The sequence below is a fragment of the Canis lupus genome, chromosome 3, assembly GCF_011100685.1.
Source record: "Canis lupus familiaris isolate Mischka breed German Shepherd chromosome 3, alternate assembly UU_Cfam_GSD_1.0, whole genome shotgun sequence".
NCBI classification, from domain to species: Eukaryota; Metazoa; Chordata; class Mammalia; order Carnivora; family Canidae; genus Canis; species Canis lupus.
Window position 1 is genome coordinate 27,208,670 of NC_049224.1, and position 243,793 is coordinate 27,452,462.

General features: G+C 40.0%; 2 protein-coding genes and 1 long non-coding RNA gene across 4 annotated transcripts; 1 reads left to right on the top strand and 2 right to left on the bottom strand.

Annotated features, from left to right (window-relative positions):
- Window positions 1-89,019: 89,019 nt before the first annotated feature.
- On the bottom strand, window positions 89,020-178,410 carry CMYA5 (cardiomyopathy associated 5). The gene is made up of 13 exons (XM_038532132.1): window positions 178,271-178,410; window positions 133,062-143,070; window positions 129,864-129,959; window positions 128,257-128,490; window positions 126,642-126,664; window positions 122,397-122,515; window positions 116,656-116,805; window positions 113,584-113,730; window positions 111,902-112,049; window positions 98,319-98,452; window positions 96,952-97,051; window positions 94,315-94,488; window positions 89,020-89,878 (listed from the first exon to the last, which is right to left on the bottom strand). The coding sequence occupies exons 1-13, from the start codon at window positions 178,408-178,410 to the stop codon at window positions 89,632-89,634; spliced, it is 11,721 nt and encodes a 3,906-aa protein (XP_038388060.1). The 3' UTR covers window positions 89,020-89,631.
- Window positions 147,245-163,696, top strand: LOC111095163. The gene is made up of 3 exons (XR_005356826.1): window positions 147,245-147,386; window positions 158,557-158,611; window positions 163,530-163,696. It is a non-coding gene; the product is annotated as an uncharacterized LOC111095163 (long non-coding RNA).
- Window positions 178,411-180,796: 2,386 nt separating the features above from the next.
- On the bottom strand, window positions 180,797-243,452 carry TENT2 (terminal nucleotidyltransferase 2). 2 transcript variants are annotated; one of them, XM_038532468.1, is made up of 15 exons: window positions 243,298-243,452; window positions 236,469-236,642; window positions 236,175-236,264; window positions 233,425-233,662; window positions 221,233-221,347; window positions 221,052-221,143; window positions 219,479-219,545; window positions 217,495-217,564; window positions 210,976-211,052; window positions 210,478-210,606; window positions 205,925-205,968; window positions 198,084-198,220; window positions 188,798-188,889; window positions 183,749-183,828; window positions 180,797-182,243 (listed from the first exon to the last, which is right to left on the bottom strand). In XM_038532468.1, exons 2-15 carry the CDS (start codon window positions 236,603-236,605, stop codon window positions 182,169-182,171), a joined length of 1,443 nt encoding a protein of 480 aa, XP_038388396.1. In that variant the 5' UTR covers window positions 236,606-236,642; window positions 243,298-243,452; the 3' UTR covers window positions 180,797-182,168. The 2 variants fall into 2 exon arrangements, with proteins under 2 accessions (XP_038388396.1, XP_038388395.1); XM_038532467.1 differs by having other exon boundaries at window positions 219,479-219,557.
- Window positions 243,453-243,793: the final 341 nt, after the last annotated feature.

Sequence of the window (243,793 nt, forward strand, 5' to 3'; positions counted from 1 at the left end):
TGGAACCAGTCTTACATACCTGGGATGAAGCCCACTTGGTTATGAGGTATAATTCTTTTTATACATTGTTGAATTTGATTTGCTAATATTTTGCTGAGGGCTTTTGTGTCTATGTTCATGAGAGATACTGGTCTGTAGTTCTCTTTTATTATAATGTGTTTGTCTGGTTTTGATATTAGGGCAGTGCTGACTTTGCTGACTGAGTGAGGAAATATTCCCTTTGCTTCTATCCTCTAAATGAGGTTGTAGAGAATGAGTATATTTTCTTCCTTAACTGTTTAGTTGAATTCTCTAGTGAACCTTCTGGTCTGGTACTTTCTGGTTCAGTAGGTGATTAATTATTATTCAACATCCTTAATCTCAATAGTTAAGAGTCTCTTATGGTTTGTTTTCCTCTCGCTCTTTTTTCCCTTCCTTTATGTTCATCTGTTTTGTCTCTTAAATTCCACTTATGAGTGAAATCATATGGTATTTCTTTCTCTGGCAGATTTATTTCACATAGCGTAATACACTCTAGCTCCATCCATGTCGTTATAAATGTCAAGATTTCATTCTTTTTGATGGCTGAGTAATGTTCCATAGTATGTATGTATGTATGTATGTATGTATATGTGTATATGTATGTATGTGTGATATACATCTTTATCCATTCACCTATTGATGGATATCTCAGCTCTTTCCATAATTTGGCTATTGTGGACATTGCTGCTATAAACATTGGGGGTGTAGGTGCCCCTCTGAATCACTATGTTTGTAACCTTTGGATAAATACCTAGTATTTATCCAATTACTCATTGCTGGGTCATTGGGTGGCTCTATTTTTAACTTTTTGAGGAACCTCCACACTGTTTTCCAGGGTGGCTGCACCAGTTTGCATTCCCATCAACAGTGTAAGAGAGGATTCCCCTCTCTCCACATTCTCCCCAACATTTGTTGTTTCTTGTGCTGTGAATTTTAACCATTCTGACAGGTGTGAGGTGGTATCTCACTGTGGTTTTGATTTCTATTTCCGTAATGATAAGTGATGTTTAGCAACTTTTCATGTGCCTATTAGCCATCTGGCTGTCTTCTTTGGAAAAATATCTGTTCATGTCTTCTTCCCATTTATTAACTGGATTATTTGTTTTTTGGGTGTTCAGTTTGAGAAGTTCTTCTTTATAGATTTTGGATACTAAACCTTTATCAGATACGCCCTCGCAAATATCTTCACCCATTCCGTAGGCTGCTTTCAGCTTTGTTGATTATTTCCTTTGCTGTACAGAAGTTTTTATCTTGATGTAGTCCCAATAGTTCACTTTTGCTTTTGTTTCCCTTACCTCTGGCAACGTGTCTAGTAAGAAGTTGCTTGACTAAGGTCAAAGAGGTTTCTGCCTGTGTTCTCTAGGATTTCGATGGTTTCCTGCTTCACATTTAGGTATTTCACCTGTTATGAATTTATTTTTGTGTACAGTGTGAGAAAGTGGTCCACTTTCATTCTTTTGCTTCTTGTGGTCCAGTTCCCCAACACCATTTGTTGAAGAGACATTCTTTTCCCCCTTGGATATTCTTTCCCGCTTTGTTGAAGATTAATTGACCATGTCGTTGTGGGATTATTACTGGATTTTCTATTCTGTGCTAGTGACCTGTATGTCTATCTTTGTGCCCATAACATACTACTTTGATTACTACAGCTCTGTAATATAACTTGAAGTTTGGAATTGTGATGCCTCCAGGTTTTTCTATTTCTAGGTTGTTTTGGCTATTCTATTTTGATTCCATACAAATTTTAGAATTGTTTGTTCTAGCTCTGTGAAAAATGCTGGTGTTATTTTGGTAAAGATTACATTAAATGTGTAGATTTTTTTTCTGGGTAGTATGGACTTTTTAACAATGTTGGTCTTTCCAAACCATGAGCATGGAATGTGTTTACATTTCTTTGTGTCACCTTCAATTTTTCCCATCAGTATAGGTCTTTCACATCTTTGGTTAGCTTTATTCCTAAGTATCTTATTATTATCGGCACAATTGAAAACGGGATTCTTAATTTCTCTTTCTGCTGCTTCATTATTGGTGTATAGAAATGCAACAGGTTTCTGTACATTATTTTGTATGCTGTGGATTTATGAATTCACTTATCAGTTCTAATAGTTTCTCAGTGGAGCCCTTAGGGCTTCTGTATATAGTATCATGTCATCTGCAAATAGGGAATGTTTGCTTATTTTTTTGCCAATTTGGATGCCTTTTCTTTCTTTTTGTTGTCTTATGGCTGTGGGCTAGGACTTCCAGTACCATGTGGAATAAAAGGGGTGAGAGCGGATGTTCCTATCTTTTTCCTGACCATAAAAGAAAAGCTTTGTTTATTCCCATTGCAGATGATATTGATTTGGGGGGGGTGTCTTTTTTTAATTTAAATTCAATTAGCCAATATACAGTACATACTTAGTTTCAGATGTAGAGCTCAGTAATTCATTAGTTACATGTAACACCCAGTACTCATCACAGTACATGCCCTCCTCAATGCCCATCACCCAGTTACCCCATCCTCCCACTCAACTGTGGGTTTTCCTATAGACGGCCTTTATTATGGTGAAGTTTGTTCCCTCTAACCCTACATTGTTGAGTGTTTTTATCGTGAATGGATATTGTGCTTTGTCAAATGCTTTTCCTGCATTTATTGAAAGAATATGGTTCTTATTCTTTCTTATATTAATGTGACATATTGATTGATTTGTGAATACTGAACCACCCTTGTAACCCAGGAATAAATCCCACTTGATTGTGGTGAATGATTCTTTTATTGTACTGTTGGATTCAGCTTGCTAGTATTTTGAGAAATTTGCATCTATGTTTATCAGGGATTCTGACCAGTAGTTCTCTCTTTCAGTAATGTTTTTAATCTGGTTTTGGTATCAGTGTAATACTGGCCTCATTAACTTGGAAGCTTTTCTTCCTTTTCTATTTTTTGGAATAGTTTGAGAAGAATGGGCATTAACTCTTCTTTAAATGTTTGGTAGAATTTGCCAAACTTTGGTTTGTTGGAATTTTCTTGATTACTGATTCAATTTCATTGCTGGTTATTGGTCTGTTCAAGTTTTCTATTTCTTCCTGTTTCTATTTTGGTTAATTTATATATTTCTAGGAATTTATCCATTTCTTTTAGGTTGTCCAATTTGCTGGCATATAATTTTTCATAATATTCCCTTATAGTTGTTTGTATTTCTGTGGTATTGGTTGTTATTTCTTCTCTCTCGTTTGTCATTTTATTAATTTAGGCCCATTCTTTTTGGTAAGTCTGCCTATAGGTTTATCAATTTTATTAATTTTTTTCAAAGAACCAGCTTCTTCTGGTTTCATTTATCTATTCTATTGTTTTTTAAGTTTCTGTGCCATTTATTCCTGCTCTTATCCTTAGTATTTCCTTCCTTCTGCTGGCTTTGGGCTTTGTTTGTTCTTTTTTTAGTTCCTTTAGGGGTAAGTTAGGTTGTTTTGTGAGATGCTTCTTGCTTCTTGTAGTAGGCCTGTATTGGTATATATTTCCCTCTTAGGATCACTTTTGCTGCATCCCAAATGTTTTGACTGTTGTGTTTAAACACACATTTTTATTTGTTTCCATGCATTTTTTAAAATGTAGGCTCCATACCCTGCATGGAGCCCAACATGGAGCTCAAGTTTATGACCCTGAGATCAAGACCTAAGCTGAGATCAAGAGTCAGATGCTTAATCAACTGAGCCACGCAGGTACCCCTCTGTGTATTTTTAAAATTCCTTCTTTGATTTCCTGGTTGGCCCATTTGTTGTTTAGTAGCATGTTGTTTAACCTCTATGTATTTGTGTCTTTCCAGATTTTTTCTTGGGTTGACTTCTAGTTCATTATATTGTGGTCACTAAATTGCATGGTATGACTTCAATCACTTTGTATTTGTTGAGGTCTGTTTTGTGGCCTAATATGTGATCTATTCCAGAGAATGTTCCATGTGCACTTGAAAGAATGTGTATTCTGCTGTTTTTGAATGGAATGTTCTGAATATATCTGTTAAGTCCATCTGGTGCAGTGTGTCATTCAAAGCCATTGTTTCCTTTTTTATTTTCTGTTTAGATGATCTGTCCATTGATGTAAGTGGGGGGGGGGGGTTAAAGTCACCTACTAATATCATATTATCAGTTAGTTCCTTTATGTTACTATTTTATATATTTTGGGTCATATTTACAATTGTTATATCTTCTTGTTGGATTGTCCATTTTATTATCATATAGGGCCGTCTTTGTCTCCTGTTACAGTCTTTGTTTTAAAGTCTAGTTTGTCTGGGTGCCTGGGTGGCTCAGTCAGTTGGGAGGGTGATCTTGATTTCAGCTCAGGTCATGATCTCATGAGGCCCTGTGTTGGGCTCCATGCTCAGTGGGGAGTCTGCTCAAGGATTCTTTCCTTCCTCTCTATGGCCCCCCATCAAATAAATAAATCTTAAAAAAATAAAGTCTAGTTTGTCTAAGTATTGCTACTCTGGCTTTCTTTTGCCATCCATTTGAATGACCAATGTTTCTCCAACCCCTCACTTTCAATCTGCAGGTGTCTTTAGGCCTAAAATGAGTCTCTTGTAGGCAGCATATAGAGGAGTCTTTTTCTTTTTTTATCTACCCTGTTATCCTATGTATTTTGATTGGAGCACTGAGCCCATTTACATTCAAAGTAATTATTGATAAATATATATTTATTGATATTTTATTACTCATTTTGTGGCTGTTTCTGGACATTTTCTCTTATGCTTTCTTGTCTATCTTTTTAAAAAGATTTTATTTATTTATTCATGAGAGACACACAGAGAGAGGCAGAGACACAGGCAGAGGGAGCAACAGGCTTCCCACAGGGAGCCCAATGTGGCACTCGATCCCAGGACCCCAGGATCACACCCTGAGCCGAAGACAGACGCTCAATAGCTGAGCCATCAGGTGTCCCGTGTCTTTCTCTTTCATGTTTTGCTGATTTTCTTTAATTCATATTTGGATTTCTCTGTATTCTTTGCATGTTTATTAGTGAGTTTTGATATATTAGATTTGTATATAGTCTCTTCTGCAAATAACAGTCTATATTAAGTTGATGGTCATTCAAGTTTGAACTCATTCTTTTCTCCTCTCCTCCCCATGTTTTAGGTAGTTACTATATTTTTATATACTTTTTATGTGTGAATTCCTTTACTGATTTTTACAGGAATATTCATTTTTACTGCCTTTGTGTTTTTTGCCTTTATACTCCTTTCCACACAAAGAGTGCCCTTTAATATTTCTTGCAGGGCTGGTTTAGTGATCATGAACTCCTTTAGTTTTTCTTTGTCTGGGAAACTCTACCTCTCCTTCTATTCTGAATGTCAGCTTTACTGGATAGAATATTCTTGCCTGCAGATTTTTCCCATTCAGCACTTTGAATATATCATGCCACTCCCTTCTGGCTTACCAAGATTTTGTTGAAAAATCTCCAGCTAGCCTCATGGGTTTTCTCTTGTAAGTTAATGACTTCTTTTGTCTTGCTGCTTTTAAGACTTTTTTTTTAATCAGTATATTTTGCAAATTTAATTACAATATGTCTTGGTGTGGCTTGCTTTTATTGATTTTTATGGGAGTTCTCTGTGCCTCCTGGATCTGGATGTCTGTTTCCTTTCCCATATTAGGGAAGTTTTCAGCTACTATTTCTTCAAGTAAATTTTCTTCCCTTTTTTCTCTGGGTCTCCTATGATATGGATGATATTATGTTTGATGGAGTCACAGAGTTCCCTGAGTCTATCTTCCTGTTGCATAATTCTTCTTTCTGTCTTTTGTTCAGCTTCATTGCTTTCCATTACTTTGTCTTCTAAGTCATTAATTCATTCCTCTGCTTCTAGCTTGCTGTTCATTGCATCCGGTATGTCTCTAATCTCATTTATTGCACTCTATCTCTGATTCTTTTTCAATTCTTATCTCTGTGGTAAGGGTTTCACTATGTCTTCTATTATTTTCTCAAGCACAGTGAGTATCCTTACAATTGTTTATTTAAATTCTCCATCAGACATATTACTTATATCTGTTTTGCTGAGATCTGTGGCTGTGGCCTTACCTTATTCTTTCATTTGGGATAAATTCCAATACCTTTGTATTTTGTCTAAGTCTCTGCTTTCTTTTCTGTGTTAGAAAAGCCAGTTATGTTTCTTGGTCCTGAAAGAAATGGCCTTCTGAAGAAAAGGTCATAGAAGAGGTCATATAGTGTCCAGGGCCTGGTACTTCAGTTGAGTGTCTCCAGTATGTGCTGTGTGTGCTCTGCTGTTGTGTTCTGGATGTTCCATCCTTAGGGCCAGTTATCTGCAGAGGCTCTCTTTGCCTGCTGTGGGAAGTGCTTGTTCCCTGGTATGAATGTAGCAAATTTTAGCTAGGTGTGCTTCTGTCTGCTTGCAAAATGACACCTATCACTACCTCCACCAACTGAGGCCCTGTAAGACTCTCTGGTCAGGAGATGTGGTATGGGCAGGGGTCTACTGCACTGGGACTGAAGTAAGCATGATTAAGAAGGGAAGTTCCACTGGGGCAGAGAGGCTTCGAGTAAGCAAGTTAGGAAGCCAATGTCAGTCACTTCCATGCTGCTTCCTGCAGGTGGCTTTGTGTTTATGCTGAGGGATGGGAGAGGGAAACAATGCAGGCCAGCTTCTTTGTTCCTGAAGAGGTGTCTCCATGAGTGCTGCTTTCAGGGACATGTCCAAGAAGAGGGAATATCTCCCCACTGTGTGCCCCAAGCACTATTCAGATTACTGTTGTCAGGCTGTCTTCCCCCAGGTTGTTTGCCAGGCTTCTTTTCAGGAGCAAGGCAGTAGACTCAGAGGTCTATCCCAGCCAAGCCTGCTGACCTTTACAACTCCATGCTTTAAGCCCCACTGGTTACAAGAACTCACAAAATTTAGTGCCTCTCTTTTCCCAAGCCAATGGCTTTGGAGAAACACTCTCCTTTCTGTGTTCCCATGTGCTCCCCTCCTCTCTCTCTCTCTCTCTCTCCTCTCTTTCTCTCTCTTCACAACCATGGTTCCCTCTGCAGCAGCCATGATCTGTTTCTCTCCTAAACTATGTCTCTGGACTTTATACCTTCTTCCATGTAGCCTCTTTTCTCCCTTTAGTTGTAAAATTTGTTCTGTCAGTCTTCAAGTAGATTTCTAGTATTTAGGATGATTTTATAGTTATCTAGTGTTTGTGGGACAAAGTGAGCTTAGGGTACTCCTACTCTCCTGCCATTTTCCTGCTTTCTCTATGTTACCAATTTTTAAATTTGTCTATATTCCCCGCTTTGCCATTTTTTTCTAAGGAATCTTAACCTTTTCTTTTTGATTAGAATTTTTTGTATATTAGGAATATTGATTCTTTGTCTTACATAATGGAAAATGATCTCATTTAAATATAGTTTTCATCAAGTTGGCCTATAACTTTAATTTTTCTCTTCCTAGATTTGTGCATTCTGGCACATTCAATGCAAGCCTGTAAAATGCCTGTTGCTTTTCACCCTATACATATTTTCTTTAGGTGTATAGTGTTGTGTTCTACATCCATAAGTTTGTTTACATCCTGAGGTGCTCCTCAATGATAAGAAGGAATTTATGGATTTTGACTTTTTGGTGAAAAGAGAACAACTTCCATTTTTTTGAACCAGCTTGAAAAAATTTTCTATTCCCCACCTGCGCTCAAAGCCCTTATCTCTAATCAAATGATTAGACTTTGTGACATAGCCAGCCTCCACCCTGAGTCCTCTTGTTAGTGCAAATTCAGTTATGGTCTGAGGGGTCCACCATGAATAATAAAGACACTTCTATCCTTGGAGAAATTCCAAGGATTTAGAGGTTACCTCTCACTAACTAGGGAGGTAACCTTTAAATATATATGTATATATTTGTATATACATATATACATACATATACATGTACATGTATATACATATATTTGTATATATACATATATATTTAAAGGTATATATTTATATATAATTAGGTATAGGTATAATAGGTATAGGTATAATTATATACCTATAATATATATTATATATATATATACCTTTAAATATATATGTATATACATACACACACACACACACACACAACAATGGTGATGATGATGATGACAGTAACATAGTTTTTAGTGTACTCTTCTCCCACTTTAAAACCAAACTGCCTTAACTCAGTCAAACACTTATCTTTTAATAGAATGCTTAAGAAGTAAATCTCATGGGGAAATCTGAGTGAGGGTCTGTACTTTAAATTGAGTTTTGGTATAGATTCCTGGTTTCAGCTTCATGTATGAAACTTCCTGCTGGTTGATCCTCCCCAGCACACACTCTGAAATCTCATCAACCCATTAATTTCCTTCCTGTGAACCCCTCTCTCGTTAACCAGCCCTTGGGCATTTTCCAATGGAAAATGGAGTTGTTGGCTTTCCTGGCTCTTGTTTATAGTCCAGTGAATTGGAAGATGAATCAAGTAATTACCATATTCCATACTGATAGAACACAGGTGGAGGACTAAAAGCAGGAGAATGTCAAGTAGTCCATTCCGGTCCACTGAGACCAGTGGAGGGAAAGAAACCTGCAAAGGAGAAGGTTGCAGAGACCAAAACAACAGAAGACATAACATTAAATAGAAGCTGTCTTAATGAGAATGTGTCACCTCAGAGCCAACAAGATGTCAGCAGATGGGATGCACCTGTCCCTAGAGAGGCTCACAAAGCAAAATCAAGCACCGGGGCCCAAAATGAAAACAGAAAAACCAAATCAGACTTCTTAGCTATTCTTCAGCAAATAAAGTCTTGGCTCCTCAAACAATGGGTGTTGCTCAGATGGGGGTGTACCTAACATTCCCTCACACCTCTACATTCTGAGGGAAGAGCCTCAGAAGAATTTAGAGCCTCAGAGAATTTGAGAGTCTGGCCATTCTTGAAGTGATCAACTTTCACCATCAACCCTCACTCAATTGTTTAAATTAAGTCAGATAACTTTGGCCATAAAGAACAGCTGGAGGGGCAGTCCAGGTGGCTCAGTGGTTTAGCGTCGCCTTCAGCCCAGGTTGTGATCCTGGAGACCCAGGATCCAGTCCAGTCGGGCTCCCTGCATGGAGCCTGCTTCTCCCTCTGCCTGTGTCTCTGCCTCTCTCTCTCTCTCTGTCTCTCTCTCTCTCTCTCTCTCTGTGTGTGTCTCATGAATAAATAAATAAATAAATAAAATTAAAAAAATAAAAGAACAGCTGGAGTTAGGATGGCCCAAGTATCTGGGGTCCACTTTGCAAGAGGATAATTTGAACTCAGGAGATGAATTCACTAGGATTTTGGAGGATGAGGAGAGGAAACATGGAAGAGTCTTTTTCCTAGGTGTTCTTAAAGTCAGAGCTCTTACTAGAGCCCTTAGAACAAACCAGTTATGAGATGGATTGGCTGATTTTTCATGTTAGCCATGTTAATCCAACTGAACCCTCAGTACATTGTGCAAATGTTTAGCGAGCTTTTGCTATCTGGGGAAGGAAGCTAGAGGAAAGAAGCTGGTGAAGAGGTTTCAACTTGAGCCTATTACACTGACCATTCAGAACTCCCCCTACCTACCAAATATGTTTGTATTAATAATCTACTTGCACCAAGGAAGAATGTTTTGGAGGATTTCATGATATGGGTAGTGGCCTCACTCTCAATTCCCCTCTTGTAGACCTGCTGCTCCCGGGACTGTACAAGACACATGGGGAAAAGTTATACTAGAAATATTCCATTTCTGCTTCTAAAGAAAGACATTCCAGGCGCAGGTTTATGCTCTCTGAGCTGCTGCTCCTCAAGACAAAAGCCAACAATGACTTAAGGAGAGAAGCAGTTGAAGTATAATAAATAAGCAATGGCCAAAATCAGAGCAGAAGGTGGGGCAGTCTTCCCACCCTGGTTTTTAATTCCTTTCACTCCAACTGGGCTGAGAGGCTTTGGTAATATCTCTTAGCGGCAACAAAAGCTTTTCTTTCACTACCATTCCCCCATGTCCACACTCCCCACCCTGCAAATATGTGGCATCTCTTATAACCTCTGGGATCTTGATAGTCCCCTGAGAGGTTTCAGAATACTATTGGAACGGGCATGCTGTTCCTTGGCTTTTCAAGTTGCTAAGTTATGAAGATCAATGCTGTGAAGAAATGAAAAAAAAAATACGTGGAGGTGGTAGGCTGGACTTTAGACTATGTTGGTATTCCCAGGGGTTCCCAGAAGTACATTTGAAAGCAAGTAATGGAAAGGCTGAGAGGGACTTTTGGTATACTTATGAGCACCCTCGGTGGAGGGATTCAGGCTTCTAAGCCAAATCAACCCCAGGAAAAGATGAGAAGGAAGCAGCCTGACCTTTGTGGCTCCCACTTTCCTCCATACTTGTTCCTCCTTTTCCCCAAATATTATTCCATCGGGGAATTGTGTGACTGATGGTGGTTGCTATACTACCTCTCCAGCAGAACTTGGAGGCTTGGAGGCAATCCTTTAATTTAAAAAAAAAAGGTACTTTAGCCTTTGCATTTTCAGTTTTATTAGGTGTTGGGAATATATTTGAAACAGGTTATGGGGAACAGGGATAGTCATACATTTGTTCATTCAACAAATACTTACTGAGTACCTGTTATACTCTGGACTTTGATGGGGACAGGATGAAGGGTCCTTCATGCCATTTTGATCTTTTAACATCAATGCTATGGCTGATTTCCTCCTAGATAACTTAAAGGCAATATTTACTGCTCCAAATGTAACTTTCTAGATCTCTTTCCTGAGTTCCATACACATTCTTCCGCTTGCTTGTTAATCAGTTCTATTCAGATGTTCTACAAGCATCTCAAATATTCAGAGTCAAACTCACTGTCTTCCTTGAAAACTTGCTCCTCCTCCTGTGTCCCATGCTGCACCGAACAGCTTTTCCACCTACTTATGCAAGCCAGCAGCCTGAGCATCATTCCAGAAGATTCTTCCTTGCTTAATCTTTCAAATTAAACACCAAGTCCTGACTATTTTACCACCTACAGAAAAACAAGCTTTGTCATGTATGTGTGTGGGTCAAAATTGGCAAGGTATGTTTTGATTGCAAGCACTCTGCAGGGAGAAAACTAGACTAAGCAATGAGGTACCTTCCATCTAATATAGTACATCAAATGGTGGATTAATTAATATAATTACTGAGTTCACTTACAACTTAAGCAGGTAAATTCACTTCCATAACAAACACATTTATGACTTAAGTAAACCATCTTTTAAAAGAATGTCTTTTCTATCCTGAGATTATCAAAAGCCTTTGAATGTCATATTTCTGAAAGAATAAAAGCTTTACAAAAAATTTTATTATCTTTTTAAAAAGACTTATTTGATAGAGATACAGTGTGCACTCTCATGCAAGTGGCGGGGGGTGGGGGAGGAGTAGAGGGAGAGAGAATCTCAAGCATACTCCTTGCTGAGCATGGAGTCTGAAGTGGGGCCTCATCTCATGACCCTGAGATCAGGGACCTGAGCTGAAATCAAGAGTCCGATGCTTAACTGACTGAGCCACCCAGGCACCCCAATAATTGTATTATCTTCATAAAATCTTTTCCTTTTCACTGAAAATCTCAACCATGGAGAGGAAATGGCATCATGAGTCAAGATGCAGAGTATGTATACTTGAATCTTATTTGAGACCTTTATCCTACCTGGATTACTTTTTTATCCTTACTCCTGTTGTTGTTAGACTATAATTATGGAATATTCAATAAGCTTTTCTTTCTTATTTTGATGAGGGCAATAAATAGCACCACACTGAATTTCTTAAAGTACTTATTAGTATGAATTTTTCTTGTCTTAGTCCATTTTGGGTGCCATAACAAACTACCATAGAGTTGGTGGCTCAAACAACAACCATTTCTTTCTCATGGTTTTGGGAAATCCAATATCAAGACACTGGCAGATCCAGTGTCTGGTGAGCCCCCACTCCCTGGTTCATAGACAGTCATATTTTTGTTGTGTTCTCACATGGTGAAAGGGATAAGGGAGTTCTCTAGGGTCTCTTTTGTAAAGGTACTAATCCCATTAATGAGGGCTCCACCCTCATGACATAATCACTTCCCAAAGTCACCATTTCCAAATGCATCTCCTTGGAGATCAGGTTTCAACACGTGAATTTTGGGGATACACAAATGTTCAGTCTATAGCACTTCTCTTTATAGGACTTCTCATAAAATACCATTGATGACCTCAATTCTTTAATTTTAACTGAAGTCAATCAGTTAAATTTTTTCTTAAAATTCTCTTGTATCTATCCTTTCCTTTCATCTCTACTGTCACCGCCCAAGTTTAGATCTCCTCATAATTTGCCCAGAGGACTGACCAACAAACTGTAATGGGTAAACCCTGTCCAGCCTGCTATATTCCCAACCATTCCCTGGATTGAATGATGTTTTTCAGATGTGCAAGTATGCTTTTGTAATTCTTTTTTTTAAATTTATTTATTTATGATAGACAGAGAGAGAGAGAGAGAGAGAGGGGGCAGAAACACAGGAGGAGGGAGAAGCAGGCTCCATGCTGGGAGCCTGACACGGGACTCGATCCCAGGACTCCAGGATCACGCCCTGGGCCAAAGGCAGGCGCCAAACCGCTGAGCCACCCAGGGATCCCCATGTAATTCTTCTTTTTAAAACTAGTTATTGGTTTCCTTTTGCTCACAGATGAAACAAACTCTAGAGTGGCACAAGAAGCCTGTAAAGAAATGAAGTGCAGTGAAGACCTGTGATATTGTGACTTATAATAAGAAATACATATTTGCTTTGCCCCCATTTCTGGCACAAAGCTACTAAAACTCTTGGAATTTTGTAAGTGATAAAAGAGTTGTCTTTTTTTTTTTTTTAAGATTTTCTGTATATATTTGAGAGAAAGTGAGAGAGAGCACAAGCAGGATGAAGGGCAGAGGAAAAGGGAGAAGCAGACTCCCCACTGAGCAGGGAGCCTGATGCTAGATTCGATCCCAAGACCCCAAGATCATTACCCAAGCTGAAGGCAGACACTCAATGGACTGAGCTACCCAGGCGCCCCCCAAAGAGTTGTTTTGATACCAGAAAGAAAACCTTTCAATCATCCCTGAGTTTATGTTAATGAAGTGACTTTTGGAAAGCATAGAGGATGTGGGTTTGCTACCATAAGAACTAATCAAGTGACTGGATGGTCGGAACTTTGAGAGGCCCCCCAACCTCCCAGGAAGGGAGAGAGGCTAAAGGTTAAATCAATCACCAATTGCCAGTGATCTAACCAATTGTGCCTTTGTAATAAAGACTCTATAAAAACCCAAAAGGATGAAATTGGGAGAGCCTCCAGGTTCACAAACATGTGAAAGTGTTAAGTCCAATGGATGGTGCACCTGGAGAAGGTATGGAAACTCCTGCTATTTTCCCATACCTTGCCCTATGCATCTCTTCCATTTGGCAATTCCTAAATATCCACCCCACACTCTTTTTTTTTTTTTTCTTGAGAGAGGGAGAGAGAGATAGAGACAGAGAGGGGCAGAGGGGAAGGGAGAAAGAGAATCTGAAGCAGGCTCCAAGCCCAGCATTGAGCCAACACGGGGCTCAATCTCACAACACTGAAATCATAATGTGAGCCAAAGTCAAGGGTTGGACACAACTGACTGAACCACCCAGGTGCCCCCCAATATCTTTTTATAATAAATGGGTAAACTTAAGTAAATATTTCTCAGAGTTCAGTGAGCTACCCTAATGAGTTACTCAAACCTGAGGAGGGAGTTGTAGAAGTCTCCAACCTATAGCTTATCAGTCAGAGGCCCAGGTGGCAACCTGGATTTGCCATTGCCATCCAAAGTTGGGGGACAGTCTTATAGGACTGAGCCCCTTACCTATAGAATTTAACACTATGTCTGGTCAGATAGTGTCAGAATTGAGTTATTTGCTTGATGGTGTGGGAAAAGACACACATGCTGGATCCTTCTGCGAAGTATTTTTTTCATATCAGTCAGAATTCAAAAAGAAATTGTAGATATTTTAAGCAGAAGGGGATTTAATATAGAAATCAGGTGTTTATTAAAGTTGGAAGGGCTGGAGATGTAGCTATATCTCTAAGAATGACATCACAACTGGCCTGCCAGGAAAGATTGTGCCTTTGGCAAAGTTAGGAAGTTGGGGAATTAGAACACACTATTATGGCTACAAATTAAGTGTTAGGAAGCTGCTACTACCACCATAACAACTGAAGAGGCATGAAGCTAGCACCTAGATGAGGAATGTTATTGCAAAAAGGCTCCACAACTTCGATGGGAATTAGCCAAAAGTATCAGCCTTTGCCTCAGTTTCACCTTCTAAATCTTGAGTGATATATGTAATTGGTAGCCTAATTTGTGTCCAGACCAGCTGAAGACTACTTTTCTAGGATGCAAGTGAATCTCAGAAAAGTAGTCTTCAGCCCTATAGGAAGATAAATAGAACAGAAGGGAGGAATGGATGCTAACTGCTCATCTACTATACTCAACACATCTTTCTCTTGCCTTCTATTATTGTACAATATTTTGCTTTTCTCTCTAACCTTGTGGTACCTCACTCTCTACCTGTTCCTTACATTTTTTTTGTTTCATTTTGTTTTTTTACTCAAGATTCACACCTATCTTTTTCTCACTCATTATTCTCTTTCAGGGCAATTTCATGCACTCAATGTATAAAAATTCCCAAATCATCATCTCCCGCCAGGCTTCTTTCACACCCAATACCCACATATCCAATTGCCTACTGGATCTCTGTGTAAATGTGTAACAGGCACCTCAAGCTTAACATATCCCAAACCAAACTGGTCACATCCTCTCCTCAAAGCTGCTCTGTCTTCTGATTTCCCTGTCTTAGTAAATGGTGATATAATCTCTTATTTTCCAAGCAAGGAAACTAGAAGTCATTCTGGAAACCTCCTTCTTCTTATCTCCCATGTCTAGTTTATCACCAAGTCTTGAGAACTGTACATATTAAATATCTCTCATATCCATCCATTCCTACTCTTATCTTGAACCTGAACCCTTGCAAGAGCATCTCAACTGGTTTCTGTGTCTCCTATCTTTTTCCTTCAATATGTGCTAACTGTACTCAGCAAGCTTTGGTCAAAAACATACATCAGATCTCTTAAAACTTTTGTAGCTCTCCATATCCTTAGGATGGATTCCAGAGCCATTAATATGGTTTCCAAGGTCCCAAGGTCAATATTCAACTTATGTTTACCTATACACCTAGTTATATTGGTTGTTTAAATATTGAAATTCTCCCATAGTTTGGAAATATCTTCCCTACCTCTATGAACTAAAGAGTTAATGCTGAATCTGGTCTTACCAGTTGATGCTTATGCCAGTCTTCTCAAAAGTGTGTACTAGTGGACACTGCCATTGGCTTCTACTATGGTTGGCTCAGGCTTGTATATTGGTGCTCCCTTACCCCCAAGCCCAGGTGGGTGTTGCTTGGAAGTCATTCTGGTATTCTTTAGCACCCCAGCCTAGTATGCTTCCCAAGTTCCAGTCCTTGTGCTGGTCAAGTCCCCTAACCAGAGCATTCTCCAACTCTGTGGTAGGGGGTGATATTGGCCCTGGTACACATTTTGGGACTGTGGGGTCCTCTTAGGCTGTGGCCAACTATCACCACCCAGTGCTTTCTTGGGGTCCCCCATCACCTAGCCACATGTAGAACTCCAATTTCCACTGGACTTGGGTTCCCAGATAATGGGGTGAAAAGTAGGAGAGCAAATGGGTGGATGGTAAAAGGTGCACAGGTTGTGGCCAGGTTCCAGGTAGTATTTCCCCAGGAATGCTGGTCACTTCAAAGATAGATGGGCCCCCATAAGAATGGTTTGTGTGAAATTCATCCCTGTTGAATTGCTCCTTCATTTATTGAAGGCCTTGGTTAAAATCCACCTGATGCCCACCTGTCTTGAGCATTTTTTTTAAAGATTTTATTTATTTATTCATGAGATACACAGAGAGAGAGAGAGAGAGAGAGAAAGAGAGGCAGAGACATAGGCAGAGGGAGAAGCAGGCTCCATGCAGGGAGCCCGATGCGGGACTCGATCCCGGATCTCCAGGATCACACCCTGGGCTGAAGGCGGCGCTAAACCACTGAGCCACCCGAGCTGCCCTGTCTTGAGCATTTTTGAGCTCAAGACTTGAACAGTATCAATTTTATTACTAAAAGTGAGTGCTAATACTAAATGTATGTTAGCTCAGTTGAGGACTATAGATATCATAATTTCCATTTTATGAACAAGAAAATGTAAGTTAGGAGAGGTTATCTAACACCCAAGTGGCTGAGCCAGGATTCTAAATTCATTGCTCAGCATGTAACTGCCAATTAGGGCCTCTCATCTAGCCTAGAGGATTAGGTTAGATTGAAGTATGTTATTCCAGTATACAATTTTCATTAGTTAGTCAATACAGGAATATTGAATAGATAAAATTCTAAGACAGTATTATACAGGCTAAGAAATTTTGTTAACCTAATTGCTGTGCAGCAAATGCTGAGACAAAATTCAGCATCTTGAAAAATGTCATTGAAGTGAATTAATCCTCTTACGGAGTCTCCATGTTACTTAATGTCCTACAATTTAATGGGCCAAACCTTTGGAAAAGTTTTATCCTGACTCTGGTGCATCATTTATCCAGTGGTAGGTACGGCAAACAAACAAACAAACAAAAAATCACACACACACAAAAAATTCGTACTATTATTTAAATCTCTTAGCAAGCATAAGGTTGAATAATATCTACAATTGAGCCTATTGAGAGAATGAAATGAAATGAAATGAAATGCTCCTTTGGATGTGATTACTAACTTGCATTCCCATCTTGTTAAATATGTTCAAGTCACTCCTGCACAAGCCTGCACAGCCCTGCCCCCCACCCCCTTCTCTCAGGCTTCCAGCAATCCCAGAAACTTCAGCTCCTCAGAGTTCTCTGTTCTTGAAACATTCTTCTTACAGCCCCAATTCTGAACAACAGCTTAAGAATCACTTCCTCTGGGAGATCTTCCCAGCCCTCAGGGATAGAGCAAATCCTCTAATTAATTACACATTAACAGAACTCCCTCAACTTCCCCCCAGGAAACCTCAGCAGCCATTACTGCTATTACTTATCCTGGCCTGTCCTTGCCAGGCGATAAGCCCAAAGAGGTCGAACAACCTCAGCCCTGCTTGCTGCTACATCTCTAGAGTCCAGCAAACAGCCCTGAACTTAATAGTTGCTCAGCAGCTATCTGTTGAGTGCACGTCTGTATGTGGTCCCTCAAAGCACTCTGCATTTACCTTTATGTTAGACTGTGTAGATGTTTATTTTGAAATTGACTACTGAAATTTTGGAGAAGTTAAATTCAAATGGGTTTTGGAAGGGGTCAAAATTGGGATTGGAACCCCAGGTTCTTGCTAGGAGTCTTGCCAAGAGCCTTTCTCTAGGCCCGACTGTTAAATTGACAGAGGAGGACCCCTCATTATTCTTAGATTTTCTTTCATTGTCCAAGGCTGCTGCTCTCTTCCCTCTGTCTGCAACTCACCATTTTCAGAGTCTCCATCTTTGAGGCTGGCCAGGTCCTCTTGTGTTGCTTTGACCTTGGCAGCATTTTGATCACCAGACCTTTGGCTTACTGTTTTGTCTTTTTTAAACATCCCAGAGTTGTATCTGGTTGATCTTTGGCTAAACACTTCTTGAGAGTTAAAGACCTCAACTTCTTAGTGATCTCATAAAGTTTCCACAGACTGTGTGTCATTCACAACCTAAGGATATGGAAGGAAACCCAACTTTAAAATGCAGTTCCCAGTGATTTCAGCCTGAAAGGTGATATGTCTGTTTTTCTAACATCTCAAAGTCACTGGAATGTGCATTGGCAATATTTCTAGACCAGATTTCTGGGGAACTGGCTCACTTGTCTAAGAGACACAGTTAGGGTAAAGACACTAAAATCTCAACAAGCCTCTTGGCTACTCCACTGCAGTTACACAGATGGCTTCTTTGGGGACTAGCATATACATTAGCTGAGATAAACAGGCATATGTCCTGGGAGAAGAGTATTGTCCAACCAATATTAGAAGCAAAACTTCTAAGAATGTCATTAAGAATATCACAAATGCTGTTAAGTGCTCAAACCATTGGTTTAAATAACTCAACATTCAGTCATTCATTCATTCAACACATTTCCTGCCTAGGGCCTGTGAGCCAGGTTCTGTGCTAAGCCCACAAGAATCAGACACAATCTCTGACCAGTTGGGCTGACAAACCATTACAGTGCTTTGGGGGAAGGGTTCCACTAGGGAAAGGAGTGATTAGCCTTTTGCCCTGGAGGAATCGGAGAGGGTGTATATCCTAGAAGAGGCTCCATTTAAACTGGGTCCTGAAGAATCCATGGTAGTTTACCAGCCTTAGGCAAAGGCATAGCTTTGAGAAAGAGCACTCCTCATTCCATCAGAACCTAAGTGCCTCCAGAGGGGACCTTTCTGTGGGCACATGACTTGGTTGTCACAGGTTGACCTTGACAACCATTACATTTAATATCCATGGATGTATCTGGCCTTTTCTTGGACTCATTCTTTTTTTTTTTTTTTTTTTTCATCTTGAACACCTTAGGGGGTAATGAGTTCCACTTACATGCTACAGGCTGTGTAAAGATGTACTTCCTTTTATTTGTCCTAAAATACTTCCTTAAATGATCACCAGCAGGGTCATTTTTTCCTCTTGATAATTATAGCATTTTGGTACTCCTACCTAATCCCCAGGCATCACACAGATAAAGAATTAATTTGAAAGGCACCATTGAAATCCTGGCTGGGATAACTATGCCCACCTAAAAGCCAAAATCCACCCTCCCTTACCTCCACCTTACACCCACAGGCTGCATGTTGCTTTTTTGTAACTCTTTCCCTCTCTCATGACCTCCCTTGATGTTAATGTTATTCTTTTGTTTTAAAAATAAAATCAGAAAATCAATTTATTAATATTCAAGGAGAACTAGATCTGCTAAGTGACTCATGGTAGCCAGAACAAGACATTCTCCCCCAGGTAGCCAAGAAGCATCTGAGCCTGAGCTGCTGGTTAGAAGGATCTAGATGTTGAATGGTCCCAGGTGCTGAGACCCTGGAGTGTCCATCTCCATAATAACGACACACCTGGCACCTGAACTAGACTGGCCATGTCCGAGGCCTACCTGGGACTCCCCCCAATAAGGCCTGGGATGGACCTTACCAAGGTGAGACTCTGGTGAGTCACCTGCTTCTGATTCCATAAAGATAAAGATGTTACAGGAAGAGAAAGTCCTTACAGGTGGAATAAAAGATGGCTTTCAGAACAATTCCAATCCTGCCCCAGAACCCTTCGGGACTCTGTTCTGAAACAGGGTGCTTTTAGCCAGAGCCATTCTGGAATTTTCAAAGGAAGGGACAGAAATCTAATCTTGAACATGCCTGGAGTAAATGGTCAGCACCTCATGTTTGACTTTTCCTCCTCCTGCTGAGAGAACAAAACCTGTGTGGTCTGCCCTGGGCCCTTTCCTGTTTCTCCTTTCTTCTTGGCTCACCTCAGCCTCAGCCAGCCTACCCTCCCTGGGCAATGTCACCCACTCCGCCTGGCAGGCTGCAGAATTGGGAGGCTAGACAGTGATCAGAGAGGCAAGACCGACCCCAAGTGAAGGAGAGAGAGAGACGGAAGGTGGGTGGACACAACTAAGATCACCCACCAATCTAAGGTACTTGATAGGCTGTAGGGCTATTCTTGAGCCAAGCTGTCATCAGAGGAGTCCTGGCCTCCAATGAACAGGCTGCTATACTCAGTCGCTGGCTGGGAGTGCCTATGGGAAGCATGGCCTCAACACCTGGGGATGGATTTCAGAGAGCAAAAACTGGGCCTGGGGCAATTAAATTCCCTGAACTTAGAGGCCTCTAAGGCCCATGCTTGTGGCTGCCACACCTGGAGTCCTCCTCACCTCATCCCTACCTGGCCATCTTCTACTCATTCTTCAAGTTTGAAGGTCACATCCTCAAAGTAGCTGTCCCAAACCTTGGGATTGACCCAGCTTCCCCGTTGTCATAACACAAGTTCTAGATCATCATCTGACTCCCTGAATGTACTCTGAACTCCAGGAGGGCTACGACTGTGCCTATATTATCACCCACCAAATTCATACTACTTGGCAGTCCTAGTGCCTAGAAGACACTCAGTAAGCATTAGCTGAGTGAATTGAAGACTAGTCATAGGTGCAGGTGAGACAGCTCAAAGTGTGTGACAGTCTTGGTTTCAGAAAGTATGCTTCTTCTGAGATGGATTGTTCTAGATATAGGCTTTATCTTTATGAGGTATTTTTAATTTTCAGGCTGAGTTTTCAGAACAACTGAAGAAATGCTTTGAGGGAAACATTTTGAGTCAGAGCAGTGTTCCTGAGTCAAAGCGGCCATCTCCCTGACTGCGCCTTGGAATATAGTCTGGAGCGAGAGAGATGGAGACAAAAGGATCCAGTGGAAATGTAGGCCCGGGTTTTGCTTTGATCACTCATGGTCTTACACTTCTTCCCTGAAAACCTGTATTTGTACTACTTTTCCTTGTTGGGTTGAAAAGAGCCCTAATACATAATAGAAAAGCACGTGATGTGATGAGCACTGGATGTTATACACAAGCCATAAACCATTGAATACTACATCGGAAACTCAGTATGTACTTTATGTTAGCTAATTGAATTTAAAAAAAAAAAGGAAAAAGAAACCTAAAATATGTAATAGACATGGGAATGTGTTGGCTAGTTCTAGGACAGCCCCAAACCTGGACTGCACTGTGTTGCTATTGTTTGTGGACTACATGTTTCAGGGCTAGGAGCATATGGGAACAAGTGAAGGGAAGAGGTTCACTGGGACATTAAGACACCCCAAGACGTTTTGAGGGGAGGTTGTGCCTTAGAAAATAGCACAGGAGTTCCTAAAAGGAGACTAGAACTGTCCGACTAGTAAGGAGGGGTGTATAAGCCATAGAGGCGCACTCACATGATTCTGCATGAGGTGTAAAAAAGGACCCCAAGGTTGCCAGACTCTAAAATGATCACTTATTTCCAACTAATACTCTTCACTGGGAAAAATGGGGGCAGTTCTTTGGTCTGAAGCAGCACTTCCTGACACAAGTCTGTCTATCCATTTAAGATGCTCAGAACTGTGTCCCTCAAGACATCTACAATGGCTCAGCCAAGTTGGCCACGGTCCCAGGAAACATTGCATGCTGCTGAGAGCCATGTGTGTTGGCGGCAGCTGCCCCCCTGCTCTGTGCACAGACCCATTCAACCTCCGCCCACCGGGGCTGACCCTCTGGGACCCTTCTCTGCTTCTAGAGCACACCCTGGGAGCCCCTCGGGATGCGAGCACCTTCCTGGGTCCTTGAAGTTGCATGGCGTGCTAGGAATGAACTGGAGAACACAGACAGAGCTGGCCTCGAGCCTTGACTTCCCAAGTCAGCCCTGTGACCTCGGGCTATTTCCTTAATGACCCCTTGTTCATCTGCAAGGGGAGCTGCAGCCTCCTCACAGGTCTGCTATGAGGATTCCAGATCATGTGTGTCATGTCTCTGGCGCACAGCAAAGGTCTAATGGATGAGAACCATTATTATTATTTACCTCCGTGGGGAGAGGAAAGCAGACCTGGAATGGGACCCTAGTGCCGCCACTCACTAGCTGTCTGAGGCTCATTTTCCTTCTTTGTAAGCTGGGGGAAATCCTACTCAACCTTCAGTGGTGTTGTAAGAATTACTTCAGGAAAGGTGCCTCCTCGGGCTCCTGGCACACAGTGGCATGCAATAAAAGCTATGTTTGCTATAAAAGCTATCTGTTAGGATTCATTGTTGATCAAAAACAGAATGAAAATTCTTGATGTTGGTTTGTACAGATCAAGTGTGTGTAAGCACAACAAGCCAACTTGAATTGTTCTGTGAGAAATAAGTCGTCTTCTAAAACAGGTGGCCTTACTTCCCCAGGTTAGGCCAGCTGGGGCCCTGCTCGGGCCCTGGAAGGGTCGGCCCCTCCCCCGCACTCTTCCCCTCTACGGGGTCCTCCTCATCTGTCCATTAGCCAGGAGACATTTGCTCCTCCAGCCTCAGGTCCCCTGAGGAGAGCTGGAGCAATAGGTCACCATTATTTTAACTGCCACAGAATTTTCAGACCATGAGACTCCCGTCTCTCTCCAGTCTGGGCTGGCCCATCCCCAAGAGGGAAGGAAGCCAGGAGGTGGAGGAGGTTATAAAACTGTTTTATATCCATCCTGTTTTTAATTGATTTCCCAGCAGGGGAAGAAAACTCGGAATCCTTTCTACATAACCTTTCAGTGTGGGAGTTCTCCTGCGGTCAGGACCCCGTGCGGACAGAGGTGCAGTAGGGCTGCATGTCCTGTTTTCTTCCCCAGTCTTAGAGGCCTGGCAGGACGTGCCCTCAGGGCTGCTTCTGTGTACCCCAATTGCATGTTCACTCAAAAGAGGGGTAGCCCCGTCTCTGCCCTGCTCCTCAATTGGGACCGATTCATCCCCGTCAGGTGTAAGCCTGTATGTCAGTGAGGGCCTCTAGTCCTTCAGACTGGGCCCATACCCTGTGGGAGCCAAGTCCTCCTGGGAGGTTTGTGGATTCCTGGGTGCGGTTAGGGGTGGCTAACGTTATATGGTTATATTTGGTCTCTCCAGTTTTCTGCATCTTGTTTCAAAAGCATGGCCCCCAAGATGGTGTGTGAAGTACTCTTTGTCAGGATTTGGTGGTTGTGAAGAGTGGCCACATAACACTACGGAGGAAAGCAAGTCAACGTGCATGTTTGAGACTTCCATTCTTAGAAGATGGTTCCACCATCCAGCCATGGGTGTGTGTGTGTGTGTGTGCGGGGGCAGGGGGTGTCCTCTGTGTTTATTAAATATTTTAAAATCTAAGCTCTGCCTCTAGAACTAAGAGGCAGAAAGACTTTGTGTAGGTTTTTATCCTTTTGAATTTTATACCATTTACACGTATAACATATGTGCCCATCAGGCACCCATGGACATACACACATACCGTACTCCACATACGTGTGTGTGTGTGTGTGTGTGTGTGTGTCTCCATATCCTACCCCTCGTGCAATCTCTCTACTCCATTGTCCATTTGACAATCCCTCAAAGGCTGATTTCAACAAGTCTTCTTTTCCCAAAGAATCAAGCCCTCGGCAGGCCCGTCCACCTGCACTAACACCCACAGGATTTCACGTCAGTCTTAACTACGGTTGGGACCTGCTCACAGACCACCAACGTGTAAACTCCTGGCATAACTGCCCGTCTCCCGAGAGTAGGCCTTGTCTCTCACCAGGTCCTTAAGGGTAGAGATTGGCAATCAATTTGTTTCTTTGGATGGCTCCCAGCACCTACCTGAATGAGAGAGCCAGAGACAAAGGCACAGCTAGGCCAGACTGAAGAACAAAGGCATGGCTAAGACAAAATGCTCTCTGGAACCTCGGGCAAGTACCCGGTTCAAGTTCTTGCCGATCCCAGAACCCGGGGTAGCAGCGAGAAGCTGCTTGTCGATGGACCATTACTTGCCTCTCTTCTGTTGAAACATCAGTTGGGTCTTTCCAGGGGATGCATTTTAGACAAACATCCTGATATAGGCACACATAACCCTATGGACAATGTGGACTAGGTGTCTGAGGGTAAAACTTTGACAACTTTTTTTTCCCCTTAAATTTAAAAATGACTAAACAGAAAATATCTTGCGAAGTAAGTGGTTTTAACCAAACCTTTCTTCTAAATAAGGACAAAGACAGCAAGTAAGAGGAGATGACCAAGGCGGTGAGGAGGCAGGTGAGAAGAGCCCAAGTGCAAAAGCCCTTCATTAAAAAGGCGTCTTTCCTGACCTCGTACAGGGAAACTACTCTTCTCTGTTGAAGATGGAACCAAACTGGGAAAAACCCTCCACCTATGGCTAACCTTTCCAGCAGGCACTAGGAGAGGTGGGGAGGCCCCACCCCCCAAAGACCCAGAGGCTCCCAGGATGCTCCCTCCGCTCACCCGTTTGGCTCCCTCAGCTTGTAATGCTGCCACAGGGAACTCCAGCCCCAAGCCTAGGCCTGTGGGCCCTGCCCTAGTTCCAGGCCCACAAGGCCAATAAATGGCTGCAACCTCTTTGCCTCAGGCCTCCTCAAAATGCATCTTCCAGGGACAGAGATTCCACTTGGCTCCACAACTAAACATGTGAGAATCAGTGGGACCCCTGCTCCTCCATCAGCTCCTCCAGTCCTTCCATCTCTGAATCCCGAAACCCAGAGGTCTGCTTCAGGAACCCCAAATCAAACCTCGGCCTCTTTTCACATTCCAACCCACATCTGCCTGGGATTAGCGGAACAGCTGGTCTGACCCTCCGGGGTCTCCCTCCTCCACTCCTGGGAACCCCCGAAGATGCAGTCAGGGTGAGTACGTGTCACTGCTGCAGTCTGAGCTCCTGCTTCACTTCGTGCCCGTCCCATGCCTCGGCTAAGCAGGGGTGCTGTTCTCAGGGACTCGCTGCAAGTGGGAACGTGGCACCTCCTCCACCCACAGCCATCACTAACTCCTCACAAATTAACTCCCAGTCCAGGATGGATGGCAGTGCTTCCTCAGTGTTTGGGGGATAAGAGACTGTGTTCCTTGGGCCCACAGGCTCTCAAACCCCAGCCTCAAGGCCATGGCTAGCTCTCCCATTTCAACAAGATTGTTTGGAATAAATCAGGCCAACACTGGGTGGAGGCCCTCCCTCAACCCCCCTACCCAGAGAACAGGGAGCACTGTCCCCTTCCTTCCCCTGCTCTGAGGCCATCTCATGTTGCCCCAGCACAGCGGCCCTGGGAAACTCCATTTCCTTCCAGAGAAGCCCCCTCTCAGGTTCCCCGGGACTCAGATAAGGCAAATGTACTACTCAGCTTCGTACCTCCTGCACGGTACTAATTTTATCATTGTGCGGGTGCGGTAGGCGGAATAACGCAACCCCCACCTCCACCCCAACAAGAGACACGCATCTCAATCTCAGAACCTGTGAATGCATTAGGTTCCATGGCAAAGAAGAATTCAGGTTTCAGATGGAATGGAGTTTGCTCATCAGCTGACCTTGAGACAGGGAGATTACCTGGATTATCCACAGGGCTGGCTTTGAAGATGAGGGAAGGGGCCCTGCGCCAAGGAATGCAGGGTGCCTCTGGTAGAATAAAGAGCCTTACAGCCTCGAGGAAGGAATGCAGCCCTGCCAACTCCCTGATTTCAGCCCTGTGAGAACCATGTCAGACTCCAGACCTACCGATGGGATACTAAATTTGTGCTGTTTTAAGCCACTAAGTGGTGACTTGTAATAGCAGCAAATGGGAAACCAATACATGGGGGATACAAATAACTTAGTCTAAGCCCTTACTTCAGGAAAGTTTTTCTCTGATTTCTTACCACTTAGTATCTCACTCTACAACTGCCACACTCAGATTTATGATGCCTTTATCATTTGTTCCAAGAACAACCTGCTTTGCTTTGGTGTGAATAAAGATTGCATCCTGGTGGTTTCCTGGAAAACAAGAGAATCTGTTCCAAAATTAATTAAAGTGCCCATCTCCAGAAACCCTGACTACAATAACACACACTTTAAGTCCCTCTTCTCCTGGCACCTGGATACAGAAATCACAGGCCACTCTCTAGCCATCTTCCTGCTATCCCACTGCCACTAGTAGGGTTCAGGCCAGCTCTGTCTCCTGCCCAGGAAACTGAGACAGCCTTGCTCGGCCTCCACTCCTCTTCCCAACATTACAGCTGCGAGAGCCTTTCTAGAGTTTGATCATCCTTCTATTGATAAGCATCCAGGGGCCCCCAGGCTCACAGGATAAAACACTGGGCTCTCCATGGTCTCTCAGGGCTCTGCATGTCCAGCCCTGCCCCCGTGTCTGGCCTCATTTCCAGCACACACAGACCTAGCGCCAGAGTAGTTCTAGCAGATGTGAGGTTGCGAAGCTGTGCAAAGCGGGGCCCTCCACTTCTGTGGAATCAAGTCTGTAGGATACAGCTGTGGCTATGACAAGTTGAGTTCTGTCCCCCAAAGTCGTATGTGGAAACAGTCGCCTCTGGTACCCCAGAATGCGACTTTCTGGAAATAGGGTTGTCGCAGATGTAATTAGCTAAGATGAGGCCATTTGAAGGAGGGTGGACCTCTAGTCCAACGTGACTGGTATTCTTATAACAAGGGGAAATTTGGACATTGATACGCACACAGGGAGCACACTGCACGAAGACTGGTCCTGCTGCCACAAACCAGGGAACCCCAGAAGCTAGGGGAGAGGCCTGGGACGCATCCTTCCCCAGTGCCTTCAGAGGAAGTGTCCCCCTGCTGACACCTCGCTTGTGGTTTTCTAACCTCTAGAACTCTGAGGTGATACACCTCTATTGTTCTAGCCCCCCCATCCCCACCCTTAGTGGCATTTTACCATGGCAGCCCTGGGAAACTCCTCAAGGGCCCTCCCAGTTATCAGGCCCTCGCCCCTGGAACGCATGGCTCCACACGTGGCAAGGTGTACCCTGAGGAGGGACAGGTGAGTGGAGAGAAGCTTGCATTTTCCGAGGCCCACAAAATTTGTTGAAAGCGAAAATGCCCTTTACGCTCCCTCATGCTGTTTCTCCACTGCATGGAAACCAGTTGCTAAGAAGAATTCATTAAAGGAGACGGATTAGTCGGTTTGCCCTCAGAGAGTTGGTTTTGTCCCCCCCTCCTTAGAGATAATGAGGAAGGCTCAGTAACAGCTCCATCTTCTCAAACCATCACATGTCCCAGGGAGAACAAAGCACGGCTTTCATCTCTTCCTTTGCTCGGGTGGCTTGCTTCTGCATGGTTTGCCCCAATCCTTGTGTTCTCTTAATTAAAACCAAAATTGACTTGACTCTTCAGCCCCAGTTAATAAGAGGTGAAGCCAGCTTGGCATGTCTGTGTTCTGAAAACTGCCCTGAGCAAAAAAGTGTGTGCGAGGGAAGACTCTGTGCGGGAGGAATGGTAAACATGAGCCGCCCTCCCCAGGCTGGGTGGCTCTCCCGCGGGGCCCTCCGGACCACTGGGAGGGCTCACCCCAGGCCATTGCCACCCTCCCCTAGGAGGCAAAGAGGAGCTGGGCCCAGACCCTGTTGCTCTGGGGGGTGAGGCTGGGGTCCAGAAGTGGGCCAGGGACCCATCAGACTTGACCTGGGGCCGCACCCTGGGGATGGTCTAGGTGGAGAAACACCATGTGGTGAGGCTGATGAAGTGGAGGCCCTGCTTGCTGTGGAGGAGGAGAAAGGGCTAAATAAATGGAGGGAGGGAGAGGCTGATGGGAAGCAGAGTTAGGGCTGATAGAGGGAAAGAGCCCTCCGCTGCCTGGCCCAGTGTCCCGTGGGCTGGCCTCGGACACCATGGTGGGACCCTCAGTCTAGCCCTTGTCCATTTGCCCAGCCAGAGACAGGCTTGCGCTCCAGACAAGGCTGGAGGACCAGGCAAAACCGTGCAAGGGCTTTGGTAGAGGCCGACTTGTCCCCCAGACGTCTTCCCCACAAGCCTGATGTGTGACTCAACTTTGCCATCTTTCCCTAGAGATTCCATCTTTGTCTTGGAGAAAATAATGAAAGCTAAGATTTCTTGAACGTTTACATATTCCAGGTGCAGTTCTAAATGTTGTTCATGGGTTGATTTAATCTGTACAATGGCTTTGTGAGGAAGGTGCCATTATCATCGTCATCCTCTCCATAGTCCCAATGAGGAAACTGAGGCATAGTGATGAAGGAACCCATCCGGTGCCATCAGAGTCTGCACCCAGCCTGGCAGGCTCCAGAGTCCACATTTTTCCTTTTGAGCGATCCTAATTCCCAAAATGAAAACCAGTACATCAGGAAATTTACCACCATGGCTTCCAAAGCCATGTGTTACTCCCTAATTGGGGCTTTTTTTAGGATGAGAGGTTGTTTTGAAGATAATTAATGAGAAACATTTGGAACCTTGGCCTCTGAGCACCTCCTTGGAGTCCTCCAATTGGGTTCACTAACAGCGCTCGCACTCTCATGCCTGCCCACACACCCCGCCCTGAGATGTGGCTGAAGGGCAAGAAGGCAGATTCCCAAATCCTGAGACTCAGTCTTGTTCCTTTGTAACACAGTATGTAAAGGCAGGTCCTATGACTGGCAAAGCTGTTACAGCAAGCACCAGCACTTAATTTTTTGGAAAGCAAATTAAAACACAGGCTGATAGAAAAACTAGTCTGCTCGTCATTTGAGGTTATTGGCACTTTTCTCAGGAAAAATACTATCTAAGCTACTAAAATCAGTGAGATTACATAATAGTATCATTACCAAAAACAAGGATGACCATCACAGTCTTCTTGGGCAACTATTATGTGTTAACTGGAAATTACTTGCTTCATTTCGTAGTTGGGGACACAGAGAAAACAAGGGTTAAAATGACTCACCCGAGGTTACATAATTAGGCCAATGCTCAGTCTTAATCATACATTAAATCACATAAGCTTCTAAATAAGCAGATATTTCAGACCCATTCCACCCTGCCGGTGAGGACCTCAGGTGGGTGGCTTCTGAAGGGCAGCTGGGCTTGAGATCCCCTGGCTGGTTCGTTAATGACAAGTACCCGTAGCTAAGTGTCCCGATCCTTACGAGTACCCCCCTTCTCTCCTCCACCTCCTATTGCCTACTTTCCCACTGTTATATCTTTCCCAGATGGAAAAGAAAAAACCAGATAAATGAGCCATCTCTGTTTTTAACTCATCCATAAAACCTTTAAGCAACATTTCCTGGCCAATGCACTGTCCTTACCTCTATTTTAGTACTTACCATAGTGCATTAAAAGTACCCCCGACCCGTGCCATTGAGTGATGCCTTATAAGGAGGTGACCTCACTTTATTAAGTTTTACATGCCAGATAACCAGCTCAGTTCCTGGCACAAAATAGATGTTCAACAAATGTTTGTATATAAAATAGAGGGTGTGGGAGTAATTGCTGACTGCACAAATGAATAGGAACAATTGGAATCTTTTACTTCCAGGGGCCCAAGATATTCTGAGGATAAGTATTCCTCTCTGTAGCAGAAAGGGACATGTGTCAGGATTACTTAAAGGACCATGAGGAAATCCTGGTCAACAGCACAGATCTAACTAATGTAGGAAGTTTCTCATTATGCTCCAAGCCCATATAAATTCTAGATACAATATAATGACAACACCAGCAACAACATTTGTTGTTGTTACTGTCATCACTATCATCATCATCATCATCCTTTCATAGCCAAAATCAAAACTAAGCAAAGAAAATTCCCAGGTCCCAGAAAAGAAGTAGGAATTCAAACCCAAAAAGTTGAGCAGGTGCTAAGAGCAAATGGTCTACAGGGATACCAGAAATAGGTGTTGGCATAGAAGATGAGTTTTAAGACCCAAAGAAGAGACAATTAGGCCTCAGGCTGGTTGGTGGTTAGAAGCAGAAACTGACCTCTTTGAATAAAGCTAAAAGCCAGATAAGGCTGTTTAATGTTCCATGAAATAAGGACTAGAAAGCTCAGCCCACTGGTCTAAGGATGCAGCAGGAAGCTGACCATCTGCCTAACGTTGTGGGTGGTAAAAAAGTAGACCTCTAGAAATCAAACTTCCAAAATTGTACCATGTGCGGGTGTTAGTCAAAATTTCTCCAAATCATAACTAAAGGAAGTTACAGTCAAAAAATAAAGATAAAAAGTATCCAAGAATGAACCCTGCAAAGGGACAATGAACCAAGTAACACAGATGCCTCTATAATATGGGTTCATCAGGCTCTACAGGAAATGCTCCTTACTGAAGATGAGCTCATGGTAGACATGTCTAATTACAAGAAGAAAGGAACTATCTTGAAATACAGTCAACAGATGAATAGGGAAAAATTTATATCCCATAAACTACAGAAAACAGAACAATATGAAAAGGGGTTTAAATCAATATATTCAAAATATTCAAAAAGTGAGGAAAGCTAAAAGACACAAAGCACTATAAGAACATTATAAAAAAGGAATATACAAATGCAACAAAGCAGCACGTTCTGATACTAAATACACCTGGAAAATGTAGGCATATGAGTAGAATGCAATAACGGAACACGTAAGGTGGCTGGGACAGGATTAATATACGGAAATCAGTGGTCTTCCTATATAAAAGCAATAACCACCTAGAACCTATAATAACAGAGACCTCATTTGTAATAGACACTACAACAAAAAGATGAATGCCTAGAAAAAATATAATAAGAAATATTTAAGATCTCTATGAAGACAACCCTAACACACTACTTAGAGATACCAAAGAAGACCTGAAAAAATGCAAAGACAAACCCTACTCATGCACAGGAAGATGTGACATCAAAAAAAGGGGGGGGGGAGTTAATTATCTCTAAGCTAACCTATTCTTGCTTATTTTTCAGAAATAGAATTTGTAAAAATGGCCAAAATTTTTCCAAACTTGATGAAAACTACATACCCACAGATCCAAGAAGTTCATCAAAACCTGAGCAACATAAAGACAAACCTCACAAAAATACATCAGAATAAAATTGCTGGAAATGAGTAACAAAGATAAAAAATCTTAAAGGCAGCCAGAACAAAACAAACACATTACACATAGAACAAAGATAAAAAAATTCTACTGACCTCTCAATAGTAGTAACAGAAGACAAAAGAAAGTAAAATAACATTTTCAAAGTGCTGAAAGGGGAAAAAAAAGCTATTAATCTAGAATCTATGTCCAGTAAAAATATTCTTCAAAAGTAAAGACAAAAATAAAAAACATGTTTTATTTCCGGGACACAAAAACTAGTTGAATTCATTGCCAGCAGACCCACACTAAAAGAAATGAAAGAAGTTATTTTTCAATCTGAAATAAATAACACCAGATAGAAATCTAGATCTATACAAAAAAAGAAAACTAAAGGTGATAAATATTTAATTTATGGCTAAATCAATTACATGACTAAGTGGCTAAATGTAATATAGTTATTTCTCATTTTTAAACTTTCTTTAATAACACATTTGATTATTTTTTAATATTTATTTATTTATTTATTCATGAGAGACACGGAGAGAGAGAGGCAGAGACACAGGCAGAGGGAGAAGCAGGCTCCATGCAGGGAGCCCGACGTGGGACTCGATTCCTGGTCTCCAGGATCACACCCCAGGCTGAAGGCGGCGCTAAACCGCTGGACCACCGGGGCTGCCCCATTTGATTGTTTAAAGCAAAATTAATAGCAGTGTATTGTGAGATTTATAGCAGATACAGAGGTAAAGTGTAGGACAAGGATAATACAGAGGCTAGAAGGGAGAAGTAGAAATCTACAGGTGCAAAGTTGTATAACGTTTGAAGATAGGTTGTGCTGAGTTTAAGATGGATAGTGTTAACTTTTGAACAGGAAGTCAGTAAAAGAGCTATAGTCGATAAGCCAATAGAAGAGATACAATGGAATATAAAAAATCTTCAATAAAGGGCAGTCCCAGTGGCTCAGTGGTTTAGCACAGCCTTCAGCCCAGGGCATGATCCTGGAGACCCGGGATTGAGTCCCACGTTGGGCTCCCTGCATGGAGCCTGCTTCTCCCTCTGCCTCTCTCTGTGTGTGTCTCTCATGAATAAATAAATAAAATCTTTAAAAAAATCTTCAATAAGTCCAAAAGAGAGTAAGAAAAGAGAAGAATGTTCATTCTTCCCAGAGATCAGTTGGGACAAATAGAAAACAAAGAGTAAAATAGTATATTTAAACCCAACTACATCAACAATTACATTAAATAAACTTGTCAAATACTCAAAATCAAAGATTGTCAACTAGACAAACCCAACAAGTGTTATCTACAAGAAAACCCACTTTAAAAACAAAAACTCAGAAGTTAAAGGCGGAGATGGGAAAAGATGTACTAGGAAGATAATCATGAGAACTGGAATGGCTATATTTACAGCAGAGGAAATGGATTTCAAGGCAATGATTATCGTCAAAGACAAGAGACGTTTTGCAATAAAGTGGTCAATTCATCAAGAAGACATAATCCTACGTGTACCTACATCCAGAAACACAGCTTCAAAAATGTTTAAAGCAAAAACGAGCAAAACTGAAAGAATTACAAAATTTCAACATTTTGTCAGTAATTGATAGAACAGAAAATCAGGAGAGAGATAAGAGAGCTAAACCACACTTGACCTAACATTTAGAAATCATCACACCCCAAAATAGAATAGTGCCTTTAAAAAAATATATTTTATTTATTTATTCATGAAATAAATGAGAAAGAGGCAGAGACACAGGCAGAGGGAGAAGCAGGTTCCCTGCGAGGAGCCCGATGCAGGACTTGATCCCAAGACCTGGGGATCATGACCTGAGCCAAAGGCAGATGGTCAACCACTGAGCCACCCAGGTGCCCAGTCTTCTTTCCAAATACACATAAATATTCAATTTATGGACAATGACACGAGGTCACAAGACAAATCTCAATGCATTTAATTGAAATTATACTTACTATGTTCTGTGACCACATCAGAATTAAATTAGAAATAACAAAAAAAGATACATGGAGAGCCTCTAAATATTTAGAAATTATACAGTGCACTTCTATTTAGCCAAGGGGCAAAGAAGAAATCACAATGAAAAAGAGAAAATATTTTGAACTAACAGACCATCAAGATCAAACATACTAAAATTTGTGGGATACAGCCAATGCAATGTTTAGAGGGAAACTTATATCTTTAAATACCTTTTTTACATTAGAAAAAAAGTCTCCATGATCTAAGCTTTCATCTTAAGAAGGTAGAAAAAGGTAAGAATGCAACTAAACACAGGAGAACACAGACTTGAGCCAAGACAGATTAAGCCCCTCCAAATGATTATGTGGATTATAACTAAAATACCGGACAGATTTAAAAGCAGCTACCTGGGGACTTTGAAAAAGAAAGAAAAACTGGCAGATTGAGAAGGGATGTCCAAATTTGAAGAAGCAACATTCATGGGTTTGAGTTTCCAGGATTTGCCCCCCTCTTTTTTCTCTAGTGCTTTCTACCAAGGGTAGGCACTAGTCATGGCCCATGGGGTCTGGAGTCTTGAAGGAAAACCTCAAGTCCATTGCCAGCAGACCCGCTCTGAAACAAATGCCAGAGGAAGTTCTTCACGCTGAAGGGAGATGATATCAGAATAGAACCTGAAACTCAGGGAATGAAGAAGAGCAGCAGGAGAGGATAAATATCTGGGTTAACAAAAACTATTTTTCTCGGGCACCTGGGTGGCTCAGTCTGTTAAGCAGCTGACTCCTGATTTCGGCTCAGGTTATGATCTCAGGGTCCTGGGATGGAGCCCAGAGTCGGGCTCCTGCTCACTGAGGGAGTCTGCTCGAGGATTCTCTTTCTCTTCCTCTCCCCACCCCCCACGGGCTCTTTCTTTCGCTCAAATAAATCTTAAACAACTATTTCTCTCTCCTTCAGTTACTTATAGGTCTGAGAATTGAAAGCAAAGATCCTAAGAACGTATGGCTCACATTTCTATTACGTAGATGTACTGCATTTGGCAACTAGGACATGAAGATGGGAAAGTGAAACCGACATGGCTGTAAGGGTTCTACGTTTTTCTTCAAGTGGTAAAATATTAACGTTGAGTAGACTGTGAAAGTTCAGGTATGTATTTCAAGCATTAGAGATGCTAAAAGTGTGTGTATGTATGTGTTTGTGTGGCCAAAAAGCCAGTAGATAAAATGAAGTGGAACACAAACAATTCAAATATAAATTAGTCAAATACACACTACAGTGGCTATATTTTCGGCAAAGTGGATTTTGAGTAAAGAATATTTCAGAAATAAAGAGGGACACTTCATAACAACAAAGGGCTCAGTTCACCAAGAAGATAGCCGAATCTTAAATGTGTGTGCACCTACAAGCAGAAGTTCAAACTACATGAAGCAAGGAGAATTAGACAAATCCACAATTACAGTTGGAGATTTCCACGTTCTTCTCTCACAGATCAATAGAACACTCGGAAAGCAAATCGGCCAGGATGCAGAAGATGTGAACGACACTACCAATAAACTTGACCTGAACAGTGTTTATACAGAACAGAATACGTATTCTTTTTGTGTGCACAACAAACATTCACAAGACAGACCACATTCTGTGCCACAAACAAGGCTTAGCGAATGTAAAATAGCTGAAAGCAAACTCTAGTCTCCAAACAGAATGGAATTAATCTAGAAGTCACTAAAGAAAGATATTTGAAACATGCTAAGATTTTTAATTCAGTTGTTGAGACTTTATGTTTATATAATATTTTTCAATTGTGTATATTAAAATAATTTCATGATAAAAATTAAAAGCTTTAACTAGCACAGAATGAAAGCTTGGTGAGAATTCACATAGTGATAGCCCCTCCTTATTACCAGGTTGTTATTGGGGACTCTGATAAAACCCCATAAAATGGTGTGGGGTAGATGGGGGGATGTGAAGAATCCTCATAAACTCTCAGAAGGGAAATCTGTAACAATTAAGAACATGATAGAATCGCCAAAGGTAAATAGAATCTGCAAAATAAATTGGTCAATTGTGCAATGTGCCCAAGGTTGACATGTTCTCCAGCATTTGGTAAAGACAGAAGACAAGGACAAATTTTGAGAACCTTGCTGTCTCTCCACCAGCCTCCCTGCCACTCCTCCCTTTGTTGCCTGCCTTCTGTTTCACTGGCCCTCCTTCTCCAATTCTAGAATTCCTGGCAGAGATTGGACAGAGTCACCAGGCCATGGGTAGCGTCACCTGCTTCTGCTCTGGCGACCCCTCTCCCCTCACCAGAAAATATCTTGGTCAAGCTCCACCTACGCTGAGCAGCTGCCACTATTTCAAGGATCTGGCAATGAGAATACACTGAGCCCCAGCTTTGAAAATTTGGGCAAACCACCTGACAGCTTAGCCTTGGTGCTCTTATCTGGGAAATGAAGTTAGCCCACCTCGCAGGAGCTGGGAGGATTAAATGAGAAAACAAGTGTAAAAATGCTTTGTTGGTGCCTCTCAAACGACTTCCTGCTAAAGACTCCAGTATCAGGTCTCTCTGGTATTCACTGGGGTCCTGGTCACTCTCCTCCACCCTCCTCGAAAAGGTGCAGGTGACCTGAGCCAGTGAGCCATGCCATCGTCCTTGCAGGAGGTCCAGGTGGCCAGCTGACCATGCAAATCCCTGCTCCCCTCCCCACTGGGGTAGTGCTGGTGCTGTCAAGTGGCCGATTAACCAGAGACCCCATTTCTTGGCCCCCTTGGCATCTGATGGCCAACAGCCTAGCTCTTGCCATCAGAATGTGAGCCACAGCTCTCAAGAAACGATGCTTTCTCTGCTCTTTTCTCGTGCCTGCCTAGCCGCGTATGAAAATGAGCAGACCCAGTTCATGGGCAGCTGACTCCCTGATCAGGGCCTGGGGAAAGGATGCCCCCACTCACAGCAAACCCCTGAATGTGACCAGCGCATGAGCACAAGACTAATATTGCTGATGTTCGAGCAAACTGTACATCTAAAAATATAAATGTGATGAAGCGGTTGACCGCATAATGGTTCAACGTGTAATTCCTAGCTCAGTCCGGGTTTTGCGACCTTGGCTAGGGTACCTATGGTCTATACCCCGGTTACCTCACCAGTAGAGTGTCCACGATAGCAGTTCCTGCCTCACTGGGCTCTTGTGAAAGCTAATTGCTGTAATGCGCACAAGCTGCCAATGACGCTCAATGAATGTTGGCCATTATTATTAACAGCACCGAATGACCAAACCTTTTTCAACGTTCATCAATTCAGCCCTGGAAAAATTTCTACCTGGGTAGCTTATTTCTAGGCGACTGTGGCCATTAAGTGCCCAACAAAATATTTTCCAAAGAAATTTTTTCAGGCCCACGGTAGTTTTTCCTGGACAGTTTGTGTGGTTTGGGTTTTCTTTTTTATAGCTCAAGCTAACTGGAAGGTTTCCAAGTCTCAAGTGCCAGGCCCAGCTTTTACCTGAGAGTCATACGTGTGGACTGAGTGATGTTCTTTTTAAATTTTTTTTGTATATATTTTTGTATTGGAGTTCGATTTGCCAACACATAGCATAACACCCAGTGCTCATCTCGTCCAGTGGCCCCCTCAGTGCCCTCACCCAGTCACCCCAACCCCCCTCCCACCTCCCCTTGTTCCTTTCCCAGAGTGAGGTGTCTCTCATGTGCTGTCTCCCTCTCTGATATTTCCCACTCATTTTCTCTCCTTTCCCCTTTATTCCCTTCCACTATTTCTTATACCCCCCCCCCCCATGAATGAGACCATACAATGTGTGTCCCTCTCCGACTGACTCGCTTCACTCAGGGTAACACCCTCCAGGTCCCTCCACGTGGAGGCAGATGGTGGGTGCTCGTCCTTTCTGAGGGCTGAGGCACGTCCGCCTGTGTACGGAGGCCACAGCTTCCCGACCCCCTCACGGGTGATGTTCTTGACTGGACTGGGCTGCTCACCTGAGCCCCCCGAGGGGAGCCCCCCTCCCGTCCCCACCCTCTCCGGTCACTTGACACCCAGCCGGGTTTGGCCCCCCATCCCATGCCATCCTCTCCCGCATCACAGCAAATTCCAGGGCTCGGGCCTCCGTATCCCCGGGGTTCCCAGCCGTGGGGGGGGGGTGCATTTCGGGGTGTCCCGCACGAGGTGTCCAGAAGCAGCTCGGAGAGGCCCCGGCGGAACGGGGCCTGGGGGGCACCCGCACCCCGGGGTGGAGGGAGGTCCAGGGGAGCCACGCGCGCCGGGACAGGTGGCCTCGCTCTCTCTGGAGCGCGCAAGGTTAGAGCCCTGCAGCTGCTCCCCCGCCCCTCGGGGACGCCAAGGCTTCGGACCCACGTGCTCCTGTGGAGCCCGCCTGCCCCGGCCTCTGCACCCCCCACCCCCGCGCCCTCCATCCCTGCCGCCCCCTGGCCTCTCCCTCTGCAGGGCCCATCCTCCTCCCCCCCCCGCTCCCTCACCATCACAGTCTTCAAAGCTTGCGCTTTCTCCTCCGCACCCAAGAAGCACCCAGTTTTAGGAGCTCTCCCGGCCCTGGGTGATCCTTTCACCCCGTCCCCTCTTCTGCGCCCCCTGTCTTTGTACTGGACTTTGCCCCTCCTTCCTCCCACTGCCACCAGCCCCTCCTCCGAGCAGGCCGGCTGCATGCGGCCCCCTCTCCAGAGGGAGATTCCGAAGGGATTCCTGTAGCGAGTTGACCCGGCTGGGCGGCCCAGCACCCCCGGGGAAGCCTGCACCCCTCCACACCCACACCGGCTCTCCTCCTGCCCTGCTCTGTACCTCTCACTCCCACATTATGCAGCCCCTTGAGCCTCTTGGGGCACACTTGCCTTTGTCCAGCACCCCTTTCCCCATTTTGCTTCTTTTTTATTTTTAATTTATTTATTCATGATAGAGAGAGAGAGAGAGAGAGGCAGAGACACAGGCAGAGGGAGAAGCAGGCTCCCTGCAGGGAGCCCGACGTGGGACTTGAACCCGGGTCTCCAGGATCAAGCCCTGAGCTGAAGGCGGTGCTCAACTGCTGAGCCACCCAGGGATCCCCCCCATTTTGTTTCTTATTTATTTATTTATTTATTTATTTATTTATTTATTTATTTATTTATTTATGATAGTCACATAGAGAGAGAGAGAGGCAGAGACATAGGCAGAGGGAGAAGCAGGCTCCATGCACCGGGAGCCCGACGTGGGATTCGATCCCGGGTCTCCAGGATCGCGCCCTGGGCCAAAGGCAGGCGCCAAATCGCTGCGCCACCCAGGGATCCCGGTGTTTTCATTCTTATGCCCTCAATTACCATCACATATGCTGACAAGTCCCAAATATTGATCTCTGGCTCACATTTTTATTTTATTTTATTTATTTATGACAGATACAGAGAGAGAGAGAGAGAGGCAGAGACACAGGCAGAGGGAGAAGCAGGCTCCATGCACCGGGAGCCCGACGTGGGATTCGATCCCAGGTCTCCAGGATCGCGCCCTGGGCCAAAGGCAGGCGCCAAACCGCTGCGCCACCCAGGGATCCCCATTTTGTTTCTTAAAGCAAACTCCCATTCATCCCACAAAACCCGGTTCGGGCACCACCTCCCGGAGAGCCCCCCCCTCCAGTCTTGGCTAGGCTCCGTCCTCCTCCCCATGGGGTAGCTCCCAGGTACCTTCAGCTCCCCCCCTCCCCCGGGCTGCCTGCCACTCTGCAGCCCTGGGGACGTTGCATCTTCCTTCCGGCACCTTGACCGGCCTTCTCTCTTGCTTTCCAAGCGCTGAGCACCTTGAGGACATAGGCGAGGAGCTACTCATCTCAGCCCTCCCAGCGCCCCGCACAGGGCCTCACCCCGCGATCGTGGGAATTGGGTTAGAGCTAGTGCCTCTGCTGCCTTCGGAGCCTTCTTTAAAATATCAAATCCCTGCCTTTACAGTGTTTCCACTCCCACTCCCTCCCTCACCCACGGAAGTCTGTTTTCCTCCCATGCTTCTGATCTTTCAAAGAAATGAAATGACTCAGCCACATGGCCGCAGTGCACTGGGGCCTCACTGCCCGCGTGCTCCCGCCTCTGGGTCATCTGACACCGCTGGCGCTCACCCTCCTTGACTTTCTTCTCTTGGTTTCTGTAGTGGACAGTCGAGCTTCGTGGTATCCATTCCGCCTTCTTCTGGGAGCAGCTGCTCACTTGTCCTCTTCCCTAGAGGAAGGGAAGCTTCCCTTCCTTATTCTCAGCCCTTGTGCTTTGGATGCCTCCATCACGTCTCCAGAGATGGGGGTTGATTTAATTCTAAACATCAGAGCATAAGAAGCCTTTGGCCCCACATATGAGCTTAGCAATGGGCACAGAGTGGCAGCGATGCCAACCAATCAGTGAGATGATTTTGAAACCTTTATTGGGACTGTCTGGGGGAGAACTGCTCTGGAAACGATAGAACTCCTGGCTTTTTTTTTTTTTTTTTCTTTGTCACCATAAGACAAAGGTTCCTGAGCCAACATAAGGAAGCAGAATAAGGTGAAAGGATTAAGAGTAAGTCCTAAAGTCTTAGAGCCCTTGAATGCATTTTAGTCTAGACTACCTTGCACTTACCTGTTATGTGAGCCAAAATTCTCCTTTTTGTATTAAGCCAATTTGAGTCGAGTTTCTTATGACTTGCAAAAAATAATAATAATAAAGAATCCTGATTAATTATGGTTATTATGATCCACAGCATCTCAGGCCCCCTTCTAGAATCTCTTTCTTTTTCTCTGGCTTCTTGTTTTCCTCCTTTTTCATATATGTAATACTGATGCTACTATTAAAAATTTCCACTTGAAGAATGCTTTATGGCTCACAAGCCACCTGTCCAGAGCCTCCACCCACTCGCTTTTAAACGCTTTTCCGTGTTGAATACAACCAGTTTTGTAGCTCTAATTCTCATTTCTATAGAATAACCCGAATTTTCTCCCCTAATTTAAACTTCTCCAGAAACTCCCACCCTAACTTTTCTTTCTTCAGTTTTTTTTTTTTTAAGATTTTATTTATTCATGAGAGACACACAGAGAGAGAGAGGCAGAGACACAGGCAGAGGGAGAAGCAGGCTCCATGCTGGGAGCCCGACGTGGGACTCGATCCCTGGTCTCCAGGATCACGCCCTGGGCTGGACACGGCGCTAAACCGCTGAGCCACCTGGGCTGCCCTCAATTTTTATTTTTTGATTCAAGTATAATCAACATACTGTTATATTAGTTTCAAGTATACGATATAATGACTCAACAATTCTGTACATTACTCAGGGCTCATCACGATAAATGCACTCTTAATCCCCATCACCTATTTCACCCATTCTCCCACGTACCTCCCCTCTGAAATCACCAGTTGGTTCTATGTATTTAAGAGTCTGGTGTTTTGTCTCTTCTTTTCTTTGTTTTGTTTCTTAAGTTCCACATAGGAGTGAAATCATATGGTATTTGTCTTTCTCTGTCTGGCTTAGTTCACTTAGTATAATGCCCTCTAGCTCCATCCATGGTGTTGCAAATGGCAAGATTTCATTCTTTGTTATGGCTGAGTAATATTATACACATATATATATGTATATAAATGTTCCATGACTGGATCTCATGGTAATTCTATTTTCAACTTTTTGAGGAACCTCCACACTGTTTTCCAGAGTGGCTGCACCAAGTTTGCATTCCCACCAACAGTGCAAGAGGGTTCCTTTTTTCCTCCACATCCTCACCAACACCTATTGTTTCTTGCATTTTTTATTTTAGCCATTCTGACAGGTGTGAGGTGACACCTCATTGTGGTTTTGATTTGCATCTCCCTGATGGTGAGTGATGTTGAGCATCTTTTCATGTGTCTGTTGGCCATCTAGGTGTTTTCTTTGGAAAAATGTCTCTTTGGGTCTTCTGCCCATTTTAATTATATTATATTATTATAATAATATAATTATATTATTTGTGGATTTTTTGGTATTGAGTTGCATAAGTTCTTTAGATCTTTTGGATATTAACCCCTTATTGGATATGTCATTTGCAAACGTCTTCTCCCACTCAGCCCCACTGCCGCTTTTCTGACCACTTGCCATTCTTCATTAGAATCCCACCAATACTTTTGGTTTATCCAAAACCAAATTCTTCCTTTCCAATTTCTCTCCAAATTCACTGCTCTTTTTAACTGCCTTAATTTTGGCCAAGGGGGATCCCTGGGTGGCGCAGCGGTTTGGCGCCTGCCTTTGGCCCAGGGCGCAATCCTGGAGACCCGGGATCGAATCCCACATCAGGCTCCCAGTGCATGGAGCCTGCTTCTCCCTCTGCCTGTGTCTCTGCGCCTCTCTCTCTCTCTCTGTGTGACTATCATAAATAAATAAAAAATTAAAAAAAAAAATTTTGGCCAAGGTATTAACATTCCAGTTTTCCCTAGCTGGAAACCCTGGAGTTTTCCTTAATTATTCCTTCTCAGTTCAGGGATTGGCCCTTACTCAACCTGGGCCATCAAGAGTTTCCCAAGACTGGTAGTAAAGAGATGCTTTCTTCTTCCGGGGTTGCTAAGCTGATAGGAGCTTTGAGGTGCTGGTAACCATCTTGCCTGCTTGACAATGAAGCCAAGTCAGACAGAAGCAGAGCTGAGGAGAGAGCAGAAGACACCCCATGGAGCCCTACATCCAGCCTTGCCTGAAGTCAGACCTCTACCCTGAATATTAGTTACATGACTTACTAACTTTCCTTTTTTGCTGCCACCAGGTTGTCAATTTTCTATTATAATCAAGGGAGTTGTGATTGATAATGGCTGACTTGTTACTTGTCTTAAGGATGCCAGAGGTGTCTGCCAATGGAAGACCTCAAATATTTAAGGCCCTACGACCACTGATTGGTTAGGAATCCCATGAGGGACCCTGGATGGGATGGCCTTAGCTGTTCTTTCAGACTCTGAGAACAAGAGTTCATCTGGGGGTTCGTTACTGAATGGGAACAGTTTTGTGGGGAACACGGACCCTCCTTTCCCAAACTCCTTCCTTTGGACATGTCTTCCATTCCACTCTTCATCAGAGCTGTTGTTGCATTCCCTATCTTCCCTATTAAATCCTGATCTCTTTGAGTGAATGTGAAGATTGTGAGCTTTTATTCTTAGCTCAATTAGTATTTATGGGAAAGAAAGAAGGGAGAGAGAAAGAAACAAATGGAAGAGAAAGGAAGGCAAGAAATCTACTCTTCATGGTATATAAACCATTTAATTGTGAAGCTCCATCTAGTCTCTTAATCAATCCAAAATCCCTTCTTGTTGTGTTTGCTACTCTTGAAAATCCAAAATGGTCTTCTATGTTTCTAGATTGATTTTTAAAATAGAACCTGTAGACAGTAGTGTTATGTAGCAAAGGTGGCTGGTGTGGGGATGCCCATTCTAAAGTCCAGTCCCGCCCTCTCTTGACTTGTCTTCTTGTTTACCTCTCTGTTTTCTCATTTTCTCAGTTTCCTTCTTTATCAGAATGAAGTGCTCAGGTGTACAGGACTTGAATCACAATAGTATATCAGGGGATGACTGCAGAGGCTCCTTCCAATATATTTAGACAAGGGACACTACTGTCTTGTCTAACTTTTCTAAGGATAACTTGATAATGAAATAACTGTTTCCAGCAAGTTACAGAAACAATCTGGTTAAGATAAGGGAAACAGAGACAACTTACAAGATACTTGACCCCCAGACACCAGAGGAAAAAAAAAGAGAGAGAGAGAGAGAACACTCTAAACACCTTTTACTTTTCATCGTCTGGGAGGTTTTTCTGTCTAGACATTTCCGAAGCAGTTGTAATGGTGCTGAGTGTAATTGTGGCAGGTCCCGCTGGGCCAGACTTCCCTAAAAGGGCTTCTACGTTAGACCAGGTTTAAAATAGTAGCCACTGCCTCAAGAGGATGAGCTTTCTCAGAGGAATGATGTTCGTCCATGTATCTAAGAATTCCTGTTTGAATACCTATTGAGAACCCAGTACGTACCACACGCTATTAAACTGTGAGGGAGAAGATGCCAAAACAGTGGTGTCTTCACTCTCCAGAGGCTTATAATCTAATCAGAGAGACAGGATACAGACACCCACCTACAAATTTCCTTTCAGCTGACAACCTGAAATTGGTTTCTCAATGCTGGCCACACATTAATATCACCTGAGGACCTTTAGGAACACTATCGATGCCTGAGTCTCATCTCACACAACTGAGTGAGAAATAGCTGGGCTGAGCCTAGGCATTAATGATTTCTAACCTTGCCATCCCTCTCGTCCCCTCCCATGCAGGTCTAAGGTGCAATCAGACTCCAGAAACTCTGGCCTAAATGTTACCTCTTCCTGAACACAGAGATCGGTGTGCCCTCCCTGATTCCCCCAACCAGAAGCAATGTATATTGATTAATTCTCAAAGGTTCCAAGTGTTTCCATCAAAGAAACACCCAGGAAACCTCAGATAATGTCTTGTTTTCCAGAAGACACAAGGACGAGGAGACGATGGCAGGAGAGTCAACACACTGCAGCCCTGGCCCTCACCTGGAAGGTTTCTTTACTCCGGTTCTACAAAAGGCAAGGTCCAATCAGCCGGGCCTAGGGGTTGATTGAGAAGTTAGAGGCCACGGTTAATGCAAATGCAGTCCAAGTCTTGGACTGAACATATATATTTCTTGGCAGCCACTTAACTGGCCTGAAAGTGCCTACCTTCATAAACTTGGGGTCCAGTAGTTATCTGGACCAACGGGAAGTACATTTCAAGTCACAAAACTAGGAATCTTTGGGAAGCAACAGAAGTTGACCTAGATTTTTTCCTCCTAGGCTTCCATCTTTTGACTGTATTCCCGACTGGTGCAGGTGCAGAGTCCCATCTAGCAGACGCCAGCCAGGCCTTAGTGTCCCAGAACATTCTTAGGCACTGACGATGGCTGACTGGCTGGGAGATTCGGGTTAGTCTTGATTACAGTAGTCTTTTATTTCCCTTTGTCCAAGGAAGCCCATTCAGCCAACCCTAATCCATTTGTCCAACGGGCTCCAACCTAATCACCAGGACTCACGGCCCTGACCTATCTCTGTAATTTCCCTGACCAATATATCTGCATCTTCTCACTGAAAGTTCAGGCCGGGCTGGGCTCCAGGCTCTACCTCAAAATGTGATTAATCCACATCAGAGCACGGGAGATGCACACTGGAAACTTTTTATATGCTGCAGGCAAAACAGGGAGACTGACCATAAACTTCCACGTAGTTATTTCCTAAGACTATATACAAGATGCTTTTGTTCAGAAGGTGGCAAGTTTTCCAAGACTTCAGAGGAGTTCCAAGACCTTACTCAGGACCTACTGATTTGGAGGAAACAGGAGCTTTTTCACCAATAGAAAAATCTAGCTCTCAAGCCCACTTGGACATCCAGTTTCAGAGTGACTCTGGCCTTCCAGAAAGGACCACAGCATCATAAACACTCACTTGATCACAAGCTGTGTTTTCTGGGAAGCACTGACACCTGGTGCTGTGGTCCCTCAACTGCTCGAGGCTCTGCCCTGAGGGGTGAGAACAGACCATTTCACTACCTCCTGCCCTCGACATTCCTGCTTCCTGGCAGTCTCAAGTGTCACAATCCAAAATGTCACTTCCAGGACATCTCTAATCCATTCTCCTCTTCCCTGCCCGCATTCTGAATGAAGTTGGAAGTCCCTTGGACCTGTGTCCCCCAGGGAGCACCCCCATTGCCTCTTAGCACCAGGACAGGGCACCTGCATTTCTGGGGGATGCATTTCCGTTAGGCCATGGTGTTTCTCCTCCAACACTAGCCATATTCTGGTTGGTTTCTCCATCAACATTCGCTCCGTTTCTATTACAGGCTGGGCGCTGTACGCTTCCAAGGCTGCAGAGTCACATAAGAAGTAGCTCCTCGGGGAGTTTCTACTCCAACCAAGAGTGGGGAGGGTAATGACGCTAAGGGCTGCTGGGATGGGGTCGCCAGAGCAGTCTCTTCACTCCATTCAGACCATTTACAGAAGAAGAAAGTCCTCATCTGACTCCATCTCAGAAGGACTTTGAAAGCTGACTTTTGTTTTCTTTCTCCTTCTCATCACGTGTTCGCAGAGCCCCTCGCCAACACACCACTGCCAACTTCCTGCTGCCTTCCCCTGCCACCCCCTCCACCCCCTCCACCGGTGAGGTGAGGTGGCTCTTCTTGTATGGCTGCTCTGTCCACGCCCGAACGTCCGCCTCTTTGGAGGAGGGCAGCCTTGGGAGTTGAACAGAGGAGCGAGTGTTCCCTCCGGTGAGAATTCCTCCCACACTGCTGCTGTGCGAGGCCCAGAACCAAACGAACCGGAGGATTTAGCACCCTTCTCCCAGCCCTCAAAGTGTTGCATTGGAATAAAGGTTAATTAAGGCAAAAGGAGAAAGATGTTCTTACACTAAACTTTCCAGCGAAGTCCCTGGGTGTCTCCCCTTGGGGGTTCAATCAGAGAGTGCCTCTTCAGCTGCCACCGCCACGGCCACCACCCTGCGTACTGACCTCCTGAGTCACCTCTATCTTTCTTCTCCCTCTCTCTTCCAGGAGAAGGTTTTGCGAGGCCCTCTCCCAATCTCATTTCAGTTATTCTGATATATTTTCCTCTGCTAAGTCAGCCTCTTGGGGGCAGATCCCTTGAACCAGGGTCCTCAACCGTGGCCACACCTACCTGCCACCCAGGACCCAGACCCAGCGATCGGGATTGGTTTGGGCCAGGGGCCGGGCAGCACAGGGTTACAGCTTTCCAAGTGGTTCTAAAGTGCTATATGTTGGCAAATTGAACTCCAATAAAAAATAAATTAATTAAAAAAAAAAAAAGCCACCACTCAGGTTCTCCCCTGCCTTGCTCTCTTGTCCTTTGTGCTCGTGGGTCATCATTGCTCATTATCATGAAGAAGGAGCCAAAGCAGGGCAATACCTTGGTTCTGGAAGGTAAACACTACCCCACGGAAGGAAATTGTCTCCCTCATTCTCAGCCACAGCTAAGAGCACTCTCATTCCTGGCCCAGATTTTATCCTCAACGTCACCAGTTCCCAGGAGAAGTATTGCCCATGTTTCTGCTTATCATTGTGAAAACATAACCACCCTTTTGTGTTCTAAAAAGTGACACTATGGAGCTGTTACTCCGTGTGAGTTGTGGGCATGTGTAGCACTCTGAGTGTGCCTTTTTCTATTTCGTTTGGTCTCTACTTCCCTCTGCCCATCAGTTTTTCTACCTTAAGAAAATCTTTGAATATGTTATAAGCTATAACTCAAATATATTTTTCATGTTCATTTGAGACTATTTTTGGTCCTCATTCTTATTTTTTTAAAGATACATTTTTGTCCAAAAGAAAACAGATTGGTACTTAGGTGGCCTACGTCCAGTTCATAAACGCAGAGTGACACAGAAGAACACTGTCTAGGAGCAAGCAGAGAACTTGTATCCTACAGCAATCAATTGCTACTCATGCGCCCTGAGATGCAAACCACTGACATTTTCTCTCTCCTCTCCTAACTGCAAAATGGAGAATAATGTTTTCATGGCCCGTATCCACAGCCCACGTTCATGGTTATAATGAGAATCAAATAAGCCAGTATTTGTGAACATATTTTGATTTAAAAAAAAAGAAAAGAAAAAAACTCCTTTTCATGGGCATACAGTGAGTTTGAATCTTTCTGTAAAGAAATTTTCCATGCTCATTCTCTAAACTCTCCTTTCAATTTCTTTGGAAACCTTGCTTGCATTTGTGTGATCAGAGCTCTTCTGGTCTAGAGGAGGCTTTTCTTTTTCTGGGAAGGCTGTTCTGCAGTCTGTCTGCCGCTCTCTGGAAGTTCCATTTCAGAAGGCAGCCCTGGGTAAGTTCCATCCCGACATCTGCAAATCACATCCACGGGGAAAATGTGACTCACTCAAGTTACTGTGTTAACTTTTCATGGATATTGTTCAGGGAGTAGGTGTTGTCTTTGGGCCAAATCACTTGAAATCATCATGACATCAGGCCTGTCACTGAAAAACTTACTCTGCCCCCACAGGAAGCAAGAAGGGTGGGTGCTGGGACACAGGGTTACTACGAGAAAGGCCACTTTAGTAGCCCTCCTGAAATATTAGAGATAAGGCGGTCAAAGGACAGAGGAGAGTGCCTGGGACATAGTGGGAGGACAGTAAAGGGTGACCAACAAATTATGGCATGCTCGTAAATAACCCAGTACAAAATAAAACACGTAAGGTGTCTCAACTCCTGTGGAATGAGTAGAGATGCAAATAAACCATAGGTAACGCTGCATGGATGGTGAGTATATGAAATTCTTGCTCCCCATTCCCTCTTTCAGTTATATCTGACATCACTAATTGGTCATCACGTTATCTGCTGATGATCCTGAATATAAACCCCAAATCCGATCCCACTCAGTTAAACCAGTGGCTATTGATTGGTAAATCAATCTAAGGTGCCAGTTGCTACGAAACTATTAGACATTCCCAGTATGAAGGTTTCAGTAACCAATTCATTCATGGCACTCGACCCATTACCCAGATCGCATCATTACATTAGCATCTTCCTCCTCCTCCTCATCTTCATAATTAATGTCATCATTGTACTTGTCATCATAACGCTGCTTTGAGCTATTTTCATTGAAAGGCACTCTAGTCTTGATGTGGCACCTTACCAGGATTGGGGGGGGGGTGCTTTCTTTCTATCCTTTTATACTTTAGTCATGATGGCCATACTCTCCTCCTTCCTGTCCACCACTTCCAGTCATAGCTGAATATATTTCAAAAAGAGAAAGAAGCTATGTGCACTGTCCCTTTGGGCATAGGGTTTTCTCTCCCTTATAGTAGTAAGATGATACCATGAATCTAGATCTGAATATTAATGACTTGTTGAATCCGTGAGAACAGACTATTGACATTGAAGTAGACTCTAGGAGAAACATGTGGTAGGAAGAAGTTCTACAGTAAATTGCAGAGGAATTCAGCCAAAGAGCAGAGAAAAATTGAAGGGAGGCTCCTGTAGGGAAAGCAACATCCTCTACCAAAAGAGGAACATATTCGATGTAGGAGTTCATTATCTCTTGATTTCTCTTTGGCCATTTGCACAGTTGCTTAGAAAGAAGCACTTACCAAGGTTTGAAGCCTGCCCCCCTCCCACCCCCACCCACCCCCAGTTTAGTGGCTTCAGTCCTGGGAAGCTGGGCTGCTCCAGAAGTCATCATCTAGGTGTATAGAGGAGAAGAGGAGGCTCCTAAGTGGCTTTCAGGATTTCTGGGCCTACAAAAACAGTGGACATAGTTCCCACCTTCTCTAGTGCAGGCTCTCCTAAGGCAGCTTAGAAGGTCCTAGATAACACAGCTGTCGAAGTTGGTGGGACCAAGACATGGCCACTTGCCCTCCTGAAGAAGATTCTTGGGAATCTATTTACCTCCATGGCAGCCAGATGAGGACTTCCTACCCAAGGTTCATAGCAAAGCTTCTCCAGTACATAAGTCAGAAGAGAATATGTTGTTAAGGTGCAAGTGGGGAGTAGATGTAGGACAAGGTGAAATTTTTTTAAATTACTTTGTAAGTGAATGGAATAAGATCCTAAATCGATTCCAATTATCCCCTGAACTCAGTGCTAGAGAGAAATAACGGACCCAGTTAAATTAGAGAAGTCCAAGAGGCCTTGATCCATTAGTAGATACAGAATCCTATATGAAAATGAGTAAAATCACTACTGAGCACTCCAGCCACTCGACTGGACAGTGAAGTGAACATGGGCTGAACTACCAGGAATGTAGGATGTGCCATCGGTGTGTGTCCCACGGTGAGCAGCCCAGGGCAACGCAAACCTGGAGAAACAGTACAAGGCTCCGGTTCAGAGGCATCTGTCATCTCCTGGTCTCAGCCATCACTGTGGCCAGCAGAGAGTCCCAGGGCATGAGAAGACCAACCCAAAGCAGGCTGTGAGTAGCCTCCCATCAAATACCTAAAGTCCTTTCCCCTTTCCCCAGTTTTGGAAAGATAGATGGTAAGGAGGCATTGGAAACCCTAAGCTTGCTCAAGAGCTGTCCAAAAGGAGTGTGGAAATGCAGTCTCTGAAATCCTAGGCCAAAAGGCACTATGACCTCCAACTCCAGCTTCATCAGGCTCCGTGTTCCAGATGTAGCAGAAATTAAAGCTTGGGGTTCCAAAGAAAGGAATGGAAACAATCACCTGTCTTGCAACTGGGACAAGATCCTCACTTATATTTATGTTTTGGGTAAGGAGGAGAGGAAGGTCAGCTACAGAAGGGAGGGAGGAAGCTGATGGTAAGGGGGTGGGGATGCGATAACAGTCTCACTCGGGAGCAAAGGGAATTTGGCTCTATAATTAGCTCTACTGCCTTGAGTAAAACCAGTCGACACATTCCGACACAGCGTGGGCCTGTGCTTCCCCAGCGTAATGGTGCTGCACCACGTCTGACACTGCCACCCTCTGTTCATCTCCTCCAATTCTGCAGGAACACTGTCGCACCAGGGTGGCTGGACACTCCCAACTTGTAAGGACACTCAGTCTCCCTGACCAGGACTAGGTGCCTCTAAGCAATCATATTTTCTGATGCTTTTTGATGTCACATCCTGAAGGAAGCTTTCCCTAAGTTCACCTTACTCTTCCTCTCACCCTCCAGCCACACTGCCTCTGCTTAGTACTTTATAACTTCTTGCCCATGTGTCTCCATCCCATTAGACGCTGAGATTGCTGAGGGCAGAAGCTTTGTCTTGTTCTTGAAGTCCACGGGGTCTAGTTCAGGGCCATGCCCAAACTATGATTCATCGTATGTTTCTGGAAGGGAAAAGGAGAATGGAATGACCACCTGCCCAGATTTGCTGGGACTTGCCTGGTGTTAGCTTGAGAGAGGCCTCAGACTTGGGCAAGCTGAGATAGTTGGTCACCCTGCCAGAAAGGAAAGAGGAAGATAAGGAGAAAGAAAGGCAAGAAAGAGACGGAGTCCTGTGTGCTCTACTTGTCTGCCTAAGGGGCGGCCTGCCTTGCTGCTGAGGTAGTGGCAGCTGAGTAACAGGTTAGCTACTAGGGACTGTGGGGACATTCAGTGAACTCATCCCAATACAGAAGCAAAGAGATGAGGGGTCAGACTTGATCCGGTCATAACTGAATCCTGAAAATAGAATTATTATATTCACTCAGGGAGCATCTGTTGAGCACCTACACTTTGTAAGATTCTGTGCCAAATACTGAGAGTACAGAAGTGAAAATAGGCCCTACCTACCAGGAGTCCAGGGAAAGCAGGGGATAAACTGAGGAAACGTCCCTCAGTCTTCCTGTTTCTCACGCAGGTACAGCTCTGAACACACAGTTGATGCACATAAACAGAAGGAGCAGTTTGTCTGCCAGGTTGGTCTACACGCTGTTGGGTACCTCGGGGATCCTAGAGGACACAACCTCTATCATAGGACGTCACCACATCCTCTTTTGCCTGTAAAACCGATAGTGCAGGAGGGCTGTTGGTTGGTTGGTTTGTAAGCAACATGCGGGCCTTCTCAGAGGCGTGCTGAAGGGAGCACCAGGCCCACGGCTTAAATTAGACTTGAATCATGACCAGGCAGGCATGAGGCTGGCAGGGCTTGCTGGGGGCTAGGCACGCACCGAGGGGATGTCCTGGGCAGACGGGGGGCCGGGTTTCCGCTGAGCTCAGGGCAGGCTTGAGCTCTCCCCCAGCTACCAGCCCCGCCGGCTCCTTCCGTGGCCCTCCAGTGCCAGCAGCCCAGGGACCAGGGGCCGGGCTGCTGCTTCCTAGGCCAGAGCGGTGGCACGTCCAGAGCTGTGCAACTGGATGCCAGGACGGTGCCCTGCCTTTTTTTTGCCTTACTCCCTATTTTCCATTCCCAACAACTGGTTGTGGCCCAACAAATACTGTTTTGGTGAGTTTTATCATGGCCCACAGAAGAGAGACACAACAAATGTTGAGTGGCGTTGACTGTCTAGTCTTGGTTGGTCTCCAACCTGCCCTCAGATTCAGCTTCCATGGATCTGCCACTGTGTTTATTTGGCTCTTGCTAACTGCTGACTGATTCTCTTCCCTAAACTCCTACCCCACTCCTACCCCCTATGGCACATTTAGAGAATGGTTTCGTTAATAGAAAGAGAACTATCATTCTCCTGAGTTGTTTCAGAACTCAGAAACCTTATAGGAGGCACTCTGTTTTACAGATCAGAGGGAAACAGACAAGGAATAGGCCTCAGAATTAAGATTAAGTCACCACGACTGTCAATGGTTTCTCTCGCCCCTCTCTTATCTGTTTATAGAATTTCTTCTCCCTTTTTCACCTCTCTTTCCCTCCCTTGTTTCTGGCCATGAGCTGGGGGGTATAACAGGGAACAAGCAGGACTTGTTTTTGCTTTTGTTTTACCTTCTGAGACTGCACAGGTAGTTGGAGTTTATTACTATCATAAGGCAAAGATTGAGAGTTCAGCTCCTTTACAAGCAAGGTCATAGATGAAGGCCTCCCCTCATCACCTGCCCACTGGGTCCTCTGTTTACAAAGTACTTAGACACGGTATGCTTAGCAAAGAGGGAAATGATGGGGGGGGGGGCAGACAGGAAAGCAGGAATGATCAGAAAGGCTTCACAGAGGAGGTGATACTCAAGTTGAGATTTGAAGAATAAATAGAAGTGTCCTATGTAGTTTTTTTTCAATTCATTTAATTTCAACAATCTGTCAAAAAATGCTAATAAACAAATATTGAATTACATTTTGTTGGGTTTTTCAAACCCTCCAACTGCAGACTATAAAAACATCTTGTGCGTCTCTCACTCTGACCACCCTGTTACTTTTCCATATATCACAGGCCACGCATAGATACAAAGCCAGGGGCCAAAGCCGGTCTGGTCTACTTGGAGCCAGTAGACAGGAGGGCGATGAGGCCTTATGAAGCACTTATGGACAAAATATAGTTCACTGTTGGGTTGAAGTTCTTCAATATAAAGAAGGAGGCAACAATGACCAAGACCAGGAATAGGGTGTTGTTCTAGAAGATGGAAAATGTTGCAGCGTCATAATCAGCAACTTCATTCTTCTTCCACAAAATTCTTTCATCTTTTTCCTTTCGAGACATCTTTCTGTTATCAGCTTCAGAGAGTTTTTGAGTCACTTCTTTGGAAACAGCATCCTCCCTCTTCTGTGCTACTTTGGGGCAAGATCCTATGTAGTTAAGATTTTAGAAAAATTCTCAAGAATTCATGATTAAGATAAACTAAAAACATGAAAAAGCAAGTTTATACCAGAGATTTAGTGTTCAGGTTAAGCAGAGGGGTTCTGCATACATTCTGTCCAGGATGGGACCCTTCCCTCCACAGATGCTCCCCCTCGCATGGGGTATGCCCATCGTGACTGCTGCCCTGGAGCTGCCCTAAGATCCCAGGGGCCCCATTAGTGGCCTTAAGGAAGCGAACTAACATCATGTAAAAAGATTTTCTGGGGATCCGTGGGTGGTTCAGTGGTTTGGCGCCACCTTCGGTCCAGGGCGTGATCCTGGAGTCCGGAGATCGAGTCCCACGTCGGGCTCCCTGCATAGAGCCTGCTTCTCCCTCTGCCTGTGTCTCTGTCTCTCTCTCTCTCTCTCATGAAAAAATAAATAAAAATAAAAATAAATTTTCTGAGCTAAAGGTTAAGACAAAGGATTTGAGGTCCATTCACAGTTAACTAGAAACTTCCACTAACTGAGATGCCCATTCCCCAAGCCGGCTGGCTCATTGGGGTTTTGCTGCATCTGGCTCTTTGTTTTGCTCTTTTCCTTCTGTTTGCTGAGCCCCTTCCTTTTACTCCGGATTCTGCGATCCTGTCTCTGCAGCTGCATTTTCTTCTCGTGCTCCCCTCTCTCCGCCCTCTCAGTTGTCAGTGCTTGACTCAGCCCGAGCTGTGTGGGAACGGGTGGGGAATGAATCCGTGAGGCCCGGCTCTGAAGGACTCGTGTCTAGCTCCTCTTCCCTTGCCTGGATACACCTAGGTCCTCCCCGGCTGACCACTCTCACTGAAGCTGTGTTTGAGGGTGAGGCCATAACCCCATTACTCCAGACTGAGTGTCAAAAGCAATGCACATGGGGTGACGGTCAGAGAGATTTAAGGCCCTGAAGGAGGAGACTGGAACTTGGACAAGACACAGCTGGCTGGTGGTGTGAGCTGAAAGATTCAGCCTGGGGTGAGGAAGAAGGGGAGGGGGGGCCTTTAAATAGCAGGTGGCTTCACTGTTTCTATAAATGAAAATGGTATATTTTCACTGAACACTGATTATGCAAATGGTCTTTTCTTAGACAGCGGCGTCCACCCATGGGGCCGCCCTCGAGGCTCTAGCTGGGCCTCGGCCTGCGGGTCATAGACCTGGTTGACTGCGCCTCGCCACACAGCGCCAGGAGCGCTTGCTATTTCTTTCTGCTCAGGGACTGTGCACAGGCCAGGAAGGAGGGACCCGTGGAGATGGAAGGACAGTCACAGGCCAGGAAGGAGGGACCCGTGGAGATGGAAGGACAGTCACAGGCCAGGAAGGAGGGACCCGTGGAGATGGAAGGACAGTCACAGGCCAGGAAGGAGGGACCCGTGGAGATGGAAGGACAGTCACAGGCCAGGAAGGAGGGACCCGTGGAGATGGAAGGACAGTCACAGGCCAGGAAGGAGGGACCCGTGGAGAGGGAAGGACAGTCACAGGCCAGGAAGGAGGGACCCGTGGAGAGGGAAGGACAGTCACAGGCCAAGAAGGAGGGACCTGTGGAGATGAAAGGACAGTCACAGGCCAGGGCTTTATTTCGTGCACCACCAGATTTAATCATCCTTGCCATTTGTGTATTTATCTGAGAGTCATTCATTTTTCTCTTGAGGAGCTTGAAAAAGAGACACATGCGTTCTGCCTCAGGGGATGAGGGAGGGTAGGGAGGAGTGTGCTGGGATGAGGCAAGCCTTTGAAAGATATCAGCAAGTCTTCTCTTTATAAGACAGAGCTGAATGGAATTGGTCTTTCTTCTCTTTAATTAACTCAAAAATCCCTTCTGGAATGGCAGAGTCAAGTGGTGGGAGACGGAGGAGCATTTAACTTCTAAGTAAATCACCTGCCTTCCAGCCTCCTCGCTCTTAAGAAGCCTAACCAAGCGTTTCACGGCAGGTTAGATGGTCCACTCCACTTGCCAACATCCCCAGGGAACCATGGCAGCCAGAGTGCCTGAGACACCACCGTCAAGGGTGAATCAAAACCTCACTGGCAATAGCCAAACTGTGGAAGGAGCCTCGGTGTCCATCAAAAGATGAATGGATAAAGAAGATGTGGTCTATGTATACAGTGGAATTTGACTCAGCCATCAGAAATGACAAATACCCACCATTTGCTTCGATGTGGATGGACCTGGAGGGTATGATGCTGAGTGAAATCAGCCAATCAGAAAAGGACAAATGTTATATGGTCCCATTCGTTTGGGGAATATAAAAATTAGTGAAAGGGAATAAAGGGAAAGGAGAGAAAATGAGTGAAAATTTCAGTGAGGGTGACAAAACATGAGAGACACCTACTCTGGGAAATGAACAAGGAGTAGTGGAAGGGGAGGTGAGCAGGGGGTTGGGGTCACTGGGTGATGGGCACTGAGGGGGGCACTGGACGGGATGAGCACTGGGTGTTATGCTATATGTTGGCAAATTGAACTCCAAAAAGAAAAATAATTTAAAATTAAAAAAATAATAATAATTTAAAATTTAAATAAAAATTTAAAATAAAAAATTTTTAAATAAAATAATAAAATTTAAATTTAAAAAAATAAAAAAAATAAAGAATTAAAAAAAAAAAAAACACTTCACTGGCTCCATCTCCACGCTAAGCCAGGGGATCCACTATCACTTCCCAAGAAAGGATGAATAATAATAGCTAATATTTATTGAGCACATACTCCTTGCCAGGCAGGGTGCTAAATGTTCTGTATCCATTAACTCATTCGATTCCAGCAACTCCACGAAATAAGTGCTGTTCTCAGAGCCACCAAGAAGACAACCCGGACTTTGCTCACAGAGGCATGGCGGGGAAGGGGCACAGCCGGGATTCAAACCCAGGCTGCTCAGAAGCCTACTGCTCCGACCACCACCCTGTGCCATCTCCCGGCACACTGCGTGTGAAAGGTTCGGAACACACCACCCGAGGATCCCGCTCTACCATATTGACTCTTGAAGTAAAGGCATTTGAACAATAACAAATACAAGAAACAAGTCTAACTTTCTTTCTTTTCTGTAGAAGCAGATGAGATTCTTTTTTTTTTTAAGATTTTATTTATTTATTCATCAGAGATACACACACACACACAGAGGCAGAGACACAGGCAGAGGGAGAAGTAGGCTCCAGGCAGGGAGCCCAATGCAGGACTCGATCCCGGATCCCAGGATCACGCCCTGGGCCAAAGGTGGGTGCTAAACCGCTGAGCCACCCAGGGATCCCAGCAGATGAGATTCTCATAGGAAAGCTGTCTCCCCTGTGCTGGAAGCAAAGGAACATTCTTCTCATCACAGATAAGCTGGGATGGAGAGACTCCTACACAGACAGACCTTGTTAAAATAATTCTTATCTTCCTCTAGTCTCCCTATGCAGTTTCCACAACTGCCTCTCTTGGTTCAAACCGAATATAAAAGCCAGTAGGTTTTGCCATTTCTTTGGCTCTCTATTCCTTGTGAAGGCTCTCGGGTCGCATAAAACTTGCATTAAATAAATGTGCATATTTTTTTCCTGTTGGTCTGTGTCAGTTTCTCAGGCCCCGCCAAAAAGAACCCTTAAGAAGGTAAAGGTAAAAGTCTGTCTCTCCACAACTGCTCTCTTCCAAATTTACCCACCCAAATTTTATCTCCCCATCTGTCTTTTCAGACTTTCCTACAGACATGTGGCACTGCAGTGCTGCCTCTCGCTGCAAATGTCAGATTTGCTTGGTCAGATTTGCTCAGCACAGGACTTTCTGCTAAGATACATCAGGGATATTATTACTTTGAGAAAAATGCAAGTGGAAGTTGTCTGTGATCCATCTGCTAGGCAATGAGATACTCAAAGGCTACCTGGTACAATGGCCTTCTTTAGAAACCGGGGTGGTGGGATGGTGGACAAAGAGGCCATAAAAGGAGTCAAGACCCATCTAATCCAAGCCCCTCCAAGACAGAGCATGTGTCAAGAAAGCATGTCATTCAAGAAGTAGGCTATAGAATATAGCCTTCTCTCAAACGTAAGTTTTATAAAACCATTTCAGCCAAGTGAGGAAAATTGATTTCTCAACATGAAAAGGTAGTTTTGACAGCAACCCTGGAAAAAACACTGGGCCTTGGATGCTCAGTCAAATAAATCAACCTGGAGGCTCAGCTGGATTTCCCAAGCAAAGAGTTTGCAGCTTCAAAACCTTCCTTCCCACCCCTCCCTCCCAGGGACAGTAGGCGGACAGACACCCAAGGGTTCTGGGAGCAGGGCTTGCAGGCACCTCGCCATGTGTCCATTCCCCACTGGGAGCAGAGGCAGCCATGCACTTCCCAGATGGTGGGTTTTGGAAGACAGGGCCTGGCTGCCCCCCAAGCCCTTTCCTGATCACCTGGCTTTGGCTGGGGGACTGGGGTGGAGGCCACTGCTCTGAGAAATGCATTTGCCCTTTGGTTGCAAAACATCTCCAAGTGATTGATGAACCAGTCCCAGCGAAGAAGAAATGTCACCGGCACCTGAAATACAGCCTCCTCTAGAAAATATTTCACCCTTTCAGGAAGCCCCATGCCACATGGACATTAATTACAACAGGAATAAGAGAGGATCAGATTCAGTTGTAGTCATAGACACTCGAGGCTGGCTAACAAAGGAGTCATGGTTCCATGTAACAAGATGAGAAATTTACTCACCATAAACCATGACCTTTGTTTTCCCCTTTGGCTAAATGTCCTTAGTACCCAATCCAGCCCTCAGCAGGGGCCATAACTCTTTCTCAGCAGATGGTGTCCGCCAGCCTTAGGAAGTCTGGAAAGGTCACAGACCGGGTTGGCCCAGTGCACACTGCTGGCTGGGTGCAGAGCCAAGTTCAGAGCCAGCCTCTTGGGGAAGCTACTAGCCTCGTTCAAGCCAGATCCAACTCTGTGCCCTTATCTTGTGACCTTGTCACCTCTCTAGGCCTTTGCTTCTTCTTGTATAAAAGGGAGGGATCAGTCCAGCTATGTGTTTTCACACCTTTGTTAGCAGTGGAATCCATTTTATAATCTACATACTAGAAGGTGCCCAATAAGACCTAAGTCAAATGCAAGTGGAGCTTCTTCAAGGTTAGTATAGCGTGATGGGCAGGAGTTTCACTATTCAAATTCCAGCTCAGCCACTTACTAGTTGTGTGACCTTGGACAAGCAACTTATTTGCCCAGCCATAGCGGTTTCCTCTTTACAGTAGGTCACCAATGCCTACTTCCTAGAGTGACAGTAAGGTTAGTGAGAGAACACACACACAGGTCTTAGGGCAGGAGGGTTTTGCTCCTATTATTCACTATTATCAGACTGTAGAGGGGTGGGAGGCCTCAAGTTTTACAAATTCAGTCCTTCCCCGTCATTCTCACGGCATCCTTCTTGTAGCACTAAAGAAGCCTTGAGAGATGCCCAGGCTCTGTGGGGTCTGGCCTGAGAACCAGGCCAGATAGGTGAGGGCTCCCCCAACTTCCTGATATCGGTCACCTGAGGTGCTTACCAGATACCTAGGCAACCAAGACTCAGGACGCAGGGTTCAGGTCTGGGGCTCTGTGCTCAGCAAGTACCCAAAGCACTACTCACCTGCAGGCTCTCTGGGGGCGACTCTGTAAGAGACTCCCGAAAGTCCTGTCAGCCCGATTGAGCCAGAATCCCAACTCTTTCATGCCTCAAGCAGAGCTTTGTGGGCCTGAGGCTGCTGGGGACACTCCGGGCGCCTGCAGGAGGAGCCAGTAGGGGCTCACCCCTCCCCGGGCCCCTGCACCCTGCAGCCCGGCCTCGTCCTCCACCCGGGGGCTCTTGCCTGCCCTCTCAGCCTCAGCTGACTTTCTCAGCCCTCACGTGGGCCCTGCAGAGCTCAGGTCTCAGGTCCCTGGCCGGCCCTGCTCTGCTGCTGCCAGCGTCCTGGTGGGACAAGGTCACGAGTGGGGTCAGTATGCGTTCAAGTGACAAATCTACGGAGATGCTCTTTTCTGCCCAATCTGTCCTCTCCCCATGGGTCAATTTGGCTGCACTTTTATTTTGAAATAAAAGGACCTAGAAACAAATGAGCAAACACCTTATCATTGAGAACCATCTGCAGAAATTCCCACGGAGCAGCTCCAAGGTCAAAGCTCATCTGTTCTTCACACAGAGCAGCCGGCAGGCAAGCGGGACGGGAGATCATGGGATCAGAAGAAATTGAGGTAGAAGTGAGCACTTCTTTTCCATCAAATGCAAAAGTCAAAGATTCTCTCTGCAAGCCCAAGTCTTAAAACTAAGCACATTTGTGTATTTTGCAGAGACAACAATGACGGTGCTGAGTTGGCTGCGGCGGTCAGAAAAAATCAACAGCAGCCCTGGGACTCATGCTTGGCTCTTTCCTTCTCTTCGATCCCAGATTTTCATTTTTCAAAAAGCGCCATCTGTTCTTTTGGTGACTTTCATGGGGAAAAAGAATAATTTTAATTCTTGCAATGGTGTATTTTCTCTCCTTCCTTCCCCCAGCCTGAACCCCCCTCTCTGTGGAGGTAGAGGGGAGGGAGGGGGTCAGAGCTGAGTTTCTGCCAATACTGCGTGGGCCTAACTCCCACCACGAGATGATGAGCCCTGTGATGCCAGGCTACTGAGCAGTGTGACGAGTAGGATACCCGCTGGGGTTGGCTTTAGGGCGCCTGCTGCCCTGCCTGTCATGGTGGAGATGTCCTATATCTGCACTGCCCAGTGGAGGAGCCACTGGCCACATGCTTAGTGAGTCATCGAAATGTGGCCGGTGCAGCTAAGGAACTGAATTTTTAAGTATATCTATTTAAATTAATTTAAACCTAAGTCTAAAGCTAAATAATTCAATATATGACCCAGTTTAGGGGATTAATTGTGTGTGGGTTGGGGGACGGTGCCAGGGAGGTGGGCAGTGCTAGCATCCTACGGCAGCAAGCTTTGACCCCCTCCTTCCTCTCTTGGTCTCCTCTTGGTCCGTGGTCCTCCCACATTCCACCAACAACTGCCCAAATGGCTCATGAAGCAGTTTCCTTCAACATATGGCCCTTTAGCTTTTTTTTTTTTAATTATTGTAGCTTCAAGCTACTGTTGTCATTATGTGGGCTATCCTGGTCTAACTATACTCTTTAAGATTTCTAGCATTAAAAAATTAAAATTAAAATAAAAAATTTTCAAAGCACTCCATCAAAAAAAATGTGAGGCCAACTTCCAGCCCAGATAGAGAAGGTGACACCGTCCTTTGGAAACGTCTGCTGTGGCTACAGGCACAGGAGAAGTGGTGGTTCTGCTTCTTGGGTTTGCCAGTCTCACAATTAGTCCCTGTTGTGGCCTTGCTTCACAAACCAGTGAGCCGATTAACTTGCACATATCCAGTATATTCCATATGGGCAGTATAGGGGCTATATGGTTTGATTTATTTTATGAGGGAAGCCTCTTATTTTCTTCTCTTTTCCCCTAGTGCTTGCCTACCTACCTGTTCAACCCACCATCATACACCCAACCTCAAGATCTGCGACATTTTAAGGTCTCTTGGCAAAACACTAGTAAAATATATAAATAATTCATATAAAGTTAATCTGTTATTTTAAAAGACTAAACTAGGCCAGCCAGATTGAATTAGGGAAAGAAAACCGACCTTTCCTACAAGTCTGCCATTCTGGTCTTAAAGAAAACAAAGCAATGGACTCCTGGTGGTCTCCGACTCAGTGTCATTATAGGGCTTTTAAAAAGAGCTCAGCGTTCAATGATGGCCTCGGACACTCAGGCCGACAGGAAAGGGGCAGGTCACATTTTACAGATGAAGAAATGAAGGTCCAGGGCACATGCCTTGCCGATGGTCCTGGGTTACTTCGGTGCTTAGAGCATGTGGAGAATTCAGGAGCCCGTCTGGTTGAGGGGTGGGAGGGCCTTCTCGGAGTTGACCTGCACCAGGGGCCTTTTTACGGAGAAGACAGAGGAGAGCCCACATCCGTCTCAGAGAACATGCTGTGTCTGTCACATTTTAGCCCCGGAGTCCACTTTCTCTCTACATCCGTTGGGGCCCTCTGGAGAGGGCATATAGACCACCGATGTGGGACCCAGTGGTAATGGCGCCGAGGCACAGTCCCCAGGGGATCCACAGGCAGGCAGCAAAGAAGGGCCCGGGGGAGAACTAAGGCCTCTAGTGGGCCTCTAGTGGGAGCCACCACAGTTGCTCCCCCAAATACGGAGGACCAGGAGGTGCATTTATTCAGTTAGAATTGGGCTACGATGTTTCATGGGACTTGTCTCTTGCTGATGGGCCAGTGAGGCTGAGGGGAACCAGACCACACGGTAACAAGCAGACGCATGAAGCTCACCTGTAGATGTGGTGCGGGTCCCCACGCCTGGTGCAGGGCAGGCTCAGCTGGGGAAGCGTGGGAAGGCCGCACTCCGCCGCAGCCCACTGACGGGAATGACGTGTTTTTCAAGAGAAGACCACATCTAGGGTGTCTTACTAATGGACCCAGAAAGACCCTGGAAGAGCAAGCGTGCCCCCAATACATTCTTTTTGGCTACCAGACTGATGAGAAGACGGTCATGGCAATGAAACCACCCGGCCTGGGCCCCGTGCCCTTCCGGTGGGCAGTGAGGCCTGGAAGGCTGTCCCCGTCCTGCCAGGGAGGCTGACAGGCCTCCCAGCTCAGGATACTCGACAAATACTTGTTAGCTGATTACCTAATTTTAAACTCTCACGCAGTTACATTTTTCAAGGAAATTTGGCAAAGGAAACCAAGTAACTATTTTTGGCTTCTCTTTAGGTTACACTTTATTCCACACAATTTTGAGCCAATACAGTACGAATATATAATTACATATGGGGTAGTTTTAGCAACTCCGCAGAAGATAAACTTCCTGCCACTGGTATTTATGTTCTGATGCAAAAGACATCGAAAGGAGGTATTAGTGAACGATTTACAGTTCTAGACGTTTTACCCTCAATCTATATTTGATTTTCTCTTTACCTCTTTTCATGTGTTCTCCTTTTCCTGTGAAAAGCACGGCGGGGGGAGGTGTGAGTGGCACAGCAGGATCTAGGGGTGTTTCTTCTGCCCCAGGGCTGCAGTGGCTCTGGAAAATCCTTTCCTCGGGGCCCCTCATACAGCTACAGTGAATTAAGGAGCATGGAAGAAATGCCATAAGGGTCAGAGCGAGCCAGGAGTCTGTAGGGGCGATGCCTAGGACAAGGGGTAAGGGGAGCTCTGGACCTTCAGACACCTGGCTCTTCACCCCCCAAGAATAAATGGCAGCCCTTGAGGTGGGAGCCAGTGCCCAGGAGAAGCAGGTGCAGCCCCCGGAACCTGTGTCCATAGAAATTTATTGTCTGCTCTGTTTCCTCTCCATCTCCTTTGTCTTACACCTGACTCCAAACATAAAAACTTTGCATTTTCATGTTATCCTACACATTCTTCCCTTTAATTTGATAGTTTACAAATACTATGTCATTGTTAGCTTCATTTACTAACAGGTTTTTAGCTCTTGGGTTTTATTTCGATCATGTATAACTTCGTCTTTTATGGTTTTAATCTCTCACTGGAGTTCAGCCATTTCTCTGATTTTAAATCTCATCTAGCTGTAGCTTCTCTTAAAAAAAAAAAACAAAAAAAAAACCTCTTAATATTCTTTTACTGGAATTGTAATTTTTCTCCCTACTTCTCAGACACAAAATTTCTTGAATTTTATTTTAAATTGTATTTTTAAACCTAGTTTACTTTAGTTATTTTTTTCCTCTTTTATTTTTATTGAAATTTCGAACAAAGTTGCTCATTTTAAACTTACTTTGAAATGCCTTTCATGTTTAAGATGGCTGGTTTTTAAGCCCATCTTAATCTTCTCAACCTTTTTTACTATTGAAATGAAATCTTCTTTATTACCTTTCTGTTCTTCTTCTGTATTTTTTATTTTCCATGATTTGTTTTTCAAATGGTCAGCAGAAGGTGTAGCCCCAGGAGTATTCATAGTGGAGAGCACCTCCCACCCCCCACCCCCGCCTCAACACGCTCCCCATGGACAGGTTGGATGGAGGTCCCCTTCCCTCCTGCTGACCCTATGGGCTCCTCCCTATTCTCTTGATGAGACACAACCCAGTTGAAAGGTCATTTGGAAAGACCCTCTCCTCTATGGACTGGACAGATGCAAGAGTTAATCCCCATCCTGCCTCCAGGCAGTAAATCTCTTTGCACAGGTGGAACCTCAGGCAAAATGACTGTGTGGGGCTGCATCTCTGCCCTCTCATGCTCCAAGGATCTTTGAGACCTAGCTGAGAGCTGTGCATTGAAGCTTCTCCAAGCTTCCCCTTTCTTTTCTGCTCTGCCAGGGGAACAGGATGCCACTCTGAGATCAGACTGCCCAAGACTCCTGGATCAAACCTCAGAGCCCTACTGGCCTGATGAGAAGCCAACAGTACCCACTTTGCCTTCAAATCTCCTTCAAGTCCCTTTGGAACACCAGAGGGCACTGTCTTCCCCAAGATGGGTGTGTCCCACTATTACATAATCCAGCACTCCGCACTCCCACCTGTTTTGGGAAAGGGTATCTTTGTTACCAGTGAGCTCTACCCTAGTGCAGCTGACCTGGCTCAGAAATCCTAAGAGCCCGGTTAATTCTAGAAACTATTTAAACATAAACCGTTGTAGCTTAGAGGCACTTGGCACACCAGATCCTGGTGAGTCATCTTATCAGGAAAAGCCCAACCAAGTTCTGCCCTACAAGCTTCACCCAAAGCCCCCAGTTAGTTTTGAGTATGAAATAAGAGAATCTGCACCTCAGTGGAGTAACAGGCAAAGAATACAGTGTGATTGGGGCATATTTAGGCCCTAGAATTCTCTCCTTAACCTGGGTAGACATCATCTCGCTGAGGAATGTCCATAGAATCCACTTTGTTTTGGTACATTATTCTCCAGGGAACCAAGAACTTTTTCTTCCCAGTAAACATGCCATGTTTGCACTTGCCACAGTCCAATCTGCTTCTGTCTGTGGTTCTGAGGAGTGAGCACATGCTGTTCCTTTCCAGAAAACTCTCCTGCCTATACCCAAGGAGCAAGCAGATGGATTAGAGTGGGGTGGGGATCCATGGAACTGGTGCCATAAAAAGCTCTCGACAGAAATAAAACCTTGTCTTTCCTACAGCACTTAATACTGCCTTTCACACGGCAGATGCTGATTAAAATGTGTTGCATGGCATTGAACCCAGGCCAAAGCCTTCCCTTGCTGCCTCTGGGATGGCTACATGGAGATCAAGGTGAAGCGTGGCATCCCCACCAGTGACGCTTCCTGGCCTCCAGAGGAAGCTCAACGTTCTTTCAATCCTGAGCACTGGGGTAGAGAGAGACGAGAAGGAGGTACCGGGAGGAACCTCAACCAGCAGTCTCTAGGCATCAAGACAAATGCTCAGCCGGCCAGCTTCCTGGGCACCGCTTTGCCATCGTGCCACCTCGCCACTGGGAGTTGAGAGTGGGCAAAGGGGAAAGGAGCCATGGATGGTCCCAGCCTACTGGGGCTCTAGGCCATTTAGGGGCGCCTCTCTCCTCCATCAGTGAGCCTTACCAGTCAGGGCACTACATTGGGTTTGGCAGCAAAGGTCTGTAACAACGTTGAGCCTCGCCCTCTATACTTGTTCTCCCAGGAGAATGGACTGGACAAAGAGTGGCAGGAGAGGCGTAAAGGACAGATAATCCTCAAATTCAGAAGGTACCTTACCTTGTAATTCAGTTTGGGGCCTGTGTCGGGATGGGCACCCTCAGGTGCTCTTCGTGGTTCACTCCATTGAATTACTTTTTTTAGGAACAATATGGTCACATGACACTGACACTTTCAAAAAGTTAAAATCCTGGATTCAAAGGCCAGTTCTTAAAGGGGTGGAAATCATATGTGGAGCAAAGACTTAGGTACTAAGGAAGTACCTTGGTACTTAAGTACTTAAGTATCACCACATTATCTATGATACTAAAAATCAAAACAAACGGAGAAAGAGAACTTAAATGCCAAGAGCTAGAGATGAGTTAAATGCATTCTCCTTCACTTGGATGATGGACTATTTTGCAGTCCTTGTACATCAGGTTTTCACTACCTATTGATTTGAAAACATGTTCTAGAAGAATCCTTACTTTGTGAAACAATTGAAATTTACCACATTTCCTCATTTCTAAGATGCTGGCAACTGAGAGAGGCACCAGGGGCCTAACAAAAATCTTTTAGGAAAAAATAATATCACATTAAACACATATAAATTGTAAAATACATCCCAATTTGAATGAGAAACATTAAAGGGTGAGAACTATGTGCCTTAGAATAAAAACTATATATAGAGTATCTCTGGGATCGCTGATGATTTGCATGTTATTCTTTATGCATTTTTCTGTATTTTTTCAGTCTTTAATAGCAATCATAATTGAGTTGGGGGACCTGGACATGTGTCTGCTCTCTCCTGCCATGTGAAGGTGAGTGCCACTGTGGTTTCGCTCTGTCCCTGACTCCCTCTGCCCAGGGAGTCACCAGACTGGTGGGTTTAGAAGAGACACTAGACTTGCTAGCCCCTGACATTCCCCTTGCTACAGAGAGCCCACCATCTGGTCCAGAGCACAATTTCTTTTTTTTTTTTTAAAGATTTTTTATTTATTTATTCATAGAGACAGAGAGGGAGAGAGAGAGAGGCAGAGACACAGGCAGAGGGAGAAGCAGGCATCATACAGAGAGCCTGACGTTGGACTCGATCCAGGGGCTCCAGGATCACGCCCTGGGCTACAGGCGGTGCTAAACCGCTGAGCCACCGGGGCTGCCCCAGGAGCACAATTTCTAGATTGCCTCAACTCGTGGGCAGAAGATGGGAGGGCTGTCACTTGGGGGGTTCGGTTCGGTTCTAGGATTCAGCATTAGGAAATGCTGTAGTCTGCAGATGCAAGTCCCATCCTCCAATATCAACAGTATCCATGATATTTACCAAATGCCTACTTTTTGGGCTTCACTTCTCAGTTCAAAACCCAGGCATGGAAGAGAGGTGCCATATTGGATCCTCCCAAAACAAACCTCCAACAAATAGGCTGAATTTTATAGTAAAAATAGTTGCACAAAGAAGAAATCTAGCCCAGCAGGACCCCACCCCCTGGGAATGACGCTCCCCTTGCAGGGAGCTCTGTGTGGGCTCTGGGGAGGGGAGAGGGGCTAGGGCACTCAGGACAGGATTTTCTGAGGACGATAGAACAGGTGAGAAGCCTAGGTCAGGTCTGCCCTCTGCTCTCCTCTTCTGTAGCAGCATCTCAGTTACAAGATGCCCCTGAGAGAAGAATCTGCTTTTCCTCCCCTGGCAGCATCTCTTGGTTGCTAAGCAGATCCCTTGGGTAACTATGTGGGCATAAAACCTTTGCAGAACTGCCAGGAATCTGCTTCACCCAATTGTCAAAGTGAAAAATGAAATCATTCCTCTCACCTGTCACTACTTTGCACAAAGCTTCCATTATTGAATGGTGATGGCCCAGAATGTGATTCTCACCTACTTGCCGGAATATAAATGAGTTTTGCATATTTTACCCCCAGGAGAGTGGGAGGGGAGAGAGTGTGGGGATCTCTCCAGCTGATACTCTTGTGAGTCAGTGATCAGGGAGTAGCAGGTAGGACACACCAGCCATGTCTTCTGCCCTTGGAAAAATGGTGCTATAAGCAGGTGAAGACCTACCTGATTTAGAGGAGGCTCTCCTTGGGCCCAGAGATGTCCAGGAACCCCTCTGATGCGAGACCTACTGAATCAGAATCAGAAACAGGATTTCAAGGGGTGAGGCCAAGACATTTCTGCCTTTTAAAGAAAGTCCTTGGATGATTCTTATGTGCACTCTGTGCTTTGAAGTCTGAAAACCGCTGATTTCTCTTGCTTATACAAATGAGTGCAATAAAATGTTATAGGCGTTAGGATAAATGTACTCCCAGGACGGAATGAGCCACTATTAGATGGATGGTCACTTGTAACTGAGAGTGCAAGGAAAGTGTTGCTTTGACTCTTGAGGGATGAGTAGACAGATAGTAGGTAGAGGAGGAAGGGGAGAAGGACATCCTGGGCAGACGAGAACTGCAAAGATACAGCATCTGAAGCTGGTCTGATGAGTAACACAGGATCACTAAAGCTTGAGTGTACAGCGTTAGGAGGGGAACCATAAATGAGGGGGAGAAGCCAGGGAGGACCTAGAGGTTAAGGAGTTTAGAATCTAACCTGTGGTCATTGAGTTGCTACCAAGAGTATTTATCAAGAAAGTGGTATGATTGGATTTGCATTTTAGGAAAGTCACTCTGAGGGCTGGTGCAGAAGATGGTTTGGAAAAGGGCAAGAGAGGAGACTAGAAGCCCCCTGAAAGGCTTTCTGGTAGCCAAACCTAGGCCCTGGGAAAGTATGAGGTAGTGGGAATGAAGACCATTGTCTTCCTTGGCCTCAACCCGCTTGGTCACCAGGTATACAGTGCTGAACTCCATACAGCAACCCTGTTCAAATGGCATACCTACTTATTAAAAGAATCAAAATGTACAAAACTATTGATTAAGCACCAAACATGTTGATGGTTTTTCTTTCCATATACTTAAAAACAAAATTGAAAATAATCCCATGAACTCTATGGCTCTTAGGCAAATCAATTAATATGGTGTTTCTCAAAAGGGCTATGATGATGCTAAGCATGATGAAAAGCCACAAGAGAAAAAGAGTGTATCTTCTAAGAGTACATGATTTCTTTGATACTGAAGGACATTATTTTTTATCATTTCAAATGCAAACATATTATATTGTGGTGGACCAATTTGGACTCTGATGGCTCATTCTTCTCAACTGTTGGTCTATCTGTAAAATGCAAGGATTGGTTTCCATGACCTCTAAGGTCTTTTCATACTCCGATATGTGATGATTTTCTTTTTCCTAACTAGTTAACATCCTCATCTTTTCCTTCTAGATTTCAGAGAGAGGTCATTTTTTCTATTTCTGTAAGGTCACCTTCCTTAATTCATATTCTGGCTGCTGGCAGCTTTTCACCCCCTTCTCAGATCCTTTTAAGCACAAAATGGGGCCCCTCCCCCTCCGCCCCTGCAGTTCCTGCTCAGCCAGCAGTTTCCTCTGCTCTCCCTCCACCTATGTTCTCTAGAGTTTGTCACCTTCCTCATCCCAAATTTAAAAAAGGAAAAGTGGAGGAGGCAACAAAGACAGAGTAGCCCTTTCTTCTGAGAAAGGAGACTCCCATCCTCCATTTGACTTTTCTCTCAATTACTGCTGGTTTGACATTTTTTTCCCTTCGTTGTGAGAAGTCCCTCCTGAACTCTCTTCTCATTTGGAGTTTGAGTTATTTTGCATTCAATGACTTTTCAGCTTTTGATTTTAACATTTAACAACTTTGCCTGTCATCCTCCCTCCCTTTTCCTCCAAAATGCTGTAGGAGAGCCAAAAGGAGTTTCCTCTACTTAAAGTCATATCATCACTTAAAGTGGAATTTGCTGAAACTTGAACAGCAATCTGACTGGTTTTATCAAGCAAGAGAAGCAGGGATGTAAGCCTGATATTGCTGAGTTTATCATCAGAATTTTCTCGAACTTTTGAGCACTCTTAAAAATTGTATTTTTAGGAATTGGGTTGGGGTTGGAAAATTTATCAGGAATAGAACACTGGTATAAGATAGAAAACAAAAGATAGGCATAAGACAATTCACCTCCCTGGGTGGGAGGATGGAATACCTGGGTGATGGGCATTAAGGAGGGCACATGATGTGTTGAGCACTGGGTGTTATACTATATGTTGGCAAAATTGAATTTAAATTTAAAAAAATTTAAATAAAAGAAAAAAGAAAAAAAAAAGAACATTCATCTCTCAATGGAAAAGAAACCACAATGGGCTTTCTAGGGATCACTGGAAGACAATTCTTATTTAAATTTTAAAAATTAAATGTAGACAAAAATACTCATGAAAACTCCAGTTTTCAGAAGGCTTTTCAGGTTATTAAGTGGTAATCTGATTAGGGCACAGCACAGAATAGTCTCTCAAAGACAAGTGAATGTGCAAGATCCTGAGAAAAAGATCAGTGTAAAAAAGTACTCAGTTATGTATTTAGGGAGAGAGAATTTAAGTTATATTTATAAGTTAATAATATCTGCATTTTCTATTATGTTTCAGGAAGTGTACAGTCATAGGAAAAGGCAAATTAAAATCACAATGAGATACCTCAATACATTCACTAAAATAGCCAATATTGAACCAGAGTGTCATGTAGGTTTATTAAAGAAATTAACCTGATTCAGTTCTTGGGCCCAAAACTAGAGTGACTTGTTTTATATATGTAGGAAGAATGTTGGAAACCAAAGTGTGTGTGCAATAATGATGACAAAAATAGCAGCAATACTGGTAATAACAGTAGGGAAAAGCAGCTACTCCTTATGGTACCTACTCATGTGCCAAGCATGTGTGTCTGTGTGTGTCTGTGTGTGTTTGTGTGTGTGTGTGTACCCAAAGTAAGCACATTAGGAATGGAAGCAATGGGATAAAGAAAACTCACTAAAATAATTGTTATTGAGTTTCTGGATAGAGAAGAAAAAGAAAAAAAATCAAGACTTCTCAGTTTAGAGAGACAAAGGCTATATGGGGATTTGATTAGTCTGTACAACTCTAAAAGATTTTGGTTGGCTTTAAATAAAATAATAATAATTAAAAGAACTAACTATAAAACATTACAAAGTAACTAAAAGAGAAATACATATAAAGTAAAAGTAATTATGATGGTGTGATATTGGCATAAAGGCAGACATGGATCAATAGAACAGAATAGAGAATTCACACATATATGATTCATTGATTTTTAACAGATACCCAGGCATCTCAATGTGGAAAGGATAACTGTTTTTTAACAAATGGTGCCAAAACAACTGGTTAGCTTTATGTAAAAAAAATAAATCTTGACCCTTACCTCACACCATATACATAAATTAACTCAGAATGAATCATAAACTTAAATACAAAGGATAAAACTCCAAAATTTATAGAAGAAAGCATAAAAAATCTTAGTAACTTGGGTAGTTAAATGAAACACAAATAGGAACTATTAAAGAAAAAAATAATAAACTGGACTTCATCAAAATAAAATGTTTGCTTTTCAAAAGATACTGTTATGAAATGAAAAGGCCAAGCTACAGATTGGAAAATATATGTTGGATAAAATACTTGTTTGGAATATATTTTATTTTATTTTTTTCGGAATATATTTTAAAAACCTGTTACAACTCAACAATGAAAAGTCAAACAATTCAAATTAAAAATGGACACTTCATTAAAAAATTTGTATATATATATCTACATATTATAAAAATTTGTATATATACATATATACCAATAGCAAATTGCACATGAAAAAATAATATCATTATCAACAAGGAAATGCAAATCAAAACCACAGTGAGATTCCTCTATATATCCCCTAGAATGGCTAAAATGAGAAAGACGGACCAGGCTAAATATGGACTAGAAAGTGGAAGAATTAGAACTCTCATATGCCACTGGTAGGATTAAATAGTTCAACAACTTTAGAAACTTTGACAGTTCCTTTAAAACTTTCAACTTACATCTATCACATGACCTAAACATTTTACTCCTAGGTATATGCCCAAGAGAAACGAAAGCATCTGCGTGTGCATAAATTTGCACGTGAATGTTGATAGTAGCTGTATTTGTAATAGTCCCAAACTAGAAACAACCTAAATTTCCATCAACAGATAAATATATAGAACATATCCATACAATGAATGAAAGAAACAGGACCATTGATACATACAACAACATGGATGAATCTCAATACTGAGGCTGAGTAAATGAGTCAGACTGAAAAAAAAAAAAGTGTATTTTATGTGATTCCACTTATATGAAATTCTAGAAAATGCAAACCAACCTGTAGTGATAGAAGGCAGATCAGTGGTTGCTTGGGGATAGGGTCATGTAGGGAGTGGGATTGGATTACCGAGGGGTATAAGAAACTTCTAGGGTAATGGATATGGTCGCTATATTAAGTGAGGTGATGGTTTTATGCCTGTGAATATATGTCAAAACTCATCACCCTATACACTTTGAATATGTGCAGTTTATTGTATGTCAATTATACTGCAAAAAAATAATAATGGGAACTTTAGAAGCTTCTACTGGATGGTCCTTTGGAAAAATGAAAGGATTACTCTATTTTACATAGTTGTTAGTAAACTAAGAAAATGCCTTACATCCCAGCAAAAACTGTAAAATCCTTCAGGGATGTGAATTAATGCATTCTTAATTATTAATGGGAGCTTAGGTATGTCACTTCTCCCACCCCAAGCCCTCATCCGGACTAATGCCTGAAGGAAGAGATCCTCTGTGACAGTGCCTGCCACCAAAGACAGAGAATATTGAATGAAACAAAGATCTGCACACAAGAGGCATTTATTGTAGTTCTGTGGATTTTTTAGTTCATCAGGGCAGATGATATCTCTTGCATAAGGTTCATAGGCTAAAGACTTATTCTATGAATTATAACCCAAAGATGTTACAAATCAAAAAATATGCCACACTTGTCATATTGAATTGCTCCTGATCTCCCAGCAATTTGCTGTGTACTCTCAAAAGGCCATTTCCCTAAATCTTGTTCTAGACACGAGGATCAATGGTGTTAACGCAATCACTCCTGTTTGTGGGGTCAGCGTTTTCCAGGTCTACTCAGTTAAGGCAGCGGCAGCACAAGAGCAGGACACTCAGAGGAAGTGAGGAAATCCAGTTTCCAGCCCCAGCTGAACCCCCTTGACTTACTGAATCAGAAATTCTGGGCTTGGGATGCCTGGTTGGCTCAGTGGTTGGGCATCTGCCTTCGGCTTGGGGCGTGATCCGGGATTCTGGGATAGAGCCCTGCCTCGGGCTCCCCACAGGGAGCCTGCTTCTCCCTCTGCCTGTGTCTCTGCCTCTCTCTCTGTGTCTCTCATGAATAAATAAACAAAATCTTGAAAGAAAGAAAGAGAAAGAAAGGAAGAAAGAAAGGAAGAAAGCAAGCAAGCAGGCTCTGGGCTTTAAGAAGCCCTTCATGTAATTCTGAGTTAATTCTGATACATTCAAGTGTGAGGATCACTGATCTCCAGGGTCTTCAGTTTAGCGAATAGTCTCTTTTCTCAGCTCTTAGGGATACACAGCTTGCTCAAATGCATACGACTAAGTATCTTCTGCAGCAGAGACCCCAGGAACCATCTGTCTACACAATCAGCAAATGGCTCATTGTGCAAGTTCTATCTCCTGAGCCTAGCTCAGATTTCGAAGCACCTCGTGGGACCCTTATCCATGGATGTCTCCCTGAGATCTCAGACTCAGTGTTTCTCCTCCCCCAGCTATCAGCAACTCCTGAATACATGAGTGGTATTACTATTCCCCAGGCGAGGAACCTTGGGACTCTCTTTAGATCCTCCCATATCTTCATTTTTCACATCTAATCACCAAATCCTATTGATTCTAAATCTCTAATGTCCCTGCTTTTCTGCACGTAAGGGCTTTCTAGGAGTACTGGGTTTTGCTAAACCCTCTATATAGGTTACTTCATTTAGTTTCCACAGCAAACAATGGAATCTCCTTCTTACATGGAGAAAACTGAGATTTGGAGGGCAGAGGAACGTCCTCAGTAGCATGTGGCTGTGGTATTCCAAAGGCAGATCTGGAACTTAAATTCTGGATTTTAAGCACCCGTCATCTTCTTTTTCCCAAAGGAGCTCTAAAATCAGGCCTTCATCATTACTCTCCTTCTTACATGGAGGAAACTGAGATTTGGAGGGCAAATCTCCTTCTTACATGGAGGAAACTGAGATTTGGAGGGCAGAGGAACGTCCTCAGTAGCATGTGGCTGTGGTATTCCAAAGGCAGATCTGGAACTTAAATTCTGGATTTTAACCACCCTCATCTTCTTTTTCCCAAAGGAGCTCTAAAACCAGGCCTTCATCATTACTCTCCTAGTGACCGTTTCTAACTGGTGCTCAGCCTTTAATTCATCGTTTTATAATGCCCTCAGGGATCTTGGCAGGAAGAGTGTACATCCCAACACTCTGAAGTCTTCCATGAAACTTAACCGTCTAAAGAATAATTCTAAACCCTTATTGCCTAAGGCCCCCCCACACTGAAGCTCCCCTCTCTCCTCCAATCTTGACTTCCACTCCATTGCTCCAACCTAAGTTGGATTCAGACTACACTTTGAATCTGTTATTGCTCAGCAGCTCAGGCAACCTGAAGAATCCAATCACCCGAACATCGATGTTATCACTCAGATTCTCTCACTGTTTATAAGTTGGCAAATAAAAAGCCAATCAGCATGTGTCAGTTAAGGCAATTTTACAATGAAATTGAGGAATATCTCCCTTAGTAACCAAGTGTGGAAGAGTGTATTATTTTTTCACAAATATTCCATGCTGCTCTCAGAGGGAGGATTATCCCTTCCCTTACTCACTGACAGCACACTTGGTCATAAGACTGACTTTGGCCAATGGAATTAGAGAAGAGCCTTATGTCACTTCCAAGTAGAAGTTTTAAGGGCTGAAGGGTGGGTTACCAAGCAGCTCTCTGCCAAGAGATAAAGAGCAATGTTCCAGTTGGGGCCCACTGCTTCATCAGCCTGGCACCCAGAGTAGAGATAAGATGGGACAGAGCCACAGCCAACCCACAATGGACATACGATGAAAGCAAGAAGTAAACTTTGGATCTATGGACCATTCCAGGGTTTTGGTGTTAAAACACTATCCAGATTAATAGGGATTTTTTTCTACTTTACTTTAAATGGAACCAGCCAACCCTAGGCTGCATCCTTGACATCAACAGCAATAGAGCTGTGCCAATAGGGTGGGTGTATTCTCTGTAATGAGAAGAAGCTTTCCATGATTAGTCTTGGCCCCTCCGTGGGGCAAGTTACTCGATAGGACCTCAGTCTGGCCATGTCACAACCTAGTTGGGTAATCTCTATCCCCCTCACCAGAGCCACGGCCAGGAGATGAACACCATCTAGAAAATGTCCTATTAGTGGGGGAAGATAGAAGAGAGGAGTGCTCTGTCCGTGGTCCTTACTTCCCACAGATTCCTGTTTGAGGAGCCTCCGGGTCAAGAACTCAGTGCAATTGGCTCAGCTGGCTCAAGCACTTGGGAAGAAGTTGGTATGTGCTGCTTCTTTGACCTGAGTGGGTACCCCCCCAGAAAAGTCAGATTCAGAATGCTGACCAAGACTATAGCCAGGGGACTGAGAGGAACCTCCCCTCAACCGCCACTCCCCCACCCCCACACACCTGTCCTGGTTTATGAGGCTCTATACACAGACTGGGATTAACCTCAGAAAAGGCTGGAAGACTCCTGGCTTTGGGGCAGCTTACCTGTTGGCCTCCTCAGGGATGCCCGCACATGCTTTCGCCTCTGATCCTGATTTCCTCTGCACTTTCTGTAAGAACTTACCCAACAGGGTCCCGCAGTAACCCTGGATCCTGAAGGTCAGCTCTGATGACACTTCCTCCACAAAGCCTTTCTTCATCCAACTGTCAACTCTCTCCTCACTCTGGAGAGCCGAGGGCGCCGTGCCAGATTGATTGAAATATTCATCACAGCAATAGCCTTGAGTAGCCACAACGTTTATCATCATGGAGCGAGAACATCCCACACTTTCTCTCTTCTTTTTTAAACCTAGCATTGATTGACCAAAGCCAATTTAACATACAATATCAAATGAAGCATGACATTAGCTTTCAGCTTAGTTGCTAAAAGATGACCTCATTATAATTTCAAAATCCAGAACCTCATATTAACCAGCTTGACTCATTGTAAACTTTGTTCCCTTAAGAGAGAGAATCATCACTGAGACTCAGGCTTGTATTCAGTGTTTAAGAAGGTGTTTAAGAAGTGAAGAGTAAGAATAATTGTATGACAAACACTTTTCAAAATATAGTATCTTCCAATTCTAAAAAAATGTTCAGGTCCCACGATGATGTGAATATGCTTAACATTACTAAACCATACACTTAAAAATGGTTAAGGTGGTAAAATTTATGTTATGTGGGTTTTTTTTTTTTTACCACATTAAAAAAAAAAAAATTAGGTCCAGCTAGTTCTATGTAATATGACTTGCAAGGCCTTCGTGTCTCTGAATCCTCATAGGTGGCCTGAGTGAGTGAAGCTGTGAGGGAGCCACTCTGCGGCTAAGTGCAGCTCTGTCTTTGCTCCATCCGCATATCTGCTCAGATCTCCAGCTAGGACACTCACACCAGGGGGTCCTGAGTCCCACAACCTGTCAGGAATGCCCTGAGCTGCTGGAGCAGAGTCCCTGGGTGACAAAAAACAACAGAGATTTATTCTCTTACAGTTCTGGAGGCAGAGATCCAAAATCAAGGTGTCAGCAGGGCTGTGCACTCCCTCCTAGGGGTGTATCCCTCCCTGCCTCTCCTAAGGCTGCCAGCAATCCTTGGCCTTCCTTGACTTACAGATGCCTCACTCCAAGCTCTGCCTGCACCTTCACGTTAGCTTCGTTCCCATGAGCGTATCCGTGTCTCCAAATCTCTCTCCCTCTAGGAGGATTCATTGATCCCCTCATTGGATTTAGGACCCATCCTAATCCAGTTGGTAACATCTGTGAAGACCCTATTCCCAAATAAGGTCATGTTCATACGTACCAGGCTTGACGACTTCACTGTGTCTTCTCATGAGACATAATTCAACCTGCAATAGTCTGAAGCATTTTTTCCCCCGAATTCTTTCAGCTGAGACAATTATCAGAGATATTCAATAGGAATCCTGGGAAGAAAGCAGACAGACAACAAGAGCAAGTACAAAACCATGAAAGCGGCGATGTTTATTTAAAGATGGCTGAAGTCTGGCCACAGTTTGACTGGACACCCAGAATTCATAAAGTTCCCCTGGGGAGCTCGTCCCCAAAGCATCCTTCTCTTCTGGTCCTCCCAGGGTTCCAGGTGCCTTCCTAGACACTCAACAGCGGTGGAGGAGCCACCCAGGAAAGGGACACCAACCTCCATGGTCCAGGAGCTCCCTGTCTACCCTGTCTCCTTCCTCTCTCGCCTAAGAGAACAATTTCCTCCCCTGTGCTTATAATTACTGCCCAAGTACTGGAGTTTTAGTACAAACCACACGTGGGCCCTTGCTTTGGGCAGGGGCAGATTTCCCTGGGCCTGCCCGGGAGGCGGTGGCCAACCTGCGTGTGTTTGCCGCCAGACTGTCACTGTGGCTGAGGTGCCAGCCAGCCCTTCCAGGCACTTCAGATCTACTCACAAAGGCCCTTCTTCTACATTTTATGGGGTATAGTTTTGACTTTGCTCTGAAGAGTAAATCCCACCTTCGTGAAGGTAAACCAGAGTCCTCCATGAAGCCCTGCATGGCCATAGCAACTGAGGGCCCCCCATCTCTATCGCAGAAGGGTCTCTCTCCCCAAACTCTGCGGAGGAGCCCAGGTGGCAGCTCTGGCTCAGGCTACTCTGGCTTGGGAGAGGCAGCTCCGGTTGCTCTGCAGTCTTTCAGAGTAAAGTCTTTAAGCTCTTTAGAGTGAAAATCCTACCTCCCCAATCCTGCTTCTAATTTTTCTCAATCTGTTTCTTCCTTCATTGGCTCTGCAAAAAAACATGAAGAATTGGAGGGTAGGTATTTAGGAGCAAGTTCCCTACTTGCATCACCTCCTTCCACTCCCTCATCAATCAAGCCCTACCTTCCTCCAAAACATATTATTTTCATTTCATTCTTGGGTCCTCTATAGCTCACAAAAGAACAAATGGCAACAGCAAAATAAAGGAAAAAAAAGAATCCATGAACTAAAAGAGAAAGCAGAAATCATGTGTTGAATATAAGAAGTACCTGTCCCCACTGCTTGCATTCTTGGTTTCAAGTACAAGAAATAAATAGGCAGGCTTTTATGTTGAAATTTTTAAATGTCTCCCCAGATAGCCAATCTCACATTCATGTCAAATACGTTCCAATCTGCTGAATTCTATTGTCCTTAAGAAAGTAAATGTTTTTTTCAAAAATCAATGAAATTTATTAGAAAAAAAAGTTAAGTAAGTATATTTTATTTTAAAAGTCCTATTATTGGCTTCTCAACTGCAGAATTACAGTACTCTAAAAGACCCCCCCCCCAGTGTTTTTACAGGCTATGTTCAAAGCCTTTAAAAAATGTATACATTTTTACTCATAATTCTATTTCTAGGAGCTCACTTAGAAAATAATGAGGGCAGCCCCCGTGGTGCAGCGGTTTAGCGCCGCCTGCAGCCCAGGGCGTGATCCTGGAGACCCTGGATCGAGTCCCACGTCAGGCTCTCTGTATGATGCCTGCTTCTCCTTCTGCCTGTGTCTCTGCCTCTCTCTGTCTCTATGAATAATTAAAAAAAAAAAAATCTTAAAAGAAAATAATGAAATATCTGTGCAAATATTTATGGACAAAGATATTCATTTTAGAATCATTCATAATAACCAAAAGTTGGAAACAAATGTCCAGCCTCAGAGTATTGTACATCATGGTACAATCATGAACACGGGGGCACCTGGGTGGCCCAGAGTCCTGGGATCAAGTCCTAAATCGGGCTCCCCACAGGGAACCTGCTTCTCTCTCTGCCTATGTCTCTGTCTCTCTCTCTCTGTGTTTTTCATGAATAAATAAAATATTTGAAAAAAAAAATCATGAACATGAACTATTTAGCACATATTAAAAACTATATTTTTAATAAACATTTAAGGATATGAAGGAAAATTCATACACATACACAGTCATACACGTACACACACAGCAGATGTGATTCTGTGGCTGCTAGTAACAAAAAAAATTTTTAAGATGGCTTAAGCATTGTGACAAAGGTGACATTGCAGTGCATTGGGGAAGGGGTGATCTTTTTTGTTTGAGAGAGAGAGAGAGCACATGATTGGGAGAGGCAGAGGGAGAGTGAGAGAGAATGTGAAGCAGACCCCATGCTGAGCATAGAGCCCCATCTTAGGGCTCCATCTCATGATCCTGAGATCATGACCTGAGCCAAACCAAGACTCAGAGGCTCGACCGACTGCACCATCCAGGTGCCCTGGTGTGATTTTTAATAATTGGGGTTGAATTCATTTTTTTTCCCATGAGGAAAAAAACTGCATTTTGAACCCTATACAAAAAAAATCAATTAAATATATTTTATATATACCAATTATATGTCTGTGTATCTACACACACATACATATAAAGCCTAACTATGAAAAGCCAAAATAAAACATTAAAACTTTTTTTTTAATATTTTTTATTTATTTATGGTAGTCACAGAGAGAGAGAGAGAGAGGGGCAGAGACACAGGCAGAGGGAGAAGCAGGCTCCATGCACCAGGAGCCTGACATGGGATTCGATCCCGGGTCTCCAGGATCGCACCCTGGGCCAAAGGCAGGCGCTAAACCGCTGCGCCACCCAGGGATCCCACATTAAAACTTTTTAAAAGAACCATGAAGGGCAGCCCCGGTGGCGCAGCGGTTTAGCACCGCCTGCAGCCGGGGGTGTGATCCTGGAGACCCAGGATCAAGTCCCACATCGGGCTCCTTGCATGGAACCTGCTTCTCCCTCTGCCTGTGTCTCTGCCTCTCTCTCTCTCTCTCTCTCTCTCTCTCTCTGTCTCTCATGATAAAATCTTAAAATAAATAAATAAATAAAAGAACCATGAAAATATCTTCTTTAAATTAAACATAAAAACTAACCATAAAGAAAAAATGAGGAGCACCTGGATGGCTCAGTAGTTGAGTGTCTGCCTTTGGCTCAGGTCATGATCCCGGGTTCCCCACAGGGAGCCTGCTTCTCCCTCTGCCTATGTCTCTGCTTCTCTCTGTGTGTGTCTCTCATGAATGAATAAATAAATAAATAAATAACATGAATTCTACTAAAACAAAATAAATAAATAAATAATATGAATTCTACCAAAACAAAGAACTTATCAAAAAATATCATTGAGTGAAAATTAAGCTATAGAATGGGGAGAAGATGCTTGCAAAATATTATCCAACAAAGACCTCATATTCAGAATATATCTAGAAATCCTACAGAAAGAAAAAAGAAAAAAAAAAAACAGAACACAGTAGAAGCATGCGCAAAAGATGAGATCAGAAACTTAAAAAAAAAAAAAAAGATATCCAAGTGGCCAAAAAATATTCATGAAAGTGTTCAACTTTTAAAATTATCAGGGAAATACAAATGTAAGCCACAGTGTGGTACAGTGGTACCATTATGCACCCATTGGAATGGTTAAAATGAAATAGTACCAAGTGGCAGGAAGGATATGAAGCAACTGAAACTCTCATAGAGTGCTTGTGGGAGTATAAATTGGAACTTTTTACTTTGGAATTGACTTTATACCTTGGGAACACTTTGGCAATATCCACTGAAGCTGAACATACACACATCCAGGCTAGCAGTTCTCTTCCTAGGTGTTTTCCCAACAGAAACTGTGTACATATTCACTAAAAGATATGGACAAGGACACTCAGAGCAGCACCAAATTAGAAGCAACTCAAATGTCCATCAGTAGCGGAATGAATAAACAAATTTCGATATATTCATAAATTATACCACTAGATAGCGAAGAGAATGAACCTACGACAGCATGGATAAATCTCACAAATATAATGTTGAGCAGAAGAAGCCAGAAAGAAAAAGAAGAAAGAAAAAAATACTGTGTGAATCCATGTATATAAATTTCAAAACCAGGAAAAATTAATCTATAGTTACTTTCAGATACAGTTTACTTACAGAAGTGGGAGTAACTGAGAGTCGCTTATTATAATGTCCTTCTTGATACACATGTATTACATGTCTAGCCATATATCCACTCTGAAAAAAAATTCATCTTGCTATAAACTTGTGATGTACTTTCCTGAATGTGTGTTATACTTCAAAAGAAAGCTATTTTAATGATTTAAAAGGATAGAGGCTTATTTAACTCAAGCAACAAAAGGTTCAGAGGTAAGCAGTTAGAGACCCAGGATGGTGTCTCATCAATGGCGTTGAGAAGGAATCCAGGCTTCTGTCTTCATACTCCTTCATGCTCAGCATGTGAATTTTATCCTGAAGGTTGCAAGTTGCCTGTGACACTTCTATGCATTATACCTCTGCATTAGGGGAAAGTATCTGCATTAGGGGAAAGCAGAAGGCAAGAGGCCCAAAGCCAAAGAACATACCAATGGGAGTCTAAGTCTGCAGAAATGCAGATACTTTTTTTTTCTGTCATCATAATTTTCTATAGTTTCCAAAAGTTCCATAATCATATGTATTAATGTTATTTTTAAAAGAAAGCTTGGCAAATTGGATGGGAAGAAAAGTAAAACCATGTTCTGATTTTGACTTCAAGCCCTCTAAAGGTAATTCACAGGGTTTCCCTGTTGGGCTGAATAATTCCAGAATCCCTTCTATGCCCATGGGGCAGAAAAGTAGCCCTGCACTTATTCTTGGGAGGGGGCGGAACAATGTATTTGCTCCTTGATTGTCATATTATACAGAGCATACAAAGACCTTGTGTGGGGGCCCCTAAAAGCTATTCTTTGGGAGCAGAGGTGTTTCTGACCTGAAATGACTTGAAGAAAATGGCAGCGTCCCACACAGCCAGGGTTTGGTGTGTAGGTGTCTGCCGCTGCTGTTCAACACTCTGATGCATATTTTATCCATTTTCTGGAGCTCTGCAGGGTAGAACTTAGCTCAGAATAATTAAGGAGAAATGCAAATTGAGAAAGAAGCTTGGTTATAGTTTAATTCACTGAAAGAAGACAAAAGTAAAAAGCAGCATAAATTATCATTTCAAGAGTTGATTTCCTGAAAGATACTATTGATCACCAGTTTTTCTTAAGAAAACCACCTTCGAAATGGCTTGGTTTGGAGGGTGTCAAGTTTATTCATCCTCTCTGAATGATAATCCTTGTCCTGGAGGCTCCAGTACTTCCCTCACCTTCAGTCATTGCTACCTGAGAAAGCTTGCTTACCAACAACCGCCACTGGAGCTTCTGCTCGAAGGATGCAAATGTTTTCCTCCCTCTGCCTTACAATCCAAGAACCATTTGGAGACAGCCCTCAAATTTTCCAGTGAAGTGAAGTGGGAAGTTGATGCGTGGTGGGGAAGGGGAATTCTGGTAAGGAACCAAAAACGTATATGACTTTCAGACTTTATTTTCAACAATATTTACTTGCTGCCCACTTTGTATGAGGCCTTAAACTAAAATCTGGGGTATTCAGAGAAGATCCCTCCCACTACAAGAACCTTCCACAGCTCCCCTCTTGCCTCCCACACAACTATATTGATCTTTGAATCCCTTTAAAGCATCGGGCTATTTCTTATCTCCTCACCTTTAAGCTAAACCAGGAATACACTTCTCTTCCCTCCTTCTGCCCCAGAACCCACTCCCCTCAATCTGGCCAACTTCTACTCAATCATCGGGTCTTAGTTTGCACATTTCTGCTAAGAAAGCCCACCTAAGTCCTCCAAAGGTCCTCTGCCTAAAATCACATTTAGAACCTCCTTCTACTGAGTGAACTCAAAAGGGCACAAGAAGACAAAAATAACACGTCGGTTATGACCCTGTCTCAGGAGTCTTGCTTGTTCAACACACGAGTGACATAAAGCTGACATTTATTATTACTTGGTCACAGCAAACAGATATGTTCTCTCCCTATTCTGTGATTCCATGACTCTTCCAACCTATGTGCTGTTTACCGATTCCTGAGTTCCTTTGCTGGCCTCCTTGAGAGTAGGGACTGCATCCTACTAATCTTGGTTCCCAGCAGGAATCAGCATGGTGTCCTGGCACGGCAGATGTTTAAAAATACATCTAAATTGAATATAGTTAAATGTAATTACTTGCATTGACTCTAAATTAAACTGGGCACCAAGATTGCCCCATGAAGGAGTTTCTATTCAGTCTTCCCAGCTGGGTTTATGAACGGTGATTAGAGTTCATGGTGAATATGGAAATAACGCAGTTTCCCAAGACACATCCATGGGAAACTCTAGGCCAAATAGTGAAATCGGTGCCTTTAAAACCAAACCATTTTTACAGAAAGGAAAATCTGGAAGTCAACTGAGTAACTATAACAAACTAGCTTAAGACTCATCTTTCCATTGGACTATAGTTGGGCATTAAAATAATGATGTGAATCTGTTGATGTCAGAAGACATTCATGACACAGCTTTAAGGGTTATGAAACAGTGATTTTATTTGCATTTAAAAAATGTGTGTGTGTGTCCAAAGAAAAAGAGACGAGCCTTGGAGGATACATACCAAATGTTAAATTGCTTGTGAGGATAATTTATCTTTTGTTCCAAGTACTTTTTTTCTGAGTGTTTGTAATGAGTAAAAACCAGAAAATATTAAACTTTCACTGCAGATACAATGGTCACAGATACCATAAGTACATGCCACATTGTGTGTGAGGACATGGTGCTATTCTGAGGGGTACAGTTACTTCTTTCCCGTGACGAGTCCCTGCATTACAGCAGAATTAGTAACAGCTCAAGTTTTTGCTATGGTTATATGCCAGGCATTTTAAGAGCTTTATATAGATCCTGTCATTTACTTGTTACAACAACCCTTCCCTGCCTTCATTTTTCTTTACAGCCCTTATCACTTTCTGATACTAAACAGTTAATTTATTTATCTCCTTTATTGTGTGTCGTTCCTCTCACTAGAATGCAAGCTTCCAGAAGGCAGTGATGTTCGTTTTAATCACTGCTGGGCCCCTGGCACCTACAGCAGTGCCTGGCACCTTAGTACTTGAACGACTGTCTGAGCAACCTCATGACATAATAACAGTACTATTCCTGTCTTACAACGAGGACTCTGAATGAGGCTCAACAATTTGCCCAATTTGCTATGAGGGAGCAGAGCCACGTCTCAAGCCAGATCTCCATGATTCCACTGAGTTCCACAGTGTTCTGAACCACTCTCTCTTATCAATGGCAACAAATCCTTGAATGAATGTCCTCCTCCTCCCACATGTAGTCAATCCACGGGAGAGATAGTGAGATGTCACCTAAGAATTTGCAAGTGTTGTTTCCTTCTGATTATTAAATTAGTAAGATCTTTATGTAGTAATGTTCTATCATCTGCATAGTCATCCCAACAGGCGTGATATTTTTCGGATCAAAAACAGGAGGAGGGATCCCTGGGTGGCGCAGCGGTTTGGCGCCTGCCTTTGGCCCAGGGCGCGATCCTGGAGACCCGGGATCGAATCCCACGTCGGGCTCCCGGTGCATGGAGCCTGCTTCTCCCTCTGCCTGTGTCTCTGCCTCTCTCTCTCTCTCTCTCTCTCTCTCTCTCTCTGTGACTATCATGAATAAAAAAAAAAAACAAAAAACAAAACAAAAAAAACAGGAGGAACAGGGCCTAAAAATCAAATCGAGTATTTACTAAATTAAGAGAAAAAACTATAGACTGGGAAGTGATCTTACGGCAACTTTTTCTCCCTTAATGCTAATGTAAGCAGTTGGACTGAATAACCCCCGAAGGACAAGGATTTCTCAGGGAAGCCCAGAGCTGATGCAGAAGGAAGGAACTTAGAGCAACAATCTCAAATGTTTGTTGGGGCCCATGGCAGTTTAACAATGCTAGTCATTAAGATCATCTACATAATTTTCCTTGAATACCAAACAATCTTTTGACTGTCACAGGGATTCCCAGGTGAAAATATGTTAATTCTCCTCAGGGACCTAGGGAGAGAATCCGCTGACCAACGGAATTGTGTTCTTTAGCCCCTTTGATAATTTGATTTCTCACTATAAATTAAGCAATTGGTGTTCTAAATTATTAATAAGTCTTTGTGGACGAGATTAACGTGAGTCCCTGTAGACCTAACAACCCTTGGGAGCTCTGACAAATGCAGCGTCTAGATCTTTCATGGGAAAGCAAGCCCTGAATTGTAACGACACTTCTAGCCACACACCCACCCACCCACGCCAGCATACACACATGCACACAGATGCGTATACACATATATACACAATCGCACGTATGAAATATGTACAACATACAGATGCACGCACAAACACACTCACACACACACATACATACACGCCTACGAGGCCCTGTTTAGCCAGGCAGTCTCCCTACATCACATCACTATCTCATCTTCCCTGCAACTGAAAAATCATGCCGTTGAAAAGATATGAAACATTTCCTTCAAATGTGCTTGTATTTCTCCATCTTTGGTGGTTGCCAACTTTTCATCAATGGCAAGCAGACTCTGCTCAGGCGTAAAGTCAGCCTGGGCACAACAGCAATTTCCCCCCACGTCTCCGTACTAGGTGGTCCTAATGCAACCAGTCCGCAGGGGCTGCTTCCCTGAGGCAGGGAGTGAGCGGGGCCACAGGTTTCCCGGACCCGGAAGGAGACAAAAAACACCCTTTCTTCTCTCCCACCTACACCAAGGCCTCCTCCGCATGAGCTGAGACTGGCAAACATCAGCTCAGGGGGTCTTCATGAAACATTGTTTAATGATGAAAAATATAATACCCAAGCACGCGAAGAGCCAGTTCTTTGAGATTGCCATTGTGTCTACTCTCCGTACCTGTTCCTTCTTGTAAACTCACCCAGAATAAAACCTGAAGTCCTTACTTTGCTGTTAAGGCCATTAGGGACCGCTCCCCGGCACCTCTCTGTCTGCACTCACAGCACCCTCTCCTCTTGCTTATTCCACTCCATCTTCCTGGCCTCATGGTCCTCTAATGCCCTCATGCTGTTGCCTCAGGACCTTTACACTTGCTGTGCCTCTCCATGGAATACTCTCCCCTGAGGATATCCACATGGCTCACCGCCTCACTTCCTTTAGGTCTTTACTCAGATATTACCTTATCAGAGATAGTCTCATCATCCCTAAAATGTATAGTCCCTACCCCCTATTACTCTTTATTCTCTCTGATTTTTTTCCTCCTAGTTCTTATTCTCCACTGACATACTATGTATCTGTTTTTTGTGTCTTCTTCCACTAGAACATAAGCTTCTTGAAGCAGGGATTTAGTCTGATTTGATGGCTGTCATTTCCCTAGGGCCTAGAATAGTGCCCAGCCCACAGTAAGTGCTCAATAAGTATGTGTTGAATGAATTAATGAGTTGTGCTTCTCCTTCCCCATTTTCCTTTGTCCTAATTATTTTGCCCACTGCCTCTGAAGTTATAAAATCCTCAAAAGATATGTTGACTCTAGAAGGATGTCATTCTTCCTGAAGTGCCCAGCATGCAGTAACGTCCTCCACCGTGTCAGGGCAGTCCAACACAAGTCTGGGAGCTCCAGTTAGGGTGAGAAGGAACTTTCAGTCATTACCTAGTTCTACAGAAATCCAATAAAGGGAAGATACTTAGGGGATTCTAAAACCTTTCTATGGAGTAATGGCCAAATTCATCCTTGGAAGAGGAGTGTTCTTTGGTTTAGAGAATTGCTTTAATGGACCTTTAGTCTGCCATGAAAGGCCTAGAATCTGGGCAGGATGGAAGAGGCTGAGACAGGAAGGTAGAATTTTGCTCTCATTCTATTATAAAAGACATCTGTATCAGTAAGAGAGGTTTTTGTATTTTGAAATTTTCTAGTTCTGCTAGCTGATCTGAAAAAAGAAAAGTTTGAGCAGAAGCTAGAAACTTGAAGAATATAGTAGAACAGAGAGGTTAATCTCTTCAATATGGCTGGAGTCTGAACTGAGAAGAGATCAGAAAAGGCTCCTAGCACTGTTGGATGCCTCACATTCAGCTTTATTTTGTTCCATGATCTCGAAAGAAATTTCCCAACTCCTGAGCAAAAACTGTATTAGCTACTGCCAGTGTCAGACTGCTGTTAGCACTGCCTTCAGGAGTCGATGGAGGACTGTCCCAATGATTTGCAATGGTGATGACCAAATTGGACTAAGGAAGCATGAAAAAGTAACAGTGAGGTGACTAGAGGTCATGGAGGAGAATTCAGAAGCACGTCAGAGATGTCAACCAGGAGAGTGCAATCATCTACAAATATTCTTGGAAATTTGGGGCAGGAAGCAGAATTTCTTACAGTCCACAGTACTGGATAGTGAAGGAAAAGGCACTCAAAGACTGGAAGTTTCGAGGGGATGGGGTGACTGGGTGATGGGCACTGAGGGGAGGTACTTGACAGGATGAGCACTGGGTGTTATACTGTATGTTGGCAAATCGAACTCCAATAAAAAAAATATATATACAAAAAAAATACTGGCAAAAAAAAAAAAAAAGACTGGAAGATTTAGGGACTTTTTGGTCACCCTGCATCATAGAATTCAGACCTGAGTCTCAATGGTTATCTGCTTTTCAAACCTTACTTAATCATAAGAATCTTGTTATCAAATTAATTATTATATGGAACACCATGTGTAAAACAGATCAAAATTGAGCTGCTGGGATCAAATAGGATAGGGGTCAGAAGTTACACCCACTTGGCTTTCCCGTTGGATCCCACAGTGGCCATCAGACATCTCTGTGGAATCCCAGCATGTCAGGAACACAGTTTTAAAACTGTGCATCTAGAACTCAAAGCAAGAATGTTCTCTTTAGTATCCCTGGCAGTCGACTCTGAGTGCTCATTACTGAGCCTCTGTATTCAGCTTGACTCTGAGTGCTCATTACTGCTAAGCAGGCATGTTCCTGGGCCAGCCATCACTGGTGGGTGTTCTTGCTTCTCTTGAAATGATATCTCAACCTTGGCACTGCCCACCAGTCCTGGGTATAAAAACCAAAGTAAGCCTAATTCCTCCCACAGAATGACTCTTTCGTATCTTTGAAGACCTCTTACCTCCTTCCCTAATTATCTTTGCTCCGAGTTAAACATTCTTAACCCCCTCCCCCATCTATTCTCACACCATTCTTATAGCTCACATACTGTTGGGGGACCTGAGATTATCAATATTGATTGCAAAAAGCAGACTTAACACAGAAAGGGAGTTACCAAAAAAGAGGCACAAAGAGGGGCACCACCACCTACACTTTGAGGATAGTAAAGTTAAATGAGAGATGTTGAGCTCCTCGGGGGGAAAAAAAGCCCAGAAAATGTGCCTCTTCCTGCATTGGGAAGGGAGCTGGAGATCAGTGTCGGCTTCATTCAACTCAGAGATATGTGTGGGATCAGTCTCTAGCAGTCATCCTATCAGGGACATGAGGGGATGGCAGAGGCACTCAGCTCTTAATATTATTACTCCTGAAATACTCCCCGGCAGTTGAGCTCAGAAACACAGGGCAGTAAGTGCCTAGCACGGGCTCATTTCTGCCGGTCTTAATTGATCACATGCATATCCACAGAGCTACTGACTCTTGGACAATGTCACGGAATCTATTAACTAAACATAAGTGACATTCTGTAACCATGGGTCCACCAGTCTGTCGGGATCATTTAGTAATAATCATTGGATTTATGACTTGCATTGGTTTCGGTGGAACCTGCAGGAGTCAAAGAAGCAAGTTCCAAAGGTTAGGGCTAGTTGTACAGCTAGAAAGTGCACATGGCACCAGTTTACTATCCCAACACCCCCAGAAACAGAACCCGGGCTTCTGGTATCACCATGTCTCACACGCATACTGCTGGGGGTTTGAGGCCTGGAGATGACCTACATACTTTGCAACCCAACAGTGGGAGCACAAACAAAGCTGCACTTGAGATACCAGGACCCTCTCAATGCCTAACCTTCCCCTGTGCGGCTCTACTATAGCCTTTGCCTGTGATGAAGCCCTTCTGTGAATATAAAGTGTTGGAGTCCTGTGAGTTCTTTCAGCAACTGAACACTTGAGATCATTGGTGGGTACTTAACACAAGAAAGATGAGGAGTGGCTTCCAATATAGGCCACCCTGGAGCCGAAGAAGGATGCTTCTGATGGGAGAGTGTTAGTGTTTGGTACTTAACACACACAATGTTGTAAGTGGATGTGATGTGGTACGATACTTCAGCTCTGCTGCATTTTATGGAAGCACCTCCAGAAAACCAGCAGGAATGCATTCTGGTTTGCTTCAGTAGAAAAATGCTTATACCTTTGAAAAAGACTGTATCTGTCCAGGGTTGCCAGGTGTGTATGCAAACAGAGGACCATTGTATTAATCCTCATTTCTTCTTCTTTTTCCCACAAATTCCTTTATTTTGACCCTATATCGCGTAGAGGAAGCACTGTGGTTTAATGTAGTAAAGTCTTTTCTTCACAAACAAAATGTTATTGACTTTCTCGAATCCTAATTAAGGTCACCAGTACTGAAGAAAGAATCAAAGGTAGACACAAGACGGCATCGGCAACAAAACATGTTTGGGAAGGAAGTCAGTTCAGAAGGGAAGAAAAGAAGTATGTGTGAATGTATGTGTGCATATGTACGCGTGGGGGAGAGAGTGTGTACGTATACACACACACATGTAATTTTCACACATCACGAGCATAGGAAAAAAAAACAATCTGTGATACAAAATGAAGCATCATTTTATTCTCCTGGCTGAGGATTTGAACTGTATCTAAATCCACACTCTGCCACCTGCCGGCGTGAGTGTGAACTAGTTATCTCACTGCTCTGAGTCTAGTCGGTTTCCTCATCTACAAAATGGCAACAATTTTTACCGTGCAAGGGTCTGATGCAGATTAAAGGAGGTCGCACATGTGCTACAGATGTTATTAAACTAATAAGCACCACTGACAGATTTCCAGAGGAGCAATTTTGACAAAATTTGCTGACTTCCTTTCCTCCCTCTGAGAGTTTGTGTTACGTGAGGCGGAAGAGCAAGAAGGAGGAAAAATAGACTCAGGAGAAGAGCCAAGGAGGAAGGAATTGCTTGAGGATGTAAGGAAAAAGCATGAACTTCACTTCGCTTGTCTCCACTGGAATAATTCTCTAGAGACCAACCAGGAACTCCATCAGTCAATGGATAAAGGCCACTGAAACATGATCTCCTGACCCCAGAGTCCTATCTTTCACCATCTACTTGCCACGTACTCAGGGATAGGAGGACCACTCACTGGCTTGGCCTCCGAGGGTCTCTGGAGCCCCTTGCCTGGTGTTTTATAAATTACAAAATGCTGTGACATTTCACATGCTTATAAGTAACCTGATCTTTACAACTGTCCTGAGAGAAAGGCACAACTAAAAAATCTGAGTTGCCCAAAGTTATCACCTACAAAGAGCTGAATCCAGCTTCAAACTTAGCTCTTCCCATTATTGTGCCTTTCCCCGTAACACCAGAGCTGCTTCCATTTGATGGCAGATGCTGCTGGTGCCCTGTCCCATTCACCCCCGACTTGGCCCTGGCTCACCTGAGTGCACCAGCTGTCCACTGACAACTCCATGTCAGGTGCTTTTCTTTCTCATTTCCTTTGTCTCGGGGCTTTCTGAGGACCACAGGTGTTTGCAAGGGACACAGCCTGGAAAAGTAGGGGATGGGAACTTAATGCCCCCTCGGGCAACCCTCAACCAACAAGGGTTGGACAGCCACTGGCATGTTCTGAGTGGTTTCCAGGGTACCCCCTGTACAAGTGAATCCCAGTTGCTCGCAGTAGCAATAACCCACTCATAAAACATGTCATTTATTGGCTCTTCCCCCTTCCTGTCTTATTTCTCCCACTTCCCCCAGTATGCCTCCCAGAATCACTTCCTGTGTAAATAGCCAGCACCAAACCTTTATCTCCAGGTCTACTTTTAGAGAAACCCAAACTGGCACAAATTCTAAAATTCATGAGGTTGCCTCTACTGTTCCTGCTTTTAATTGCATGACATTCTCACCGAAAAAGTAATAGTGACCATGGGTTGCTGATGACTCAGAACCTGATGGTAACACTTTTAAGGCTTGACAAAAGTGAAGATAACATTCTCAACAGAGCAGTAAATTGCTCCTCCTATTTCACTAAGTAGCTACCTTGCCAGTAGCTGCTCTCATTTTAAAGCAGAGTTATGATAGCTTTGAGGGCGCTCTACTAGGGTGATAGGCCCAATTTGTATTTTCCACCTGTTAGTCAATAGAAGTTAGAATAGATCTTAAAAGTAGGATACTGTTTCTTGATTCGGGAAGAGAAATAAATGAATCCGTAGTGTTAAAAAAGTCTATAAATAAGATCAAAATATTTACATTATAGAAAATAAGAGCAATCATCTCAAAATGCCTTCTAGATGTATCAACTTTGCACACATATTTTAGGAAGATTCCGAGAGATTTCAATATAGTATCTAAAAATGACCAACCATTTCATTTTGGCAAAAAGAGATTCCCAGCTTCCTGTAGTTGACTGTAACTATGGGATTAAAGTGTTTGGATTTTTAAAAGATATATGTAAAATTCTTAGGTGAAAATTAGCCATAGCAGAAGCCCCTCAAGTAGGATGGTCATTTACTCTGCAATGTGCCCCAATCCACAGATGCCCGGCTCGTAAGTTACAGAGAAGAAGTTCATACAACATGGTTTGTTTTATGGGATCTAAGCATTTATTTAACAAAATGGAAATTTCTAATGCCTAGCACTTGTCTACATCTAAAATTTCAGGGAAAAGAGACTCATGTCCTACGGTACATATTATTACAAAAGAGTTTGTTATCAACTTAGAGCAATTAAAACACCTTCTCTAATGATTCGAAAACATGATACTTTAGTGGAGTGAGGTGACATCTCTCTTCTGCTAAAAGCACATGTTTCTCATCAGAGACGGATGATGAACACAACCTCCCCTTTGCTCAGACCTGTCCCTCCGAGGATTTCTTTTGCCAATAAAACAGGTGGACGAGCCCTTCTCTGTTGTGGTTCCCAACTCGGGAATAAATCCTTTTAATTTAGGGAAGAACTCAAACTTATAGGAAGCAAAGGGTGAAGGTTGTTTTTCCATCCTCTTGACTCACAAGCTACCTAGAAAGTCAAGGCTTCCTTGGTGGTTTTGTTCACGTGCTGATCGCTGTGTGTGTAGCTATCATTAGCGCGAATGTGTGGGAGACGTTTTGAATAATACATAGCACCCAAGGGAAAGAACAATAGACCCCCAAAATGTGAATTATTGCCCTTGCGAACTCTGAAAGCCAGTGATCACTTGTGCCTTGCAGAATCTGGGGGCTCCATCCCCAGGTGCAAAGTACATTTGCCAGGTTTCTCCAGGGCAAAGGCAGGGTGAACACCCTCATTAAACTTGTGCCTGATGATGAAGAGCAGCTGCCCACTCTCAGCATTAATGAAGAGAAGCCTCTGGTTGTTGTAGTCCAGCAGAATGCCCACCCTGGTGGGACGCTCAGTCACGTGAACATCGCTCACGATGCCGCTGTAGAAGAACGTGTATCTGGAATGAAACAGAACAGGGAATTAAACTCTGGAAATCTTGACGAAAATCACTTGGAGATAACCAATGTTTCAGTCATTAATTTCACTTCACAATAGTGAGTTGCAATAATGTTGTCCCAGATCCTTTAACCAGATCCCTCCTAGATGCTAAAATGCAGAGCTCATCCCAACAGACAAGCATTTTTAATAATTTTGCTCCTTCTACATTAGGAGGCGGTCCCAGAATAACCAGCATATGCCTCCCTTGTGATTTTTCTCAACATTCTAATTCTTTCCCAGCTGCCCACATGTTTTAACTACCGCATTCATGGTGTGTCATTCTTTTGAATAAAACTCCTCTGAGGCTGCCATGTATTTTAAAAAGTACTGCAGGCTTGCCTTCCATAAAATGTATTAATTTTACAGCTTAAAAATTTATAAGTAACTTACATAAAGGCCTTTAAGAAGTTTAAGAAAAAATTTCATTATTTTTGCCCAACTTCTTCCTTTGTATAGGCTCCCTCTACCCCAAACCTACTTTCCTTTTCATCTCCTGAATGTTTTCTGTAGCCTTGAAGCCCAGGGGTGGGGGGTGGGGGTGGGGGGCTGCCTGTCACTTCTCTCTTCAATTCAAATAAATTTAACACAACAAGTATTCATTGGGCATATCTGTGAGTCCAGAACTTTCCTTGGCCTCTGGGGGGATCTGAAGGACCACAGAACACTCTCCTTGCCCTTTGGGGACCCAGGACCTCCCAACCAGCGAGGAAAACACTGTTGATCACTTAAACGTGAGCTCCGGCTGGGGCTCCATCGCAGGGCACTGACTGGGAAAGTATTTATAAACATACTCAGAGGACCCATGTGGCTGTGAAAGGAAAGGTTCCAGACCAGGCTGGGAAGGGGGTATTGCCAAACAAAAGAAGCTAAATTGCTCGGTGCAAAAAGTAGCATTAAGTTTGGTGTTTCCTCTTGGCAGTCTCAGAAGCAGAGCTGGGGTCCTGAAAGCGGGGAGGGGAAGAAATGAAAGACAGAAGAGACGAGGGAAAGGTCTGTGAGGATGGTAAGTGTGAGGGGTGGAAGCACTGGGGCTGGCTGGGCCTCCAGCCTCGGGGCAATGAGTGACTCTGGTGTGCCAGAGAGCCAAGGACCTCTAAGGCCTATGGTGTCAGTCTCCAAGGCCCAAAAGCTTCAGCACAGGTGTGTTTAGGGAATGGCAAGTCGGCAACTTTGCTGCAGACTAAAAGCTCATGTGACAGGGCAGCGGTTCTGGGAGACGGGAAAGCAAGCAGGGCTCACACGACGCTAAAGGACCTTTGATGCCTTGCGCGGGGGGGCTGATGCACATCTGGAAGCTCTGGGGGCTACAGAGAACACAAGGTTGCAGGTGGCAGCGCCAGGGGGCAGCGGTGCAGGCGGGGGTGCTTTCGGAGGGCTGTGGGAGCACATGGGTCTGAACTGGCTGGTGGGAAAGAGGGAGGGCGAGATGCGCCAGCAGGGGCAGCAGGAGCAATGGCCAGGCGGCAAAATGAGCAAGACCCTAGGTCAGGGGCGATGTCACCAACTGCCTGACCGGCTTGGAGAGGACATGGGAGTGACTCTGAGGACGTGACCTGAATAGGTAAGTCAGCGGCCAGGATCTACACCTGCCTATCCATCACAATTGCCACTGGCCACATGTGGCCACTTAAATTAAAATTAATCACAATTAAATAAAATTCACTGTCCAGTTCTTCAGTCCTACTGGTCACATTTCAAGTGTTCAACAGCCATCTGTGACCTCGTTTATCTACCTTCACAGAATGTTTGATTGCATAGCACTGTTCTAGAGGATTCTGAATGCCCAAAAGAGCCATTTCCTCAGCCTGTTTAGAAGGCTCCCAGTGCTCACAGGCCCAGCCCCAGTCAGTCCCTGAGTCAATCCCCTCCACAGAGGCCAAGGAAGGAGAGACATCTCTTGAAGACCTGGCTCCATTGCGAATGTGCCCTGCCCTTCTTCTGCCTCCATTTCCTATCCAGCATATCAGTTCTTCTCCAAACCCACAGTCGGGCCTGAAACCAAGGCTGGCTGCCTGAGGCCAGTTTCCCTGCCCTGCTTTTACTGCCCCCTCTTGGACTGCCAGTGTCTGCTCAAAGATCATCTAGAAGCCTGACTCTAGACACCTGTGTGACTCTGAACTGCTGTACTGGGGTCCCCATGCTCAGGTGGTCCAGTCCCGTGAATCCCACTATTGGCCCAGACTGAGTCCAGATCCCTTTGAGCCCTGGTGGCTACTCCTCTGAGGGCTCCGCAGCCCCCTTTCTGGTCACCTTACTCCTGGATTCCTCTCTTTACTGTGGTCCCAGCTGAGTGCTGGCATCACTCTAGAGGTTTGTAGATTTTGGGGCAAAAAAAGCAAGGGATATGATGAAAATGATGTTCTAGAAAAATCTGCCAGTTGTGACACGTAGGAGAGCGTGAGGTGGGTGCAGGCCGCCCCCTGAAGGTACAGGCATGGTGGCTGGGGTGGAATAACAGAGGAGGTAAGGAGGCTGTGAACGAGGGGGGAATGGACAGAAAGAAGTCCAACTGATTCTGTGTCTTCAGACTCTTTCCATTTCTCCTTTCCCGTTGTGACATCTTAAAGCTTGGATTCTATGCAAACAGGATCAAGAGTCATACAATTTAGTTTAAAATCATGAAACCAGAAATGTGGAACACAGAGGCAGTGATCTGCCACAGTGGCTCCCACGGTGCCTAAACCAGCGGTACTCTATATGAAACATGCAGTGAAAGTACTTGAGGCCTGACGTCTCTGCGCCGTGACCACACCGGTGGGAACACTCTTCCTCCCTGAATCCACAGAGCCTACCCTGGGCCCGAAGGTGCCGAAGACCAAGCTTGTCGAACCTGTTGACAGGATATAATTCTGTTCTCCAGTGTATAGGAATTTGTTTCTGGAGGCTAGTCTTTGGTTTGGGGGTTTTAAAGGTTCAAGTGTCTAAGGAAATTTTCATGAAATCTATATCTGGTTCCAGCTCTAAATCTGCTCATTATAAATTCTGGAGTTGAGAGATTTTACACTCTGGGCAGGGGTTAGGTCCTTAAGCATTGTGCAGCAATGAACATCAATTATAATAATTGCTCTGACTTGATGAAATGTGACTTTGAATAGCTTCTGGATATAGTGTCCTTATGAACCATGTCAGAAAATCAAACTGTGTCAAGTAGGATGCAGGGAGAAATGTGCAGCCAGAGATATGCAAAATCCCAATCTGTGGGCCTTTTTCTGGGAACTGGTGAGCACCGGAGGCTTCCTTTTTAAAGCATTACATTTGAATAATGCCTCATATTTTTATGATACTTTACAATTTCAAGGCTCTTCCTTGTACCTGACTTCATGTGATCCTTACCACCCAAAAATGTAGCAGACCAGGTGTCATTCTCCTCTGGCAAGATCGATGAGGCCTATGGGATATGTTCAAAGGCTTCATGACTTGTGGTGAGTAGCCACAAGGAGGCTAGTTGAGCACAAGGCCAGGATTAAAGTCACATTTCTAATGAAGACCACCCTGTGAGCATATTCAGATCATCCAGTCCTTGCCTTATCTCTCTGAGACTAACACAGGTTGGGGCTTCATCACATTAACCAACTACACAAAGCTACTAGTATGGTTCAGCAAACTTTTTCTGTAAAGGGGCAGACAGTAAATATTTTTAGCCTTTGGGGGTCACTTGGTCTCCAATACAACTGGTCAGTTCTGCCATTGTACTGCAAAAGCAGCCATAGACAATACGTAAACAAATGAGTATAACTGTATTTCAATCAAACTATTAATAAAATTTTATAAAACCAGGAAGCAGTCGTGTATGGCCTGTGGGCTCCTGTTGGCCAATTCCTGATATAGACCAGTAAGGGGAAGGTACTGGGGACTCACTTCTTTCCTCATTTTTGTTGACTCCTCTGTGGAGGGGGCTTTTTAGTATGACCCTTGTCCCTTCCCCCCACCCTGGGGTGAGTCCAGAAGGAAAACTTGGCCATGCATGGCCTGGAGGTCCCTGTCTCTGGACTATGAGCTTCTCAATGAGACACACATCCTTCTTTGTTTCTTCAGGGACCAACTCTGTCCTGCAGGGCGCAGAAGCTGGCTTGGGTGCATACAAGTCTGTTAACAGAGTGCTCTGGGTGCGTACAAGTCTGTTACCAGCTCTGGGTGCGTACAAGTCTGTTAACAGGGCTCAGTATAAGAAATGTCCTTGCCCCTGCATATGAACCACATTCACTAAAATGGGCTTCCTCAGTAATCAGAGCAATAGTTTGGTCTTCATATATTTGAGTCTTCTGTTTTCTTTCTTTGTTGGCTCAGACTTGGGCAGGGAACTAGGATGCTATTGTTAGTTGCCCCAGAGATCCCTTGCCTACACATCGACTTGTGACACTTTGACCAACAAGGGAGGACAGGGCTCCAGCGTACCTCTGTGGCTCAGAGCAGTGCATGTACCACGAAGTCTCCCCTTGTCCCAGGGTAGCAGCCTGCACAGCCGAGTGGGAGCAGATGCCAAGTCGGTAAGCCGGGCAGTCTGTGACTGTGGTTTCCCAGTAATGCTGGCCACAGGCAGGCAGCTCCTCGCCCAACACTGATGGGATTCTGCAGACCAAGTGGATCCAGTTAAGCCAGCACAGGATCACCAGCTTTCGTCTCATAAACATCACCATTCACAAAGCCATGCACAGTTTAGGCAGGACTCTATCCTTGGAAACTGCTGGAATTTGACTAAAGACACCCTTTGTTCATTACGCCCCCAAATTTGACCCGATCGCCACAGAACTCCACAGACTCACAATGTGCATTTGACATACTCCCATTGCCACAGACAACATGTATGTAGAGTACACACTGCATCTCCTGAGGGAGCTAAGTACCAGGAAATAACCAGAATAGTGGTGGGACAAGAAGAAACGGCACATCTCTGCTTTCAAGGATTGTGTGGAAAGACGAGGGAGGCACTGGGGAGTTCCAAGAGAACATAACTTGCAACGTTTTTCTTTAAAACTTGAAGATAGGGCAGCCCCGGTGGCGCAGAGGTTTGGCTCCGCCTGCAGCCTGGGGTGTGATCCTGGAGACCCGGGATCGAGTCCCACATCGGGCTCCCTGCGTGGAGCCTGCTTCTCCCTCTCCTTCTGCCTGTGTCTCTGCCTCTCTCTGTGTCTATGAATAAATAAGTAAAATCTTTAAAAAAAAAAAAAACTTGAAGATAAAGGGCAGTCCGGGTGGCTCAGCAATTTAGCGCCGCCTTCAGCCCAGGGTGTGATCCTGGAGACCCGGAATCGAGTCCCACGTCGGGCTCCCTGCATGGAGCCTGCTTCTCCCTCTGCCTGGGTCCCTGCCTCTCTCTCTCTCTCTCTCTGTGTGTGTATGTGTGTGTGTGTGTCTCATGAATGCATAAATAAAACCTTAAAAAAAACCCTTGAAGGTAGGGAGGGGGTAGGGTGGAGAAGGAGTCTTCAAAATCTTCTTTACCGGTGAGCTCCCATGTTTGCTGACCTTGCTGGGCACAGAGAGCAGCTCTTAGGAGGCAAGGCAGCCGGTGAGGTATAGAGCTGACCAGGTGTGATGAGTATGCTTTGTACAAGTGGTGGTCAACAGTCTTTGGGACCTGGCCTCCTTGGATTGTAGCACCCGAGAGGTCATTGAAAGGTCTCCTTTTGTCTCACCTTAGCTATTTTTAAAACAGGCACCGTGAACCCAAGCACTTTCAACTGCTGATGGGCGACCTTGTCTGCATGAGTTGCTCAATTCTGCTTTGAAACGGCTGAGACAGCAAGGAAGCATTTTTAATTTAAACAGTGTTAATACTCAGTCAGCACCCTCTTCTTTTTAACAGATGAGAAAATGATTAATGCAAAGGAATGTATTTCACTTTCTCACGTCTTTATCCAACAACCTCCTTCCAATGAGGTTGATAGCCACAGGCCCTTGCTCCCTGAGCACTGCCTGGCTGCCTGATATTTATAAGTGAATTTTGGGGTTACTAATAAATAAAATACTATGAAACACATTATAGTTATTATCAGTTATAATCTATGAATTCTTACCAACTTCCAGTCTATTTTTCTTTTTGATTTTTTGAAAAATCAAAAAAAGACAGAAAAGCTCAATCTACTTCTTAAATCTTTTTTCCCCCCTGAATTCACTTATTTGTATATTTTTTTGGCACCTACAATGTTCCAGGCCCCATGAGATTCAAAGAGGCAGAAGGCAGGGCTGCTGCTTGAGGATTATTCAAGAGGGGAATGGCTGACAAATGACTCCACTTGTGCTCAGACTTTTTCACAGAAAAGATCAAAGGGGGCCAGGGCCCGGAGAAGACTTCCAGGAGCAGCTGGCACCTGAGCTGGGCCACACACAGGTGAATGGCAACCCGAGACCAGAACCATGTAACTCAGCGTGGTGTGGAGTGCTTGCTTGCTGGCAGCCACACCGGGGCACCATCAGCACCCACACCAGCCTGTACTCCCCCACATGTGTTACACTCTTCCAAAGCATTTCATGTGCTTTCTCCCCTGTGACCATTTTGATCCTTAAAATGGCCATGAGAGATTGCTTGACAAATCATGAAACAGTCTTCCCATGATACCTTCAGCTTTTAGCTCATTAATGCTCCTTTTCATGGCAGCTACTGGCTGGGGAGGGACAAAAAAGTCTGAAAATATGAAAGTCCTGCATGGTGGCCAGAACCAGAAACTCAACAGAATGTCATTCTCTTCTATTCCTTTTAAAGTGGCCAGATACAAAACCTGGTTTGCTATTGAAGATAAAAGCAGAATTAGCCTGGACTTTTTTTTTTTTTTCATTAAACCAGAGATGGTACCTGAAAGCAGCCTGTTTTAAACAAAACCATCTGTGCTTGTGTTTGCGAATATGAATATTAACACTTGCTCCAACTTATGAACTACTGTCGCTTTTTTCCTAGTGGTGAACTGTAATTAACCGTATGGGAGTGCTCACATGGATATTCCATACCGTACCTCCAGGCATGTCCCTGAAACCAAGAAATAGTAGTAGAGAAGACTCTACTGCTGAGGCCATCAGGGGCCTCCTCCTACTTACTCTGTCAGCCGTCTCCTCTCAGTGAAGCTGATCACTGTCCCATTTGAGGAAATCTGCAGGGCAGGATGAGCCGTTTCTCTCAACAGAAGAAATCGGGTTCCTGTTGCAGTTAAGAAAAGAGGATTAGAGTGTTACCACGACGGTAAGTGCTGTCCCTGGGTCAAGCACCATATTTCAGACCTTACTCTCCCCTGGCATCAGTGTTTTCAGATCCACAAGCTGAAGATCTCATCCACTGTAAGGCATGTATGAATGCCAGTGGCTACTTACCTCTTCCTGGCGCTGCTGGTGTGCCTTCTGGACAAGAGCTCCCTCTGCTATGCAAAGTGAGCTCCTTGGACCAGCAGCGTCTACATCATCTGGAAACTAGGTAGAAATGCAGAATCTCCAGCCCCATCCCAGACCTACTGAACCAGAATCTGCACTTTCACAAGCTCCTTCAGAGATTCATATGTACCTTCTAGTCTGAAGATGCACTGGGGTAAGCTAAAGGAGTGGTTCTAACAGGGGAAGATGCAGGTGCCATATTGGGACTGGGGACACATGTCTGGGCAGGCAGCCCTCATGTCTTCTTCTCTTATAAACATCAGGTGGGCCCTCACCACATCACAAACAAGGTAGGACACAAGTTTTTACTGGCTAAGCAAGTCACTTAATGTACCACCCTCAATCTTCTCCCATCTTTGGGTTTAGGATAAGATAATGATCACCTTTCCATTTCTCACTTCTTGTCACAATAATTGAGAACAGCCAGGCATTTTTCCTTGGCATCATTTGGCTATTTTCTCCAAAATGTCATTGAACAGCTTTATCACTTCCTTAAGTTATCCATTCATTTATTCAACAAACATTAATTGGCACAACCTATGTGCTAAGCACCAAAAATAAACAGTAGAATAATACTGGAAGCTTGTTCATGGAGTTTACAGTGTAATAAAAGAATATTCCCATCTCACTGTCCCCAAAATACACTCAAAACATACCCACTAATTATAGCAAATTGGCATTAGCCAAACAAGAATCAGCTGGGGGCATAAAAACCACCTCCAGATCAATTAGATCAGGGTCTCCAGGAGTGGGGCCTGGGTATCAGTATTTTTTAAGTCTCCTGGCTGATTGCTAATGCATAGCCAAGGTTGAGAACCCCTTGCATCAGAAAAAAAAAAAAAAAAAAAAGAAAAAAAAGAAAAGAAAAGAAAGAAACATCTTGGTCTTTGACTCATCTTGGATCCTCATGCCAAAAACCCAGCACTGCCAAGAGGTTGGGGCTTTAAGAAGAGGCTTCTAGTGTGTCTTCTCTAAGTGGTAAAAGAGAAGGAATGGAAAGGCTTGGAAATAGGTGTGTGTGTGTGTAAAGGAGAAAGTACCTCTGGTGGAAATGAGGGCCGCTTCACTCTGCTCGCTCGCCCCAAATGCATTGATGGCTTTCACGTAGAAAAAGTAATTGTCATTGGGTTGGAGGTTAACTTTCAGCTGAAGTCCTTTAATTCCAGAGAAGGATCTAAATACAAAAAAATAATTTTAAATATAAGATTGTGGGGCCCCTGGGTGGCTCAGTGGTTGAGTGTCTGCCTTTGACTCAGGTCATGATCCTGGGGTCCTGGGATCGAGTCCCACATCAGGCTCCCTGCAGGGAGCCTGCTTCTCCCTCTGCCTCTCTCTCTGCATCTCTCATGAATAAATAAATAAAATCTAAAAAAATAAATATAAGACCACATGCGAAACAACTCATCATATTTCATCCTGTAGCAAATGATCTTTTATTATCGACAAATTACTTATTTTTTCCTTTTGGTGACCACTGAGTTAGCAAGGTAGGTTTACAAAATGGTCATGGTCCACTAAGATTACTTTATCAAATTACTTCTATCTTTGTCAACTTTTCTCCAATATATGCCTTCCAGATTGCTCTTTGAAATAGATTAATTTTGTGGTTAGTGAGTCTCTAAGAATATATTATTTTCTTTATAAACTTTTGCCTAACAGGGCACATAAGGATTAAGATGATGTTAAACCAATCTATAATACAAAGGATGCTAATTATCTAATTGGCAGATCAAGAAGAGCAGAAAACTTAAGGTGAGTGATGATTTTGGACATGGCCATCCTACAAAAGCCACTAAAGTTATAGAAACAGAAGACCCCTAAAAAAGACAGCATCTTTTGAGGCAAGCTTAATCCCAGCAAGTAAAGAGAATTCTAATTGCCAAATAAAATTTCCAAAGTTGCTATTTCTAAATCTCCTGTGTATATTAAAATAAAAGTGCTTGTAGTAGTGTCTAAGTGCCAGTGGGTAACAGCCCAACCGTTTAACCACATCTAGACTTGCTGGATTTGAAGATGGAGCTCTCTCAACTTGCTGGGGAACTGAAGTAGTTTTGTGCCTCTTTTCTATTCTCTTTAATCTGCTTGATATCATGGCCTAGAGCATTTACACAGGTAAATTACACAACCGCTTATTTTTCCAGCCTCCATTTGGAGAGGCTTTGGGGATAGTTACAAATTAGCCTCCTTATTAATGAAAGAATTTCTAATCTGAGTGCTAGTGCCAGGGCCCTGTTCCCAGGAGATGTGCACTGGATTATGGTCTGTGAGAACAATAGTACAGTACACTTCCTGTTCATTCTCAGAAGGATAGGGGTTTTTTAATCCATTTGTTTGCTTGTTTGTCTTCATTTTTCTTTGTGTTTGTTATTAACAAACGTACTGCAAAAGGGTTAGAATCAAAGATTTTCTTTAGGTCACCTCTACTTCTGGTGACTATTTCACTTCTCAATACCTGCCTTAGACAACATTATGGAGAATCAGAAAAAGGAAAAAGCATCATTGATTCAGAAAACCAAGCAATTGAACAGTTGTTAAAAGCAGAAAATACATACAAAGTCACAGTGCCCTCCCCCATTATGTCTAAAAGTGAAAAAACACCCAATGTGTTCCTCAGAAAGAAGAGGGCAGGGGCAGGGAGCAGATGGGGTCTATTTGCGCACATGCTATTTAATAGTGTCCTGGTGGAAGAGGCCTCTGGAAACTTGTCAAGCCTTACTGGTTGTTATTTTAGGACCTGCCACCTGACCAGGGCCCTCTGCAAGTACTATCTTTAGCCCCACCAGAATCATTAAACCACATATTCACTGACAACTAATTATGCTTCAGTTAGTTAATGAAAAACCATGTCCCATGATTGAGAAAGTAATTCCCAACTGGTATCTAGAATATTATTCTGGGGTGGGTGTATATGCTTATCTTATTTGACTTGATGGCTGAATTGATGGTTTAGATGTACATTCATTATAACAAGCAGTAAAGTTATTGTCTCTGTAAGCATACTTGCGCCTGAACTGAATTTACTTCATTCATCCATTAAACAAATGTCTATCAATCACTTATCATGCGCCCAGGCCCTGTTACCCTGAAGCCTGAGTGGGGAGTGGTAAGTCTAGGTGAGAAAATTTCAGTTCCAAGAAGGAATAAAACATACTGGCTTCATTTTGTAATGATGAGGTTGTTTTTTTTTTTTGTTTTTTTTTTTTTTTGATGAGGTTGTTAAATACCAAAAATACTGGTTTGAGGGTGTTTGCTTTTCAGTTTTATGAAGTTGGTCAAGGAAAGAATTCCACATATATAGTCAACTGCATCCTATGTCTTATCACTCATTTAAAGATTAAAGGTTTCCATGGCATTGAAGTCAGAATATAGGATCAGATTCTGCTTTTAATATGTCAGCAGATCGTGTAGACTTGAGAGATCTGCACAATGCCCTCACTGAATCTGTGAAATAAAAGCACCAGGAATGAGAATCAAAGTAATATGAAATGTAGAGTTTTATTGTTGACAAGTCGCCATCGTTGCTCCAGCATCAAGAACAAAGCAAAAAAGCTCACCTACATATGTTTTTTTCTATGTCTTTTCATTGTCTGACCTCACTTTAATGTCATAGAAGTCTTCATATTAGCCACATGAAAACCTTAAAAATTTTGGAATTTGAAATCTGAAGACTGGCACCCTTCCACAGATTATAATTTTAATCTCAAAAACAAAAATGTCAGAACTGTAACTGAATCCATATACATTATTCAAAGCATAGTTGGTAGTAGGACTAAGATTCAAAGAATATCCAAACTGAGGTAAGTGATTACGCCACAGATAGGACCACAACCAGTTGTTGGTGCTTAGGTAAGAAGGGATGTTAGCCTCCTCAGTAATTTAACTGATCTGACCATGTTAGAAGGCTTAAGCTAATAGCAAAATTCAAAAGACAGTAAGAAATGTGACTCAAATGGTTTCACTTTGGGTCATTGGTATGGGAATTCTCCCTACAAGTGCTACAGTGCAGTGGAAAAGGATAGCTCTGTTTTCAGGAACATGAGGGCAAGGAAGCATCTAGAAACCTTAACACATCAGCAATTAGCTGATTGCCAGTGGAGGATAAGCATACCAGGGAGTACAATCCCAGTGCTCTGTGCCCAACAGGTTTTTGAAAGACTCTCAACCTGCTCGTCTCTCTGTTGGTAAAACAAACATTTGTTAAACTCTAATGCTGTAAAGCAGAGAAAAACTATTTCAGGGAGACCCACTGTCTCCTCAGAAATCTGAAAGGCTATCATAAATGAGACATTCCCCCTTTTCTGTTGTTTCAAAAGGCTAATGAGTAGAAGTCACCAGGAGGCAATGTGTGCCCAATGTTACGAAGGCCTTTGTAGCTTGAGACCATTCATTCTTTAGTTTTTTCAAGGCACAACTGAAAAGTTTGACACAACTAACCATGAACAGTGGGACAAGAATCATTTCACTTGGGACTTGAAAAGGGTCTTTATAAAGTAAAAAGCCATTAGGACCTAATGTTTAGTGGGAAAACACTAAAAGCATTTCCATAAGTTGAAGTCACAGACACAAGGTTAAAAATAAAAAGTCATAGGGGCACCTGGGTGGCCCAGTTGTTGAGCATCTGACCTTGGTTTCAGCTCAGGTCATGATCTTGTGATTGTGGGATGGAGCTCCATCTCGGGCTCCGTGCGTAGTGCAAAGTCTGCTTCACATCCTTTCTCCCTCTCCCTCTGCCCCTCCCCACTTGTGCTCTCTCTCTCTCAAATATATACATATATATAAAGTCATGAAGTGGCAACTTCACCTACCAAGAATTATAAATTATAAAGCTATGATAATGAAAGACTGCATGGCAGTGGGGCATAAATAGATGGATCTATAGAACAGATTATACATTCTAAAGGTCAGGAATAGAGCAAAACACAGGCTCTTGAGTGTATAATAATGGAATTATTTCAAATCAGAAGGGAAAATGATGGGTTTTCTTACTGGGACAGCTGGATAGCCATACCAAAAAAATAAAATTGGATTACTAATTTCACACTTCCTACTGAAACAAAGTTCAGATGATAAAAGATCGAGTTTTTAAAAATGGAATCACTGGATACTACAAAAAAACGTGAGAGAGGATTTTTAAATATGAGACAAGAAATAAAGCTATTTTTAAGAGATTGATAAATTCAACTAAATTAGCATTTAAAAATATCCATAACATATGCAGCGTCACTTACCAGCAGCAAGATGTCAATCAAAACCATAGTGATCTATCACCTCCTACCTCTTAGAATCAGTAGAATCGAAAGATAAGTAATAACAAGTGTTGGTGAGGATGTGTAGAAAGGGGAGCCCTCTGACACTGTTGATGGGAAGGCAAAATGGTGCAGTCACTATGGAAAACAGTATGGAGTTTCCTCAAAAAATTAAAAATAGAGCAACTGTACAATCCAGCAATTTCACTTCTGGGTATTTATCCAAAGAAAAATGAAAATGCTAACTTGAAAAGATATCTGCACCCCCATGTTCAGTTCACTGCAACATTATTTACAATAGCTAGGATATAGAAACAACCTAAGTGTCCATCAAAGGATTAAAGATGTGAGATATATCTCTACACAGACCTAGACCTAGATATAGATGTACCTCACACTGGAATAGTACCCAGCCATAAAAAGGAATGAGATCGTGCCATTTGTGACAACCTGGGTAGAACTAGAGGGTATAATGATAAGTGAAATAAGTCAGAGAAAGACAAATACCACTATTTCACTGATATATGGAATCTGAAAAAGAAAAAAGAGCAAACAAAGAAAAACAGAAACATACTCATAAATACAGAGAACAATCTGGTGGTTGCCAGAGAAGGGGAGGTGGGGGAGAGGATGGGTGAGGTATGGGAAGGGGATGAAAAGGCATAAACTTCTACTTATAAAATAAGTAAGACATGAGGATACAATGTACAATATAGGGAATGTAGCTAATAGTATGTAATAACTTTGTATGCTAACAGATGATAGATTTACTGTGATCAATTCATGAGGCATGTAAATGTTGAATCACTATTTTATATACCTGAACCTAATATAATATTGTATGGCAACTACATATGAATAAAAAAGATGCATGGCTAAAAATCTTCAAAACAAATTTGCAACTCATGTTGTAGATGAGGGCTAATGTTCTTTCAAAAAAAAAAAAAAAAAGAGAGAGCTTCTACAAAGCAATACGAAAAATACTTACAGCCCAACAAGAAAAAAATGGGTAAAGGAAATGAACAGTTCACAGAAAAGGAAGTACATGGTTCTGAAACATATGAAATGATGTTCAACCCAATAATAATAATGCACACTGGAACTATAATAAGATTCCATCTTCTAGCTATAAGTTGTCAAAGATCAAAAGTTTTATCATATCCTGTATAGCCAAGGGTATGAAGAACCAGACAGTCTTGTATGCTGCTAGCCTGTGTAAAACAACTACAGCCTCAATGGAAACAGTTTGGTAATATCTATCAAAATCCAAAATGTACATGCTGTTATACATTCTATTTCTAGGACTTTATCCTGCATACATCCTGGTACATGTATGAAATGATATACAAGGTTTTTTCTGAAGCATGGTTTGTGTTAACAAGAAAATGGAAACAAGTACCTTTCAATTGGTCAAATAAATCAAATTATATCTTAAAACACACTATAACAGAATTGTTTTTAAAATTGAGGCAGTTCTATATGCATTGGTATAGGATACTCACCAAGAAATATTTTTAAACAAGAAAAGCAAGGTGGTGAAAATACCTATAGCCTGGCACCATTTGTTGAAAAAACATAGATGTTTGTATATGCAGAGACTACCTGAAAGGATAAATGTGAATCAGGTAAGAGTAATTGTCTCTAGAGAGAAGAACCGAGTGGGTGACAGATAAATGGAAAGGAGTCTTAATTTTCACTGTATCCCTTTGGTATCTTTGAATCAGTGCCATATGTACATATTACCCAAAATCAATTAAATAATTTACTTTTAAGCTCAGGAGTTGGTTGAATGTGTTTGCAGGACACACATTAATTTGAATTTTGTAAAGTAGCTTCTCTAGGAATTCGACACATCAACAATTTGTGTAGGATGGGAGAAAGGATGTACATGTGCTTAAGGTCACCTGAGGGGCTGGTAACCCTGAGGAGTGACCGCCTCTGCACTGGCATGTCTAGCGCCTAGACTGAAGCATGTTTTCTCTGCAGAGGAGGGGGGGCGGTGTGTGTACAAACAATATGGAGGAATCCAGTGCCATCACTCCTGGAAGCAGCCTACGGATGGTGCTGTCGCTGCAGTGCATGACAGATGGCTAAATACGAATTGTTTGTTAAAAACACAGTGGGTTCTTGCGAGCATTCCTGTTGGCCGCACCCACATTCAGCCAGTCAGTCAACGCTGTTTAACGTGAGCCGTGAACAGAGTAGAGTGCGGGCCCCTGGGCCCAGCCAGTGAAGTAGCATTTCCCCAGCCTGCGTGGACACCCTAGACCTTCTGCATCGGAAGCTCCTAAGGGCACCCGTGAATCTAAGCTTTTACAAGCAGCCCAGTTGACTTTTATGATCAGTTTTAGGCTTGGGAAACATACTCATAAATAGAGTGGGGTGAGAAGAGGTAGGAGGGAGAAAGTGGGGAAAGAAGAAAAATCCATGAGAACGTAAGCAACATCAAATGCAAGAACTAATTGTTGCTCATCATTACAAAATGAAGCCAGTATGTTGGGAGCCATTTAAAAAAACTTTAACTACCTGTAAACATGGAACCTTTTGGTTTAAGGTGAAACATTTTGGTTAAATCAGGATTAAGAAGACAATTCTTTATATTTTGATTTTTGGTTTTGAAACTTGGTAAATAAAAATTTTTGAATAAGACTTTTTCTTCTGATAAGTGAGGATATTATGGGATTCAGCGTTAACTAAACATCACTATTAGTTCGTGATAGCGTAGAAACACGAGGGCTGAATGCTGCCAACCATGGGACCTGGGCTTTCCTGTAATTAGATCTCTCACAAAATCCAAGTGAGCCAAAGGATTCCAGTAGAAGGATCCTGGATTTTTGTTTTCTCTGTAGTTCCCCCTCCAAAGCCTGAATGATACCATTTCTATTTCAGGCAGAGGATTCCAGGAGCCTAGTAACCATTCCTCTGGATTCTAAGCTTTCCTATACCACTCAGAGGCCACCTGTGTGGACAATTACTTGAGGTCCCCATACAACTGCCTGCCCAGAATGGTGATTTAACACGACGCTTTCAGATCCAGTTGAAAAATGATTACATCAGGAATGTTTTTGCATCTTTTATAAAACTCCTCTTAAAGACAATCACTATTATCTTGTTCAATAGCCCTTATATAAAGATCTACATGAAAAATTCATCTTAGAGCTGAATGTCAAGAAATATAATTGTCTCTTAGTGAAATGTTATGCTTCCTTTTTATAAAAAGATGAGTTATGTAATCTCTTTCTTTCTCCCTCTTGCTGTCTCCCCCTCTCTCCCGTTTTCACCTTAGCTACCAGGAAGTTCAGATTTAAATTTTATGTTCCATTGAGCTACTGTTCTTAACCTGTACTTTCTGATACAATCTCTTCACCCCAGCATGATCTGGCTCTTGTTTTCACAGGATTGTTTCCAGTGGTTCTATTATGTCTGGGTCTTTTAATGTGAACAACTTGAATACTTTTGGAAATTGACAGAACATAAGTTAGAAGTGAAGGAACAGCCTAGGTTTCCATTGACTGAAGTTTTACTATACAACCAGAAGGTGTTTAAGATTGTAAATGATCACGGTCAAATCAGATTCATTTGGGAAGAAAGATTTCATTTAGGAAAAGTCGAATGTCAAGAATACCAGGGTGGGGTGGAGGGGTGGAAATCATCCCACAGTTCACTCTCCCAAGGGCTCCCTCCTGAGGAGGATTACCTGGGTCAGGAAAACAATACCATAAAAAGACTGCCTATTAGCTCTTAAATAATCCTGAATTTTTGCCCATTCACGTCAGTGATCCTCTTGTCACCCTGTGAAGCAAGCATGGGGCAGGAATAACTGCCTCCTTTGTCCCCAGGTTGTGAAGGTCAAATCATTTGCCCTTGACCATTGGTCATCACCTATCCAGCTGAAAACCTGGTATAAAGCTTTTTTAAAAAAGAAAGAAATACTGGGATTCTTCATATCCTGTTTAGGTACAGAGTTCATTAGAAAACTTGCCCTTATCTGTCCTTATTATCCAGATACAGCAGCGGGTGTCCCCAGCTAGAAAACCCAACTGTGACAGACATTTCTGTTCCTGCCCCACCACATGTGGCCCGGAATGCTGGAAGCAGGAAGAACATGAGCTGACAGGCCCAGCACCCAGAGCCCAGCCCACCCTGAGGATGTTTCGGGGAGGGCGGCCTAGAGAAGGTCTCTGTACCCCTACGGCCTCAGCCAGGGAGGGGAGCGGGAAGTTCACTACCAACTACTTTTGTGGTGTATTGAGTCTCACAGATTTGTCATTCAGTACACAGCTTCTCTCTGCACAGCCCACACAGCTAATCCCTGTACTATATTTCTCTCAGTTTTCCCTCCTCCACCCACAGTTCTGCTGACTTCTCTCCACACAGGAGAGACAGAACAGCTGAGGAAACAGCCGAGCGGTGGAAAATTTTTGAAAGTGTTTTGAGCCCACCCAACCTGAGGAGAGCATTCAAAGAAAAACAGGAAAGGGTGAGTAGGAGCTCCCTCAGCCCCCACACACAAGCCGTGGATTGTCACTCCCGCCTACCCCCAATCCCAACAGGGGCTGACTGCTGGGACCCAGCCATGGTGCCCACACACAAAAATATGCAAATGTGTTTTCTGTGAGGATTATGGAATGGAGGCAATTGCTTCGCTATTTCAGATACCACGTCATGGGACTTGGGGCTCAGGAGGCTCATTCCATTCAAACACTCACCACAAGAGTCCAACCAGTACCTTTGATCTTAAATCAGAATATTTAGAGGCCATCATACTGGGAGAATGAATGCAGGTCTGAAGATGAATGTATTTCTGTTCTGGCAACCAAAATCAGATTCCCCAGTCTAAAGGCTAATCAATGCCCTTCGTGTGTGTGTGTGTGTGTGTGTGTGTGTGTGTGTTCCTATTACTCATCCTTTTCTCCATTCTTTTCATTTCCTTTAAATTTCTCTCCCTACTCCAGACTAGAGTCTTTAAGGCTGTCTGTCTTTTCAGGGATTGGGGGTGAAAAAGAGTTGTGAACTCATCTGAGGATTACCTCAGCTCTCTTTTACCAGAGATTTCAGCCAGTTAGATAACTTGAGGGTGATAGGACAAAGAGGAATTTGGCGACTCCTCTCATTTGTCCACTTATTCATTCATTAAACAGAACTTTATTGAATATCTACACAGGCACAGTCCCCATCCTCACCCAATTAACCTAGCCATATTTAAAAGAATTAATCTTTGATCACCCCTTACTCCCCAGTAGTGACCTCTGGATCAATTTTTAGATCTGGTTTAGCAAAGGATTTTTTTAAAAGAACCCAGAACCAAAAAAAGGGTTATGCAATCAATGGCTAAGAAGATTGTGAGTGCTGTTTTCTATTAGTGATCCATTAACCAGTTTCCAGCCCACAGACTAGGCTGGTCCTATCTCCTACCTAAGCATCCAAGCTCTAAAATTAACTCATTCACCATTCTTTCCTACTTTGTCAGCACAGGTTATTTTGTTTCCATTTTAAATAAGAGACCATCCTTAAATCCAGCCTACCTTTTCTTGTTGGTATCAGTGTTATGTGCTCAGTGCTAATTGAACACATATTTATTGAGTAGCTACAATATGCCAGGTACTGTCCAAGACACCAGGACTACAAATTTTCATCATGATCCCTTCATGAAGTCAACAAGTGAGTGGGATCAGACAACTCTTGGCTTACAGTTTTTTTTTTAAAAGATTTTATTTACTTATTCATGAAAGACACAGAGAGAGAAAGGCAGAGACGTAAGCAGAAAGAGAAGCAGGCTCCATGTAGGGTGCCTGATGTGGGTCTCGATCCTGAGACCGCAGATTACACCCTGAGTCAGGGGCAGGTGCTCAACCACTGGGCCACCCAGGCGTCCCAACTTACTATTCTTTACAAGATACAAAACAACTCTAATTATGGACTGCTGTGCCAAAAAACCAAGGTGAAGAATGTGGTTCTAATACAATGGAATAGTAGGGATTATTTGCACTTGTTGACTACAGGTGATAAACTTTTAAGTTTCTTTGTTTATCAATTCTATCTGACTAGCTGTGTACAATTGTTATGTTAGTGATAGAGCAATATAGATGATGGTTAAATAGTTAATAATGTTTTATAGAGTTTTGAACCATCCAATCCTGTAAGAAATGTTTTCAAGTTGGTTTTAAGAACCAGATAGTTGAAAGACTAAATAAAGCACGTGGCCACTCCCATAGAGCAGACTTTTCCTTCCTTCTGGAACTCTTAAATTAGAGAACCAAAAGAGATACAAATGAGTTTTGCAGCTCTGGGCCTCTGAGATAAAAGATGAATTATTCCAGTCTCTTGACGTTAACCTGCAGTATGAGACACTGAGGCTACTTGTATTGATGAGGGATGGCTCCAGTGTGATACATCAGCAATAGACTTAGTATATGAACAGAGTAGTGATTTGTGGCCAACATATTTGTGCTTGCTTCAAGAAATTATTTTTTTGTCAGACTTGGCAGGGATCCAGAGGCTGGAGAGTCATCCCTGGCTTGTGGATTGGACATACCATTCCACCTCCTGGAACTGAGGAGTCTTTTAGCACCTAATTGGAAAACAGCTCCATCTCCAACACAACTCCAAACTATCAACAAGGATCTGCATGTGAATCTCCCTTCACTTTAAACTTGCTGGACTATATTCATTCAATAACAAAGGATCCTTGCATTGTTCTCTAACTACTAGGAACTTCGGCTTATCCAGCCTCTCAGATGCTCTCCTTTAACAAGAAAAATTAAAATGAACTGGCTTAAAGTCTCATATAAAATAATGACAAGCCTTATGTTTTAATTAGCTCACCTTTTGTCTTAATAAAATTAGTGGGTGGCCATTTTTTTTCTTACAAATGGAACTGTCATTGGTTTCTTTGGCTTTGATAGAAGGATTTGTTTGGAATATATTATTCATTGGTGATACTAAAAGAACATTTTGTTTGTTTTGTTTTGAGGGCCCCAGGGTGATCAGGAAAAGGAAAAACATTGATTAAAGAGGTTTTGAATAATAGTACTGCACTCTCTCTTTATAATTTTCATGTGACAAAAGAACTATAACACATAATAACTCCGTGTTGTCAGGCTGTTGAGGTATGCTAACTCAGTCTATGTAATAAAACAAGATTTAGAACTGATGGAGAGGGATGGCTGGGTGGCTCAGTGGTTGAGCGTCTGCCTTTGGCTCAGGTCATGGGATCGAGTCCTGCTTCGGGCTCCCCACAGGAAGCCTGCTTCACCCTCTGCCTGTGTCTCCACCTCTCTCTGTCTGTCTCTCATGAATAAATAAATAAAATCTAAAAAAATAAAAATAAAAAAAACTGGATGGAGAAAATAAGACCGATCTGAGTTTAAATCCTGACTCCAATTTCTCACTCCATCATTTAATACCTTGACCAAATTATTTAACTTCCTTGAATCTCATTTAATGGAGATCATCACCTCACCTCCCTCCTAGGATTGCTGAGAGGGTTGAATGTGAGACTCAGCCCAGTTCCTGGCATGGTGAAGACCCTCAATGGATGACATTTCCTCATTCATCCCTCCTTTCCCTTCTCCCTGTAGCCACATTTATGAGAAGACATCACAGTTCCCCTAGTGAGAGTGCTACTAGGTCTCAGGGTTTCCAGATCTCTGCTGATTTAAGAATCCAATTGTGCTGATATTATTTATGCAAATGTCAGCCAGGGACCGATGCCATACCAAGAATGAGTCATTTCAGAGCTCTCCTTTAACAGTCTAATTTTGCCTCAGAAAGAACTGGGTTTTCCTCACTGATGGTGGAGAACAGTGGGAGAGATTCCCAAGGACGCAGGCACTGCTGATACAGAGTTCTCATGACACCGAGGGCTTTTGTGGAGAAGGTCCAGAACTCCTCTAAGTGACAAGAAACAGGAATTAGCAGCTTGGGCTTTGAAATCTGACAAGATAGGGTTTGGATCCTGATTGTTACTCACTAGCTGAGTCCCCCTCTTTAAAGTGTCTGTTTTCTCTCAAGAGTTCTTATAAAAATTAAGGAAGGCAACGTGCATGAAGCATTTAGGACAGTGACCGGCACATAGTAAATGCTCAATAAAAGTCAGTTATACTCTCTTCTATCTCTATCTCCTTCTCTCTCTCCTATCTCTATCTCCTTCTCTCTCTCCTTTCCACCTTCTCTCTCTTCTTCTCCCACCCCGTCCTGGTCAGACTTTACCTCTGCTCTGTTTGCTAATTATTGAAGCCTGCCTGCCATCCAGCAGTTGGCACATTAACGGAGATGTTGTTTTTTACACATTTACTATGTTCTCACTTCTGCTGAAATGCTTACCTCCCACCCATACACACCCCAGTCAACATTAATTCATTCTTTGATCATTATTTTATGAAGCCTGTCTTCACATACTTAAAAGAAACTATAATTATTGCTCAGTCATATGAAACTGCACATAACTAAGTAAATAGTTGTTGATTGATCCTGTAGATAATCAGGAGCTTAAATAATACACTTTATTAAAAAGCTGTCTAATTTCACACCATTATTTCTAAGTTTCATATTCTACCAAAATAGTTTATCTCAGTAAACTGCTTTTTTAAAAAGCTACATATGTCTCTATTAAAATATGAGCATTAATAATAATGATCTGAATATGCTTCATGGAAAGTGAAGTTGCTCTATTATCATGGATTGGAGGCTAAGAAATCACCACCTCGGTAAATAAGTTAATATTTACCAAATGCCCTCAGGATGCACAGCCCTTTATTGATAACTTTAAAGATTTATAAGTTTAGTGAGAGAGATTCCCATTTCTTTTTTTCCTGGAAAAATTCTTTATGCTTTCAGAGACACAGGTAGATTATAGATTATAGATTATATATGTATGTATAGATTAGAGATTATGTCTCTATACATATACATATATATACATATATATATATAATTAGCTTCTTTATATTGGCTTTATATCACCAATACAACAAGGAGACATAGATTTACATTATATACAAGCTTACTATTATTTTCCCAAGTTAGGTGTATCTATTCTGATATAACCACTAAAAAGTGCATGAAATATGCATAAATCCTGTCTAACGACTCAAGTTAAATATACCTCAAAGAATGTTCTATCTTATTAAAATTTGCATACATTTTTCTTACAAGGGAGTCATTATTCTACATTGTAGCATGTGTTTTATTACAAACTTGGAGTTCATTGATGAATAGTGATGGAACTGCAAATCAAGTCAACAGCTTAATTAGCTCAGCAGGATTTTAGAAAGCTCTTCCTCTGTGAGCAGTTAGGTTAGGACCTTCACCTGAGTTCCAGGCACCCTGGTCTCTCCCCATGGAGAGGTGAGGTCTCCTGAGGAGCAGATCCTTACCTGAGGCCCTCGCCCTCTGGAGAGTGCTGTCTGCAGTACTCCAGAGTGTAGGTTTCAGTGGCCTCTGGGTTGGCAGGGCGCCATCGGATGGTGGCCGTGTTCCAACACACTGTACAGTCCTCTGCGTGGATTACAGGGGTGGAAGGTGCTGCCAGAGAGAACCAAATCAATTATGGAATGGTCAACATCAGCTCTGCTTCCCTGGTACCGTGCGAAGAGCGCTTGGGCATTGTTTTAAATTTTTTATTAAAAAAAACATTCTTGGGGGATCCCTGGGTGGCTCAGCAGTTTCGCGCCTACCTTTGGCCCAGGGCACTATCCTGGAGTCCGGGATCGAGTCCCGCGTCAAGCTCCCGGCATGGAGCCTGCTTCTCCCTCTGCCTGTGTCTCTGCCTCTCTCTCTCTCTGTCTATCATAAATAAATAAAAACAAATCTTTAAAAAAAATAAAAAATACATTCTTGGGGTGCCTGGATGGCTCAGATAGTTAAGCATCTGCCTTTGGCTCAAGTCATGATCCCAGAGTCCTGGGATCAAGCCCTGCCTCCTTGCTTAGTGGGGAGTCTGCTTCTCCCTCTCCCTCTGTTCTTCCCTCAACTCATGCTCTCTCCTTCTATAATGAATAAATAAAATATTTTAAAAATAAAATTAAATAAAAAAATGCATTACTGGTTGAAAGCCCAAAAGATATGAAAATTTATATAATGAAAAGTCACCCTCCCACCTCTACCTTCCAAACTGCAGTTCCCACTCATCCCCAGAGAGCCTCTAATATTAGCTTCCTATAAATCCTACCAGTTTCTTTATACCTAAACAAGCAAATAAAAATAAAGAATCTTGTCTACCTCCCTTCACAGAAAAGTTAGCCATGATCTTGTCTTCAGTAGGTACGCAACACTTGTTGCGTACAAGTACGCAATACTTGTTTTGGAAGGCAAGAAGAAAGGATAAAATGGTAGGAATGAGTCATTTCTTCCTCTGAGATAGTTAAAATGATCTTCAAGGCAACCTTGAAGGCAAAATGATCTTATGCCACACCTACTTCAGCCCCTGTGGAAAGGTTCCATGTGGAAATGTATTCCCGGTTGACTATCATTGCTGAAAAATCTTCTGGGGCTCCTGGCACCCATGTAATGAAGCCTGGGCTTCTTTGGCAAACATACCCCCCACCCCATCCACTAGCCTTTCTTACCTCATCTCATTCTTCTCCTTGATTTTAAGTCAAAAGAAGTAATACCAAGTTTCTTATAGTGCCCTGCACACTCCATACTGTTTCTTACCTTGATGCCTCTGCTCATATGTTTTCTTCAAATGGAATACACTCCTTTAATGGATCCTTTAATGGCTTCCATTCAAGAATCAATTCTAAGAAGCCATTCCAGGTCCTCTCCCTCCCCAGGCTTTCTTAGAGAGAGGACACTCTTGTGAAGTGTTCTCGTAATAACTTGTAAATCATTAGATCATGGCTCTTGTCACAATTTTTTTATGATCTTCTGCTTTTGATCTCTCCCACTTGACTACAAGCTTCTTGAGAACAGGAACTCAGTTTTATTCATCACCATACACTCAGCATTCTACAACACCCAGCATACAACAGGTATTTAATACATGCACCTTAGTTGACCTTAGTAGTCTGCAAAGAAGTGAATACTGCCTCCCAACACCATTTTAACATCTCTTTACCTGTTCTAAAAATTGCCCTTTCACTGGGAAGGCTACATCCGGTGAAGTTCACAGCCATTACCCACACTTGATAGCATCGGTCAGGTTCCAGATCTTCAAAAATGCAGTAGCTTTCTTTCACTGTCAATCTGTATTCTTCCACCAAGTCTAGCATAAAATACAATTATAAACTCTAGAGTGTCTTCCGAAGTTAATTGAAAACTATAGCTATTGGAGGAATTGCTCTATTATTTTCAGTGGAAAATTCAAAGCGATAAATTTGCAGATAACATTCATTCTGTGATAGCTAGCACTTTAGAATATATAAGAAAGCAATGGCATGGGAAAAAGAGATACTGAGAGTGATGCATTCTTACTTGTAAACACTTATCAGAAAATAATAGCATATTAGTAAGATTCTGAGCTTCAGCGACCACAATTAAAATAACTTATTTTAACAGCAAATACTAAAATCGCATAGAGTTTATGTTAGCTTAAATCTCAGTAATATAGTCTCAGAAAATTCTTAAGAAGCAATGCCAGTATTTCAGGAGAGAGTATGTAACAAAATATGGACAACCCCATTTTTTCTAAATATATGATGCTATAAAGCACTTTCCCAAATTAGTAAACAATATTAGTATTCAGTACGATTTTCCAAGTTTCAGATCCTGGTTCCTTTTCATGAATTCCAGAATCTTTTCAACTACAGTGTTCCACAATTTATAGAAATACTTATATAATTTTGATAAGTCATAAACTATTCTATAAAGTAACTTGTTCAATCAAGACATTTCCTAAAATGTCTTAAGTTATTTTACTTTCAATATTGCAGTGGCATTATTACTCGATACCATGATGAACAAATCTGATCTCTCTTACTGAGATTTTTTCTCCTTTACAAAGAATTATTTTCATTTTTAAATTAGCCCATGGTCATTTTAGTTATCCTCCCTTATGTCTCTCAAAAGTCACATCTTCAAAACTCCTCCAGGGATCCCTGGGTGGCGCAGCGGTTTGGCGCCTGCCTTTGGCCCAGGGCGCGATCCTGGAGACCCGGGATCGAATCCCACATCGGGCTCCCGGTGCATGGAGCCTGCTTCTCCCTCTGCCTATGTCTCTGCGCCTCTCTCTCTCTCTGTGACTATCATAAAGAAAAAAAAAAAGAAAAAAAAAAAAGAAAACTCCTCCAGTTAAGAAGCCCAGATCATTTTCTTTTAAAGGAAATTTAGGAGCTCTTCAATATAGTTTCTTTAATTGCATCTTTCCAGCCCAATGAAGCTCTATACTTTCTGGATGGAAAGTTTGGTTTAAAGAGTCTCATAAGAACTTATACACCGAAAAACATTTCTCCTACATCCTCGAAACTATGGCTATAGTGGAATCATCTTCAGTGGAATCATCTTCTTCACCTGAGTCCTGTCACCCCAGCGCTTGTTACAACAGTGCACATAGAATGTGCTGGGGGGACCGTATACACAGCGTGGTATCACAGTATAGATCACCGGATTAGCTAACTGGCATCAGCAAATTTCAAGTTGTTGAATGAATGAGACACAGTACACATAAGTGTTTTGGGGGGCTGGGGTTGGAAGGAGGTGAAGCATTAAAAAAAAAAAAAAGCACTCCAGGCAATAAATTGGTGCTAAGAGGAGTTTTGGAGAGCCACAAAATTCCATATATATACAGCTAGATAGAGAGGAAGAAGAAGCGTGGTATAAGAAAACGAACCCTGAAACAAGCAAACAAAAACATAAGCTTTGGAGTCTCAAAGGACTGTGGTTGAATCCTACCCCTGTCACGTAAAAGTTGTGTGGCCTTGGGCAAATTATTTAACGTCACATCAGTTTTCTTATTTGCAAATGGAGATAATAACACTTACCTTGTTGTGCTGTGACAGGTATATGGTCATAGATAGCCAGTAAAATAAGCAGTCCTTAATAGATAAACTTGGCCAACGTTACACTATGCCTATGGTTGCCTTTTTGTTTTCTTTTTCCTAATTTAAATAAGTATGATATTTCAAAAAACTTAAATCTTGGTAACAGTGAAATATATAATAATTTGTTCCTTGTCACAAATTGGGCTCCTGAGTTTTGTAATAGCATGTCCATCCTGTCACATGCTCATCTGGTTTCCAAAATATGTGGATCTGTCTTCGACAAGCAATATACAATTGCCAGCACGCCAGCTCTGATTTATCAGGAAGTACAAACTCAAAGTATCTGGCTTCTAGGTCTTATTAGAAGTCCTACTGAGCAGAGAGACATTTACAGAGACTCAACTAAATATGTGTCATACATTTACTTTCACCTCTACATGCATATTAATTGGAGACACAAAGAGACTACACATATTGAGGCCTATGCCTTGAGAATTGTGAATCTTAAATTAACCTTAATGGTTTGTTTGCAGCTTTTATCAAGGTGTATCTGAGAAACCACTAACCATGACATCTAATACTGCATTTGCATTAAAATTATTATTATGTCCTGTATACAGCTCACTTCTCCTCTGCACATTGGTATGTGGTATTTCTTCTTCTTTTTCGTTGCTTTGCAGGTGGAGGGGAGTGGGATCGGAGGGAGGGCGGGAGTAGGGGAGGGAGTGGGGCGGAAGGAAGTCACTTCCTTCCATTCGTCCTTCAGCTTCCTTCCTTCCGTTTCTCCTTCTTTCTTATTTCTTTGTCTGTTCTTTCTTCTTTCTTTCTTTCTTTCTTTCTTTTTTTTGTATACTGTCTTTTAAACTCAAGTACTAATTGAAATTTGTTCTCCCAGAAGTGCTGGTCAGTCTGTTGCCTCCTTTCTGAAAATGAGAATCTCTTACTTGCTCCTGTTATCCTGAGAACTCAAAGCCAAATTTGAATCTCAATTACAATATTCACCATTATGATATTTATCAATTTTCTTTTCCTTAATTCTGATTTCCAATTTTTGCCTATATGTTTTGTTTGCTTTATATGGTTGTTGGTTTGTTGTTGCTTTTGTATGTGGCTATAAATGCTTTGTGGAATGAGTCCTAATACGGTTATCTTCAAATTAAGCTGCAGAAATGTACATACACATGCATCTGTATTTGTGTTAGGAATCCTACCGTTTACTTCTTGGTCGTCTTGTGGCTCCTCCATGCAGTAAACCTGGAAGGAGTCAATGACATCTTCCTTGTTCATGCTCCAATAAACTGCAATTGTTGTACCAGTGGCAGAATTTGGTTCCTGAGGTTCTAATCTAGGAGGCTGTGGAACTGGAATATAATAAGTAAGATTTATTATCACTAATGCTGTTTTCACTCCTTGATTGTTTTTCTGTTTGCAAAAGTCACTTATACTTGTTGAAAAAAATTCAAAGAATACAGAACAGAGAGCAAAAGTGGAAGGGCTCCCTTGTTCTCAGCAATACCCACCCAAGGATATTCATTGGAGGCAACAACTGTGACATTTGAATGTGTATCCTTCCAAAAGGTTTTTATGCATTTGTGTGTGTATCTGTATATACACAGAGAAATAAAAACAGACCCCAAAATATGATCACTTGATAATACTCTTTTGTAGTTTTATATTCTGAGTAATAAACTTATACAGGGTAGAGGATGCATCAAATGATTTGGTTTTCCTTTAAAATGAAAACTTGAGTTGCTTTGCCACATAACCACTGTTGTATTCCTTCTACATAGAGTTTGTATTCACAACAGAGACAAATAAACCCCTTTCAGATCCAGTTGCCACAACACCAAAGCTGAAAAAAGACACATATGAATAAAATATAAAAATACTTTCTGAAATTACTATCCCATTTTCTCTAACATGGCTATATCTACAAATTCTTTAAAAAATTAAACAAAATATAAAAACTACATAGGAGAAAAAGTGCCGATTAATTGATTCAAAGATAAGGTTTAGATATCTAATATATCTCTATTATTCTGAATTGTAAATTCAGATAATATTCTCAAGTGTTTTCATAGAAATGTTTAAAGTTTACATTATGCATATTGAATATGAATGGTATGCGCAACACCATAAATCAAGCTCCTAGGCAACTCTCTTCAAAAATTTTGAGATACAAAGGCATTGAACATATTTTACAAATTAAGGGGAAATGTTATGCCTATAGTTGAAAAGATGTCATGCTTTTAAATTTGTTTGTGGTTATTTTTTTTTTCAGTCAATACTTCCTGAGAGATAAGCTTACCGAAATACTATGGGCCAGACTTTATGAGATTACTTTGTGAAAAGTCAACACCAAAGGAAAAGAAAACAAAGGTTAGTTCAACAAGATGGTAAAAAATAATAATAATAATAAATAGGTCTAAAGAATGGAACAAAAAGAGGCAAATTGGAAAGATTCAATAAAGAGATAAAGAGCTGAGGAAATCCAAAGTTATGAAAAATGAGAAGCAGGAAAAGAGCGTGGTCAAATTCATGGGCTTCTGAGCAGAGACACCAGCCTGAGGTTAAACACCAGATTCCCCCACTCACTAGCTGTGTTAGCTTAGCCTCAGCTTCCTCATCTTTGAAATGGGAAAACAATAATAATATAATAATAATATAGTAATACCACTTCCTCCCAGGTTTGCTGTAAGCAGCATATGTACATTAAGTGCTTAGCAGATTGTCTGACACCACCAGTGCTAAAGTTTCACAAGCCAAAATGGCTTTGGCAGGAGCACAGTAAATGGAAGGAAGAAGGTATAGGAAGCGGGTGAAGATGGGAGTTGTTCTAGGGATCTGGCAAATCACAGAGGGAGTACAGAGGTAAGACATGCTGAGCCCGCTGCGAGATAAACTCAGAAGCCTGCCTGTTGAGCACCACCCCAACGAATGATAATGGTTCAGAGCCCCTCGCACAGTGTTTGACTTTCCTGTTTGTCTTCCCAGCAGGAAATCAGTGTCACACTCCAAAGGCGTCCATCTAGATAAGTGTAGTTCCATAAATTTTCATGCTGCCCAGGTTTACAGCAGAGCTAAGCAGATGCTTCAACTCTTGTCAATCGTCTTTGAAACAGCATAAAACTCCTTGAGGCATGAATCATGAAAATCTCCCTTTCTTTTTTCTTATGAATTTTACATTGAGCCATATCTGCTTTTAAAAATGGCAACATGTTTCAAAAATCTCTCTCTCTCTTCTCTCTCAGGTAGCTTAACAAACTTAAAAGTGTTATTTACTCACCCCTCAATCAACAAATTTTAAGAAAGAAGTAGTTGTAGCAAAGCATGTGGGCTAGGAATGATTTTGTATCTCATGTGCTCCTTCCCCCAAAATTATTACAGTGAAAAAATCTTTTTTTTTCAAAAATAAATGCTTTTACTTTTCAAAGTATTCTAAAATTAAAAAGAGATAAGAATATTCTATAGATGCCATCCAACGATAATGGCTAGATTAACAATTCCTGTGCAGCAGAATATCAGAGACTCAGATTTATGTGTTAGCAGCTCTGTTTACACTTCTATAGGAATAAACTTGCATGGGAGTAATGCCAAAAAAATACAAAATAGGATCTGAAGGCTTCTTTATAGGAGACTAAGGAACTGGGCTGAGAAATCACACCACAGAGTCCCTCTACCTGGTGGAGTATGCCCATAAAGAGCTGTCACACTCCTTTAAGCATCAGATCAACTTGGACGTCAGAACTTGAGTGTCCAGATAGACTCCCACTCCAGCTATCTGTTCCTATGAGAGCAGCATTATTCACAATAGCCCAAATGTGGAAGCAACCCAAGTAGACATCAATGCATGAACAGATAAGCAAAATGCAGTACAGACATGCAATAAGATATTAATTTAGTCTTGAAAAGGAAGGGGAAAAAAAAGAAAAGAAAAGGTAGGACATTCTGACACATGCCACAACACGGATGAACCTAGGACACGACGCTAAGTGAAATGAGTCAGTCACAAAGAGACAAATACTGCATGACCCCACTTACACAAGGGACCAACAGTAGTTAAATTCATAGAGACAGGAAGTGGAGTGGTGGACGCCAGAGGCTGGGGAATTGGAGGAATGGGGAGATGTTGTTCAACAGGTAGAGTCTTAGGTTGGCGAAATGAAAAGAATTTGGGAGACGGATACTGATAATGATGTGAATATATTTAATACCACTGAACTGTACACCTCCAAGTGGTTAAGACGGTAAATTTTATGTTATGTGTATTTTACCACAATTTAAAACAAAACCAAAACCAAAAACCAAGTCCATAGGAGCCAAAGTCAAGGAAGCACTGGATATTATTAATCTCTGGTTACCCCTCCTCTCACAGCAATGCACTCCACCTTGTGTTGTGGAGCAGACTCCCTGGAGCCCAACTGCTCCCTACCACACAGGTAGCTGTGTACCTAGGACAATACTGGGGACATTTTTCTGTTGCCTGTATCCTCACCTGTCAAGTGGGATTAGTAACAAAACCTATCTCCTAGGGTTGTTGGGAATTTGTCTAAAAGGATTTACTGCAGTCTCCCCAGTGCTCGGCGCCATGTAAGTGTGGAATAGATGCGAGAGGCTGGTCCATTTTTCAGTAGAAGAGTCACATCCTATCCTTGGAATTTCTGATTAGTTTTGGCAATGATCAGATTAACGTTTCAGATACCAGGTGAGGATTTTATATCTGAGAGGCGTCACTGGCCAAAAATGAACCAAAACTATTTATCAGCAAGTCAACGCCCTGGACTCCAATTCCATGAAGCAGACACAACCCTGTGTGGCATCTGCCTCACCGAATCAGTCTCCCTGTAAACAGCTTGGAACTCCTGGGAGTCCCAGGTACCCTGTTTCTGAATGGATCGTTAAGACTTTGTGACAATTTAACCCCGTGGCCTCTTAAATAAATAAAATGTCCTCTCATTGCCTGTCAGATATTCAAAAGAATCCCATTCTAAATGAATCCTTTAAAAGCAAACAGCTTAGTCTGTTAATCAGAATTTCTTAGTTTCTAATTGCCTCTCTATTTAAATGCCTCTTAAAGACAGTACAAAAAAATACCCTTTGATTTTGACACATTGATAGAGAAAATCTCTAAGGATAAATGGCTGAATATTTTTACTTTGTAGAAGGCTGGTGGGTTTGAGGGGCCTAAAAAGACCCACAAAAAGCCTTTTACTAAACTAAAATTCTTCCTACAGGATTGAAAATTAATTGTCAATATAAAAATAGCAGCTGTCTTGAAGGTGGTTTGGAAAGAATATAGCATCTTTTAAGGAAGATATCTGAGTACATTTTACAGTAAGTGAAACTTGATAACTTCACTGAAACACAGCAGCTTTGAGAAATCTAAATAAGTATCATTGTCTTGTTTGTTAAAATAGCACATTAAAAAATATTTTGAAGAGACGGCAGGATGCTTCTGACAGCTGAGTAGGAGGCTCCCGGCCACAGAGCATGATGCTGAGCTGTTAGTTCTCTAAGCTAATCTGTTTAGTATGAAAAAAGGAGGGGGGGCGGGGGGAACTTAGTTGAAGAGGGAAAAACCACTCATAAGGAAAAATCTGTTCAACACATATGAAAATATTTGATTTATTTTTCCTTCTATATCTGACTGCTGGTGTGAAGCAAATAATCTCTAGAAGACAGAGAAAGAAATCCTAGTTTACAAAGAGAAAAAAAAAAAAGACGAGACCCTTTGGTTTCACTGCTACTTCCTCCTATCTCCTTGATATCCCAGGACAGTTATAGAGCTTCAAATGAAAATACAGATTATAACTGAAATGGTATGCTAGCCTTATGCTGTGATTCAGAATCTAGCTTTAAATTTTTACAACTATGAGGTGTTTTTCCCAGTTATATCTCCTTATATACAAAAACTTTACAAGGGAAACAAAAGCAAAAATAAACTACTGGGATCATACCAAAATAAAAAGCCTTTGCCCGTTAAGGGAAACAAGCAACAAAACAAAACAACCATCTACAGAATGGGAGAAGATATTTGCAAATGATGTATCTAAGGGGTTATATAAAGAACTTATACAATTCAACACCAAAAAACACAGATCATTCCATTAAAAAATGAGCAGAGGACATGAATAGTTATTCCAAAGAAAACATCCAGATGGCCAACAGGCACATGAAAAGATGCTCAACATCACTCATCATCAGGGAAATGCAAATCAAAACCAGAATGAGAGATCACTTCACACCTGTCAGAATGGCTAAAATCAAAAACTCAAGAAACAACAAGTGTTGGCGAGGATGTAGAGAAAAAGGAACACTTCCCACTGCTGGTGGGAATGCAAACTGATGTAGCCACTGTGGAAGACAGTAGGGAGGTTCCTCAAAAAATTAAGAACAGAAATACCATACAATCCAGGAATGCTACCACTGGGTACTCAGCCATAAAAAAAGAATGAAATCTTTCTACTCACAAGCAACATGGATGGACCTAGGAGGTATTATGCTAAGTGAAATAAGTCAGAGAAAGACCAATACCAAATGATTTCACTTATGTGTGGAATCAAAAAAACAGAACAAACAAACAAGCAAACAAAAACAGAAACAGAATCGTTAATACAGAGAACAAACTGGTGGTTGCAAGAGGGGGCTCGGGGATGGAGTATGTATAGGGGATTAAGAGGTACAGACTTCCAGTTATAAAATAAATAAGTCACAGAAGTAAGAAATACACCATAAGGAATTTAGTAAATAATACTGTAATAACACTGTATGGTGACGGATGGTGACTACACTTCTCCTGGTGAGCAAAGTTTCATGTACAGAATTTTTGATTCATCATGTTATACACTTGAAACCTACATATTGTCAACTATACTTTAATTTAAAAACTTTCAAGACAAACAAGGAAAGCTGCCAAATTTCATTGAGGTAATTAATATATTAAAATTCCTACCAGCCACTTGCTTTAACATCTGGTCACTTCTTGCTGAGCTGTCATCATAATGTTCAAAAAGTGAAAACGCAGCAGGCATTTTCTCTAAAGAAGCAGTGCTCTCCATTGCAGAAAGCAACCTATCAGAGGGAAGACATTTCCAAGTAAGTCAAGAAATTATCAACATACAGAATGAAAACTAAAATGAGTTTGTTGGTGGTGGTGGTGGTGGGTTTTGTGAGGCACTGTATCCAAATAGGAGATAAACTGTTTTGATGTGTAGAAAGATATGTCTAAAATTTATTTATTCTTAGTATCCTTTGGGGTAACTGGTTAATATTAGAAATTCCATGCCTATATTCTCAAATCTGAATAGATTCCATCAAATTACACAGTCTCAATATTACATCTGTAATCCTAAAAATTATTGTATTCTAATGATTATCTTTTCCTTATTTCCTGAAGTATATAAAGGTTGCAAGCCCATCTAGAAATTCACACACTGTATGATGTCCTTGCTGGTCTTCACCCTCCCAATTATGCTTCTAGTTATTTAGTCTTTCAAAAACTGTGTTCACCTCCTGTGTGCCAGGCACTGTTCTGGGTACTGGGGATACAGCAGTGACGGAGCATAAAGTCTAAATTCTTAAAAGACTAAACAAACCGCAGTTTATAAGCCAACAGCATTTATATATTCAAGACCCTCCTGGGAGGGATGTTAAGTCTTAGCATTTGTATCCAGGTGTAAACTGGGCTTTAAAACAAACGAACAAAACAAACAAACAAACAAACAAACAAAAACAGGTTGATTCTGAAGAGGGAAAAAGGTAAGGAGAGATTGTAAAAGCATTTCACTTTAGCATGAGGGGCCTAAAATTTGGTTAGGAGCTCTCCTTTCTGCATCTCGCTCACAGGAGATGAGAATTATATTCCAGCAGTTAAGCCAGTTTTGGGGGAACTCCATCAGCTTCATTAACTGCACCTTTTATGGACTTCTTGGTTTGCACCTCTAAGCCTTTGCTTTTGCTGTTGGAACTTTCTTCTCCTACATACTGTATGGCTCTTTCTTCACTTAACCTAGATCTCTGTTCAAATGTCAGCTCCTCAGAGAGGCCAGCCCTGAGTATGCCACTAACACAGCACTAAGTGTCCCTGATATTCTTTATTCTATTAAATTTTACTTCCTCAACCCATTTCTTTCTGTCTTTCTACTTCACCAGAATATCATCTACGTGCAGAAAAAGACTCTTTTGTTCACTGCCATATTGCACTGTGTTACTTGGCACACAGTAGGTGTTTAACAAATTTTGAATGAGTAGAGGACACTTTCACTTAGGTGAGAATATCAGGATCTCAGGTCTGGTAAAACGTTTTCATCAGTGTGAGGGGAGAAGATTATAAAATATAACTGAAATATTTAAAGAGTGTCCACTATGCTCATTAGGAGTTAGGGGCCACGGGCCACCTTGAGAGCTGGGGAATGGAGACAGAGAACAAACAGGAGGTTTGTGGCTTGACTGTGAAGAGCCTTTTGTGTCCACCAAGAGTTTCCATTTTATCTTGTAAGGCAAGGAGAATCACAGAAATATTTTCACAAGGGAAGAATTTCCTGGCATGAGTCTGAGAAAGGATCAGAGCAAACAGAGCAGAGGCGCAGTGAGGTCTGTTGGGAGAAGCCCACAATGCTCTGGGTGAGGGAAGACATCATGAGCCTAAAAGGAGGGCTTTGGGGGCGCAGAGGCCACATGGAGATGACAGATTGCAAATTAACAAACAAGGCTGACGAGTACATATACTAAGCCTAGTCAACACACATCACTGACTAGATGGGAGACTTCCTGAAACACAAAAGTTTGTAGATACCACAAGTAAAATGTCTGCGTTTTCCCTTATGCCCTGACCTGTTCAATTTTAACATCCATATGTGAAAGGGTAAGTGAACATCTTTTTAAGAGTAGGTCCTACAGCGGTTGAGACTCTCCTTTTTCATTATTATAACATAAAAAAGCAAACTGGAGAGGGGGAAAAATGCATCTTCTTAACAGGCCAGCATTTTCTAAGCAAATGTGTTTTTCAAAATATGCAAATATTGAGTCTAAATATGTTTGACAGCATTCCTTAATTTAAGCAGTTTTAGTGTTGAGAAAAATAATTTAATAGACAAGCACTGCCTTTAGAGATATAATATGAAGGGAGGGAAAAGAAACAAAGTAAAAAAAAACAAGTAGAAAATAAGCACTTCTCATGGAAAGGAACACTAATAACATTGAGACTGTGAGGCAGAAATTGTCTTGAGCACATTAAAGCCTTCTTTTTAGTGAAACGATCAAGCTTTACCACTTTTACGCATGTGTGTCTATGTGTGTGTACATATGTGCATGTCTAAAGAGGCTGTCATTAATTGCTCACATTTCATCACCAAATCCCAAATTTGCCTGTCTTTTTTCTTCACAGAAAAATAATGATTATCCCAAATCTACTCTCCTTTAGGGGGCATGGCATGCAGCTTTAGCAGAGATCATTCATTGTCAACTGGACAATGAAATAAAAATTAATTAAAAAAACACACATGAATAACGTCAAGCACAAAACCAAAGAAATGGTATTTAGAATTAAATGAATGACAATTCATATTAGCAAGTTAATATTCTAATGTTTAGAAAAATAAAAATGTACTATAGCATTTTTAAAGGTAAAAGCATTTGCAATTTTTTATTCACCAAGTTTTCCTGTCAATCAATATGTTCCATGGGTAGATGAAATGTTAAGTAAGCACATAATGCATCCAATATATATGAAATGACACTATGAATCTGTGTATTTTTAGATAAAAATAAAAATCAGTAATACTTAGAGAAATGTATCATTTTTTAACCATAAAGAAAACTGGGAGCAAAGCCTGGGTCTGAGTTCCTAGACCTGCCTGGTGTGCCTCAGACTCCTGTGTGATAACTGGTAAACATGCAGAGCTCTCGTCCCACCCTGGATTCTCCTCTAGTGGATCTGGGATGGGGCTCCAGGGGCTCTAGCTTAAGAAACTGCATTGGTAATTCAGGCACAGCCAGTTTGAGGAACCACTGGGCCATCACAGACCCATATAGACTGTTATAAACCAGAGGTTCTCAACCCTGTCTGCCCATTAAAATCACCTCAGAAGCTTTAAGAATGTCCAGCCCATACCCCCAGACCAATTAAACTGGAATCTCAAGAGGTAAGACTCAAGTGTCAGCACTTTTGAAAGCTCCCTGGGTAATTTAATTTAAGAGAGCCATTATAATAAAACCCTATTGATTAATGCCAATATTAATATGCAAGTTATTTTCTTAAAAGTTATTAGCAATATTCTACAGAATAGATTGTTTTTAAAGGTAAACAGGATTTATCTGTGCAGTTTTCATTATCTAAAAAAATCAGTTTTCTATATTTGAACATATCACAAATACAAATTTTTTTGTTTTGCTGTAATGCTCTCTCATGGTTTATCACTGAGTAAACTCACAATTTTACAATTTTTAAAATTTACATTAAAGGAGTAAAAATGATAAGAACATTAGGCTCAGCTAGTAGAAAGGGCCTTAGGTCTTGCTCTGGGGCAAAAGGGAAAATGTGTCAGATCAGTACAAGCAGTTCAATATCAGATCCTCCAAAACATAAATATAGATCTGATGGTATCTGTTTTTATAGACCTTTCCTAGTTTCTTGTTGAGTGTTTTGCCTCTTAAAAGTAATGACAAATTTCCCTTAGATTAAGTGTTAACAACAGCAACAAAGACAAAACATAATCAAAAGAGGAAGATTCATTTAGATTAGCTGAGCAGAAAGATAAGTGCATGTCTATCTTTTGAAGAGAAAATGAGAACATTCCATTAAGATTACATAAGTCATAAAACTACTCAAAGCAAAAATGAATGATTCTTTCAAATGCTCATATTTAACCAATAAGTCTAAGTATCTACACAATGTTCTATATGCAATGACAAGAAAGATGGTCCAGATTAGGCTGAAAACATAGAACACATCTCAAGGAAGCAGTTAAAAATCTACATTATGATAATTGTTATTTAACTAAAGCACATGCAATTTTCTTTCAAAGCTGTCGTTTAGCTTTTAAAAGCATAGTGTCTAAAAGTGAAACTTCAGTAGCTCAGTAAATGTATGTATTTTTTAATTGGCAGCTCATTTTCTAGAAAGCATCAAAATATTAAAAATAAAGCATACAGTCATGCTATTCTCAGTTGCCACTACATTGTGCCATGTTTTATATACCTTTCATTGATTTCCTCAAACGACTTATGAGGGAATGAGAACGGGAGAGAGAGAAAGAGAGAGAAAGAGAGAGAAACTAATTAACGACAAAAGGAAAAGCCAACCAAGAGCGTTAAGATTATGCATGTTCTATAACTTTTTAGCTTTGCTGAGGTTATTTCTTTTGGGTGGCTACAGCTCCGACAGGAAGGAAATCAGTGCCCAGAAGGGGTGGCGGGATCTGGGCAGGGACAGAGGGTGCTTTAGTTTCCAGTTCTGCTCTACTCTCTGTGCTAAGGAAGGCCAGCAGTGAATTCAGCAGCAAGGCTGCTCCTCTCTACTCATTAACAAATGGCTTAGCTTCCAGAATAGAATTCTCCAAAGAAAAAGGACTTCCATTTGTTCAATGTGGGGTATATACCTAAAATGTAACCAGTAGTTATCTCTGAGTGACACCTTCTTCGTGCTTTTCTGTATTTCCCAAATTTTCTAAAATGGATACATATCACTTTCATAAGCAGGAAAAAAATGCTTTCTCTTTTACAATTTGTTCTAGAGAAAAAATATTCTTATCAAACAAAGGTAAAGTTTCTTAGGGACAGAAAGAACTTCATTAATGTTATACTTCACAAGAGGTGCCTAATTTTAAAAGATTAAAGCTTAGCTTGAAACATAAAGAAAACTGAATGATTTTCAGTCTCTCTTGAAGATGCCATGTCCACCTCACTCAAATTTGTCCTGGCTGGAAGTATCCCCAAGTCAAAAGCCTATCTCCAGACTTTACTAGAGAGCTGGGATGACTGGGGAACTTTGAAAGGGAGGTGCCTACCATCAGAAGATGGTGCTTTCTCCCAGTTTGACAGTTAGGTGCAGGACTGGCCTATACTACTCCTGGTTAATCCCAGTTCTGTGGAGAACCAGTACGTTACTGAATATTCTAGGGAATTCGGAAAGCAAAGAGCTGCCTCTGCAGTGCAATTTCAGGATCCCCCAGGGGAATTGCAGTCCACAGGATACTTGTTTGAATTAAGGAATCTGGTCCCCAGGAAGCCCCTTGTAAAAACATCTACATGTTACATGAGAGAGGTATCACATTATGTCATCCTTTCTCTTGCTGCAAGTATACTGAAACGCTGCAAGTATACTCAGCCACTTGGTGAAGCCTGGAGGGAATGGTCCCTATGAGACATCTCTTCAGATTAGGGAGTAGGGGTGGAGAGGATGGGCCCAGAGGCCAGTATGAGGATGCCAGGCACTGGGAGGTCAGACTGGCACCCAAAGGGAAAGCACAGCATGAGGAAGGTTGTCAGGCTGTTTTCCTTCCCTCTTAGAAAGTGACCAATCCATGTAACAGAATGAATGGATGATGCTGGGACCTGACTTCCATGTGTCCTTCAGCTGGATCTGGATGTCAAGACTGTAAGGATTTTCTGGGCCTTTTCAATAGGTATCAGGCATGCCCTAATAATTTTTAAGCGTCAGAATTATATAAACCCCACACTTGGGGTTTATATAAAAATATAACTTGGGGATATATAAATAATCTTGGGGAACACTGAAAGATGAATTCTAAAAACTAGTCTTGCGTGAGTAGAGCAGATACAGGGTGTCTGGGCCTGTTTTAACTGGTGCTTACCGTCAGGAAAACAGTCTCATCAAGCTCCTCTGCTTCTCTCACAATGCTCTCCAACGTGTCTTTGGCCGTGTCCATGCTCTGTAGAAAGTGGACCATCTGGTCATGTAAGAACTCCATCTTCTTTTTCTTCACTTCCTCAAAGCTCTGGGCCTTCTCATCATACTGTGCTAAAACCTTCTTCATCATCTCCTCATTCTGTTCTTCTAGCCTTTTCTCATTTTTACTACAGTTCTCCTAAAATATAAACAAACAAAACCACTTCGGAATGAAATCAGAAGTCTTATTTTCATGTCTTAATCTTTTCTTTTGAGAGAAACACTGGCCTTTCAAATAATTGACCTCTTATGTCTTGTTAAGAGAATCACAGATTATGAGCACAGTCTAAGTTTCCAACCCACCAACCCCCTTTGCCATAGTTAGCTTTGCAATAAAGCTAATTGTAAGAGTATTATCAAGAAGGATTTAGTTAACCAAACACACAAAAAAGATACTTGTGTGACTTGCCCACTTGCATCTCCACAGGATAAAACATGAAAATGGCATCACAGTGAATGAAGATCCCTGGCCTTCAGGTAATAGAAAGGCTTTAGTGCCATTTTCACCACTCCATTGAAATCACAGAGTGAGGAAGTGAGCAGCAGGATATTGGACAGGGAGCTACATCCACAAATGCTCTCCGGGGGCCGTGGTGGGGGGCACAGTTTCCACCACAGTAAGAGAAACTTCATTGCCTATCTGGACAAATCCAGATGCCTAACTGTTCTCACTACAGGGCTAGTGATAAGATGATCATATAATTTATAGTCTAAAACAGACATTTGGTATGGGGCACTACAAATAATTAGCAGGTGTTAACTGATCTACAACAGGAATTAAGCAGACCCCTCTCAAGCAAACTAGGATGCATAGTTGGCCTAATGATAAGGAAACTATGCACCAGCCTTCTGCAGGGACCCTCCGCCTCTTCTGATTGACCAGGGAGGATGCCTGGACCATCTCTGCATATGGATGGAGCATTGCCCCTTCTTCACTGTGGAGGGAGCAGGGGCCAACAGCTAGGAGGGCATGAACTCATCAAAGGCAATGGTACCATGAGCAACACTCATTTGTCCTGGGTATGGACATTGGGCAGTGGCTTTGAGCATTTCTGCAGAGCTAGTTGGTAAAGGAAAAGATGGTGGAACACATAAGAACTCAGACCAATTCAAATTTTGGCTCTCGAGTTACTATCAATTTACTGTGACCTTGGATAACATACTTAACTCTTAATTTCTAATCTATAAAATGGGAACAATATTAATAACCCTTGTATAGTTATTATAAGGATTAAATTGGATAAAGCATGCAATGATTTGTCCTATCATAGTAAGCACCCAATAAATGTATACACGTTTTTAAGGGCAAGACATTTATTAGAAAGGAAATGGTTTCACTGATTACACACAGATGGAAGACTTTCAAAAACTTCATTTTTAATGGAACAAAACCAACAACAGCAAACCATATATGCACACACAATCCCTAATTCAGATTGTTCTGGTTCAGAAGCATTTCCTTATGATGACATGAACAAACCAGGTCAAAGTAAAAGGGATATGGTAACTTACCTCGATGGTGTTAAAAAAAGATTCTATCTGACTAACAAAGGCTTCAATCCTCAATGACTTTTCTTGTAAATTATCAAGAAATTCTGCTAATTGGACCTGAAGAAAAAAATTAAGATCTGCTTAGTATATGACATTTGAGAAAAGAACTGCAAGCAGTGAGTTCTAATTTCCTTATAAGTTTAGTATGTTTGGTAAAGATTTACCATATCATGTTCACTAACAAATCAATCTTTAAATTTTCTTTGCTGCTTCATCTAAATTGAGTGTAGATAATTCTGTATGATAAACAATTAGGAAGTCTGTGAGTACAAGCAATAGAAAGTTTATTTTCTTACACAAGAGGAAGGACTTCTTGTTGAGTAGGTAAGTTCAAAGCATACTTGTTTTAGTAAACCAAGGATTTGAATTCTTTCTCCTTAGTAAAGCCTCAATTTTTATATATTCTCTTCTTCTAAGATTGCAGACTTTTTGCTGAACTGGCCCAACATACCCAAGTAGTCTTCTCACATTTGTGCCAATGGCCTCAGATGTGCCTGGATCACCTGACTCTGAGAAGGTGATCAGAATGTCACCAGGCCAGAAGTTTAGCATAGCAAATGATGAAAATTGTCTACTACAGAGACCTAAAGGTTTTAGTAATCCTCAAAGAGTTAAAATACTCAAGGAATGACAGCCAAGTAGAAAAGGTATAGGTGATGGAGAAAGATGGTAGCTATCTTAGCCGTAGTTATAAACCCAGCTATACTACATCCTGCCTAACTTAACAAGGAACAACACAGAGGCACCTGGGTGGCTCAGTGGTTGAGTGTCTGTCTTTGGCTCAGGTCGTGATCCCGGGGTCCTGGGATCAAGTCCTGCATCAGGCTCCCTGGGAGGAGCCTACTTCTCCTTCTGCCTGTGTCTCTGCCTCTCTCTCTCTGTTGTCTCTCAACAGAGAGAATAAATAAAATCTTTAAAAAAAAAAAAAAGAAACAACATAAGTAACAGAACTTCAGCTGCCTCATCCACTGTCCACAGAAAGATGGAGAAATTACACAGATGGAAGCCTCCTCAGGATCTGGTATCTGCTCCCCTCTGTAGCCCTTGCCTATTCTCCACAAGCCTCATCTTTCCTTGAACTCTTCTCACCTATGTGCTTTTTCATGTGGTATTCCCTATCTCTAGAATGTCCTCCATGCCCTTGATTGCTGGAAAAACTCTATCCTACTGATGGCTCACCCAGGCTTCACCTTCCCTAACTCTTCCAGTCCCACTGCACCATTCCACTCCCTCTCAAAAGGTTCCTTTCTCAGAACATTGTACTCCCACAATGCTGTACTGATTTTGAGGGGCCATAAGTCCATCTTCTTTTATTTTTTGTTTTCATTCTCAATGATTAGCACAGCTCCTGCCATGGAATGGGGGGTCAATAAATACTGAGAAAGAGAGAGAGAGTGAAGGAAGAAAATAAAAAATAAGTGGCAAAAAATAAGCCACCACAGTGGGGATGGCAGAGGAGGTGAAGTAAGGACCTGGATGATCTGTAAATGCAGCCACCAGTTCCTGAATAATCACAAATGGCCTACTAGATGCTAGAGAATTCTCAAGTTTTAACCTTTTAAATTGACTTCTAATTTTTAAAAGTTGCCAAACTGCTCTTAATCTTCACAGTTGATTTAATGAAACAAAGCAGGTCTCTTTGGCTTTAGATAACTAGTTTTCTACCTTTTTTTAGTCATACTGTTTAGAGAAGTTTAGGGGTAAAAACTTCAAAATGGTTTCAAAGCAGGAGATATATCTCCTTGCTTTTGAAATTTGTTTTAAATTGACAATATTTAGACAGAATTATTTTTTAATTTCTTAAACTCAGAGATGAATAAACCATAATTAAGAACACTGAAAAACATCTAGCCTTCTTTCTGCTGACAGTGCCTGGTAGTTGTCAGTTAACAAAACCAAGTGTCATCACAGAATTGGGCACATTTCATTGCTAAAGCATCCAGAAGCCTGAGACTTCATTAAAAAAATTGCCACATCCTCTACCCCCAAACTTTATCTAGGTAAAGTTTCAACAAAATTTCACCTTGAAGAAACAGAACCAATGTTAGAGAATTGAGAAGTTTAAATGGGGGGGGGGGGGGGATGCCAAGATTCTAACATGTCCTTTTTGAAATCAAAATGAGCCTAACAATTATTTAACAGTGACCTAATTGAATAATCATATTGAAAATTGCTATCATTAGCGAGGCACTGGGCCAAGCAATATGGATATACAGTCAAGAATATGAGGTCTGGCATCAGACAGACCTGGGTATCAATCCTAGTCTGTCTTCCGTGATCTTGGGCAAATCATTGAAACTATCTGCACCCATTTCATTACCTGCAAATTGGTGATGATAACAGGGTTTTTATGAGGAGTAAAAGATACCTTGTGTATAAAAAACTTAACACAGTGCCTGGCACATAGTGAGTGCTCAATTCTTTTGATTACTTGCATTTTAAGATCATTCCGGCTAATGTAGGAGAGGATGGCTTGAAGAGAGAATTCCAGGTAGAAGGCTACTGAAAGTATGTAAGAATCTCAAAGACTAACTGCTTGATTTCCACTAATATCTTGGGAGAAACAGAGTATTTATAATCACATGCATAAGGATATGTATTGTGACAAACTTTTTAACATTGGGAGTCTATAGACACAGAAAGAATGCAAAAGCTCTCCATTCTTTATATCAACCTTATACCCAAAAAGGAAATACAGGGAAAACCAAAATTTAAAACTGTATTGAATATTTTATAAAACTTGCAATAAATTTGCTCAATGTAATATAAATCTGTGTGTTTAAAGAATGATAGTGTAGATAACAGAAAATGAATTATATTTTATGCTTGAAAGTATATTTTTCAATTTAAAATTGTTTGGCTTTTTCAGATAATGTTAAGGGCTACCACCATAAGACCCCTCAAAGACTGTGACCCTGTGTTATTTACACTGGTATTGCGAGAACCTAGAAAAATGACTGACACATAGTGTATGTCCAACAAACATAAGTCAAACTAATCTTAACTAGATGCCTAGGAAAAACTTTTTAGCTTTCTTTCAGACTATTTTGCCTAAATATGAATATATCAAATATTGGTCATTCTTTAAGTTGAGAAAATATGAAAAAAATTAAATGTAAATGTATTATTATGTACTTATATACTTTAAAATCTTTTTACCTTTACAGCACTTATAGCTGTATCAAGTGTTGCAACCTCATGGTCTTTGTGCATGCCAAACATCTGGTCAACTGCAGAAATTGGGCTTTTGCAAGTGTAACAGTATGTGTCAATCTGGGACTTTTTCAGTTCCTTTTGTTCCTTCTCAGTTGCTAACTCTGAGGATAATTGTTCTTGTTCTGTCTTCTCTCTAACCAACTCCTTCTGTTCAGCAGACATACTTTGTTCCACCTCACTCACAAATTCATTTTCGCTGACGTGTTCAAAGGACTCCTTTCCTTGAGATAACACATCTTCAGGCGTGGGTTCTGAATACAGTTCCTCTGATAAAGTGTCTTGTGCAACCATTTCATAATTCGGGGATTCTGCAAATTCATACTCATCCTGAACAGGGCTGCTGTGAAGTCTGTCTTCACTTGGCTCCGGTGGGACCATTATTTTAGGTTCTTCTTGCAGTGTTTCTTGAACACAAGTTATGCCTGATGCAAATTCTTCCTCTGGGAAGGACACTTGCACTGGGACATTCAGATTGACTTCTGGACTTGCACTTGCTGCTTCATTATTCTGACTACTTGTTTCACCTGCTCTCTCCAGGACATGATGGGTGTCTTCAAATGGAACTGCATAGCTTACCATCTGGGTAACCACTGTGACTTCCTCACTGATGGGAGTTTTCCCTTGCAGAGCTTCATTGTCAAGGGTCTCCAAAAGGCCTACTGATTCTCCTTCCCCATAAGTAGCTTTCTGTTTCTCTTCCAGACTCTTCTCCCCCAAAATAGTTCCAGACCTCCCCCAAATGTCCCCTTCTACAGCTATTGATTGGTATGAATCATCCTTACCAAATGTTTTTTCTTCCAGACCTTGGCCTTGGTCCTTTTGAGTTACAGATGTGTCATGGAGAATGTCATCTTTGAGTATGTACTTCTCAAAATATATTCCTGTTCCATCATCAGTGTCAGAATTCCTGCTTGGAAATGATGCCTCAGATTTCACACTGTCACCTTCAGAAGCTGTCTCCTCTTCCTTGTTTTTCTCTCCAACTGCTTGTTCATATAGGTCCTCGTAAAAAAATGCAAGTGCAGGTGGCTCCTCCAGAAGTTCTGGATTAATGGCTTTAGTGGTGGTAGGAAATATCTGGGTTCGTGACAAAACTCCTTCTTCTGCACCAAATAAAGGCATTCCAGGTGACTTTAAGTCCACATCTCTATTTATGCTCTTTGCAGCATCTTTGTCAGCTGATTGCCGGGTATCCAAAGGCTTCTGGGTCTCTGGGTGAGATAACTTGCTGTAGTCCTTTTCCATCCCATAGAAGCTTTCATCTAATTTCACCAAGTCATATTCATGTTCCAGGGCACTTTCCTCTGAACTTTCTGGGAAAGAGACAGTCTCTTCCGTAACTGCCTTTGGGAGTTCCACTTCAACATTTGATTTCCATGGAGCTTTTTGTTTTTCTGGGTCTGGGGAGATGTTATAATCAATCAATGTGTATTTTTCAAAATAATCTTCTTCACTGGGAACTGTGGGCTGATTAAGGGTGAAATCATCAGTTTCTGAATCTGTGGGTATCTCCCCTTTCAGGGTAAGAGATTCCTTTTGTTTATCTTCTTGCAGTGATGTAACTTGATCAGAATCTTCTAACGTAGTCTTTAATGATTTATGGCAAGAAACTGCCTCACTACGGTCATGAAGGGATACAGTTTTAAAGGAAGCCTTCTCTTCCAAATATTCTAACTTATCTTGCATTTGTTCACTTTCTTCCTGATCAACTGAAGAAATAAATGCAGAGGCATGAATATTCAATATTTCGCAGCCTTCAGAAATAATACTGAAAGCACTCTTTTGATCTTCTGAAAGTCCTGCTGGCTTACTAGTCACTGCAAAGTCTTCATCTTTTGCATACGTGTCTCCAGGCTTCTCGGATATTTCTCTAGGAGGAGCCATTCTACCAGCATTGATTGCTGATGCATTCTTTATAAATTGAGCATAGTTGCTGCTTGCTGAAGAGCCTGGTTCACTTACATGGGCGTTTTCCTCAGCCTCCATGTGGTGCTTTGAAACAAGAACCGATTGTTTAAACATTTCAGATGTTAGATCTTTAGATGTTTGAAGAGTATGGACTGTATGCCCCTCTGGAGTCAATTCTGACAGTGACATTTCTTGTTTCTTCACTGTACTAATTTCTGGGGAAGTTCCTGAAACAAGTGTTTGTGATTTCACAGATGACAACAAATATGGTGGGGTTTCTAAGCTCTTTGTTTCATCAAAAGGATGATCTAAAATCCTTTCAGACTCTTTAGATGGAGATCCTTGTTTCATACTTTCTTTTGTAATATCTATTGAACTACCTTCTGATGGCTCTGCCACTGTGTCCTGGCCCTTTTCTTCATTGTGACTTGCCGTATCCCTGCTTGACTTTTCCAGTGTCAGATTTCCTTCCTGAGGTAAAGAGTGGCTATCTCTTTCATCAGGATAAGGAAGATCCACTGGAAGGAAAGTCTTAGTTTTCTCCACCAAAACTTTACTTTCTTCTCTTGAATGTGGTTGAGTTCCTACTGCCCTTGTTTCCCTGATCTCCGGGTGAGCCTCTAAGAGCACTGTTCCTGATTTTTCAGTAACTGATACAGTTTTAACTAATGAAAATGGCTGAGTTTCATCCAAAGAAGGACATAAGGAGATATTGGATTCTTCAGGCACAGACCTAACTACATTCACAGAATAAGGCTGAATTTCCTGCTGCTGCTTTCCTTCTGAAAATACTTGTGACAGCTTTTGTTTTTCTTCTTTCTCCTGCTTCATTATTGTGTATCTTTCTTTGTGGTCTTCATTCTGAGAGACTTGCTGCAGCACGGCTGCAGCTTTTGATTCTTCCAATTTAATAGGGCTGGACCCATGTGCAATCTGTGCCTTCCCTATTTTATTGTCTCTAAATTCTAATGGGACCACAGTTTCTTGCTTTTCTGCCAGTACCTTCCTTTCTGCCAAGGAATATGATCTGGTTTCCAAGTCACCTTTCTCCTCAGTTGGGCTAACAGACCTGAGTTTTGTTTCCTCTTCAGAAATTTTCAAGGAAGTAGGTTTTAGCATTTCTTTCTTCAGCCTGTCTTCACCCAGATCAATTAAACTGCATTTAGATTCTTCTACTGGCAAAATTATTGTCTCTGGCTTCTCTGATTCCTTCGTGATATTTTTACTTGTGAAGCTAGATGAGGCTGATTTTGGCTGTTGTGGCACCTTATCTACTGCATCAAATGAAAAGAGTAATTTTTCTTTTTGATCACTTCTTGGCTCTTCCCTAAGAATAGAAATATTCCATTTAGATGGAGCAGAAATTTCTGGCTTCTGAGCTTTTTTACTATCAGTAATGTGAAGAGGAACAGCATTTTGCACTTCGTCCGCATTGGATTTCTCACCCATGGGAGAGTAAGATTGAATTTCATGATGTTCCTCACCATCACCAGAAGCAGCTACCAAGTTTAGGTCCATTTCCTCTGAATAGTCTCGGATTTCTTTTTTCCCATAATCTTCACTAGACACCTCAAAGATGGATTTTGGCTGTTGTAAAACTTCCACATTTGATAAAAATGTGGGTTTTTCTTCAGAGTCTCGGCCTTCACCAGATTTAACTAAAGTACCTCTGGATTTTTCAGCAGGTTTAAGTTTTGCCTCTGGTAACAGATGATCAGCTGGTTTCTTGGTTGCATTAAAGTCAGCTGGAGCTGCTCCTTCAGACTCTGCCATAGGCACTGCTTTGTCTACAGATGGACTTGGCTGAGTTTCTAAATCTTTTTCAGCAACTTTCTTATCTGAAGTGCTTGATCCAAAGAACAAACTGGACATCCATGATGTGAAAGATAAAATTCCTTTCTTTCCCTTCTCCTCGGAAAGGACTGGCTCAACTGCCTTTGGCTGCTCAGGCAACTTTTGTGTCACCTCAGGTGGCTCTGTGGGCTGAGGTTCTTCACTGTCTTGGATTGAGGAGAGGGGTTTTATTGGTGTGGGTATTTTCACTTCGGATGCTGGCTTCCCACTTTCATTAACATCATCTACAGCCTTTGACTGAATCATTTTTGCTTCTTCTAATGGCTTCTCTCCAGGTAAAGGAGATATACTTCTGTGTGCTTCTTTTTCATTGCCTGAGGCAAGTTCTGCATCTTCTGCTAGGAAATGGGCTGCTTTGGCGGAAGAAGGAATAGTTTCTGATTTGATTTCTTCCATTGATGGGCCGGATGCTGGCTTCTGGAAGATTCTTTCAGAAGGTAGTTTGATTTCTTCCTGGCTGACTTCTTTGCAAGGCCTGGAAGATTCTGTGTTTACTTTCTCCAGTATCATACTTTCACTTCTGATAAAAGAGAAAATCTGCTTCCCCTCTGCTTCATTTATCTCTACATTTCCAATTGGAACTAAAGATTTTGGTTTGGGGGCCAACTTTATTTCTTCAGAAGAGTACATTTTAGTTGATAAGGCCTCCATGTCACCACTAGTGACACTGAGTGTAGATACTGGCTCTTGTAATGATAAAGGAATTTCTTCAGAATGTGGCAGAGGCTGCTTTCCAGTCTCACATGTATGGTCTTTATCCAGCAGAGCAGCCTCGAGCTGTTTAACACCTAGATCTTGTTTATCTGCAAAAGACATGCTTACATCAGGTAATTTAACAGCTTGATCTGAATGAAGTGCTTTTCCGGGCTTCTGTTGTTCCTCAAGGAGGTCAGAAGAAACTACCTCTGATGGTTCTATTATACTCTGGGGCACACGGAATAAATTCGGTTGGTCTCTTTCTTCACTTGGTTTCATTTCAGCGTCTCCTATCACTTGTGTCTTCGGAATTCCTGTTGACAGTAATGGGCTTATTTCTTGCTTTTCTCCACTTTTAATGTCAGCCAAATGGTTCAACTTCTCTGATAATCCTTTTAAAGAAAAAGTGTGTGGCTGAAGTTCTTTGAAGCTGTCTCCTTCAACTAGAGGGGTCAATGCTTCTTTTGACCCCAAGCTGACTACCTTGGGGGAGAAATATTTAACTTCTTGAATCTGAGGCTCCTCCTCTAGGCATGATAAAACCTCTGAAATTTTGGGGTCGACTGTAGCTGGCACATGATGTTCCCTGTTTTCTTCTTTTCCTTCTCCTCTGCCCCCAAACTCAGCGAAGCCCTTTTCTAAGACAGAATCCTCTGTTTCAGTTATGGGAGATTTTATTTGTTTTGTATCTATGGATCCATCTTGCCCACCTAAACTACAAGTGAATTCTGACTCAGCGCTTGGTAATTCTGATACTTGGTGTGGCCTGTCTTTCTTTTCAAGTTCCAAAGAAAGCTCTGCCAGAGAAAGATCTTGTTTTTCTGACAGGAAATCTCCCTGAGCTGTGGAAGATGGCTCCACTGTCTGTCTGTTCTTATCATCTCTGGGGGTTGAAGTTAAGTCTGCTGACACTAAATTTTCCAGCTCAGGAGAAGAACTTTCCATTTCCTCATTTTTGTCTTTTAGAACTGTATGTTTGGGTACAGGTGACATGTTTTGTGAGGAAGGAAGTTCAATTTCTTTTTTCTTCACCTCACCACCTTTGTTGAGCAAAAGCACATGTTCAGGACCTGACACCTCTGAAGCAGACACAGAATTCTTTTTCTGTGATAAAACCAGTTGCTCAGAGTTGAGGACTGTTGCAAATGAAAGACCTTGTTCATTTTCTACCCTCTCATCCTTTGATACATCTGAACGCTGAGAAGACAATGCTTTGGTTATTGGCAACCCAGGTTTAACTTCCTCAGTTTCTACGTTGGACAAAGAATGCTCTGGTAGAGAGGATATTCTTGTAAGTGAATCAAATTTAATTTCTTTCTCTGCTTCTGACCAAGCTGGACGTTCGGATGCAGCAGTTTCAGTGGGAGAAGTAGTTTTCCTTGCTACCTTCTTTTCTTCTTTAAAAAGTGAATCCTCATCTATAGATGTCACCAGTGGTGGCAAACCACTTCCTAATTCACTCTTTTCTACTTCTGTTACGACTGGATGTTCTATAGGCATGGTAAAAGATAAATCTGTTGGGGTTTCTTCTCTTGCTAACTTGGTTAAGCTTGAATCATGCTGAGTTACAGAGGTTGTAGTTATTGAACAACTGGGTTCAATTTCTTCCTTTCTTTCTTCTGAAAATTCTGGTGCAGGCGGTCCAGGTTCCGTTTCCTCTTGCACTCTTGGTGGAGTTGAATGCAATGCTCTAGATGTATCAGCTATTTTAGGGTCGTGTTTCGCTTGCATTTTTACAGCTGATAAAATCTCAGGTCCAGACAAAGATGTGTCCTTTAGAGGTGAATATGGTTTTATTACTTCAGGCTCATTCTCTGACAACATCCTCGGTTCTAGTTCAGATGTCACATTTGGAGCTAAATTGGGTTTTACATCCTTCTTTGGCTCATCTACCGAGTCAGGCAGAACTGAATATTTCATTCCAGACCCTAGAACATTTGGAGGCTGAGGCTCCATTTCTTGATCCCGTGATATATGTGCTGTAGCTTCTTGAGAATCAGGCACAATTTCTTCCTTACTTTTAACTTTTAACAAAGCCATCTGTTCATTTGCAGCTTTCGGAGTGAGCGATGCTTTGGCTTCTTGTTCCTTAGGAAGTGCATGAACTGAATCAGGTGAAACTGAATATTGAGCAGAATGCAAAACAGGCTTGGTGTCTTCCTTTACTGGTAATGATTGTGCAGGTAAAGAAACAGGTGTTGCAACTACTGACGAGCTGGTCTGAATTTCTCCCTTCTCCGTTTCACTGGTTAAATATGGTGAAATCGAGTCTTCAGACTCAGATTCTGAGAATGCTCGCGTCACCTGCTGCTGTGTCCAAATGAGATATTCAGATACAGATGTTGAGGTTGTTTGAGCATCTGGCTGAACTCCCGTGATCTCCCTTTTATTTGTGGAAGGTCTCAAGTCTTCAGGTGCAGACATTGAAGGGGAAGGTTTGTCTTGTTGCTTCTGTGATGAACTCAGGTGCTCAGGCACGGGTGTGGCAGCCGTCAGCACAATGTCTTCCTCATCTGCTTCTGAAGAACAAAAATATCCGGAAGCAGATATTTCAGTTACCAGAGAATCATGCTCAGATTCATTTTTCTTTGTTTCTGGGATCCTATATGGTGGGATTGAAACTTGTGATGCTGAGTCTGGTGAAAAAAGTTCAATTTCCTCAGTGTCTTCATCTGATAAAATAGTGTGCTCAGATGGTGATGTTAAACATATTGGAGAATCACACTCAAATTCTCTTTTCTCTGCTTCCTGAGTTGCATAGGGTGAAAATGAGAATTCTGACACAAATGCCGAGTCTGGAGAAAAAGGTCCAATGTCTTCTTGCTCTTCTTCTGAGAAATTCGTGGGTGAAGAGGCACCTTTTAGATTTAAAGGGGATCTGTGGACAATTTCTTCTTCCTGTGATTCCGGTGTTGCATATGGTGGTACTGAAAATTCAGAAGTTGAGGTGGAAGAGGGTGTGTACTCCATTTCTACTGTCTCTTCTGATAGGACCACATGTTCAGATGAAGTGGCTGCAAATGGCAGGGCCTGGCATTCAGAAGTCTGCTCAGTTGTGGATGGTGGGAGGGAGTGTTCAGAGACAGAGGCCACATCTGGGGAATATAATCCGGTGTCTTCCTTCTTTTCTTCTGACAAAATCATGTGCTCAGAAATACCTTTTGATTTTAATGGGGACACATCATCAATTATTTTCTTAGAGGGTTCCTGTACTGCACTTGGTGGAACTGCATTTTGGAAAGTCGATGTTGAATCTGGTGTGAAGTGCTTACTTCCTAGGTCCTCTACTTCTGACAGGACCCCCTGTTCTAATGTAGCAGTTGAAAATAGTGGGGCCTGGCATTCAGAAGTCTGCTCAGTTGTGGATGGTGGGAGGAAGTGTTCAGAGACAGAGGCCACATCTGGGGAATATAATCCGGTGTCTTCCTTCTTTTCTTCTGACAAAATCATGTGCTCAGAAATACCCTTTGATTTTAATGGGGACACATCATCAATTATTTTCTTAGAGGGTTCCTGTACTGCACTTGGTGGAACTGCATTTTGGAAAGTCGATGCTGAGTCTGGTATGAAATGCTCACTTCCTAGGTCCTCTACTTCTGACAGGACCCCCTGTTCTAATGTAGCAGTTGAAAATAGTGGGGCCTGGCATTCAAAGGTCTGCTCAGTTGTGGATGGTGAGAGAGAGCGTTCAGACACAGAGGCTAAAGTCTCAAATTCCTCATTCTCCTCTTCTGAAAAAGTTGCATGTTCTGATACACCTTTTACAGTGGATGGAGAAACTGACTCTACTTCTTGCCTCTCCAGCTCATGGTTCAAATCCTGTGGGACTGAATATTCTGATACAAAAGCAGAATCAGTAGAAACAGACTCATTTTCCTCTCTTTCTTCCTCAGATGAAGCGACATGTTCAGGTATTGATGTTTTCAGTGATGGTAAAAAGATCTTCTCTTCTTTCTGCTCCACTTCAGGGGCCAAATATGGTGGGAAGGGCTTCTCAGAAATAGATGGACTCTCTGGGTATTCAAGTTCTATGATCTCCTCTTCCACTAAATTAGAATCTTCAGGTTCAGGGGTAGCAGCTATTGGTAGAGAAGTTTCTACTTCTTCTCTCCTTGGTTCCTCTAACACTGGAGGTTCAGAAAGAGAAATGGGTGGCTCAGGAATGTTTTCTTTCTGCATTCCTTTGACATCCAGATGAGGAGGGGTTTGTTGTTCAGAGACTGCTTCTGCCCTTTCTGGTGAAGTCAGGTCTTCTGTCTCTATGCCAAAATCTTCCTGGATGGATGCTGCCAAGCCTAGTGCACCTGTTTCCAGAGAATCCTTTTCTGCTTCCAGTGAAATAGAATGGTCAGCAGAATAAACATCTTCCTTCTTTACCTCATCCACTAAAGGTGGTAAGATTGAAAAGTCATGCTCTGAAGTCACAATTTCTTGTAAATCAGGCTCAAATTCTTCCTTTGCTGTTTCCAGGAACCCAGTTGTAGATGTATCAGGTATAGGAGAGGAAGGCTCCATTTCAAGGAGTTTTGCTTCATTGCCTGGCTGTTGTGGCACTGACTGAGGAGGGCTGAGCTGTACTTCTTGTTCTGCTGTGTCATTACTTGCATGAGAAGAAACTGTGTGCTTGGTGACAGATGTGGCCTTTAGGGGAGAATCAACGTAAATTTTCTTTTTATCTTCATGACTGAATATGGAGGTCAAGGACTCTGATCCTTTAGAGAGTGCAGCTTTCCAGGGTGAAGCAAGCTCTTTTACTTTATCATCTTCTATGCTTTGGGCTACTAATTTGCCTGTTGGGGAAACTATATTAGAATCAAGATTGCTCATATCTGGCTCTAGACTAATGGATGCATCTTTCCCCTTCCTATAATGAATTTCTTTAATTACATAACCCTTTGGTAATGTTCCATAAAATTGTAGAGGAATTAATTCTTCTTTAACTGAGTTAAACATCTTAATTTTATATTGTACTGTTCCTATGTAGACTGGCCTTAACACTAAGGGCTTGTGTTCTTTGTATATTGCCCCGGTAATAGGAGGTGTACTTGAGGTGGTCTTCTTTTTTCTCATTTTATCATAAATGCCAGTAGATGACTTCTCTTTCTGGGTCTTTAGTACCTGGCTTTCTGAAATTAAAGAATTATCTTTTGTGTTTGCTGGAACATCTTGAGATTCAAGAGAATTTCTTTTTTTGTTGCTTTTCCGACGCAGTGATGGTGAGCCACGCTTTGACTTGGGTGCTCTTTTCCGAACCTTTTTAACTTCATCCACTATAAAGGAAACATTTCCTGGAGGGGAATTCAGAGTTGACCCCTCCAGACTACACACACCCGAAGTTTGACTCTCTTCTGAGGCCCAAGGAGTAGAAGACCTGCTTGAATTGGTCTCCCACGTTATTCCACTATCTTCCCGTTGAACCGTCACCATGGAAAACGAGGGGTCAGATATAATACACTTCTGCTTGGTCTTGCCCTCTTCATCTTGGTCTGATAAACTAAAGTAAGCAATAATATTATTAATAATCATATATATTAGTAATAAAATAACAGCATATTAATTATACATGGAAACAAGTCAATATCCTATTTTTACTAGGTAATGGATTAATGTGAAATTTACAGTATACAAATATTGACATCCATATCAAAAATGGGTAAGTATGCAAACTAAAGTTTAAAACTTGAAGTCAGGACATGAAATATAATAACACATCCCAGCTGGAATGATTCAGTTCACTTCCTACCTTAATTGGGACTGTTCCCCAGACCTCCCGTGGCTCACCCAATCACTTAGGCTCACTCTGTGGTCACCAGAACCTTCATCACAGGCCTTCATCATTTGTGCCCTCCCTGTTACTACTACCACACCCTGACCTAGCTTTTTATCATATCATTTCTAGTTTATTTCATTAGCTTCCTAATGTTTACCTCCTACACTCTCCATCCTTAACCTACCCTACTCATCCTTCCAGACCAACTTTACTACAATTTTTCAGCATCCCATTCCTTGCTTTTAAAATACCAGTAAATTCCTCATACTTGTAGAAACAAAAAGTTCAAAATACTTAACTTTATGATCCCTAGTTGACCTTATTTCCAAGACCCACTTTCACCCTATTCCTACCTTGTACATTTCTATTTTAACTATATAATTCACTGCCCAGTAAATACATCATGTGGACTCTGGATCAGAGCCATACAGGAAAAACATAGAGACATCCCCAAACAGCCTTCGGGCTGCACATTTCCTCATTTGTAAGTCAGGGATCATAATAGAACCTACCTCTCCAGGTTGCTGTGAGGATTAAATTAGTTAATACACATGAAGTACCCAGGAAAAGGGCCTGGCATATAATTAGTGTTCACTGAACACTATCTGTAATCAGTTTTCCACACATCATCAGGAATCTGGATATACCCATTTTCAACTGCTACAGGTGAAAAGATGGTTTCCTTGGGCTGCTCTCATATGCTCTCAAGAGACAGCTGGCTTTGGCTGCCCCTTCAATTGCCAAGGGGCCTCTGTCTCAGACTCTGCAGCACTCTTCTCTGAAATTTTCTTATACCTCTTCCTCCCAGGTGCTCATTTACAATATTACAGATTCTTCCAATTACAATATTTTTAGGATTTTATTTATTTACTTGACTGAGGGGTGGGAGCAGAGGGAGAAGCAGGAAGCCTGACAGTGGGGCTTGATCCCAAAATTCTGAGAACATGACATGAGCCGAAGCTGACACTTAACCGACTGAGCCACCCAGGTGCTCCCCTCCATTTATAATTCTTTTTTTTTTTTTTAATTTTATTTATTTATTCATGATAGTCACAGAGAGAGAGAGAGGCAGAGACACAGGCAGAGGGAGAAGCAGGCTCCATGCACCGGGAGCCCGACGTGGGATCCGATCCCGGGTCTCCAGGATCGCGCCCTGGGCCAAAGGCAGGCGCCAAACCGCTGCGCCACCCAGGGATCCCTCCATTTATAATTCTTATCCCTCATCTCACTCCACCTTTTCTGCATATCTAAATTCTATCTCCTCTTCAAGGCTTAGTTTAAAAACCTCCAGGGTTATTATTCCTGATCAGTTCAGCAATCATGTTTGCCTTTACTTCATAAGCATTAAGTTGCAGATTAAAACTCCAAGGGCTATAGGCTTCTAAGAATATGGCTATAATTTACGATAAACAAACTACTTTTATTTTTTTATTTTTTTATTTTTTTATTTTACAAACTACTTTTAATAATAAAAAAAAATCCTGACTGGCATATACTTTTCTACAACAATAACAACAAAAACAAACAAACAAAAAAAACCTTTCTATGCTAAAATACCACTAGGTTTAAGTATTAAATTAAGTATTAATTTTGATAAGTATTAATATATAAGTATATATATATATATATATATATACATACACACACACACACGTATATACTAATTACTAACTTTCTGAAATATACACAGTTAGAACTTAGGTTCCTTACTAATAATTTTTAATCATCAATCACTACTTATGTCAGTGGTTCTTAATTCTGGACATATTTTAGAATCAACAGTAGGAAACTTTTTAAAAATAATGATGCTATCCCATACCCCTCCCCACAAAGACTCAGATTTAACTACACTAGGGTAGGGTCTCAGCTTTGCTGTGTTTTTATGTTTTAAAGTGACTCCAAGTGACTCCAATCTAAAGCAGAATAGAAAATCACTGGCCTAAACAATCCTAACTATGAAATTTAAGTACTATACACCTTTTCTCACTTCAAACACTTCCTAGTTAGATTAGGCTGAGGGCCGAGATCATAAATCCCTATAGTTACATTCTACTCCCCTTTCTTAAACCTCAGAGTTTCCCAACAGTCTGCTGAAAGAGCTTATAGACCACTGAAATCCTGATTTCCTTAACTTTCACCACAGCCAGGTAGAGCCCAGAGCAGCCAAAACCCCTGCCTAGCTGTCTTCAACAGCAAGCAGCCTCATCCATTTATCCGAGGGCACTATAAGCAATTTCACTTCCTACACATGCCATGAGTGCAAAGGGCTGGAAAGCAGTGGGAAGTAGTTTCTCCATTTCCTTGGCAACATTGCTCTCACTTATTTGCTTTGGTATTAAACCACTGAACTTAATTAGGAATTAATACTCTATCTTGATTCTGGACTGAATCTTATTTTAAAAATGTTTTCAGGTTATTTACATACCTAATTAAAGTTATTCCTCAGAATTTTCAATTCCTTCTACTTCTTCTCCCTTTTGTTTAGTTTAAGAGAAGCAGGATGAAATTAAAAATTAAGGTTATGACATGCATCTGGGAAGTCAGCGTTTTGAAAGCCCATGATTGTAGTAGTATTATAAAAGCAATTATAAATTCAATTTAGAATTAATTATTGATTGTAAATTTAATGTACTCAACCAGAGAAGTTTTCATTACTAGCTAGAATGAGTTCATGAGTGCTTAGCAGAATACCCAAATGGTGATCCTAAGATAGAGGTGGGTTTATTCAATTGTTTATTCATCCACTAACTCATTTCTTCATTTAATAAACTTTTATTGGGCTCAAATACTAGGAATACAAATATAAAGACATAGAACTTTCTCTCAAGAAATTAAAAATATAATAGAACTAAATATTTTAACACAGTATGATTAGTACTATTTTAGAAGACAAGAAAGATACAGTAACAATGTAAAGAAGAGAAGACTTCACAGAGGAAAGATACTTGAGTTGGATTTTGAAGAATAAATAGGAGTTTGCCAAATAGATGAGGAGTGGAGGTGGAGTGAGGATGGAGAGGTTATTCCAGGAAAATGTCACAGAATATGCAAAATGTACATATGAATAAGTCAGCCTGGCTCACTGAAAAACCCAAAGTATTTTAGGATGTCTGGATTTTTGGAGAGAAGCAAAGGAATAGAAGAATGACAGAGCCAACAGGAATCAGAGAATGACTATATTAGCATGTGTAAAACCACAGCCCAAGTATTCACATTACACTCAGTCTAAAAAAATAATTTCCCTTAATAGAAGAGAAATAGTCTGCATAGAGTTCAGAAATACATTTCTTATTCAGGAACACAAGTGTTCTCATCTCTACAAAGATGTATACATCAGTTTCTCATAGTTAATGGATATTGGTTATGAACATCATCTCATTCACTCTCCTCTGATTCTCATAGAAAACTTCTCATTATTATTTGGCTTCCCATGTAGAAGACAGATGCATCTTGATGACCTGTGTATGTAGCTCACTTTCAGAGTTGAGCAAGGAGAAGGCTTAGCGGGTGTTAGACCGAGAAAAAATAGACTGATACCAGAGCTGATACTAGAGCTTCTTTTTGAGGATAACTTTCATCTCATTAAGGAAGTTAACTTCTATTCCTATCCACTAAGAGTTTTTAAAATACTGAATGCTAAATTTTATTAAACAATTTTTATACAACTATGGATATGACCATATCCTTTAGTCTGTTAATGTGGTAAATTACAATGATTGATTTCCAGATGTCAAACCAACCTTGAATTCCTGAAACAAACTTGTATGGTTGTAATGTATTATACATTATATATAATGTTGGATTTTGATTACTAATACTTTGTTTAGAAATTTTGCTCCTGTGTTCATGAATAATTGGCTTACAATCTCTTTTCTTGCAATGTGTTTATCAGGTTTCATCATTTGCTGCCTCAAACAACAAATTGAGAAATGTTCTCTCCCTATTCTCTGGAAGAATTTATGGAAGATGGTTTTGTTTCTCTCTTAAGTGTTTGGTGGACTTTATTGGTGAAGTCATCAAGACCTGGAGTCTTCTTTGGGGTAAGGTATTTAATTAGTAATTTAATTTATTTAATAGTTATGTATCTACCTGGAATTTCTATTTATTTTTGTGTCTGATTTGATATGTTGTATTTTTGCAAGAATTGGCCTATATAAACTAAATTTTAAAAAGCCATTGGATTGAGGCATTTGAGTGGCTCAGTCAATTAAGTGTCTGACTCTTATTTCAGCTCAGGTGATGATCTCAGGGTTGTGAGATTAAGCCCCACAGCGAGTTCTGTATTGGCTGTGGAGTCTGCTTAGGATTCTCTCTTTCCCTCTCCCTGTGCTCCTCACTCCTGTCTCTCCCTCTCAAAAATAAAAAAAGTCATTAAGATTATTCGTAATATCCTTTTAGGATCTTTTAAATTTTTGTTAGATCTAAAATGTTATCCATTTTTTTCATTATTGATATTGGTTATTTGTATCTTCTTTTTTGTATGAACAGCTGAGGTTTATCATTTGGTAATCTTTTCAAAGTTTGGCTTTATTGTTGTTTCCTATCTCATAAATGTCTGCTTTTTATTATTTCCTTTCTTTAGGAAAGGTGTCTTTGAGTTTAACTTGCAATTATTTTTTACCTTCTTGAGATAGATTCTCATATCATTAATTTCCACTTTCCTCTTTTCTAATGTATTGTTAATTTAAGGCCATGCATTTCTTCTTCAGAAAAGGTTTTGATGTATCACATAAAAGTTTGTATATATAATATTTTCATTATTATCAATCTCAAAATATTTTTGAATTTTCCACTGTGACCCAGAAATTATTTAAAAATGTATTTCTCACTTTGAAAATACAAGGGGATTTCCTAGATGTTTTCTTGTAGTGCTTTTTAATTACATTGTGGCCAAAGAATTTATTTTATATTGTCAGACTTTGAAATTTGTTGAGATCTATTTTATGGTTATTTGACCAAATTTGGGAGGTTTTGGGGTTTTTAATATTTATGTGCTCTTGTAAAACACATGTGTCCTGCAATCCTTCAGAAGCATTCTATATATGCCAAGTAAATCTGACTTATTATTTTATTCAAATTTTTGTTTATCTTTACTAACATGTTTTGTCTGTTTTTTTTCTATCACCTGCTGAGAAAGATCTCTTTAAATATGATAATTATGAATTTGTCTCTCTTTAAAGTCTGTTAATACCTGACATACATATTTTGAAGCTATGTGATTAGGTACAAGTAAATTTAGAATGACTATATCTTCCTGAAAATATTAACTTTTATACATAGTGAAATGTCTCCCTTATCTGTGAATAATAATTTTTGCCTAGATATGCTTTGATACTAATAAAATTGTGCTCTTATTCATAAAATTATACCAGCTTGGTTTTGATTAATGTTTGCATGCTATATCTTTCTACATTTTTACTTTTTAGCCTTTCTGTATCTTTATACTTATATTTTAGATTTTTTGAATCTAAAAATTTAAAAGATTTTTTTAAATCAACTTGATAATTAAGTGAAGCACTTAGTTCATTTAAACTTAATATAGGAGGAGGGGCAAGACGGCGGAAGAGTAGGGTCCCCAAATCACCTGTCCCCACCAAATTACCTAGATAACCTTCAAATCATCCTGAAAATCTCCGAATTCGGCCTGAGATTTAAAGAGAGACCAGCTGGCACGCTACAGTGAGCAGAGTTCGCGCTTCTATCAAGGTAGGAAGACGGGGAAAAAAGAAATAAAGAAACAAAAGGCATCCAAGGGGGAAGGGCCCCGAGGAGCCGGGCTAAGGCCGGGGCGAGTGTCCCCAGGACAGGAGAGCCCCGACCCGGAGAAGCAGGAGTTGCACCAATCTTCCCGGGCGGAAAGGGGCTCGCAGGGAGTTAGAGCAGGACCCCAGGAGGGCGGGGATGCCCTCGGGCTCCCGGGGACACTAACAGAGCAACTGCGTGCCCAGGAGAGTGCGCCGAGCTCCCTAAGGGCTGCAGCGCACACGGCAGGACCCAGAGCAGCTCGGAGGGGCTCGGGCGGCGGATCTGCGGAGGGGGCTCCGCGGCCAGGAGCACAGGGCGCCGGGACACAGCCCAGGATCCGGCCTCCCCCGGGACAGGTAGAGGCCGGGAGGGCCCAGGACAGCAAGGACGCTCCTGCCCCGAGCTAAGCAGATCAGCAGCCCGCCCCAGAGCCTCCAGGCCCTGCAGACCGAGAGCTCCGGAGTTACTGCGGGGGCTGACTCCAGGGCTTCAGAGCTGGCCCCGCCACTGGGGTTGTTCCTCCAGGGGCCTCACGGGGTAAACAACCCCCACTGAACCCTGCACCAGGCAGGTGGCAGAGCAGCTCCCCCAAGTGCTAACACCAGAAAATCAGCACAACAGGCCCCTCCCCTAGAAGACCAGCTAGAAGGACAAGTTCCAGGGGAACAAATCTGGTCTGAACCGATACCAAAAGATTGGGATCGTCCCCTGCATATTCTCAGACCATAATGCCTTGAAATTAGAACTAAATCACAAGAAGAGTTTGGAAGGACCTCAAACACGTGGAGGTTAAGGACCATCATGCTAAAAGATGAAAGGGTCAACCAGGAAATTAAGAAGAAATCATACCTATTCTACTAAAGCTGTTCCGAAAGAAAGAGATGCAGTACTTCCAAATTCGTTCTATGAGGCCAGCATCACCTTAATTCCAAAACCAGACAAAGACCCCACCAAAAAGGAGAATTACAGACCAATATCCCTGATGAACATGGATGCAAAAATTCTCAACAAGATACTAGCCAATAGGATCCAACAATACATTAAGAAAATTATTCACCATGACCAAGTAGGATTTATCCCCGGGACACAAGGCTGGTTCAACACTCGTAAAACAATCAATGTGATTCATCATATCAGCAAGAGAAAAACCAAGAACCATATGATCCTCTCATTAGATGCAGAGAAAGCATTTGACAAAACAGCATCCATTCCTAATCAAAACTCTTCAGAGTGTAGGGATAGAGGGAACATTCCTCGACATCTTAAAAGCCATCTACGAAAAGCCCACAGCAAATATCATTCTCACTGGGGAAGCACTGGGAGCCTTTCCCCTAAGATCAGGAACACGACAGGGATGTCCACTCTCACCACTGCTATTCAACATAGTACTGGAAGTCCTAGCCTCAGCAATCAGACAACAAAAAGACATTAAAGGCATTCAAATTGGCAAAGAAGAAGTCAAACTCTCCCTCTTCGCCGATGACATGATACTCTACATAGAAAACCCAAAAGCCTCCACCCCAAGATTGCTAGAACTCATACAGCAATTTGGTAGTGTGGCAGGATACAAAATCAATGCCCAGAAATCAATGGCATTTCTATACACTAACAATGAGACTGAAGAAAGAGAAATTAAGGAGTCAATCCCATTGACAATTGCACCCAAAAGCATAAAATACCTAGGAATAAACCTAACCAAAGAGGTAAAGGATCTATACCCTAAAAACTATAGAACACTTCTGAAAGAAATTGAGAAAGACACAAAGAGATGGAAAAATATACCATGCTCATGGATTGGCAGAATTAATATTGTGAAAATGTCAATGTTACCCAGGGCAATTTACACGTTTAATGCAATCCCTATCAAAATAACATGTCCTTTCTTCAGAGAGTTAGAACAAATTATTTTAAGATTTGTGTGGAATCAGAAAAGACCCCGAATAGCCAGGGGAATTTTAAAAAAGAAAACCATAGCTGGGGGCATCACAATGCCAGATTTCAGGTTGTACTACAAAGCTGTGGTCATCAAGACAGTGTGGTACTGGCACAAAAACAGACACATAGATCAATGGAACAGAATAGAGAACCCAGAAGTGGACCCTGAACTTTATGGTCAACTAATATTCGATAAAGGAGGAAAGACTATCCATTGGAAGAAAGACAGTCTCTTCAATAAATGGTGCTGGGAAAATTGGACATCCACATCCAGAAGAATGAAACTAGACCACTCTCTTTCACCATACACAAAGATAAACTCAAAATGGATGAAAGATCTAAATGTGAGACAAGATTCCATCAAAATCCTAGAGGAGAACACAGGCAACACCCTTTTTGAACTTGGCCACAGTAACTTCTTGCAAGATACATCCACAAAGGCAAAAGAAACAAAAGCAAAAATGAACTATTGGGACCTCATAAGAAGCTTTTGCACAGCAAAGGATACAGTCAACAAAACTAAAAGACACTCCCTACAGAATGGGAGAAGATATTTGCAAATGATGTATCAGATAAAGGGCTAGTTTCCAAGATCTATAAAGAACTTCTTAAACTCAACACCAAAGAAACAAACAATCCAATCATGAAATGGGCAAGACATGAAGAGAAATCTCACAGAGGAAGACATATACATGGCCAACATGCACATGAGAAAATGCTCTGCATCACTTGCCATCAGGGAAATACAAAAACGCCAGGACACCTGCACCCCGATGTTTCTAGCAGCAATGTCCACAATAGCCAAACTGTGGAAGGAGCCTCGGTGTCCATCGAAAGATGAATGGATAAAGAAGATGTGATTTATGTATACAATGGAATATTCCTCAGCCATTAGAAATGACAAATACCCACCATTTGCTTCAACGTGGATGGAACTGGAGGGTATTATGCTGAGTGAAGTAAGTCAATCAGAGAAGGACAAACAGTGTATGTTCTCATTCATTTGGGGAATATAAATAATAGTGAAAGGGAATATAAGGGAAGGGAGAAGAAATGTGTGGGAAATATCAGAAAGGGAGACAGAACATAAAGACTCCTAACTCTGGGAAATGAACTAGGGGTGGTGGAAGGGGAGAAGGGCGGGGGGTGGGGGTGAATGGGTGACCGGAACTGAGGGGGGCACTTGACGGGATGAGCACTGAGTGTTATTCTGTATGTTGGTAAATTGAACACCAATAAAAAATTTATTAAAAAAATAAAATAAACTTAATTACTAATATAGTCATATTTTTGGGGTTAAGTCTTCTATCTTTGCTTTCTTTTTGTACTACCTATTCTATGTTTCTCTATTCCTTTTTCTCTCCTTTCTTTCCTTATTTCTGATTGAATATTTATTATTATTCCATTTTCCCTATCAGCTCGGTAGTTACATTTTACTATTCTTTAGTAATTACCCTAGAGATTACAACATGCATCTGTGGACTCATTAATGTCTAACACAAATTGGTATTTTTATTTTTTCAAAGACAACACAAAGACCCTAACCCACTTTAATTTCAATTTACATGCTTCTGTAATTATATTTTTAATTCTATAAGTTTTTAAATCCCATGGACATAACTTTATTAGTATTTTAAACTGTCAGTATTCATTTAGATTTATCAAGATACTGAATCTTTTTATTGTGTTTCATTTCTTCCTACGTCTCCGACATTCCATGTGCAATCATTTTCCTCCTCCCTGAAGAATTCCATTTAGTATTTCCTTTAGTGTGAATCTAATGGTGATAAACTCTTTCTACTTTTTTTTTTTAAGTCTTTTAACACTTCCATTCTCTAAAAGTATTTTTTCAGGGTATGAAATTCTAGATTGGCCAATATTTTCTCTCAATACTTTAAAAATATCATTCCATTATTTTCTATTTTCCATTGTTTCATTGATAAATCAACTGTTAGTGTAATGTTGCTTCTCTGACTCTATTTTTAGAATCTTATTGTCTTTAGTTTTCAGAAGCTTTACTATCATGTGCTTAGAAACCTTACCCTCCTTGGAGTTTGTATGGTTTCCTGAATCTGTACATTGATGTCTTTCATCATCTTTGACAAATTCTCAGCCATGTTCTGTTCAAATATTGTTTCTGTCCCTTGTCCCTCTTCTCTTTTTATGAGGTTCCAACTTTTCATAAATTTGAATTTCTTACTGTGTCTTATCTGTGCTTCATTTGAATGTTACTTTCGATATATCATTCAGTACATTTATTCTATCTCCAGGTGTGTCTAAACTGCTGCTACAATCATCAAGTGTATCATTGTTATTGTGTTTTTCAGTTCTAGTATTTCTAGTATTGTTTTAATTATTTCCAGTCCTCTGACAAAGTTTTCAAACTTATTTTTTATGTCTATGTCCCCCTCTCCCTATAAGTTCAGCACTACATAAGCATCACTTTCCTCCAGGTGCCCTTCTCTTTACATAGCAATCCAGCTATGCCCTGAATAAGTAAGCTTTGTGGGATGAGAGCTTGAAGGATTCATGTGCTCTTCTACTTCTCCATTTCTACATTTCCCCCAATAAACCCTAATTTATATTTTTACCATGTGACCTACAGACCCCTTTTTATAGTAAGAAGGGGATATGATAACCCCTGAATTGTGTTTTGATATGCTTGCTGATAATATTCTTATATCCCACTGTTAAGTTGACATATTTTCTAAATTTATATTTTGTGTTAGAGTTGTATTAGTATAAATCAGTTCTCAAGAGATGAATTTTATTAAATGTTCTAGAAAAGTCTAACTTCTTTAGTTCCAAAGTGAAGGATAAGGTCATGAAATATGACCATATCACAAAAATTCTTGTGTTTGCAATTTAGCAGTTATCAGCCTCATTAGACACAGCCTCTTTCCATTTTGCTTTAGCTTAAACAGAAACTAGTAACTTACTGAAAATTAAATTATTGGTCATGAATGGAAAGAGCCTTGTGCTTTTATAATATTTTTCATTTTACAAGCAAGAAAACCAAAGAAAGGGAATACTCATATATCCAAACTGAAATTTTTAAAGAGGAAACAGCTAGCCATCGAAGTAATGCTACCAAAATAATGATTTCCCTTATCCCATCATCATCTGTTTTAATTTCTTACTTAAGGAAAAAAGAATTATACTTCTAAAGAAGCAAAACAGGTCCTCGAATTTTGAGGCTAAGATAATTATTATATTTTGTTTCTATTGGGCTCAAGATTAATATTCTAGAAATGAGCAGTCCCTTCTGACCAACAGTTAAAGTGACATTCCTTATGGGACTATCATTATAAGCAATACCTTAGGTTTTCATGATGATGTATTCTACTCTCAAGTAATCACAGTGCACTAATAGTGTATCAAATGAAACAAAAGTAATGGATAGTATTTTTTCCTACTGTATCTGTTAAAATGCATTAAGTATCAACTGTTACAACACAGTAATAAAGTCACATTTGATCTTGCTTATTTGAAAACTTTGCTTTTAAACTATATATTTAAAAACTTAGTTTTTAAGCTATAAAATATCAAGCAAATTTGTAATCTTATATTACAAATTGTTAGTATTTTATGTAGGCCTTAAAAAAAAGAACCAAGAGTTCTTAAAAACATAATCACTAATTCTACAATATTTTCACCAAAAATTAATTGAATACTCATTTCTTTAGCAGAAAACTAATCTTACGCATTGCTGAACAAAAGTAATATAAAATAGCTTAGGCTAAGAAGAGTTTATAAGCTATTAGGCAGTAAAGGAAAAAATGCATGAAACCATGAATGAAAAAATTATTATACAGTTTTATCATGCCCCAATATAAAGACCTCATTTTGTAGGTATACTATAGACCACTTGAGTTTATTGTGGATGAGAAAAATAGGTACCCTATTTTCACAATGACCAGACATTTCAGAGGCATGGAAGTTAGGGCTCTTTATTATTTGAAAACCCATTTATCTTCCTACTTTCATCTTCTACTCTTCTTCTTTATGAACCCTGTGCTCCAGCCAAACATCAGTTTTACCCCTCATGGCTTTGCTTACATCCTTCTTTTCACTTGGAATGAATCATCTCTGTACATTCTAATTTTATACTTTTCAGAGACCAACTCATATATCAACTTCTCCATGTACCTGTCAATGATTCTCTAAGCCAAAAGTAATTTTCCTCCTCTGAACTTCTGGAATCTTCATGTAATCTTCTATGGCATTTACCATCCTATATTAGAGCTGTTTTTTACAACTGTAGCTACTCTACATGGCTATAAACTACCTATGAGCAGGAATCATGTCTTCAGTGGTTCCTTTGAGCTCTCCTCTTGTGAAGTCTTTACAAAACACTCACCTTTGTTTTCAGAAGAATAACTCTTCTACTTTCGCACTCAGTTCATCAGCATCAGTAATATTTCATTAAATCATGTAATAACAAGTACAACTAGTATAAAAAGGTTTGGGGGACACCTTGGTGGCTCAGTCAGTTAGCATCCAACTCTTGATCTCAGCTCAGTTCTTGATCTCAGGTTTATGAGTTCGAACCCCACACTGTGCTCCACACTGGGCATGGGGCCTACTTAAAAATCAATCAATCAGTCAATTAATTGAAATAAAATAGGTTTGGGAATAATCACAAATGACCTTTAATAAAAATGCTACTCAAAAATGATGGGTAGCATCATTATTAGACAGTAGCCTGCTACAAGGAATGGTTAGCTTGCTGCAGGCATCAGCCTGTTTTAAGGAAAAAATGGGGATCTTTGTTACTCTAGTCAATTAGGTTTAATAGAAAGTAATTAAAAGAGATAATATTATTTTTTTCTTTCTTTCTTTCTTTTTCAGATTTTATTTATTCATGAGAGACACACAGAGAGGGAGAGACATAAGCAGAGGGAGAAACAGGCTCCCTGCAGGAGATGCAGGGATTCAATCCCAGGACCCTGGGATCAAGACCTGAGCCAAAGGCAGATGCCCAACCACTGAGCCACCCAGGTGTCCCTTTTCTGTATACTTCTAATTTCCATGTATACCCACAGAATTTGTTTCAGATGAATTTCAAAACTATAAAATTTCTTCAATCATCATTGACTTTGAGCTGATTTCAAATTGAAGCCCAAAGTCCAGACTCACTCATTCAACAAGTATTTACTGAGCTCCATGTTAGGCACCATGTTAGGCATGATTTTTCTTATAGTAAAATCACCATTTGGTGTAAATTTTCTTACTTTTAAAAAAGATTTTATTTATTTATTTATTCATGAGAGACACAGAGAGAGAGGCAGAGACACAGAGGGAGAAAGAGGCTCCCCACGGGGAGCCCAATGCAGGACTCGATTCCAGGACCTCTTCTTGGGGATCACGCCCTGAGAAGGCTGATGCCCAACCAATGAGCCACTCAGGTGTCCCTGGTGCAAATTTTCTAAAAGATCATTATGGTTCACTTCAAATTAACCAATTTGGTCTGAGCTATGGTAGAGCTATAAATTAATTTTTCCTTATTTTATTCTTCTAAAATCTTGAGAAGGCATTTAATCAACTGAGCCATCAAGGTACCCTAAATCTGTCTATTTCTGAGATTTGGTGTCAGAAATACATTGTTATCCTACACCTAAGCCACATCCTTTGAGATCATTAGCTTTATTAGGAATAAAGTTGACATTTTGATCTCTATTTGCCATTCCTTTATTTATCAGTCATTTCAGAATTTGGGCAGGGAAAAGAGGGTGTTGTGTAATAATCTACTTGTCAAAGCCCAATATACACATATGACCACAAGTACAGCAGTTGGCAAAGCCTAAAGGACATCATCACTTGACAGCAAGAAGAGATATGATAACTAACCTACGTGCTTGTGAGTATCCACCATAAACTGATATGTGGACTAACCAGACCAAGAGAAATGTCAGTTAGAATTTAGTGATGCCCTGTTCTCATGTGAGTTTCTTTCACAAGCACATAGACCTGTGAACAACTTTATATGCACTGGTTTTCATAACTCCAGAACTATAATCATTGACATGATACATTATAAGCAACATAGACCAACATTAATAGTGCATTACCCATGGTCAGTGATAAATAATATTATATCCATGGCAAAAATGTTCATGAGCCGGAAAGAATAAGGGTTGACAATTTGAGTCAGGTTGTACAGATAAAAATTGGTATTCTTGAAAGGCCCAGGCTACTTTAGTCTCAGGGCATGCCAACTCAGGCTGGTCCTACAGTGATCTGCTGACAGGAAGAAGGAAGCCTGGATTCTACTGCTTGCTCTGACACTCACCCAGTGTCTGTTTGTTGTTGTTGTTGTTGTTGTTGTTGTTGTTTGTGGGGTTTTGGGGTTTTTTTTTAAAGCTTTTATTTTTATTTATGAGAGAGAGAGAGAGCAGGGGAAGGAGCAGAAGGAAAGGCACAAGCAGACTCCAAACTGAGCTGAGAGCCTAACGTGGGGCTTGATCTAACGACACTGAGATCATGACCTGAGCAGAAATCAAGAGTTGGACACTTAATCAATTGAACCACCCAGGTGCCCCAGTATCTGTATTTTTTTTTTCATGTAAACAAAACAAAGTTCCTGCTCTCTTGTTGCTTAAATTCTAGTAGAGAGGAAGACAGAGGAAAAACAAAGCAAACATACAAATGTTTGGTAGCATTTAGTGCTATGAATAAAATAAAACAGAGTAAGTGGGATTAAGGGCAATGGTTTGGGGTGCTATACTGTACAGGGTGATCAACGAAGACCTCTAAGTTTTAAAGAGACATTTGAGCAGAGATTTGGAAAGAGTGAGGGACTAAGCATACAAATACTAGCAGAAAGGGCAGAGCAAACAACAATAGTAACATCACTCAGATGTTGGTACATGCAGCAAAGATGTGAGTATGATGGAACAGGGCAAGATAGGAGAAAAACAGGAGGTAAGGCCAGAGGGTAGCTGAGACCCAGTTCACCTGGGCATTGAAGCCATGGGAAATATTTAGACTTCACTCTGAATGGGACAGTAAGCCACTGCCATCTTCAGCCACTCAAAGATGAGTAGGTACTCAGACTAAGCTTGCTGGCCCATTTCCACTCTGCCCTTCCCCAATCGGGAATTTGAATCTTAAGAAGCATCACTGGGAGTCTGAAAATCCATGGCACCCAGGCCAGACAACCAGATTTTCTTGTTCCCTGAACCCCACCTACTACTCCCCTGGTTCTTGCTCAGTTCCTCAGTCTACCATTTGTTCTGTGAGCTTTTCAAAGTTCTTCTAATAGATTCCATTTTCTATTTTGCATATAGAGAGTTGTTTCTTTGCTCACTATTAGAGATGGTTAGCTTATCACCAAGCTTGTTTCTCTTTTCTCCGGGCTTACAGATAGTCTATATTTCCCAGCCTCCCTTGAGTTGGGTGAGGCCAGACAGCAGCCAAGTAACAGAGTTCTAGCCAATGGAAAGTGAACACTAGTTACATTTGCCATTCCTAGGTAGGGATCATTAAAACCTCCAATATGTGACCCTCTGTATTTTTTCTCATGCACAGTTTGAAGGATGTCATCTTTAAATGCCGCATAATGAAAAGGGCAAAGCTGCAACAGGTAAGATGCCTCAGTCCCTGAGTCACTACTTGGAGGAGAGTTTAAGCAAGCTCAATAGAAACTTTTATTATGATAAGTCATTGAGATTTGCTTTGTTCTCTTCTCTAATACCAAACCTAACTATATCTCAGTCATGAAATATCTCACTCCAACATTAAATATCTATACAACTTGGCTATCTCACTCCAACATTAAATATCTATACAACTTGGCCTAGAAAATACTTCTTTTGTGTTAAATATATGTATATAATTTTAATTTTGACTATGCAAGTAAATGAAAACATTTTCATAAAACATTAATCTAATGTTGATAATCTTCCCTTAACTACCACAAGCCCCATTTCAGTCCCATAATTAGAGCTAACCCAGTCGCGTGATAATATTTTGCAAAGAAAAAAACAAAACAAAACAAAACTGAGCCTGGCAAAATAAATAATAGGAATTCTGTTTTTAAATTCTAACAAGTGGGGCTCCTGGCTGGCTCAGTCTGTTAAGCATCTGTCTTCAGCTCAGGTCATGATTCCGGGGTCCTGGGATCCAGCCCCACATTGGGCTCCCCTCTGCCGCTCACCATGCTTGTGCTCTCTGGCTTGCCCCCTCTGTCAAATACATAAAATCTTTAAAAAAAAATAATAATAAGTTAATTAATTCTAACAAGTACTCATAATGCGGGAAGTAATGGGAATACCATGAGAAAAACACAGTGCCTTCTAGGAACATGAACTCTAGCATGTTGATATATTGACAAAGAGATCATTAAAATACAGTTGATACAGGTGATAACAGAAAGAGTGTGCAAAAGGTATCAGATGTGGATGTACAGAGAAGGAAATTTTTTAACTTTGGAGTAGACTGAGGCAGGCTGTGCAAATATAAGTGAGACTAGGGGTCTGGGATATAATCAGAGAATATAAAAGGCTGATGATACAAGGCTTTGCAAAATAAAAATGAATTTCCCAGGAGGACCAGGTTAGGGATGGTTGAGGACAATTCAAGAAAAAGCAACAAGTACAAAAGAAGGCAAGTGTGAAACCATAGGGTCTGAGTGTGCAAAACTCTAATTTTGAAAATTGAAAGACTCAGTGGCATATATGTTAGTATTATTTAGATGCTTTAAAATGCCACTGCAACCTCCAAGCAGATTAGAAAATATCCATCACTCAGGGCTTTAGACAGTCCTGATAATTAGTTACTGATGAGCTACACATTGAGGTAACCTAGGTCACTGAGTACCTGAGACATGTGCTTGACCTTTCAACCAGGAGTTGATGAAGAAGTGATTCATCTGCAAGTACAATGTTTCAAAATAGTGACCATCTTTCTTCTTACTGACTCCCACCCCTCTCCAACCAAAATATTACATGGGTCACATGCATAAACTTCTCCACTTATTTCAAGTAGGAAATGTCTACCTAGCAGTGGGTAAAGGTGTTATATGACCCATCAGGACTCTGGAATTATAGGAGCCATTTATCTCCTCAGAGTTAAAAAGAGTAGTTTGGGTTTTGGAATGAGCAATCAATCAATTTATAAATATTTAAGGAGGAGGAGATGCCTGGGTACTCAGTTGATTAGTCTCCGACTCTTGATTTCAGCTCATGTGGTAATCTTGGAGTCATGGAATTGAGCCCTATATACATTCTCTCTCTCACACACACTCATCATCATCATCATCATCATCATCATCATCATCAAAAATAGTTAGGGGGTATCTTAGCTATTCAGGTCCTGGCCTAGAGTTGAGGGCTGAGATTCAATTAAGTAAACTGTAGAAAAATGTCTGAATCCACCAGATTCAGACTACTACAAAAACTCATCCACCAAATTCTTCACTATTATAAGAAATTAAGGGCAGAAAGGTGTCAAGTCTAGAGAATCAAAATAAATGAACTATGGTGTGACAGGGTTGGTCCATAGCTTAGTGACTGCTTCAGAGGAAAACCTGGAGAAATCAATTATTTGTGACCTTGGGAGCTCCTCAACGGTGGCACTATTGACATTTGGGGCTACATAAATTCTCTGCTATGGTGGTGAGGGGCTGTCTTGTGTGCTAAGAATGTTAGTAGTCCCCCTGGCCTCTTTCCACCAGATGCTAACAGGACTTGGACCATAAAGCAAAAATATCTTCAGAATTACCTGGTATAGGTAGAGAGATACCACTAATATAGGCACACCCAAGAATGAGGGTAAAAAACAATCAACCAGAGGCAACATTAACCTTGGCTGAGCATGTAAATGAAAAACTGTGGAGGATAAGAACATTTGTGTTCTGGGATTCCCAGTTGAGGAGTTAAACACAGGCTTAGCTCTTTAGCACTGGAATTCTTCAACAGCTACTGAGTATTAGTGCCGAACAGAAACTGTGCCCCACCAGCCACTGCTGTCAAATTCCTATGCAGGTTGAGGGGTGGTTACCAAGAGACAGAGCACTTCATCTGAAGAGAATGTGTCAGGCTGGGATCTTTTTAAAATAAAACAGTGAGTCAGGATAGACTTCTCCCTTGCTGTTCCACTGATTTTTTTTTACTACAATTATAACTCCATAAAAGCATGGAGGATGAGGACTAATTGTTCTAAAAAGTAGGAAAAATTTAATTGGTTTTCCTCATTTCTTTAGTGACCCTCTAGTAATTTTTCTTAGGTTTACAACAAAGAGAAGAGCCCTTATGTTGTAGCCTTGAAAATAACAAAAATACACTGAAAGAGAAAACTCGGCTCCTCTATTAGCTCCCATTCTCCCCTATGAAATGAGGATTTGTCCATATGCCTAGTATAGTATATGGCAACATTTTTCTTCTCTTTTTTTTAAAGGAAAAAAAAAAAAACACATCAAGACCTTACTCCAACAGGTGCTTCTGAGCTGAACAGGGATGGGTGAGAAACTTCTTGGCCAGGAGGATTCCAGATAGAGGACTTTCCACCTGTATCTGCAGAGAGGCTTAGGGGACAGGGGATTGGCTCTCCTGGGCCTGTCTGGATGAACTTCACAGAAATACCACTGGCTGCACGCACAATGAGGCCACCCTCTACCTAGCTAATGGTCCCCTCATCAGGTCTAAACACCATTGCTAGAAAAACATTTTATCTACAACATAATGCAGACAGAAAAAGCAACATTATAAAAGGAAGTCTCTTGAATTCCAGAGAGAAAAAGAAACAAAGAGATTAAATAAAATTCCCATTAATACACTAGGAATAATTTGACAGTAGCTTGCTCTAGTCTTTTTGTTTCTGACTATAAAATCTCAAAATTGGAAGACAGCAAAAATAGATTCAATAGTACAATTTGCCTTTATGGGGGACCATGTTGGTATAAATAGGATTAATGTAAAACTCTGTATCCCCCAAATCATTTTTATAAGACTTTAAAGCACTTAGACATCTTTAGCAGTTCTAAAAATTAAGATGAAGTTCACCTAACATTCTCTTATTCGTCACCCACAAGGGAAAAAGAAAAATCCAGGAAAAAAATTTATAAGATCTAGTATGATGCTTTAAAAAGCATAATAAAAGCAACACTTGCTAATACTTTTCTCCTATTCTTCATTTGAATTCAGGTGAAAAGTCAAGATTTTTTTTTAAAGACTTATTTATCTGAATGAGAGAGAAGCAGGGGAAGGACAGAGTGAGAGGCAGCAGATTCCCCACTGAGATGTGGGACCCAATCCCAGGACCCTGAGATCATGACCTAAGCTGAAATCAAGAGTTGGCCACTTAACGGATGAAGCCACTCAGGCACCCCAAAAATCAATATTTTGATGTTCTATCTTTATTTTTTTTTTTAAATTTTTATTTATTTATGATAGTCAGAGAGAGAGAGAGAGAGAGAGAGGCAGAGACACAGGCAGAGGGAGAAGCAGGCTCCATGCACCGGGAGCCCGACGTGGGATTCGATCCCGGGTCTCCAGGATCGCGCCCTGGGCCAAAGGCAGGCGCCAAACCGCTGCGCCACCCAGGGATCCCGATGTTCTATCTTTAAAAAGAATTCTTCCTAATTGCCGGTTATGAATTTTACTGTGGAAAATATGGGGAAACAGAAAAGCACAGAAGAAAATTAATCAGTAATCCCAGTACTCAAAGATGACTACTTTTAATATACTGGTGTATTTCTTTCATTCTTGTTCTACCCTGACATTTGCTTTTTAAAAAATTTTTTTACACAAATGGTATGTTTTGGAGTGCACTTTTTAAATTTAAAAATAATTCTGAACAGGGGCTCCTGGGTGGCTCAGTCAGTTAGGTGTCTGCCTTCAGCTCAGGTCATGATCCTAGAGTCCTGGTGTAGGGCCCCACATTGGGCTCCCAGCTCAGCTAGGAGTCTGCTTCTCCTGCTCCCTCTGTCCCTCTCCTCTCCCCTCATGCTTACTCTCTCTCTCTCTCTCAAATAAATAAAATCTTAAAAAAAATAAAAAACTAGAAAAGCTTAATGTTTACACGCTTTTTGGAGTGCCTGGGTGGCTTGGTCGGTTAAGTGGCCGACTCTTGATTTTGGCTAAGTACGCAAGGTTTATCAGTGTGCGTTCCTATCAGTCGCCTGTGCAAGAACCTTCCACCCTTACCCACACTTTTATCAACCCTGGGTACCATGTGAGCCCTGTCTTGAGAGTTGTTTTTAGAAAATCAAAATGTGACTAGGCTAGTTGTTAATGAGCTCCCTCTCTCAGATGAAATACAGTACTTGAGATTTACTGGGATTCTCTGCTCACTGAGTGTTTCTCTGATAATTTCACCACAGTCTTTATTTACTGCTATTTTGCATTATTACAATTAGTACTTACCATGTGTCTTCTATCTGACCTTAGGTTTCTTCCAACAGAAACCATTGTCTCCTCACCTTAGTATATACCACAGCACTGAGCCTATGGGGTAGAGACAGATGGGGTAATGGTGGAAATAAAATTTTTTTTTTACCTCAGAGAAATCTGCATTTAAATCCTGGCTTCACCACTGGCTGGCCGTGTGAACTTGGCCAAATTACTTCCCCTGCCTTTCCTGAGCTTGAAGGTCATCATCCGTTAACAGGGAGACTAGTGTGTACTTCCTAAGGCAGCTGTGTTGCGATGATACGTGTAAGATACTGCGTACAATCCTTGGCAAAGTAAGTGTTCCAGATGTTTGTTCTCTGCCTTTTCCTTTCCAATGATGAATTAACCTCGTAAAGCCCAGACATGAGGATCTACAAATCCACTTTGATTTACTCATAACCATAATTAATTACGACAGAAGGCATCTCTCTAACAATAATCACCTCTGGAATGTGTAGCCAAGTAAAATTGGTGAGTTTCCCGGGTATTGTTCTCTGTATCGCTCAATCATTACTCATTCTCCCAGTCAACATCTAGGAGTGTGTACTGTGTGTTCCAACAAATTACACACAATCCTTAAACAAAAGAGAAAGAATGAAATCCTTTTTAGTGCCAGAATGCCACAATCATGTTGAAATCCGAATTCAGAGAAAAGCCCTTCACAGAACTGTGCTGAGAGCTATTCTACTGTACATCACAGGGACAGCATCCCTGACCCTGTTCCGGCTCAAAGCTCACGGTTAGTGTCGTGGAGCTTTAGGACTAGTGTATTTTAACGTGACCCTGAGATGTATTAAATACATTTCTAACAAGAAAGGTTTGACCTTTTCTGACCACCCGATCGAAGAAATGAGAGGAAGACACTAGTGAGATTGGTACAGTCCAGACTGACGTTCACTCCCAGTTTTAACTCAAAAGTAAAACAAAGCACCAATCAAGAAGAGTTATTTGTGCATCTGAGAGTACACCCCGACGCAGGTGTGGGTGAGTGGTCGGGGGAGAGCAGCATTGTTAGCTGGCAGCAAGGGTCCATAACACTGCTCAAGTCAGGAGGTCCTGACAGATGATACTGAAGGAAGGGGAGGGGAAATGACACCTATTCACACTCCCCTCTGTTCCAGGAGCACGTGATATCCTGGTGCGTTCATAGTTAAATCTACTCCCACAGACACCCACATCTTTCAGAGTCTGAGGCTCAAAGAGGTCATGCAGCTATCACCAGTATATTCTGGAGAACTCGAGTGCTAAGGCTTTAACAACTCCAGGAGAGATTCCAAGCAAGCCTGGAATCTTGAGGTCAAACCGAGATTGATCACAAAATTTGCTAGCAGTACCTGGATGGTATCTGCTAAAGTTGGTGTTAGGTCATTATAAAACTCTCTTCAGGTCCATAACTCTAAGTTCAATAGAGTTTAAAATATTTCCAAAAGGGAGGCATGTGGATGGGAAGGATGAGTTGCTCCAGATCTGAAGCAGGCTTTTAAAATTTTGCTAGTAGTAAGTTGCGGTGATGAAGGTTGAGTGGCAGCTTTGGGTTTCAACACTGTAGCTACTGATGTCCAAAAGGTTCCTGACTGGGGGAGAAAAGTATTTCGGGAAATGTGGGACATGACTCCACCTTAAGGGAGTTCTTTTGGCTAGCCCTGAGGAAGGGTACATGTGTAGCCAAGGTCTATATGAGAAAAAAATGGCTGATAGAAATGATTAAAGCACTCAGTGCTAAGAATGAATGCCCTCAAGCTAGCTTAAATAGGGACGAGAGGGGCACTTATCTTAAGGGAATAGAGATTTCTCATGGAATCCAAGGGCAGACGTATCTAGGCCTCACGGGGAAGAGGAAACAGTAAAACTATCAGGAATCTTCTCTGTCTCTGTCTCTCCTTTAGCATAGCTTCCTCAGTTTCTCTTGCACATGGCTCAACAGGGCTGCCACCAGATGACACCTTCAGTCCCAAAGTCTACACAATTGCTTGTAGTCTTTTTCTTTGAAACAAACAATTATTTCCCAGGGAGATTAAGAGACAAATCAAAAACAAAACCAGAATCCTGGCTTTCTGGAAAGGTATTGCTTCTCCCTGTTTCAACCTCTTTTAACCAGAGAACAAAGAGAAAGGAGTGGGAAAAGCAATACAACCTCACCTCTGGGGGATGGCATGAGCTGCATTGATGAAGGACAGGCACCTTCCCAAGTTACAGGATAGATTCAAATGGCTTTCACTCTCTTACCCTGTGTAGACAATAATACGTGCTTGAAGGATTCTGGGACAGAGGCATTCCTTGTATGTGCTCTATTTTGGGTGGATTGTTTTACGGTTTTAGAAACTCACTTGAGTGATCCTACATTCCGAGTTTTATCCTTCCCATCTATATGGAATCTCCTCTCCACCCATCTTCTATATTCTGGGCTCCCTGCCTTGACAGATAGGCTTTATTTAGCTTTAAATAGCATTTTTTTTCTGGGTGCTAACTGTGAGATCAAGTTATATTCAGCTATTTTAGCTAATGTTCTTCTTGGACAGTTTACAGAAGTAAATTTAGAATTTTTTTTTTACTAATAGAAAAATTAACTAATAATTTTTTAAAGAAAATAAAAATCAAAAAAAAAAAGAAAAAAAAGAAAAACCAGCATTTGATCCAAAACATCATTGAAAAGATCAAAACAAAGAGGAATAGATCTCCAAAAAGTTGAAACCTGTCCCCAAAACCTTTTGTTTCTAAAACTATCTAAATATAATGTGTGTCTCCATTTCCAAGTTACCAGAAAAGGCAATCTGATACTACTTGAGTCTCACTTCACCTCTTGACCAGGGTCATAGTAGCCCACTTGTGAGTTGGAGCATTTATCTCCAAAGGAGCACTGACCTATGTATATAAGACTAAAAGAATTAAAAGGCAATTAACTTTCTAATAATGGCAAACAGATAGTTAAGAGATTTCAGAAGAGCTCTGAAACCTCAAAGCAGAGATACCAAAATGTGCAAGACCAGGCACTTTGAGGCCTAAATTAAAGACTTGTTTGTTTTTATTATAAAATGGAAAGTCAAAGCTAGAATAAACAGTGATAGTTAAGTTCAGGTGATATTTAATGGGAAAAGGTACTTCCACTTCATATGGCTGTATTTGGTCATTGCTCTGTGTGTATTTCCAATTAAATTCTTGATGGAAATATTAACTAGTTGATTTGTTCCACTGTTTAAATAAAGTGCTATATATCCATAGAAAAAGCAAAATCTACTGCACCATGTATTGAACATCTTGAGGATCAGGTAACAAACCTGAGGAAAGCCTAGTGCAGTGCCTCCGGCTGCTCCTGTAGACGTGTGACCTCTCTTCCCATTTGGTGAATCCTCCATCCTGTGGGGCCTAGAGGAGGCAATGCTAGCTATTCTCGCCGTGATGATCTTCACAGCCATTCCAGAGTGACTTGAGAGCCACTGATGAAGGAACTAGACGGGAGAGACCGTCATTCTGAGGGTAGCAGAGGCTGCAGTTGCAATCCTGACTTGCTGGTATGGGAGTGGCAACAGTACAGATAGTGACACTAGTGCCCAGTAGCAGTGGCAGCCATTTCCTTACCCAAGAACTTTTCTAAAACTCAGTTTTATTGAGATATAATTCACAAACCATACAACTCATCTACTTGAAAGTGTACAATTAATTAGTATATTCACAGAGTTGAGCAACCATCACCATAGTCAATTTTAGAACATTCTCATCATCCCCAAAATGCACCCCACGCTCCTTAAGCATCATTCTCCAATTCTCTCTTCATCTACCTTGCAGTTCTAGGCAACCACTAACCAACTTTCCATCTCTCAAATTTGCCTCTTCTGGACATTTCAAAAATGTGGAAACATATAATATACAAAATGTCGATCTTCTTTCTCTAAGTATATTCTCTTCAGGGTTCATCCGTGATACAGCATGAATCATTACTTCACTTCTTTTTATGGCCAAATAATATCCCATGTATGAATATATCATATTTTCTTTATCCATTCATTAGTTGGTGGACATTTCAGTCATTTCCACTTTTTGGCTATAATGAATACGCTGCTATGAACACTTGTGAACAAACATTTATGTGGACAGATCTGTTCACTTCTCTTGGGTATATATACCTAGGAGTGGAACTGCTGGGTCATATGGTAACTCTATGTTTAGCTGCTATAGAAACTACCAGATTGTTTTCCAAAGCAGTTGTAACCGTTTTACATTCCCACCAGCGATGTATGAGGGTTCTGATTTTTCTCCATCTTCACCAAAACTTACTATTGTCTTTTTTGGTTAGAGTCACCTTAGTAGCTGTGAAATGGTAACTTGTGGGTTTGATTTGCATTTCCCCGGTGGCTAATGATATTGAACACTTTTTTCATGTGCTCATTGGACATTTGCCTCTTTGGCAAACTGTCTATTCAGATCCTTTGCTCTTTTTAATATTGGCTTGTCTTTTTATAATTGAGTTGTACAGTTCACTAGACCAGTTTTGAGGCAAGGTTTTAATGGTTGTTACTGGCTACCTAAACCCTCTTTACCACACTTCTCATGATTCTTGGAACTACCAATATCTTGGGAATAGTCATTTTGTGTGTAAATTGATCACAGTTAGCTGCTATTACAACTCAAAACCTGACGGATGCAGATTCTGGAACCCAAGGCAGCTCCCTTCACCCAGAAAAAAATCACTTACATAAGACTTCACTGGCAAATGGGAAGCTGTTCAGAGGCAGTGTTGTTACTAAAGCCTGGGTTTCTGAATTTGTGATTCTCGACTCTTAAGCTATGCAAACTCAGTTCAATGGAACTTGTGGGATTGATAGGTGGAAACTCTGGCAGTTGGAGCAGCAGGAAAGAACTGGAGCAGAGAGAAATGGAAAGAAAAACTCGAGAGATGGTTGCCATTTCTTGCCATTCTACTCTGTGATTAAGTAGGCCTTTGATTCTTGCAAGTTATTCAGATGCTAAGGCCCTGATTTTCTGCTGTTGGCCATCCTCTCTCTACCTTGGTCCTACAGCTACAGAGGCTGTGTGACCCTGCATCTCCTGTCAACCTGGGTTGGTATCCAGGGATTTTCCTGCAAAGGGTCGAGTACATAAATGGAGTAGGAGTCCTAATTCTACCCACTGATTTAACTACACATTTTGTTACCAGGCAATCTTAGTTCAAATGTCAACACTGCCAACTTTATATATGCTTTCTCCTCACCCTTCCTTTATATCCTGGATTTTCTGAGTAAATATCCCTCCCTCCCAGAGTTATGAGTGATGTGAGGCCGAGAGCTCAGAGAAAGCTGTTTTCTGCAGTGTTCAAGGTAATATCCTTTGCTCACTCCTCTGAGCAGAACAGAGGAGGAACAGCTGAGCTCCAGTGGGCTGTAGGTATCCTCTCACTCCTAAGCACCCACTGCCCCCTTTCTCCCAGGAGAGTATCTTAGGTCCTATGTTTGAAGGGATTTTGTTCAAAAGGGAATCCAATCTAAAACAGATGCTAAAAATAAAATAAAATAAAATAAAATAAAATAAAATAAAACAGATGCTGATAGGTTTCAATTTTTAACCCTCTCAAAGGTGTTAGCATTTCTGTCCTGAGGAGAGGATTTATTAAAGCTTTTCTTGTAGATCCAAAAACTCTAAGAGGAGACAAACACCACAATGGTCTCACTCTTCTCCTCATTCTTTCTTGAAAACAAACAAACACTAGATATGAAAATTCCAAAGTGTACCATGCTAAATCCAATACAAATTCTTTTAAACAAAGGATCTGAATTTTATAGATATTATAGTAAATACCTATTGAACATTTATCATATGATCCCACAGAGCACGCAGAGAAGTTGTTTTGGTGTTGCTGTGTTTGACCTTATGAAAACTCAATCACGCAAGATTGCCTAACATCTATTTTTAAATGTAAGATCTACTCTCCTTATTACACACAAGGAAACCCAATATGCTAAGGTGCTGGTCAGGATTAGCTACTACGTAGATTCTCTGGGTCTTTTCTGCTTTGCTTTTAAAATTAGAAGCAAAGTGAAATAATTATTTTTTAAAGTACTTTCACACTCAAGAAAGAAAAATTGGCTAATAAAGACCAAATGTGTGTATACTGTTGAGGTGAGCACTGAATTCATGAGAGTTCTAGCACTGGCTGTTATTAGACTAGGGTTAGAAGCCCAGCGCACTTTCCAGCTGTCTGACATTAGATAAATTACTCAGTATTGCTAAGCCTCTCTTTTCTCTTCCATAAAACAGAGATGAAAACAATGCCTATATCACAGAGTTATTGTGAAAAATAACTCAAAATAACAAGTGACAGTGCAAGGAATAGGCTCGCTATTCTTTGAGTAAATATTGGTTTCTCTTCCTTTCTCTGGATCTCTGTTCACTCATCAGAAACAGAAGCCAGGGGAATGATGCTAAGGCCCCTTCCAGGATAAGTGCCATCAGCAGCCAGGCTTTCCTGCCAGACTTGGACCGCAGGACAGCGAAATCTGTTTCTGCAGGCAGAGAAAGGCTAATCAGATGGACCCAGAAAATGAGACAAAACTCACAGGGAAATGAGCAAGGAAGCTTCAGGGACTGACACTTGATGGGCTGGGGTCCTACCAGACCCCCCACCTCAGTCCCCCAGGCCCAATTCATTTTACCAATGAATTCACTTCAACTAATTACAGGTGAGATTATTTGTTTACTTTCTGCCCTCCCCAGAAACTAAACTCTAAAGATTAGGAATTCTGTTTTGTTCACTCACTCTGTGTGGGTCCCCAATAAATATCTGTTGAATGAGTGAGCCTCTTTTGTTATAGTAGGTACATCTCTGAAGTTGAAGGTGTCATGAGCTTCTCCTAAGGCATTGCTGCCTCGTCATCCCTTTTGCTTGGCTAAGTGACCTGCGGGAGCCTTCCACTGACACCAGCCTCCCTCATGCTAGCACATGCCCTGGGTAACAGTCTCAAGAGTCACATGCCATTAGAAGTTCCTGACATAACTTCCCTAACTGACATAACTTCTTGTGGTCAATCATCTCCCCCACCCTCAATGCCTCTCCGTTGTGTCTTAGATAAGACCCCCATGGAGCTTACCAAAACTTCACTCACTCCACTCATTTTAGTTTGAACTGACTGATCTAGCCTTAGCCCAGGAACCCCCAGAGTCCTCCACTCATGGACCCTAATAAAGGCTTGTGTCCCAGGTCTTGATGTCCTCTCTGTTCGTACTCTGCCTTGACCTCCCGGTGTGGCCCCCAGTGGCATGTCCTGTACTTCCTCTAGGACTTGTGAGTAATAAAGTGCTCTATGGTGGTTTCTCTTGTGGTCTTTTGGCAAACTATGGATCACTATCTGGCACCCTATGCTCCACTTAGCAAATGTTAATTTAACAAAGTTATAGCAAAAGGAAATTAATTTTATTTTAAAAATCAACAATTTTAAGTGCCCTAGTGAAATCAGCCATTAAGAGGAAATTTGTGGTGAATGTAAATTTGTTTAACATGTGAATTTTTTTAAAAGGAAGCATAATCAAACTAAAAAAAAAACAACAACAACAACATATTAATGGTTCCAAAAGAAGGTTTTGAGCATTCGGTTTGGTAGATGACCGTAGCATCAATTAATCTTCCCACATATCTTGGACTTCATTAGATTAGGATGTGGAATTTTGGAACTGAATACACACTCCAGTTGCCTTAATAGAGGACTTTTCCCTGGACAAAAAGCAAAGCCTATTCTGATCCTCCCATCTATGATCTGGCTCAAGGGTCAGTCTAGAGGAGGCTTTCCAACAAGCCACAGAAGGTGGGAATGATGACCGCAGACATCCTAATTGAACAATCCTTCAGTACTTATCACTGTCCCCTCCGAACTACTGTGTTTCCAGAGTCACTGGACATTATCAATTCCTGGTAAATGAATAGCACCCCAAATCTCCCTAATCTAACAGGCTCAACATCCCAACTAAATTTGCTTCTCACAGGAGTCTGGATGATTTGACATTCACTTGCTTATTCATTTATTCAGTTATTCGTGCCATTCACTTATTCATTGGACAAATATTCTCAGTCCTGGCAATCTTGAGTGCTTCTAGAGGAGAAAAAGACAGCTTAGACAGACCGGCAATTAGCAGCACAAGAGCTGGAACAAGGAGCTAACTACATACTGTGCCTGAAATATCTTTCTGCCCAGCTGCTGTATTACCTCCATGAAACCTTTCTAGATCTAAGTTTAAGAAGAATTTATGTCTTGGGCACCTGGGTGGCTCAGTCAGCTAAGTGTGTGCTTTGGCTCAGGTCATGATTCTGGGGTCCTGGGACTGAGCACCACACCAGGCTCCCTGCTCAGCGGGGAGTCTGCTTCTCCCTCTGCCTCCCCACCACTCATGCTTGCTCTCTCTCAAATGAGTAAGTAAAATCTTTTTTAAAAAGAAGAATTTATATCTTTTCTCTACTCCTTTGTTAAAATCCTTAGTGTAGTGCTTATGACATTATGTTGAAGCTAACTGCTTCCCTGTGCCAGACTGAGCTCCTTGGGAGAAGCAACTGTGTCACCCAGTCACCTTTATGCTCCTGGAGCCTAGCACATGGCCAGGCATAAACAACTTCGGGAGCAGTTCTATGGATTCCAGTGAAGCTAATGGATGACTAGGTATTTTAAGGTTTGCATTGTCTAATAATACAGTATCCACTAGCCACATGTGGCTTTTGAGTATTTGAAATGTATCTGCAACGGAGGAATCGAGACACACTGAACAGTAAAATACACATCAAATTTCAAAGACTTAGCATAAAAACATTTTAAAAATCCCATTAATATTTTTATGTTGATTACATATTGAAATGATAATACTTTGGGTTAAAGAAAATAAAATATTAAAATTAATTTCACCTGTATCTTTTTACTTCTTTTAATGTGGCTATTAGGAAATTTTAAATTACATATGTGGCTCACATTATTACATTTCTATTGGATAATGCTGGACTAAGCCAAAAATTACTCTTTCAGGTACAAACCACATCCACTCTCTTATACCTGGTTCTCTAAGTTTTCTTGGTAGAAGAGGAGTTTGGTTATATTGTCTGAATTGAGTCTTCATTAAACCTAGGTTCAGAATATACAGGAAATACAAGACACATTTCTTTTTGCGAAATTCTGTAGTCAATATATCCCACACATTAATAGGTACGTTGTTTAAAAAAAAAAAAATCCAACTCTTGCTGTATTACCTATATGAGTCAAACTCTATCCAAGGGCATGTAATACCCATGCAGCCAACATTTAAATAGCTCTTCAGTTTCTGGCTCTCCCTCAGTCTCTGGCATCCTGAGCAGTCACCCCTCCCATCTCAGCTCTTTCCAGTGACCTCAAAAGAGGGTTGGCTCAAATAACACACTTGTCAAAACACCTGGGTAAGCACAGCAGTGAGAGACAGCATATAAATAGATATATGGAAACAGAGTGCTCTGTACAAATAACAAAAACCCCTTACCAACTCTCTTCACCTTCCAGAAGTTTTGTTTCTTACAATGATTAGTTAAATGCACATGTCGCTAACAATTTTAATCCTATCAGCTTGGACAGACCTACTTTATACAGGCACTGACGAACTGCAATTTAAGATGATTTTTAAGTCGTGGGTACTGCTGTGGCAAAAACCCTCTGTGCTTAAACAGAGAAATTAAAATTGAACAACAGAAAATGTTCCAAAGCAAAAATACTGAAAAATGTCCAAGTGATCTGTCAGAAAGACTTAAAAAAGTCAGGCTTCACTGGTCTCCAGTCAGAAAAATGCAAAAATAATGAGCGCCTATTTACATATCTCCCTCCGCATAGACCATACCTTTGGAACATTTAGCACCGTGTTTGGCACCAGTCTGTGTTCAATAAATATGATTAATGAATGTATAGGCCCTTACTATTTAGTGAAATACTGCAATCACCATGTTTTTCTTGTTTTAAACCTTGAGTGATATGTGGACCAAATACCACTTCCTGTTTTACTCAGAATAAAATGTGAAGTCTTTACAATGGCCTATAAAGCCCTACCCAATCTGCAACCCACCTACCTTCTAGATTCATCTCCCAACGCTCTCCCCCTTATCTACTCTGTACCAGCAAGCTGATCTTGTGTCCTCAAACAAGCCACACATATTCCTGCCTCCCTTCTCCTAGAACATTCACTCCTTCATTCTCTGCTCATACGTCACCTTATCAGAAAGGCCTTCTTCACCAACTTCTCCAAAACAGCATAACCCTGATCCTGCTGTATTTGTCCTCATATCGCTTATTGTCATCTGGCATAGTATATATTTGTTTGTTTGTTTGTCTCCCCAAACTGGGAAGTCACTCCCAGGAAGGTAGAAACTTTGTCCTTTTGTTCACTGCTATATCCTATGTGCCTAGAAAGTGTCTGGCACACAGTAGTCCAATACATATCTGTTGAATGAATAAACTAATGAACATTAGATTGGAGCTCAGGCACCTGGGTCTAGTCCCAATTCCACCACTAAAAATTTGTGTGACTTTGAACAAATGTCCCCTGACATTCAGTTTCTGAATCTGCAAGAAAACTAGCTGGGAAAAGAGGTTTCTAAAGTTTCCCCCAGCTCTGAAATCCTGTGGATTTTATAGAGCTGCTTTCTACATCTAACTTTTGTATGAAGTTTTAGCAACACAAAAATCCTTTTCTGATATCCACTAATTATTCGCTCTCTAGGCACTTCATTACAATTGAATACCCTGCTCCAGAGACTCCTGATGAAATCTTCCCTAGTCCTTCCAGGCAGGATGGATCCCAGGACTTTATTCCTACTTTGAGGTACTTCACACAGACCTTTTTTTCCTTTAATCTCTTATAACAGTTCATGACATAATCATATTTTTCTGTTTCTCCAATGAGAATGTGAACACCTTGGGACAGGAATCGATTCTTAGTAATTTTTGTATCCCTGGCACCTTGCATGGTCCATGGCAATTAGTAGGCATTCCATGAATATATAGGGAATGAATGAATATAGGAATGCGCAAGTGAAATAGGATCATTATTCATATTAAAAACTGAGACAATCATTCTTATCTCATTGATGAAGATAGGCAAAAGGTAAAGCTTGGCTGCCAATGATGGTTCATTCGAAGGGAGGTAAGAAACAAAAACCTATTGGGAATTTACTAAAGGGAAGTACTCTTACACATACTCACATAAGTTTATTTAATCCTGTGACACCTTATAAATTAGGAATTATTACTACCATCTAACAGATGGCAAAATTGAGGCTCAGAGGGGAATTTGACTATGATAGAATGGCTAATAGGATTCAAACTCAGGCTTCTACATGCCATGTATCATACTCGTATCATTAAATGATATTATTGGAAAGATAGTTCTCTGATTCAGTATAAGCACTGGCATGTGTAATGGAAAGCTTTTCTGTACTAAAAAAGCATTTTTATAATTAAAGGGAATTTTTTCCATGATTCAGAAAGGTGGCTATAGATAATTCCATATACCATCCCTGAAAGTGTAAAGAAAAGGTTTACAAGCAGATTACAGTTGTGTCTTTTGAATTTTTAAGTTTATTTTTCTTTTTTTATATAAAGATTTTATTTTATTCATGAAAGACACAGAGAGAGAGGCAGAGACATAGGGAGAGGGAGAAGCAGGCTCCATGCAGGGAGCCCAATGAGGAACTTGATCCCAGGACCCCGGGATCATGACCTGAGCCAAAGGCAGACATTCAACCACTGAGCCACTCATGTGCCCCAGTTTATTTTTTCTGACAATAAAATGCACTATCCATTATAGAAAAAACAAAAAATACATATAAATATTTTTAAAAATTTTAGTCAACCATTACCCCATCACTTAGAGACAACCACTATTAACCTTTTTTAACTGTAAGGTTAATAAAGGTTACCATACCTTTATTATATTCTTTATTATGTTAACCTTTATTAACCTTTTATGAAACTTTATTAACCTTTTAAGCCTTTTTCCAATATATATTTTATTTTACAGTGAGATTATTCTAAAGTACACAATGAACATTTTTTCATATTAATATACATAATTCCCATATTGTTAGAAATCTTAATTAGCATTTTAATAATGGCTTAGTAATATCATGTAAAGGAGATGCAATAATCAATCATCCTGTTACTATTAGGCCATATCCACTTATTTACTATTATGGCCTCTTAGTTTAAAAAAAAAAAATCAGTTTTGGAATGCCTTGGTGGCTCAGCAGTTGAATATCTGCCTTCAGCTCAGGGTATGAACCCAGGTCTAGGGATCAAGTCCCACATCGGGCTCCCTGTGAGGAGCCTGCTTCTCCCTCTATGTCTCTGCCTCTCTCTGTGTATCTCTCATGAATTTTTTTTTTTTAAATTCTAAAAAAAAATTTTTTAATCTGTTTGTAATTTAACTTCTGAGAATGGTTCCAACCTCCAAGAAAATGCAAACAACTTTTCCATTAAAAATAGGGTAAAACTCCCACTATGATGCAAAGAGATGACGTTTAATAATTTTTTCAAGGTAGAAGCTACTTGGAAGTTGCACCGCTTTCACCTACAGTTAGGATATCTCCTGCAAAGTTAGGGAGGTGCTCAAAGTCCAGCAGTGGCTTGGAGGAAGCAGACCCAGGCTCACCTCCAGGTTCTTACAATGACTTGCCTTATACCCTCAGTAAATTAAATAAAGCCTGTTTCCCCATCTATAACATAACCGTCATCACATAGTGTTCCTTGGAAGGTTTAAAATGAGAAACCATACATAAACACTCAGCACTAAGACTAGAAGAGAGTGGAATCCCTGGGTGGCACAGCGGTTGGCGCCTGCCTTTGGCCCAGGGCGCGATCCTGGAGACCCGGGATCGAATCCCATGTTGGGCTCCCGGTGCATGGAGCCTGCTTCTCCCTCTGCCTGTGTATCTGCCTCTCTCTCTCTCTCTCTCTCTCTGTGTGTGTGTGTGTGTGTGTGTGTGTGTGTGACTATCATAAATAAATTAAAATTAAAAAAAAAAAAAGACTAGCAGAGAGTGAGTGGGCTCTCTTACAATTGTAAAACTTTGGTGGAAGAGCCAAGAGGAAGGGGCAAAGAATGATGAGACAGCATTCTTACCTCCCATCTTTTAGAGAAGATTCCAAGTTCTCATCTCTAGCCTCAGAAGAAAAAAGGAACTTTAGGCCATATTTGTAAACTTACAACAAAATGGTTTGATCTCTGACAACACCTTGGGGTAGCAAAAAAGTGGAGGACTCCCAGTTCCCTTAGGATGTCCTGCCCACTGACATGGCTCTACTTCTAGCTATGGTTCCCACCTCCTTTCCCTGGCCCTCACCATGGTCCAATCCCTAGACATCTTTCTCTTTGCTACTGTCTCTCTGATCTGAGTCCTCCCAAAACCAACTTTCCAATCTGTTGTCAGTAATCCTTCCATAACTCCAGTCTGTTTTCCTAAATCTTTCTCACAAGCTTACTATTTATTACCCATATCATCAAATCCAAATTTAAAAAGTGTGATGGTCTGTCCTACCCCATTCTCTCGTTTCCCTCACTCTACTAATTCTGACTCTTGCCCTGATGTCTACTTACCATCTGTACTCAGGGCAGGCTGAAATTTACTGCAGACAAATCCTATCTTTACCTGAAGATCTTGACCTTGTCAAGAGGCAATGCAACCCTGATGTGGTGCTTTGAATCACTGTCAGCTGCTCACATTTTAGAGTAAATGAGTTTTCAAAATCTCTAGGTGGTAAATTTTGGTCGGGCAAAGATACAAGGATCCTAAACACCACGAAGGGGGAAAGGTTTTATAACCTTTATAGGCTGGGATTGGCAGATTCCGGTTCTCAGCATTGCCCAGGAATCACAGGTCACTACTCTCTGTTCCATTTCCCGGAGGTAGCTTCTCTCTCGCTTTTCCTTTCTGCATCTCCGGCCTGCTCCTTAAAGCTGAGGTCATGCCCACTTGTCAAGGCTGTCACAGATCTACGGTCTCCTCCAAGCTTCCAGGGAGGCCTGGCCTCCCTGCCCCTCTCATTTATTTAGCACACCGACTCATACTCCCCGAATTGCTCTCTGACTTCTTCCATAAAGTCCTTGAGGGCAGGTACTGTGCCTACTACTCCCCACTTGGCAGTTACTAGGTAAATATGTGAGCAACGTTCCAGACTTCTAAACTGAGCGACCGCTCACCTTCATCAGTGCCACCCTAGGGGCTACTTCACCTTCAGCCCCGCTGGCTTTGGCTGGAGGCAGCTGTAGCTTCGAGCAGGGGGGGTGGGGTGGGGGGGCACTCTGAAATAGTGCACGGCCGCCGCCCACAAGGCCCGTCTGCTGGTATTAATAGGTTTAGGAAAGGACATCACTGACAAAACAAAACAAAAAACCACCCCATATGCAAGGAGAATGTGTGAGAGTGGAAGCCGACCCAGGGAGGAGGGGACTCCTACTCGCTGTAGGGCCTGCAGGCGGGCAGGCAGGGACATGGAAGGGGGAGAGCCCTGTTTTTATACAGTATTACCTGATGTAATCACATTCCTTGAAGTGCTGGCATCTGGGGCCATTGGGGGGGAAAGGGAGGGTCTCTAAGGACAGGGGTTATGGAAACTGCTGCTCTTCCCCAGTCAGTGGAGCTGCAGCCGCGAACCGCAGCCCTCCTACAGCTACCGGCCCCGGGGCCGAGCGAGGTCCGCCGTCGGGGGCCCCGAGTGGGCCCCGAGTTGCCCCGGCCGCTGCGCGGAGGGGGGGCCGCGGGGCGCGCGGGGCGGGGGGCGGGCGGGGGGCGGGCGGGGGGCGCGCGGGGCTCCCCAGGCCCAGGGGCTGGGGCCGGGTCTGGGGCCGGGGCCCCGGCGAGGCGCGCGCACCTGGCGTCCGGCTCCTCCTCCTCCTCCGACTCCTCCTCCGACTCGTCGCCCTCCGACCCCTCGAGGCTCGCGGGCCCGCGGGGGGCCTCCTCGTCGCGGTCCGCGCCGTCCGCGCCGTCCGCGCCGCCGCCGCTCGCCATCGTGCTCCGCCGGGCCGGGGCCGGGGCCGCGGCCGCCCGCGCCTGCTGTTGCCCTCCGCCTGCGTCTGGGCCGCCGGGCGCGCGGGCAGCTCGGGTTCCCGCCGGGGGCGGGCGCGCCCGGGCCTTAAATGGACGGCGTCCAGGGGCGGCCGCCCGGCTCCCCTCGCCCGGCCTGCCCGGGGCCGAACGCGGCCGGCAGCCCTCCGCCCTCCGCCCTCCCCCCTCCCGCAGGGCCCCGGCGGACCCCCGCCCCGCCGCGGTGCACGCGCTCCGCCAGCGCTGCTGCTTTCCTCACCCTCCCAGCCCTGCGGGGCCCGCCGAAGCGCGAGGCCGACCTTCTAGATCGGAAACGGGCCGGCAAAGCCTGCGACGCTGGCTGGCTCAAGGTCCCTGCTTAGCATAGCGACCCAACGGGACCCAAAACCAGATCTGCCATTTTCAAGGGCCCAGTTTTCAACCATTGCTCGTTCCCTACTGGCTTTTATGTTTGCAAATCAATTAACAGTGTATTCTCTTAATCAGTGGCCTGCTGACTGTTCAGCCAGGACATTTTTATCTCCCCTAAAAACCTTCAAAAGAAAGAATTTCCCTCACGTTGGCCAAAGTCTAAGTTCTGTCTGAAATTCAGACCTTTGGTTGGATCATAGTATTGCCCCTGCTTAAAAACCCCTCAATGGCTTCTCTACGCTCAAGGATGAACACTGGAGAACAGCCTACATTTGTCTGGTTTCTTCTCTCGAAGTCAGAATTCCCAACATTCATCAAGTTACACCACTGTGCCTTAATTTACACAGTTCCTTCTGCCTGAAAGGTTTTTCCGACGTTTATCGACCTGATAACTCTCCATTCAAGATCACCACCTTTCTCTGAAATGCCTAGGTTAAGTTAATTACCCCTCTTTCAAGTTCCATTATCCTATATTCAAATTATGTTTCTGTCTTTTTCCCTCAGTACACTTTGTAAATTTGTTACTCATCTTTTTCCCCACCATCCCCATCTCTTACAAGCCCAGAAGCAAGCAAAGTACTTAGCGCATTAAGTATAGTCTTTTCATGAGGATGATTTTTTGGCTAGAATAGCCAACATTTATTTTTAATTACAGCAAATTCTATTCATGGAGTTGTTAAATATGATGAACATAGGTAGTATTCACCAGTTACAGTAGCTTGGATGTGTTGAGTCTGTAAGCAAAGAACTGCAGATAGTTCAGATATAGTACAGAAGTAATCAGCTGGTGTGTATGAGAAGGAGAGAGAGGCCCAGTTTTCCACATTAAACCAGGTTCACCAAGTTATTATCTTAACATGAGCTAGGCTTATCCAACTAGTAATCCCAAATGACTGCTCACCTAGGACAAAAATTCAATCACAGTTTTGGGAATCTGTTAAACACTAATCAAAACTACAGGCAGCCACTGTATATTCCTTCCATTTAACTCAACATTTCTTGGGAACACTAATTTAAAGTCAACAAGATTTATTTGCAAAGATCCTAGTTCAGACAAATCCAAAATTTAGAACTGCAGTACAGATTACACATCTTTAACTTTCTAACGCTCCTTTCTTAACAATGCATGCAAATATATAGAAATGGCCAGATTAATAATAGAAAATAATTTATTATTCACCACACAAGTAATTCAAACTGAAAATAATTTTAAAGTCTAAAAAATTCTCCATATATTAACAGCCCACTTATCTGACATACTTGGCTATCACAAGATAGGCTTCAGTGATTTAGAAATGGGTATATGTTTATTAAATTCTTAATCTATGTGTCAGAGCAAGATAGCTAAAAAGTAACCACAGTAAAATGGGGGGAAGGTGGCATGGCACTGAGCGCTGAGAAGACAGTGACAGTAGAAGAGTCCATACCACGGTCCATGAATGCTAGAGCTTTCTTAGGAAATGTCCCAATACTGCAGAAGCACTTACACATCCCTGAGGGCTACCACAGTATTACCACAGAGCAGTAGTAGGACTATGTTTTGTTGTTTTTAATGATTGGCAGAGTCCTCACTAGAATATTAATTATACTCAATATGTTCTGATAAAAAAAAAAAAGAGTTGCACAGTGTATATACCTTAGAAAAATTTCCAAGAACTGATGTGTGAAGTTCAATTGCTTCAAAAGTGTTAAACATCAATAATCTAAAAAAAAATTCACCTATGTGGAAAGCTTCATTCCTAATAATACCAGAGAAATAGAGTGTTGATGTGGTTAGCTGCCTTAACCAAGAATGAACTCAATTCCGAGATAGTCTGTATAATCTAAATTATCAAGCACAAAAGTTATATTCAGTTCAGCTCTAGTTGGGAACTACAGCCTCGATCTCATCTCAAAAGTAAATACTAGCCGAGAAAAAAAAAAAAAAACACATCAACAATTTCCATATATAAACTTTATTCCTTTTGACATCATACAAAAATTTAAACTTAGAGAAGAAAATGAAAATATGCACCTTTACAAGTCAAAGAAAGCAAAAGTCTTAGCATTTGAATTGGTCTGCAAAAAACCCAAAGACATTAGAGGTACAAACTGCTACAGCAGGTCTAAAAGAAGTTGTACACAGTCCTTCTGAAAAAGTTAAAATCGTTTTCAAGATTACTTTTCATATTTCAATGTACAGGCACTGACCAATTTACAAATATTTACATGAACCAAAACAACCTTTAATAAACACTGTAGCTTTTTTTTAGCAGCCACCACTACTTTTTCATATGGAAAAAAAATACTAAAAAAGTTAGCTTTACAAACATTAAGCTTTTTATAATCATCTTACGTCTTACCTAAAACATTTTATAGTGGCTTACTGCCTAAAAATTCCAGTTTAGATTACAATCCTATAATTGTATACAGAAAAAAATCTGATACTAATCAATAGGATATAATCTCAACTTTGATCTTTCCGTTTTGGTTGTTTCATGTCACAGGGAAAATAAAAGAAAACATGAAATAAAGTAAAAGTGCACAATGCACTAAACTATCATAAAGCACAGGGAACTTATAATCTCAAAATGTCTACAATGAACTAATTCTTTAAAACAATTTACTAACTGCTGAACAATACAGAGTTAGTGCTCATATTACTACAGTGCAAAATGTACTGTTTTCAACAAAAAATTTAAAGCTACCTCAAAAGTACATCAAAAGCATGTGAAGTACTAATGAAAAGCTAATATAGACACACTCAAAGCCTCAGTCTATCCTGGTGAGTCAAGTGAAGACTTAAGGCAATTGTCCAGTATTTCATGCCTCTGCAGCAAGATTTCAGTGAAATAACAGATTTCATTTTGCTTCAAGTAACTGAAAAACTGGCTTGAATCTTCACTTTACTAGAACAGACAGGCAATGAACTATTTACTGTACGTTCTACATTAAGTATGTATAGATCAGTCCCTTCCCCAAATTCCACACATCTCTTCAGTATTAGTATGTAGTATAATTGAAGTTATATCAAAAACCTTTTATTTGTTCAGATAATTCCCCCAAAAATATTTTATCTGATCTCCTGAAAATTCATGCCATAATATTACTAATCAATGTAAACATTTTCAAAAATACATCTTTAAATCAAAGGGTTTTATTAGGAAATGTCATAATAAAATATGTAATCTTTATATAAGTATGTTCTCTTAAAAATAAAACATGAAAACAAGAACAATTAAAAAGAAACCATGATGGAGGTAAACAAAAGCATTATGATGTTACTATTGTTCTTTATTTCTCAGAAGAATTTATTAAGAAATAGAGGCCAGTTATCTTTTCAGGATAGCAGCTCTTAAAGGTAGTATACTGTTCAAATCTCTTTTGTTTTTCAATCTGTGCCATGACTGGGAGAGAAAGAAAAATCATTCTTAAAACATAAAATATAAGTGCACTTTTTATCTTCCAAATTTTTAATATAGTAAAAAAGTATTGTTTCTACCCTCAGAAAGAATTATTTTAAAACCCCATACCTGCATGATTCCAATTCATTAAAAAAGAAATGGACACAGAGGTGGTACAAAAAGATACAACTGACAACATTAACATTTATTCACAGATTTGAACAATTTCATCTAGGACAGCAAGGTAATTAAGACAAAACCTTTGAGTTTGAGAAGGTGTGAGAAGATTACTTCAATTACTTAGCTGAAGAGTTTGCATCTAGTAAGCTTTTTCAATCAAAAATAGTATAGTATAATGAAGGAGAGAGTAAAATTTCTAATGAACCAGTTTATATGTACTTCCGAAAAAGAAGAGTAAATATAACTTGTAAAAAAAAAAGGGGGGGGGAGGGACTGAAATTCTTATTCACCGGCTAAAAATCTGGCTCACTACTTGGTAACTGCACATCTTTGTAGTTTATTCTCATGTCAGTTAACTGACAGAAAGTATTGGTTTTATAGCTAATCAATCCTAATTGAAAGCTCATGTATCAACAATGTAGCAACGCTATTTTTGAGTTCTCAATTTAACGTGATAGACAAAAACAGTCCCTCTTGGATTTGTTTTGCCCTACAGAATTCCATTAATTTTAAATTTCTATTCTGTCTGACAAACTGAGAGGGCCTAATGTGAAGGACAGCTAGTAGTATGACACACTTGCATTTTTAATTATCATCAAATAAAGTACATTCTAATGAAAAAATATTCCTCTGAAATGACCTTCATAGTTCACTGATCTTTTTCTTCAATGAAGCATTCTCTCCTAAATGTCTCATAGTTTATATTTCCATCAAAGTGTTTCTACACTGTACTGTGGAACTCCCTGAAGAAAGAGACCACACCTAACAAAATCACTGATGAATAAATTCATACTGCGGACTAAAGAACTAAATAATAAATGATTTATTATATATATTACATTCATATGTTTACATATGTATTTATATGTATGGCTGAAGTTTACATATACAAAATGTGTGTTTATACAAAGATACACACTGATTTTTTTTTTAATTTCTCAAAATATAAGCAAAGATAAAAAGGTGCTCTACAGCGGGGTATGCAGAAGAAAAATCATGGAACTCAGCTTTCTTCTAAAGCTACACGAAGTTCCTTGAAATTTTAAGGAGAGAAATGAGTCCATTAGGTTTTATTCATTTTGAGAGTTTAATTGGCTCACGAAGGAAATGCTTACTTCCATCAAAGTGAAAGCCATGTGAATGAAAAGTCAGACTTTTCGGAAGGAAAAGTGTATCTATCAAGTAATAAATTCCCTATTGTGCTGTATTCATGTCTTCATAACATAGGAACCAGGGCAATTCTGTCCCTATTATAAATACATGTTTTCATTTTCAAAGCATATACTATTTCACTAATGCTTCTAGAGTTAATCGAATGCATTGTTTACCTTTAAAAACTGATCCTTGATCATGTCAAATTTCTGCTTCTCATGCACAGCTCTGGCTGTATTTGTTCCATCAAAAGGTTCTGTAACATTAAATGTACATATAAACAAGAAATTACTAAAATTAGAACTTCAATTTTTATATTAGGTTGAACTATATGAAACTGCCAATATTTATGAGTTTTTAACCTATAAAATAGCAACTGCATATTGTGAAGCCTAATCTCTTATTTGATATATACATATAAAATATTTTATATAGCTGTGAACTCTTTAATAAGGTTGAATTCAAGTGAGAGGATAACTGAAAACAAAGTCATCAGCATACGTACATTAAATCTAAATCACAACAGTAAGATTTCTGAAAAATGACAGAGGGTCAAGGACCCAACCTTACCATAGGGAAATTTTTTAAAAAGTTAAAGAACAAAGAATTATTAAAAAAAAAAAAAAAAAAAAAACCTCACTATAAAGAAAAAAGGTGATCAATATCAAATATCACACAAAGGTCATTTTAAATTTAATTTAAACTTAAAAGACTACTGATTTATCCAGCAGGAGAAAGGTCTCTACCTTTGAAAGTACAGGTTTAATACTCGTGAGTTAAGATGTGAGTAGATGGTTTAGAAAAAGATACAGAGAGTACAGTTACTGGTAGGAGAAATTTGGTAGTGAAAGGAGAAAGAGAAACAGGATAGCAAGTACAGAACACAGGGATTAAAAAAAAGGAAAAGTGTTCATGTGTGTGAGTCTCCAACACTACTTTCCACATATTCACCCCCACCCCACTAACCCTTCACCCACAAACCAAGAGAGGAGTCCATATATGGATATAAGGAAATTGTCTATATGGGAGGACAAGGAAAGTGAAGATGCTATTGAGAAAAACAAGATAACAAAAGGCATTAAAAATGAGATGAGATAGCTGAAATAATGCCAAGCCTACGTAAAAATTACTAGACTTCAAGAATTTTGGCACCGGGGGTGCCTGGGTAGCTCAGTTAAGCATCGTACTCAATCTCAGCTCAGGTCTTGATCTCAGGGTCATGAGTACAAGCCCCGAGTTGGGCTCCACATTGGGCATGGAGCCTACTTAAAAAAAAAAAAAAAAAATTGTCACTATAAAAGAGAAAAAAAAAAAAGGTACTTACAAGAGCCAGTAGAATCTAAGCAGGCATTTTATTTATTTTATAAGATTTCATTTATTCATGAGAGTTTACCGTCATAGTACTGGCGAACCTTGGTTTGCTGAGCTTCACTTCATTGCACTTCAGAGATATTGTGGGTTTATTTTTAACAAATTGAAGGTCTATGGCTAGTCTGTGTTGAGCAAGTCTACTGGTGCCATTTTTCCATCACCACTTGTTCACTTTGTTGTCTCCATCACATTTTGGTAATTCTCATAATATATGAGTTATAGTGACTTGTGATCAGTGCTCTTTGATGTTCTTGTTACAATTGTTCATGGGCACCACAACCACACCCACACAGGATGGCAAACTTAAGAAATGTGTGTGTTCTGACCACTCCACCCAGTGGCTGTTGCCTCATCTCTCTCCATCCCCTCGGGCCTCTCTTTTCCCTGAGATACATCAATATTGAAATTAGGCCAATTAATAATCCCACAATGGCCTTGAAGTATCCAAGTGAAGTGAAAGGAAGAGTTGCACATCTTTTACTTTCCATCAGAAGCTAGAAATGACTCAGCTTGGTGAAGGAGGCATGGTGAAAGGCAAGAGAGTCCAAAAGCTAGGCCTCTTGGACCAGTTGGCCAAGTTGTGAATGTAAAGGAAAAGTTCTTTCTAGAAATGAAAAGAGCATGGAGTTCACTCCAGTGAAGACATGAATACGAAAGTGAAACAGTCTTATTGCTTCTATGGAGAAAGTTCCAGTGATCTGGACAGAAGACCAAGTAACCACCACATTCCCTTAAGCCAAAACCTAATTTAGAACAAGGCCCTAACTCTCTTTAATTCTATGAAGGCTGAGAGAAGTGAAGGAGCTGCAGAAGAGAAGTCTGAAGCTATTAGAGGTTGGTTCATGAGGCTTAAGGAGAGTAGCCATCTCCATAACACAAAGTGAAGTAGCAAGTGCTGACGTAGAAACTCCAGAAATTTATTAAGATCTAGCTAGGATAACATTAAACAACAGATTCTCCATGTAAATGAAACAGCCTTATACTAGAAGAAGATGCCACCTAGGATTTTGAGAACTCTCTAGTTGCCCTGGCTTCAAAGTTTCAAAAGGCAAGATGACTCTCATATTAGGGGCTAATGACTTTAAGCTGAGGCCAATGTTCATTTACCATTCTAAAAATCCTAGGGCCCTTAAGAATTATGCTATATTTACTATGCTGTGCTCTACAAATGGAACAACAAAGCCTGGATGTCAGCCCATCTGTTTACAACATATTTTAAGTCCACTTTTAAGACCTACTATTCAGAAAAAAATTCCTTTCAAGATAGGACTGCTCATTGACAATGTACTTGGTCAACTCAAGAGCTCTGATGGAGATGTACAACAAGATTGTCATTTTCATGCCTGCTAACACAATATCCATTCTGTAGCCCGTGGATCAAGGAGTAATTTAGACCTTCAAGTCTCATTGCTTAAGAAATATATTTTGTAAGGCTGTAACTGCCACAATAGTGATTCCTCTACGGATCTGGGCATAAGCCATTGAAAACCTTCCAGAAATGATTCACCATTCTAGATGCCATGAAGGACATTTGTGATTCATAGGAAGAAGTCAAAATATCAGTAATAACAGAAGTTAGGAAGAAGCTGAGTCCAACCCTAATGGATGACTTTGAGAGGTTCAAGACTTTAGTAAAAAAGTAACTGCAGATGCGGTGAAAATAGCAAGAGAACTAGAATTAGAAGTGGAGCTTGAAGATGTGGCTAAATTGCTATTATTTCATGATAAAACTTAAGCGGATAGCTCTTGTTTCTTATAAATGAGAAAAAAAAGTAGTTTCTTGAGATATAATCTACTGGTAACAATATTGAAAAGACACCAAAGGATTAAGAATATTACATAAACTTAGTTGATAAAGCAGGGGCATGGTTTGAGAGGATTGACACCAATTTTGAAAAAGTTCTATGTATAAAAATGCTCTCACATGCTACTGACATTATTTGTGAAAGGAAGAGTCTGATATAGCAAATTTCCACTGCTGTCTCATTTTAAGAACTCACCATAGCTACCTCAACCTTCAGCAACCATCATCCCAATCAGACAGCAGCCATCAACATTGAGGCAAGACTCTCCGTCACCCAAAAGATTATGACTTATTGAAAATTCAGATAACGGGTAGCATTTTTAAATAAGAGTCTTATTAAATTAAGGTAACATGATTCTTTTAGACATAATGCGCTGAGTGAAGTAAGTCAGTCGGAGAAGGACAAACATTGTATGTTCTCATTCATGTGGGGAATATAAATAATAGTGAAAGGGAATATAAGGGAAGGGAGAAGAAATGTGTGGGAAATATCAGAAAGGGAGACATAACGTAAAGACTGCTAACTCTGGGAAACGAACTAGGGGTGGTAGAAGGGGAGGAGGGCAGGGGGTGGGAGTGATTGGGTGACGGGCACTGGGGGTTATTCTGTATGTTGGTAAATTGAACACCAATAAAAAAAAAAAGACATAATGCTACTGTACACTTAATAGACTACATTATAGGGTAAACATAATTTTTATATGCACTGGGAAACCAAGAAACTCACTTGACTTGTTTTATTGTGATATTTGCTTTATTGTGATGGTCTGGAACTGAACCCACAATATATCCAAGGTATGCCTGTGTTCTTTTAGTAGATGAATGCAATATGCCAAGCTATTGGATCACATCACACACTTTACAAGTGGTTAATATTCAAAAGAACACAAGTAACTAAAATAATACACACCCACTGTGCAATTTAACAAACCAACCACCAAAGCAGGAAATTTAATTTCATATTCACAAAGTTTTAAGATGTTGCATATAATCCAAGATTAAAATATTCTAAACTTGATGTTTTCCTACAAACACGGAACTTCACACTTTATTCTTTTTTACCTCAAGGTTTACAAAAGTCTTCAACTTAGCATCTGTGAGAATAATTTTGCTTCTTGAAGGCAATTTACCACCAACTCCAAGAAATATTTAACTACATATAAATTAATTTTAGAGAACAGATTATCTTCAGAGACTTTAATTTTTAAAGTAAAATACATTTCTATTCATAAAAATCTAGCTTGCATTAAGTATCAATATTTTAATTTTAAAAGAACCCATTTTATCTCAAATGTAAGAATCATCACATGAAGATAGTATTTTCTTCCACCTTCAAGTCATGAAATTAAGCTTCAATCAATTACAAGCAGGATGGATGCATAAAGATTTCTCAAATATTATGAACTAGAAGATTAAATGCGTAAATTCATATTTGTTATTTTTTTATAACTGAAGAATTAAATTACTTTTCCAAATTAAAATACTCAGCCATAAAAAAAGAACGAAATCTTGCCATTTGCAACAATGTGGATGGAACTAGGGAGTATTATGCTAAGTAGAATTAGAGAAAGACAAATACTATAGGATTTTATTCATATGTAGAATTTAAGAAAACAAACGAACACAGAGGGGAGAAAAAAGAGAGAGGCCAACCATGAAACAGACTCCGAACTATAGAGAACAAATTGATTGTTACCAGCTAGGGGTGGAGGGATGGGTGAAACAGTGATGGGGATTAAGGAGGGTGCTTGTGATGAGCAGCAGGTGTTGTATGGAAACACTGAATCATTAACTTCTACACCTGAAACTGATATTACACTATATCTTAAGTGGAATTTAAATAAAAAGTTGGAAGAAAAAAAGGAAAATTTTTATCACTAAATGACTTGCAACAAAAATGAATGTATGAATGAATGAATAAATGAATGGACTGCAATGGACTTGCAGAATGTACATTTATTACTTTTAACTGAAATACAAACTGGATTTAAGTAATTCTCAGTACCACAGTGATAACTGGATGGCAAATAAGTAGTTGTGGGAAATATACCTTCTACACAGATGTATTTATTTCTCCACTCAATACCATCAGGCCTGGGAATGGCTTTGGCTTCACGAACTGAAATCATTTGACTGTTCCAGCTACAAAAAGAAAACCATAATTGTGTTAACTCTTTTCTTAATTTTTCCTAGCCCCACTCTAATTTTCTCACAAAATACTAAAACTTGCCTTGACTTTCAGTCCCACAATCCCCATTTCCCCTTCTCCTTTTTACTCCAAAGCACTTCTTCTAATCATTTGCTTACTTAGTATGTTATTGTTTATTGTGTGTCTTCCTCAAGCAGAATGGAAGCTCCAGGATACTGGTGATTTATGTATTTTTTTCACTGTTCAAATAGTTGCTTAAGACAAAGTGGGCATTCAATACATATTTACTGAATAAATGAAGTAATATGAAAAATAAAGTGTAAGGCAAAAAATGTAAAAATTTTGTTCATTGTTAGCACCTCAGTAAGGATTTCTTATTTGTTAAGAGAAATGTAAATTGTGTTGCTTTCTGATATCATTAAATAATTTTTGTTTACTGTATATCCATTTGTGTGATTTGGGAGAAAATTTTATAATTATCCAAGAGAAGCCAGTAGATACTGTTTTAGGAAAAATTAATACTCTACAAAAAAATGCTGTTATTGCTGTATGTCAAATGTAGCTATTAACAGTACATTTGTATTCAAGTAAAATAATTTTCTATCAGCATGTCTAAAGGTAAATTGTCCAGTCTTTAGTATGTACTAACCTTATATGCTGTTTTTTAAAAATTTCTTTACAATTATAATAATTCTGCACAAGTACAATTTTCTTTTTCTCAAGGAACATTCTAAAACATATGACTATTCAGGTTGTATGCAAGAGATAAATGAGTTTGGAAAATAGTTGATATCTTTTTTTTCCAAGCCATATTTAGCTTTGTCCACCATTTCAGTTACAATAGAAAGACCAAGGTTTGGGACCTTCCAATTCTAGCACTATTCTATCCTTCTTCTATTTATCAGATAAAAACAATTCCTAAGAATATAAATGAGGGTCCAATATGGCATTTGTTGCTGGAAAACTGATTAATCTCTATGCTAAAAATGCCAAAAAAAATTGCATCTTGTGAAATTTGATAACTGAAAGTATGATTTTCTATTTTTTTTTCTTATGAGTACAATTTAGAAATACTTTGCAAAGACAGCTTTAAGTTCTTTAAGAATACATATCAGAATTTATGCTTTTAAAAAACTAAGTGGGTTATCAAAGAGAAACAGTATTAACTACAGTAACATGTTTTAGATATTTCATGTATAGCAGCTCCATTAGTATAAACTCCAAACAGAAAAGAAGTACAGTGTTCTGTTGGTCCAAATGTTTCCAAAATTTTTTACAAATAACAATGTAGGGGCACCTGGCTAGCTTAGTGGATATGTAGAATATGCAACTCCTGACCTCAGAATCATGAGTTTAGGCCTCACCCTGGGGTAGAGATTACTTAAATTAATTAATAAATAAATAATAACAATAAAATAGCAATGTAAAGGGGAGAATTATATAACCACAAGCCTGAACCAAACATGATTACTGTAGAATTATACTTTATACCATATAAGATCTATTTCACTAATAAAATGAACTTTTTTCCTGAGACTACAGTTTCTCATTGAACTTACAGAACAGTTGAATCTGTAATAAAATTAAAATTAGAAACATTATGTTAAAAAAAAGGACAGACTGAGGGGCTCCTGGGTGGTTCAGTCTGTTAAGCATCTACCTTTGACTTGGGTCATGATCCCAGGATCCTGGGATCAAGCCCCACATCGAGCTCCAGGCTCAGGCAGAGAGCCTGCTTCTCCCTTTCCCCACTAACTCATGCTCTCTCTCTCAAACAAATAAATCTTTTTTAAAAAAAAAAAGATTTTACTTATTTATTCATGAGAGATGGAGAGAGAGAGAGAGAGAGAGAGACAGAGAGAGGCAGAGACACAGGCAGAGGGAGAAGCAGACTCCATGCAAGGAGCCCGACATGGGACTCGATCCGGATCTCCAGGATCAAGCCCTGGGCTGAAGGCGGTGCTAAACCGTTGAGCCACCCAGGCTGCCCATAAATCTTTAAAAAAAGGGGGGGGGAGGAGGGGATAGACTGATTTTTTTTTTTTTACTTTCAGACAAGTTAAGAATATTGAAATACTGTATCCTGCTGTTAAATTACAATCTGTACTTTCTTAAATCAAAGGAACTCTCCTCACTACCATACTTGTATGAAATCCAACCCTGAATTTACATCACATGCCAATACCTGGTTCTGAATTGTGTCAGAGAAACATATGTAATATACCAATATTCACTTTAACCAACCCAAATAATGCAGTTATTTAAGTGGCTGTATCATCTGAAGTACTTCATAAAGAAAAAAATATTTTAAATCACTATTATTTAGACTGATTCAATCTATTACATTTTCAAAGCACTTTTAAATACTTAACTATTAAATATTTGAAATCATAAAACCTGATATATAACTTATGTACTGTTTTTACTCTTAGAGGTGAATTTATTTTTTTTTTTTTAGATTTATTTATTTATTTGTTTATGAAAGAGAGAGAGAGGCAGAGACACAGGCAGAGGAAGAAGCAGGCTCCATGTTTTGGAGCCCGATGTGGGACTTGATCCTGGTACTCCAGGATGACACCCTGGGCAGAAGGAAGGCACTAAACCACTGAGCCACCCAGGGATCCCCCTTAGAGGTGAATTTAAATGTAGAATTCAAATGGCAATTTAGAAACATTTTCCCTAAATCTTTCTTTAAAACAGACTCTAAATTAAGCCTTTTATCATACCTATTTTTCCTTTTTTTCTTTTAAAGATTTTATTTATTTATTCATGAGAAACACAGAGAGAGAAGTAGAGACACAGATGGAGGAAGAAGCAGGTTCCCTCTGGGGAGCCTGATGCGGGACTCCATCCCAGGACCCTGGGATCACGCCTTGAGCCAAAGGCAAACGCTCAACGACTGAGCCACCCAGGCTTCCCCATACCTATTTTTCTACCATAAATCGGTTGCCATGTAAAAATCTATCATTGTCGCTCAGTAATTGAAATGTAAAATAAGATACAGTCTAGGGACGCCTGGGTGGCTCAGTGGTTGATTGAGCCTTTGGCTCAGGTTGTGATCCCAGGGTCCTGAGATCGAGTTCTGCAGCAGGCTCCCTGTCTGTTTCTCCCTCTGCCTGTGTCTCTCCCTCTCTCTCTCTGTATCTCTCATGAATAAATAAATCAAATCTTTAAAAATAAAAAAAGACACAGTCTATAGAAAAGGAATGTATCAGAAAGGTACAGAATAGCGGATACAGGGTTTAATTTAATCTAAAATAGATTTGATAATATATGATAATCTCTCGAATATAAAACTGAGTTTACCAACTCTACATTGGTAAGATGCTTGCTTCTTTTTTTCAGTAACGATAATGAACTACTGATCTATTAACTCTCTTCTAGCCATTCTTTCCGTGACAAAGTATTTTTTTCGAAATACTTCGCTTACATTGGAACATTACAAACAAAAATTCACGTCCAACAAATAAAGACAAAATTACAGGTCTGAATGGTGTGGCTATACTGATAGATACTAAGCAAGACTAGTAAAATTAAGTGAACAAATATATATAATTTTATTTTATTATTAAGGGCTGGGAAGCAAAAAGAAAATTTTGTCAGGGATTTCAAACCTTGTAAGCAAACAGAAAATTCTGCTTAGTTCCAGAGTTTTGTTTTGCTTTTTCTTCTGCCTGACCCGTTCTTCTCCCTAACCCCTTAAATACTAGCATTCATCAGGACCCTGCCTCTTCCGATCCTCTTCTAATGCTACAGCAACCCTCCAAAACTCTAACAATCTGCAGTTTCTTTCCCAATCCTTTTCTCCAGCTCTGACCTTGTTACTAAGCTCTAGGACAATTGTTGCAACTAACAATTAGAAACTGCCACCTAGGGCAGCCCCGGTGGCCCAGCGGTTTGGCGCCACCTTGAGCCCAGGGCCTGATCCTGGAGACCTGGGATTGAGTCCCATGTCAGGCTCCCTGCATGAGCCTTCTTCTCCCTCTGCCTGTGTCTCTGCCTCTCTCCCTCTCTGTCTCTCATGAATAAATAAATAAATAAATCTAAAAAAGAAACTGCCACCTGGATGTCCTACATGCATCCCTGTGCCCACATTTTCAAGACTGAATTTAATATATTCTGTCCATGGCCAGTTATTAATATCATTTGCTTACATATCTCCCTCTCAACTCTCTTACCCTTCTTGGTGCACTGAACTTAGTTGGTTGAAATACATTCATAATTAAGTTTTTGTCTATTTCAATCCTTTCTCCTCCAGCTCAACATGGCATGGAGAAAAAATAAGCAACCATGCTGACCTTTAAATTCACAATAGAGTATATAAACTCTACATCTTACTAGTGTCTATGCACTACCCTATCTGTATTTAATTCTTCCCTGTCTGCTTCGGGGCCCACACCAATGATGCTTTTTATCCCTATTTTTTAACAGAAACTAGCTGGGCCCTGGACCGCCTGTGGGGTCCAGGGCATCCATCCATGTGGACCAAAGTTCCAATGGTCAGCTTTCAGTTCTCATCTCGTACTTGATCTATCAAAAAATGTGACATAGATAATCACTCCGTCCCCTTTGAGACATTTTCCCCTCTTTGGATTATAAGACAACACATTCTATTGGCTTTCCTTCTATCTCGATGATCCTTCCTTTTTGACATAAATTAGTTCCTTCTTACCCCTACCTCATTTTTATTTCATTTTTGTATTATTAAATTTTTTTTAAAGATTTTATTTATTTATCTATGAGAGAGACAGAGAAACAGGCAGAGACACAGGCAGAGGGAGAAGCAGGCTCCTTCCAAGGACCAAGGGATAACGACCAGAGCCGAGGGCAGACACTCAACTGTTGAGCCACCCAGGCATCCCTGTATTATGAAATTTTTCAAAGAGAAAAACTGAAATGCATAAAACTCAAAAACAATTCAAGAGTTGTTAACATTTCACACATTTGCTTGTGTACATGTGCATGTTTTGAACCGAACTATTTGTTTAGCTGTGGATATCAGGAAACTTCATTTCTTTATTCTTTGGCATGTATCTCCTAAGAATAAGGCCATTTCCTTTATAACACCAACAGCATCTAGAAATTAAAAGTAACTCAAATGCCTTTCATAATTCCTCCACCCTAATCAGATTACAATCAAGGTTCTTGTATTTGATGGTTTCAGCTCTTTAACCTGGAAAAGTTCTCACACTTATTTTTTTTTAATGGCATTGACGTTTTAAGAGAGTAGGATCATTTTTCAAAGAATATCTACATTTTGAATTTCTCTCTCTTTACTGTGTCATTTAACATATTCCTGTATCTTCTGTATTTCCTATAAATCCCTTAACATTGGGCCTTTTTCCTATCTATATTTCCTTGGTTTTCTCAAACAGATCATAGCTTTAAATACCATTTACCTGTTGACAACTCCCAAATATATAACACTAACCATGCCTCTCTCCTGAACTCTAGATTTGTATATCCAACTATCTACTCAATACCTCCACCTAAATATTTTGTCAATCGTACAAAATCTTAAAATCAAGAACACCCCTCCTTTGCTCTCCCCATCATACCCAATGGCAACTCCATTGTTTCAGTTGCTTGGGCCAAAAACTTAGAAATCATTTTTGACTCTCAGCTACATCTAATCTGTTGCAAATCAATATACAAGTGCAATCTGGCCACTTCTTATCCACTTCCACTGTAACCATCTTTATCCAAGCTACATCCTTTCTCTTAGATTATTGTAATATCCTGAGTAATCTCTTTCCTTCTGCTCTTGGCTCCCTTTAGTCTATTCTTACCTGTGACAAATCAAAGCAGATTACATCATTTCTCTACCAAAACCTCTCCAGGGTATCCCACGTCACCCAGAGGAAAAGCCAAAGTCACCCAAATTAACCAGATTAGATGGCCTACATGACATGGACTTTCTTAATTCTCTTTGACAGCATTTTCTTCCATTCTCTTCCAGTCACACTGGCCTCTGCTGTTCCTTGAAGATGTTAGGCAAACCCCCACATTAGGGTCTTTGTCTTTGCACCTCCTTTTCCTTTTGTTTAAAAAGTTCTTCTCCATAAATACATAACTCACACATTCCTCTCATACAGGTCTTTATTAAAAGGTCACCTTTCCAGGGGACTTTTCTCTCACCATGCTAAGTATTAAATTGCAATGCAGGTATTATAATTGCAAAAACTGCATATATCAGAACCTTTTTTGCTTTTATTTTTCTCCACTTAATACTAACATACTATACTTTTTATTTGTTTATGGTCTATCTCTCCATACTACAATACATACTACAACGTAAGCTCCATGAAGACAAAGATTTGTGCCTATTTTGTTAACTGCCATATGCCCGGTGCACAGAGAAACAGCTTGATATGTAGTAGGAACTCACAGATCTATAAATTAAATGAGAGGGAAAAATGAGAGTAAGAAAGGAGACAGAAAAATTGGGGCTTTGTAATTTCCTTCTTAAAAAAATGTATTCAAAAAAATGTATTCAAATATGTAGGTATGCATTTTTAACTCAAGAGATAAGACTAGTAGTAATGGATGTGATTAAATAAATATCCAGGGAATAAACAGAATTACAAAATAGGTAAACTTACAAGGTTCCCAGAATCTCTAGCACTTAGAGTCTGTAAGATATTTTAAACTTAAATTTTTGTTTTATTTTGTTAAAATACAAAATTATTACATTCTGACTTTATTTTTTCCTAGATTCTCTGAGCAACCTGATCCTACTTTTTGGTCAGTTCCCTGTCCCAGGTACAGTTTTAGCAGCCTAGCTTCATTTTAAGAATTTTCAGCAGCGGGCAGCATTGGTGGCGCAGCAGTTTAGCGCCATCTGCAGCCTGGGGTGTGATCTTGGAGACCCGGGATCAAGTCCCACGCCAGGCTCCCTGCATGGAGCCTGCTTCTCCCTCTGCCTGTATTCCTGCCTCTCTCTCTATGAATAAATACAATATTTAAAAAAAATTTTTTTCAGCAGTAAGGTTTAGGAGAAAGCTGTGAGTAAAGTAGATAAGAAAATCTTAGTAATTTTTAAATGGCCATACAAAATTTCTGCAACATTTATTCCACATACTCAAGCATCCCTCAATAGGCACTTAATTCTGTCTTCAGGTAAAGAGAATTTTTAATTGCGTATCTCAAAGTTTAGAAGAAATCCTTACAAACATTTCTAACAGCTGCCAGAATTCCTTTGCATAGCACCTAGTTCATTGCCATGACTACATTCCTGGCAGTGTTCCCTACAGTCAAATTTATGAAGATATCTGGTATGAAATAACAATACATTTGACAAATGCACTATATCATGAAAGAAGATTTATGTCTCCTAAATCATGCATCATCGTGATAACAAATGTATCCAAAAGTTCAAAACCTCTTTCGAAGTTTCAGCATCCTAGCCAGTATCATTTGGCACAACCAGCTAGTTTCTGTTAACATGAAACTAACACAAACCTGTTCATCTACCATCTTGTTTCAGTCCAGCAAAACAGCTGACTTTCAAGTCATTGGTATCTCGATGCTCTAATCCTAAACTATACATGGCAGAAAAATACCTTTTTTCTATGAATCATTTTCCCTCTCTGCAAACTTCACTAAATTTATGATTAAAAAAAAAAAAAGACGATGCCAATATATTCTAACAATTAAGAATGTGGTTTTCAAATCAGAGCTGAGACTACTGCCATGGGGGGGAAGTTTCAAGGACACAAATTCCCTAGGCTTCACAAGGGGTTACTATGAGGATTAAATGAGGTAATACATAGGAATCACTCACAATAACTAAGTAAATACTCACTAAACATCAGCTATTGTTATTGCAACATTTTATAAATCTTAACTCTAGAATAACCTTTATAGTCTGTTATGTTCCATATCTCATATAGTCTTAAATCTTTTCTCATCTTATGAATGAAGGCTCCTTCCTTTTCATCCTTGTTCTCTGGACTTACACTCTGGTCCTAGTCATCTTTAATGCTGATTATTATAACTTCATTCTTATTGAACTACTTTGCACCAGCACTTTTCCTACTCCTTTTCTTAACTTGATTCAGTAATTTTTAAGTCATCTTAAGGATCTTTGCAACATGTCTATAATTTTACCCTCTGCTTCAAAATTATTTATAGCAGGAATTTTTCAAGTACCTACTCTCAGCACTAGGCTAGGTACTGGAGACCCAACTGTAAACAAAACAGACACAATCTGGTGAAAGCTTTGCTTTGAGGAATTACTTCTTTCATGCCCTATGTTTCAAAACATCTGAGTCAGGTTTCTTCAGAGCTACTCCATCATAGCAAGTAAGGCAATACCAACACTGCAGTAAGGTATTATAGTTAAGAGTATGAATTTTGCAGCTGTGTGATCTTAGGGCAAGTTTCTTCACCTCTATATATGCTTCACTGGTAAAATGCACTTGATATAATACCATATCATACGGCTATTATGTAAATAAGATGACACATATAATCTCTTTGGAACAGTTTTTCTCACCTAGTAATATTTATTTATCATAAATACTATTATGATTCCCTCTCCCCAAATCTTTTCAAAATGGTTACTGTACCCTCCTCCTCTAACTTTGTAAAACTCCTAAGTCCTTTCTCTTCTCCCCTCATCCCCTTCAAGCTTTTCAAAATTGATCAGAAGACCAGCAATCCCTAACTCACTCAATCTGGACTAAAAATTCTCTTAAACATTCAGTTAAGTCCAGCCTGATTATACACTTTAGTGTTCCTTGTTTACATAACACCCTCAGAAGAAAAAAGGAAAGGAGTTTTCCTTGGTTTTTATATACAAACACAACTATTTAGGTATCAAGTTAATCTTAGCTGTAGTTTTTACTATAAATCTTAACTTCCTAAAAACAGATGTTTCAAACTATACAGCACCTACACAAGGCTCACACAAACATTTATTCCAGTCCTACTATGGAAACAGGGAGCTAAACATAAAATGGGATCACTATTGAAATCAACTAAAACTGGGCTCACTGAACTATAATTTTTCATTAGATAGGAATATAAAATCTATTTAGTTTCTAATAATTAATTAGATACTAAGTTTTATAAACCACACATTTCCGCACAAGATCATAGCACTGAAATGAACAAATATAGCTTCTGACCAAAAGTGCAGCATTTACATATGTAAATGAATAAACACAATTTGAAGTTCACTTACTCAAATTCCGTAGCATAATATTTAAGAAAGCCCAGTAAGAGGTCCCCAAGATTTGATTCATTCTTCGAGAGGTAAGGAGGAACATTACATGGAGCTTGATGTACAAGGTGCAGCTGTATAGCCGGACTAAAAGATTCCTGTCAAAAAGAAAAAGCAGGAAATATAAAGCTACTTAAAACACACACTAAAAACTTTACAAATCCTGATCTAATGCTCTCTTAAGAAGAGAGAAGAAATCTTTATGTTGGCAGTTTGGAAATTAGAAGATTTTCTTCCACTTAACATTTCACCAGTGTATGGAGTATGCCAGAAAGTATCCAAAAAACTACTGACACTCTAAACCACAGCTGAGGCATATCGCTCAATTTAATCAAGTGGATCCCTGCAGTACCAAAAAGATTTTCTAACTCATAAATAAATCCTTACTGTACATACCAAGATTTCATCACATAACATACAGATTTCTTTATAAATGTACCTCCTTCTTAATTGCTTCTACAAAAAGCAGTTGTACTTTATAAGGGCTGTATTAAGATCAAGGTAAGAGCATTTTCTACCTGCCACTTAAATTTCTCTTATAGGCCATAAAAGAGACTAATACACGAATAGTACTTAAACCAATTTTAAGATTTTTAAAATTTTATTTCATTCTTGTATTTTGTATCTTAATGGGAAGAGAAGACAAGACATTCAACATGAATTGAACTTGAAAAGACAAAGAGGGCAGGGGAAAGAAGAAAGATAGGAAACAAACCAGCAAGTGATATTCAGCAAACTTTTATCACAATATTCATAAAGGAGGGTTAACATTTGCTTGTAATCCACACCCAAACAACACAATTAGAAAGAATACTATTGGGTACTTAACTCTTTTTGCCTACTCTATGCCATTCATTTTCGTATCTGATCCTTCCTCTATTAGAAGCAAGTTCTGGCTCTAAAACATACTAAATGAACTACAGAGATTCTCAGGTAATACATATTCAAATGTTAGAAAACTTTCTCTTTAAGGTAATTTGCACAGTTGCCCTTACGACATGTTTTCTACATTCCCCTTTGCCACCAGAGTAATAATAGATTTTTTTTTTTTTTTTTTTTTTAAGCAACCAGGTAGGGCAGCCTGCGTGGCTCAGCAGTTTAGTGCCGCCTTCGGCCCAGGGTGTGACTGGAGTCAAAGAATCGAGTCCCACGTCGGGCTCCCTGCATGGAGCCTGCTTCTCCCTCTGCCTGTGTCTCTGCCTCTCTCTCTCTCTCTCTCTCATGAATAAATAAATTTAAAAATAAATAAATAAAGCAACTAGGTAAGGCATGACAGTTCTTCTTAAGGTTCCCAAACACCTAACAAATTAACCTTGCATTTATGGATACCAATTCAATTAGTAATCCAACTTTAAAAAACAGAGGCTCCCCAAACAACTAAGTTGTAATACAGAGAAGCATAGTAGTGCATCTATTTAAAGGTAATCCTCAAAAATCATTAGTAAAAATAAAGGAGCAAGAAAATAAAAAATGCTCTCCCTTGTCCTATTACCTACAATTCTATCCATAATTTTTTAAAAGATTTTATTTATTTATTCATGAGAGACACAGAGAGAGAGAGAGGCAGAGATGCAGGCAGAGGGAGAAGCAGGCTTCATGCAGGGAGCCCAATGTGGGACTCGACTCCAGATCCTGGGATCATGCCCCAAGCCAAAGGCAGACACTCAAACGCTGAGCCACCCAGGCGCCCCTATCCATAATTTTTAAATACCAAGAAGTGATTACTTTTCTCTCAGAAGACAATTCTATTCCAACCACAGTTTGTAAAGCTGGCACTCCTAAACTGGGTCTTTCCCTTATACTTCTAGCAGATTTAGTATTACTTTAGGAGACTCAAGTAGTCTCCTAGATTTAGACAAATCTAATTTGTCTCTAAGACTAGGGGGAGTTAGGAAAGAAGTCTCAATTTATAATAAAGACTGAAGGCAGACGGAAGAGGCAAAGGTACTGCCTCTACTACCCTTTGTCTTTTACTTGCTAAGTGTAAAACTGGACTTAGGACAGTATTTTAAATAGTAGAATTTCAATCTTATTTTCTGGCTAAACAAAAATGTAGAACCTAAATTCAAATGAAAAGGAAAAGAAAAATGGGTCACTGTTGAATAGATTCAGCTCTGAAAGCTTACTAATTTTGTCGTCTATGATATAGCACAGTAAGCATTCAGTTTATGAACTGATGCTGAAATAAAAATCATCTTCTTACCTTAAGTTTAAAACTGAAACTTTAAAAATTTTTATTTTGTTCAATAATTAAAAGAAACGATTAGCAACTGTAGATTAACACTGAAGAGTTTTGATACCTACTCTACTAAAATAGTGAAATGTTTTTGGACCAACAATTTGACCAGTCTCCTCTTAGCTCCACTATTCTTTTTTATAGTCATACAAAAAGGGCCATGTCATACATACTAGGGGAAAACTGAATGAGAAATCTAAACTAAAAAAAAAAAAAAAAAAAAAAAAAAAATTTAGGGTTCAAAAGACACTACAAATAAAAATTGCATTTAACCATCAAAAATCCCCATTTTTTATAATCATTAACATTACAGAAAACTCCTCTGCTTAAGAAAAATTTCATCAAAGAATTTTTTTTTTAAAGGGAGTTCTCCCATGCATACATATTTAAGAATAATATGTGTTACTTAGGACAGGATATGGGTGGGAAGAATTTAAGCTAACATATTAGAAAACACATAAAGACCAATCCAAAAGCCAAAGGAATTACAACCTAAATCCATGGAAAACCAATTTAACTGATACAATGTAACATCTAATTTTCAAAGCATTTGGGGAAGGTATTATCAATACTAACTGCTACTTGTTTTTAATATGAAGAAGACATCTTTATTACTTTTTAAGGTTGTATCTTATTTGGAGCCTCTAATAACCAAATCTGTAATGACATAATTCCTAAAAACATTTTCCAATTGATATTTGCTAACAGTTTTGAAGCTACACATCTTCCTTCAATCAACGCCAAGTTAAGAAAAATTTAATGGGCAACCCCTCAATAAACATCTGAAAAGCTTCACTTTTTTGTTTGTGTAATTGCCTATCAAAGGACACCTGGGTGGCTTAGATGTTGGGTGTCTGCCTTCGGCTCAGGGTATATGATACCAGGGTCCTGGGATCGACTCCTGCATCAGGCTCCCCACAGGGGAGCTTCTCCCTTTGCCTATATCTCTGCCTCTCTCTCTGTCTCTCATGAATGAATAAATAAAATCTAAAAAAATAATAATTGCCTACCAAAAATGGCAAAAACATCTTGTGCCAAATTCCATTATTTTCTGAGACTGTGCCATAATATCTTACCTTCAAAATTTGGACAATTAAGTAAGCATTTTCTGGAATAAACTGGGCTGGCTAAACCTTTACTTGGTAACTGTTCTTTTAAAAAGATACAAGCCTTAGAGGTACCTGGGTAGCTCAATCAGTTGGATGCTGACTCTTGATTTTGGCTCAGGTCATGATCTCAGGGTCATGAGGTCAGGCTCTGTGCTCAGCATAGAGTCTACTTGAGATTTTCTCCCTCCCTCTCTCTCCACCCCCCCCCCTGCTTGCACACACGTGCTCTCTATCTCTCTCAATAAATTTATTCCCTAATCTATTTTTTTAAAGATTTTATTTTATTTCCTTTATAAATAGGGAGTGGGTGAGCAGCATGAGAGATGGAAGGAGAGAGAGAGGGGAAGCAGACTCCTGGCATCAGGCTCCACACTCAGCTCAGAGTCTACTTGAGATTCTCTCCCTCTCCATCTGCCTCTCTCCCCATGTGTACATGTGTGGATGCATGCTCTCTCTCTCTAAACAAATAAAAAATATACTAAAAAAAAAAAAAAGATACATGACTTAAATGAAGGATGACTGTTTTCTACCTCCAGGCAAACAAAGAAATTTAAGTTATATACTATTCTAACAATATGAATTATTAGAACCTGGATATAAACACTGAGTAAGGTCTCAAAGAAAAAGATAACTGATATAGAGTACTTAAGCAGAGTTCTGCCTGAAGAGAGAAAGACCTAAATGATATTGAAGTTCTACCAAGCTTTCCTAGTTGTATGTAGATTACCACTAATTGGTGATAACATGTTAAAGACACGATCATTAAATTTCCTTTAAATTATATCTGCTTTTAGTAAAAAGTTTAAAGTTTTGAAATCAACATAAGTATCATAAAGAAATACTATGATGAAGTGGTTAAGAGCATGAGCTTGGGAGTCAGATCTAACTTTGAAACTATTAGCCATATGAATTTAATCAAAGTACTTAGCTCTCCAAAGGTTCAGCTTCTTCATCTACAATATAAGAAAAATAACAGTACTCATAGAACAGTAATATGAATTAAATGATACAATGTATGTAAAGCACAGCAGCAACAGAATTCCCTATATATTATTTAGTATATGCCAGGCATCATTATCGTTAGAACTACAATTCATACAATGCAGGATGGTTACCTACTGAAATAATGTATTTCAAAATTAACTTCCTTATAACTTTTAAAATTTAAGTAGTATCAAATTTAAGAAAATGTTTCTTATCAAAACAGACTTCACCAAAATTTTTAAATTTCTCTTTTTAAAGGTATTCATTTATAGCCTGTTTTACATAACTAAAATCCTTCAACATATTATATGCATTTTAAAATTGAAAAAAGTTGCTATATGTGTATACATATGCATATATGTAAAATTTAATATATTTTCAATATACAACTGCACAGAGGAATTCTACATTCTCAGAATTTCTAATCTCATAACTATAAAAATGGCATTCTGGAATATGAAGATACCATTAGAGAAAGAAACAAATATAAGTTGTCTTCTAAATGTAGGTAAATCTCATAATATGCTTGCATTAAAATAAAGATCCCCTCCATAAGCTTACCCTGAGTTTCTATATGTGAATTTTCTCAATTTCCTTGTTTAACTCCATACTAAATATTCTGTCCTCTATGACTCATGTTGCCTTTTTAAATCAATAAGAATTAAGTAGTAATAAAACTATACTATATTAAGATACAGCTTTAAAAACAGAGACACGGTTATAGTCTTTCATCCTTTTCTTGCCTAATTTAGTATTCCTAACTGAATTAAAACACCAAACCCATTTTTAAAATAAATATATTACCATAAGTTTGAGAAAATATGAAAATAACTTTAAAAAAGCATAATACATTTAACATGTTATTCTATTCCAAAGTTTTTATCCTACTTTTAAAATTCTGTTTAACTATATTAGAGAAGCTCAAAATTTAAAAGAACCTTGTTCCTTTGTAAAATAACAAAGTTTTTTTTGTTACTATAAAGTTTTAAGTCATTCTCAAACTTATTTATACAAGCTGAAATTCTGTCATATACATGTTTTTCATAAAGAATAGTTTATCTGTATAGAAACAATCAGATATACACAAATGATATATTACTGAATACTACTATCATTTTGTCTTTCTTAGCACAGAAAAAGAGAAAAAATATCAGTTTCTGGATCCATAATTTGTGACTGTACAGCTTAAATGAGTAATATAACATTCCTAAGACTTAGTTTCTTCATCTGTGAATCAAGGATAATAATACTATAGAAGTTTACTTGTTTAGGATTAAGGATGGATGCTGTATATAAAATTTATAGAGTACAGACATAAAATAGATACTAAATAAGCTGATTTGTTTGTTCCATTTGATGGACCACTGAGAAAAGCACTCTACTGATAAATCACCTTACAGATTTCAGATAAAATTTAAAATCTTGTTAGAGTGGACAGTAAGTCCTTAACCATGTAAGCATCAACCTTAAAGATAATGTACTTTAAATATTTATGATAATGTAACCACACCTGAAAGCAAATTAAGACATTCTTAAATCTAGCAGGTCTTGCTATTTGTATTTTTAAGGACTTGGAGCTGAACTCCAAGTATTAATCTAGCTCCTTATTACAGGTACAGAAATAAGATTATTACCAAAACGGGTGGAGAGTGTAGGGTGAAGATGGTGTATGTAAAGAGAAGTCAAAACTCTGTCATGGGGGAAAGCCAGTAATTAGAAACGTGAAAGAGAAGTAAAAAATGAGGCTCTTTAAATTAAGATATACTAGTTAAGAACCTGGGTATCCAATAATAAAAGCAGTAGGTCTATTCTGTTCTCCAGCATAGTGCATTAAACTGAGATTTCATTAGTGTTTTATATTAGTAAAAAAGAGCTCATGTAGCACAGGGTTTTAACTGAGATTTCTGTAGAAGAATCTGTTCCATACAGAAGAGACTAAAGGATAAGTTTAACCAGTAGATGCTTTGTATGTGAAAAATATACACAGCTCTTTCTATACTGAAACCTAGGTCTTAAAGAACAAAAAAGTTGGGACAAAAAAATGAAACAGTAAACACCCAGTCATCATCTTTGACCTTTCAGTATAAGCTAAAGAGTCAATACTTTATTGGAGGGAGAAAACTATGCAAGGTTAAGGCCAAAAGTTCAAGTTACTTTTATTTCTATACCTTCTGATGCTTTCATTTTCATAATGTTTATGAAAGCATAAATACTGATCCCTAGCAATAACTGAAATTCATTACAATAGTTCTTCATAACAGTAGAAATTAGTTTTTAAAATGAGAAACACAGGATATCCAGATTCCAGAAGATTCTTATAGATGGTGTCTTTACCACATGATCCACCACAAACTGGTGGGTCCTCATTACAAGAAAACTCTATCACAATGATTCTTTTATTACCCAGCATCTTGCATGTGTGCATTACAATAACAACCCATGTTCAAAAACAGAACATCAGTTCTTCTCCATTATCAAAAATTAAGCTATATTTAATTTAGACTCCAGTCAAGTAGATTCACATTTTGTATGATACATACAAAGTATGTCCTTTGAAAATTGATCACTCAAGCCAGATACTGTGTTTTGCAACTATTTAGTAAGTTTAGAAAACAGCTCTTTTTTAAGTTTATAAAACAGGTAAAAATTATATGGTTTCAGAAGGTTAAACAATCTAAACAGATAGTTACATATTTCCAAATAACCAGGAATAAGGATGACTATGAAGGAAAACAGAAACAGTAGGACTATAAAACAAGAAAACAGAATTCTGGAAAAAAGAACACAAAAAACTGGAAAATAAATAATAGTAAATAGTATATAGATTGCGAGTATGTACATGACCTACGTTTCTCTAAACTCAAACTGAGTACATACCAAACTTTTCCTACTAAGCACACTTCACTTCTTTAATGTTTCCAATCAACTTCAGGAGTCTTAATATTATGCACACAAGGAGCATACTGATGTTACTTCTTTTGGGTATGACTTGGTGAAATCAAATGAAAGATAAAATGATTATCCAATTGTTCAACTTTTTAATTTTTTCCCCTGCTTTCAAAGTATACATACATTGGGATGAAAAACTTCTGAGTTACTAACTAGAAAAATGCTATAAAACTATAATTGAAAATAGCATGAAGAAAACTAGAATGAGTTTAACTGGGCCTTGACCAATTGAGCATATTTAATTCCTATTTGGGATAATCATGAGCATCATGCAAAAAATTCTACCATTAACATAAATGACCAGACTGTCTGACAATAACCAAATAAAATATCACAGTCTTCCAAAAAAGTATGTGAAGTATTTTTAATGTGCTGGTGGCCAATGCCTCAGCCTGTATAAAAAATGTTATCATATAGTTAGAAGGTAACTATTACACCTTTTATATTCACATTAATACTGCATATAATAGTTCCACATATACTTGTCATAATATGTATTATAATAATTTATAAGAAACACTTACTGGGTAAATTTTTTGGATGGATGGAAGGATGGGTTCAGGTAGGGCTATAAAAAAAAAAGTTTAAAGCTTCCGTGATTCACATAATTCATTTTACAAAACAATAATTTGTAAGCTACACCCCAAGTATAAGACTATAAGGGTTTCTGCTTAAATTCAACAGTTTCTGTATATTTTGTGAATTAATTCTGATCCCTAAAAATTTAAATTTCAAATATATCTAAGTTGATAACTTAAGGTTTGTTAATAAACTATGTATGCTTCTATATAAACCAATGTTCTTTAAACATGGTTTTAGAAAAATAGGCCATCAATGGACACACATCATTTGGTCCAACATCAGACACAAACACGAAATAAGCAAGACAAGGATTGTTCTACAGATATTGAATGGACACTGTTAAGATGGATGTAGCTACTAAAAAGAAAAATTTTAAATACAGTCCAATGATATTGTATCATGAAAGAACAACATCTGTATCATAACTGCCCCCTTTATTTTTAATTTCTCAGTTTTAGGAAACTGATCTACTGGGGAAAAAACTGAAAAACAATCTTCATCTTCACAAATTTTTATAAAGAAGGCCTCAACAAGTTTAGAAATATAAATCAGGATATTTATACCACAATTGGCTATAAAAAAATAAAAATTTCATATAAAGGAATCATTATCTTCATAGATTACTTTTTTAATTGTCATTCTTCATTCTTCAATAGCTTTACCAAAATCCAACGTCATTAAATGCATTAACAGTAATTCCACATTATAGTATAAAGGGAATAAAATGAAAAGCAAAATGCTTAATATTCACAATAAAAAAAATACAGTATCTTGAGTACGGTAGGATACAAGTAATGTATTTTTCAAGATTTAAGATTAAAGACCAAATATAATACTGTATGATAAACTACGTATTTTTTAAGAATTAGAGATACATTATATATAATTAAGTAAACTCAGTAACCATTATCTTTAATTTGCAACATAGCAAAAACCTTTTTAAATGACTTCTAGAATACATTAGGTACACAAAACCAATCATTATTACCAACTTATCTCCAACTGTGACTATAAATGTATACATTTCTATCCCATAGTATTTATATCTCTCTTCTGTATCATGCCTCATATCCAAGTTGAAATTGGAATAAAATAAAATTCCATGATACTCTTGAATGTTCAGTGTGTGACTGAGGGAAAAACTCCTTACTTACCGGAACCACTCTTAGGAAGTAAAAATATTTTTCCCAGAGTCATTCAAATGCTCAAAATTCTAGAAGATCCTACAAATAAACTCAAGCCCCAGTTATTTTAATCCTAAAAGTCTTTATATTCATATAATATTTTTAATGACTAATAATTTTTGCTATAATACAGAAGTCAAACTGGAAAATCTTATGAGAAGTGAGTTTACTTATTTAAAAACCTGAATTCCTTTCTCACTGAAAACTCCTAATAAAGTAAAATTTTAAAAATGAAGAAAAGGTTATAGAGAATTAGAAAAAAAATTTTCTCACTCTAGAATAGTAACTGGAATGCTAGAAGAGAGAAACAAATACCAACCATTGCATTAGGGTCTTTCAATAGACAAAGAGCCTTTAGAACTAAGCAATTTGAGGGGCATCTGGGTGGCTGAGTCAGTTGATTTCAGCTCAGTTCATGATCTCAAGGTTGTGGGATCAAGCACCACATGAAGCTCCATGCTGAGTATGGAGCCTGCTTAAGATTCTCCCGGTCTGGGATCCCTGGGTGGCTCAGCTGTTTAGCACCTGCCTTCTGCCCAGGGCGTGATCCTGGAGACCCGGAATCGAGTCCCACGTCAGGCTCCCTACATGGAGCCTGCTTCTCCTCTGCCTGTGTCTCTGCCTCTCTCTCTCTCCCTCTCTCTCCCTCGTGAATAAATAAATAAAATTTTAAAGAAAAAAAAAAGCAACTGGTATAGTATGGCAGTTATTTATTAACACTATCCTCATAGTAACCTCAAAGCCTTCACTGGTTTTGCAAATGTTTATTTTACCCAAAGCAACATACATTCAGGAAGAATCTGGCTGTAACATCTATTTTTTCTTCAAAATTCTGGACTTAAAACTTCTAAATTTCTCAAAAGCAAAATAAAACTTAGATTGCAGCATCTGATCAATCGATAACGCCTTCAGAATAACTACTCTCTAAGATTTTACTTTGCTTACGTTTCAGATGAGAGCTTTCTGGTCAAGCCCCCATAAATTTATACATATAAACATTCCATTCTGATCCATCAAAAATTCAACTAAAAATAGATCTTCAACAGCACTAAGCAACAATTCTGAGAATTCAAGAGTAATTTTAAAATGCCTGAGATAGTTCCAGGTCTGGTAACATGGTAAATAGTCTATGAATATTTCGTTTGTATTATTATCTCTAGCCAGTTGATACTTTTGCCTTTTTATTATTAACCTTAGATTGTCATTAAAAATTCTTGTCATTGAGTTTTTGCCCGTCATACTTTCCTCAGTCACTTTCAAGCAAATGTAGTCTATTACTGTTGAAATTCATCATAGGAAATGTTTTCATCTTTTTCAACCTTTCTACATACAGAAGTCTGTTTCCTTTCTCTATTCATGGCAAAAAAAGATATTAAAAACATTTAAGAAATTAAATGAAACTTAAAGGTCCACCTAATCCAACTATTCCTGTTATAAGTAAGAATATTAAGATCAGAGAGATAGAATAGCTTGGCCAAAATCACAACTACTACTTCACTCTGGCGTGACTGGAACTGCTCAATACACCTTGCAGACTCTTGCATGATGAAAAAAATACAGCTACTTATTTCAACCTAATTTCTTCTAGTGAGGGGTAGCTTCTTAAAATTTGCCAAATAATTCAGTTATTCTTTAGTTCTGCATAGTTGAGGTCCTTTAACAAAGACCTAGAAACAGTGATTAGAGTGCCATTAATTACAAACTATCTCAGTAAATGGGACTGCTTTGTCAAAAGTAAAAAACCTTTAACAAAATCTAAACAAAATTTTAACATGATTTCTTAACACTGGTAAAATACTAATGTCTGAACTTTCAACTTGCTTGCCAAACCACCTTGGGGCACCTGTAATTAAAGTATATTTTTTCCCCCAAGATTTATTTATTTGAGAGGAGAGGGGCAAGGACAAGAGGGAGAAGGCAAAAATCTCAAGCAGACTCCCTGCCAAGCAGAGAGCCTGACTTGGGGCTAAATTGCAGGATCCAGAGATCATGACCTGAGCTGAAATCAAGAGTCTGATGCTTAACAGACGGAGCCACCCAGGCACCCCTAAAGTACACTTTCTCTAAAGACGACAATCAAATGTAATCCATAAAAATGGAAGGAAAGAGCATATATTATGGACGTTCATATATGTTAAATGCTGTAGTCAAATCTAATTTTTAAATCACAACTAGTGTCTATTCATTTTTTAGTTTCAGTTGTGACTTAAAAAGTACATTTGACTAAATCTAAATAATTGATAAATTTCTGACATAACATTTCAATATTTGTATACATATGAATATATATAAACTCTAATAGAAACTATTCTTAAAATTGGTATCACATATATTAGAGTATATCATGGGTATTTTCTTAATATCATTAAATATTAGGGCATCATTTTTAGTGGCTAACATTATAATTATTTCAATTATTCCCCCATTCTTATAAATTTAGATTTCTAATCTTCTATTATTTTAACAAACACCATGAAAATCAGCCTTATATAAATCCGTGCATGCATCCCTGATTACCTTGGGATAAATTCCTAGAAATGGAATCACCAAATCACACTGAGCCAAAGGGTATGGACATAAATATCACTATGTTATATTTGCTTCCTAAACTATGGACATAACATTAACCCAGAACAGATCAGACCCTAGACATCCTGATAAAGGGTCTATTATATTAACATGAAGTCTTCTGCCCATTCTCCATGCCTGTTCACAAGGAATAAAAACTTCTTTGACCAAAAAGAAAATCCTGCCTCAAGTGAAAAATTAAAAAAACATGATGAATGGTGCTTGAGCTTATTTTTATAGACCTTCTGAACATGCATGTGCCTCAACATAATGGGTCCACAATACAGCAGTAAAAGTTCTTTGAATTCAAAAGTTAATACTGAAAAACTGTCATAAAATAAAAAACACAGTGAAACTTCCTTATGTTTTCCAGAAAATAACATTTCTTCTTTTGGAGGTGGCGGGGAGTTTACAGTCAGACGGAGAGAGAAAAATCTTAAGCAGGCACTATGCCCAGCCCAGCACAGAGCCCAGTGCAGGCGCTTGATCCCATGATCCTGAGAGCATGATCTGAGCCAAAATCAAAAGTTGGATGCTTAATGGATTGAGCCACCCAGGTGCCCCCGGGGAGTAATATTTCTAAAACATTTGTTCAGAGCAATGAATTAAGAAATATGGTTTTATAGGTCTTAAAAAGAACTTTTTAAAATAATACTGTTTGAAGATAGTCAAGAGAGAAGACATCATAATGAAGTTTAACTGTGTTTTCACTTTAAAAATTGGGAAAAACCCAAAATACTTACTTTGTAAATAGTGCAAAACCATCAATACAAGACTATAGCTGCTTAAAGTACCACGACTGGCATCATTTATTTCATGGTGACTCGCCCACTTCTTAATCACCAGTACTAACGGACGAACTCGATTTTCAACTGAAAGTAAAATTAAAACTTAAAAATGATAAGAAATTATTGTTTCTTTGAAAGTTTATATCATTTCCCAACTCCAACAAAGAGTATTGCCTCCCTGTTTATTAAATATTATGTTCACCATAAATATGCCTTACTTTTAAAAGGTATCTTAATCACCTTTTAAAATTATCAATTATTAAAATTTGTTTTATTGACCTATAACTCTGGTAGTATATAATTTTAGTGTAGCAATATATTATACATATAATAAAATGAGATACTATACATAAACATAATTAAACAGATGTCAGTATTTATTACAAACACCTTTAAAAAAGAATAAAGAATGAAAGATATAGAGAAGATGACAATTATTTGGAAATAACTTACGGTATGCATAAGTTCTGAGAAGGAATGTGTTTCTTATTCCAACAATATTGTTTACATTCAAGTCGAATTCCACACAACTGTGAAAAAGAGAGAAAAACACTTTAGCTCAAGTGTTTAAACAAACTCACTCCCTAAAATAATATCCACTACCCAATGATGTAAAAATATCATGAGCCCAAAGGCCCAATACTTTAAAATGAGGCATAAAGAAATAAGAATAAATATACTCAGTATATCATTTTAATATGATTTAGTATATATTATAAATATAAAAACACGATTATAGTTGTAAGATCTACAATGTACTAACGCTCCAATTATTCTCAATAAAAGAAATTTTTAAATTTTGCAGTCCTTTCTAGATAAAATTATGTGACCAAAACCATTCCTGATCAAGTTACACATTCTTAACTAATTTGGAACTAAAGCATCATTTGCTTTAAAAAAAAATAGGAATAAATGCCAAATAAAATATAGGTTTAAAAAAAAAAGAATCTATACATCATATTCCCTCTAAAAAGGATAAGACATAAATAAGATACAAATTATAAAATTATGCCGAATTTAGCTACTGATATCTGAGAAGAACAAACACATAACAGAAGGGTTACTTCTTTGAAAGCAAAGATACCGTGCAATTCACAATTTAGAAAATAGGGCAATAATGATGAGATCTACAAAGAATACTTAAATCCAAAATGAAAGGAAAGATTAATGTAAATATATTATCAAGCCCAACTTCTGAACAGAGTTTTTTATGAAAGACTGCCTAAAATAAAATTTAATAAAATTTCCTTCTATAAACTTTTAATTACAAAATTTGACATTTACCAATCCAGATTTTCTTGTTTTGTGAAATGAAATCCTATAATCTTTCCATTAACCATGCATATTACTAAAAGTGGATAGTAGTGTTAACACTTCAGATTGCCTTTGGGAAACTTAAAGCAACAAAGGAGTTATTACATTCTTTAATTGCCATCTGTGCAAAGGCTAATACCAAAACCAATTTGCACTTCCTTTATGTAACTCAATAAAGAGGAAAAAACAGAAGGAAACCAGTTTGCAATTAAAAACTTTTCCAAAAATATGATTTCAGAGCTTTATAAATATCCACAGTACTTGCTTCAAATTCTACTTCTGGAAATACTAAAGTAATCCTATATATGGAAAAAATTTTATTTACAAAATGCTTATTCTAACAGAAGAATAAGTAAATTAATCACAATATATTCACTCAATGAAATACTAATGTAAAGCCATTAAAAACGAAACCAGGGCAACGCAGGTGACTCAGCAGTTTAGCGCCACCTTCAGCCCAGGGCCTGATCCTGAAGAGGCAGGATCCAGTCCCACGTCAGGCTCCCTGCATGGAGCCTGCTTCTCTCTCTGCTTGTGTCTCTGCCTCTCTCTCTCTGTCTCTCATGAGTAAATAAATCTTAAAAAAAAAAAAAAAAAATGAAACCAGAAAAATATTCAATGATATAACCAAATACCCATGATAAATAAAAAATTATAATCTCAATCTTAATTCTAAAAACTCTTATGCATTCATATATATTCATAGAAGGACTGTAATTTTACACCAAAATGTTAACATCACTTATCTTTGGGTGTTAGAATAGACTTTTTTTTTTGTAATGGTCAGTATAGAGAAGAAATATAAACGGGTATTTATAAAGAACACTTAACAATGAAAAAAGTTTGCGTAATTATCTTAAATACAAAAAGAAATGCACCCAACACAGGAGCATCCAAATATTTTAAGCAGTTAATAACAAACATAAAGGAAATAATCAACAGTAATACAGTAACAGTGGGGGACTTTAACATCCCACTTAAATCCAAATAGAAAATCAACAAGGATACAGTGGCTTTGAATGACACATTGGACTAGATGGATTTAACAGATATATTCAGAACATTCCAGGGGATGCCTGGGTGGCTCATTGGTTGGGCATCTGCCTTGGCCCAAGACATGATCCTGGTGTCCCAGGATGGAGTCCCACATTGGGGTCCCAGGATGGAGTCCCACATCGGGCTCCCTGCATGGATCCTGCTTCTCCCTCTGCCTGTGTCTCTGCCTCTCTCTCTCTGCATCTTTCATAAATAAATAAAATTAAAAAAAAAAAAGAACATTCCATCCCTACACAGATTTTTTTTTTAATTTATTTATGATAGAGAGAGAGAGAGAGAGGCAGAGACACAGGCAGAGGGAGAAGCAGGCTCCATGCACTGAGAGACCGATGTGGGATTCGATCCCGGGTCTCCAGGATCACGCCCTGGGCCAAAGGCAGGCGCTAACCCGCTGCGCCACCCAGGGATCCCCATCCCTACACAGTAGAATACACGTTCTTCTCAAGTGCACAACAGGGCATTCTCCAGATCGCATATTAGGCAACAAAACAAGTCTTAATAGAATTCAAAAAAAATCGAAGTCATTCCATGCATCTTTTCTTGACCACAAGACTATGACGCTAGAAATCAACCCCAAGAAAAAAAACTGGAAACAACACAAATACAGGGAGATTTAACATGCTACCAAACAATGAATGGGTCAACCCAAAAATCAAAGAGAAAATTTAAAATTATACGGAGACAAAAATACAATAACCAAAAATCTTGGGAAAGCAGCAAAAGTGGTTCTGAGGGGGAAGTTTACAGCAAAATACGCCTACCTCAAGAAGTAATAAAAATCTCAAATACACAACCTAAACTTACACCTAAATGAGCTAGAAAAAGAACAAAAGGGACGCCTGGATGGCTCAGCAGTAAGCACACCTGCCTTCGGCTTAGGGCATGATCCGGGATGGAGTCCCACATCAGGCTCCCTGCATGGAGCCTGCTTCTCCCTCTGAGTATGTCTCTACCCCTCTCTTTCTCCGTCTTTCAAGAATAAATAAATAAAGTCTTTAAAAATAAAAAAAAAGAAAAAGAGCAAAAACCCAAAACCAGTAGAAGGAAGGAATAGAGATTAGAGCAGAAATAAATGAAATAAAAACTAAAAATAACAATATAACACACCAGTGAAACGAGCAGCTGGTTCTTTAAACTGATAAACTTTTAGTCAAAAAAAAAAAAAAAAAACCTTTAGTCAGACTCATCAAAAAAAAAAAAGAGAGAGTGAGAGAATGAGAGAGAGGACTAAAACAAAATCATAAACGAAAGAGGAGAAATAACAACCAACATCACAGAAATACATGGGATATAAAAGGATATTATGAAAAATTATATGCCAACAAATTGGACAATCTAAAAGAAATGGGTAAATTCTCAGAAATATATAACCTCCCAAAACTGAATCAGAAAGAAACAGAATATATGAACAGACTGAATACTAGCAATGAAATTAAATTAGTTTTCAAAAAACTTCCAGCAAATAAAAGTCCAGGACCAGAAGTCTTCACAGGTGAATTATAGCAAATATTCAATGAAGAGTTAATATGCATTCTCCTCAAACTATTCAAAAAAATAGAAGAAAAGGAAAATTTCCAAATTCATTCTATGAGTCTTGCACTACCCTGATAACAAAACCAAATAAAGATACACAAAAAAAGAGAACTACAGGCCAGTATCTCTGATGAATACAGATGTAAATCCTCAACAAAATATTATCAAGCCAAATCCAATCCAACAACACATTACAAAAATCATGACAATCAAGTGGGATTTATTCCTGGGATGCAAGGGTGGGGCTCAATATTTGCAAATCAATCGTGACACATTACATCCATTAGAAAAAGAATAAAAACCATATGAACTATCTCACCATAACAAAGGCCAAATATCGAAAAGCCCACAGCTAACATCATACTCAACAGTGAAAAACTGAGTGCTTTCCCCCTAAGAGCAAGACAAGGATGCCCACTCTCCCCATTTTTATTCAACAAAGTACTGGAAGTCATAGCCTCAGCAATCAGACAAGAAAAAGGAATAAAAGGCAACCAAATCAGTAAAAAGAAATAAAACTTTTACTATTTGCAGATGACATGATACTATATATAGAAAACCCAAAGACTCCTTCAAAAACTACCAGAACTGATAAATGAATTCAGTAAAGTTGCAGGATACAAAATCAATATACAGAAATCCATTTCTTTTTTTTTTTTTTTAAATTCATGAGAGAGAGAGAGAGAGAGAGAGAGAGAGAGAGAGAGAGAAGCAGGCTCCATGCAGGGAGCTCGATGTAGGACTGGATCCCAGGCCTCCAGGATCATGCTGAGGGTGGCGCTAAACCCCTGAGCCACCGGGGCTGCCCCCATTAGTGTATTTAAGAGCAAAGGAAAAAAAAAAAGAAAAACCAGTAAACAGATTCTTATCTACAGAGAACAAACTGATGGTTACCAGAAGGGAGATGGGTAGCAAATAGGTGAAACAGGTGATGGAGATTAAAGAGTACACTTATTGTGACGAGCACTGAGTAATGCACAGAATTGTTCAATCACTATATTCTACACTTCAAACAGAACTGTACGTTAACAATGTTATTAAAATGTAAAACTAAAAAAAGAAAAGAGAAGAGAAGAGAAGAGAAGAGAAGAGAAGAGAAGAGAAAAAGAAAAGAAAGAAAAGAAGAGAAGAGAAGAGAAGAGAAGAGAAGAGAAGAGAAGAGAAGAGAAAAGAAAAGAAAAGAAAAGAAAAGAAAAGAAAAGAAAAGAAAAGAAAAGAAAAGAAAAGAAAAGAAAAGAAAAGAGGTATGCCTAGGTGGCTCAGCTCAGCTCATTAAACATCTGACTCTTGTTCTCAGCTCAGGTCTTGATCTCAGGGTTGTGAGTTCAAAACCCACCCAGTGTGGAGTCTACTCAAAAAAAAAAAAAAAAGGTTTTTTTTTTAAGATTTTATTCATCTGTTTATGAGAGAGAGAGAGAGAGACAGAGAAAGAGAGAGGCAGAGACACAGGCAGAGGGAGAAGCAGGCTCCATGCAGAGAGCCCCATGTGGGACTTGATCCCAGAACCCCAGGATCACGCCCAGGGCCAAAGGCAGGTGCTAAAGCCGCTGAGCCACCCAGGGATCCCCAAAAAAACCTTTTTTTTTTTAATTAAAAAAAATTTTAAACTACACAAAAAGGAATAAAATTTTTATATAATTACAACTACAACCATGTATTTTTAAATGATTATAATAAGCTAATAGTTTTATTTATATTTATCTCTCCTATAAAGTGCTTTAGAAGACTCTACCATTATTTTTTTGATGATAATTCAATAAATAATTATAGATTAGATGGATATATGGATGAACGGAAGGGAAAGTGTGAGCCAGGCATATATCTAAGAATTTGCTTAAAATATATATATTCAGTCAATTCTAATTATTTGCAGTACTTATGCTTTATAAAGTCACTATAAACATTGAATTAGAGAATATAAAACCACTGCTCCTAAAGGAAACAAAGGATTAGGTTTCTACAAGACTTTAGTCAAAACATTTTCATCAATCCATCAAAACGTGACTTTTTTTTATGTGTTTCCATTTAAAGACACCTTGTTCACTGACAATGAACTCACGGCCAGAAGTACTGTAACTCATGCCTGAACAAAGCATATCTAATACATATATTTCCTCCATAAGGCACATCACAGCTTTGTACACAGAAACAATAGACAATAACTTAGTACTATGCTCTGGGGCCATTTTAAACAGCAAAGTTGTTCATAAAAAGGACCAAAATGTAAAAAACACAGCACTAACTGGACAGTGAAAAGAATAACTATTTACAGTATGAGAGGTGAAATAAGATAGAAGTGTCACATTGTTTAACATCAGCTAGAAACCTATGCATTGAGTGACTGAGAATTTTTTTCCACTCTGCACATGTCTACAAATAACCATGAAAGTGCTGCTATATTAATTTGGGGGGTTACGAAATAAATTTCATCAAGTAGACAAATTCATAAGGAATCCATGAATAATGAGGATCAACTGTTTATGTAAACAATTTCAGTATAACTTTTATAAAACTGGACTAGAAAACCTAATTTTTCACAATTCTATCTATTCTTTAGAGAACAGTTAAGTATTGTTTAACCATGAAACAGCCAATAACTATTTGCATTTTATATTCAAAGATTATATAAAAGATTCCAATCTCAATGCCCATAAGAATTTCAGAACCCAGGCTGGTAGAGTGTACTGATAGATGTAATTACATTTATAATAACACCCTTGATATAAAGACACATCAAATTTCATCAATTAAGATATATTCTGAAGAGTGATTACATTTCCAAAAGGCAAGAGATCACTAAAAAATGTGAAATGTAAATAAAATACATTCTTTAAAATGGATAGTTTCAAACACTTGAAATGTCAAGCAGAATAACCAAGTACAGTTAAGCATAAAAAATTGCTCAGACTATTCCAACAAATCATCTCAAAGACCAAACCAAGCAGTTCTAAGAACTGATGAAAATAAGCTATTATATGTTGTAGCATATATTTCTTAATTATCTACATCAAAAGAATATCTAAAAATGATCTAAAGCAACTGAAAAAGGGAAATTCAACAATGACTTACCTGACTTTATCCCTGAACTTCACAATTGGCACTTTTGCTCGAATCAGCTGAGGTCTCTCAATGTAGCCAGCTGAAGGATAAAAGATAATGTGAATATTCTCAAATTCATACTGTCCTAATGCACATTTTTAAAAAACAGTATTTTACTAAACTAAAATAATTTAAGAAAACAATCTTTGATAAGAAAGCAAAGACATTATCAAAGTCTAAGACTCAAACTTCCAATACTATTTAGAGGGATTTATATTAAAATTCAGAAATGTGGTCTAATATCTAACAATATTCATAAAGAAATTCATCACAGGGGATCCCTGGGTGGCTCAGCGGTTTGGCGCCTGCCTTTGGTCCAGGGTGTGATCCTGGAGTCCCGGGATCAAGTCCCACATCGGGCTCCATGCATGGAGCCTGCTTCTCCCTCTGCCTGTGTCTCTGCCTCTCTCTCTCTCTCTCAGTCTGTGTCTCTCATGAATAAATAAATATTAAAAAAAAAAAAAAGAAAGAAATTCATCACAGCATTATAAACGTGAAAAATATCTAGGTTAGCATCAGTGGGACAGCTAAATTCTGGCACAGCACAAAGCAAAATATTATGGTAGCCATAAAAATGATATTTACAAAGAGTCTTAAATGTGGAAAGGGGAAAGGCCTACAACATGATATATAGGGCAATGATATATATTTAAATAAGTATGATCTCTAAATGAAAGAATACATGTATACATGTCTTTCATTCATTCCATCAAACTTTAAAAAAAAACTGTTTGAAAATAATACATGTTCATTATAGATAATTAGGAAAATACAGAAATATATAAAAAAAGAACTGCAAATTTTTTCCAAAGGAACAATTTCCTAATGTTGCAACTAAAGAAAAACTAATACCAGTTTTAAAAATAAGAAATTTTCCTGGTAAAATGCTTTTACCACCCAAGTCATAATAGGATATGTCAAGCTTCAAATAGAATTTGTGTGCAGAAATTCAACAAGGTTCAATGAAAAATAAGATTAAAAGCTTCAAGTGCCAGATGCAGGTTCTGACAGCAACAAACTATACTCTTCAGGCAAATTACTAAACCCACTGATCACCATTCTCCTTAACTATAAAAAATAACAACAAGGATACCTTTGAATTAGACAATTTCTAACATCCCTTTCATTTTTAATATTTGATTATTCTAATAAATAGCTGTGGAAAATCCATTTAAGGTATGAATTAGTCTTTTGTTTTACAAATATGAAAACTTAAGTCCACTTAAATAAATCACTCATTTCTAACAAAAAATATAACTTATTCAAGGACAATAATTTGTCACTTGACTTTGTATTTTCCAGGTCAAAGCCTGACACATAAGGAGTATCTGTTGAATAAATGGGCATAGCTCTTTTCAACGTCATGTAGGTAGTGTGACTTCAACTGTCCACAATATTCTGTGGAAATTTAAAATAAATTATTTGAGATGGCTTAACAAATGGATTAAAATCCACTTAGCTTGCTTATTCAAAGAATAAAATCTTATAATAGCCTATGTCAATAATTTTGCTTTTATTGGGAGTAATTCATTCATGGGCTTCATGTTCAGCAATATTTTTAAAATGTGATGTCATAAACTGCATGTCACTGCGAAACAGATGAAATTCTCATTTCCTCACATGAATCTGTATCACTCTTTCATCTTTTCCAAGATACTCTGTGCTACAGCTATTCATATTCAGGCTTTCCCTTCCCTAACAGCCCACTGAGAAAAAGAACTGAACTTTACATATATTTAAATTCTGCAGTGCATGCAGTGGGATTATTTTACAAGTAAACTCAATAAAGAACTATTTTCTTCCTAATCAAGAGTTAAAAAAGAATTCATTTGGAAAAAAACATATTATACCTATCCTGACCAGAAAATTAACAATTCTTACCAGAAAATAAAGTGAGAGATATATTAAATAGTTATGTCGGATGTCATATGAACTTGAAGTAAATGAGACTTACAAAGTCTAGTACAGAAGTGTTTATGGACTAAGGTGAGTATATGCCGTGCTTCAGTCTTCTGATTTACCTGAAAAAAACACTGAAAAGTTAAAAATAAATTGTTTTTTCATTATCTTTCTAAATTTAGTGTTTTATTCTCTTAATGTTTCTCAACAAAGAGAAACCATACAAAGTAAACTTTTCTTTGGAGTTATTTTTCAATATGCATTAAATTACATTATAGAAAACATCAACTTTTATGCTGTCTTTCCTATCAACATTCCTAAATCAATTCCTAATTAACGCTAAATTTTAAAAATATTCAAACAGTTTTATATGCCATTTTTTTACTTTAGTATAAGTGTACATAAAGTGATCTTCTAGAAAAACAAACAGAATTTTAACGTTCTGTAACATGTTATATTTCCCTATCTAGATTGTGAGCTTCTTAAGGATAAGGGTCAAATCTATGGTGTCTCAGTGTAAGTTCTGACAACATGATTCAAACATATGAACAAGAGAGAATTAGTGAATTGTGGCTAAGTAGACTCTAACTGTATGAGAGAAAGATTAAATTAAAACTAATATTCTTCGCTATTATTATTTCTGAGGCTTTTTTTTTTTTTTTTAAAGTTTTCCTTTATGTGATTTCAAAGCCTAGAATAATGGCAGAGTTTCTTTCCTGGAATAAATCTCTGATTTGCAGTAACTAGAAGCCAATTTTGTTAATGAAGTAATAAAAATAATAAAAATATATACTACCACTCAGTAGATTTTTTTGCATTTTTAAAGAGGTGGAATGTAATAAAGCATATTAAAATTATAGTAAATTTAATCTTTGGTAATTCAGAAGAGACCTCAGCATATTAAAGAGACTGCTTCAAGTCAACTTAATGAACACCCATTGCTATGGTATTAAGGAAACACAAGAGTATCAGTTATCAGGAAATTCAAACAAACATAAATCTAAATAATTAAATTTGGTTGCGAAATAAAAAGAAACAAAGCCAAAAGATTACAAAAAAAATATATTCAATCACAATAGTCTTATTTTAAAAGTCAGTGCAATCTGTTTTTATATTCCCAAAATAAGAACTCCAAACCCCATAGCATTTTCAAGGGGGAAGATTTAAAAAACAGAATCACTGATAATTCAAATGGAAAGGAAATATATCAAGATAATACTGACACATACTCTTCTTGTTGCATCCTGGCAATATTCCAATCCAATGACATTTCAAAATAGAGGCCAAACACAGTGAAGCCATCTTAATTTAACAACTCAAAAATAAATTAATGCTGTTATACGTATGTGTGCATGTGCACATGCCATAAAAGCAAAAGCAGCAGCATTTCCTGGCTTTCCTTGAATTACTATGAACAGAGAGTCCAAAGAATTAATTAAAACAAAACAAGGTTTTTTTCAATGATTTTTTTTTTTTTAAGTAGGCTCCACACCCAGCATGGAGCCCACACAGGGCTTGAATTCAGGACCCAGCTTAACCCAGGCATTCTTCTTCAATGATTTTTACATGAAATTTCTTGAAAGACTTAACATGAGAAGAACACTTGCAACAAATGCTTCATTACTTACTGGTTCTTCTTTAACAACTAGGCATAAATCACCATCACTGCTCCGGGTACCAAATCCATTTAAAGAGGACCCAACCAAAAAAAGTCTGCTTTCTAGAGAAACAGAACGAAATTATAAGGCATTATTTAAATTTTAAGGCAGGAATGCATATACAAAGGGCATCCAAAATACGGAAACATACGTGGAAATAACAGCTGAATTTCTCTCTGCAGCTGTGTTCGACACAATTCTTTCTTCTTTAAATCACTTACTTGCTGCTGACATGCTTCAAATAACTCCAGTATCTGCTGACTCAACTTGAATCCACCGCAAAAAAAGTAAAAATTTTGTTCAGAAATGTAAAAGTAATTATTATACCAAGAAGTTTAAAACAACACTATCAACAGTATTTTAAATATATTATCTCCTTAACACTTTGCCAAAACTATCACTCAATAGTACTTAATAACTGAAATAGTTACTAATTTTTCCAAAGTAAAGTATCATTGATAAGTCACAATAAAGTACAGATGGTTACAGAAAATTCTTAATGAGTATAATCCATAGGATAGCAAACTACAATCTTCAGTTGCTGCCTGTTTTTGGAAGGCACATGGGCTAAGATGGTTTTTACATTTTTAAAGGGTCAGAAAAACAAATAAGATATGCAACAGAAACATACAAGGGGCCAAGTCTAAAATATTTACTACCTGTCTTTTTAAAAAAGAAGTTAGGCCAATCCAATATTCATATCACCAATAACAAATATTAACAAACTTTGGAAGAAAAGCCCCTGGTTGTCTTTGCTTATACAAACCACTCTCTTTCCCCATTTTTACAACACTGGCCTGAATCCTGTCTTCTTGTTGCCATCTATAGACAGATCTCCTTGTTTATTGACCTATCTGGTTCACATTTTCCCCTCCAACTCAATTCTTAACCATCATCACAGGTAATTACCTCATCTGCAATGGGCTATCACAACATATGCCACCATTTCTGAACTCTTCTTACTCTAGTATTTTTCATCAGCATTACACTCCCACAGCCATAACGTGGTCTTTACAATAGAACAGAACTCTAGCTCTGAAACTTTAAATTCCAATATATTATCTTGGCTTCAATCTCCTGTCCAATTCTTACTTTCTTATTACTCCCTTCATATCTGCCTCAGAACCACACAGACCTGGAGTTCACTAAATTCTCCCTTTCCTGCCTGCTTATTAGCACCTGAATGGTATGACTTCCTTCCCTACCCAGTCTATACCACTAAGTGCATCCCTTGAACCACTCACTCTATTTTATCATGCCTTAACATTATCCCCTTATCATGCTCAATCTAAAACCTGTCCTGCAAAACCCTAATCTTAGGGTCTATACAACCATCTTCTAAGCTCTTTCATCAGAACATGAAACTGAAAAAAATTTTTAAATCACAAAACTGGCATTTTTCAACTTATTTTATTCACTCAGACTCCCATGCCTCTGGCTGATTTTGCTAACATTTTTTCACCATCACCACTCTAAAATCTTTACTACTTTCCTCAAGTTCCCTATACTTACCTCATTTTCTTTAGCAAATAACTTTATACAAAGTTTACTAAAAAAAACCCTGAAAATAGCAGATGTAACACTCCTCCCAGTTTCCTAACTATAAACTTGCAAACTAACATATCTGAATGAAATCTCATCTTTTTATCTCTTCGGTCAGAAAAACTGTTCTCTTCCCCTGCTCAAGGTTAATCCCTCTACCAATACTTCTGTATTCAAGCCTCCTGATCACCTCCAGTTCACAAAATACTTCCATCAGTTTTTCCACCTCTCTTGCATTTCAACCTCTCCCTCTCTAAGCCTTCCCAGCGTCCATATCAGACATAAGTCTCACCCGCATTTAAAATGTTTTCTTAAAACAGACAAAGCAAAACAAAAAAAGAAAAGCTCATAATACATACAGAGAAAAAACTAGTGGTTTTCAAAAGGAGAGGGTGGAGGAATAGTGGAAATACATGAAGGGGATTAAGAGGCACAAACTTTGTTACAAAATAACTATGTTACAGGATTGAAAGGTTGGGCATAGGGAACATAGTCAATATGATAGTAACTTTATACCATGACAGAGTAAGTACAGGTAATGTAATGAGCATTTCCTAACATACATAATTGTCAAATCACTGTTGTACACCTAAAACTAATATATAGTAATATATACATGTCAACTGTACTTCATTAGAAATAAATTTTTTATTTAAAAAAAGAAAAAATGTTAATAGACTGGCAAAAAGTAAACAAAATATTTTCCTTTGTCATGTTTAGAATACACATTTTAAGAAGGCAGAGGCAGTCTGGGCAACTTGACAATGAAAGAGACATCATTTTTTAATATCTCTTTGATAACAATATTAATATACTTAACATTAATATTTTAATAGTTTTTTAAAAACCCTCTCTCCAAAAAGGACCAACTAGAAGAATAAAACAAATATATAAAACCAAACCAAAATAAAACAAAACAGGGTCAACAAATACAAAACAAATGACTAGGTCTTACTCATGAACCCCAAAATATGAGCAATTGGGACCAAATACCAATAGAATCAAGACCCACATGGTACTAGAAACATTAAGAAGGACAAAAAGAAAAAGATTTTGGAGAGTCCTGAAGCCAGACCATCCAGAAATCAAATTGCCTAAGGGGTACTACACTTCCTGACCCCTTCCTCAAATTGAGGAATCCAATTCAGAGTGGAACAGCAATCAAAACTGGGGGAGAGTTTCAAAGGCTACAGATGAGAGTTCACAGGTAAATGCACGGGTAAATGCCCAGTTCACAGGATCACAGAAAGATCAAAAATTTCAAAACCATGTAAAAGCTCCCTTCTAAAGCAACACAGCAGCAAATACTGCCAGAAGGAGAAATCTAACCTAAACAGTAGAGTCATAAGGGTCAAAGAAAACAGAGTCTAGAATGATTCTGACTCCCAGGTGACAGCTGACAATGCCTGGCAACATCCTAGTTTCATAACCAGGGGAAAGAGAGGTGCCGTAGGGGTGGTCACAGGCATCTAGTAGGCCAGGATGCCACTAAACATTCTACACAATGAATAGGATGATCCCTCACAGCAAAGATTATTTGGCCCCAAAATGCTGATATTGCAGAGGGTGAAAAATCCTAGTCTAGATAAAAGAAAAAGGAAAGAAAAGATCTCGAAAGTATATTTCTGAATACTACATAATTAGAGAATAAGATTCCTAAAACCATAAACCCTAGGAAAGGTATAGTCTACCCAACCATTCTAATTTAATAGTAGTACAGGAAAAGGCACCTCACTTTTATTTGTATTTATAAAATATGAAATGCAAATTTCTGGAATCTCAGAAAGAGAGATGAGAATTGGAAAACAGAAAAAATTTGAAGAAATAATGCCTAAAAAGGACTCTGGTCAACTCCCATACAAAGTTTTTTTTTAGATTTTTTTTTTTAAGTTTTATTTATTTATTTTATGATAGACATAGAGAGAAGAGAGAGAGAGGCAGAGACACAGGAGGAGGGAGAAGCAGGCTCCATGCCGGGAGCCTGACGTGGGACTCAATCCCGGGACTCCAGGATCGCGCGCGCCCTGGGCCAAAGGCAGGCGCTAAACCGCTGAGCCACCCAGGGATCCCCACCATACAAAGTTTTTATAAGAAAACTAAGAATAGAGTAACACTGCTATAGATAATCAAACACACACCAGAAAGACATGTTCACAAAACTAATGGAAATTTTAACATACTATATCAAGCCAAGGCTTCTTCTCTTGTGTTTTCATTTTCTAAAATGATAAGTGACTATCAAGTATATATACTAGTACTAACAAAAAACAATTGGAAATCTACATTTTGAAAACTTGTCAATATCAGTAAAAAACAATAAATATTTAGAAGTATATTTACCACAAAGTATATAGAACTTGCATACTTAAAATTACAAGATAGTGATGTGAGAAATTAAAAACCTAAATAAATGGAGGGCTACACCATGTTTATGGATCAAGTAACTATTGTTAAGATGTTAATGCTCCTAAAATTAATCCATAGAGTCAATGCAATCAAAACAAAATAAGATACCTAGCAAGTTTGTTTCTAGAAATTGAGAAAATAACCTTAAATCTTATTTGAAAGGCAAAAGACCAAGATAAGCTGAAAAAAGGGATGGAAAAGTTGGAGAATTTACCTTGCCAGACTTCAAGACTGACTTACTATAACAGTTATAATAATCAAGAAAGCATGGCATAGGCAAAAGGATAGATTTAAAAGATAAAAAAGAATACTGAAGTATTTGTGAATATAATGATACACCTTTCATGTGCTTCAAACTAATGAGGGAGAGAGGTACAGATAAAATAAAATTGGTAGTACGCTGGTGGTTTTTAAATACAGCTCAGTGATACGAAGATTTATGATACTATATTCTATTTATATATTTGATATTTTCCATAATAAAACTTTTTAAAAAGCATCCAAGTTAATAAAAGGTTTGAAAGAAGTTGCTGGTAAAGTGGTTAACATAAAATTTTAAATGACACTTGAACAATTAAGTTTTATTCATTTGCAGGGTTGGCAAACTATGGCCTATAAGCCAAATACTGCCCCTGAACTGTTTTGCAGAGTCAGTAAAATAGAATAATTTTTGCATTTTTTAAGCATTGTTTCAAAAAGAGAGAAAAGAAAAAATATTTAACAGAGGCCCCACATAGCCCACATATCTAAAATACTTACTAATTGGCCCTTATAGGAAAAATTTTGCCAACCCCCTGATCTAGAGATTCAGGTAGATCAACACAATCCTAGAACTAACTAATAGTAAGTAGCATCCTACATATAACTACCTTTCTTGAGTAACAAAAAAGAAACTTCTTTACAATAATGCTCAAATGAATTTTTCATATTTATAAAGTTCTTTCATCTGAAAAATCATATTCATATAGAAACATTCCTATACAAAAAAAATTATGATTATGTGAAAAATATAAAATTATATATACTTGCTCCTTTCTCTTTTTTACATTCACAGAAACATTTCTTCTTTTTCAAGTACTGCTATAATGGAGAACTAATAGGTTTCTATACAAAAGAATTCTCCTCACTATCTAGCTATTTACTTAGGGATTCACATTATCAAATTATGTTCTCGAATTCTAGAACAGACACCATACAGAATATAGAGTACAAATAAAACAAAACTCAAAACAAATGTACCAACATGCTAAAATAAGACTTCTACTTAAATTTAGAGAAATATTTCAGAAGATGGCTCAATGTTCTTATAATTCTGGTGTGGGGCATGAAATGTATGATATGAATTCTCTTTGGCTGATGAATTAAATATTCAAATCATATATGTAATACCAAGGTGATTATAAATAGCACTTCAGGAATTTTCTTTAATTGCTTTTATTTCACTCAGAAGCATATTTTTCTTCATTAGTTTAAAACCATTATTCCAACATAGTACCCATATAATAGATTATTCTTAAAGTTGTTTCAATCTCTACAATACTATCCGTTTAGGCTGCCCTCCCAAGATCTATTATTTTAATTAAAAGTAACTGTAGAAGATATTTATTTCTCACTATAAGTAAAACTTGTACCTGTTCAAAACTGTACAAAAGATTTACCTACATATAGCATAAAATACTAAAAATAACGTATCTTCCAAATATAAATGCCCATTTTTCTTAAAAAGTATTATAACCTGTCTTCAAAGTCAGTCCCAAACAAATTACCAATGAAGTTGTCTTAGGTCAACACAAGCCATCAAGGACAAGTATAGATTGAGATTCAGAAAAGTTTTTAAATGTGTCGATAAATAAAGCTTAAGGTCTAACTTTCACGTGTCATTCTCAGCAGCTTCTACATCTGTCCCCATTACCCGGGTCCCCATGTAAATAAAAATAAAAGTAAAAATTGAGCTGGCATTACCAAGACCTGATCATATACTATACGAAAATGGTAACAGGTTTTTTACTAAATATAAGTGCCATTTGAAAAAATAAACACAAGTTAGTAGAGAGCTTTCAAAGACAAGGGAAATAAATTTAAATATAGTATAGAAAACATTAGTTATTAATTCATAAGCATTTCAACAAACATTGGCAATTCCTCAGGCTGTCTCTTGCTCTCTCCCCTTAGGCAACAAAAATTGCCATAATCCTTGTTACATCTGTAACTACAGAAAAGCTGGTACTAATTACTGAGTAAAATAAAGCTAGATATATAATAATGGTTTAAATTCATTATTGATGCTGAATTCCCTTTCTCTTAAACTAAACTAAACTAAAATAAAATCAGGAAAATCTCATGCCAAAAACGACATGTTCCTTGCTGGTGTGTTAAATTATGATGTTTCTATTAGGAGTAGAGTCTTCTTAATTAACTGGCACACTGATTAGGCAGTTTGAATTGCTGATTTCTTTCTCAAGTTTGACTGCTTCTAGGTATATATTACTGAATTTGACCAAGAAGTAAAAGGAGAATGGAAAAACAAAACAAGCTTTCACTTGAGGACCTTTTGTGCAGAGTCCTAGCCTAGATTTTCTACATAAAAATACATTTCAGTAGCTTTCAAAACTTTTCTGACACATACATTAGAAAGATAGAGCTCTAGGAATAAATTTAATAACCAAGGAGGTGAAAGATCTCTACAATGAAAACTATAAAATATTGACAAAAGAAACTGAAGACGACAAATAAATGGAAAGATATCCCGCATTCATGGATTGAAAGAATTAAAATTGTTAAAAAGTCCATAGTACCCAAATCAATCTATAGATTTAATGCAATCCCTACAAAACTCCAATGGCATTTTTCACAGAAATAGGAAAAAAAAAAAAAAAAAGCATTGCTAAAAAGCCCTATGGAACCACAAATAACCCAGAATAGCTATAGCAATCTTGAGTAAGAACAAAGATGGAAGCATCACAATCCTAATTTCAAATTATATTACAAAGCTATAGTAATCAAAATAGTATAGTACTGGCATAAAAACAGACACAGAGACCACTAGAGAGCCCAGAAATAAACCCTTACGAATACAGTTAACCCATCTTTGACAAAGGTGCCAAGAATACACAATGGAAAAAGGACAGTCTTCAACAATGTCAGGGAAACTGGATATCTATATGCAAAAGAATGAATTTAGACCATATCTTACACCATGCACAAAAATCAATGCAAAGTGGATTAAAGATTTAAATATAAGACCTGAAACTGTAAAACTCTTTAGAAAACATAGGGTAAAAACTCCTTGAGAATGGTCTTGCAATGATTTTTTTGACCCAACACTAAAAGCACAGGCAACAAAAGCTAAAATCAACAAGTAGGACTACATCAAACTAAAAAGTTTCTGCACAGCTCAAGAAACAGCCAACAAAATGAAAAAGCCACTTACAGAATGGGAAAATATATTTGCAAATGATATACTCAATAAGGGGTTAATATCCAAAATCTATAAGAAACCCATATGATTCAATAGCAATGAATCAATCACCCAATTTAAAAATGGGCAAAGGACCCGAACAAACATTTTTCCAAAGAAGACACACAAAAGCCAACAGGTACCTGTAAAGATGCTCAACATTACTAATCATCAGGGAAATGCAAATCAAATCCACAATGAGATATCATCTCACACTGGTTAAAGGGCTACTATCAAAAAGTTCAAGGTAACAAGTATTGGCAAGGATGTAGAGAAAAGGAAATCCTTATACACTGTTGGTGAGAATGTAAATTGGTACAACCACACTGGAAAACAATATGGAGGCTCCTCAAAAATTAAAAATAGAATGACCATATCATCCAGCAATTCCACTTCTGGATATTCAAAAGAAATAAAATCACTATCTCAAAAAGATATCTGCACTTCCATGTTCACTGCAGCATTAAACATAGTAGCCAAGATATGGAAACAACCTAAAAGTCTGTCAATGGATGAATGAATAAAGAAACGTGGTATACATACACATATACATATACATACATAGGCACAACATATACACACACAATGGAATATTATTTGGCCTTACAAAGAAGGAAATTATGCCATTTGCAACATGGACAAACCTGGAGACATTATGCTAAATGAAATAAGCTAGACATAAAAAGAAAATATTGCATCTCACTTACATATGAAATCTAAAAAAGTCAAATTAATAAGCAGAGTAGAACGGTGATTATCAGGAGCTGGAAGGTATGGAGAGAATGGGAAAATTTTGGAATTGGATGATAGGAGGAGGGGAATAGCTCCACTTTTAACTGCCTTGTCTCAATGCCCAACAAGGCAATATCTCAACTCTATTTTGTATGTTTTTAATATCCCCTGCAGTAGCATTAGTAGCATTAAGCTGCCTACCTGGTCTGACCAAGTTATTTCCCAAGGTATCGATTATTACTCTTGATAGTGTTCTGGTTACAAAATTGTTTGGATTTTGAGTAACCTACTCCAGCCCTATTTTCCCATAGCCCTATATTCTTAGTGTGCAATTTGCAGAATACGAGCTTTCACAAGAGCACAAAAATTACAAATCTTCCCAGTTCCAAAAAGATCTTGACTAGTTGCTCAATTAATTTATACACCCCAAATCTATGTTCCTTATCTCTGTTAAGTAGTCCAAAATCAAATCACTGGAGTCACAAATGCCCCTTTCTTCCTCTCTTCCCTATATTCAATGATTTCACACATTCTACCAATTTTCTTTATGCATGGTCTCTCACATCTTTTCCACCACATGCCATAACTGAAAGCTTCAGCACCTCTCATCTGAATTAATTTAACAGCTTCCAAGATTCTAATCATCCATGTTCTAGGCCCTCCTTATTCCAAGCTAAATTCCACTATACCACAAGAACTATCTTCCCCATAATGCCAATCTGGTTGTGCTATTCCTCTACACAAAAACCTTCAATGGCATTCTATTGTGAATTCAAGGCCCCAAACCACTACTCCATTTTTATTTCACACTGAAGCTCCCATTCAGTTCACACTGTAGCAGAGGTAAACAGAGGCAAACAATACAAACCATTGAGCACACTGTTGGCAAGAAAACCATTTATTAATATCAGCTATACTGGCACAGATTACCTGGTGTTATAGTCAGTTCTAAGACTGTCATCTCCCTACCCTTAATTTTAAGCATCTTAAGTTCCTCCTCTTTGTATTATCAGAGACAAGGGTCAAATCTTGGTTGTGTCACTTACTAGCTGTGACCTTGAGCAAGTTATTTAGCTTTCTGAGCCTCAGTAAAATTAGGATAATATCCATGTCATGGGGTTGTTGAAAAGACTAAATGACATAAGATATGTAGAATGCCTAGAAGAGAAAAGACAGCAATAAATGTTAGTTTTCTATAAAAGTGTTCGCTTAAAAGAATGAACACAGAACTAACTGCTTGCCTTTTTTCTCCTACAACTAGGCAGGTAGAAAGTAGCACTCAAAGAAATTGTCTCAACAACAAAATATACCTTTATCTTTCTGAAATAAATGCTTCTCTGAGAAACATGAGGTTTGAGAGAATCTTTTCCTATGCTATTAAGCAAAGAAAAAGTTACTCATACTTTACTGGATGATATATACCGATTAATATAAATTATTATATTTACTGAGACTCAACATATGCCTAGTCTATATGCAGAACCAGCAGTTATTTAGTTAGTTCTAACAGTTAACTATTATAGACATAAAGATACATGCAAAAATATAGAAAAATTCAATACTTATAAATTCCACTAAAAAATGAGCCTGCATATATACATTAAAAACCAAAAAATAGTAAAAGATCCTTATATATTCAAAGAGTTGGTCAGATTTGATTCATACCACAGGCTTTCACACTATAGCATTACAAGAGTTTCTTTAAAATGAGAAAGCAAAGAAAGGAGAATGAATGGGGCAGTGGGGAATGGGGGAAGGAGACGGTATGGAAACACTACCAAAACTTCTCAAGTCAGTCTTTTCCCATTTTACTTCCTCTCTTCCTCCCTCCTGCTGGTTTTCCCTAACAGCTTTCCTACTTAATAATAACAAAAGAACGACAGAATCATTTTAATAAATAGTGCTAGGACTACTGGACTAACAGTATAAGAATGAAGTTGGACCCTATTTCATATCATACAAAAATTAACTCAAAACGGACCAAAGACCTAAATCTAAAAGTTTAAACTATAAAGCTCTTAGAATAACACAGACATTAATTTTTGTGATCTTGGATCAGGCAATGATTTCTTATATATATATATCATCAAAAGCTCCAGCAACCAAAGAAAAACAGATATACTGGACTTCATTAAAATGAAAAGCTTTTGCGTTTCAAAGGACACCAACAAGAAAGGAAAAAGACAAACCACAGAATGGGAGAATAGATTTGCAAATCATTTATCTGACAGAAGTCTAATATTCAGAACATATAACGAACTCTTACAACTCAACAATAAAAAATAAATAACCCAATTAAAAAATGGGCAAAAGATCTGAATAGACAGTTATCCAAAGAAGATACACAATGGCCAACATGCAAATGAAAAGATGACCAACATCATTAGTCACTAGTGAAATGGAAATCAAAATCACAATAAGATACCATTTCATACCCACTAGGATGGCTATAATCAAAAACAAGACAATAACAAGTGTTGACAAGGATGTAGAGAAATTAGAACACTCATACACTGTTGGTGAGAATGTAAAATGGCATAGCCACTTTAGAAAACACGTTGGCAGTTCCTCAAAAACTTATAGTTACCACATTACGAATAATTTCAGTAGGTATATACCCCAGAGAAATGAAAATATGTCCACACAAAAACTTGTACACAGATTTTCATAGTAGCATTACTGAAAATACTCAAAGAACAGAAACAGCCCCAGAGTTGATCAACTGATGAATGCACAAACAAAATAAGATAGATCTATAAAATGGAATATTATTTAGCTATAAAGAGACAAAAAACTGACACATGCCACATTCATGGATGAACCTTGAAAATATGCTAAATGAAAAAAGCAAGACAATATAATGTATGATTCCATTTATATGAAATGTCCAGAAAGTAAATCCTTGGGAGATAAAAAATCAATTGGTGGTTGCCAAAGGCAGGGGGAGCAGGTTGGGAAGGTCAGGTATGGGAAGGGACTGCTACTGGATATAAGGTTTCTTCTGGGGATGACGCAAATATACTAGAATTAGATAGTGGTAATGATTGCAGCACCACTTTGCAAATACACTAAAAACCACGGAATCATATATTTAAAAGAGTGGGTTTTATGACAGTTATATCTTAAAGAAAGAATGATAAAGGAATAAAAAGCAGCACAACTGAAGAATGAAGCAAGCGTTCCTTTTTTGACCCAACATTTTCTGCAAACTTACTATGTTCCAGACCTATGCTGGTTTCTAGGAACCCAAAGATCAGTAAAACAGTCACTATACTCTTCAGGATCATTCTCCTTAGCCTACAAATGTCATATTTCTTGAAAGTGGAGGAGCTTTGAAAATGCAAAAACAGGGCAGCCTGGGTGGCTCAGCGGTTTAGCGCCTCCTTCAGCCCGGGGCGTGATCCTAGAGACCTGGGATGGAGTCCCACATCAGGCTCCATGCATGGAGCCTGGTTCTCCCTCTGCCTGTGTCTCTGCCTCTCTCTCTCTCTGTCTCTCATGAATAAATAAATAAAATCTTAAAAAAAAAAAAAAAGAAAATGCAAAAACAGCAAATATAAGCTATAGACAAGCCAAGAGAACATTACAAACTCTTCTAAATAACCTAGAATTAGGGGGTGGGGGGGAGTAGATGTGCTTCTAATATTAATGTTAAATAACTCATTGTTCCCTAAGCCTGATAATGTCATTTTCCAAAAATTTTTAAACAGCTTCAATTCATTTATTTGAAATGTTTTTCACAAATGTTTCTGATAAATCTTTCTTCATATCACTCTAAATATATTAGTCTTTCAGTGACACCTGGATTCTCTATTTTTGACATTCAAAAACCTCATGACAAACACAAAAATCCCAAAAGGAAATGCTTTTTGGCACTTTATTACAATAACTATATGAAAATGTGTTTCTCTATAATAAAAATAATAACAGAGTTTTCTAAACTAAGAAATCAAATGTTCCGAGCTCTAATCTAGATTTTTATAAATCAGAGAAAATATGATTTCCTGATATGAAAGCTACACTTCCATAAAAGAACAGCTAACAAAAATTTAAAAATCAAATTTACACAGAAAACTGCTGAATAGTTTAAACAGAGCAAAAAAAAAGGCATATTCTACTTAATCCAAAACATTAGGTATGTCCAGTGTTTTCAGTACATTATATTAATTTCCCAAAAGTTAAAACTAAAATCCACATTATTATTACCTTATCTTTGGCCTCAGGCAGTGTGATTTCTCTAGGTTCTAAAAATGGTATTTCTCGAAAAGGTGGCACACATCTGACTATATCTGGTACATAGTGTGTATGAAACAATGGCGGCATTGAGTATCTTCTTTCACCTGACAAAGGCACTATGTGGTTAACTATAGTTGGTTCTTGGTGGGGTGAATGGAAACGTTGCCGTTTACCGTCAAGAGGAAGGTTTTTTTCATCGCTTAATCTCCTGAAAACAAGCAATATACCTTAGTGATTAAAGATATAACTTTCTAATAACAAACAGAAAAAATTAAAAATATATAAGTAACAAATACCAATACTGACTCTTTCAGCAAGGCCACATTATTAGCTCTATAGGAATCTTAAAATATTCACTGTGAACATAAGAGATGCCTTAGAAAAATACCCTAGGAAAAATGAGTAGTAATAATGTTTATTTTAAAAAACTACATATGTACATCAGGGTTAGTCTCCTACATTTGAACTACCCCAATGTTTTTATCTCATCAGTGAAAACTTTGTGGGAAAACTTCTATTCATAGAAACACTAATAATAAAAGGTTCTTTAAGGGGCACCTGGCCAGCTCAGCAGTAGAGCGTGAGACTTAATCTTGGGGTTGTGAGTTCAAACCCATATTAGATGTAGAGATTACTTAAAAATAAAACTTAAAAAATAATAAGTAAATAAACAAATAGGCTCTTTAAATCCACCTGATGAGTTCTGGCTCATCAGTTGAAAAAATTATATTAAAAAGCTTAAAGACAATGAACTACTAAAGAAATATGAAAATTAATTGCATTTCAGATAATGGTAATGTATTAATGTTAAATTCCTTGGCATGACAGTGTATTTTGGTTATTAGGAGAATATCCTTGTTCTTAGGAGGAACATACTAATGTGCTCTGGGATAAAATGAAGTGATATCTACAACTTTTTCACATGGTTTAGGAAAAAAGTAGGGGTAGAGAGAACAAGAGGCAAAAAAAAAATGTAGCAAAACTTTCATGAATCTAGGTAAACCACATACAGGGGATTATTGTACTGCTCTTTAAAGTTTTCTGGAGGTATAAAATTTTCAAAATAAAAAAACAAAAGGAAATAATTAAAAATTATACTTCAGACCACGGGAAATGGTCTGATCTCTTTTAAGCTCTAAAATTCTATGGGTCACCACTACCTGACGTTTTTATTATAAAACTCCTTTAGGATTACACTGATTCTTCCCTCCTTGACCCATAAAATATGTGGAACTCTCACTTACAGGTAAAAATGTACAATGCTAAAAACATGAGAGCATATTTAGTACCTTTTAACATAAAAGTGATTTAACTTTAAATGCCTTCTACTGAGAATCCCAATTTTAGTTTTTAAAATATGTCTAACTCTGAGCCAATGGAATTTATTTTCATTTGTGATTCACAAGTTAGCTATCCACACAATCTCAAAAAAGTTAAAATCTGAATAAAGTCAATACTTTCAGCATCATTAGATAGCTTTCCACAACAACTTCGAAGAACTCACAGTGCGTCTAAGCAAAGAATGTAGAGCCAGACTGCCTACATCCGAGTTGTGCTTCCACCTGAATTAACTAGTTGCTTAACCTCTGTGTGCTTCATCTTTCTCAACAGAAGAGGGATAACATCTCAGTGTTGTGAAACTTAATCATTTGTAAAGTCCTAAGAACAATACTGACTACATGAGTGATCAGTAATTCTCAGTGTTATTTTTAATTGGACATAGTTATGGAATGTTTATACAGGTTTAAACAGCAGTATTTTACAAGTACTGCCAAATTTTATTTTAATAATCATCTCTAAAGTTCTATTATAATTATTTTGTAATATATCCATTTCTTTTAATTGATTAAAACTAATTGGCTCTGACTTCTCTATAGAAAGCTTCAAGTTATGCAAGAATTTTTACTAAAATATTATGGAACCTTACCCATGTAAGATTTAGATAAATCATATAGCAAACTTTACTAGAAAGAAGGTATTATGTGCTGAACTGTATACCCTCAAAATTTTTATGGTTAAGCCCTAATACCCAGTACCTCAAAAATGTGGTTTTGGGCATTTGGCCTTTAAAGACGTTATAATGGTGTCATTAAAGCAGGCCCTGGGGAATCCCTGGGTGGCTCAGCAATTTAGCACCTGCCTTCCGCCCAGGGCGTGATCCTGGAGTCCCGGGATCAAGTCCAGCGTCGGGCTCCCTACATGGAGCCTGCTTCTCCCTCTGCCTGTGTCTCTGCCTCTCTCTCTTTCTCTCTCTGTGTCTTTCATGAATAAATAAATATATATATATATATATATATATATATAAAAAAAGCAGGCCCTAATCCCATATGACTAGTATCCCTACAAGAGGCGATCAGGACACAGAAAACACAAAGGCATGACCATGTAGGACACAGAGAAGGCAGCTATCTACAAGCCAAAGAGGGAAGCCTCAGAAGACACCAAACCTGCCAACACCTTGATCTTAGACTTCTGGCCTCCAGAATTATGAGAAAATAAAGTTCTGTTCTTTAAGTCACCCAGTGTGTTATACTTTGTTATAGTAGCCCTAGTAAACTAATACAGAAAACCATCTACTTTAGTTACTATCTCAATTAAAAGTAGTATTCTGAAAAAATAGAACTTCATTCCATCTAAAATTTGCAATGGCAGGAATAAATCAACGAAAATATCCCTAAAATTTTTTAAATATTTAAAATAATTAAGTAAGAAATACTTACTTCCTTCCTCGAAATAATGGAGAAGTTGAGGTCTGTATTGGACTGACATTTCCATATGTCAATTGCTGTAAAGACACAGCTCTTGACAAGCTACCAAAAACACATAAAGAACAGTAGTAATAAACATTTTTTCCTTAAAAACATAAAAAACAATTTCATAAAAACTAAATATTTCACCGATCAAAAGAAAACAAGACAATGACATTTTAACCTCAAATATTTCATATAAAAATGGTTTTTGCCAAGTAGAAAAAAAAATTTAAATGATATGGACCAAAATATCACCACACTTACTCTGTATTCTGAAAATTGAACTGTGCATCTATAAGCTGCTGGTGTGAATAAAGAGTTGGCGACAGGGCAAAGAAGTTATTATGCTGTTGATGGTTTGGGGTGAAAGGCGGGCGACCCAAAATTGAGTTTGGGAACATGCTCTTGTTCACTAAAAGTGAACATGTATTCTTCTACCTAGAATAGATTTTGAAAACAAATTATTATATGTTAAAAATATTGAACTGTTTATTAACTACTGAACTCTTTATTAACAAGTAACTAATATTTAAAGCAATTATCAGTTATGAATTTTGTATGCAGTTATTTCAAAAATTTAAACACATCGCTAAGTCCCCCTATAGGTAACAAAGAACTTGCTAATAATGAGTTTTAAATCTAGATTAAGAATATTATTATTCAAAAAAAAAGAATATTATTATTCAAATGATAGTAAAATACATACAAGTTTCTTATTTCTGATGAATTTACTCTAATATCAACAGATCTTTTAGAAATCAAGTTATTACCACATACTGTGATAATACAAAAGAAACCACCCAATACAGACATTTTAAAAAGCCATACATGAATAAATAAAATATTAAAAAAAAAAAAAAAAGCCATACAGATTCTTATGTTTATACCCAATCTAATTTGTTTAAAGGTAAAAGCCATAAAATGACAACCTGATTCCTAGGATATAGATCTTACAGATTTTCTTAAAGATCTGCTCAAACCAGGGAAGGAATCTGTATTGCCTAACCCTAAAAATCTGAGATTCTCTTCAAAGTATGAAAAACTTATATAAAACACATCCAATAAAAGAGACCTTGTTCCAGAGCAATGGGGAAAATTTATACATAACAGTCCCCCGTTATCCACGATTTCATTTTATGTGGTTTCAGCTATCTGCAGTCAGCTACAGCCCAGAAGTAGATAATCCTCCTGACATATCCATAAGTCAATAGTAGCCTAACACTATGTCACAATATACATATCATTCACCTCACTTCATCTCATCTACATCATCACATAAAGGATGAATATAGTAGAAGATATTCTGAGAGACAACATTCATAAAATTTTAATTGCAGCATATTGTTATAATTGTTCTACTTTATTATTAGTTGTTGCTAATCTTTTATTAGTTGTTATGCGTAACTCAAATTAAACTTTATTAAAGGTACATATGTATATGGAAAAAACATATATAGGGCTAGGTAGTATCAACAGTTTTAGGCATCTCCCCTGGGGGTCTTGGACTATCTCCCCTGTGGATAAGGGGGAGCTACTGTACAAACCAATCAGAACTATTCAATGACCAGGCAAGAGATAAGATATTTATACTTTGCAATGACTGAATCCAAAAGGCTATAAACTTACAAAGAATAGGTTAAGGTAACAAACTGAAAGCAAGAATTAAGTAAATTCAACAAAGTGAAAACAGGATCCTTCCCAACACAGGCAATTAGAAAATCCATCTATGGAATAACTGAGAAAAAAAACCACATAATACAGTAACCAAAGAACCTATAATATAGTAACAGTTTTCCACCAAGGAAAAGTTAAGCCTGCTAACAACCTACAGTGAAGCCTACTACTGAACTGCCCACTCATGCACACAGAATTTTCAATTAGATTTCTAGTACCTCTCACTTAATATAAACATCCATGGATCACTATTAGAAAAAAAGATCAAGGAATAAACAAAAACAATGCCAAAAACAAATTAAAACAAAAAAAATTCACAATTAATTTAAAAAACACTGCATACATATAACAAGAATATGCTATTTCAGGGCGCCTGGGTGGCTCAGTCAATTGAGCGTCCAAAAGACTCTTGATTTCAGCTCAGGTTGTGATTTCAGGGTCATAAACTAGTGGCCCATACTGGCCTCCACACTCAGCACAGAATCTGCAATCCCTCCCTCTGCCCCTCCCCCTGCTCACGCATTTTCTCTCTCTCTCTCTCTCTCTAATAAATAAATCTTTAAAAGAAAAACAGGAATATATTATTTAAAAACCAGAAAAGCCTCTTGGAAATTACAAAATTGAAAGCAGAAGTACTGAATAAAAAAATAGAATATAACACTGAGGAAATCTCTTAGGAAAAAAAAAAGGAAAAACAGGTGGAGGGCAGAAAGAAGGCAGGACAGTAAGATAATAAACATAAGAGAATCAAACTATATGGTCCAATATCCAACATAATGGGAGTTCCTCTAGAAGAGAGAAAGCAAAGAAAAGGAAACCAAAGAAAGCCAATCCTGAGAATTAAAGGACCATATGAGCACAAAGTACATTAAAAAAAAAATATATATATATATATATATATATATATTTGTGTGTGTGTGTATACCAAGATATACCATGGTGAAATTTCAGAAAGTTAGGAAAAAGAAGCTTATGAAACATTACAGAAAAGTAAAATGTTATAAATAAAAGGCTGACAATCGAAATGTCTTTAAACTCCTTATTAGCAACAGCAGAAACTGTAACCATAAGACAATGAAGTCTGTGCTTTCAAGTCTCTGAAGGAAATGCTCTCAAGCTTGAATTCCATACCCAACTATAATATCAAGGCAAGGGAGAAAAACAAACAAACATGTTCAGACATGTAGGGTATCAAAAAAACAAAACAAAACCTGGGATCCATGAAAAGGGAGATGTGCTCTGTACAGTAGAGACAAAGTAAATTCTCCAGAATGATGGTGAAGGGAAGCTACCAGCTTAAGTTAGAGACAATAGGATAAAGGGTTTCAAGAAGATAGCCAAGGGGAAAAAAAAAAAACTTAAAACTTTACTGGCAGATTACTTGATGTATCTGACCACAAAGTTCTGCTAACAGAGCAGAAATACTCATAGGAACAGAAAAGTGGCAAGTTAAAAGGAAATGACTAAACAAACAAGAGCAACAAAAAACTCTCAAAAAGTCACATAAAAAAGGAAATATAATCATTACCTATCTGGTTCTCACAATAACTCATACTAGTTTAAAAAAAATGTTATATGTTCACTATATATCATTTATTACATATTATATTTAAGGATTATACATACTATATATTACATGTATTTACATATTCATGTACATCACATTTTTTAAAAGATTTTATTTATTTATTCATGAGAGACACAGAGAGAGGCAGAGACATAGGCAGAGGAGAAGCAGGCTCTATGCAGGGAGCCTGATGTGGGACTTGATCCCGGGTCTCCAGGATCATGCCCTGGGCTGAAGGAGGTGCTAAACCGCTGAGCCACCAGAGCTGCCCTGTACATCACAATTTAATGATAAAAGAGGGCATATAAAGGTGCTAATTCCTCATTTTTGGTAGATGTCAATTTTAAAAACAAGGTATAGAAGGTTTAAGTTTTTTTGTTTGTTTGGGGGTTTTTTTAGGACAAAAGAAGAAAATAACACTTAAGCAGCTAAAAGAAATGGTAGCTACCTCTGGGTATTGAGACCAGTTGGGTGGAAAAATTGAAGCAGGAGAAAACAAGAAAGAAGACAAAGATCTGGGAAGAAACTAATAAATCACTCATACAAATTTTGTTCTTCTTTCAATTTTTTAAGATTAAAATTCCTGAGGCTGACCACAGATAATGAGATTCACCAGTCCAGGGTTCATAATGGATTGTGAACAAGAGTCTTGGGACACCATCAGATCTCATCCAAAGTGTCCAACTCCCTAATCTGAACAAGAGACAAGTTGTTACCTCCAGAAAAGAATTTATCAACTCTTTTCAACAACAGGTCTATACTTCCTATTGTAGAGTTTAAAAAAAAAAAATCAATCCTATCATAATTGCTAAGCTGTACTCACTGATTTTCACTGCTCAGAGGAAACAAATTATCTTGAACCATGCAGGATTCCAGACAACCCCTTATTAAAAACTCACTCAATCACAGAAAGCAAGATTCAAGACATGCAATCAAAGACCTGTTCTACCCTTGCCCAGGTTCACGCTCTTCTTTCCTGGCCTTCTTTATTCTGCTTCCCTGACCCAAACTCTCATAAAACATAAATCTTATCATAAGATTCATGAGAAAATGACATTAAATATAATTCATTATAATGAATTTTGCTTGATATTTCATTTTGTTGGAATATAAATACTATAGATCTCACCAAACAAGGGAAGGAATTTGTATTCAGAAAAGCTAAAATTAAAATGTTCTACTCTCAGATTTATTTAAATCAGTTCACAGTTAAAATTCTAGACACTTTGTTTACATCTACAAATTATATGCTTGTGTTTTTCTTCTGGGCCCATATAAAGTCCTATCCACATATACTGAGACTTTTAGACCCAAAATGACATGTCAGCCCAGACTCCACCTTATTTCTATTCCATGACATATTAAGATCCAAACTAAGTCAAAAGATGTATTGTGGCCCAGTAGTACTCTACAAAGCTAATGACCAAATTATCCAAGGCTTAAAAGCTTACAATGATTACACAGCCAAAAGTTTACCTTAAGACAGATATCTAGTTCAGCCTATCCCAAATTTCCAGATAAGCAATGAAGCTTTTGCAGTCCCTCCACAACCACGTATCTGTCAGGTCCTCCTCATTATGAATCTTGGCCCTCAAGTCTGGCTCTTAACTAGGCCAGCTTTCACAGTAGGATCATGCCTACGGAAATTAACCAACAGAATTCAATGCTCCACAGCCTAGGCATCCTGCATGACCATCCAGAGATAAGGAAGTAAGCTCAAAGTCCAGTAATTTCGATTCCTCCTTCTAATATTTTTTCTAATACCTTTCAACACTGATTTTGATGAATAATCTAAAATTACCCAAAAATAATAACCTGTCATACATTATAAAGGATCACTTCTAAACGGACTCTAAATTTAGAATATAAAATCCAGCAAAACTATTACCACAGCAGAATTACGGAGACCTCCACAAAATCTTAATTTTTTTTCTTTATTCTGAATGAAAGGCTTCTTCACTAAGTCTCCACAATAATCTACATAAAACGCTAGTCCGTGTTAACTGTGGTAAATAGCAGATACAACTTCATGATAAATAAAATCAGATATTGGTGGTATCCTGTTCTTCTTAGCTCAAGAGTTATCAGTTTCTCAATATGTATAGGACTATAAAATAGTATAATCTGAGAACTTCTGAAGTGTTTTAAAAACTGTTGGATTCGGGATCCCTGGGTGGCGCAGCGGTTTGGCGCCTGCCTTTGGCCCAGGGTGCGATCCTAGAGACCCGGGATGGAGTCCCACGTCGGGCTCCCGGTGCATGGAGCCTGCTTCTCCCTCTGCCTGTGTCTCTGCCTCTCTCTCTCTCTCTCTGTGACTATCATAAATAAATAAAAATTAAAAAAAAAAAAAAACTGTTGGATTTGGTTCTTGTCTTAAGGAAAGAACCTTAAAAGTTGCTTCTTGACTAAGGCTGACCCAATGGGAAATTACACAGGTTTACTTGTAGATAATCATACATGAGAGCCACGGGCTGTATAAGAGTAGTTTACAAAGTAATTCCTACTGACACAGTATTTGCTCCTGTAACTCACAACCTGGAATTTCTCTCCGAAACCTGACCTCTCCTCCACAATCAATTAGAGAACTTTCAAGGTTACATAAATCCTTCATCCTAGGATTTCCCGGAAAGCAGAATCTCCTAGGATAAAAGTCAAAAGCCAGAACTGTGGCATCTAAACCAAGTCATCTGCCCACTGTGTCCAAACGCCTACGCCTCTGATCTCCTAAACTCACTTTTCTCCACAATCCAAAAAGTCCCAATTCCTAAATCCTGCTCACCCGTTGCCAAAACTATCTGAAGGCTTTCAAAAGGACATTCCTTTTTAAGAATTAGAGTCGAACACCAATAAAAAACAAATTTATATATATATAAAAAAAAAGAATTAGATCCATCCAAGAGCTAAACATTAGTCTTGTCATGTGGTTTAAAACAGACACTTCTAAAATGACTGGTAAATGGCCTGTTTCACATAAAGCCAATATTATGGGGGCATTTCCGGACTAGATATCATTGGGGCTAACACATCAACAAAATTATGTCACTATTATTGGCCACTATGAGCCTCTTGGCTGTACATATTAAGAGCGTGTAGGAGGGGGATCCCTGCGTGGCTCAGCAGTTTGGCGCCTGCCTTCGGCCCAGGGCGCGATCCTGGAATCCCGGGATCGAGTCCCGCGTCGGGCTCCGAGTGGAGCCTGCTTCTCCCTCTGCCTGTGTCTCTGTCTCTCCCCCCCCCTATAAATAAATAAATAAATCTTTAAAATAAAAAAAAAAAAAAGAGCGTGTAGGAGGGCATCTGGGGGCTGCCTTAGGCTCAGGTCACGCATCGGGCTCCCTGCTCAGCGGGGAGTCCGCTTCTCCCTCTGCCTCTCTGCTCTCAAAAAAATAATAAAATCTAAAAAAAAAAAAAATCCAAAAAAAAAAAACACAACCTTGTAGCAAAACAGCATACAAGACACTATTCACAGAAATACTACGTTACCAATAATACACACACAGATGTCGTGTTCAGTTATGATCTTCCCTCCCCAAAATCACTATCGCCGGTTAACAAGTTCCGACTCAGCCTAAGTTTTACAGCGCGTTTCCTTTCCGTTCACCCTTCTGGCAAGAAGTGCCACTTTAAACAAAGGGCTGGACGGCGGAGAACCAGAGGGGGCCCTGGGCCGACGCACACGGGCCCCCGGGCTCGCCCCCCCCTCCCAGCTCCGGCCCCGGCTCGCCTCCGGACGGGGCGTCAACGCGAGGGGCGGCACGACGCCGAGAGCCCCCTCGCACCTACCGCCAGCCCAAGAACGGAGGCCCCGCGAACACACGTCTCAGATTTCGAGTCCTCGACGCAGACACTCACCTCGGCGGCTCAGCGCCCTCTGAAACACCGCGCGGGAGTCCCGGGCACTCTTCCTCCCGAGGTCCTAGACCGAGAGCGGGGCGCGCGGAAGGGCAGCGAGCCGGCCGAGGCGGTGGCCCGCCTCTCCCACGGAGCGCAGCAGCCCGGCGGCCGCGCGAGTCCGAGCCGTCCCGGGAGCCGCGCCGCGCGGCTGCAGGAGGAGCCCCCGCCCCGCCCCGCCCGGCCCGGCCTCCCCGACCGCGTCCCGTTCCGAAGGCCGCTAACTCACTCACAGGGGAGCCGGGGGAGGGCTGCCGGGCCGACCGGCGCTGCCCGCCCAGGGCCCACGGCCCACGGCCCACGGCCCGAGCAGCGAGGGCTCGGCGCGCGCGGCGGGCGCCCCCCTCCAGCCGCAGCAGGCCCGGCCCGCGAGCTAAACCCCGCGCTCGGCGGCCGGGGAGGAGCGACTCCGGAGGAACTCAGGGCCGGCCAGCGTGTGGCGAGTGCGGGGCGGGAG

Bases quoted from the DNA above. Each gene is read 5' to 3' on its own strand.
- CMYA5 (XM_038532132.1), bottom strand. From the start codon at position 178,410: ATGGCGAGCGGCGGCGGCGCGGACGGCGCGGACGGCGCGGACCGCGAC. The intron at 94,489-96,951 runs GTAAGTAGGAGG...CTTGGTCTGCAG, and splicing joins GAGAGGAGACGGCTGACAGA to AATCCCATCAGTGTTGGGCG. The intron at 89,879-94,314 runs GTACGCTGGAGC...GTTTCATTCCAG, and splicing joins CACTGCTCTGAGCCACAGAG to ATACACGTTCTTCTACAGCG.
- TENT2 (XM_038532467.1), bottom strand. From the start codon at position 236,605: ATGTTCCCAAACTCAATTTTGGGTCGCCCGCCTTTCACCCCAAACCAT. The intron at 221,348-233,424 runs GTAATAATAATG...GGTGGATTCAAG, and splicing joins TGCCTGAGGCCAAAGATAAG to TTGAGTCAGCAGATACTGGA. The intron at 210,607-210,975 runs GTAAGTTATTTC...TTTTACTTTCAG, and splicing joins TCTCAGAACTTATGCATACC to TTGAAAATCGAGTTCGTCCG.